This window comes from Cloeon dipterum, chromosome 3, assembly GCF_949628265.1.
Source record: "Cloeon dipterum chromosome 3, ieCloDipt1.1, whole genome shotgun sequence".
Lineage (NCBI taxonomy): Eukaryota > Metazoa > Arthropoda > Insecta > Ephemeroptera > Baetidae > Cloeon > Cloeon dipterum.
In genome coordinates, this window is record NC_088788.1 from 6,203,316 (window position 1) to 6,491,673 (window position 288,358).

A 288,358-nucleotide genomic window follows, 5' to 3' on the forward strand; every position below is an offset into this window, starting at 1 on the left:
CAAGTGTTTCTAATCGACATTATAAGATTTGTGCATTTTTAGTCCATTATATGTATATTTGTTTTTTCCATATCATGCAAATATGAGTTGTGTCACTTGAGTAAAAATATGATTTGCCTGGCTTAAACTATACATAGGCACACGAGCGATGAAGGCGCTCTGCGTAGGCAAATTTCAGACAGTGTCCGCATTGACATTGAAAAAATGCCACATCAACATTTTCATTGGTATAACGAGGGACAAGTGTAATTATTCCCCTAATGTTTCTTATCATATAGCCCCCATTTAAGCAATGCACCCTTGACCAATGGGTCATAATATAGTCAGTACGATATTGACACATCAAGCAGTATTTTATTCCAATTCCCTCGTTGAACAAGCCTTCAGGGTTGCCACATTCGTGATTGTTAACGCGATGATTGTAGAACACGCCGTTACATGTCTCGCATTTTCCCAGCTCACGAGCGCAATTCACGTGGAATGGTGCCATGATTCGAATGCCTTCAAACATCTTAATTCTGTAGCAAGGAAAAGTCGCGTTTCCAGAAGGTCGGTGCTTCTGGCGCATATGTTCTTCGATCTGATCATGAGCCTTTTCGCAAATTACACAGAAACCATTACGATCAGCGAATGATTTTGCCAACTTCTTCCATGCGCCCTGAAAGGCTCTCAAAATTCCATTAGAGGATTTTCCTGCAATAAATGAACACGCATAAATAAAATGTTTTTTGGTTGAAAAAAGCTTTCCATTTCCATAATAAAAGACAATAATTTTTATGCAAGAATCATACCTGGAATTTTCTTGGTTTCTTCCTTTTCATTTGCTCGTGTAAATTTGGAAAACATCTCTGGGAATTTTTGAGGCTTGTAAAAATTCCTGGGCCTGTTAAATGGGATAGAAAAGTAATTTCAATGAATTATGAAACAAAAATTTACCCAGAGAGGAGTATTTTCTCACAGCCCTCTCGCAGACAAAATATTTTTGAAATAAATAAAATTCTCACCCAATACCCTGAGCGAGGCTACAGAATTCCATAAAAATGGAATTTTAAACATTGTTACTAGTATCGATTAACTTTAAATCTGTTCAGAACCAGATTTTTGAACTATTAAAAAAAATCTTGTAAATTTAATATTGGATATTAATTAATTCAGGAAAAACGAAATTGATTTAAAAAAAATAGTTTGTTTAAGCGGGAAAAAGGCCTTTAAACAATCTGATTGTGAGGCATCAAGTATATCATGGAACTTTTCTAATTAAAATAATTTAATTTGTATAGGCACCTACCCAAATCGAAAAGATATTCACAGGTTGATCGTACTTCCCCTTCAGATTTCTTCTGTCTGTTTGAGAGGGCAAGGCAAGAATGATAAAATATCCTTATTCGAATTTCTCTCCACCCCTTCTCAATAAATTCCTAGAATATTTTTATACTGACATGTGGTGGAGTTGTGAAAATTCGAAAGATGTGGCTCAAGCATTTCTACAATTTTCCAACTTGACTCACCAATGTGAAAAAGCCTTGGGTGTACGCTTTGAAAATATTTCAAGGAACTCCACACTTTCAAAAAATGATGAAAATTTAAAAAAAAGACTTAAACATTTAATACACTTATTATTTAAATTTTCATTTTTGGAATAAAATCAAAGCAAGGAAACTGTTTGAAAATGGAATGATTTATTTTAAAATATATCTGAGTATTTTAGAAAGCTAAGTAAAATGAGAATAATGAACTGCCATTGAAATCTTTTTTCAGGCGTCAATTTGGACTACTCGACCCGTTCGAAAATTATGCAGGAACCATTACGAACAAATAATGATGATCTTTGTTCCTAATGGGGTTGAAAATTCTTCCCAAAACACCATCTTCTGCAACAGTATTCCAAAAATTAATAAGAAAAATTGAAATATTATTTATAAGGGTCGCGGAATATAATACTGTTCTGCTACAAACAAACTTCACATATTTTTGTTTTCTGCTTCCTAATTTTAATAGTTAAAATTCGGACATCATCTCAAACCGTCTTAAGAGTTTGTGCGTCTGGACATTGAATGAAAAACTACAGTTGCGTTGAAATTTCTATTTAATTCCCTTTTAAATTTTTACTGAGACAAACAATGAAATTAATACATGGTTTAAATTGATATTATCGTATATAGTATAAAAGGCCAACTTTCAAATTAATGGAAAATTTTTACTCTTAAAAATGTTTTTTGCTAAAAATTTTGCTCAATCGAATCATGAGTTGATGCACAAAAATGACATTGCCAAAGCACTGTTTTAAAAATTCCGAATCGAGTGTCTTACATGCATTACTAATCGATATTATCAGATGTGTGCATTTTCAGTCCATGTATGAGTTTGTTTATTTCATTTTATGCAAATATGAGTTTTGTCGTTTCAGTAAAATTCTTTCCCTTGCCGAAACTATTGGACACACGGGCGAAAAAGGCGCTTGGCGTAGGCAAATTTCAGACAGTGTCCGCAACTACATTCGTGAAAAAATGCAAGATCAACACTTTCATTGGCAAATATAGGGAGAAGGGTCATTATTCCACTAATATCTCTTGTCATATAGCTCCCATTTAAGCGATGCACCCTTGACCAATGGGTAATAATATCGTCAGTACGATATTGGCACAACAAGCAGTATTTTACTCCATTTCCCTCGTCGATCAAGCCTTCAGGATTGCCGCATTCGTGATTGTTAATGCGATGCTTGTAGAACACACCGTTACATGTCCTGCATTTTCCCAGCTCCCGATTGGGCTTAACGAAGCGCGGTGCCATGATTCGAACGCCTTGAAACATACGAATGCTGTAGCAAGGGCTATCCACGTTTTCAGAAATTCGGTGCCTCTCGCACATGTGTCCTTCGACCTGGTCACAGGCCTTTTCGCAAATTACACAGAAACTGTGACGATCAGCGAATGACTTTGCCAACTTCTTCCATGCGCCCTGAATGACTCTTAAAAATCCATTAGGACATTTTCCTGCAAAAAAATCAAATATTTTAGGGTTCAAAAATGATTTTAAATTTACATGCAAGAACATACCTGGACATTTCTTGGTTTCCTCCAGTTCATTTAAACGTGTAAATGCGGTAAATTTATAAAACATCTCTGGGAATTATTTTGAGAATCGTTTTGTTGTTTGGTAAAAAATGCCTGGACCTGTGAAATGGAGTAGAAAAGAAAAAATGTAACACATAGGAATATTTTCTCACAAACCAAGCCGGGCAAATTTTTGAAATAAAATAATCAATTCTTAGAATGCTAAAAAATGAGTGTTTGGTTAATTAAAAATATCGAATCACTTATAAATCAATTTTTAGAAGCAAATCAATGTTATAATTATTCAAAACATTTTATTTCTTACACATAACAATCTTCTTAATTTAATGTTAGAAAATAAACTATAATTGAGGAAAAAATCTCTGCTTGGCGTTTTTTTAATGACAATAATTCCATTAGTATATACCTATCCAACGCAAATAAGAAGAAATTGACACGCTTGTTGTCCTTTCCCTTCAGATTTCTTCTGTCTTGTCGAGGGGAGCAAGGCAAGGATGATAGAATTTCCTGCTTGGAATATTGCTCTTCTCCCCTAATCATTAAATTCGTTGAATATTTTTATCCAGACGCAAATTCCAAGGTCTCCAAGTCGAATGCGAACGATAAAAAATAGTATTTATTCAATATGAATACCATACCATGATTTGTTAATTTTCATTTGACCGAATATTTGTGTTTTCCTGTTGTTTTACCGTCATAAACGACTTTGTTATTAAATCATCGACTTAAATTAAATAACAAATTTAGTCCTCAACCAGCCGGCCAGTCATTTTTTACGCTCGAAACATAACATTTATGTCAGGCTATTTTTGCAATTAAAAATGCATATATTACGTGGCGCGGATTTTCCCAAACTTGCAGTGCAGTGGTCTTTATCGGTTTTTACAAGTTTCGTGCGCTTTTTGCTTTAAATATAATACACTCGAAATACTCCAGTTTAATATTGTTAAAACTTGTGATAAACGGTATTTGATAATCTGGAGTTCACAAATTACTTTAGTTTTGTATTTTTTTTTTAATTTTCGATACTTAAAAATTATTGTATTATTATTTTTTACCTATAAAAGTTGGCAAAATTCAATAGCTGCAAAATTTGTTTGCAAAAATCTGGGAGAAACTATCCACAAAAAAAATATCTGCTAAAAACTAAATTAATCTAAAACCCAGCCCTGGCATTTAAAAAATGTTTCTTTTTCCACTGTTCCTTTTCTGGAGCTGCTCAACAGATGCGATGGTAAAATGATGAAAATTCAGAAGGTGCATGCTGCATGGCTCAATCATTTCTACAATTTCGCCGAATTTACTCACCGAAATGAATCAAAACTTTTATGAAAATTGTTGAACGAGGTTATGCGAAATGTAATTTAAAATTTTAGAAAAAGGAAAAAATAAAATTGTTCATAAATTTCGATTTTTTATTTTACCCACAAGTTTTTCTTTTCTATTTAAGGAAATGAGAGAGAAAACTTACTTATTGCTAGAAATACCTATTTTTATTTTCAAAAATGAAATTGCAAAAAAATGTTAAAATTACAAGTATAGGAATGATAAATACGGCATATTGCCCAAAAACTCTTTTGAAATGCTGAATTTCAAATCTAATCTATTTTTTTACAAACCGTGTAAAATATTTTCTTGAAACATGTAAATGGATAAAAATTTTGTCAAAAAGACAGAATCTTTAGCATGAAAAAAGCACTGTGCGTATAAACGTTTCTGACGGCAACCGCATTTGCACGGATCTAAGACATGTTCTTTCCTAATTCGGAGAGTTTGGGGGCAAGGAATTTCCTTTCTGCAATTATTTTTATCTCATAGCCCGGATTACCGCAATGCTCAGTTTTCCAGTGTGCATCAATATCATCAGTGCGAATTCGACACATCGAGCAGAATATTTCTCCTCTATTTTCGTAGATTTCACCTTCCGGATTGCCACATCCATGGTCCTGGTTTAGAACGCGATGCTTGTAAAACACACCGCCACATTTCTCGCATTTTAAAAGCTCGCGTTTGTGATACACTATGCGTGGTGCCAATATTTTAGTGCCTTTGAACCTCAGAATACTGTAGCAACGTAAGTTTTGATGCCTGTCAAGCATGTGTGCCGTGAGCTTCGGATGGGTCGATTCGCATAATACGCAGAATTTGCGACGAACAAAAATCCTTGTAATATTATTAAACGCTCTTCTTATGGTTCCAAAAAATCCTCCCGCAGCATTGTCATCTTCTGCAAAGGTATTAAAATTAATTTAACAATATTTAAATATTATTCATGGAAATGACCAGCTGCATAAACCCTTAGTGCAAAAAGGTGCCAACAGATGACGCAAACAAAGACTCTTAAAAAATGTTGTTTTAAGCGATTTTAAGGCATTTCCGCTGCGATTTCAGACTCAATCTAGCTGTTTTGCATTTTTCAATTAATTTGCTTTTTTTGACGTGCTGAGAACCAAAATCGGTTCAGCCATTCGCCGTAGAAACGTTGGAAAAGATTTTTTTATTTCAAAAATTAGTTTTTCACGATTCTACGGCGATTGGCTGAACCGATTTTGGTTTTCAGAACGTCATAAAAAGCATATTAATTGAAGAATGCACAGTAGCCAGATTGAGTCTGAAATCGCAGCGGAAGTGCCTTAAAGCGAAAGTCTACGGTGGCGCCATCTGTTGGCGGCTTCGAACACTTAGGGTTTATGCAACTGGTGAATTTGAATAAAAAAATCTATACTACTCAAGATCAAGTTAAATTTTATTTGAATAAAACGAGATTTATTTTTCTTACCTTCATCATCATTGAATCGCCTGTGGTGAGACATAATCTTGATCCGCCTTTGGAGTTTTTGTGCCTGGATCTAAGGAATGGAAACGTAGAGTCATTCCAGTGCGTGGAAGGAATGATCATAAATTTGACAGTCACGAAGATTTTTCTACGTGCCTAAGTCAACCAAAAAATATTAACTTCCTGGAATGCGTTCAAAAACAAACCAAGACTTCGTGCAATTTTTATGGAGTTTTTCTAATTAAAATAATTTCGACTATACTTACGCAAATGATAAAAAATTTACAAGTTGATCGTCTTTCCTGTGAGATTTCTACTCTCTACTTGAGAGAGCGAGCAATGCAAGTATGTTAGGATTTCCTTCAAGGAATTGCTCTTGAACGTGCAGAGGGAGGCAAAGAGGGGTGGTTTGTGGAGTTTTTCGTGGGCGTAACAGGCAAAAAAAAACTCCGAGACGGCCTCTGATTGGCTGAAAAAGCTATCGACCTGCCACCTGTGTGTGGCTGCAGAACTTCTTAGCTGGCGCATTTACGCGCCATATGAGTGAACAGGACTGGTCTCTCCTCGGCCACACCAGCTCTGACGCATGCGCAGTTCTCGCATTAAAGGTTCAAAATGTTTTGGCGGTAAAAAAGTTAAACCTGTGTTACGCACGTCGCGCTGGACCTTTTCGTCGGAAAAATATCTACTTTTCCTAATTCGACCCTCAATAATCGATTGGTGTACTCAGGAACTTCGTCAAGGACGCGGGTCTTTAAGATTTAGTCCTCAACCAGCTGACCATTCATTTCTTTACGCTCGAAACAAGACATTAATTTGGTGTCTTTATACGTTTTTTGCTACCAATTAAAAATTCGAAATCCTGAGTTTGATGGTATTTTATAAATGTTTCTTTTCTCACAGTTCATTTTACGGAGCAGCTCATTGTCAGTGATATCTTTTACAGATGGTAGAAAGGAATCATAAAAATTCAGATGGTGGCTCAAGTATTTCTACAATTTCACCGATTTTGCTCACCAAATGCGTCGAAACATTTGTGTAAGTTCTATTTTGTGTGTCTGCACTGGCAAACAAAGTGACGCAATAAAAAATATTATCATCATAAATTTAATAATCACGAAGAATTTCCAACATAGCTATAGTTATTAAATAAATGACATGATTTAACTCCCCAGAATGCGGTCAAAACAAACTAACCCATCGTGTTCAGAGTTTTTCTAATTAAATAAATAAAAAGAATTTCACAAGTTGGTCGTCTTTCTCTTTGGATTTCTTCTGTCTGTTTGAGAGAGCAAGGCAAGAATGATAGAATTCCCTGCTTGGAATTGCTCTTCTCCCCTTCTCGATAAATTCATTGAATATTTTTATAGAGACGTGATTTCCAAATTCTCTGCCGAGCACAAACGATAAAAGTAAAATGATTATTAAATATGATTTCCATATGCTGTAAAAAAATTTAATTTCAATTTTTATTTTCCCAGTATTTTGCTGTCACATTACCACTTTGCTTTAATCACCGACTTTAAAATTAGCCCTCAACCCGCCGGCTTCTAGCTTTCTCATTTCTTTACGTTCTACATACGACGTTCATGTGGTGTATTTTTTCTGTTTTTTTATCTGCCAGAAATTTAAATCCGGAATCATTAGGAAAATTATGAACTCTTCTTCTCTCACAGTTCATTTTACGGAGCTGCTCATTGTCAGTGGTATCTTTTACAGATGGTGGTGGAATCATAAAAATTCAGAAGGTGGCTCAAGTATTTCTACAAATTCAACGATTTTGTTCACCAAAATGAAACGAAACATTTATATAGTTCTTTATTGAGTGTCTGTACTGGTGAACAATATACTAATAAAAGTTGGCAAAATTAAATATCTGCAATATTTCTTTACAGAAATCTGGGAGAAACTAGTCGCGAAAAAACGAATTATTCCCAGTCATGGTATTTTAAAAATGTTTCTTTTCCCACTGTTCCTTTCATGGAGTTGCTCAACTGATGCGGTGGTGGAATGATAAAAGTTCAGAAGGCACTTGCTCAAGTATTTCTAAAATTTCATCAATTTTACTCACCAAAATGAATCAAAACTTTAGTGAAAATTGCTTTATTTTGAGTGTGTGTACTGGTGAACAATTAGGTGACGCGAAATGTAATAGAATTGTAGAAAAAGGAAAAAAATGAAATTGTTCATGAATTTGGATTTTTTATTTTACACACATTTTTTTCTTTTCTATTGAAACAAATGAAAGACGAAACTTGCTTGCTAGAAATACTTTTTATTTTCAAAAATGAAATTGCAAAAAAATGTTACATAAAATATAATCTTTAGGAATAATAAATACGGCATTGCCAAAAAATTCTGAATTACAAATCTAATCTATTTTTTTACAAACCGCAAAATATTTTCTTGAAACATGTAAATGGATACAAATTTTGTCAAAAAGACATAATATTTAGCATGAAAAAAGCACTGTGCGTATAAACGTTTCTGACGGCAACCGCATTTGCACGGATCTAAGACATGTTCTACCATACTAATTCGTCATCTCCTAATTCGGACTCTTTGGGGACAAGGAATTCCGTTCCATCAATTATTTTTATCTCATAGCTCTGATTATTGTAATGCTCAATTAACCAGTGCATATCAAGAGCATCAGTGCGAATTCGACACATCAAGCAGAAAGCTTTTCCATGATGTTCGTGGAGATAATGGCTTTCCGGAATGCCACATCCATGGTCCTGGTAGAGAACGCGATGCCTGAAATACACACCGCCACATTTCTTGCATTTTAACAGCTCGCGTTTGCGAAACACCTTGCGTGGTACCAATATTTTAGTGCCTTTGAACCTCAGAATACCGAAGCAGCGTAAGTTTTGATGCCTGTCACGCAAGTGTGGCGTGAGCTTGGGATGGTCCGATTCGCATATAACGCAGAATTTGCGATGGATAAAAATCCTTGATGCCATGCCGTTCAACTTTCTTCTCATGATACCAAACAATCCTCCCTTAGGATTGCCTGCAAAGGTATTAAAATTAATTTAACAATATTTAAATCTTATTCATGGAATTGACCAGCTGCATAAACCCTTAGTGTTCGAAGCCGCCAACAGATAGCGCAACCAAAAAAGACTCTTAAAAATGTAGTTTTAAGCGGTTTTAAGGCATTTCCGCTGCGATTTCAGACTCAATCTAGCTGTTTTGCATTTTTCAATTAATTTGCTTTTTTGACTCGCTGAGAACCAAAATCGGTTCAGCCATTCGCCGTAGAAACGTTGGAAAAGATTTTTTTATTTCAAAAATTAGTGTTTCTCGATTCTACGGCGATTGGCTGAACCGATTTTGGTTTTCAGAACGTCATAAAAAGCATATTAATTGAAGAATGCACAGTAGCCAGATTGAGTCTGAAATCGCAGCGGAAGTGCCTTAAAGCGAAAGTCTACGGTGGCGCCATCTGTTGGCGGCTTCGAACACTTAGGGTTTATGCAACTGGTGAATATGAATAAAAAAATCGATACTACTCAAGGTCAAGTTAAATTTTAATTGAATAAAACGAGATTTATTTTATTTTCTTACCTTCATCATCAATGTATCGCAAGTGGTGAGACATAATCTCGATCCGCCTTTGGAGTTTTTGTGCCTGGATCTAAGGAATGGAAACGTAGAGTCATTCCAGTGTGGAAGAAATTATCATAAATTTGACAGTCACGAAGATTTTTCTACGTGCCAAGTCAACCAAAAAAAAAAATATTAACTCCCTGGAATGCGTTCAAAACAAACCAAGACTTTGTGCATTTTTATGGAGTTTTTCTAATTAAAATAATTTCGATTATACTTACGCAAATGATAAAAAAATTACAAGTTGATCGCCTTTCCCGTGAGATTTCTACCGTCTGCTTGAGAGAGCGAGCAAAGCAAGTATGATAGGATTTTCTCCAAGGAATTGCTCTTCTCCCTTAAGGAGAGTTACTCTCCTTATTCTCCCCTTCTCAATAAATTCATTGAATACTTTTATACAGACGCAATTTCTACTGTCTGCTTGAGAGAGCGAGCAATGCAAGTATGATAGGATTTCCTTCAAGGAATTGCTCTTCTCTCCTTCTCAATAAATTCCATAAATTCATTGAATACTTTTATACAGACGCAATTTCCAAGTTCTCTAAGTCGAATTCAAATGATGAAAAACAGATTTTATTCAATACGAATTTCATACCTTAATGTGTAATAATTTTACATTTGACTAAATATTTGTTTTGCCGACATGTATGACTTTGCTATAAATCATCAACATTAAAGACCTTCTTTGACGAAGTTCCTGACCAATTGATTCTTGAAGGTCGAATTAGGCAAATTGAGTGTTTTTCCAACGAAAAAATCGCACGCGACGTGCCTAGCAAAAGTAGAATTTTTTACCGCCAAAAATATTTTGAACCTATATGCGAGAAATGCGCATGCGTCATAGCTGGAACAAGTCAACCGCCTGCTGTTAGCAGCTGACGCTGCCCCTGTTCACTCATATGGCGCGTAAATTCTGCAGCAACATACAGGTGGCAGGTCGATAGCTTTTTCAGCTAATCAGAGGCCGTCTCGGAGTTTGTTACCTGTTATATACGCCCACGTGCAGAGGGAGGCGAAGAGGGGTGGTTTGTGGAGTTTTTCGTGGGCGTAACAGGCAAAAAAAACTCCCAGACGGCCTCTGCGATTGGCTGAAAAAGCTTTCGACCTGCCACATGTCTCTGGCTGCAGAACTTCTTATCTGGCGTATTTACGCGCCATATGAGTGAACAGGGGCTGGTCTGACGTAATGCCTCTCCTCGACCACACCAGCTCTGACGCATGCGCAGTTCTCGCATTAAAGGTTCATAATGTTTTGGCGGTAAAAAAGTTAAACTTGTGCTACGCACGTCGTGCTGGACCTTTTCGTCGGAAAAATATCTACTTTTCCTAATTCAACCCTCAAGAATCGATTGGTGTACTCAGGAACTTCGTCAAAGACGTGGTCTTTAAGATTTAGTCCTCCTCCTCAACCAGCTGACCATTCATTTCTTTGCGCTCGAAACAAGACATTCATTTGTTATCTTTTTATGTTTTTTTGCTATCAATTAAAAATTCCAAATCCTCAGTTTGATGATATTTTATAAATGTTTCTTTTCTCACAGTTCATTTTACGGAGCAGCTCATTGTCAGTGGTATCTTTTACAGATGGTAGTGGAATCATAAAAATTCAGATGGTGGCTCAAGTATTTCTACAATTTCACCGATTTTGATCACCAAATGCGTCGAAACATTTGTGTAAGTTCTATTTTGTGTGTCTGCACTGGCAAACAAAGTGACGCAATAAAAAATATTATCATCATAAATTTAATAATCACGAAGAATTTCCAACATGGCTATAGTTATTAAATAAATGACATGATATAACTCCCCAGAATGCGGTCAAAACAAACTAACCCATCGTGTTCAGAGTTTTTCTAATTAAATAAATAAAAAGAATTTCACAAGTTGGTCGTCTTTCCCTTTGGATTTCTTCTGTCTGTTTGAGCGAGCAAGGCAAGAATGATAGAATTCCCTGCTTGGAATTGCTCTTCTCCCCTTCTCGGTAAATTCATTGAATATTTTTATAGAGACGTGATTTCCAAATTCTCTGCCGAGTACAAACGATAAAAGTAAAATGATTATTAAATATGATTTCCATACTATGCTGTTTAAAAAAATTTCAATTCAATTTTTATTTTCCCATTATTTTGCTGTCACATTACCGCACTTTGCTTTTAATCATCGACTTTAAAATTTATCCCTCAACTCGCCGGCTTCTAGCTTTTTCATTTCTTTACGCTCTATATACGACGTTCATGTGGTGTCCTTTTTCGTTTTTTATTGCTGTCAGGAATTTAAATCCGGAATCATTAGGTAATTTATGAACGCTTCTTTTCTCACAGTTCATTTTACGGAGCTGCTCATTGTCAGTGGTATCTTTTACAGATGGTGGTGGAATCATAAAAATTCAGAAGGTGGCTCAAGTATTTCTACAAATTCAACGATTTTGTTCACCAAAATGAAACGAAACATTTATATAGTTCTATATTGAGTGTCTGTACTGGTGAACAATACTAATAAAAGTTGGCAAAATTAAATATCTGCAATATTTCTTTACAGAAATCTGGGAGAAACTAGTCGCGAAAAAACGAATTATTCCCAGTCATGGTATTTTAAAAATGTTTCTTTTCCCACTGTTCCTTTCATGGAGTTGCTCAACTGATGCGGTGGTGGAATGATAAAAGTTCAGAAGGCACTTGCTCAAGTATTTCTAAAATTTCATCAATCTTACTCACCAAAATGAATCAAAACTTTAGTGAAAATTGCTTTATATTGAGTGTGTGTACTGGTGAACAATTAGGTGACGCGAAATGTAATAGAATTGAGAAAAAGGAAAAAAATAAAATTGTTCATGAATTTGGATTTTTTATTTTACACACATTTTTTTCTTTTCTATTGAAGCAAATGAAAGACGAAACTTGCTTGCTAGAAATACCTATACTTTTTATTTTCAAAAATGAAATTGCAAAAAAATGTTACATAAAATATAATGTTTAGGAATAATAAATACGGCATTGCCAAAAAAATCTGAATTACAAATCTAATCTATTTTTTTACAAACCGTAAAATATTTTCTTGAAACATGTAAATGGATACAAATTTTGTCAAAAAGACATAATATTTAGCATGAAAAAAGCACTGTGCGTATAAACGTTTCTGACGGCACCCGCATTAGCACGGATCTAAGACATGTTCTTTCCAAATTCGGAGTGTTTAGGGAGAAGGAATTCCGTTCCACAAATTAATTTTATCTCATAGCCCGGATTACCGCAATGCTCAATTTGCCAGTGTGCATCAAGACCAGCAGTGCGAATTCGACACATCAAGCAGAAAGCTTTTCCATTATGTTCGTGGAGTTGATGGCTTTCCGGAATGCCACATCCATGGTCCTGGTAGAGAACGCGATGCCTGAAATACACACCACCACATTTCTTGCATTTTAACAGCTCGCGTTTGCGAAACACCTTGCGTGGTACCAATATTTTAGTGCCTTTGAACCTCAGAATACCGTAGCAACGTAAGTTTGGATGCTTGTCAAGCATGTGTTCCGTGAGCTTGGGATGGTCCGATTCGCATAATACGCAGAATTTGCGATGGATAAAAATGCCGTTCACCTTTCTTCTCATGATTCCAAACAATCCTCCCTTACGACTGCCTGCAAAGGTATTAAAATTAATTTAACAATATTTAAATATTAGTCATGGAATTGACCAGCTGCATAAACCCTTAGTGTTCGAAGCCGCCAACAGATAGCGCAACCAAAGACTCTCTTAAAAATGTTGTTTTAAGCGGTTTTAAGGCATTTCCGCTGCGATTCCAGACTCAATCTAGCTGTTTTGCATTTTTCAATTAATTTGCTTTTTTGACTCGCTGAGAACCAAAATCGGTTTGGCCATTCGCCGTAGAAACGTTGGAAAAGATTTTTTTATTTCAAAAATTCGTTTTTCACGATTCTACGGCGATTGGCTGAACCGATTTTGGTTTTCAGCACGTCAAAAATTAGCAAAATTATTGAAGAATGCACAGTAGCTAGATTGAGTCTGAAATCGCAGCGGAAGTGCCTTAAAAGCGAAAGTATACGGTGGCGCCATCTGTTGGCGGCTTCGAATACTTAGGGTCTATGCAACTGGTGAATATGAATAAAAAAATCGATACTACTCAAGATCAAGTTAAATTTTAATTGAATAAAACGAGATTTATTTATTTTTCTTACCTTCATCATCAATGTATCGCAAGTGGAGAGACATAATCTCGATCCGCCTTTGGAGTTTTTGTGCCTGGATCTAAGGAATGGAAACGTAGAGTCATTCCAGTGTGGAAGAAATGATTAAAAATTTGACAGTCACGAAGATTTTTCTACGTGCCAAGTCAACCAAAAAATATTAACTCCCTGGAATGCATTCAAAACAAACCAAGACTTCGTGCATTTTTATGGAGTTTTTCTAATTAAAATAATTTCGACTATACTTACGCAAATGATAGAAAATTTACAAGTTGATCGTCTTTCCCGTGAGATTTCTACCGTCTGCTTGAGAGTGCGAGCAAAGCAAGTATGATAGGATTTTTTCCAAGGAATTGCTCTTCTCCCCTAAGGAGAGTTACTCTCCTTATTCTCCCCTTCTCAATAAATTCATTGAATACTTTTATACAGACGCAATTTCTACTGTCTGCTTGAGAGAGCGAGCAATGCAAGTATGATAGGATTTCCTTCAAGGAATTGCTCTTCTCTCCTTCTCAATAAACTCCATAAATTCATTGAATACTTTTATACAGACGCAATTTCCAAGTTCTCTAAGTCGAATTCAAATGATGAAAAACAGATTTTATTCAATACGAATTTCATACCTTGATGTGTAATAATTTTACATTTGACTAAATATTTGTTTTGCCGTCATGTATGACTTTGCTATAAATCATCGACATTAAAGACCGTCTTTGACGAAGTTTCTGACCAATTGATTCTTCAGGTTTGAATTAGGCAAAGTGAGTATTTTTCCAACGAAAAAATCGCACGCGACGTGCCTAGCAAAAGTAGAATTTTTTACCGCCAAAAATATTTTGAACCTATATGCGAGAAATGCGCATGCGTCATAGCTGGAACAAGCCAACAGCCTGCTGTTAGTGGCTTAAGCAACCCCTGTTCACTCATATGGCGCGTAATTCTGCAGCAACACACAGGTGGCAGGTCGATAGCTTTTTCAGCCAATCAGAGGCCGTCTCGGAGTTTGCTACCTGTTATATACGCCCACGTGCAGAGGGAGGCGAAGAAGGGCAAGTTTGTGGAGTTTTTCGTGGGCGTAACAGGCAAAAAAAAACTCCGAGACGGCCTCTGATTGGCTGAAAAAGCTATCGACCTGCCACGTGTGTGTGGCTGCAGAACTTCTTATCTGGCGTATTTACGCGCCATATGAGTGAACAGGGGCTGGTCTGACGTAATGCCTCTCCTCGGCCACACCAGCTCTGACGCATGCGCAGTTCTCGCATTACAGGTTCAAAACGTTTTGGCGGTAAAAAGGTTAAACTTGTGCTACGCACGTCGCGCTGGACCTTTTCGTCGGAAAAATATCCGCTTTACCTAATTCGACCCTCAAGAATCGATTGGTGTACTCAGGAACTTCGTCAAAGACGCGGTCTTTAAGATTTAGTCCTCCTCCTCAACCAGCTGACCATTCATTTCTTTGCGCTCGAAACAAGACATTCATTTGTTATCTTTTTATGTTTTTTTGCTATCAATTAAAAATTCCAAATCCTAACTTTGATGGTATTTTATAAATGTTTCTTTTCTCACAGTTCATTTTACGGAGCAGCTCATTGTCAGTGGTATCTTTTACAGATGGTAGAGAGGAATCATAAAAATTCAGATGGTGGCTCAAGTATTTCTACAATTTCACCGATTTTGCTCACCAAATGCGTTGAAACATTTATGTAAGTTCTATTTGTGTGTCTGCACTGGCAAACAAAGTGACGCAATAAAAAAAATTATAATAAATTGTTCTTCAATTTAATTGTTTTTTTTTACTTCAGCCCATATTTTGTTGTTTTTCTATTTAAATAATGAATAAGAAACTATCTTGCTATAAATATCTATACATTTTATTTTCAAAAATGAAATTGCAAAAAATTGTTACATAAAATCACAAGTTTGTGAATGATAAAAACGACATTGCCAAAGACCTTTTTTAAATGCTTAATTTAAAATCTAATCTAATTTGTTTCTAAAGCGGGTAAAAATTTTTCTTGTACCATGTAAATGGGTACAAATTTTGTCACAAAGAATAAAAGTCATCATTATATCAACCTTTTGCATGTACGAACGAAGCGCTCTTCATATATGAATATCTGACAACACTCGCCACAATTGCACGGATGTAAGAACATTACGTCAATTTCACAATCGGTATATTTAGGGACAAGGGTTTTTAAGTCTCTTATTCTTATCTCATAGCTCGGATTACCGTAATGCTCAATTTCCCAGTGTGCTTCAATATCATCATTCAGATTCCACCGCGAACGTCTCTGAAGTTTGTGTTCCTTTATCTATGGAATGGAAGATAAAAATCAGAAGTGGACAAAAGTTAAGCATTATTCATTGAATTTTAATAAAATGCTTTACTTCTGTATATCAAGTTAAATTTATATGAAATTAAACAAACCTGATGTATTTTTGCTTCGTCCCTTCTCAATGTTTCGTTTGGATTCAGATTCCATCTCGAACATTTCTGGAGTTTGTGTTCCTTTATCTATGGAATGGAAGATAAACTTAGATGTGGACAAAAGTTAAATATTATTCATTGAATTTTAATAAATTCCTTTACTTCTATATATTCAAGTTAAATTTATATGGGATTAAACAAACCTGAGGCATTTTTTCTTCCTCCCTCCTCAATGTTTCTTTCGGATTCAGATTCCACCTCGAACGTCTCTGGAGTTTGTGTTCCTTTATCTATGGAATGGAATATAAAACTCAGATGTGAACAAAAGTTAAACATTATTCATTGAATTTGAATAAAATGCATTTTATTCTGTATATTCAAGTTAAATTTAAATAGGATTAAACAAACCTGATTTATTTTTGCTTCCTCCCTTCTTGATGTTTCGTTCGGATTCAGATTCCACCTCGAACGTCTCTGGTGTTTGTGTTCCTTTATCTATGGAATGGAAGATAAACTCAGTTGTGGAAAAAATTATCATAAATTTAATAATCAAGAAGAAATTCCTACATGCCTATAATTATTAATAAAAAAATGACATGATTTAACTCCCCAGAATACGTTCAAAACAAACTCACCCATCATATTCAGAGTTTTTTCTAATTAAATAAATAAAGAATTTCACGAGTTGGTCGTCTTTCTCTTTGGATTTCTTCTGTCTGTTTGAGAGAGCAAGGCAAGAATGATAGAATTCCCTGCTTGGAATTGCTCTTCTCCCCTTCTCGATAAATTCATTGAATATTTTTAAAGAGACGTGATTTCCAAATGCTCTGCCGAGTACAAACGATAAAAGTAAAATGATAATTAAATATGATTTCCATACCATGCTGTGTAAAAAAATGGCATTTCAATTTTTATTTTCCCATTATTTTGCTGTCACATTACCACTTTGCTTTAATCACCGACTTTAAAATTAGCCCTCAACCCGCCGGCTTCTAGCTTTTTCATTTCTTTACGCTCTATATACGACGTTCATGTGGTGTCTTTTTTCGTTTTTTATTGCTGTCAGGAATTTAAATCCGGAATCATTAGGTAATTTATGAACGCTTCTCTCTCACAGTTCATTTTACGGAGCTGCTCATTGTCAGTGGTATCTTTTATAGATGGTGGTGGAATGATAAAAATTCAGAAAGTGCTGGCTCAAGTATTCCTACAATTTCCCTGATTTTACTCCCCAATATGAGTCGAAGCTTTTATGTAAATAGTTATATTTTGTGTGTCTGTACTGGTGAACTAATTGTAGTGTAGCAAAAAATAAAAAAATTTAAGAAACGATAAAAAAAATCATATATTGTACTTCAATTTTCATTTTTTAGCCCATATTTTGTTGCTTTTCTTTTTCAAATGAAAGAAAAATTTTGCTTAGTACCTAGATTTTTTATTTTGAAAAATGTTCTTGCTAAAAATGGTTACATCAAATCACAAGTTGACGAATGACATGAAATTGCCAAAGAACTTTTTTGAAATGTTGAATTTCAAATCTAATCTAATATGTAAAAAATTGTCTTGGACCATGTAAGTGGATACAAATTTTGTCACAAAGAAAAAAGGTCATCATTTTTTAAAACTTTTTGCATGTGCGAAAGTAGCGCCCGTTGTATACGAATTTCTGGCAACACTCGCCACAATTGCCCGGTTGTAAGAACTTAACGTCAATGTTACAATTGGTATATTTAGGGACAAGGGTTTTTAATTCTCGAATTATTCTTATCTCATAGCTCGGATTACCGAAATGAAAATTTTCCCAGTGTGCTGTAAGATCATCAGTGCGAAATTGACACATCAAGCAGTATTGTGCTCCTTCTCCTTCGTCGATCATTTCGAGATGATTGGTACATCCGTGGTTGTGGTTGAGAATGCGATGCTTGTAAAACACACCGTTACATGTCTTGCATTTTTCCAGCTCGCGATTGAGATCAACTTTGCGTGGCGCCATTATTTTACATTTCAAGTCTGCGAGCCACAGAATACCGTAGCAAGATGAAGGACGTCTCGATGGGTGAATTTGGTGCCTCTCGCGCATGTGTCCATCGATATCTTCATTTGGCAGCTCGCAAATTACGCAGAATCCACGACGAACAAAATATTTTTTAAATTCTATGCATTTGCTCCTAATGGCGTTGAGAATTCTTCCCGCACCATTGCTTTCTCCTGCAAAGAATAATCAAATAAATTAAGAAAAGTTAAATATTATTCATGGAATTTGAATAAAATGCATTACTTTTCTAAAAAGTTAAATTTATATGGGATTAAACAAACCTGATGCATTTTTGCTTCCTCCCTCCTCAACGTTTCGTTCCGATTCAGATTCAGAATCCGCCTCGAACAACATCTCTAGTGTTTGTGTTCCTTGATCTATGGAATGCAAGATAAAATTCAGACGTGGTGGAAATTAACAATCAAGAAGAGTTAATATAAAAAATGGACACAATTTAACTCCTCAGAATGCGTTCAAAACAAACCAAGGCATCGTGTTTGGAGTGTTTCTAATTAAAATAATTTCGAATATCTACTTACGCAAATGAGAAGAATTTCAGAAGCTGATCGTCTTTCCCTTTAGATTCCTTCTGTCTGTTTGAGAGAGCAAGGCAAGAATGATAAAATTCCCTGCTTGGAATTGCTCTTTCTCCCCTTCTCAATAAATTCATCGAATATTTTTTACGGAGCTGGCTCAGTGATATTTATTCCCCAGTGGTGGTGTTGGAGGCGAGGAGGAATTATGAAAATTCGAGCGATGCGGCTCAAGTATATCTACAATTTTTCCACTTTGCTCACAAAAATGTGGCAAATCTTTGATTTACATTTTCAGAATATTTCATGGAAACAAATTGACGCAATAAATTATGAAAATTTAGAAAATGGACTAAAACATTAAATATCAGTTTTGAGTTTCGGGATAAAGTCAAAGCACGCAAATCCTTGAAAATAGATTGATTTTTAGTACACGTATCAGGCTATTTGAAAATGCAAGAAAATATAATTATTTTGGACTATCGTTGAAATTTTTTTTCAACCGTCAATTATTTGGGCTACTCGAATTTTCAATATGAATTACATGACGTTCAAACACTGATTAATAAATCGGTTACTAGTTGAAAAATAGGGGTTGCATCCTCTTACAAAAGGGTGACAGTAATTAATGGAAGCTTCTAGAAATAAAAAGTGCAGTATCTCTCTTTAAACTCAGTGATTCTGAATATTTAAAATTGATTACTAACCAAGCTCATTAACTAATTTCAAGTCTTTCTCATTACCTATATTAATTATGTTTTGTTTAATAAATAAATATTTGTGAGAACTTTTGGAATCGATCGCTGTGGCTAGTCCATCAATGCGCGCGGCTAGAGCGCGAGTTAATTTACCTGTATTTAATTTAATGTAGCACGAGCAGGCTCACTGCAGAGTAAGGTTTTAAAAATATGACCATGTATTTTGCGGAGTTTATTTAAAAATGAAAATTGAATTCTTTATTTTCTAGAATTTGCTTTATTGATTTTGTAAATTGTTTCTGCTAAAAAAAGTACGATCAAATCACCAAAAGGTGTAAGATTATGTAAAAGCTGACACAAACCATGAGCAAAGCACCGTTCCGAAATTACAAGTGGAAGCCGAATTATTGATCTAATTTCTTACATTTACAAAAAGCTTACTGTGAATATTTAAAGTATTTTTTATTTCATTATTTCGTCATCTATGTCTCTCAAATATTGTCATGAGTAGAAACCTGTAAATGGATTAACCTCGGGACAACTGGAACAAGTGCGAAAAACGCGATTTATGTAAGTAGCGCTCGTTTTCGGACGGCAACCACAGTAACACGGAAGTACAACTCTCAGATCAGCGAAGTAGTCGGTGTTCCTAGGATGAAGGGTTTGCTCTCCAAAGATATCAGTTACCACATAGCTTCCATTGTTGTTGTGAGCTTTTGCCCAGTGATCTCCGAGATCATTAGTGCGATATTGACACATCAGACAGTATTGCCATCCGTATCCCTCGTCGATAGTATAGCCACGAGGATCGTTACATTCGTGGTTGTGGACGCGGTGCTTGTAGAATACGCCAGGACACGTATTGCATCTGGCCAGTTCGAAATCGGGCATTACGTCACATGGTGCCATAGTTTGAATGCCATCAAACCACAGAATACGGTAGCAAGATTCAGATTTGCCCCCCTGATTTTTGTGCTGACTGAACATATGATGTAGTATATATGGAACACTTTTTTCGCAAATTATGCAGAAGCCGCAATTATTTAGTTGCAAGTTACGTTGGATTATTCTTTGAGTGGAATCCCCATCCTCTGTCGGTTCCGGAGCAACTCCTTCTGCAAATATTTTATTAAATGATAAATGAATAATTTTAGCTCCCTCTTCTGGGAATGATTGATGTCTTAAAACGTACCTGAAATCCATCCCATTTCATTTGATGGTGAGAATTGAGGAAACATATCTCAGGTAAAAAGCCCAAAAATCTGTCTGAATAGCTTCTGCAAATGCCTGATCCTGTCGAAGGAAGAAGAAATCGTTACTTGATTGAACATTTATTTCAAAGTTTAGTAATTCGTAACATTCCTATCATTATATTGAATAATTTTTGGGATAGTTTTGATTATTAATAGGAACAATACAAAATTTTTCCGCGGCCAAATGAACACTTCCCCTCGGATCTGAGGAAACCGTAATTTAAACCATAATTTTTAAAAAAGGATTAGCTTATTGCAATTAAATCTGCTGCCTCTAAGTCTTAAAATTAATCAATATGAGGGATATTATGACAAGCAATTTATCGGAAGAGCATTTAAATGTACTGGAAGATTCTCAAAACACAATTAAAAAATAAGGAAATTTTGGCAGACTCTCGCTATCAAGTTTTAGGTAAAAACGATATCTGAAAACGTACGTTCAATCGCCCTATTCTTGAGATATCGTCCGTCTTCTTGTGAGCGCAGAGCAAGAATGATAAAATATCCTGAATTTCTTATCGGACTCTCGCTTCTTTCCTTTAAAAATGGATTCCTAAAGTTTTTAGCATCTTTTGCATTCAAGACTCCCACTTTTAGTGATATTAGATTAATCAAGCAATTAAAGTTAAGCAAATCGTTTCGGATTATATCATATATTGTATTGTATTTTTTTTTTTAAAATTGTACGTGTCTTATTGTTACTTTTTTAAAACCAATATACGCCTACGTACTATATGATCAATAAATTGAATTAAATTTGTTTTTTCCTCTACAATTAGCATTTTTTGCTGTGGCAGTTAAGATTGGACAGATTGATATTTGTATTATCTTGAATATTGCGACTGCTAAAAGTAAGAAACTTAATGGAAGCAGATCCCTAAGTTGTCTAAATTAAAATTATTTTATTAAAATAAAAAAAGTGTTCAGGAATCAATGCCTCCTTACTATAATTGAAAATTCTTTCAGTTTCAAAAGAAATCAAAGTGGCATCTCAAGTAAAGGCAATTTTTTAAAATGTTTTAAATAGAAAATAATGTGGACTACGCCTGAAAAGCAAATAAGAAAATGCTGCTATTTGTGAGTATTCCTTGTGGATGATGTTCTCCGCCAGTTAAAGAACGTGAAGGCAAGAATGACTTGAATTTCCTAAAATGAAATTTTTCGCCTCAAAATGGATCATTACATTTTTAACATTTTCAATGAAAAATGTGTTTAAAAATAAATTTCCGTCGTCTGAGTGCAAGGCAAGAATGATTCAATTTCCTACTAGAATGTCTCGTTTATTATTTCTTAAATTGCTAAGAATCATCACTTTGAATTATTCAAATATGACGAAAAGAGATTTAAAAGAAGGAGGAGAATCGTTTTTGGATTCTAGCTTTCAATTTTTCCCATCGTTGAAGACTGAGCAAATGCATCCTGTAAAAAGGTTTTAAAAATCAACTCCAGAGAGAAGGTTCGTCTCAAAAATGATTAGTAAAAACTTAGTATCATATTTAGGGTTTTTATTTTCTGACGATTAAATGGAAAAAATCCATCAAATCATAAAATTACATATATATGTTCGATAAATTACAAGACAAAAAGTGTTCCCTTAAAATAAAAAATGTGAGCAGAATATAAAATTGTTCCTCATAAGATTGTAGCTATAATACAGTTCTCTTTTCGGTCTACGGTTTGAAAGGAATTTGTCACAGTAGGTGGATTACTGTCCACAATAATGAAAAACACGCCGATTAAACACAAATCTAAATACGGGAAGATGAGCACAATTACGGCATAGTGCTACAAAAGCTATTTCTGATTCAATATTTCTATCACCTGCAGGGACTAAGGTATGTATACCAAAAATTATCCGTGTCTCATAGCACAGATTTGTATTATGCACCTCTTCCCAATGAATTCTCATATCAAAATTGTAACATTGACACATTAAACAGTAATTATCTCCAGCCCCCTCTTCGATCGATGCAGAAGTATTGCCACATTCATGGTTGTGAAGGCGATGATTATAGAACACACCTTGACACTCACCGCATTTGCGCAGCTCTAAATTGAGATATACGAAGAAAGGTGCCATAATTTGTATGCCGTCAAAAAAATGCATGCCGTAGATCAATAAATCCTCAGCATTCATATTGTGCTTATCCGCCTTGTGCATGAAAATATCGATATAAGGTTTTTCGCAAAGTACACAGAAACCATGTAAAATATACAGTCCATTTTCATCCGTCACGGGGCACATATGGCCTCTTGAAAGTCCTGGACCGCTAGGAAGACCTGAAAACATTTATTTAAAAATATATATTCAAATTTTAACATTTAGAAAAGAATTAAAATTACTTTTAGAATTATGCCAACAAACATTAATACAATATGAAATTTGATTTTCATTTTAAAACGCACCTTGCGTTTGGTTTGATGATGTGGAAGGAAAAGACATCTCAATGGAATTTGGTTTTTCGGGCCTCTAATGTGTGGTCTCTGCGAATGCCTGAACCTGTATGGAATGTGAAAGAAAATGCAATGAGTAAAAGTTTCGGGTATATTATTCTTTACAATCTTCATGACAATTATTTTTTTAATTTGCATACGAATTTTGTGTAGAGATGAATATCTAAAAAAATAGAATGGTATTGGTATCATCATTTTTTTTTTTTTTTTATCAAAATGAAACCATTGCCGCAAGAGTTAGATTAATTTTAAGATTAATCACTCACATAAACCATCGCAAATTATTATTGTTTTTATAAAGAAATTAAAGTCAGAAAAAGACGAATTGACCGTTTTTATCAGGTTGTTTAAAAAAATATGCGCACATACTTACAAACACAAAGATTATACGGCTGTCGCTCCTTTTTAAAAATATCGGCCGTCCGCTACTGAGTGCAAGGCTAGAATGATTGAATTTCCTATTGGAATGTCTCCTCGTTATTTCAAAAATGGATACTTTGAATTGCCAGAATTTCGTTCGTTTCGCATAACTTTTTTTCTTGACATGCGATGAATGAAAGAATGAAGAGAATCGTTTTTGGAACTTAGCTTTCAACAGCGGGGTCCAGATTCGTGCGACTCGCAGATATGGCGTCCGGTGGAGTATGACTCGAAAAAATGGCCACGTTAAAATGCGCCAAAAGAACTAAGTTTTCGTCAAAATTGTGACATAATTTTCATTACTTGTAAACTAATTGTGTCATTTGGATCGTAAAAACAAACTCTTGACACTCGTACGGCAATCCACGCCATACTCTACCGGACGCCATATCTGCGCGACGCACGAATCTGGCCCCCGCTGATTACATGAGCGAGATTTTAACAAAATTAAACCCTACCCTCAAGAGTTAGGAAATATTTAGATTAAATAATTGCAAATTATTTTTGCTTATAAACTAAGTCGGGAAAAGAGTAAAAATAAGTTTAACGTGTGTGGTTAAGAATATTTAAAAATATTTCTGAACATACCTACAAACGCAAATATCTTTTTTATAAAAATATATCGTCCGTCTGCTTCAGAGCGCAAGGCCAGAATGATTGGATTTCCTATTGGAATATTTCTCCTTGTTATTTCTAAAACGGACACCTTAAATTATACCAGAATTTTGTGCGTTTCGCATAACCACTTTTTCTTTGTATGATGAATAAACGAATTCAAAGAATTGTTCTTGGATCAAGGTAAAGAATTAACAAACAAAATCTTTTTGCATAAAATATAATTAAATATTCCAAAGTATTTTATTGAACTTTTTTATTTGCTTTCTTTATATTAATTTGAATGAAAACCATCTACATCTATGCAGAAAGATATCGCCTAAATATACACCTCAAACAAAAAATAATTTAAATAATATAATTCAACAAAAGGGGATTTACACACGATTTCTGGCGCTTTCCACGCATTTCAAATTCAAGGTCAAGCGAAAAACCGTGGCTGTTGGAGGCAGTCTGCACGCTATATCGTGTTTTTCGTTTAATGATCGGCGCAGTTCGGAGTGAAATTATCGAAAAACGCTGTGTCGAGGCGCGCATGTCTGCTTCGCGGGGTAAAATAACAAAGGGCTGCAGAGCCTTGGACTTGGTCAGTCCGGCCAGAGATTGCTCTCGGGGGTGGCAAGGAGTGCGTCCGTTAAGGGCGAATGATACATGTGCGTTTGCGGGTCTTTAGCATCGATGCCGAGCCACAGCTGCTGAGGGAGACAAGGGGACGCCGCAAAGCCAGAGGCCGGCAACCGGACAGGAGGAGAGCCAGCTCGGAAGTAAGAAATTTATTATATATCATTTTATTCATTTTCATTTCTATTGATAATATTTTTTTAAAATTACTGGATGTATTTTTTATTTAAATTAAAGCAGGACACGACTAAAGATAATACTACAAAAATGTTGATATTTATTAAAAAGGAATGATACTGCATAAGCATGGAAAATGCTTGTTGCCAATGCATAAACTCGTCCCTTAGGATCTAGTTAAAGCCTAATTGACCTAAGAAGCGCTGTAATTTTTTGAGAAAATTGGCTGGAAGTTCCCGAGCTTTTTAAATGGTAATGGCTGTCTCCTTACTTGAAATCCGATTTAATTTCAAACCCAAGAGTTTCCCCAATAAGTGGCATACACCGTTGAACAGATCTCGACGAGAGGAATCAGAATATGCCAAGAAAATATGTTCAATCACTGTAAATTTTGGAGAAAATTGGCAAAATTTGAATTTTTACTGTAGGAAGGTCTTTTTTGTTATTGCAAATTGTTGAACAAATTGTTAATCGATCAATTGCTTATAGCATCCGACAATTCAAATAATTTTCAATTGTTGCCCTGTATCAATCTACTTTATTTATTGATTTACGCATCAATTAATTCATCTTAATAGGACCAAACAACAATTATAATTATTAAACACCAGTTTTTAATTCTATTCTCACTGTCAGAACTTTTTGAGCCAAAATGTCGTGTTTTTGTCATGGTGTGTTTCACCAATAGAATTTGCGTGAAAATAAATAAATTTAGCAATGCATTAATTAATTGATAAATTACGAGTAATTTATTAAATTTCATTTCATTTTTGATACAGAAAGATTTAAAATTGAAACCTCACTCTAGTACTAAATTTGGCAGCTATCCTGAATTTTTTAAATGTGACTCGTCAAAAATGGTAGAAAACAAACTTTGATTACCTTCTGCTAAATCCTGGGGGTTCCCTGTCTCTTTTAGTTGAATTCGAATGCATTAAAATTTGGAGAAAAAATGGCAAACAAAAAAAGATACTCTAGATACTGTTGAAATTATTATGTTAATAAAGCTTAGAGTTTTTAAATCTCAGATTCATATTTGCAAGAAAAAATTGCAAAATTTCCTGGAAATTAAAAAAAAAATATAATTTTTTTATTAAGAAATTTCTTTCAATCGATATTTTTTGTTTATTTTAAGCACACGTAATATCTAATTCAATACAGTGCCATTGACCGCGTCATAAGAGCGTACAAGAACAAGAAATAAATTAATATCAAATGCTATACGTGTCTCCCGAAAATAGTGAACAGCCTTCAAATAAATCCTATTAATACCAGAACTAGGATATTTTTTATTCATGAAGACGCAAAAATATGGGAAGTACATCTAGAACTAATTTTATTGTCAAATAAACAGTTAAATTAAAACAAATTTTGAATAAAAATGTCAAAAAAAACTGATTTTTTTCCAATTTGGACCTTTTTAGGGTATGTCCTCTGAGGCAGTGCTGTTGACGTGTCCATCGTGCCGAGTGACCTCGCGGGTGTGCCTGAGCAGCCAGTCGTGCTGTCCGTACTGCGGCCACGAGTACGAGACAGACGGGGCCATCTCCTTTTGGCGAAACTCGTCCGAGCAGATGAACACGCTGCATCTGCCGCGCATCGAGCAGACAAGGCCCTCCAGGCTCGGCAACCTCACCATCAGCAGGCTGGGCGGCGCCGTCCAGGTCACCAGAATCGGCGCCCTCTTCCTGCGGCCCCCCTCACCCACCCTACCACCGATTGGACAGGTCATTTTATTTTTTTATTTTAATTTTTTTAAGTTTTGAATTTTTAATTTAAAACAGTCATTTTTAAAGTGAATTTGTTCTAGCTGGAATTAATATTGAATTCCTACTTTTCAGATTTCTAGCTTTTGATTAGAAAAATATCTTTTCTGTGAAAAACTTTGTCAAATTAAAAAAAAAATGGAATTGTAATATTCCAAACAATCGGTATATTCAATTTATTTATTTATTTAGTAATCAATCAATTAGAAATAAATTTAATTTAAAATCTTCCTCTTATTAAAATTTCAGGATCCGATGTCCGCATGGACGCCTCGCGACCAAAACCCAATTTCTCCTCGCAGCTACTCCGTTCACCAGCCCTCCGACTCTCCTGAGTCTCCGGTGAATTATTTTGGCAAGTCGGAAGACCTCACTTCTTTCTCCAGGGACCAGTTCTTGTAAGTTTTTACACCCTTCGTGCTTTGTTAATTTGGAGCGGGAAAATGGCAGGGGTGGTTGCCACGGCGCGACAGACACAACACAGCACGCGCGACCGACACTATTTTTTGGTCAATCAACACCGAGCGAACTTTGTTGTCATATTACCAACTGACACTAGGTTTATCGATCCAAATTCCTCTTTAAAGAGGCGAGAGCGTTGGAACGCCCAAAGGTTATTACTACACATAGAGTTCAAATTCTCGTGAGATTTTTATTTTGCAAAAAATATTAAAAGTGGATTATTTTGAAATTAATATTTTGGTTAAAATTCATATTCAAGAGTCTGTTAGGACTGATTATTTTTCATTTGTCAGCCCTCAGCTTAGAGTCTGCCCAGAGATAAGGAAGATTTTTAAAACGTTGTTTAAGAATAAGCTGTAAATTTATATACGTAATTAACATTTATGTACTAAATTTTTTTAAATAAATTTTCATTTGATTATTATATATTTTTTTAGTTATAGACTGATACTAATTATTAGTAACAAATAACTGAAAATGTCTGTTTATATCAATATCTATTTAATTGCGTAAAATAAAGTGATAAAATAAAAAATTGTATTCTTATTTTTTTATCAGATCAAAATTCTGGCAAAAAATCAATTTAATGTTGTTTGGATTTGAGCTGATTATTTATGATTACTAGCTTAAAATCTATTTATTTTAAACAATTTTACGTCATCATCTATTGCTGCCTTACTGGAAAATTGAAAAAGTTGCCTCTTCAATAGAAAGGAATATATTTTTAACTAATTATGATTAAGCCTGTAAAACAAAAAGCAATGTCAGCAAGCTTTTTCTGCAGTATAAAGAAGAAAATCCTGGAAAATTCTTGTTGCCAATACATGACCTCATCCCTTAGGATTCAGTTGAAGCCAAAATTAACAAAGTAGAAGTTTAAATTCTTGAAAAAAGGTGCTGCAAAGTTAGCAGGCTTTCAATTGGTGACGAGTGTCTCCTAATTTGAAATACAATTTTATTTCACAACAAAGAGTTTCCCTAAATGGTTTCATACGCTGTTAGACAGATCTACACGTGAGGAATCGAAAAGAGAATATGGTCAAGCGCTTTAAATTTAGGAAAATTTCAACTGTTGCAAGGTCCTTTTTATCATATTGCAAATTGAAGAACAAATTTTTAATCAATTGTAATCAATCAACTGCTTATTGAAAGCAACAATTCAAATAATTTTAAAATGTGGCCCACATCAATCTACATTAAAGTGGAATAATACAGGGCAACAATTGAAAATTATTTGAGTTGTTGGATGCCATAAACAATTGATCGATAAACAATTTGTTCAACAATTTCCAATAATAAAAAGAGGACCTTCCTGCACTAAAAATTCAAATTTTGCCAATATTCTCCAAAATTTACAGTGCTCGAACATATTTTCTTGGCATAATTAGATTCCTCTCGTCGAGATCTGTCCAACGGTGTATGCCACTTATTGGGCAAACTCTTGGTTTTGAAATTAAATCGGATTTCAAGTAAGGAGACAGCCATTGCCATTTGAAAAGCACGGTAACTTTCCAGCCAATTTTCTCAAAAAATTACACTGCTTCTTAGGTCAATTTAGGCTTTAACTGAATCCTTAGTGATGAGTTTATGCATTGGCAACAAGCATTTTCCAGGCTTTTGCAGTATCATTCCTCTTCAAAATAAAAATAAAATTGTTAGATATTCTCTTGAGAATTAAAAATCAGGTAAGAGCTGATTCTTGACTGTGATAATTTCCTCCATAAAAATCAAACTAAACTGCCTGATGAATCACCATGGTAAAAAAATGCAGCAAAACAACATAAAAATTAATTTACTCTAAAAATTAAACTATGCAATGGCCGGCTGAAATTCGAAAGGTCCATAAATCAATTTCCTCGTAGCCAGCCCCGGAAAAGTGAAATTTCGGTGTGGGAACGAGGCCGGCAGAAATATGCATGCCAAGCGGGCCGGGTGACCCACAAAAATAGATATTTAATTTATCGATGCAGCTGCTAATGCATTCACTTTTACCCCCGTGGCGCGCGCGGTTACATGCACACGTTCAGTGGAGCCGATATAGCGCACGACACGCAAACGGCGGCGGGTCTAATTCGCCCGCCCGCCCGACAGCCACTTGCACGTTCTTATCTTTATAGCCACCGACGGTAAATATTTAATCCGCGTGCGAAGCTCTTGCAAAAGAGCTTCTTCGGAATTGCACGCATCAATTATAGTATACGTTTTTGCCTCCGTGACGTTGTTATTCGACGCCATTGGACTTGGAATCGAGGTGAAAATATCGATCAGACGCATGCAACCGGCGCTGCTGCAGTGTCCGGCAAATTGCCTATTTGTCATATTGCATGTCGTTAATTAGCTTTCAAATACGTGCATTCCATTCCTTGGCGTTATAACATGCATTATTCAGCTTCGGGTATAGTGTACATTCTTTTATTCAGGATAATAAATGGAGCTTGCAATTTTTAAAACTAGAAATTGTTTATAATGACATCGGGAATAAATTGTTTATTCAGGGCTGTTGTATACAGCGCTCGCAATTGAAATTGTGCCAATTGAGAATGTTTGACATATGTGGGATATTTGGAACTGATATATGTGGAGAAATATTTTACAATTTTTCTGGTTTGTCAAATAACTCTATTCACTTGGGTTCCATTCTTGTTCATCGTAAAACATTCAGAGAGTCAGCGCTGCGAAAATGGCATCGAGTTCACGAATTCTCTCCAGGGTCACGAAATTTTACAACAGTAGTGCCGAAGAACGAATTGATTTGGCAGATTCGGATGTGTTTAAAAATGCAAATTTCAGCTCCGAGGACCAAAAACGGAAGTATTTAGAAAGTTTTCGTTTCTTGAACAGTGCGTTCCCATTCTTTCTAGGAAGAGAGTAAGTCAAAACCTTATGTAATTAAGATGGAACATAATCATTTATGCTTTGTTTTTATGCAGGCACCATGATATGAACACGTTAAAGATGAAGGAAGGCCAAGGAAAATACTGGGGAAACGCAATTCATTTCTTGCTCAGCAACAAGGCGCATGGATTTCCGTTGTGGAAAGAATTCGAGGAGCAAATGCGGTCGGAGGACGCATCGTTTTCCTGCAAACCTCATGTTTCTGTTGAAACTACGGACACCACTTTTAAGGTAGGCGAAGAAATATATATTAATTACATTTAATAAATATATTTAATTTAATTCTAGCATTATTTCGATGATCCTTTGAACCATTTCAAAAATGCGCTCGATATTCTGACGAACGATTCAGTTTTGGTTCAGCTGCCATTTCAGCCTGTGATGCTATTCCAATGGCTAACTTCATCATATTTCGAACTCTTGGATTTTGAAATTAAAATATCCCCATTTTACAATCTACCAGTTCCCAAGAAACTCAAGCCAGAATTGGCTTGTTTGCACGAGCTGCTAAAGACGACTCAGCGCAATATTGGATTTTTATTCGACTACCTGCAATGCCAAATTACAAGCAATACAGAAATCTTCGTCGGGAATTTAAAAGTGTTCGATATGATACTGAAAAAAGTGATGGTTTTCCACAAGTTTTGGATAAAGGAATTTGGAATTAAGCACATAGAACAGTTGAAAATAAAATGCTGGCAAAATTGGAAATCCAACGAGAAGAGTTTCCGATTGGAGAAAGGAAATATGCCACTCAAAAAGCGGAACTTCTTGTTAACCCCGGATTTCTGGAGAGGGCCTCACAAAGGCCTGAAACTTTTTGGAAACTCGAATGAAGAACTTTTCAGACAGCAAGATTTGACAAAAGAAGGAAGCGGAGAGCAGCTATCGGCCAATGAAATCGAGAAAATTTTCAATGATCTTTTTTGTACCGAAGACTTCAAAAAGGTTGACGTGGCCGTTTTGAAACAGAAGGATGGCTTTTTGAAGAGTTTACATAAAGTCAGGCGAGCAAAAGGTTTGCTTCAATTGATAATTGTTGTATTTTTATTAAAATAGAAATATTTCTAGAACTGATGGAATTGAGACAACGTGTAAATGAAAAAGACCAGGGAGTAATAGGAAATGTTTTCTCTACGATTGCCAAGATAGAATATGACGACACATTTTTTGAGGTCGCTCGATGGATTTTATACGTGTTTAAAACTCCGCCGAAGCATTTCATTAGTTTCAACAAATGTTTAAGAGAAAACTCGCACTTAGAAAGTGTCGTTTCAACAATTGGCAATTGTGAAAGGACCATCAGTCTTCAAGATCGATTAAATTTGATAAGGAATGTATTAGATTACGAAATATCGACTCTAAATAGTTCCGACAGTTGCACATTACAGGTAATTAATTTGAAAAAATTGAGGTTATTATATAAGAATGAATTTAAGGAACCAAAAATCTTACTAAAATTTTACCAACCAAAAAAACTTCAGTGTCACTATCTCGTGACATTTAATGTATCATTTAAATGTTTCATATTTTAAAATTTAGTTACCTAATATATATTTTTTTTAATTTTACAGTATCGATTGGAGGGCATTACGCTGAGTTACATTTACACCCATCTTCAAATAAAAAATTTTGAAAATCAGAAAGAAAATGTCCTGAGAGACTGGCAAGTGGTCCAGTATTTGCTGCCTTGTTTCGTCGCTTCCTACCTCAATATCTGTGAAAGTGACCCGCCGGTTGAGGAGTCTTTCAAAAAGTGGTACTTTAAATTCATTGACAAACTTATTGGTACGTATGAGACCAATGGTATCAGAAAGTCCTCCTGGAACAATATTATGGTGGATGTGGAAGCGACTACCGAACTGAGAGAATCAGTTTATAAGAAAAACAACGCGGATCTGCTGAAATTCTTTAAAGAAGTTACTAAAAAATTCAACAAGAAGTTTTCAGAAGATTCATTGACACGAATATCGAAATACTGCCCATGTTTGATGTCGTTGTATGAAGTTCGGACCAACAGTGCGGAAGAAGGCCCTCCACAAAATGATGTCGCGACTCAATCTTGCGTCTACTGGAACTGGCTCATGTGGGACTTTTTTAGCAAAATTAAAAAAGCGTTGGAACTTTCCTCAACTTAGAGTGCTACATTAACAGTGTGTTTTTATATTTTTTTCTTAAATCCGCTATCATGCAGCGATCATTGCATCCAATCGCTATGAAATAAAAGAATTAATCAACATATCTCGCATTGTGTTAATTCCGATTCCCATTCAACTGTCTCAATTGAAACATCAAATTTTATATACTGCAATTATTAAAATTATTGTGTAACTTATAAGCCGATTTACTCAAAAACTGAAAATATTGAAGCTCTTTTCAAATTTGCAAAGAACGATCTAGGAAAATATTATATTTTTTGTGAAAAGTTCGCAGTAAATATCGTTTAGAACCATAAACTTGACTAAGCCGACTAAATTTTCACATCTGTATGAAGTTAAAATTACCGAATTAATTGACATTCGTGAAATAAAATAAATATTTATATCGTTATTTTTACCGTGGGGACAAACACAGAGTAAATTTTTATTATGAGACATAGCAACAACATGCTTAAATACAGCGAGGTGCACAACATACGAACGATAGGCCGAATCGAAACTATTGACACCGCTACTCTCAATTAATGTACTCGAGAGTTATTTTTATCTATGCTTCCTTCTGATTGCCAAAAAATAATGACTTTTTTAGAACAGAAACAGAAGAGCATTTCTTTTATTGAAACGTTTGCATAAAGTGACGTAAGCGGGAGGTGTGTTTACGTTTTGATAATTTTTCAAGTATCATAAAAAATCAGTCTAGGAATGAATAATCGGTCTCAGCTCGTTAACACGAATATTGAAATCTAATCATTCTATGAAGTTCTGACCGACAGTAGGGAAGGCCCACCGCAAAAAGATATCGCGACTGAATCTTGCGACTGGAACTGGCTCATGTGGGACTTTTTTTAGAAATATTCAAAATGTGTTTCCTCAAAACCCATGGATCAATTCGAGTCTATTGTATTTGTTCATGAAAATTGACCCTCATATATAGCGATCATAGCACTTAATCACTGTGAAAGTACTTGGTACTGTACATACATATAATATAGAACAATATATGTACATTTTCAACCATTCCTATTTTGTCTTCCGTTACCCATTAAACTACGTCTCACAGACAATCAATGCATCATTGTTGTTTCATTATAATGTATTAGGTGTAACCGACCATTTTAAGCCAAAACATTGAATGGAAATATAGGGTGACGGTGGAAATTCATCTGAATCATTGGCTACAGTGAGCAAAAATATCGATCAGCTCGATCGGACGTATGCAACCGACAATGCTGCAGTGTCCGGAAAATTGCCTAGTTTATAATAATTCAAGAACATCTGGAATAAATCTGGCATCGTTGTATATTCAGGGCTGTTGTTGCACTCGAAAATGAAATTGTGCCAATTGAGAATGTTTGACATTTGTGGAATATTTGGAACTGATGAGTGGAGAAATATTTTACAATTTTTCTAGTTTGTCAAATAACTCTATTCACTTGGGTTCCATTCTTATCCATCGTAAAACATTCAGATAAGTCAGCGCTGCGAAAATGGCATCGAGTTCACGAATTCTCTCCAGTGTCACGAAATGTCACAGAAGGAGTGCCGAAGAACAAATTGATTTGGCAGATTCGGATGTATTTAAAAATGCAACTTTCAGCTCCGAGGACCAAAAACGGAAGTATTTAGAAGGGTTTCGTTTCTTGAACAGTGCGTTCCCATTCTTTATAGGAAGAGAGTAAGTCAAAACCTTATGTAGTAAAGATGGAACATAATTATTTATGCTTTGTTTTGATGCAGGCACCATGATATGAACATGTTAAAGATGAAGGAAGGCCAAGGAAAGTACTGGGGAAACGCAATTCATTTCTTGCTCAGCAACAAGGCGCATGGATTTCCGTTGTGGAGAGAATTCGAGGAGCAAATGCGGTCGGAGGACGCATCGTTTTCCTGTAAACCTCATGTTTCTGTTGAAACTACGGACACCACTTTTAAGGTAGGCCAAGAAATATATATTAATTACATTTAATAAATATATTTAATTTAATTCTAGCATTATTTTGATGATCCTTTGAACCATTTCAAAAATGCGCTCGATATTCTGACGAACAATTCAGTTTTGGTTCAGCTGCCATTTCAGCCTGTGATGCTATTCCAATGGCTGACTTCATCATATTTCGAACTCTTGGAATTTGAAAAAAAAATGTCTCCATTTTACAATCTACCAATTCCCGAGAATCTCAAGCCAGAATTGGCTTGTTTGCAAAAGCTGCTAAAGACGACTCAACGCAATATAGGATTTTTATTCGACTACCTGCAATGCCAAATTACAAGCAATACAGAAATCTTCGTCGGGAATTTAGAAGTGTTCGATATGATACTGAAAAAAGTGATGGTTTTCCACAAGTTTTGGATAGAGAAAAATGGAACGAAGCACATAGAACAGTTGGAAATAAAATGCTGGCAAAATTGGAAATCCAACGAGAAGAGTTTCCGATTGGAGAAAGGAAATATGCCACTCAAAAAGCGGAACTTCTTGTTAACCCCGGATTTCTGGAGAGGGCCTCACAAAGGCCTGAAACTTTTTGGAAACTCAAATGAGGAACTTGTCAGACAGCAAGATTTGACAAAAGAAGGAAGCGGAGAGCAGCTATCGGTCAATGAAATCGAGAAAATTCTCAATGATCAGTTTTGTACCGAAGCCTTAAAAAATGTTGACGTGGCCGTTTTGAAACAGAAGGATGGCTTTTTGAAGAGTTTGCATAAAGTGAGGCGAGCAAAAGGTTTGCTTCAATTGATAATTGTTGTATTTTTATTAAAATAGAAATATTTCTAGAACTGATGGAATTGAGACAACGTGTAAATGAAAAAGACCAGGGAGTAATAGGAGAGGCTTTCATTACAAATGCCATTATTGAATATACCGACACATTTTTCGAGGTCGCTCGATGGATTGTAAAAGAGTTTAAAACGCCGCCAAAGCATTTCATTTGTTTCAACGAATGTTTAATAGAAAACTTAGAAAGTGTCGTTTCAACAATAGATGATTGTGAAGAGACCGCACTCATTGTCAGTCTTCAAGATCGATTCGATTTTTTGTTGCATGATTTAACCAATCGATCATCGACTCTAACTTCTCCCATTATTTGTACATTACGGGTAATTTAATTTGAGGTTTTAATTGAGGTTTAATTGATGTTGTAAAACAAGAATTAATTTAAGGAACCAAAAAATTTACTTAAGTGTGTCACTAACTCGTTACGGTTAATAGATCATTAAAATGTTCTATATTTTTAAAATTGTTTATACAAAAGTTTTATCTTTACAGTATTTATTGGAGTTCACTGTGCTGGGTTTCATTAACACCCATCTTCAAATAGGAATTTTTGAAAATCAGAAGGATGACTTCCTGAGAGATTGGCATGTGGTCCAGTATTTGCTGCCTTGTTTTGTAGCATCGTACATCAATATCTGTGAATGTGACCCACCGGTTGATGAGTCTTTCAGACAGTGGTACCTCAACTTCATTTTCAGTCTCATTCATTTGTATGTCAATGATGGAATGAGAAAGTCCTCTTGGAAGAATGTTATGAAGGACGTCGATGGAACTACCGAACTGAGAAAATCATTTTATGAGAAAAACAACGCAGATCTTCTGAAATTCTTTAAAGGAGTTACTAAAAAATTCAACAAGAAGTTTTCAGAAGATTCATTGACACGAATATTGAAATACTGCCCATGTTTGATGTCGTTGTATGAAGTTCTGACCAATAGTACGAATGAAGGCCCTCCGCAAAATGATGTCGCGACTCAATCTTGCGTCTACTGGAACTGGCTCATGTGGGACTTTTTTATCCATATTGAAAAAGCATTGGAACTTTCCTCAAAACCCAAGGATCAATTCGAGCCTATTGAACTTGTTCGTGAAAACTGACCGTCATATGTAGCTATCATAGCACTTAATCACCGTGAAAATACTTGCTACTATATATTATAGAACAATATTTATATTAAGTACCATTGGTGGACCTTTCACATTTTGTCATCTGAACCCATTAAACTGCGTCTCACAGACAATCAACGCCATCATTGTTGTTTCATTATAATGTATTAGGTGTAACGGACTATTTTAAGCCAAAACATTGAATGGAAATATGGAGGGTGACAGTGGAAATTTATCTGAATCGTTGGCTACAGTGAGTCAAAATATCGATCAGCTCGATCGGACGTATGCAACCGGCGATGCTGCAGTGTCCACGAAATTGCCTAATTGTCATATTGCATGTCGCTAATTAGCTTTCAAATACGTGCATTCCATTACTTAGCGTCCGGCCCGGATTGGCGTCAAATTTTTTACCGCGGACTGTTGATTTTCGCGGCCCACTATCACCCCAACCAAACTTATACAATTTTCGGTTGGAATTCACCAGTTGCATAAACACTCAGTGTTCGTAGCCGCCAATAGATGGCGCCACTGTATACTTTTTTAATGAATATAATTTAAGGCACTTATTCCACTGCGATTTTAGACTCAATCCTGCCACTGTGCTTTTTTCACATATTATAATCTCTTTTGACGTGCTGAAAACCAAAATCGGTCAAGCCATTTGCCGTAGAATCGAGAAAACTATTTTTTGAAATATAAAATATTTTCCAACGATTCTACGGCGAATGGAATGACTGATTTTCGGCACGTCAAAAAATGTTTATTGAGTGAAGAATGCATAGAAGCTGGAGTGAGTCTGAAATCGCAGCGGAAATGCCTCAAAATTAAATTTGACGAAAGTACACGATGGCGCCAACTTGTTGATAGCTTCGAACACTTAGGGTTTATAGAACTAGTGAAGTAGTGAATTACAGGCAGCTTCTTTGTTGGCAGCGAGCTGAGTGATGTCAAATACATCTCCAATTCTGGCCTTATTTTGGAGAAATGAGAAAACTTGACAATTGAGCCTGAGGCTGCCTTGCTACAGTCTATGTGTTGCTCAAAATTCAACCTGTCAGAGGTTCACAGCAATAAATATTTTTTATCAGATTAATATGTACCTTTTATACCTCTTGAACGAATCAGGACATAAATATTTCTTGGATATTTTTAAAATATTCGACTTCCAAAATAGAAAAAAAACTAAAAATTTTGTTATATGATATATTCTATCATATTCACTGTTGGTGTCTAATAAATAAAATTATAATTTAATAAATAAAAATAAAAACGTATGTTAGAGAACTCACATCAGACAGCGACGCAAAATCTCAGCCAGCCGCTTTGGATTTAGTTAGCTCAGCCGCCACGCCAGCCGCCGGTCAAAATTTCGAAAATGAAAAAAGAAGCTTCAGCTCCTCGGATCGTTTGTTGGCCTATTCTCATCAAAATCTAATAAAAATTCAGTCCAAGAAATGCATTCAATATTTTTCGCTCTAGTTTCAAACACGCAAAGCCAATTTTGCACTCTCGACGTGGCCGCGAAATCCTAGTACCTGGCCAAGCTCTCGATTTAATTTCTTTTCCTGTATCGAAAGACGGAAAAATCAAGGATGTGTTGGCATTTTGTCCATTTGCTAATTCCCCAACAGAAATATGATAAAATGAATTTAATGAGGAGCGGAACGTTCAACCAAAGCGCTGGGTATGCAACAAGCGTAACGGACAAGAAAACTTTTTTCGATTTTTTAATTTATAATTTTTCATTTGATTTTGAAAATATTTTAGCCAAAACTAAGAAATGAATAAAAAGAACTTATTGGCCGCAAGCCCCAGTCCCATAACACGGAAAAGCGATTAATAAAATATGGGCAGCGACAGCCACAAACGCAAGCCGCTTGGACAGTCAAGTCTTGGAAATATTGGGCGGTCCGGACGGCCCACCGGGGCTACGCCCAGTGCGCCCGATTACCAGTCTGGGCCTGCTTGGCGTTATAAAATACTTTATTCAGTTTTGGGTTTAGTGTACATTATTTTTTTCAGGATATTAAATATTGTAGCTTGCAATTTTTTCAGTAGAAAATTGTTTATTCTGATTCAAGAACATCTAGAGTAAATCTAGCATTAAATTGTTGTTATTTCAAGGCTGTTGTAGCGCTCGCAAATGGAATTTCCCCAATTGAGAATTTTGACATTTGTGGAATATTTTGAACTGATGAGTGGAGAAATATTTTACAATTTTTCTGGTTTGTCAAATAACTCTATTCAATTGGGTTCCATTCTTGTTCATCGTAAAACATGCAGAGAGTCAGCGCTGCGAAAATGGCATCGAGTTCGCGAATTCTCTCCTGTGTCACGAAATGTCACAGAAGGAGTGCCAAAGAACAAATTGATTTGGCAGATTCGGATGTGTTTAAAAATGCAAATTTCAGCTCCGAGGACCAAAAACGGAAGCATTTAGAAGGTTTTCGTTTCTTGAACAGTGCGTTCCCATTCTTTATAGGAATAGAGTAAGTCAAAACCTTTAGTAGTAAAGATGGAAAATAATCATTTATGCTTTGTTTTGATGCAGGCACCATGATATGAACGCGTTAAAGATGAAGGAAGGCCAAGGAAAGTACTGGGGAAACGCAATTCATTTCTTGCTCAGCAACAAGGCGCACGGATTTCCGTTGTGGAAAGAATTCGAGGAGCAAATGCGGTCGGAGGACGCATTGTTTTCCTGCAAACCTCATGTTTCTGTTGAAATTACGAATTCTGCTTTTGAGGTAGGCGTAACAATTTGCAATATTGATGATATTTAATTTTTATATTCTTTGATTCTACTAGCATTATTTCAAGCATCCTTTGAACCATTTCAAAAATGTGCTCGATTTTCTGATGAACGATTCAGTTTTGGTTGAGCTGCCATTTCAGCCTGTGATGCTATTCCAATGGCTGACTTCATCATATTTTTTATTCTTGGAATTTGAAATACAAATGTCTCCATTTTACAATCTACCAATTCCCGAGAATCTCAAGCCAGAATTGGCTTGTTTGCAAGAGCTGCTAAAGACGACTCAGCGGAATATTGGATTTTTATTCGACTATCTGCAATGCCAAATTACAAGCGAAACAGAAATCTTCGTCGGAAATTTAAAAGTTTTCGACATGATACTGAAAAAAGTGATGGTTTTCCACAATTTTTGGATAAAGGAAAAAGGAATTAAGCACATTAAACAGTTGAAAATAAAATGCTGGCAAAATTGGAAATCCAACGAGAAGAGTTTCCGATTGGAGAAAGGAAATATGCCACTCAAAAAGCGGAACTTCTTGTTCAACACGGATTTCTGGAGAGGGCCTCACAAAGGCCTGAAACTTTTTGGAAACTCGAATGAAGAACTTTTCAGACAGCAAGATTTGACAAAAGAAGGAAGCGGAGAGCAGCTATCGGTCAATGAAATCGAGAAAATTCTCAATGATCTGTTTTGTACTGAAGCTTTAAAAAATGTTGACGTGGCCGTTTTGAAACAGCTGGATGGCTTTTTGAAGAGTTTGCATAAAGTGAGGCGAGCAAAAGGTTTGCTTCAATTGATTATTGTTGTAATTTTATTATCATGGAAATCTTTCTAGAACTGATGGAATTGAGACAACGTGTAAATGAAAAAGACCAGGGAGTAATAGGAGATGCTTTCATTACAAATGCCATTATTGAATATACCGACACATTTTTCGAGGTCGCTCGATGGATTGTAAAAGAGTTTAAAACGCCGCCAAAGCATTTCATTCGTTTCAACGAATGTTTAATAGAAAACTTAGAAAGTGTCGTTTCAACAATAGATAAGTGCTGTGAAGAGACCGCCATCAGTCTTCAAGATCGATTAAATTTGATGTGGAATGTTTTAAAATACAAAAAGTCGACTCGAAATAGTTCCGAGAGTTGCGCATTACAGGTAATTCATTTGAAAGAATTGAGGTTAGAGGAATGAATTTAAGGAACCATAAATCTTACTAAAATGTTACAACCAAAAAACTTCAGTGTCACTATCTCGTGACATTTAATGTATCATTTAAATGTTCTATGTATTAAAATTTAGATACATAATATATTTTTTTAATTTTACAGTATCGATTGGAGGGCATTACGCTGAGTTACATTTACACTCATCTTCAAATAAAAAAATTTGAAAATCGGAAAGAAAAAGTCCTTAGAGATTGGCAAGTGGTCCAGTATTTGCTGCCTTGTTTCGTCGCTTCGTACCTCAATATCTGTGAAAGTAATCCGCCAGTTGATGAGTCTTTCAAAAAGTGGTACTATAATTTCATTGACTGTCTTATCGATACGTATGAGATCAATGGTATCAGAAAGTCATCTTGGAAGAATATTATGGTGGATGTGGAAGCAACTACCGCTCTTAAAAAATCATTTCATGATAATTACAACGCAGATTTGCTGACTTTCTTTGAAGAAGTTACTGACAAATTCAACAAGAAGTTTTCAGAAGATTCATTGAAACGAATATTGAAATACCGCCCATGTTTGATGTCGTTGTTTGAAGTTCTGACCAATAGTGCGAATGAAGGCCCTCCGCAAAATGATGTCGCGACTCAATCTTGCGTCTACTGGAACTGGCTCATGTGGGACTTTTTTAGCAAAATTGAAGAAGCGTTGGAACTTTCCTCAAGGATGAGTGCTATACCAACAGTGTTTTTTAATTTTCTTCCTTAAATCCGCTATCATGCAACGATCATTGCATCCAATCGCCATGAAATAAAATAGTTAATTGACATATCTCGCATTATTTTAATTATGATTCCCATTAAATGGTCATAATTTTAAAATCAATTTATATAGACTGCATTATTTAAAATTTAATCCTATTTTGTTTTGTCTGTTTCCCATTAAACTTTCTGACAGACAATCAATGCATCAATATATGTTATTTAATTATAATCTTTTAGGTGCAACCGAATATTAGGCCGAGCTTTAAATGGATGGATAAAAAGGGTGACAGTGGAAATTTTCTTATCAATTTAAGTACTATTATTAAATGAATACATATTTAAAAAAATCATTCGTTCCATGAAATTTTTTTTGCTAAATTATAAAAAAAATTCAAAATATTTACATTTTAATGATTACCCACCATGACAAAGCACAACAACAATCGCTTCATTTAATTTCGTAGATCGTAGAACAGATATTTAAAGCAGCATTTAATTGAAATAAAATTGAACTAAACAATAAATAAAATGTGATACAACAGAAATTTTATTTGTCTTTCATTATAGCATCAAACGAGCACAAAATCCCGAAAAAAATCAAAAGTTTCAGTTAAAAGTTGTATCTATAAAAGTTATGTGGATGAATTTCAGGCAGGAGGTGAAGCGGGCGCACCAAAGTCTCAACTACCAGAGCCTTCAAAACTTTTACGCCAGGATATTTTCATCGCACTCGGAACTCTGCTCCTTGATTTCCGTGAGTCTTTGTATTCTATTTACGAAACACTCAACAGAGAGAGTTGCGTGTTTCGCATCCTTTATTTTCAGGACGACAGTCACAGCACGGACTGCGGGATAAAATTAGAACTGCTCCACGCGATCAACGACGCCCTCAGGGGAATGGTAAACACTGCTTGGAAATTAATTTTTCAACAATTAATTATTTTTAATGAAAAAATGAATATTTTTATAATAAATAGAAATCCGTGCTCTTTTTGAGTTGTTTTTTTCGCTAGAAAATAATTAATTATAAAAAATTATACTTTAAAAATTTCCGTTTATTATTTTTGCGAGTTTTTCTTTGATTTGGGTTAAAGCTACTAACTCATTCTGTGATTTTTCCTTCGGTGTAGCCTTCGATTATCCACAAAACGGTGCTCAAGTCAATTATCAATTCGCTGCTGGAGGATAGGCCAAGGTGAGAGCCGCCCGAGATCGATTTCGGCACGCGACAGAATAATGTTTTCTTTATTTCCTTCCGAATGTCAACGCAGTCTGCGCTCCGAGGACGAGGCCAAAGCCTTGTTTGCACTTCTGCAGAGTCCGGTCTTCGCTGTGCAGAGGTCCTACACCATTTTCGCGCACGTCCTCCGCAGGGCTGCCACTCTTCCGCCCCCTGAACGAGTTCTGCTGCCGCATTACTTCAGACTGTAATTCGACTTTTAGAATTTAAATCTAAAAATTGTTTTAATTTATTTCAAATAATTTTTTACATAATTTTAATTAGTTTGGGAGGCGACCGTCTAAGATCTGTGATTCGGCACATTGCGCAGTTTGTCGCCATCCGGCAGTTTCCGCCCTCTGGCAAGGTTTTGCCTCCCCCGAGCAAGAGCAGGTGGTGGATTCCGGCCGCCGCCAGGGTCCTCGCCCTCATAAGTATTAATTTCTACCCCATTTTGAACTGGAGTTAATCCGGTTGTTTGAGCAGACGCGGCCAACGAGAGCTGCTCGCCGTCGCTGATCCACTTCTCCGAGCTGTACAACATGGCTCTGGACCACGTCGATTTGCTGAAGGAGTATTTTCTGTGGCAGAGCACGCCAAACAAGTTCAGCTACTGCCAATTTCCCTTCATGCTGAGCATTGCTGCCAAAAGATACATCTTGACAAAAGTAAATAAATTAATTATAATTTTTCTGGTATTTTTTAATCTTGTTTTTTAATGGTCAGATATCAAGCGCCTCTGATTTGTCCAAAGTGAATATGTATATTGACTAATTTATTATTTAGGATTCAGAGCAGCAGATGATTTTGAATGCGAGGCGTTCACTGGCTGCAAAAGTATCGAGGAGGCACCCACCGCAAATCGATATTTTCTTCCTGAACATCAGAGTCCGAAGATCACACTTGGTTTCCGACTCTTTAAATGAAGTACGAATTAAATTAATTAAAAACAATTAATAACAATGATTTAATCTTAGATAGCGAGTAAGCAGGGTGAGCTGAAGAAGAAACTGAAGGTCAGTTTTCTTGGCGAGCCTGGATTGGACATGGGTGGCCTCACGAAGGAGTGGTTCCTCCTTTTGGTTCGGCAGATTTTTGAGGTTGGTTTTCTTAAAAAGTTTAATGGGCACCTTAGATATTTGTTTTCAAAAATCTAATCATTTTATAAAGCACCGTATTTTAACTGTGGTAATCAAATGAAACAAAAATATCTCAAAACTTAAACGAATTTTAACAATTTTTTATTTTATTTTTTTCAGGGTTTGCCAATTTTTGCCATGCGTAATGACATACAAGTTTTGGAATTTTCCGAATTTAGCCCAAAAATGTTTCATTTCGCGCCATATAAGTCAGAAATTTTGGAACATAGAGTATTGTTAGAATTTTCGTTTTTTTTTGTGAAACTGGCTTTTTTACTGATTTTGTAAAAAACCTTTTTTTATTGGTTGTACCTCATGAGAATTTTTAATCTTCAATAAAAATACAAGATTTCTAACAAATTAGCAAAATTGCAAAAAAAAACGCAAAGAACTACATATTTCTTTTTGCACTTTACGAGTTTTTGCGATTTTTAATTAAAACGAATAATTATCATTTTAACAGCCTGATTACGGAATGTTCGTGTACCACCGGCACTCGCGCTCCTACTGGTTCAGCACCGAGGAGGCGCTGGAACTGAACGAGGAGGAGCAGTTCGCGATGGGCAACGCCGGCGACGAGGACCTGACTCAGGCGCCCGGACTGCGAGAGTACCATTTGATCGGCGTTCTCATGGGACTCGCGGTACGCCCCCTATCCAAAATACTATTTTAAATTATTCAAATTTCATTTAAGGTGTACAACTCGACAATATTGGACCTCCACTTCCCAGCCGTGTGCTACAGAAAACTTCTTTCGCCGCCAATTCCACCCCCACCAGGGGATGAATCTGTTCTGCTAGGGGTTGTGCAGCAACCTACAATTGAAGACTTGGCGGAAATCATGCCCGTAATTAAAATAAAATATTTAAATTATTTTTCTAAGTTATAATATTTTGAAATATTATTTTTTTTTAGAAGTTTGATATATACACAAATTTTGATTGGCTCTGAAATTAATTATAAAGATTTAACTCTTGATATTCGGATTTGAAAGTAAGTGTCTTTGCGGTCCTACGTAAGAGCACATGATTATCTAACTGTCTCAGTATATTGATTTATTTCGTTCTAAATTTTAAAATATTTTTTTGTATTTTAAATATTTTTGGTATATTTAAAGTTTCATTTCCACAAACTGCATTTCCTGGATACATTTTTTCTAGTTAAAATGTAAATTTCTAAACATTTTCAAAGAAAAAAATAGTATAATAGCACTTTATTTATTTATTTACATTTATATTTGTTGAAAATTAATTGAAAAAATGTAAAAGTTCTTTATAGAAAAATAATCTGTTAGACTAAGTCGCCAAGTGACTGACGTTTATAAAGAGAAGAATTTGTTGAAAATTCCGCAAGGTTTAATTTCCACCTCTTAACCCCAAAAATCTATCTCCGGCAAAATCTACACTCTAATTAGACATGGATCAACTCAGTTAGTTTTGTAGAAAAATATATTATTATAATTATATTCATTTGCTAAACCTTAACATTTATTATAAAATGGAAAAGGGGGATTGACCAACATTTATATTTTTAATTTACTGAACGTGAAAAAAGGGGAAAACTTTATTAATGTGTATCGCAAATAAAAATAAATTATAAATTTTTGCAGTTTTACATTGAGAGTTTTGATCCAATATTTCAGGATGTGGCGAAAGGTCTGAGCGAGTTGCTGTCGTACGAGGGCAATGTGCAGGAGGACATGTGCATGTTCTTCGAGGTGTCGCTGGAGGAGTATGGCTCGGTGCGGACGTGGCCGCTGCGGCCAAACGGCGACAAGGTGCACGTGACCAACGAAAACAGGGAGGAATTCGTGGCCCTTTACCTCGACTGGGTGCTCAACGCCTCGATCTACAGGCAGTTCAGGGCCTTCTACCTTGGCTTCCACAGTGTGTGTGCCTCCAATGCACTAATTGTGAGTCATTTTAAGATATAAATGGATGGAAAATTGAGGTTGAAATTGGATTTTTTACGTTCCAGCTTCTTCGGCCGGAAGAGGTTGAATTGCTAGTGTGCGGATCTCCGACGGTGGATTTGGCGGAATTGAGGAAAGTCACTGAATATGATGGATTTCGCCCGGATGATTCAATTATCAGGTAATTAATATGTTACATTATTTATTTTAACTGTTTTAAAAGCTATTTTCAAACTGTAAAACTAAATTTGTGTAACCTTGTTTAAAAGTACTACTTTTTTAAATTTTAAATAATCTGCTTAATAGTTGGGGTTTATTTAGAACCAATGATTAGTAGGTGAGATATTATTATAACAGATTACTGCCTTTGAATAATTTAAAATTAATGTGGAAATAATGCTTTTAAAATTTTCCTCTGATTTAATATTTTAGTAACCTGTGGGACGTGCTGGAATCGTTGAATCAAGACCTGCAGAGAAAATTCCTGCTTTTCGTGACTGGTAGCGACCGCGTGCCCGTGGGGGGCACCGGAGAGATGACCCTGAAGGTGACCAGGTCGAGCGGGAGCATCGAAGACCTGCCAGAGGCGCACACCTGCTTCAACCAACTCGTGCTGCCTGCGTACCAAAGCAAGACGCAGCTTTCCAAAAAACTGACAATTGCCATTTCCAATGCTGAAGGCTTTGGCCTCGAGTGACGTGTGTTTTCAAAAATTAGAAACTCTGGTCTAAAAAATAAACAGATTGTCAGAGTCGTTAAATTTAATTTTTAATTTGTTATGGTATTTTAAAATATGCTTGTGTTAAAAATACTTAAAATGACATTTTTTATGATCCAGTGAAATTCGCCATGAAGCTTAAATCGCCTGCAGATTTTTTATTTATGCAACCAGCAGAACTCTTGGTGGGGCTGACACCTGCATGAAGAAATCGGAACCTCCGCTTGAAGGCCGTATTGCTCGTGCTGTCCTCTGTGTAGAATTTAGAACTAAACTTTTCAGTTCTTTGGCGCAGTGGGAAATAAAAATTATTATTATCAGGCAGCTATTTTCGTCTCCTGGGTTGCATTATTTTTAATTATTGATTTGATTGTAAATACAAAATGAGGAACATTTCCTGCACAAAGAAACAATTCTTAAGTTCAATTAAAAAATACTTGTTTTTTATTTATTTATTTTCTATTGTACATTTTTATGATTTTAATTGCGTAAATATATTTCTTAGCATTGTCCGAGTTCATTTGGGGCAGCCGTAATTTAATGTTGACCACTTGTTTACGTCGCCTGAGCGGTTGTTGCAGCAGACTCGGCGTCCTTCGCGGGAGGAGCTTCTTCCTTGATGTTGAGGCAGGCGCAGATCTTCTGCAATTCCAGCCTGAAGAAAAATAATAAATAATTAAATAATAAATTTTAATCACTAAATTTAACCTGAATCTCGGGTGGCTGATGGCGTAGACGTAGGGGTCGAAGCAGGCGACCAGTTTGCAGCAGACGGCGGGCACCATGGACACGGTCGGCGTCAGCAGGTCCCTAAGGAAAACGAAGAGATCCATAAGCTGCTTATAAAGTGGAGAGGAAATCTCAATTTACTGATTTCCGAAAGTTCCCATCAAGGCGATGATTGCGTAGGGCGTCCAGGAAGCCACGAACAGACTGCAGATTCCGATTGCGGTTTTGGCGATGCGCACCTCGGCCGAGACGGAAGCCTGGTCTCCGCTCCTTAGAGATTCGACGTTCATCTTCTTGGCCTGTAAATTCAAGAGAGAAAGTGACGATCGCTCTCGCGACTTCTTATTTAAATTAAATCGATTATACCTGCGCCTTGAGGGCCTTTTCGTGGTTGAAAACCTGCGTGACGATTTGGGAGTAGAAGAAAATGATGAGGCTCATCGGAATGACGTAGGCAAAGATGAAAATCGTCAGCACGAACATTTTGTTCTCCGTGGTGGTCGTCAAGTAGTCGAAAGTGCAGCTCGTCAAGTATCCCTCTGATTATTCCGGAGTGAGATAAAGTTTTTTTCATAAACTTGTGAAATAAATACCAGGAACAAATCTGCCCCAGACCTGGAGGAGGGGCATCAAGGTCCAGGGGGTAGCGTAGGCCCAAGTCATCAGCACCATGATGATAGCCTTGACTTTGCTTAATTGACCATCCAGCGGGGACTTAATGTTCCTATTTTAGAAAATAAATAGTTGCAATCGAATGATACAATCCGAAGAGGCTCCAGGAGAAAATAATTATTTTACTATATTTGTTTATATGATTGAAAGGAAAACTTTTAATTAAATTTAACTCGTTTCAATAAATTTGCTATGAAAGAAATAAAGATAACGATGTAATAAAAAGCATTATGAAAATAATTTTAATTTAAAAAAATAAAAAAAATAGAAATCTACAATTGTTAAGCAAAAATATAAAAGCTATTTTTTGTAAATTGATATAATTATATTTATAGAAAAATAAAATTACACATAAAAAGTGTTGAATGAGGAACAAATAAACTTGCCTGCAGCGGTCGAAAGCGATGCACAAATTAGTGGTGGCTTGCACGATGCCGGAGTATGATCCCATAGTGGCAAAAATCTGGCAGAATAAAAATCCCAGAGCGTATCCGCCAAAGATAGAGTTGTAGATGAAAATCGGCGCCTTGAGCATCATAATAAAATCGGCGATTGCCAGGTTAACGACAAAAAAGTTCGAAGCGGATTGAAGACCTTTGCACCTATTAATAAAAAGTTTAAATAAAAATTCAGTGGTATAGAAAGTAATTCCTTACGTTAAAAAAATGTAAATGACCATTCCGTTGCCAAAAAGCGAAGAGAACATCAGGAAGCAGTAAACGATGGCCAGCATCAGGTGGAGATAACTGTCCACGACTGGGTATTGCAGCCAGTGCTCCGGAATTTCGCCCAGTTCGTTCACAGACACGTCCCATCCGAGCATCTTTACGTCCACACTAAAAAAATTTATGTAATAATTGGTGGCTGTTTGTAACAGATTTGTAATTTAAATTATTTTTAGCACATTTCCTGAGTTAAAATTCATACATTAATATTAATTTAAAAACATCATCTGTGAGAATTTGAATGATGGTATTCACCTGGCAAGGTGACAACTCCACCAAGTAAATAATTCATTAAAAAATGTCATAACACATTAAATTAATTCATTTATGTCAGCTTATATCACCCATATTCTACTAAATTGAAATAAAAAGTGCAAGGGTATTAGGTAAACAATTAATTTTAAGTTTGAAAAAGTTCACAAGATAATTAAAAGTAAAAACGGCTAATAAAATAGTATTTTTCACCTGTAAGCAGGCCGTATGACCTGGTCGGAGAGATTTCCAAGGAAACTAGTCTGCGGAACCATCGTGTCTGCTTCTTCTGCTACTTCTTCAGTTAGGGGGTTGAGAGGGTTGCGTTGGACTGAATGGCCATTGAAGCCGACCCTTCGCTTTTATAGCAAGAGCCACACCGCAGGCTTAATTGGCGAAATCCTTTTTAGCTGGGGTGCAGCGGCAAAAATGCTTGGCTGGAATTATCTTGCGGCTTGTTTTGTCACAATTTTGCCGCGCGTGGACGCTGAGTCGATTATATATTTTGATGCTCGAAGCGGAGCAGAACGTCTTTATTGGATAAATGCCTGCACACTTTTGCGTCTTTATTGGGAAACATGTATTACGTGAGCAGTCTGCGGCCCCTCGAACTTTTCCGAATTAATTGACTTGGACGTGGCATTATTCAATAAGTGGGTTGCAGCTTTTATTTGTGATGAGATTAAAATGTGCAGCGTTACGTCGACTGATCCGATTGCAAGATTGCTTTTGAATTATAGAGAGTGAAATCGTACAATGAAACCAAGGTTGATTTTAATTCAAAGCAGAGCTATTTTGAGACAAATTCTTACTGTTCAAGGACACCAAATTTTAATTAACATTAAATTAAGATAAGAATTATGGTAATGGTTCTGATAAAAATTTGCCTTGGAATTTGAAAAGCAATAATTGGGTTTTTGGGCTAGAGAAGGGTAGAAATAATGATAAAGACCTTGTAATTCCGTGAAGAATTTTATTCAAATAACACTCATTAAAAACTGAAAAGCTATTTATTTATAACCACTTATGATAAATTAAAAAATTGAAAGTTTGTAAATTAAAATAATCCTGATCACACATAGTACTTTTAGAAAAACTTCATACACGTGATTTCAAATCTTTTGAAATATTTTTAGCTCCAAATGGTTTGAAAAGCTTTTATATAAATTGGAAAAATGATGCTTCATTTTCAAAATCAATTAATTATAAACTTGAATATATTTGTAAGCTATTCTTATAATCAGAAAAACCACAATGGAAAAGTTAATTTAAAATTAAATCGGTTAGAAAGTCAAAAAATATCTACATTTCGTCTTTAATTGATAATTTTGTTCTGATAAAGTTAAAAAACTGCTAATTTCCAGAGGAATATCTCTCTCTCTTCTTTTTTTGTGTTGAAATAAGAAACATGAAAGGAAAAAGCACAGCTGAGAGTATATAGTGGGCTGACAACTGCGGTTCCTCTCTTGATGACTTCTGTGAGTGACAGACAGGAGCATAATTACACGTGATGATATTGACTTTTTCTCCTCCTCCTCATCCTCTCGGCACAAACGCGCACGTTGCATTCAACAAAAATTCTCCGCATCGCCTGCTATATCTGCAGCAGAGGCCGGCTGCGTATGCAGTCGCGAGGGGTGCTTTCGCTTTCGGGGGGCAGATGTCCTTTTCGACGTGCTCCTCGATAAATTTAATTCCCTGCCTGCCTGGGCGTGCGTGCACCTGAATAGTAATGCGCCAGGCCGTTCTGCTTTGCTTGCCGTGCTCATTTATGTGTATGCTACTTGGCCAGCATAAATTGAAATAAATTATTATCAATCAGGCCGTATGCATGTTCAGGGTGTGCATATGCGAGACGACAGGAAGTAGCGGTGTCATTAAGTTGCCATTCGGCCTATCACTCGTATGTTGTGCACCTTGATTTGTTACAATATATACGTCTCATAATATAAATTCACTCTGTGGTTGTTCCCACGGTAAAAATATCGAAATAAATATTAATTATTTCACTAATGTCAATTAATTCGGTAATTTTAACTTCATTCTTATGTGGGAATTTAAATTGGATTAGTCAAGTTTATGGTTCATAACGATACATATCTACTGCAAAATTTTTAATATTTTCCAGAATCATTCTTTGAAAATTTTAAAAAGGCTTCAATATTTTCAGTTTTGAGTAAATCGGCTTCTAAATTACACTCATTTTAAATAATGCAGTATATATAATTTGATGTTTCAATTGAGACAGTTGAATGGGAATCAGGATTAACATAATGCGAGATATGTTGATTAATTCTTTTATTTCATAGCGATTGGATGCAATGATCGCTAAATGATAGCGGATTTAGGAAATAAAATTAAAAGACACTGTTAATGTAGCACTCTAAGTTGAGGAAAGTTCCAACGCTTTTTCAATTCTGCTAAAAAAGTCCCACATGAGCCAGTTCCAGTAGACGCAAGATTGAGTCGCGACATCATTTTGCGGAGGGCCTTCTTTCGTACTATTGGTCAGAACTTGAAACAACGACATCAAACATGGGTAGTATTTCAATTTTATTTCCAATGAGCGGCGATCTTCTGAAAACTTCTTGTTGAATTTTTCAGTAACTCCTTTAAAGAATTTCAGCAGATCCGCGTTGTTTTTCTTATAAACTGATTCTCTCAGTTCGGTAGTCGCTTCCACATCCACCATAATATTGTTCCAGGAGGACTTTCTGATACCATTGGTCTCATACGTACCAATAAGTTTGTCAATGAATTTAAAGTACCACTTTTTGAAAGACTCCTCAACTGGCGGTTTACTTTCACAGATATTGAGGTACGAAGCGACGAAACAAGGCATCAAATACTGGACCACTTGCCAGTCTCTCAGGACGTCATCCTTCTGATTTTCAAAATTTACTATTTGAAGATGGGCGTCAATGCAATTCCGCACAATATCCAATATTCGTTTCTGTAAACAGAAAAGTGAGTTATATAATCAATTCTTATATAATGCAGCATTAAAACAACTTAATAAACGTAATGGGGTTTCAACAATAATTTAAATTTTCCAGCTTCTAAATTAAAAAAAAACTGCTGATAAATAAACCTACATACCTGAAAGTCACTAGAAGAAACTTGAGTGCGTATTTGTATTAAGGTGGAATATCTACTGAAGAATTCACGAGTCTTTTCAAGATGGACGACGATCTTTTTTAAGTCTTCTATTGGCAATTCAACGAAATCTGGGCACAAGTTGTCATCAAAAATGCCATTGAAATCTTCAACGAAATCCTTTTTTGGCGAAATGTTAAACGTATTTGCAATCCAGGAGAAGGCCTCTGAAAATACTTCTACAAATTCAGTATAGTCATTCAGAATGAAAGTTTCTCCCAATATTCCTCTCTCGTGATCTTCGATTAAGCACAATCGATCCAGATCTAGAAAGATTATTTTACACAATATGAAAAATAAACTAAATGAAAAAAATACCATCTAATTGTTTTAATTTATATAAACTTTTCAAAAAGCCGCTCTTCTGTTTCAAAACGTCAAAGTTAATGATTTGATAGAGATCAGGAGAAAAGATGTTTTTGTAAAATTTCTCGAGTTCATTAATTTTGAGCTGCTCTCCGTTTTCTCCATTTGTTAAATCTTGAACTCCAACAAGTTGCTCATTCGAGTTTCCAAAAAGTTTCAGGTCTTTGTGAGGCCCTCTCCAGAAATCTGGATTGAACAAGAAGTTCCGCTTTCTGAGTGGCATATCGCCTTTCTTCAATTGGAAATGATTCTCATCGGATTGCCAATTTTGCCAGCAATTCATCTTTAAGTTTCGTACGAAATCAATTAAATTTAATTGAGAGCTAAATGCGTGGTAAACCAGCACGTTTTTCAGTATTATATCGAACACCTTTAAATTTCCGACGAAGATTTCTGCCTTGCTTGTAATTTGGCATTGCAGGTAGTCGAATAGAAATCCGATATTTCGTTGAGTCGTCTTTATCAGCTTGTGCAAACACTCCAACACTGACTTGAACTTCATTGGAACTGGCAAATGGTAAAATGGTGAAAAATGAAACTCCAGTAACGAAACATTGTGCAATGAAGAAGTTAACCATTGGAATAGCAATCCAGGCTGAAATGGCAGCTGAAGCAATACTGATTTGTTCGTAAGAAAGTCCAGCGCATTACAGATATTGTTGGAAGATTTTTTGAAATAATGCTAGAATCAAAGGATATATAAATTAAATATCATCAATATTGCAAATAGTTGCGCCTACCTTAAAAGAAGATTCCGTAGTTTTAGCAGAAACATGAGGTTTGCAGGAAAACGATGCGTCCTCCGACCGCATTTGCTCCTCGAATTCGTTCCACAACGGAAATCCGTGCGCCTTGTTGCTGAGCAAGAAATGAATTGCGTGTCCCCAGTGCTCTCCTTGGCCTTCCTTCATCTTTGGCATGTCCATATTATGGTGCCTGCATCAAAACAAAGCATAAATAATTCTTCCTTAAATAATACTGACTTACTCTTCTTTAATAAAAAATGGGAAAGCGCTGTTGATGAAACGAAAGCTCTCTAAATACTTCAGTTTTAGGTCCTCGGAGCCAAAGTTTACATTTTTAAAAACAGCAGATTCTGCTAAATTAACTTTTTTATCTTCTTCAAACGACTTCTGAAAATTTGGAATCATGGACAGGGTTCGTGACCTCGATGCCATATTCGCAGCGCTGACTTCTTCGAATGTGTTACAGTGAACAATAATCGAAGAATACTCAAGCGAAGAAATATTTGATGACCCAGAAAAATTAGTAAAATTTTTCTCCGCATATCTCTAAAGAAAATTCCATTTATGTAAAACATCTACATATAGTATATTTGGTAAGAAAAATTCAACTGCCAGAGAAGTGCGGAATATTTATTTTAACAATCCGATCCTTCAAATTACATGGATTTTATGAAAAGTGCTTTGGCGCCCGACAAATTCCACAATTGATTTTTTGACACCATTTTCCGGTTTTGTGCATTAAATGTATATCAACTCTCTGCAAAACAAGAGCTGACGAGAGCAAGCAAAAGTGCTATGTTTGTAATTGAATATATCTTGTCAGTTCAAAAAATTTCACAAACAACCAATTAATAATTTTTCCGTTTTCATTTTAAAAACTTGCCTGAAATAGCACCTTTTTTCAAAATGAAAATTAAACATCAAAATCATTTCTAGTAGCTCTAACCCTATAAATACACATATACAGGTTGATTTTTCAAAAAAATATAAAATGCGCAATATCTATGTGCTGACAACCCGTAGTTACCATTATTTGATCAATGCGATTGTTCGAGAGGACAATATACGGAAAAATTCTAAAATGAGAATAATTCCTTTTTGTAAATATTTGGAAACAAATGAATTTTTCCAGGTTGTCAGTTTAATTTCTGAATTAACCTGCTCCTAAGATGCATTGCTACTTTATATTGTATTCAATACCTACATAAAATATTGATCAGTTAATTGATGCAATTTTTGGGGTAGCAGGATAAACATGACGCGATGAATTCGATTAATTTTTTTATTTCGTGGTGAAGAGCTGTAAATGAAAGCAGAATTTTGAAAAAAAAATCAAAGGCACATATTTTATACTGCTCTTTATTTTGTCGAAAGGTTCAAAGCTTTTTCAATTCTGCTAAAAAAGTCCCACATGAGCCAGTTCCAGTAGACGCAAGATTGAGTCGCGACATCATTTTGCGGAGGGCCTTCTTTCGTACTATTAGTCAGAACTTCATACAACGACATCAAACATGGGCAGTATTTCAATATTCGTGTCAATGAATCTTCTGAAAACTTCTTGTCGAATTTTTCAGTAACTCCTTTAAAGAATTTCAGAAGATCTGCGTTGTTTTTCTTATAAAATGATTCTCTCAGTTCGGTAATTCTATCGACGTCCTTCTTAACATTCTTCCAAGACGACTTTCTGATCCCGTCAGTCTCATACGTTCGAATAAGTTTGTCAATGAATTTAAAGTACCATTTTCTGAAAGACTCATCAACCGGCGGGTCACATTCACAGATATTGATGTACGAAGCGACGAAACAAGGCAGCAAATATTGAACTACTTGCCAGTCTCTCAGCACAGCGTCCATTATTTCCTTTTTAAAATTTTTAATTTTAAGATGGGTTTCAATGCATCTGAGCACAATATCCAATATTCTTTTCTGAAAACCGAAAAGTTTTACAAAATGAATTATTTTAATCTGAAAATATTGACATCTAAAAAAGAGGGATCAACGTCATAACGTTAGTTAATTTCTCTATCTTTTCATAAAATTCTTAATTATTATAAGCGGCCAATTAATAAATATAATTACCTGAAATTTGCAACCATCGACGTCGAGGTCGAGAGTGGTACCGGTATCCAATTTCGATTGAAAATAAGTAGTGCGTTTGGAATATTTCCTCGACAATTCTCCACATCTCTCTGCTTGAAGATCGATGACGGTTTTTTCATAATCGTCTATTGACAACTTGGCATATTTGGTATTCAATTTGCTATCAAATATGGCTTTGTGATTAAATACTAAATGCTTTGGGAAAATTCTAAACGAATTTACAACCCATGAGAAAACTTCTGAAAATGCTTCAATATATTCATTAAGGGCATTCAGAGCGATTAAATCTCCTATTATTCCTCTCTCATCATCTTTAATTGAGGTCAAACGAAAATATATACCTAGAAATATTTTTTTAGTTACTTGAAAAAATATCAAAACGAAAACACACCTTGTTTTTGCTTGGCTTTATGCAAACTTTTCAAAAAACAGCTCCTCTGTTTTAAAACCAAAAAGTCAATACTTTTATAGCAACCAAGAGGAATCATGCTTTTAAAAAATTCCTCGAGTGCATCGATTGAGAGCTGATCTCTACTTCCTTCATTTGACAAATCTTGGACTCTGATAAGTTGCTCATTCGAGTTTCCAAATATTTTCAGATCCTGGTGAGGCCCCCACCAAAAATCCGGATTGAACAAGAAGTTCCGCTTTCTGAGTGACATATTTCCTTTCTTCAATTGGAAATGCTTCACATCGGTATTCCAATTTTGCCAGCATTTTATCTTCAAATGATTTATGTGCTCATGTAGATTTCCTTTTATCAAACAGGTATGGAAAACCAGCACTTTTTTCAGTATCATGTTGAAAACTTTTAAATTTCCGACGAAGATTTCTGCCTTGCTTGTAATTTGGCATTGCAGGTAGTCGAATAGAAATCCGATATTGCGTTCAGTCGTCTTTAGCAGCTTATGTAAATTCACCAACTCAGACCTGAATTTCTCTGGAGCTGGCAAATAGTAAAATTGAGAAAATTTACACTGAACTATCCAAAAATATTGCAATGAAGAAGTCAGCCATTGGAATAGCATTACAGGCTGAAATGGCAGCTGAACCAATACTGAATGTTGGGTAAGAAATTCGAGTGCATTCCTGAAATTGTTGGAAGAATCTTCAAAATAATGCTAGAATCAAAGAATATAAAAATTAAATATCATCAATATTGCAAATTTTTACGCCTACCTCAAAAGCAGAATTCGTAGTTTCAGCAGAAACATGAGGTTTGCAGGAAAACGATGCGTCCTCCGATCGCATTTGTCCCTCGAATTCGTTCCACAACGGAAATCCGTGCGCCTTGTTGCAGAGCAAGAAATGAATTGCGTGTCCCCAGTACTCTCCTTGGCCTTCCTTCATTTTTGACGAGGCCATATCATGGTGCCTGCATCAAATAAAAGCATTGATAGTTATGCTCCATCTTCCATAAAGAATACACTGACTTACTCTTTTTTAATGAAGAATGGGGAAGCGCTGTTGATGAAACGAAAGCTCTCTAAATACTTCAGTTTTTGGTCCTCGGAGCCAAAGTTTACACTTTTAAAAACAGGAGAATCTGCTAAATCAACTTTCCCATCTTTAAACATCTTCTTAAAATTTGAAATCCTTGACAGGATGCTTGAACTCGATGCCATATTCGCAGCACTGACTTTATCGAATGTGTTACAGTGAACAATAATCAAAGAATACTCAAGCGAAGAAATATTTAACGACCCAGAAAAATTAGTAAAATTTTTCCCCGCATATCTCTAAAGAAAATTCCATTTATGTAAAACATCTACATATAGTATATTTGGTAAGAAAAATTCCACTGCAACAAAAGCGATGAATATTTATTTTAACAATCTGAACCTTCTAATGACATGGATGTTATGAATAGTTTCTTTGACTCCCGACAAATTCCACAGTTGATTTTGTTAGGCCATTTCCTGGTTTTGTGCATTAAACGTATATCAACTCTCTGCAAAACATGAGCTGACGAGAGCTAGCAAAAGCGCTATATTTGTAATTGAATATACATATCTTTTCAGTTTCAAAAAATTTCACAAATAACCAATTAATAATTTTTCTGTCTTCACTTTAAAAACTTGCTTAAATTTTCAAAATTAAAAATAAAATAACAGCAATATCATTTCTAGTTGCTCTAAAACCTTATAAATACATATACAGGTTGATATTTCAAAAAATATAGAATGCAATATCTATGTGCTGACAACCCGTAGTTGAACATTATACAATCAATGCGATTGTTCAAGAGGGTAATATACGGCAAAATTCTGAAATGAAAATTATGCCTTTTTGTTAACATTTGAAAAAAAATTCCAAGATGACGTTTTAATTTATGAATAAATTGGCTTCTAAGTTGCATTGCTTTTTTTAATTGTATCCAAGACCTGCATAAAATATTGATCAGTTAATTGATACAATTTTTGGGGTAGCAGGATAAACATGACGCGAATTAATCCATTATTTTTTTTATTTCGAGGTGATCAGGTGTAAATGATGGTGGATTTTCGAAAAAAAAAAATCAAAGACACCAATTTTATACTGCTCTTTAATTTGTCGAAAGGTTCAAAGCTTTTTCAATTCTGCTAAAAAAGTCCCACATGAGCCAATTCCAGTAGACGCAAGATTGAGTCGCGACATCATTTTGCGGAGGGCCTTCTATCGTACTATTTGTCAGAACTTGAAACAACGACATCAAACATGGGCAGTATTTCAATTTTAGTTTCAATGAGCGGCGATCCTCTGAAAACTTCTTGTTGAATTTTTCAGTAACTCCTTTAAAGAATTTCAGAAGATCTGCGTTTTTCTCATGAAATGATTCTCTCAGTTCGGTAATTCTATCGACGTCCTTCTTAACATTCTTCCAAGAGGACTTTCTGATCCCGTCAGTCTCATACGTTCGAATAAGACTGTCAATGAATTTAAAGTACCACTTTTTGAAAGACTCATCAACTGGCGGTTTACTTTCACAGATATTGAGGTACGAAGCGACGAAACAAGGCATCAAATACTGGACCACTTGCCAGTCTCTCAGGACGTCATCCTTCTGATTTTCAAAATTTACTATTTCAAGATGGGCGTCAATGCAATTCTGTACAATATCCAATATTCGTTTCTGTAAACCGAAAATTTATTCGATGTCATTTAATAAAAACTGAGCATTTTATCTAAAAAAATAAATGTAATTGGTTGATAGCAACTATTCAATTTTTCCAGCTTTTAATAAATTGTTTCATTTAAAAAGCGACATAATAATGAATAAATTTAATTACCTGCAATTTCCAACATGAGACTTGGAGTGTGGTAAATTTATTAATTTTTCTTCTTTCCTGGTTGGAACGTTTCCTCCAATAATAACATCTCGCTTCAAGATCGATGACGCTCTTTTCAATGTCTTCCATCGACAAATGAACATAATATTCTGGTTTAAAGTTGTGATAAAAAGTGTCGTCAACGAGATGGTTTGGCGAAATGCTAAACGTATGTACAATCCAAGAGCAAACCTCCGAAATTGCTTCGTTAAATTCAATATCGTAATTCATAGTTATTAAATCTCTTAATATTCCTCTCTCGTCTTTATTGATTGAGACCACTTGATCCAATTCTGGAATGATTTTTTTTAATTACGAAAAAGAAACCAAACGAATCATACCATATTTTGCTTGTATTGCTTTATGAAAATTCTTCAGTAAGCCACAATTCTGTTCAATAACGGAAAAGTCAACATTTGGTAAGGCATCAGTAGGTAAAAGATAATTGAGAATTTTCTTGATTTTATTGACCGAGAGCTGCTCTCCACTTCTATCACTTGTCAAATCTTGAACTCTGACAAGTTGCTCATTCGAGTTTCCAAAAATTTTCAGGTCTTTGTGAATCCCTCTCCAGAAATCTGGATTGAACAAGAAGTTCCGCTTTGTCAGTGACATATTTCCTTTCTCCAATCGGAAACTCTTCTCATTGGATCTCCAATTTTGCCAGCATTTTTTTTTCAACTGTGCTATGTACTTAATTCCATATTCCTTTGTACAAAACTTGTGGAAAACCAGCACCTTTTTCAGTATCATGTCGAAAACTTTTAAATTTCCGACGAAGATTTCTGTCTTGCTTGTAATTTGGCATTGCAGGTAGTCGAATAGAAATCCGATATTGCGTTCAGTCGTCTTTAGCAGATTATGTAAATTCACTAACTCAGACCTGAATTTCTCTGGAGCTGGCAAATAGTAAAATGGAGAACATTGATTCTCAACTGTCCAAAAATTTGCCAATGAAGAAGTCAGCCATTGGAATAGCAATCCAGGCTGAAATGGCAGCTGAACCAATACTGAATCTTGGGTAAGAATATCGAGTGCATTCTTGAAATTATTGGCAGATTCATCGAAATAATGCTAGAATCAAAGGATATATAAATTAAATATCATCAATATTGCAAATCGTTGCGCCTACCTTAAAAGAAGACTTCGTAGTTTTAGTAGAAACGTGAGGTTTGCAAGAAAACGATGCGTCCTCCGACCGCATTTGCTCCTCGAATTTGTTCCACAACGGAAATCCGTGCGCCTTGTTGCAGAGCAAGAAATGAATTGCTTGTCCCCAGTACTCTCCTTGGCCTTCCTTCATTTTTGACGAGGCCATATCATGGTGCCTGCATGAAAACAAAGCATAAATAATTCTTCCTTAAATAATACTGACTTACTCTTCTTTAATAAAGAATGGGAAAGCGCTGTCCATGAAACGAAAGCTCTCTAGATACTTCTGTTTTTGGTTCTCGGAGCCAAAAAGAGCCAACTCTGCTAAATCAATTTCCTCATCTTCTTTTCCGTTTCCTTTTTCTAAATGAGGAATCCTTGACAGGGTTCGTGAACTTGATGCCATATTCACAGCGCTGATTTTTTCAGACATGTGACAGTGGCGAATAATGGAATACAATGAAATATGTATTAGACGACACAGAGAAAAATCTGAAAAATTTTCCCCGCATATTTTGGAAAGAAATATTTCATAAATGTAAGACATTTACATAGCATTGGAATTTATTAACATTTCATTTCCAAGTAGTGTCACATTTGCACGGAATGTTTTTAAATGTTGGAATCTTTAAATTTCAGTTAACTTATGATTTGTGTTTTTTACGTATAAAATGTTTTTAGGTCATTTTAACAAATCGCGTGCCTTGACACATCCAGTCTCATTGCAAAACATGAGCTTGGAAACAATTGCAATTTTTTAAATCTTAAATCGGCCAGCCAAATTACTTTTTATCTTTTCTATTTCATTTTATTACCATTTAGCATCGACGAAAAGCAAAACGACCATCGAATTATATATATTGTGCTGTCGTCCTCTACGCATTTCACCTTTTTAATTTATCGCCGCGTTGTCGCTTTCATAGTCTGTCGACAGCAAGATGAAATACGATCAATAGGGGCTGATATATTACGCAGTATGCCGTTCATCAAAATAATATTCAGTTTCATAATAGTGCTGCGTTCTTGTCGGAGCGGCACCCACGCCCTCGGGTCGCGTCGCAGCCGCAAGGAAGTGCAGTGCGTGCTTCCTTTTCTCCCCCTGAGCTTTGAACGTTAATTCCCTCATATTTTTCTGGGTGCTGCATCAACACCTTTCCTCCCTCCGACTAAATCACAAGAGCAAAAAATACCACGCACTCGAAAATGTTGCTTCCTCCTTTCTTATTCAAAACAACCAAATTTTATCGGTTTCTTTTGACAAATGCATCTTTAGAATGTTTAAACAAATGTTTTGAAATTATTTTTAATTTCTAATAATCATCTAAGAGAGCTTAGATAGTTATGCTTATGCTTACAAGTGAAAAGAAAATATCTTAAAGTTTCTTTCACATTTCTACAGGAGAAATAATATATTTAAAAAATAACTCTGATAAAAGGCAAACAAATTAGACTTGAAATAGCTCAAATTGCTGTAGGAAATGACTTCTCACGCTTCCTAAAGAGAAAAGGAGTTGGTAAAAGATTGTTTTTTTTTTGTATTAATTTTATGTAAATTTGACAAGAAATTTTGATCTTTATTAGAAATAAAAATTATGTTTGAAATTTAAGTTAGACACAGGCAACCTGGATCTTCGAAATAGGAAAAACCTATGGGGATTGACGAATTATTAATTTGCTCAAAATTATAAACAAAGAACAGCGAGGGCCAGATGTGCGATAAAATTGGTTCCCACTGCGCAGATCCAAGATGGCGTCTGAATGTGGGAAACAAAAAGCTCTCTTTGGATTGTCGTACGAGTGTCAAGAGTTTTTTTTACGATCCAAAAGACACAATTAGTGTAAGCAATGCAAATTATGCGTCACAATATTGACGAAAACTTGCTTCTTTTCGCGCATTTTCACGTGACCATTATTTCGCTCCAGACTCCACCGTCGCACGATTCTGGACCCCGCTGACAAAGACTAAATATTTGAAGAGTTTTCAATTTTCTCATATTTAAATTGTCTTTATAAAATATAAGAAATCAATGCATATTTTAGGTATTGCAAACAGAATTTGAAGAGGTCTTGCGGCATCACGGCTCAATTAATCCAGAGTTGAGCAAGTCTGTGGCGGGGAAGTTTAATTACGCGGCTTTCGGTCTGCAAAGTGGCGCATTGTCTGCTTGGCAAAGAGGGCTGCTTTTGCATGCTTATCCGTTCGCCGCGCTTCAATATTGGCTGCCATCTCTTCTGTCTGGCACAATGCCTTTTGTCCGCCTCTCAGACTTTTTCCTCGCCCGTCGTCGTGTGTGTGTGTGTGTATGTGTGTCTCGTGTAATTTAAGATTTCCCATATCGGCCGCAATTTGCTCTGCGCGGCACAGCCGCCATAAAGCCATAAATTTCAGCGCGAGAGGTCAGCAGACGCATTTTTTATAAATTATTTTTCGCCTCTCTGGAGGGTAGAGAAAATTGGGCATGCGGTCCACACCACCGGCTTTATTATCTGCTTTGGCACGCGAAACTGGCTCGAAAATTTATGCGGAAACGCTTTTTAAACCGAGGCAAACGGGTGAAAATTTTTTAGTTTCATTTATTTCCCCCGCGCCTCGCATGTATACGTGGTTGTGCAATTGCGCTCGTAGATCACGTCTCTGCACCTCTAGTCCTGTTGGTCTCCTCCGCTTTTATTGCCTTTGTGGAGAGTGCAAAAAGCACACCAGCAGCCGTGTCGCAGCTCGCAGCTAGGCCAACACGCAATCTTTCTTCACAGACACCCTCTTTATCTTGCTCCGCGTGCACAATTGATTGAGCACGTAACGCCGAATTTATGGGCCATTCCTTTTAGTAAATAATATATGAAATGGAAACAATAGACTTCACAATCAGGGAAATCTCTTGGAGGAAAGCTTGTTTTCCTGATTTTAGTACCATTTGGGGAATACTCAGTATGGGGGGGGGGGTGATTTCTTTAAACGGAACTCGAGTATATTGGATAGCTATCGTGTTTGCAGGATTTTTATTTCATTTATGTCATGAAACTCAAAAGAAAAATCAAGATATTAATTATTTTGAATTTGCAGGGCTATTAATAACTACTGTTTAATTCAATTTTAATTTTATTTGAGCATATACACATTGGATAAACGCTCCGACTGTATTTTATACGTATTTTCAGATATTTATTTTAAACTTATTTAATGTTTTAGATATTTTGTTGTTTTTTTAAATCCTCCAGAAAAAAATAAGTGTTTTATAAATTAATTTTTGATCGGGGCGTAAAAATACAAGGATTTAAATGTCTACACCACGCGTACAGAAATAAAAATTATACTATAATATTTATGCACCATTAAATGACAAATTAACAATTTCTTTGCTTTCAAAATTTCAAATATATTCATAACAACAATAAAATCGATAATATCTCACAAAAATTATCACTCCCTTGTCAGTTTATCTCAATTAAAAACTATAGTAAGGGATGCTACTCAATGCAACGCAGACCATTTGAGAAATCATCAAAAACAAACGTTAAGCAAATTTTTGAAAAACATTTTAAGCAAGTGCCAAAATGTCCCAGAAAAAACACAAGACATTCATTGTCGTCAATAAAATGCTTGCTTAAAATGTTTTTGAAAAATTCGCTTAACGTTTGTTTTTGATGATTTCTCAGATGGTCTGCGTTGCATTAAGTAGCATCCCTTAGTATAGTACGAGTATCTTTTTAATTGAGATATTCATAACAGTTTGTTGTGCAGTATTATATCTATTCTAAACATTGTAATTAAAAAAGTCAAACATGGCAATATTTTGTTAATAAAAATCTATGATCTTTTAAATTATGTTCCAGATGAAGCGGAAAGATTTGGAGAAAAATTAAAATATTAACTTTAATTCAAGAAGAAAATAGGTTTACCTATTATCTGTATCAAGTTTGCACATTTCAAGGATTTTTTAAAGGTATACGACAAGCTAGATTAAAAAATGTGTGGAATAAACACTGATTAATCAATCATTTTTTATTAATATACGATAAGTGCTCGAAGGGTTCTAATATGACAGTTCTTTAATGTGAATAAAATTCTAAGCTCTATGCATTTTTGCCATCGTGCGTTTTATTTTGACGATTTAATATTTTTAATTCTAATTTGAAAAAATATCGAAAATTTTCGTATTTTCCTGACAGTGATAAAATGGAATTTAGGCTTTAATAAATTTAATTATATAGATGCTAAGCAAAATTTATTATCCGCTTTTTTATTACTGCATATTCACCAGAACTTTTATGATCCACTAGAGTTTGCTGGGCTAACGCAAGGCAACATAATAAGCTTCAATAATAGGTTTTCGGGTGATTGTTGATGGTTTTTTTATTATTCCATTATTTAAACAAAAATCACGTGCTTATTTCTGGTTTAATGAAAATTACGGCATTTTACCCCTAAGAATCCTGGAAATTGATAGTAAATTCATCTCATTCACAAAAATAAATTTTGTCTGATGGCAACCATTTAAAATAATTCTTGAAGCGCAAAAGTTGAAGTTGTATAATTATGGGAAAATTGTTATTAAAAAGAAAAAGTTTGTGGTGATTGCAATTTTTAAAATATATTTAAACAGGTTTAAATAAACTCAATTTTTATGTTGCAGCCAACAAAAGCGACTGCAAGAAAATACTTGTCGAAAATAATTATCTCGATTTACTTAGCAAGCTAATTGAATAATTAATTTTTTAAAGAGGAATGATACTGGAAAAGCCTGGAAAATGCTTGTTGCCAATGCATAAACTCATCCCTTAGGATTCAGTTAAAGCCTAAATTGACCTAAGGAGCGCTGTAACTTTTTGAGAAAATTGGCTGGAAAGTTACAGTGCTTTTCAAATGGCAATGGCTGTCTCCTTACTTGAAATCTGATTTAATTTCAAAACCAAGAGTTTCCCCAATAAGTGACATACACCGTTGAACAGATCTCGACGAGAGGAATCGGAATATGCTAAGAAAACATGTTCAAGCACTGTAAATTTTGGAGAAAATTGGCAAATTTTGAATTTTTATTGTAGGAAGGTCCTCTTTTTATTATTGCAAATTGTTGAACAAATTGTTTATCGGTCCATTGTTTAAGGCATCCAACAATTTAAATAATTTTCAATTGTTGCCCAGTATCATTCCACTTAAAATCATGAAAATCCATAATCGAATCTTTGCTGTTTAGTCAATCGGAATATTTTAATGAAGGCATTTTTAAATATTTGCATCAAATTATTCCTTTCAGAAATTGCGAGAGACTGCAGCATTTAACGCGTGTGTTGCAGTTTGTAGGTTTGCACCGAGAAGCGAGGGGCTCTGGCACGCACGCTTCGGGTCGACGAGTGAGTGAGTGAGTGAATGAAATGATATGAGCGCGGCGCGGCGGCAGCCCCCGCTTGCTCGGCAGTGTGCGTGTGGCGGCGGTAGCGGCAGTGGCGGGTGCAGTGCGTGCTGCGCGGGTTGCCATGGCTACCCGGCGCTGCCCGGGAGCGAGCGGGCAGGGGAGTCCGCGCCGCCGTGACTCACTCTGCGCGCTCTCTGCTTCAGTGTGCAGTTCGCTCAGTTGCGAAGCAGAGCCGCGCCGCGCAGGCCAAGCTTCTCTCGCGAGCTCGCTCGCTCTCAGCCGCCCTCCCGTCCGCACGTGACTCTCACCGCAGTTTGCCTATTCACGCAGCCGAGAGCCGCAGGTCGTGGACTTTTGCCTCCTGCCCAACCAGCTCCAATGGATGCTCGCTTCAGAGGTAGGCAAATCGCACGATAATTGACAGGAAAAAATGCTTTCAATCGTTAGAAATTAAGAGAATATTATTTTTTGTTAATCAGCTGGTTTAAAAGAGTTTTACTATAATTTGTCTGAATTAGAAACCTTTATCTACCTGTGATATTTTGGATTGGTAATAGAAGTGAAATTTGAATAGCAAATTTTAATAACTGGACATGAAAAGCAGGTGTTTAAGAGCCTACATGTCTCATTGGTAGTTTTATTTTTTTTCTTTGAAATAAAAAGCTGATGCAGCAACCCTGCAGAAGAATAGAGGGTTTTGTTACAGTTGCACTTAAAGGCTGAACGAGGTGGAAAACAAACAAAATAGAATAAATATTTCAGACTAATTAAATAAACAGTTTTATTAATTTTTTATGCATCTATTTTTTAATCAAGCAAAGCTCTTTATTTGTATTTCTTCTGCTTAAATTATAGTTACAATCTTCAAATGAAATTAGAAATGACATAATATATATATTATAACGCTATACTTTAACAATCAATGCTTTTCAAACCAAAAAAGTTAATCATTCGGCAAATATATTATAACTATGCAGTATAGCATTTACCTGATTTATACGTTTTAGAGGTATATAATTAATTTAAAAGTCAAAATAACGCTAATGTGTTTCTGCTTGTAATAAGTAAAAAGATTACTAGAGTTCTCAGCCACTGATGACGAAATTTTAAGCAAAGTTTGATTGTGCTTAACGGCCCCCAAGGGATGCAAACCAATTCACCAGTTGCATAAACCCTAAGTGTTCGAAGCCACCAACAGATGGCGCCACCGTAGACTTTCGATTTTAAGGCACTTCCGCTGCGATTTCAGACTCAATCTAGCTACTGTGCATTCTTCAATTAATTTGCTAATTTTTGACGTTCTGAAAACCAAAATCGGTTAAGCCAATCGCCGTAGAATCGTGAAAAACTATTTTTTGAAATAAAAAAATATTTTCCAACGTTTCTACGGCAAATGGCTGAACCGATTTTGGTTTTCAGCACATCAAAAAAAGCAAATTAATTAAAAAAAAGCAAAATAGCTAGATTGAGTCTGAAATCGCAGTGGAAATGCCTTAAAACCGCTTAAAACAAAATTTTTAAGAATGTCTGTGGTTGCGCCATCTGTTGGCGGCTTCAATAACCAAGTGTTTATGTAACTGGTCAATTATTTTCTCTGGAAAGTTTCGATTTTGTCTAATTTGGATTTAAAAATGAAAGAAAACTTCTTGTAATTCAAATGATGATCAGCGCCATTGGTTGAATCGTAGGTAATGGCCAAGCGTAATAAAAAGTAATAGCTAAAAAATTTAAAATTTACATTCTATTTTAGACTTCTTGGAAATTTTGGGGTTTGAAGCACGGAAATTGTTTTAACTGATTTCTAGAAGAGCCAATTATCCAAATATCTTTTGTTATTAAATAAGTACTAACAACATACATTTATTGGCAGAAACTACTTGTTATGTTTTGATGAACTTTGATTATAAATTACTCTAGCTGCTTAATTACACATAAACCTTTAAAAAAATTTGCAGTAAAAACATTGACAATAAAATATTTTATAATAAATAATATTAAAATAAATTTAAATCTAATTTTCTTATTAATGCAATTATTAATTTTTTTATTCAAGCGCTGTTTGTAAAATAAAAATATATAAACTTACTAGAGGTCAATCAACATGCAAGAATTGATACAAATAAACATCGATACATATTAAGATTGTGATTTGTTTTCAATATGGCACCATGAAGATAAGATATTTCGTTTGAATATAAACCAGTCACTTGCAAAGTAAAGCAAGATCAAACCGAAAATGATCACAACAATGCATAGTTTTCCATAATAACTTTGAATGAACTACATCCTCATGTATATCGCATTAAGCAACTCTCTCACTCAGCGTGCATGCATGAGAGACGACAAAACGATCTAAATGCACACATAGGGCAATGCATTGCTCCCTGCTCTCTCTGTGTCTGGTATTAAGCGCAGCTTTGATGTAACGATGAATTCGTTTTTGATGAGAACCAGGCCAGAGGCCCATTAAGAGACTGAGAGAGTTCGAATGCCGCATGTTGTGTGCCGCCGCGGCTAACTACATATATTCATGTGGCGAGTATGTGTGTGTGTGTGTTATTTGAGCACAAGCAGGGACAATGCACTCGTCCGCGGCTTGCACTCACTTGGAGGATTTCGCGCACAGCTAATACACGCCGCGTGTGGAGTGCCATAGAGCGAAAATGAATGGCAAGCACGGCCTTTGTTCCGACCGCAGAGAGCGTAAACAACAGAGATCAATAAAAAAATATACATTGCAGCAGCCAATCGTCCGGCCCTTGTTCCTGGACCTTCGCAGTTAGCACGCTAAATCGGACGTGCTATTTTCACACACTTTTGCAGTGTTATTTTTTTTATTTATTTATTTAAAATGATTTAATTCGCATATAGTTAAGAAAAACAACAAAATATTCTTTTCCTCTAAAAATGCGAGGTGCTAGATAAAAAAAAATGGTCAGGTTGACCGATTCAAAATGAAAAGTTGCCCAGACTGCGATTGATTTCACGCTTTCCAGAATATTTGCAAAAAATAATAAAAAGTTTTAATTTTAAAACTAAATTTTACTTCAATCACTACTTAATTATTAAGCCAAATTTTTATTTAAAAATTAAGAAATTTATTATATTGTATGTTTTCAATTATTTAAATTAAATTTTATTTTTTTAATATTCATTAGAATTTTCTATGTTTTGTTTGTGTATAAATTATGGTTATTTGTAAGTAGCTAAAAAAATCAATAAATAAATGTTTCATGGTTCGCAACTCAGTATGATAAATCCATGTTCCATTTTTTTACTTTCTTTAAACAGTTAGCATAATATTGTTTTTTAACTAAATTTATCCAACGAAATTACAAGTTTATTTTGAGAGGAATGAAACGTTGTAAAATATCTTCACTTAAACGTATTGAAAAACATGACTTCCCTACCCACCAAAGATATATAAATAAGAGAATTTAAGATATTTTTGCACGAAAATCATCAAAAAATCGTTCGAAACATCAATTCAGAGTATACATAAATAAAAAATCTTCGTTTTTGGCGCAACTTGACTGCCGCAATCGAGACAATATCGGCTCAAGTGATCGTAGAGACGATATTTTAATCACAGATCTCCTATATGTACTCTTCCGTTCTAAGATTTCACTCTAACAACAGGAGCAAAGAGGCCTGTTTTCGTAAATTCAATTGAAAATTTTGTTTCAAAACAAAAAGGTTAATTTTTTAATACTGAGCCAAAGCTGGAATTAGTGCTTTGCGCGGGTACAAATTTTCAACCCAAACCCGCACCGAACCCGCTTATTTCGTACCGCACCCAAACCGCACCCATATCTTTTTCAAAATTTGAACCCGCACCCGCACCAACCCGCACTACGCCAACCCGCACCCGCAATCCGCCATATTGGATTTGCAAAATCTGGACCCGCACCCGCGGGTTTGATGCGGGTTTTGCGGGTACAACCCTCAAACCCGCGACCCGCGCAAAACAGTTGAGAAAACCCCGACTTTCCAATTTTTGCGGGTTTTGCTGGCGTTTAAAGGTCAAAATCTGGGAATTTTGAGTACTTTATAACTTTGCTCAGGGTGGTCCTAGAATAAAAATTAAAAAACCCGTAAACTCGTCTCAACGAGGCAAACAACTTTTATACTGACCTCAAGGTGGTAGGTCAAAGCCCAAGGTCACAAATTGATTTTTGGAATTAAAACTTAAATTTGAAAATAAATATATTGAAATTTTTTATTTTTTTCAAAACCGTTTTGTAGAACACATAAATTAAGTTAAAAACGTTAAAATTTGGAATGGTGTTGTTCCTAATTTTTTTTTAATTAAAAATGAAAAATTCTAAAACCCTTGTTTGTCGAGGTAGGTAAAACGGTGATTGACCAAAAAATGTAGACTTCAAATCATCCGAATTTCAAAAACCACATACCGTTAGGCTCCTCTCGACATCCCTAAGTGCACTAAAGGGGTATAATTCGATTTTATATTTTATTTTATAATTGCGACAAGATTTTTAGTGCAGAATTCGAGATTTGGTGCTCATCAAGCATTTTATTGCACCCGTCTCAATAAAAAAAACTTTGTACACCCGAATCTCGGATTGTGGTGGTCCTATTTACAAAAAATACGTACCATAAAAAATTTCAATATATTCATTTTCAAATTTGAGTTTAAAATCTAAAAATTAAATTTTGTTTTACCTTGACCTTTGACCTACCACTTTGAGGTCACGATAAAAGTTGTTTGTCTTGTTAAGACGAGTTTACGGGGTTTTTAATTTTTGTTCTAGGACCACCCTGAGCAAAGTTATGAAATACTCAAAATTCCCAGATTTTGATCTTTGAACGCTCGCAAAACCCGCAAAAATTGGAAAGTCGGGGTTTTCTCAACTGATTTTTAGTTCAATTAGGGCAAATTTAAAGCAAAAAAATTCATCAAAATCCATCGACCCCTGGACAACAATTTGTTGAGTTCAGATATTTGGCTCAATTCACCAGTTGCATAAACCCTAAGTGTTTGAAGCCACCAATAGATGGCGCCACCGTAGACTATCGATTTTAAGGCACTTCCACTGCGATTTCAGACTCAATCTAGCTACCGTGCATTCTTCAATTAATTTGCTATTTTTTGACGTGCTGAAAACCAAAATCAGTTCAGCCAATCGCCGTAGAATCGTGAAAAACTATTATTTGAAATAAAAAAATATGTTTCAACGTTTCTACGGCGAATGGCTGAACCGATTTTGGTTTTCAGCACGTCAAAAAAAAGCAAATTAATTAAAAAAAAGCAAAATAGCTAGATTGAATCTAAAATCGCAGCGGAAATGCCTTAAAACCGCTTAAAACAAATTTTTTTTAAAAAAAGTCTGTGGTTGCGCCATCTGTTGGCGGCTTCAATAACTAAAGGTTTATGCAACTGGTCAATTACATAAAAGTTGCGGGTTTGCCGAGTCAACCCGCACCCGCACCAAACCGCACAACACCAACCCGCACCCGCAATCCGCCATATTGGATTTGCAAAATCTGGACCCGCACCCGCGGGTTTGGTGCGGGTTTTGCGGGTTCAACCCTCAAACCCGCGACCCGCGCAAAGCACTAGCTGGAATGCATTGGTTAAAGTTAAAATTGGCAGGAATTCGAATTTGTATAGTATTCTAGCGTTTTAAAAAAATAATAACGAGTGTCGTGACTAACTGACATGTTGAGTTTGTTTTCAAATAAATTTTGCAGGTCATTTCATAGGTGCTTATAAAACTTGATAGAGCTAGTTCATTAATAAACTCCATAATTTTGGTTAAAAATGTCTACTACAATGAAATAAACATTATCTATTTAATTGCGGCGGGGTCCAGATGTGCGATAAAATTGGTTCGCACTGCGCAGATCCAAGATGGCGTCTGAATGTAGGAATCAAATAGCTCTCTTTGGATAGCCGTACGAGTTTCAAGAGTTTTTTTACGATTCAAAAGAGACAATTAGTACAAGTAATGCAAATTAATCCCAATATTGACACGAAAACTTGGTTCTTTTCGCGCATTTTCACGTGGCCGTTTTTTCACGCCATACTCCGCCGAACGCCATATCTGCGCGTCGCACGAATCTGGCCACCACTGTTGAATTGAAAAAATCTATTTTGTATTTTGTTTAGTTTTTAACCCTGCAAAATCTAGAAATTTTGTAAGCACTCGTTCTGAGTGTTGTGAAGCGATTTCCGAGCATGAGTAGACGGTATAAAAAGCGTGTTTATTTTGTTTCAAACTGCTCACTCCTTAAACGCGGAGACTCGTCAGATGGGAACGAGTTAAAGCGAGCAGCTGCGCGGTGCATATCGAGACAAATCTATTCCGGATCCGCTGCTATGCTGTTGCTGTTGGTGCATATAGTGGCATTTAAAACGACCACAGCTGATTCTTTGTGTTCTGGCGTGGCCGAGAGAGCGGTGCAACGCGTTTTATCACAATCATCTCTCGCTTGTTACGTATTCCCATGCATAATGCAGCTGTGCTCTGAATGAACAAGCCAGCAGAGTGTGTGAGAGAGAGAGAGAGAAACGAATTTGATTAATTTTCATTCGCCACCGCGCGCGCTCACAGAAGTGAACAACCCTTCATTGTTGAGCTGATTGCCATGCAGCAGCGGACCAAAAAGCGGCCGTGATCTTTAATTAGTTCGTGCTGCTGCTGCGTTTGATCTTGATCGGATGATGATGATTGAGTTGTTTCAACGTTGATCCTTTGTACAATCAGGGTTTTTACTGTGAAAATGTGAAATGGGATTAATTCGGTTCAAATCAAGGTTTTCTTTGTGATATTTAGATATTTCAGCATCATAAAATTTGGAAAAAATGTTTTTTTTTCATCAGGATACTTTTAATTACGATCCAGTTATAAGCAAAATAAAACACTACTTAATGAGCTATTTTATTTTAACAAAATAGTAAAGTTCGACGGCATTATTATTGGCGTAATATTGACTTCGTTCTTTTTCAATAGGTTCCAACTGATTTTGAACTGTTTTTTAATGTTTTAGACGGTTGAAGAGGGTTTTAAGTGTTTCGAATGGCATATTTCTTGCTCATTTTTGGGCTGGTAGATTGATTAAAGGCACATACAAAATTTCTGACTGTCTAAAATTCACAGCTCTCTTAATTTTTTTTTTTAATTTGCTAAAGTAACAAGGACTTGAAGGTAATTCCATTTGTAAGAGATAGAGTTGCTAAAGAGCAGGGTTTTTTTTATTATTTTCGCAGCATAATCGTTTTTGGCATTAAATTATCGCCGAAAATATGGAAAAATTTCTCTATTGGATCTAATTATCGAAAATATTTAATTATATTTAGCTTAAAATCCTGATTTAAATAAATTATTCTGCTGCAAAATTCACACAAAAATTTCTCCAAGGCCAGAGAAGATATTATTCCATTCGTTTGTGATGAATTTTAATTCAAACGGAAAACGAAAAATGCTTTTCCTCAATTTTCATCATGAAAATAAATCTCCCTATTAATTATAATTTGTCCAAATTAGGGTTAAAAGTTCCTGCCTTAAATATGACGGTTAAAAGTCATCATTTGATGGATGCATAATTAAGGAGCTAATTTAGCCTTTGGGTCGGAACCTCCATAAAAAGTCAGGAGTGTAAAACAGCGCTTCAAAGCCGCATATATGTGTCATTGCCTCAGTTATCTCGTACCTTTCCTCTTATCTAAACAAGTGTCAAAAAGTAGCACACGCGAAGAAGAAATTCCGCCGTATTTTTTTTTCTTTCGCCCGTCGTTTGGTTACAAAAATGCGAGAAATTTCTCTTCCCGAAATACATTCAAAAGGTTCACCGAAGCGAACTGGCGCATTTTGTATTAAAAATGAAAGAAAGGCGGTGGCACATCCTTTTCCGCACGGCTGAAAAATGATACGCTGAATACATGAGCATTATGTACTGCTCTATCCGGCGCGCCAGTGCGATGATAATAAATCGGATTTGACGCTGCGCGAGTGTAATTACAGGCGGGGAAAGCAAAAGCAAAAAAACGGTGGCAGACCGAAAACTCGTCCACAATGCGTCAACGTGCACGTGCGTGTTGATTTTTCCACGTGTCCTGTATGTAATAGAAGAGAGATGTGTATGTGTACACACGTGTCGCGCGGAAGGACCAGTTTTTCGGCCGATTGTACGTGAAAGGGGTGAAATATATGTGTATAATGATGGTCGATGCGGCTGGCACATTTGCATATCACGCACAAAAATAGCTCCGCTCCCGAAATAGCTGCAACTTTATGTTTGGGTGCGCTTGCACAACAGTTCTCGGCGCGCATATGCTTTCGGATTTATTTTATAGCGTGATGGACCGGCATTTTCGCCAGATGTGGCATCGATAGCGAATTTGGGGCAGCACGTTTTCGGTGATGGACGCCAAGGGGTGGCTGTTTCCTCTTTTATTTTTATAATCCACTATGGCTTTTTCAAACATTTATTTGCGCAAATTTTTTAGCTAAAATTTATCGATGACCTGTAAAATTACGGATAGTAAATATAGTTCCTGCCTACACAACGACGAAGCTGCAATTTATTTCAACAGAAAAATTGTGACTTCCACTTTTTGCGCTTACTTCTGCCTTCATTGGCATCTCTACTGCTAAAATACATATATATCTCAAGACACCTTGCGCCCCAACGGTGTGGTTTTTTATTTTTTTTTTAATTTGCAGTTTAGAGTTTACATGAATAATATTAATCTTTAGCCATAATTTGCTTCTATGTAATGAAATGATAATTTGACAATAAAGCGAGGAAAATGCGTAGAAGAACATATTTATATGTATAATCAATATTATGACACTTATGTGCTTGCTTAATTTTCTATATTTTTTGTAATTGCTGAAAAACACATAATTGTTATTTTTAATTAAATTTAATTTTTAATTAAAAATAATTGTATTTTAATTTTAAAAATTGAATGAAAATTTTCTGGTGTCATTTGAAGTTTAAACTACAATTAGATGAATTAAAATTTTGAAAAGTTTCAATAACATATCTGTTAAGAATAAATAATAAATTAGTAACATACTTTTCTTAGAAGATGATTTTATAATTATGTTAAATTTATCAGCGGGGGCAAGATGTACGATAAAATTGGTTCGCGTTGCGCAGTTCCAAAATGACGTCTGAATTTGGGAAACAAAAAAGCTCTCTTTGGATTGCTGTACGAGTTTCAAGAGTTAGTTTTTACGATCCAAAAGACACAATTAGTACAAGTAATGCAAATTATCTTCACAATATCGACCAAAACTTGCTTCTTTTCGCGCATTTTCACGTGACCGTCTTTCGCGCCAGACTCCACCAGACGCCATTACTGCGCGTCGCACAAATCTGGCACCGCTGAAATTTAATATATCGTTTTTAAGTAATTTTTAATCACCAATATCAGCAAGTTTCCCATCATATGAAAGTCCAAAAAATATAAAGTCCTCTCTATACGGTTGGGAGCTCAAACAAAAGCAGAAACCAAAAGCTGTTAGCTGAATTTTCACCATGCAGCTGTGCGGTAATAAAAACGAATTAGAAACTGGCCATCCGCTCTTTTCAGTGACTGATGCCGGGGTGTTTTTATACGGCAATGGGCAGTAAATTTATTTGGTGTCGTAGACAGAAGCATTAATTCATCTCCGCGTTAAGGGAAGCCACCCCCGAATCCCGAGCCGTGCGCCGCAGGGGGATGAACATGCCGATTTTTGCCCCCCGTGTATTCTCCAATTCATTCCGATCGGGCCTGATTAATGAAGCGGCAAAACGGTTTTTGTTGTGTGCAAGATTGAATTTCCAACAGAGTTTTTTTCCCCGATTCCGTTTGGAACTATATTTACGTGCGGGCGCGCAGGCGTGAATTTCATTGCCCCGAACAAATGCGTCTTCTTTCAAGATGACACATCGCGGCGTCAACTCGCAGATGCATCTTCTTTGCTTTGACATCTGAAATGAGCGCGCGCACGGCCCGAATCGGAGAGTGTGTGCTTTCTGGTCCTCTTTTCTGACTGCCAGCCATTAATCACGCACTACATTTGTCGATAGTTTGGCTCCACTCAAAAATAAACCACAACACACAAACTTTAAGAAATTATGTCGGAGGGAACTAGTCGTTAGGGTTTTATGAACCGTGCTTGCAGCTGTTTTTATGGATGGATGTATGTTTTAGTTTATGATTTTAATGAGAGCTGCACTAAGTAATGATTACAAGCATTTTTTCTATAAATTTTCAGACTCAAAAAACCTGCTTTCTCTTGAAAATTTTAAAATTAGATAATCATCTTGTCTAGTAATCAATTTGAAAACTATATTTAAATTAAATTTTGTAGCTCTGTGTCCTTTTTGGTCAAATTTTCATATCGAACTCGTCAAGGTCTAGCAAAAGAAACCTAAAGATCGAAAAAAGTATGAGTTATGGTGTAAAATATATCCTTTATGTCATATAGGTGTTATAGAGGAACGTTTTGGTTCATTTTCAGCACAATTCAGTCATTGTAACCAAGCAAAAAATTCGAAATTTGATTTAATGTGTTGATTATTATTTGGTTCAACTTCTGGGAATTAAATAATGTCTTTCACGGTTATTTTTAATTATATATTAAAATTCAGAAAGGAATCCATTTGGTGTTCTACTAAACAGAATTCCCAAAAAACCGCATATTTCCGGACAACCCACTGCATTGAAAAAAAACTGTTTTTTTCTGGAATTTGGCACTGTTTAACTTTATTGAAAATAAAATATATCAATTTATGGATGACCAAAAATAAAATAGGGATTTTTACACAAAGCCACTGGTTTTTACCGAAAGACAAAAGACCAATAATTTTAACAATCAACGTAATTTTTGGTGCAAACTGTGACCTTTTCGAGGTTAAATTCAGAAAAATGAAGATTAACCCCAAAACTTTTGAATTTTTCCAGCTGGCTTTTACGCAAAAAAAACAGTTGTGCAATTTTGCGCATCGGTAAATTGGCGAAACCTGCTCAAAAGTGACCTAACGTTGACCAGTGACCAAAAAAACTCAACTATGAGCCGAAATTTCTATCATTTTCAGGATTGGGTAATTTTAGGATATTTAAAATAACCAACAAGAAATTCAACTAAATAGTACTCAAAGGAGATATTCTGTGATTGAGTGGAATAAAATAGAGAGAGTGAAGGAAAAATGTAAAGAGGATTTAGAGTTAATTTGCAGATGGATTTAGACGGAAATGTTTAAAAATCCGTAAATTTCAAAGCCAAGCGCAGGAGGATTATCAGACAACACGGCTTTAAATGAAGAGATTAAGTAGAAATAGAGTGGAGCAGGGATTATGATGTGGCTTGATAAGGTACGAAGAGCGTCACTGGTTGCCATGGCACTTTCCACGAATTATTACAATCCCTTCCAAAGCGAAATTCGAAGCAGATTAGCCCGATAATGGTCCTAGTCGTGGACCACAAACACGCGCAACGGGCCAATTTGCTCTGATTAATTTCGCACGGCACTAATAGACACTCGTACCGCCGGTCCCGTGAGTGTTTGTTTTCGGCAGTAAAAGCGCAGAAGCACCCACGAGGCCGGCGGGCGGGCGGGCGGGCGGACTGGCGGCTTTTGCTTTTGTGTGCGTTTCGATATAATGGCGCGTGTAATTAGAAGCAGCGTGCCCGTGAAACGAGAGCGAAACAGGCGAACGGACGGACGCACGGACAGGAGGTCGTCGACCCTGCGGTGACCCCGGGCAGACGAAGCAGCAGCAACACCCGAGAGCCCATCGTCGGGCTTTTTATTAGGTTACCATCGAGCCAGCGGCCGCTCGCCTGCCTGCCTGCTCAGCGTGTGGGCGGATTATTATTATTGTGGGCTTATCACTCTCGCTTTCCTCCGCACCGCTTTCGCTTTTTACGCGGGCCAGGCTCTTCGTTAGAATTACACTTTTGCCGTAAATGCGAAAATGCACGTCTGCGGTGGGCGCGGTTGCGACTCGAGCCCATAGTGATATTGCGGCTGTTTACGAGATAAGTTTCAGTTATTGTCGCTGCTATTATTTTGCCCTGCTTTCACGAATTAATGCTCCGATGAGAACATAATTAGGATTTTAGGGATTTTAATACTTCCACTTGGTGCCTTTTAGTTCTTGAATAAATCATGGACATCATTGCAATATTTAATCCACTTTTCATCTATTTAGTAAGGTATAACAGTTCTCAATTTATTCACAACGCACTATACTCATAAAAAATTAGTTTTGAACAGATTCTGTATTTCTACCTCAATGTTTTAAGTTTCGCACCATAAAAACAAAAATTACAAAATCATATTTTTACAGAAAAAGATTGTATTAAAAGAGACTGAAATTGCAAGAGATGAATATTATGCTTTTTAGACTTCATTCGATTGCCGACGATTTAGTAATTTTGTTTGAACAATCCAGACAATCTTGCTACACTTGAAGTAGAAATTTAAAGGAAAAAATAAGCACAATTTTGCATATTCAGCTTTGAATTTTTTTCTTTGTGGAGTGTGGTAAAAATTCATTCATTCTAGGTGTGATTGCCAAATGTGTACCAAGTAATGGTTAAATTTCAGATGTGGCCTAATTTCCTAAAATTAAGCAGTTTCAAAGTTTTTTATTTATTCCCCTTGATTTTTTCTTTCGACGCGTACAAATTTTGAGGCAAGTAACCCTCCTGGCATAGGAAAATAATGATTTTCAATAAGAAGACAATGCTCGACGCTTGATCGGCATGCAAATTTTGACGCCATTTTTTTATAAATTCAAATTCAACCTGAATTATTTATTTATTTTTTATTCTAAAAATTAGTTTTTCCCGACTCTACGGCGATTGGCTGGATAGATTTTGATTTTCAGCACGTAAAAATAAAGCGTATTCTCTAAGTGAAGAATGAACAGAAGCTAGATTGAGTCTAAAATCGCAGCAGAAGTGCCTTGAAATTAAATTTTTAAGAAAGTCTAAGGTTGCGCTATCTGTTGGCTTCGAACACAAAAGGTTTATACAACGGGTCAAATTATAAAAAAAATGAAATCACATTTCTAGTGAGGGTTTCCAGTGCAACCAGCAATGGTGGTTAAATTAAAAACAAATAATTGAGAAGAACAAATTGTTCAATTGGGAAATTTGAAAACCAGCTGCACAATTACCGTCTCTAAAAGTCACTTAGCAGAGAATTTATGGGACACAATTGGTCCCACTTGTGTAGCAATCAAGCTGAAATTGAAAAATTAAATGCCCCGGCCACTCTCGTTGCTTTCTTCTGTCTGGCTGCAACTTCATTTCACTTGCGGAGCATTCCAGATGGGGCAATAAAGCGCGGCGCGGCGCGGTGCATGAGACGAAGCACCTCAAGGCGTCATTCTCGAGTGCCTACTTATACATTGTGCGGCGCACCGCACTAAAACTATTATTTCCAAGCCGAGTGCACCGCAGCAAACTGTTGAGTGAGCTGGCCGAATAATTTGCCTCACGTGGTGCATGCTGCAACGAAAAGGTTTCCTGTCTTGCCCATTTAATTAGCGGCCGGCAGGCCGGCGTCCCCCTCGCGCGTTCAGCGTGAAATATAATTTCCACTCTGCTCCGCCGCGTGTGTTTACGTTTACACAACAATCTTTTTGTCGCCGTGAACAGCAAGCAGCTCTTCCTCGCCGTTTATTTTTCTTTCCAGCCAGCTCCACACATAGCCTATTTGACCCGGGCCATGTGTTTTTGGCTCGTAAATTTTAGAGTGTGTGACGGAAAATTACAGAGGAGGGAGTGACACAAAATTTTGCCTCTTGGGTGAGAGAAAATGAGCAGGGCTTGAAAATTTCGACAAATTAACTCATTACGTAATTTAAAAAAACCAAAGAATTAGTCAGGTATAAAAACATATGTTCTTTTTAAATTGGTTTCTGCTCAGCGGGGTCCAGATTCGTGCGACGCGCAGATATGGCATCCGGTGGAGTATGGCGTGAAAAAATTTTCACGTGAGAATGCGCGAAAATAAATATTTTGACGCATAATTTGTATTACTTGTACTAATTGTGTCTTTTGGATCGTAAAAACAAACTCTTGACACTCGTACGGGAATCCAAAGAGGGCTTTGGTTTCCCACATTCAGACGCCATCTTGGGCCTGCGCAGTGGGAACCAATTTTATCGCTCATCTTGCTCCCGCTGATAAAAAATTTAAAAAATTAAACATTAAAAATATTTAAATCCGCATTTAGTAATTTTATTTCAATTATGTACTAATTTTTTGATTCTATATTTGTTTTTAATAAAAATTAACTGCCATATTTATCATATTATAAATTTTGTTCCCATGCCGTGAACGAGAGACTCAATCCTAAGAATGTTAAGTTTCATCCGGTAATTAGCATAACAAATCTTTAATTATTATTTTAATTCAAATTATTCGGAAAAAAATCATTCCATTGTAGTAAAAAATGGCGATCAATCATTTTTTTAAACAAATATTAATCCTCAATATTAGGCAAATGTTGAAATTGCGCATAAAACTGAACAAGATTTGAACTTTAGTGAATTTAACTGCTTTAAAAATACTAAATTGGATTGAGCTTAAAATCAAACATTTCTCTCCTTTTTTGTAATAAAAACAGGAAGCTCAAAAACCCTGCCTTGATTTTTATCTGTGCTAACCAAGAACCAAGATAAGACGGAAATTGTGATTTTTTTACAATATTAAGAATTTTTTAATTTCAATAATTGTTGAAATTATTTAGCGACGCATTTTCTCAAAAATGTATTCTATGACCTAGCCTAAACCTCAGACTTTACTTTATTTGAAGATACTCCGCTTGATTGCTGCATGTCATAAACATTTATCCTTCTTTAAGTGGATGGTCTTTAAATAGAATGGACGATTAGACGTCGAGGCGGAAAATCTAAATGCCGGATCAATGGGCACGCACTTCATAGAGCAGAAGATAATTCCTCTCTGCCGCTCTCGAGGAGCAGCGATATCCACTTGAATAGTCTTGAAACTCTTGCTCGGCCGCACCGATCGAAAGTCGACTTTTAAATGTCTCCACCGCCGGCAAGGAATAAAATTTTACTATCATTTTCTGTTCGCCAATGTACAGTCGGAACGTGTTTCGACATAAAAATAAGAAAAAAGCGGCGCGCTTTTGAAAGAGCCATGCTTTTTCGCATAAAAAGAAATATTCCCGCACGACCTACCCATTCATGATGCGCCGTCGGTCGACGCTTATAAAGAAGGAGATTCAAGTTGCTCTCTGCAGATTCATCTTATGCTGATGGAAACTGGAGGCCTTGGTAAACATCTCGTTATGTTGGGTTTCTAAATAAATTATGAGCGATGAGACGACGATGCGACGATGCGGACGAGCCCCGCTAGCAGTCGTAAAAATATGCCATAAACAGCGAACGAGAGTGGAGAATGCGTCAGACACTTGACAAATCAATTTTTTATTAAATTCACTCTGTGAACGTGCGCATACCCTTCCAAAAAAATGGGTGAAAGACCAAGAGATGGAAAAAAATTCAGTTTCCTCTGTATCTTGAAAGGATGTTTGGGTGGATTTTTTTTTTAAAAAGTCTTTACCCAAAAGTTACAAACAGAAAACACTTCTTCTTGTTTTTTCGCGTCAGAGAGGAACAATATTTTCCCTGTACATTAAATCAGAGGCTTCATATTTAGTCGGTGGTTTTGCTAAAACTAACTGTTTTTTAAATGACACACACAAAACCTGTCTATTTACAAACTTTTTGAGAGATTCCAAAATATAAACTCGTATCGAAATTTAATTTTGAAATCAATCTTATTTGATTCGAAAATCGATATTATTGCTGAAGATTAATAGATCAATTTAAAATAAGCAATACATATTATCCATAAGCATATGCAAATCGTCTTTTAAATATTTGTAAAAACGTTTGCGACTAGTGAAATGACGAATAATTAATAAAAATATTTTTAAAGTTTTAACCAAAATAGCTATTTTTTTTAAAAATGAAAATGATTTAATAGCTATATATACTAATACAAATTAGTTAAAAAAATAGTTAAGTTTCGGCAAAAAGATTATTTTGGAAAACGAGAAATGTTTAAAAAAAATAGCTATAATAATTGAAGTGGATTGTAAGAAGTCAACAAGCTACATTTTTAAGCAAAAATGAGACTCTCGACAGTAGGCGCCACCGCGTATAATGTCTTAAATTTGAGTTTCAATTCACTTCCGCTGCGATTTCAGACTCAATCCTGCTTCGGAACATTGTTCACTTAAATATGCTTTCTTTTGACATGCTGAAAACCAAAATCAGTCCAGCCGTTCGCCGTAGAATCGTCGGATTTTTTTTATTTATTTAAAAAATAGCTTTTCACGATTCTACTGCGATTTGCCGATCCGATTTTGGTTTTCAGCATGTCAAAAGAAGCCATCTTAAGTGAAGAATGCACAGTAGCTAGATTGAGTCTGAAATCACAGCGGAAGTGCCTTAAAATTAAATTTATTACGAAAGTATACGGTGGCGCCATCTGCTACAACTGGTCAATATAAAATTTTGCATTTTTATTTTCCCTCACCGAAATCATATTATTTTTCATCTCAACACGCACACAAATTTTTATGACTGCTTCTCCAGCAAACAGTTCATTCTGAGCGAGCAAAGTTTATTTTCGTCTGAATGACGCAAAAATGCGGTATGTGTCTGGATAAAAAAAAAATCACACTCGTCAGCAAGTCCAATTACACTCGTATAAACAATTGAATTTTTATTACACGCGCAGAAACGAGCAGAGCGGCCGGCTCGTGCGGTGCTTTGTGTGTGTGATGGTACGTGCTACTGGGCGCTATTTGCGCAAGCAAGAGCGAATTTGCGTAAACGCAAACAATGGGTGGTGGAGAGAAACTCACACCCAACGGCAGAAAGCAGCAGCTCTCGCGCTCGTCACTGCGAATGCAGTGCAGATCCATTTATCACGCCGGATGCTGACGCGCGAGAACAGTCGCGCCGCTTTGTTTACGTAATTAATGCGCGCCGAGCGAGCAAAGAAAGATCTACACACTCTTATCCATATTTTCGGAGCGAAATTTTGCGAGAGTGCGAAAAAGCTCGTCGTCGCGCTATGGCACGTGTGTAACGAAACGAATTCTGCGCTCGCTGCCTCTCTGCCCGGCGGGCGTCTTTAATGGAAGTGGCTCTTCCGAATTGATTTTCCCGCTCTCGCACACCGGAATTGCCGCCGCTGCTGCTGCTACTGCTGCTGCGATGCGGTGTGTCAAGGGCTTGGAAAACTTTTGAGGTTGCGTTGCGTGACTACCTCTTCCTTCGCTCCCGCGGGCGGATTGTCCTTTAACAGATTTTAATTACAGTCTGTAGGAGCCTGAATGTTTGGAAGTTCTTTTAATCAAAATAATGATTTTCCTCTCCAGCAGGAACAATTTCGTTAAGGGAAAATGTTGAATAAAATATTCTCTACAGTGTTAAAACAACACACACATAATCCCTAAAAACTTCAGTCCACAGGGAAAACACTGTCAAAAACACTGCATCATGTTTTTTTCTAAAAATATCAAAAAAAAAATCGTTTTTTACATTTGAATTCAAAACATATAAATAGGATATCTCATTTTTACTAAATTTCTGTTAATTTTCCAAATTTATTCCATGTCCTAGAAAAGGAGCTGAAAACCAAGAGTTAAAAAATTAAAACATTCTCTAGAATATTTAAAATTGATGATTGTTTCCAAGGAGTTAAGAGGAGTAGAATTTTAGCTCAATTTAAACCATTCAGTTTATCAGGGAAAGTCAGGAAGAGTCTTACTGAGTTCAAATTTTGCGATTTTTACGCCAAAACAAAATTTGCAAAAATCGAGAAATTCAAGTTTTTTTTAGATTCATTTTAAAATCCCTTAAAAACCTTCTAATTTTATATTCCTACACAGTTTTCCGCGTGCTTTGGGACTATTTTTCGGGGTCTTTTTAGATTTTTTGTGACGGCAAAATCTTTCAAAATTGACCAGTTGCATAAAACCTTAGTTATTGAAGCCGCCAACAGATGGCGCACACAAAGACTCTCTAAAAAATTATGTTTTAAGCGGTTTTAAGGCATTTTCAATGCGATTTCAGACTCAATCTAGCTATTTTGCTTTTTTTAATTAATTTGCTAATTTTTGACATGCTGAAAACCAAAATCGGTTCAGCCTTTCGCCGTAGAAACGTTGGAAAAGATTTTTTTATTTCAAAAAATAGTTTTTTACGACTCTACGGCGATTGGCTGAACCGATTTTGGTTTTCAACACGTCAAAAAATAGAAAATTAATTGAAGAATGCACAGTAGCCAGATTGAGTCTGAAATCGCAGCGGAAGTGCCTTAAAATCGAAAGTCTACGGTGGCGCCATCTGTTGGCGGCTTCGAACACTTAGGGTTTATGCAACTTGTGAAATAACGAAATATTCCCGAAACTTCCAGAAAACGACCATTGTGGGGTTTCATTTTGGTCTTCGGGTGCGATGAATCCAATGCACTTTTCATCTTGAAAACTTGACTTCTGAAAGATGAGATTTTTACAATAAAAGCTTAAAAATCACATCTCAAAATTTTCAAAAATCATCACGAATATCCCAGATTCTTGTATTTCTTAATTTTATTTTATTTGTCAGTACATGTGAATGTTTGGGGGTTAAAAAGCCCAGTAACCATCATCCAGATAATTTCAAAACTAATTTTTGCACATCAAGATCAAAAAAATCAATAATTACCTCTGTACGCACCTGTCTAAATTTCATTTTGTTTATTTAAAATTTTCTTTCTATAACTTTTTACCAATTTTAATCAAAAATCATAAACAGCATTTGCTGTGCATTTCCCCAGTGAATTATTTACGCTGCATATTGTCTAAAACAAAAGTTTCCAACCTTTTCCCTGCCTCTGCGCCTTTATGCGTGTTTTCTGAAACGCACACTATATACATTATGCAGGTCGAACGAAATGCAAACACGCTGTTTTCTTGTTCTCCGAGGCTCACAGCGCATAGCTTTTATTTTTGTGTATGTAAATATTTCCCTCTCTCTCTTTCTCAGTCAGCTCCAAGTTAGTTATTTTGCTTTTGTTTTGGCTTGGAGATGAGCGTAGGCGGCGCCAGTGATACGATCGACGAACGCATCAATTTCTCGGGAAATTCGTATCGACTTGGAAATAAGAGCAGCCCAGCAATCGATGCTGTATGTGTGCCGCGGGGATAACAAAGAAAGTGGGCCTGTCATCCAGCAGCGGGCGGCGAAAGTGCCGTGCCTCCGACGCTCCAAGACCTCCAAGACCGAGCCCCGTGCTAATTCATCACTGGAGCGTAAAAATAGATTTGACGTATTTCATCTTTAGCGCTCGACACGTCCGAGGCGATAATAGCGAGAGGCGCTGACACGATGAGCAGAGAGAGCAAGAGGAAAAGGCAGCAAGAGCTGAAAGAGGTGGTGAATGCTTACTCAGGAGTGAAAAACTTAATTATTTTAATTTACTCAATATATTTGCTGCAGACAATTTTTAAAAAGTTTTGCCAAGACTCTAAATCTATCACAATTTATTCTTGTTCTGCAGCAAGGGAATCGTTTTGTATTTCGGGACAGGGACGGGACGGGACAGGGACAATCTGCAGCGGGACGAGGGACAGTTTTATCGGCAGCAATTGCAGCATTAAAAGCCTAAAGATTCTCAGCAAAAAATATGCTTTTTTCGCAGGTTTTTCCGTGATTTTGCGCATTTATTTCGAAGCACATGCGTTTTTATTGAAAATTAAAAATTCTTAAGATGGATGACCAGAAATAGGGATTTTTAAAAATTAGTAAAAATGCCACTGTTTTCGCCAAAAGACAACAAACCGCAATTTTCCAAAATTTTTAACACTTCTTTTAGCTCGAAATGTGACCTTTTTGGGGTTAAATTTAAAAAAAAAACTTCTCCAACTCGGTTTATGCGCCAAAAACCAGTGGTGCATGAACCCTCAACCAGTGGCTTTTATTTTGATTTTGTAACGTTCCTATTTTTTGGTCATCCAGCATGAAATTTTTTTTTTTTCAAGAAAAATGCATTTGTTTTGGTACAAAGCGCAAAATTGCGGAAACCCCAGCAAAAAAACAGTTTTTAGCCATGGAGTGGGGTTTTCCGGAAAATGCAATTTTTGCGAACCCTGCAAGCAATAATAGAAAAAATAAGTCACTGTCTCCAGTCTCCACCAACCTATTTTTAAAAGTGAGCACTCTTGCGAGGCTTACAATTTACATATTGTTATTTACTGACAAAAAATAGCTAATTTTTAAAGGAAGTAGAAATTTGAAAAACTACGAATCAGGAAAAGGGGTCGAGGGGGGACTAAACAGGGACAAGGTTAAGAGCAGGGACAGGGACGGGACAGGGACAAACCTGAGAGAGAAAAAATGAGACAGGGACAGGGACGGGATTATTTTTTTCTGGGACGGGACAGGGACGGGACCAAAAACCCGTCCCGGTTCCCCTCTCTAATTTTGACTTTAACTGAATTCATGCATTTCCAACAAAAGGATTTCCAATCAATCCTCTTCAAAGCAATCACAAACAAATACTAAATTAGAATTTCATAACAATTCTAGTTTCCTTATTTATTTTTCTCACTGCAATGCACTGCCTTAAAACAAAAATCAAGTTACCCTAAAAAGGTAAATTTAAATCCTATCCTTTAAAGCATAATAATTATATTATTAAAGGATCTTACGAAATTAACAAATGAAAAACTTGACTCTCGCTGCATTGTGCCGTGAACAATCCAAATTGATCCACAAACCCCTTGAAGACATTAGCAGAGGGCAGATTTTATAGCGCATTAAACAAACTGTGCTCAAGAGGAAATTAAAGCCATCTGCGAAATTCGACACTGCAGCTCAGCATTTTGGAGGGCCGCGAAAAGTGGCAGTTGGCGGGCGTTTGCCAACACGTGAGGGTCATTCAGATCGACTCGCAATCATTAGCTCGTGCGTGCGTAATAAAACAATAAAATCCGGCCGCGCGTCTACAGGAGCAGCAGCAGCTTAGCAGCCGCCTTTTCCGCTGAGGCCGCACAATAAATATGTAGAAAGGAAGGAAGGAAGAATGCTTTGAGCGCAAGTGGTTGGTTCGATTTTTTTTCTTCTTTTTTCACGAGTGAGCTGGGCGGGTGGAATGGCCGCCTCGGGCGCAACACACAATGCAACCCTTTTCTTTGCAGCGTGCGGATTTCCAGCACCGCAGCTTTTTATAATCATCGCGCCGTTTCAAAACAAATTGCGCTAACGACGGCCAATTGTGTGTGACAAAAGCGACTTGCAGCCCCCGCGGACCCACCCGGCGCCGTCTTTGTTTTCGTCCGCGCGCCGATGAACCGCACACAAAAGCGTCAATGGATTTTATGTTTAACCACCGTCTGCGCTCACCGGGATGTTTTATCAGAGTAAAGGAGTCTTGATTCAAGATCAGAGAGGGAACTAGGTCGACATCCAATAATTTATGTAATCGCGAGATAGAATATTAAAAAAAATGACAATCTTTTTGCTTTTAAGTTTATCTGGGAAGATTCTATCTTTAAGAACTCAAGATTCGACAAGTAATTTATTTATTTTATTTTATTTTTAATTGTAGAGAAGTGCGTTGAGCAGAAAATTATTATTACTTTGTAACAAATGAGAAGACGGATGAAACCTTTAGAAATCAGATTTTAAGAAATGCTATGGTCGCAATATTCAACTAAATTTAACTGAATGGTTTTTATTATTTGGGCAAAAATTCATTTTCGTGAATAATTACTCACTCTCAATTAGTTCAATTATGCAAGCTCAGAATGGGCTTGTTACTGCCGGAATGAAATCAAAATAAAATAAGAGATTTATCACTAAAGCTTGGACAATTTAACAATTATTTTATTGTAGACGGAACACTATGAATTAACTGTGTTGAGTGTTTGCGTTAACTCTAGTTTTCGTTTGTGTTGAAGACTATGAAGCATTCACAGAGGTTGAGACGATTTATTGACCATTGTTTTTAAGCTTGTTAAGAAACGAAAACCTCCTGAAAATTTAAGAAAAATCCTCTAATGTCGGAGCAATAAATAGCATATTCATTTTCATTTAGAACACTAGGAGATTACAACATAATACATTATTAAATAATTTCTGTGAGGGATTATAAAAAATCTGCAAAGAATTTTTTTTACAGATTCAAAGTGTTAAAATGTTGAAGATTTTTCTCCAAATAAACCCAAATTATCCTGTCACATGTGATTTTGCTTATGAAACCTTCGACGGAAAGGTGGAAGACGCTTAGCTGAGTGAAATGATTTTTTTAAATATCGAATATTATGGAAGTTTTAACATGATATTATTTGATTGTAAAAGATGTTATAAAAATTTTACATGATTTTTACTAAACCCATATCTATAAAGGAGAAAATTAAACTTTTAATTTTGCAGACAGAAGAAAAAGGAAAAGAAATGAAAATAAACATGATACAAAAATTCGATAGAAAATAAACGGATCTGCGTTCCTAGAGTAAACAATTTGCGTTTATCTTTTATTTACAAAACGTTAAGTATTTAAGAATTCGAATAATATTTCTATTTAAAAGTTAATAAATGCATTATTTAAATATTTAAAAATACAAATTTCATTTCAGTTTATTTTTATAAAATTTTATAGTTTTTAGTTTTACAACAAATAACAAATAATACGCTGAAAATCAAATTTAATTTTGGGTCAAGTAAATTAGAATATGTTAAATCATGCAATCAATAGGTTACTGAGCCATTCGTTTCCTAAGTTAATTTTGAATTGTGTTCTTTCAAGATCTTTTGAATGTGCTATAAGTAGGCAATGTGTATTCGACCAGTCGCTGTCAATTCGTAATTATAAATCAAAATCTAATACGATGTTATGGGGTCTCAAGATAAAAAGTAATAATTTTTCATCCTATGAAAGTCAGATTTTAATCTTATTAATTGAGTTAGCTGAATCTGTTGAGGAATGGCGCTGTTGCTGAAATATTTTGTCTTTGTTTAGTATTGTATGCCCTTGAAGTAGTATTTGTATTTTTATGCATTGACTCTGCAAGACTAACAAAAACAGTTAAATTAATTCAATAAGGAGAAATTACTAAGCTTCTATCTGGATGGGAGTAGTTTTAAAATAAATTTAACAAAGTCTGTAAAAGAAAGAATTCTAAAAGAGGATTGATACTGCAAATGCCTGGGAAATCACTGTTGGGAATGCATGAATTCATCCCTTGGGATTCAATTGAAGCCTAAATTGACCTAGGTAGCAGTACAAATTTTTTAGAAAAGTGGCTGCAAAGTTAGCATGCTTTTCAAATGGTAATGGCTGTCTCCTTACTTGAAATCTGATTTTATTTCCCAACAGAGTTTTTCTAAAAGGTTTCATTAGCTGTGTTGGACAGATCTCGACGAGAGGAATCGAAATTTGCCAAGACAATGAAGTCAAAGGGTGTATTTTTTTTAGAAAAACTGAAAAGATTGAATTTTCATTGTTAGCAAGGTCCTTTATTTTGATTGTTTAAAATTCTAGAACAAATTATTAATCGATCAACTGCTTATTGCATCCAAAAATTCAATTAATTGACAATAATTGTTCCCCTGCATCTATCCACTTTGAGTTCAATTGGTACGAAATTAAACAACAATAGACGAAGAGAATTATAAGTCAATTGACATCGTGCACACACAATACAAAGTCGGTTGTGCGTATTGGTATCTCAATTATTCACCCTTCTGCAGAGCACGCTGGAAATGAAATCGCAGAATAATTAGCTCGAATCCAACAGCAAACGAATAACGGAACCAGTTTGTCTATTTTTCCTTCTCGCCGGAATGCAGCTTTTCGAGTCGCGGCTGCTGCGGCACCCCCGCGGCCTCGGGGATCAGTGCGTGCAGCAGCCGCCCCCGCGGAACAGCCAGCGGTGGTGGCGAGGGGGTGGAATGGATTGGGGACGAGGGTGGCCGAATCCATAATAGATCCTCTGCTCTCGTGGCGGGACGCGAGATGCAGGCGTGCGTCACCTCTCGTCGAGTCGAAATTATCCACGATATTCCCAGACGCGCGCCGCATGCCGAAATGTAACACTAGACTCTCATTACGCATTCTGCACCCGAATTATGCACTGGGGGCGGCAGGTGCAGTGGGGGTGCGTCCATTGTTTATTGTGTATATTGCACTCGCGGGTGCTGCCGCACATTCCGAAAGGGTTGCCTTTTCGGATGGCACTGCCAGAATTTCGCGTGAAATCCAATTGGACGCTTGCCAGTTGATATTCTGTTTTGCCACTGTTCCCATTTTCTGCTGTGCTGCGGCAAGCAAAATTTGTTTCCTCGCTGCTGGAAGTTTCACAGAAATTGGAGGAATAAATAAAAAGCAGGCGAATAGATTTTACTTGGCTGAGTTTAGTCTAATTTTATTCATAGATTTTTCAGATAGCAATTTTATAGCAGAAATTCAATTTTAAATTAAAGAAACGTTGATTTGAGGAAACGATTCTGAAAACTGAAGTCATCTTGTGAATTTTTTACTCTATTGGTAAAATGATTCATATGATTTAATTTTTATATCGATTAATTTTTTAAATGTTTAATAATTTCTACGATTTTACCTATTCTCTTAGGTTACATTTGATGCAAATCATTGTAATTTTCGTAATTTTTTAGGCTTCTGAGGCATTGGAATAGGTATAGCAAAAATTGTAATCCATCGTAGAAAAATTTGGGAGTTGGTTTCCTCATGCTTTTACGCACCAACAGATAAATTTAATCCTTGTCATTATTAAAAACGACAAATATGCAGCTTATTAAGCATTGAAAATGTTATTCAATTATTCTAACATCATTCTGTTCACTTAAATTCTACAATTTTGACAAGATCACGTTCACAGGCTTTTCTTTTATTCAGTGCCCATCGTTCCGCTGCTTCTTTTCGCTGTCACTAATACTCGTTCGGCTTGACAAGGGTAGAGAGTGCAATTTTCCCTTATACCCTCTTGGCACTACGGTCCAATCGATACGCGTAGAAACACGATGGTTGTATGCTTGTCTGGACGCCGGAACACACAGTTCCAGAGCTCAGAGACACCACTCTGATATTTGCGGATATAAAATGTCGCAGTACGAACGCTTTTTTTTGTCTTGTGCTTGACAAGAATTGTGCTGTAAATAGAGCAACTTTTTCAGCAGACAAAATTATCAGAAATATTTATGCTAATGATTTAATAGTTCTGTTCAATTAATTTATATTAATTATTTAACCTTCAATAAATTAGTGAGTGCAACAATTTTATTAAAAAAATTATAATACTATAAGTTCGGCCGAATATAATTATTGCAGAGTATTTTTAATTTAATAAATTAATATAAAAATTAAAATTATTAAAATTTAAAATGAATGATAGTATTTTTTGGTGTATACTAGCAAAAAAATTAATAATTAATTAAAATTAAAGATAAATATTCTAAATTAATTTTAAAACATTATATTTTATTACTCCACATTGAATTCAGAGGCTCACTATAAACATTGTTTTACAACTTTGCGGAAACTTAACCCGGTAATCGAAATCTCGACTCGTTTCGCACGCTCCCTCATTCGTTCGATTGCAAGGCCCGGAAGTAGATAATGAGGACGCTCTCGGCGAGTGATTTCGGCCACCGCCAGCACTACACTGCTGCACCCTCTGCTCTGTTCCGCGTCCCGTCAGACAGGGGAAACGCGCAGGTACGAGCTGTATGTATTTAATCCTCTCTCGCACCTCTCTCTATATATAAATGCAGCTTTCGCCTGGTAAAGCTTTACGGATTGAGTTTCATCCCTCGAATTTCGCAATGTTATTAACGGGGCTAGTTGATCCACTTTCTCTCGTCTGTGCGTCAACCGACGCCAGAAAGGGCTTAATAATAGCAGCAAGGCGGTTTGAGAGCTATACAAATATGGACGTATTTGAAGCAGGCAGTTAATTAAATTGGAGCAGCAGGCCTGCGCCTGGTTTAATGGCTGCTAGTTTACGTGCAAACCTTTCCCATATAATTTGATTATGGCTCTATCGTGCAAATACTAGGCACTCTATAAATTTACTAAATAAAATAACAACGAAGGAAAATGAAGCCTGGTTTTATTTTTCTCAACGTGAAAACAACCTCGATTGGTCGCTCATTTCAAAAGTTAAATCATCTTTTTTACACGTTTCATTTCCTTTTATATTGATCACAATAAAGGAACAAGGCATAAATTAAATAGTGGGCGCAGGTTGGCAAACAGCGTGAATCAAACTTAAGTCTGGAGAGCAGGTCGCTCCCAAAAAATGAAGGAAAGGGGTAGTTAAAAGTTATATTTCTCAAAAAGCGAGATCTTTCTCCCAACAAGCAAAATTTATTTGAAAATTAATCAGTGTCCCTGTCATTTACAGAGCATGCACCGTTGGATCTTGAATTTTGTCATGTGAAATAATTGGCAAATCCATGTAAATTGGCAAAACCTAATTAAAGCGGATTGATACAGGGCAACAATTTAAAATTATTTGAATTGCTGGGTGCGATAAGCAGTTGATCGATTAAAAATGAGTTCTACAATTTGAAAATATAAAAAATGGATTTTCCTTAAGTAAAAATTCAATTTTTTATTTTCTCCAAAATTTACAGCGCCTGGCAACAGATTTAGATTTCTCTCGTCAAGATCTATTCACCAGTGCCACTCTTTTTTTTTAAAAAAAAAAATCAGATTTCAAGTAAGGAGACAGTCCGCACCATTAGAAAAGCTTGCTGTTTAACTTTGCAGCCAATTTTATAAAAAAAAAATACTAAGGGACGAGTTTATGCATTGGAGACAACGATTTTCCAGGCTTTTACAGTATCAATCCTCTTTAACTAACTGCTAATTGAAGTCTCTACAATATTCAAATTAATTTTAGCATGTTGCTGCTGTATTTCCATTTACAAATTTTTTGTATCATCATTTGCTGCCAGTTGGCAAGTGGAACGAGGATTTAGCCCAAAAAATACTTATAATTAGGTAGAGAAAGGCACAAAGTATGCTGTACTCTACAAATCCCAGCAGCTAAGCTGATTTACACAAACAACACACGCTTCGGCTCTTCATGTTGCGTTGTCCAAACACGACTCTATGTACCTACCTCTCTCTCCCGCCGTTGGAGAATTTAATTCAAACAAATGGCCAACACATCCTGCCACGCCGCTCTTTCTCTCTGCATGTTTGTCATTTCCTCTACACAAATAAATTTCCTCGGGCAGAGTGAATTTCTTTTCGATCGTGAACGGGAAACCCTATTGTGGCGGTGCGGCTAAATGGAAATTAATGCCGGTTGTTGCGCGCGCCCCCATGCTGCCCCGACAGATTTATTTTTTTTGTTTTATTAAATATTCCGGTCGCCACGAAGCAACTGCCACTTCCTGTAGCAGCGACGTAATTCGCTTGTTGAGCCGCATTAATTTTTGACTACGCTCCCTGTCGCGCGCGCGAAACTTTGCGGAACCGGACTCTCCTGAAAGTTTGATGCGAATTGCGAGCGCCCTGAGCAAACAACTCCGGTGACAACTCGCGTAAAACTTTGTTCTTTAATGAAATCTGACACAGCTGCGCTTCTGTGCTTCAGTAATTGAGTGTTTAGAAAAGTCTGTGCCACCGCTAAGGAAGAAAAAGTTTTAAAGAACTCACAATCAGCGTCCTGTTAACAAAACAAAAATGGGCAGAATGCTGGGTGTGACCAGTTAACTTGAGAATATTTATTCTCCTAGTTCAATAGAAAATTAATTTCGAAAGAGTCGAAAGATAACAGATTTTACAGTGGTTTACAAATGTCATACGAATTATTTACAAGGGGTATAATTATATAATAATTTAATTAAGGTCAGAATACCTACAAGGCGAAAAGTTAATTTTTACTCTTTGTTGCTTCCTCATTAATTACTATGGTCACCATGTTTATTTACAAAAACTAGATAAATTTTTTTGATTAAAATACAAATATCTACTTCATAACAAAATTAATACCAAAAAATAGAAACCATAATTTACAGCAGAAAAATAAACTAAATGAAATAAAAAAATTAAATGTGTAACATAAATAAATTCAATTTTTAAACGCATTTTTTATTATACAACTGCGTTTCTGTGCTTGAGTAGTTAATTATTTAAAAAAAAGGCTGTGTCGTCGTAGAGTAAGAAAAACTTTCAAAGGACTCGGCATCCTGTTAACAAAAACAAAAATGGGTAGAATGCTGGGTGTGACCAGTTAACTTGAGAATATTAGTTTATTCTCTTCTTTTTCCACGACGATTTTGTTCATAATTTAGAAAATACTGACTCCTTCAACCTAATAGGGGTTGCTTACTCTTGTTTGATCAGAAAAAAGAGTTTAAAACACAGGAACCTTTTTTAAACCTGTAAATCTGCAGTTTTGCTAAGTAAATTGTTACATTTTTCTAATAAAATTTAATCACCAAATTTTATAAAACACTGTAAAACACGATATTAATAAGTATTTTTTTACTATATTTAGAATTGTTTTAACATTTATTCTGGGGGATTAAGAAAGTTTTAAAACTCATAATTTTTTGCTACAATTTTTATTATTTATAAATCGGTCAAGTGCAAAACTTCAAACAATCTTATTAAAATAAAATTAAAATTTCAGTTTACCATAAATTCAATTACATAATATGTACAAACGTTTTGGCTATTTTGAATTTTCACCAGCGTTCGCTAAAACCCGCATTTTCCCGGAAAATACCGTTGCATTGCAAACAAACTGTTTTTGGCGGGTTTTCTACAATTTTGCGCATTTTTCCGAAACATACGCATTCTTGTAGAAAATTAAAAATTCTCTTGATGGATGACTAATAATAGGGATTGTTAAAAATCAGTATTAAAGCCACTGGTTTCACCAAAAGATCGAAAATTTTAACTCTCATCGTAATTTTCCAAAATTTATGGCTTTTTTGGCGCGAAATATGACTTTTTTGGGGTTAAATTAGGAAAAACCGCAAAACTGCTGGGTTTTTCCAGCTTGTTTTTTGCTCAAAAAACCAGTGGTGAAATTTTGCGCATTGCAAAATTGGCGAAGCCTGTTTTTGGCTCACAGTGTTTGTCTTTTAAAGTATTAAACCAACGAATTTTCTAGAAGAAAACTTTGTTTCCCTTTTTCCTAATCTCAAATATTTACTTTTTTCCTCCTACTTTTTGATCAAGCCATAAAATCACTACTTCTCCACGGATAAGAGTGAAAATGGCAGGAGGAGAGCAGTGAGAGATGCATTAATAAAATTAGAAGTGGCGTGCGCAAGCGGTGCAGCGAGAGGCACCTCCATAAAAGTCGTGGAGCAAATCGGCCGAGTGGGATTTGGGAAGTTGCGCGCCGCCACACCTATGAGCACGAGGGGCTGCAGGCGGCGTAGCAATGGATTGAATAGTTGAGCAGAATTATGTGAGTGTGTGCAACTTTGTGCCGGGATTTGGCTCCAGGGAAGGGAATTGCGCCCTTGTGAGCTGCCGGGGCTGAGGAAAGTTTGTACAGCGCAATTAGAAAAGCAGATTGATGTGCAGCCTCGAGCTTTTGCACAATATAATATAACACGAGAGAGATTCCGCTTATATGAATGTGCTTGATGTTTAGCTTGCTTTTAGAGCAAATAAACAATGTTGTGTATAATTCATAAGTAGCTAAGCTGTTCCTCGCTTTTTTTCTCTGCTGGTGGATTTATTCGTTATTTACACTGGTTCAAAATAAAACCAAGTTTTTTCCTGTATAAACAACCGTGGAAAAACTAGAGAAAAACAGCGGTGGAAAAGATTATGGCGTCGGGTGGAGTATGGCGCGAAAAATGGTCGCGTGAAAATGCGCGAAAATAACCAAATAAATATTGAGACCTAATTTGCATTACTTGTACTAATTGCGTCTTTTGGATCGTAAAAACAAACTCTTAACACTTGTACGGCAATCCAAAGTGAGCTTTTTCCCACATTCAGACGCCATCTTGGATCTGCGCAGTGGGAACCAATTTTTTCACACATCTGGACCCCGCTGGAGAAAAGAAGCAAAAAATCTAACAAAGCAAACAGAAAATATGAAAATGCGGTTTTTTTGTATGCTTAAAGGTGTTGAGAATAACTCATAACTTTTTAAATTTTATTTAAAACGATTATTTAATTTTATTTTCGAAATTTTATATTTTAAACCAGTGAGTTATCAGAAAATTCATTCCTAAAAATGTTAATATTGCTTAACAATTAAGGTGACTAAAAAACATGGCCCTCAACCGTACGAAATGTTTTTTTTATAAATTGTCTGGTTGATTAAATTAGAGAAAGATATTAATATTATTGGCACTTAATTCTAGGACTTGATTTATTTCAGTCTGAGTTTGAATAAAACATTCCATTGGGAAGCGATTTTGCGATTAAGTGCAACCGCGGCGAGCATGAGAGTGCACATCATACATATACACTGGTGCATTATCAAACGAACTGGATAAATCTGCATAAAAGCATAGCGTGTGTGCGGCGGCAGACGGGGCGGCGTGGCTGCAGGCAGCGTCGAAACACGACGTCGTCGTCGTCTCGTTGGCGATGCGGTCGTTGCTTTCGGGCCCTTCACCTTGTACTGCCAGCACACTGAGAGGCAGAGCTGAGCGACCGCCGACGAACGTGAACATGGCTCGGCACAACAGCACAATGACTCACTTACCCCCGCGTCTCAACCCCCTGCCTTCCGTGCTGCAGGGTTGAGCACACTCTCGCATTATGCTGCGCTGCTCTCGCCTGCGATTTCACAACCCACCCATATGTGCCGCATTTTTATCACCGGCGCGCCACCGCCACATTTGCCTCTCGTTATTCTCCCTGCTCCACGAAATAGAAACATTTATTTGAATAAAACAACTTTATTTTTGATTCAATTTTGTTACAGATCGGAGATCCAATAGTCTTTTAATTGTAAAAATATCAATTGTGATATTTTTTTTTTAAATTTTCTATGCAATTAAATAATGTGTTTGTACTTTTAATTGAGCATTTCCATGGGAAAGCCCTGAAAATAGTGGCTTTATTATTTTTTATTACAAGGAATTATTATTATCATCATAATTATTTTCCTTTTTATCTAATCAGGCCATGGTTGGTCAGGATGAGTCAATCGGTGTGCATTTTTCACAGTTCTGTTAAAAAGGACCCAAGAATTGGAGCTGGCGATTTTTGCAAAAAAAAAAATGGGAAAAAACGTATTTTTAGTTTGAAAAAAATAGAACCACTCTAAAATTTGCACACAACCTTTCAGAACATTTTTAAATATCTAAATAACTTTGTGCAACCTGATTCTTGGGTTATAGTGGTCCTATTTACAAAAAATAAGTACCGTTTGACTCGTCTTTGAGTGAACTAAGTAACTGAATTGGTTTGAAGAAGACAATTACTCGTCGACGTCGTGCTAAGGTGTTGAAACGGACGAAAAATGCTTAATTTCCGGTAATTGAGGGGGTTAAAAGGGGGTTGGTGGGTCCCATAACCCTTTAGTGCACTTGGAGACGGCGAGAAGAGTCTAACGGTATGCGGTTTTTTAAAATCGGTTGATTAGAAGTCGAGATTTGGCCGATCATCGTTTTTAACCAACCTCGAAGAACAAGGGTTTTCGGAGTTTTTATTTTTTTATTAAAAAAATTACGAAAAACGCCGTTCCAAATTTAAGCGTTTTTATCTGAATTTTTTGTGCTCTACAAAGTGGCAATGAAAAAATAAAAAATTTCAATATTTTCATTAGAACGCCCGCAAAACCCGAAAAAAATTTGAAAGTTGGAGTTTTCTCCACTGTTTTTTCGGTCAATTAGGGCAAAGTTTACGCAAAAAAAACCTTTAATCGATCCATGGACAACAATTTGTTGCTTTCAGAGATTTTGGCTCAGTTACATATTATTTATTCCAAATAAACAAAGAACGGAAAACCATAGCACTCATTTTTTTTGTCTTATTAAATATGCAATGAAGGGATACGCCCTGCGTGAGATTAATAAACTTTGCCAATTTGATTGCGAACTGATGATAATGCGTGCACCCCCGGTTCACTCGACCACCCGCTTCCTCTCTTTCTCTTCGCACACAACAGATTGGCCCTTTTGATAAACGCAGCACACTGCTGGTTTGCTGGTTGCTGCCTGCAGCACGCGAACTTTGATTTCCGCTGTCTTTTTTCGGTTTTATTTTATGCTATATATACGGCGGAGCTAGAGCTGTCAACCACTGCTTTTATTATTGTGCGCAGCGCTGCGCTGTCACGAACTTGCTGCATTCGCAAAGTTTTGATGATTGCGCCGCGCAAATAGTATAAAAAGAAAAGGAACGAAATGCTGGCTGGAAGTAAAACATTAACTCCTGAGGCATAAAATTCGGTCGTTAGTGAGTCGAGCAGCCATCAAAAAGCGCGCCACCGTAGTGGTAACGACTTTGCACTGTTTCGGGAGCTAAAACACGCTAAGAAAAAAATTCTTTGTTTTTAGTTACGAAAAATAATCATGCAATCCAATTATCAAGGGGGAAAATTATTTTAGTTTTTTGTCTATAAAGATCAATCAATAAAATTTTGATGTTTTAAACTGCATTTCTAGGTATTTTATAGTTATTTTAACGAGTTCCACTCTAGCTGATGGGAATAAGTAATGATTTAATTCGCCAGAAATTAATTTCGCAATGAGAGAAATTAAGCGAAATGTCATTGATTAATCAGTATGTAAAGTGGAATGATACAGGACAACAATTGAAAATTATTTGAATTGTCGGATGCCATAAACAATTGATCGATAAACAATTTGTTCAACAATTAGCAATAATTAAAAAGGACCTTCCTACAGTAAAAATTCAAATTTGGCCAATTTTCTCCAAAATGTACAGTGTTTGAACATATTTTCTTGGCATCTTGGCGATTCCTCTCGTCGAGATCTGTCCAACGGTGTATGCCACTTATTGGGGAAACTCTTGGTTTTGAAATTAAATCGGATTTCAAGTAAGGAGACAGACATTGCCATTTGAAAAGCACGCTAAACTTTCCAGCCAATTTTCTCAAAAAATTACTGTGCTTCTTAGGTCAATTTAGGCTTTAACTGAATCCTAAGGGACGAGTTTATGCATTGGCAACAAGCATTTCCAGGCTTTTGCAGTATCATTCCTCTTTAATTTTACAAAAATTGCAGATTCTGGTACTTATCTGATTATTTCACATTGTTTCAAAATGCGATTGTAACAAAAAAAAAAACAGTTGATCATTTTCTAACTGTAGTACATAAACAATTCAAATTAATATCAGTTGTTGCCAGGTATCAATTCACTTTAGAAAAAAACTTGATCAACTTTCCCACGAAAGAAACAATTCAATTTTTTCCCATTTTTACTTTAAACCACGTGGAAAACGTAGTGCTGCAAGGAAAATAAATTTAGCAAAGTTAAAATTTACAAGGAAATATTATTTCTTATAAAATTGAAAAGGAGAAAGTGTTTTACCAAAGTAGGCATTATTGGGTCTCATTTTTCTTAAAACAAAATGATTTTTTCTGTCCAATTTGACAGTATTTTAGCAAAATTTCGATTTTTTTGAAACACAGGAAAAATAATGCCGTTTTTGCAGAGACCAGGAGAGGGGGAGGTTAGATTAGAATAATTGTCCACCAATTATTTAAGCAAAATGTATTCCAAAACTTAAACCAGCTGATTTTATAAGCTAGATTTCCCATCTCATGAAAATAAACTTTTGCCAAACCTAACTGTTAATTTATGCACATAAAGAATTTATCTCAGTGAAATCTGTAGAGAGAAAACTTCATAATTGCCTTTGGCCAAGCATTCTGCGGCAAAATTCGCGCTCATGTTCACGAGCAATTTCAGCAACTCCGAATTACCCTAATGTTTTTTTGTGTGTGTATGCGTGCGTGTGTTATTAAGTTTGCGTGCGCGGGGCGCACTACTTGTTGTTGCAGGAGGCTAGAAAAATGTGAGGGCCGGCCGGAAAATGCGCGCGCTGGCCTGGCCGGCGGCGCGGCGGCCGCCATCCTCGGGCCCCTCGCACAGTCTCTCGAGGACCCCGATGGTGGAGGACGGCGTGTGCACCACCGAGGACGAGCTCAACTCTTCAGGCTCAGAGCTGGACGAGGCTGAGCAGCGCAGGGAGCTGCTCACAGACGTAAGTTTGCACCTTTTCAATTCAATTCTGTTTATTTCTCCATAACAGGTCAAAAAATTTAAAACACGATGTCACAAAAAATCACATTAATGGAGAAGTTTAGGGATTAAATTTGTACTATTGGCGAGCAACCCGCTGAAAATCGTGATCGAAATAATAGCAATAGATACTACTAACCCAACTACTCGCCACACTTAGGCGATCATTTTATTACCATTTTAAAAGATAAATAAAGAACACAAAAAAGTCTTTTGATAATGATTTTTAAAATCCTATTTCAATAGAAAATTAATTGCGAAAAAAGCCAACAGATAAAAGATTTTAAAATGGTTTATAAATGTCATACGAATTATTTTCAAGGGTAACTTAAGGTCAGAAGAACTTCAGAAATGAACATTTCTTTTATAGTGCTTCATAAAATAATACCTTAGCCACCAAACTTATTTATAAAAACTATATATAAATACATTTAAATTCACCAGTTGCATAAACCCTAAGTGTTCAAAGCCGCCAACAGATGCCACCACCGTAGACTTTCAATTTTAAGGCACTTCCGCTGCGATTTCAGACTCAATCTAGCTACTGTGCATTCTTCAATTAATTTGCTAATTTTTGACGTGCTGAAAACCAAAATCGGTTTAGCCAATCGCCGTAGAATCGTGAAAAACTATTTTTTGAACGTTTTTTTCCAACGTTTCTACGGCGAATGGCTGAACCGATTTTGGTTTTCAGCACGTCAAAAAAAGCAAATTAATTAAAAAAAGCAAAATAGCTAGATTGAGTCTGAAATCGCAGCGGAAATGCCTTCAAACCGCTTAAAACAAAATTTTTAAGAAGTCTGTGGTTGCGCCATCTGTTGGCGGCTTCAATAACTAAGGGTTTGTGCAACTGGTCAATTTAATAAATAAAAGTTGAATGTGTAAAATTAAATTTTAAAGCTTCAAATTTTATAAATTTATTTTAAACATTGCTTTTATAAAAATATATTTTTTATACCAGTATAAATATGTGGTAAAATTTTATCCTTTCCTGCTCGCCGAGGGAGTGCGTTTGCAGAGCGGACTCGGGTTGAAAATCCACTCTCTGAGGCAAAGCATTTCCATTATAATGAGCAAAATATTTTCTAGGCGAGTGGTGGGTTGTGGTTGCTGTGTAGTTTGGCGACCTGAACTCGCCCTGGCTATTATACTGATTACTCTAGGCGATTTGGCCGATTGAACTTTAATCCTGATCGTTGTTGTAAAAATATTTACCAGGGAATGAAAAAAACAACAATGATGCAAGTTTATAATTTTTTTTTATTCTATGAGTAAAATTAGGTGGCAAATAATGCATTAAATTGGCATTGCTAAAATGCAACGCTTTTAAATACAAGAAAGAATGTTTAATTCTTTTTGATATCTTTTTCAAACCGCACCATATTGAGAAAAGTCTTACAAGCAAGGGCGATATATGCGGAGGATGTACCTGAATTTAAGACAACATGTAAAATCGCATTGGTTCATTGGAACAGTCAGGTCAATATCTTCGTTAGTGTGTTTTGGGAGAAGGGTTTGAATATGATGTACGATTTTTGACTCGTAACCCAAATTAGTATAATGCACCCGGTTCCAATGCACTCCAATAGCAGGTACACGACATTGGCACATGAGACAGTAATCAGGTCCCACGCCTTCGTCAATCATTTCCTCACTAATTCCGCATCCATGGTTTGTAACGCGATGCTTGTAGAAAACACCGAAGCACGATTCGCATTTTGCCAGCTCTTCCTCGAATACGCCGGCAGGTGCCATGATGTTAATGCCTTCGAAGGAGTCAATTTTGTAGCACTCTGGCCATTCATCAGCATACTTTTGGTGGAAGTCGCTCTTGTGATAAAATATATATTCGCACTCTTTCTCGCACACTACACAGAAGCCCTCATCTCCTGAGATTACTTTTTGTTTCTTTTTCTTTTGTTCTTTTTGTCTCTGGACATTCAAATTGACTGCCAGAGTAACATCTTCTGCAAAATACAAACAATCTCAAGAGAAAGAAGATAGAAAACCCCTTTAATGTGGTAAAACATGAGTAAAAGTAGAGTTAAAGACACTCTGTGTATATTTGTAAACTTACCCAAATGTCTTTTGCTTCCTCTGCTTTCAATTGTACCAGATGATTGAGCATGCATCTTGGGAAAATTTTTCGAGTTGGTTTGTGCAAATGCTTTGACCTGTGGAATGGAATTATCAATACAAAGTATGACAAAATTATACACAGGAATCTAAAAAATTCATCGCTCGCATTCCTAACATGTAAAATAGTTGAAAGTTTCTTATGCTTCTCAAATTATTGAAAAATATGGATTAACTTTTGGTTTTAGGCATTGTTGAAATTAAATCCTCTAAAAGCAACTGCGAATATGAAATTGAAAATGTCAAATTTAACAATCAGTGTCCTAAATTGCCTAATATTTAGATGATATTATAATAATCACAAGGAGATTTGTATTCAATTTCATCAATTTTCAAACAGATTCTTTTACAAACTGGTATTTTAGATAATTATATGTTCATAAAATATTATTTTAAATTTACCTGTTAACGTAGGTGAGTAGAAAACGCACAGAGGTCCTTTTTTGAAAAGCATCCGTCAGGCTTCGAGTGCAAGAGAATAATGATTGCACATCCTCGAATAGGATATCGCTCTACGCTGCTATTCTGTAAAGTATTTGGATTCCGATCGCTCAAGGATATGGAGAAATAACTTAATTCCAGAAATGGTTAAATATTCGGAATATTTGTTGCACGGAGGCTTAAATTTATCTGCTCTCTGTAGTTAATCTGTGGTTAAATTTCATTTTTTTTGTTAATAAATCAAATCTTTCTCATCTTTTCAGCTGCAAAATAAAAAAAGCTAAAGTTGTATCTATTTTTTAAAGAGGAATGATACTGGAAAAGCCTGGAAAATGCTTGTTGCCAATGCATAAACTCGTCCCTTAGGATTCAGTTAAAGCCTAAATTGACCTAAGGAGCGCTGTAATTTTTTGAGAAAATTGGCTGGAAAGTTAGCGTGCTTTTCAAATGGTAATGGTTGTCTCCTTACTTTAAATCCGATTTAATTTCAAAACCAAGAGTTTCCCCAAAAAGTGGCACACACCGTTGGACAGATCTCGACGAGAGGAATCGGAATATGCCAAGAAAATATGTTCGAGCACTGTTAATTTTGGAGAAAATTGGCAAAATTTGAATTTTTACTGTAGGGAGGTCCTTTTTTATTATTGCAAATTGTTGAACAAATTGTTTATGGCATCCAACAATTCAAATAATTTTCAATTGTTGCCCAGTATCATTCCACTTTAAATACACGTTCCGTTGAGTGTGGATTTATAGCCAGTTTTCCGGCTTGAATCAATGGAATGGATTGCACTTATCATTGTTGGACTAATTTAACATGTCCCATGATACACTCCATAAAAGTTTCTTGTCTTATCTTGCCGTCCTGAACTCACCTTCGAATATGACTTCCGCTATATCGATTATGGTCACTTCCGTGGGCCAGATTAGTGTTTTAAATTTTTTTCCAAGGAATAAAAAACAATAATACTAGTTGAAAAATTTTTATTTCATCGTTAGGAAAATTTGTGAATTATCATATAGAATTTGATTGACATTGAATTTGCATTGCCAAAGTACTACGCTTTTATATACAAGAAAGAAACCTTATATATTACTTAATCTATATCTATCTGTAAATTAGTTGAAATCCTGACAAGGTCGATACCTGCGGTTTTTGTACCTAATTTTCGGGCAACAATTAAAATCACACGGGTTCAATGAAACAGCCAAGTCAGCATCTTGATTGGTATGATTTGGAAGAAGGGTTACTTTATCGTCAAAAATTTCTACTTCATAGCTCATATTACTATTATGCACAGTAATCCAATGCTCTGTAAGATCAGGTACCCGACATTGGCACGTCAGACAGTATTCATTTCCATTTCCTTCGTCAATCAAGCGACCAGCATTACCACATCCATGGTTTCGAAGGCGGTGCTTGTAGAAAACTCGGCCGCATGGTTCGCATTTTTCCAGCTCGTCATCGATATCAACGCCGAATGGTGCCATGATTTTAATGCCTCCAAACTGGAAAATTTTGTAGCAAGGTTGCAACGCAAGAGCATCGTTTCTGTGCAAGTCAATCATATGATCCCATATTTGTCTGTAGTGTACCTCGCACATTACACAGAAACCATTCGTATCTATTTCTACTTCGTCTTTCTTTTCGTCATTTAAATTGTCTGCCATAGCAACAACTTCTGCAAAATATGTACAATCTTAATAGAGAGAGAATAAAAAAAACAGATAAAATATTTCCCAGGAGCCCATAAATAGGAACTGAATAACAAATTGAATTAGACTTTTCTTCGGAATCAGTACTTGACGAGAAAAGGAATAAAATTAAGCTTAGTGAAAATTTGTCTCACCACTCACTCTGCCAAATTAGAGAAGTAAAGTCTGCGGACGTCTACCACACTTGCCCGTTGTTAACGTGTGGAAAAATAACTCTCAAGTAATTTGAGTGTCATTAATTTGGTCCACGGTTATATAGTGGTAAGCGGGGGTTTCGTCCAATGGAAAACATGGCTGAGGGTAATCGAACAAAAATATCCTCTATTCAAAATATTATTGATTCAAAGGACATTGAGGAATTACGAGAATAAATATGTTTTGTTCCTCATTGAGATTACTTTGTATGAAAAATATTATAATTAGATTGTTTGGCAATTTAATTGAAATCACAAATAGGAATCAGTTATTGTTCAGCGAACAATATTATGTATCGAAAATAAAGTTGTTTTAAATTTCTACTGGTGTTGTTGGTACCATAAGGGATTCACACAATACAATCCTGTATTAGCAACTGCAATCGAAAATAGATATCACCAAATGTAATAATCAGTATTCTGAAATGACCAATTTAAAATGGTTCAATTGGCAGTTTCATCAAATTTTCAAACAGATCCTTCAACAAACTGACATTTAAGCTATAATTGTACGCGCATAAATTATTGTTTGAAATTTACCTGCTAACTGAATCGAGTAGAAAATGCACAGAGGTCGATCGTCCTTTCTTTGAAAATCTTACTTCAGGTTACGAGTGCAAGGATATAAAATTTACGTCAGAACAGCGCATGATTCGCACTTGTACACACTCTCACCATATGAATATGTCTGTCTGATTTCATCTCAATTGTAAAAATATTCTCTAATACAAACGCAAAATCATATTTCACGCATCCCCTAGAAATGTACATTCATCAGGAGATTTGATTAAAAATTATACCTTCCCAATGGTTCTTCTGATTGCTCTGTGTATGCCATATATTATGTTTTGTTTTGGGATTCAATCAAATTCTTCTTCTCAGGTACGTACTGCAAAAAGGTTATCGCTTGAAAATATTTGCTTTCCTGTTTTAACTATAGTTGCACACTCTTGCCGAATGTAGACAAAGCGTGAACTTATTTACAAATTGACCATTTAATATTTATTCTTGATTGATTCAAATTTTTCTATGGCCTTTTTCCATCCTTTTCGAAAATATGTAAAATTTTTATCAGAAAAATAAATATATAAGCAGACCGAACTGCTAGGAGTTGACTAATACAGGATGGAGCGCAAACCTCTCGGTTGCGCTAACCCACGATATCAAAGTCAACATAGGAGAAAAATTGATGAAGCAAGACTCTTATGGTCATTAACTTCTGCTGATTGGTGGTTGCGCGGATCTGAATTACTGTGTAGTTTGGCGTCTTGTAGTCGTCCTCGATGAAGACGTACCCTGGCTATGCTGATTATTGCAGGTAATTCTGCCACCTCTCTAGGCCTGATGGGTGTTGTAAAGGTTTTCCAAGGAATAAATAACAACAATAATACTAGTATTTGCTCATTTAATTCTTTGTGACGAAAATTTATTTAATATCGCCATATCGGAAATCTAGATGGCAAATGAATAAATTGACATTGAATCGGCATTTCTAAAGAAAAACACATTCATATAGAAGGAAAGTAAAAGCTTCCTACTTTTTTCACATCAGTTCCTAATCTTACTGCAAATTATTGGCCTGACACGGCCGATATACGCGGTTTTTGTATCTAAATCTCAGGCAACAATTAAAACCACATGGGTTAAATGAAACAGTCAATTCAGCATTATTTAAATTGGTATGCTTTGGGAGAAGGGTTAATGTATTGTCTAAATTATCAAGATCATAGCTCCTATTAATATTATGCACGTCGAGCCAATGCACTGCAATATCAGGCACACGACATTGGCACATCAGACAGTATTTATTTCCATTTCCTTCGTTAATCAAGAGATCAATATGACCACATCTGTGGTTTAGACGGCGGTGCTTGTAGAAAACTCCGCCGCAAGGCTCGCATTTTTCCAGCTCGTCATTGATAGCAACGCCGGGTGGTGCCATGATTCTAGTGTCTTGAAAGAAGCAAATATTGTAGCAAGGTTGCAATGCAAGAGCATTGTTTCTGTGCAAGTCAATCATATGATTCCATATGTTTATGTTGTGTTCCTCGCACATTACACAGAAGCCATTCGTATCTATTTCTACTTCGTCTTTCTTTTCGTCATTTAAATTGTCTGTCACAGCAACAACTTCTGCAAAATACAAACAACCTTAATAGAGAGAGAAAATAGAAAAAAAACAATTAAAATATTTTGCAGCAGCAACTAACAGGCAAATTTAGAGATTATGGCACTCAGTGTATATATTTGTACACTTACCGAAACGTCTCTTGGTTCGTCTTTTTTCAATTGTACCGTTTGATAGAGCCAGCATCTTAGGGAAATCCTTCGAGTTGGTTTGTGCAATTGCCTGTGGAATGGACTAAAATATTTTCAATGCAAAGAATGAACAAAACTTGACACATTCCCTATGATAGAACAAAATTTAAGATCACTTCAAAACCCATTACGAGATTTTATGCTATTCAAAATATTAAAAATTAGGATTAGCATTGTTTAAATCTGTAATTTAATCAAACTTGTAATTTAAAAATAGATAATGCCAAAGTCCATTAATTCAATGTTCTAAAATGCCCCATATCAGATATAAAGACAATATTCTATGACTTTTTCATCAAATGTTCAAACAGATCCTTTAACAAACTGACATTGTAAATTATAATTGTACGCACATAAACTATTGTTTGAAATTTACCTGCATAGTAACGGAATTGTGTACGAAATGCAGAGATCAATCGTCCTTTATTTAAAATCTTCCGTCAGGTTACGAGTTCAAGGCTCCAATGATTGCACATCATCAAATGGAATTCGCTCTGTGCTTCTTTCTATTATCGTATGGAATCCCGAGCGTTCAAGGATAGGCAGAAATAACTTCATAACAGACATTACTGAATTTTCGGAATATTTCTTGCGCGAGTCTGAAGTTTTTCAGATTTGCGTAAATTTAATGCGTGGTTATATTTCACGATTGTTTGTAATATATCTATATAGGAAAATCATCAAGAGCCTTGATCGAAAGTTCTACATTCCCAATGATTTTTCGAATCGTTGTTCTGGGTATGGCATATATCATGTTTTATATTGAGATTCGATCAAATTATTTTTCTCTCGCATTTACTGAAAAACTGATTTAATATGAAAATATTGGCTTTCCTTTTCTGAGTAGTTTCCACACTCTTTCCGACGAAGAAAGAACGGAGCCTTATTTGTGCAAGGTCCAATTTTTTCTCGAATGATTTCAATTTTCTTCCATGCATGAAAATTTATTCCAAGGAATAAAAAAACAACAACACTTCTAATTGACAAATTTTTATTTCATCGTGAGGTAAATTTGTGCATCGTCATGTCGGAAAACAGATGAAAATGAATTATATTGACATTGACTTGGCATTGCCAAAGTACTACGCTTTTATATACAAGAAAGAAAGCATATGTTTCTTAATATGCGAAATTATGTAGGAAACCCTGACAAGGCCGATATTTGCGATTTTCGTACCTAACTTTCAGGCAACAATTAAAATCGCACGGGTTCAATGAAACAGTCAAGTCAGCAACTTGGTTAGTATGATTTGGGAGAAGGGTTATTGTATCGCCTAAAAGATGTACATCATAGATCTTATTTATATCATGCACAATTATCCAATGCTGTGCAACATCAGGTACACGAAAATGGCACATCAGACAGTATTCATCTCCATTTCCTTCGTCAATAAAGTATGGATGTGAATTACCACATCCATGGTTTCCAAGGCGGTGCTTGTAGAAAACTCCGCCGCATGGTTCGCATTTTGCCAGCTCGTGATCGAAAAAAACGCCGACTGGTGCCATGATTTTAGTGCCTCTGAAGTGGTGAATACCGTAGCATTTTTTTTATTGGATTGCTTTCGTGAACAGAATTCATATGTTGAAATATATTTGACTTCGGTTCCTCACAAATTACACAGAAACCTTCACTTCCTGATACTTCTTTTTGTCTCTATTCGTCATTCAAATTGGCTTCCTGACCACCATCTTCTGCAAAACACAAACAATCTTACTAGAGAGAGAATGAAAAAAAAACAAATATTTTGCATTAGCCACTAAGTGGCAAAACATAAGCAAACTTAGAGATAATAGCACACGGTTTATATTTTTAAACTTACCGGACCGTCTCTTGGTTCCTCTTTTTTCAATTGTATCGGATGATTGAGCAAAAGGCCTGAAGAAATTCATCGAATAGATTTGTGCAAATGCCTGTGGAATATAGACTAAATTATTTTCAATGCAAAGAATGAACAAAATGTTAGGCATTCTTAACATATATGAAAAATTAAAGTTCACTTTAAAACCTTTTACGAGATTGCATACTACTCAAAACATTAAAAAATTAGTTTACTTGGGTTTTAAGCATTGTTTCAATACACTGCAATCTAAAATAGATAACGCCAAATCCTGAAATGTTTTAATAATCACAAGACAATATTCTATTAATAATTGCTTTAATTGGCAGTTTAATCTAATTTTCAAACAAATGACCCATCAACAAACGAACTATACACATAAATTATTAAATGAAATTTACCTGTTTGGCTAAAAAATGCTCAGAAGTCAACCCTCCTCTCTTTGAAAATCTTCCGTCAGGCTACGAGTGCAGGGTAATAATGACTGCACATCCTCAAATGGAATATCGCTCTGCGCTGCTTTTCTTTAAAGGATTGTCTCCCGAGCGTTCAAGTACTGGAAGAAAAATAACTTCATAACAGAAATTGTAAAATTTTCAGAATTACTGTTGCGCGAGGCCTAGCCACCTCATATGAGCCTATATCTCACATTAGTATTCCTCGCAAATTACACAGAAACCTACTCTTCTCGATAATACTTTTTGTCTCTTATCGTCATTCAAAATGGCTTTCTGACCACCATCTTCTGCAAAATACAATAAATCTTATTAGAGAGAATGAAAAAACCAAGTATTTTTTTTTTTGCATTAGCCACTAAGTTGCGCTAACCCACGACATAAAAGTCAACCTAGGAGAAAAATTGATGAAGCTGACGTCAAGACTCCTATGGTCATAAACCTTTGCTGATTGTTGGTTGCACGGACCTGAATTACTGTGTAGTTTACCGTCTTGTAGTCGTCCTCGATGAAGATGTACCCTGGCTATGCTGATTATTGCTGATGGGTGTTGTAAAGGTTTTTCCAAGGAATAAATAACAACAATAATACTAGAGTATTTGCTCATTTAATTCTTTGTGAGGAAAATTTATATAATATCGCCATATCGGAAATCTAAATGGCAAATGAATAAATTGACATTGAATCGGCATTTCTAAAGAAAAACACATTCATATAGAAGGAAAGTATAAAAGCTTCCTACTTTTTTTTCACATCAGTTCCTAATCTTTCTGCAAATTATTGGCCTGACACGGCCGATATACGCGGTTTTTGTATCTAAATCTCAGGCAACAATTAAAACCACATGGGTTCAATGAAACAGTCAATCCAGCATTATTTAAATTGGTATGCTTTGGGAGAAGGGTTAATGTATTGTCTAAAATATTAAGATCATAGCTCCTATTAGTATAATGCACTACGAGCCAATGCACCGCAATATCAGGCTCACGGTATTGGCACATCAGACAGTATTCATCTCCATTTCCTTCGTCAATCAAGAGAGCAACATGACCACATCTGTGGTTTAGAATGCGGTGCTTGTAGAAAACTCCGCCGCATGGTTTGCATTTTTCCAGCTCGTCATCGATATAAACGCCGGATGGTGCCATGATTCTAGTGCCTTGAAAGAAGCAAATTTCGTAGCTTGGCTGCAATGCACGAGCATCGTTTCTGTGCACGTCAATCAAATGGTCCCATATTTGTCTGCTGTGTTCCTCACATATTACACAGAAACCATTCGTGTCTATTTCTTCTTCTTGTTTGTTTTCGTCATTTAAATTGTCTGTCACAGCAACAACTTCTGCAAAATACAAACAACCTTAATAGAGAGAGAAAATAGAAAAAAACAATTAAAATATTTTGCAGCATCCACTAACAGGCAAATTTATAGAGGTTATGGCACTCGGTATATTATATTGTTAAACTTACCGGAACGTCTCTCGGTTCCTCTTTTTTCAATTGTATCGGATGATTCAGCAAAAGGCCTCCAGAAATTCATCGAATAGATTTGTGCAAATGCCTGTGGAATATAGACTGAATTATTTTCAATGCAAAGAATGATCAAAATTTTAGACATTCTTAACATAAATAAAAAATTAAAGTTCACTTTAAAACCCTTTACGAGATTGCATACTTCTCAAAACATTAACAAATTAGTGTACTTGGCTTTTAAGCATTGTTTCAATACACTCCTCTATTAGCAACTGCAATCTAAAATAGATAACGCCAAATCGTGAAATGTTTTAATAATCACAAGACAACATTCTATTAATAATTGCTTTAACTGGCAGTTTTATCTAATTTTCAAACAAATGACCCATCAACAAACGAACTATACACATAAATTATTTAATGAATTTTACCTGTTTGGGTAAAAAATGCACAACCCTCCTCTCTTTGAAAATCTTCCGTCAGGCTACGAGTGCAAGGTAATAATGACTGCACATCCTTAAATATAATATCTCTCTGCAATGCTTTTTATTTTAGGATTGGCTCCCGAGCGTTCAAGCAATGGAAAAAAATAACTTCATACCAGACATTGTAAAATTTTCAGAATAACTGTTGCGCGAGGTTAAAATTTTTTCTGCTCTCTTTAATTCAGTGGGGATTAAATTGCATAAATTTCGTTAAAATGAAAATATTTCCCATCTTTCCAAGATACATATTGTAAATATTTCCCAAGGAATAAATAATATGAATAATACTAGTTTATAAATTTTTAATTCGGCGTGTGGAAAATTCATGTATCATTTTTATAGCCATTTTTGTTCCCATTCAAATACGTGTAAAGATTTTTTCTCGGCTCTAAATTGATTATGGTCGCTTCTGTGGGCCAGGTTAGTGTTGTAAAAGATTGTTCCAAGGAATAAAAAACAACAATGCTATATAGTTAATATATTTTTAATTCATTGCAAGAAAAACTTGTGCGTCATCGTATTGGAAAAATAGATGGTGAATGAATTAAATTGACATTGCCAAAATACTACGCTTTTATATACAAGAAAGAAAGCAGGTTTCTCAATACATGATTTCCTAATCCAACTGCTAATTACTGATGAAAGCCTGACAAGGTCGATAAATGCGGTTTTTGTATCTGAATCGTAGGCAACAATTAAAATCACATTGGTTGAATGAAACAGTCAAGTTTGCATTTAGATCAGTATTTTTTGGGAGAGGGGTTACTGTACTGTGTAAATAATCTACTAAATCATAGCTCAAATTCATATTATGCACATCGATCCAATGGTCTGTAACATCAGGTGCACGTAATTGACACATCAGACAGTATTCATTTCCATTTCCTTCGTCAATCAAGTGATCAGCCTTACCACATCCATGGTTTCGAAGGCGGTGCTTGTATAGAAAACTCCGCCGCATGGTTCGCATTTTGCCAGCTCACGTTCGGTATAAACGCCGAATGGTGCCATGATTCTAATGCCTCCAAACTGGAAAATTTTGTAGCAAGATGGCAACGCGTGAGCGTCATTTTCTAAGTGGAAGTTTCTCATATGATGACAAATGTCTCCGTAATATTTCTCGCAAATCACACAGAAGCCATCTCCTTGTGATAGGTCTAGTTCTTGCTCTTCGTCCCTCGATTCGGCTTCCAGAGTAAATTTGTATCTTATGCAAAATACAATAAATCTTAAGAGGCAAAATAAAAACCCCCAAGAAATATGTCGCAGGATCCAATTGGTGATTAAACATAAATAATTTAGTGATAATGACACTCTGTATATATATTTGAAAGCTTACCGAAAACTCTCTTGGTTCCTCTGTTTTCAATTGTACCGATTGATTAAGCAAACATCTTTAGAAAATCTGTCGAGTTGGTTTGTGCAAGTGCATGTGGAATAGATTAAATTATTTTCAATGCAAAGAATGATCAAAATTTTACATTTAAATCTATATATATAATTCTTCGCTACCATTCCTAACATGTTATGCATGTATAAATAATTAAAGTTCACTTCAAAACCCTTTCGGAGATTGTTTATGCTACTCAAAATTTTAAAAATTTAGTCTACTTGGGTGTTAAACACTGATTAGTTGCAAATCCTCTGTAATTTAAAAATTTGTAGTGCCAAATATCCTAAAATGCCCCATAAAATATACAAGACAGTTTCTTCAAAATTTCGTACTTGACATTTAAGCTAATTGTACGCACACAAATTATTGTTTCACATGTACCTGCTAAAAGAATTGAGTAGAAAATGCAGAGATCAATCGTCCTTTTTTTAAAAATCTTCCGTCAGGCTACGAGTTCAAGGCTCTAATGATTGCACATCCTCAGATGGAATTCGCTCTGCGCTGCTTTCCATTGCTGTATGGAATCCCGAGTGTTAAAGGAAGAGGGAGAAATAACTTCATAACAGACATTAATAAATTTTCAGAATATTTCTTGCGCGAGTCTGAAATTTTTCTGATTTCCTTAAATTATCATGTGCAGCCAAAACAATCTAGGAGAAAAACTGACAAAGCTGGCACCAAAAGGTTCATGGCTATAGCCCTGATAATTCAGCAGGGTGGTGGTTGTAAGACCAACCCTACTGTGTAGTTTGGCGTCCTGAACTCACCTTCGAAAATGACCTCGGCTCTAAATTGATTATGGTCGCTTCTGTGGGCCAGATTAGTAGCAAAAATTGGTTCCAGAGGGAATAAAAAACAACAATGCAAATTAATATATTTTTAATTCTTCGCAAGAAAAATTTGTACATCATCATATCGGAAAAATAGATGGCAAATGGATTAAATTGACATTGAATTGGCATTGCCAAAGTACTACGCCTTCATGCATGTTTCTTAATACATGATTTGTTTCCTAATCTAACTGCAAATTATTGATGATACCCTGACAAGGCCGATATATGCGGTTTTTGTACCTAATTCTCAGACAACAATTAAAATTACGAGAATTACACGGGTTCATTGAAGAAGTCAAGTCAGCATCTAGTTTAGTATGTTCTGGAAGAACGGTTAGTTTGTTGTCTATTAAATCTATAACATAGTGGGGATTATTATTATGCACAGTGATCAAATGAACTAAAACATCAGGCACACGATATTGGCACATTAGACAGTATTCTTTTGCATTTCCTTCGTCAATCAAGCGACCAGCATTACCACATCCATGGTTTTGAAGGCGGAACTTGTAGAAAACTCCGCCGCAAGGCTCGCATTTTGCCAGCTCGTCATTGATAACAACGCCGGGTGGTGCCATGATTCTAATGCCTTGAAAGAAGCAAATTATGTAGCAAGGTTGCAACGCATTGCTTCTGTGGAAGTCACTCATGTGATCTGATAAATCTTCGTAGTGTTTCTCGCAAATTACACAGAAACCTTCACTTCCTGATGCTACTTTTTGTTTCTTTTCGTCATTCAAATTTGCTTCCTGAACACCATCTTCTGCAAAACACAAACAATCTTACTAGAGAGAGAATTAAAAAAAATAATAATTTTTTTTTGCATTAGCCACTAAGTGGCAAAACATAAGCAAACTTAGAGATAATAGCACACGGTTTATATTTTTAAACTTACCGGAACTTCTCTCGGTTCCTCTGTTTTCAATTGTATCGGATGATTCAGCAAAAGGCCTGAAGAAATTCATCGAATAGATTTGTGCAAATGCCTGTGGAATATAGACTAAATTATTTTCAATGCAAAGAATGATCAAAATTTTAGACAATCTTAACATATATAAAAAATTAAAGTTCACTTTAAAACCCTTTACGAGATTGCATACTTCTCAAAACATTAACAAATTAGTGTACTTGGGTTTTAAGCATTGTTTCAATACACTCCTCTATTAGCAACTGCAATATAAAATAAATAACGCCAAATCCTGAAATGTTTTAATAATCACAAGACAATATTCTTTTGCTTTAACTGGCAGTTTAATATAATTTTCAAACAAATGACCCATCAACAAACGAACTATACACATAAATTATTTAATGAAATTTACCTGTTTGGGTAGAAAATGCACAGAAGTCCTCTCTTTGAAAATCTTCCGTCAGGCTACGAGTGCAAGGTAATAATGACTGCACATCCTCAAATGGAATATCGCTCTGCGCTGCTTTTCTTTATAGGATTGGCTCCAGAGCGTTCAAGTACTGGACAAAAAATAACTTCATACCAGAAATTGTAAAATTTTCGGAATAACTTGCTTAAATTTTCCAGCTCTCTTTAATTCAGTGAGGGTTAAATTGTATAAATTTCGTTAAAATGGAAAATATTTCCCATCCTTCCAAGATTGGTATTAAATGCAAAAATTTTTACCAAGGAATAAATAGCACGAATAAAAAATTTAATCCATCGTGAGGAAAATTTGTGTATCATCGCGTCTACAAATTGGATGGAAAATGAATTAAATCGAGTAGTACGTTCTCCGGTAAAATTCCTTCCTTTCCTGCTCGCTGAAGGAGTGCGTTTGCAGAGCCGGCTCGGGTCGAAAATCCACTCTCTGAGGCACAGCATCTCCATTCTAATGAGCAAAAAATTAGCTTTCCCGGCGAGACTGCCGGCTTTTCTTCAGGCAGAATAAGAAAAGGGAGAAAAACGCGTGCTGACCGAATGCAGCGTTAATTAGATGGGAGGAAGAAAAACTCGTTGAGATCTATTTCTGACATTGATGGATTGGATAAGAGTCGGTTTGCATGAAATGGAGGGGAAATAAACGCAACGAGAATAGAAATGTACATAATCAATCATTGCTTTTTCGTCTTCTGTTTCAGAAATGGCGGCAGCTCTTCGACAAGGTGAGTTCTAAAAATATTGCTTTTTTTCTCTTTTATTTCTATTAATATATTTAATGAGTAGATTTATTTAGTGTGTTTAAAAAAGATATTCTAGTATTTTGCGAAAGGGTAATAATATTATTTAGGAACAAATTAGAGTCAAAAGGAATTTAGGGAAATTAACCAGCTCAAAAATAAGATTAAAAACATTTTTTTATTTAAATTTTGGTCTGATCCATTCCAACATGAACAAAATTTGCAATAAATATTGGAAAACAGAGCTAAAGTTCCTTAATCATACAAATTTAGCATCTTTATTACAACACATTGAGATTTTTAATCCATTTCTCTGGTTAATTTTTATGAATTTAAAATAGAGATTTATTGACCAGCATCAATTAGGCCCTTTTTGAATGTTGGCTATAAGCTATTGAATTTACTTTAGTGCAACTTAGCAACAATTCATGTTTTGTATTTACAATAAAATCAGGTCCCTGACAGTAAAATTGCTTGTTTGGTCAAATTTCTGGAAAAAATAAAATAAAAAGGTTAATTTGGCAATGATATTTTCACTTGATTTTGGTCCCTCTTAATATCGCAATAGTTCAAACTGTGTGTGAATTTTGGGGTGAATATTCCTTCCTGCAAAATAAATTAAGATTTTAAATTAGACAAAAGTGTTCACCAATAGAATAGAATAAAAATGTTGTCTCTGATTTCGCCAGAAATGTAAACGGAAACCTGGAAATTTGCTAGCTGTTTCTTTATTTTCAGATCATGTTGAAAATAAGTAGTAGGAATGATGTGTCAGAGTTTTGAAGTTTAAACTCTTAATAAGTTTATTTATTTAACGTTACAAGAAGTTGTTTCTAGCAATAAATTGGTTTCCCAAATTTATCAATTATTCCAAAAAATCGATTTATTATGAAAGTTCGGAATCTTTGAGCGGATAAATAACTATTCTAATTGTAAAACAAATAAAAATTTGATATTTTATTTTCCACTGTTTAAACCCGTTAAAAAGAATTAATGTCAATTTACTGTCTTTTTTATTTTAAATAAATTTATTTAAAATATTTATATATTGTTTTAAATACAATTTAACGTGGTTTTAATTATAATTTTGCTTGAGTTTCTGTATTGAATTTATTATTTATTATTATACTTGTTAAAAAATATTTAATTCTGCAGCCACAAATTTTATTACGATCACTTAGTAATAAATTTCTGATATTCAAAGATTAGGTGGTTAATTTAAATTTAAAGAATTAGAAAATTGCAATATATGGTGCTCACTGCTCAAAGTGATTTAACATTTTTCCACGAAATAAAAGACCAATTGAATTGATAGTTTCGATAGTTTCATAAATCCTATTTTTTATTTAAACGGGGTGTGGCACAGTTAAGAAAAAATACTTTTCAAATTGCAATATATTCGGTTTTTCGATCCAATTAACATTTAACTGCTCTATAAATTCGAATATATCGCCTTATTTATCTCTGGGACCTAATAATTTGGAAGGATAAAACGACTATTTTTTACCAAAAACTTTAATCTTGGCTTAAAAACTCGCAATATCAGAAAAAGCAGCATTCTAAATTTTAAATAATTATTTATATAAAACCTTTTGCAGATTTCTCCCAGGCAAAACAGCTGCATGCCGACTTCAGCTTAAAAGCAATCGCAAATTCTCAATTTTTTGTGAAGATACCTCGTCTCTGTGAAATGGATTTTCTCTCAGGGCAAACTGTGAGACGGGAGGGCTATCTGGAAAAGCGGAAACATAAATATACATTCTTAACTTTGATCTTGTGATATACCTCCCGTTGCTATTGGTTTTCCATTCCTCTGAGCGCACACACACACACACACACGCGGAGAGCACATTTGCATTCTCCTGCTCTTTCATAAATCTCTTTGGCAAGCAGAGAAAGAAACCGCACATGCAGCGCGCATAAGGAGTAAAAAATTCAAGCAACCTTTGCCTCGTTTGTGTGTGTCGTATTTTTTTTCGGCTGTGGCGTTTATTAAGCTGCTCAATATTGGATGCCTTTTCGCCCGCCATTACACGCCGGGCTAAAGAGTCTCGGTGGGCCGCCGATTTTTCTTTGATTTCCCCTTGGTGCTTCTAAGGTCGAAACGCCGACTTTTATTAGCCAGCTCTGGCGCTCAGATATTGCGGCCGCGCGCGCTTTCCACCCAGATTAAAGGGGATGCTCGCGCGCTCGCTCGCACCACCCACTCATCCATCATTGCTTTTAACATTCAGCGCCACTTTGAACACCGCTTTTATCGTTTTTGCTGCCACTGTTACATTTTATCTCTGTTTGACTTTTGAAACTCTGCTCAATACATTTATCAAAATGGTTGTTTATCGTTAATTTATGATGATTTACTGGTGTGATTTTGTTTCATTTAGAGAAAGATAAGAACTTAAATATGTATATTTTCATATGGAGTGAGTTTATTAGCTTCTTTGAAGTGAAATGATACAGGGAAACAACTGAAAATTGTTTGAATTGTTGGATGCCATAAGCAATTGATCGATAAAAATTTGTTCAACATTTTCAATTATAAAAAAAGGACCTTATCCTTCAGTAAAAATTCAAATTTTGCCAATTTCCTCTAAAATTTACAGTGCTCGAACATATTTTCTTGTCATATTCCGATTCCTCTCGTCGAGATCTATTCAACGGTGTATGCCACTTATTGGGGAAACTCTTGGTTTTGAAATTAAATCGGATTTCAAGTAAGGAGACAGCCATTACCATTTGAAAAGCACGCTAACTTTCCAGCCAATTTTCTCAAAAAATTAGTGCTTCTTAGGTCAATTTAGGCTTTAACTGAATCCTAAGGGACCAGTTTTTGCATTGGCAACAAGCATTTTCCAGGCTTTTGCAGTATCATTCCTCTTTAAAATAAAGCAATTTTATAATTACATCCCTTCTCTCTAAATACAATTTCTCATTTCTGAGCACAAAAAATATCAACAAGTAACAAATCGCCACAAAAGTTTACAATGAATAAAATTTTGCCGTTTTTTGAGGCTGATTTTATTTAAAATTGTCTATACATGTTTTATCAAATTCGGTTTCATGTATTATTGATGTGTATGATTCAGTGGAGGAAAGGAAAATAATTGCTGAGTATTTAAAGATGATGTTTTTCAATTCTTGAGAACATTATTGCTTTTTTTAAGTCTTGCTTATTTGATGGTTACATAAAAACTGAATGCACTAAAAAATTATTATTTCCTTAGAATGCTTTTAGTGCAAAATAGATGGTTGGAGAATATTTTGGGTTAAATTGGCGAACTTTAACTATATTAACTCTCAAATTTGGCCAAATTTCCACGATAATCGATTGAAACATTACTTTTGAGGTACAAAATATTTAATTTTTGTCAAATTTTTGTACGATTTTCCAATTTGTTTGATAAATTATTTGATTTAAATTTTAAATCGAAATTAAAACAATCATGTAGTTTATCAGGTTGTATAATTTAAATACTTGTGTTTGTCGTTGAAATGGAAAAGGCATGAGTTTTCTAACTTTTTGTAAAGATAGTGTGAATTATCATAAATGTTTTTTTAACATATTTTAACTTGCTGGATTTTTACCTCAAAAGAATGACAACTGAAATTAAAGTAAATTATTAACAAATTTCACTAATGGAAACTAATAATTTGATTGGAAAACCGATAAAATGTAATTTATCAGGCTGAATAAATCCCCAAGAAATTTAGAGAAATTCCTTTCACGAAGCAATCAAATGATTTTTAGCTACTTAGCTGTTTAAAAACGTATTTTAGACGCTGATAGCCCATTATTGCAGTTTTGGACGGGGATAAATGTGTTCCAAAATGCTTAAATTTGAATAATTTGCTAATTAATGATCAGATATAAACTCAGATAAAATTTTTCATGAATCATGACCAAAACGTCATCCTTTTTAAATTTAAATTCCAATGTCAGAAATTCTATTTTCCTTGCAATTAAAAAAACATCCAAACCATTTTAGGCTTTTCGAAATTGGACTTAACTGGTAAATTATGCAAATCAATAGCAACGTAGCAGCAAACGCCCGGGCGAGAGGGAAAATTAATTTGCATAATGGTCTATTAATCATTCCCGCGGGCCAAAACAAACTCGTCCATTTTCACGGTGGAGATGACCGGGTTGACACAAGAAAAGCAAATGCAAACAGGGCCAATTTATTACGGCAATTACCGTGACTCTGCCGCAGACAACATTTATCCCGGCACTCGGCGTATAATTACAATTATGAACCAGAGTCGCGTGACGCACGTTCATTATTATGAAACGAATTCTCTCATCCACTAGCGTGCATGTGCATTTCTGCCTGTGATAAAAACGGAAAAGGAAGCTGGCAGGTAGGTTTGCGTGCACGCCACATTCCTTCCTTTTGTGCCCGCACCTAATTTAAATCGGGCCAATTACTATCAAGATTCACCATGCGAAAGGCGAAAAAGACTGAATGTGCTTTCAAAGCTGCGGCTGCTTTTGATATATCGCGAATGAGCGAGCGAGCGGGCGAGCGAGTCAAGAGCGCGTGAACGTCGAGTGGGTGCCGACAAAAACGGTTCAAACGCCGCTCGGCTGAGCAAGCAGGCAACCCGCGGAGCAGCGGCGCCGCGCAGGTTGCTCACCGACTCGAGCTTGCCGCACCGACACGCAGAGGGCTCCACCGGGACTATTCCATTGGATTATTCGCTTGAAATATTTCTTTTCCCCGCTTGGATAGATATTTCTCATTCCATTGAGCCCTTCCGAAGTTAAAATGTGAAATGGAATATCAAAAAATACTGATTTTGAGGATTTTATCTATCCAAAAAGTGAAAATATTGTCAGCCTGAGAGAAATGTCAAGATTAAAAACAAATATGTCTATTAATTTCCACTGTCCAGTGAAGCTTTTAAAGTTTAATTAAAAAATTGTTAAAATTGTTGATTAATCTGGAAAGGTTTTGGCATTAAATTGACGTAATTCATTGTTATTTCTGATACAGATCGAAACTATAAATAAAAATTACAATTTTTTGAATGCAATATAGTTTATTAGTTTGATTGTTATAATACAATTTTTAACGGAGTGCTTTTTTTAATTTTCCAGTATGACCCAGAGGGATTTGGAGAAATCCCGTGGGATGATTTCGTCGTCGCCCTCCACTCTCCGGATTTTGTTTCGCAAGTGGAGCCGAACAAACGAGAAATCCTGGCTGAAAAGGCGCAGCAGAGACTCACCTCCGCAATCACCTTTCAGGACTTTGTCAATGTGGTGAGTACAAAAATTTCAATTTATTATAACGCTCTTGAAAAATAAATATTTTTATTTCAAACGGAATACAACCGTCAGTTTCTATGGTTTTATTAAAAATTATTAATAATTTAGCAATGAACGACATTCAGAAAAAATAATTTGCATATGACTTTACGATACAATTTCCTGTTCTTGGCCAAGGATTTTCTTTTATTAATGTAACCCCCATCTGATCGTTTTACGCGGTCAGGTCTCAAAAATCGAAAGAGCAAGGAATTTTCCTTGAGGAGTTTTGGCCGGAACTGCAAGCGTTTGTCGTTGAGACTCCTGTCGTTCATGACCAGCTTTTCTCCCAGGTCCAAGTAGCTTGTGAATATTTTATCTGGATCGTTACTCGATTTGCGCACCGGCAGCCACTTGACGCCGCTTGTCGCGTCCGGGGTCGGGTTCCTAAATACATTTTGCTATCTCAATATTCAAGGGAGGAAATTTACTCGTACCCTTTCTCTGCGAAGTTGGTCCACAGGGTCGTGATCTGGCTGATGAAGGCTCTGTCCCGGGCCGAAGCGCGCTGCCACGAGTCGGAAATGTTCATCGTGAACAGATAGCCCAGGTCGTCGCCGTGGGAAGTTCCTATCGAATATTTAATCATTTTTCACAATTGGTTTTTGAAAAATAAAAAAAAAATATTCAAAATACAAATTTACACTCTGAAATGAATATTATTTTTGAGAAATTAATTAAAATTTGGATCATCAGTTTCCATTTTTAACCAAATTTAGATGCACGTAAAATAGCTTAATTGAGATTTATCTGTCCTTTTTTCATTTTATTTGAATTAATTTTTTATTTAAAAACGAATACAAACCTGTCCTGTTGGTTGGCATGCGGCTCTTAATCAAACTAGTGATAGAGCCGTTGAAGGAAAACTGATAATAGAAAACCGGACTCTTCCTGTTCTCTTTGGCAACCGTACTTCTCACCAGCTGGTCCACTCCAAGCGTGTATTCTGCGTCTGAAGCCATCTGTTTAATTTTAAAATCAATTCAGCTTCAATTATTTAAAATTTCAAAAAAATAATAATAAGAGATTTCATCACCAGGCAATGATTTGTAATTAGATGATATTTGATTCCACACTTTTTCAAACTGGGACACGTTTCTTTCCAATCCTAGCAAGCGAGGAACGTAGAAGTCCCTGTTTTCGGTGAATTCCTTTGTCACGTTGAGCGAACGAAGCACTAAAATTTCACACACATCATTTTTTAATCAAATGGCTTTAAATTTTTTTTTGCGAGAGGAATTAAAAGTAAATTCCAAAAATTACTATCACAAATCATGTTGAGCATACCTTCGTGAGTGGTGAGTCCCGTCATGATTGGCACGTCGGCCAAGATATACGTGTCAGGGGGGTGGGTAAACAAGGGTGCGGTGGTGTTGACACTCTCGTTCGAGGCAGCAGGGTATCTGCGTCTCTCGCGAACGGTCAGGGCGTTCGCCTCGTCCACCAGTTTCTCGACGTCCAGACCACGCATGCATTTCAAATTTTCTTCATTCCCACCTTTCCAGCAGCCCAGGTTTTTAATAATAGCTTCCGAATAAACACCGTAGTCGTCATCCTTGTATGCCCAGTTGTTCAACGCACAGCCGCTTTGCAAAATCGCCTTGTGGTATAACCCTAAAAAATTACTTATTGTTCAAAAAACTTATATCCTTTAACCAACTCATTATTCAATATAGTTAATTATAAATTTGGCAGAAATTCCAGATTAAATATTTAAACCTCGCTTGATTATAAAAATCGAGAGTCCTATTGATCGTAGAAAGAAATTTATGCGTGGATTGTATTACCTTTGGCCAGGTGTGAAATAAGCATGTAATGAATGCTTGCTGCTCCAGTATTCCACCCAAACAGTGTCACAGAATTCGGGTTGCCACCAAATGCCGCAATGTTTTTCTGAACCCACTTCAAAGCGTGGATTTGGTCCCTAATTGCAAAATTGCCGTGCAGCTCTTTACTGCTGTCCAGGTTCAGCAGACCTATAATGAGTAAAAAAACACATTTTAGCCAGAAATATAATATTGCTTTTTGTATCTACATGCCACCAGCACATCTCATTAATAGTCTCATCAATACAAAATGATTTTGCTGACCCTTTATTTTTTTTCTCCTGAAAGATTGGAAAGCTTGAACAAGCTTTGCGTTTCCATTTTAGATTTATAAGATAAAAAATATAAAAATTGTTGAAATTTTTAATTGCACCTAAAAAATTAATCCTTTTCATAACCGAAAGCCACTAGTTAAGCGGGAAACCATGATTTTAAAGATATTTCTTCATCTATTATATTTAAATAGTTTCATATTTTTCCAATTATACCCATCAATAATAAATTTTGACGCACCAAGGAGTCCGAGTCTGTAGTTTAGAGTGACGAGGACAATGTCCTTGTCCATCAAAATCTCCGGACCCGTGAGTTGGACGCTGCTTGACCCTTCGACCATTCCTCCGCCGTGGATCCACACCATCACCGGCAGCGGCCGTTTAGATTTTATCTACAGACTTTTAAATTAATAAATGATGCAGGCGGTGATTCTGAACTCACTTGGGGTGTGTAGACGTTGAGAAAGAGGCAGTCTTCAGAGCCAGAAATTAGTCGGGTGATTTGGTCGTACTGCGGACAGTCACTACCTTCCTGCGTGACCATCAAGGTGCCTTTCCAACCTGCATGCTCAACTGGGTCCTAAATTTAAAATCAGCAGCTTCTTTAATTTTGTGGTTAATTTTGAAAAGGGTTGATCCTGATTTGTTAAAGAAGTTAATTTGATTTAACACATGTGGTTTTCTTAAAATTTCAAAGCTAATAGGTTATATAATGTTTTCTTGTTTAAAAAATTAAGCTTAGTTTTAATTAATTATTTAATTATTGTTTTACTGTTGATGCACTAACCGTGAATCTGAGATTTCCAACCGGCGGCGCCGCATACGGGATTCCTTGAAATGCAGAAAAGTCTCGTTTGTTGAGTAACGACTGCATGACCTTTCCGGTCAGGGTGCCCTGCTGAATGGTCACCGTCAGGGACTGTGGTGGCCCTGGACTCTGCTCCGTTGACAGCTGCAGCAGAGAAAATAGCACCACCAGAATTGACCCGTGTAGCTTCATTTTCGATCACAAGCCTTCTGAGTAAACCGGAAAAACCAAACCCCTTTTTAAGCTGAGGGACTCCTGTATTCATTTTGATTGCGGTTCGCCGTTCACCACCAGGACTGGGTATCTCCCGAGGAGTTTCCCAAACTTGCAGTGCAGTGTTTTTATGCGGTGTTTACCAGTTTTGCGCGTTTTTTTGCACCTCAATCCTCAATGGTTATATTATTGATCAAATCCCTATATGAAGAGGGAATGTTTTTTTTATTTTTGTTGACTCGTGGATTTTTTAGTTCTTAAACATTTTTAATTTAATTTTTCATGAGCACCAACTAGCTGCAAAAAAACCGGACCCGCAAAAACCAGCTTACTTCTCATGTTGTACAAAGCTCAACGACGAATTGACAATAACAAAATTTCTATTAATTTTCAAATACAACCAATTGTTTTTATATATAAATATAAAGTTAAAATAAAAGAGCTGCAAATATTCTATACATTATATAGATAAAAAATAAATCTCTGATACATTTTATCCTGGTTAGCATTATTTGTTCGCTTCAAAAATTTGAATTAGGTCACTTTTATTAAAAATTGCAAGGATAAAACATATTTTTACAAAAATAGCCCTTCATTACCTTTCTGGAATGTGATGAGATATAAATATGAAAGTGCCCAGTGAAGTATATTCACCACAAAAACAGGATAGTGTGGAAGGCACATTGCGGTAGGAATTCCTCCCAACACACGCAATGCATATTTCGTCCAGATAATTAATTACAAAATACAATTTCTCAAACTTTTCCCTGAAGAATGAGACGGAGACCCGGCTGAAATTATTAGATTGTGAATAGAGAAGCAATTTAGAGAATGTTAATGGCCGCGCGGCACGGTGGGCAGCCAGGAATAATTTCATAATTACCGGTTATAATATAAAATAGTGGCTGCTGCCGTTGCCGTGCTCTCGTGATTGGGCCCGCTCGACTCTTGTGTGTGTGTATGCGCACACGGCATTATTAATAATAATTCTCAGACAGCTCCCAATATCACATTGCTCCGCTTTTAAAGTGAACAAAACCAGCCCTGCATGCTCCAGCAGGAATGAAAACGGACAAGCGAGAGACTATGTTGTTGTTGTTGTTATTATTTATTAATCTCCGGCTGATGTAAGAAACAAGGGCGAAGCCACACCATTACTCCTCGCCACGCAGATTAATGTGTATACCTTCGAGAATCAACGGCTCCCTCGTAAACTTACCGCATCATGTATAGATATTCAATACATTATATTATATTCAGTTCAAAGTATGGTTGCCGGTTGAATTTCTGAGGAAACCAACCTTAAAGTTTGCGTGATAATCACTGTCTCACTATTGAAAATCAGAACTTATTTCCTAAGAAGGAAAATTTGTACACCGTTGGATTCATCGCTGAAATATTAGTTATTTTGTTTTATTTTTCGCCTCAGAGAGGATCTGGACTTACTCCAGCATCATAAAAAAGTTTTTGAACATATTTGAAACTCTAAAAATTGTGTGTTGTTGTCTAAGAGCACCAGTTGCCAATCCCGGTGGAATCCTGGTGGATTCAATGTTATTTATTTTGATGGGTTGGCTCCTGGGGAGTTAAAATGCTCTAATAAACATCATTCAGCTACCTTCCAATCCCCAAATATGTTACCACCAACTGAAACGTAGCAATTCACCAATTGTATAAACCCTCAGTGTTCAAAGCCACAAACAGATGGCGCCGCCTTATACTTTCGTAATAAATTTAATTTTAAGGCATATTCACTGTGATATCAGACTCAATCCTGCTTCTGTACATTCTTAATTAGTATGCTTTCTATTGATGTGCTGAAAACCAAAATCGGTTAAGCCAATCGCTGTAGAATCGTGAGAAGCTATTTTTTAAATATAAAATCTTTTCCATCGTTTCTACGGCGAATGGCTAAACCGATTTTGGTTTTCAGCCCTTCAAAAGAAAGCATATTAAGTGAAGAATGCATAATGACAGGATTGAGTCTCAAATCGCAGCGGAAGTGTCTTAAAATCATATTTATTACGAAAGTATACAGTGGCGCCATCTGTTGGCGGCTTCGAACATTGAGGGTTTATGCAACAATTTTTGCTTCTGAATTGATCTGGACTTACTTTGGCAACATTAAAAAGTATTCTACCATATTAAAACTCTAAACTTCGCTCTCATTAGTTGTCTAAGAGTCCCAGTTGCCAATCCTGGTATAATCCTGGTGGATTCAATGTTATTTCTCCCTATGCCGCGGTGGGTAGGCACCTGGGGAGTAATTAAATGCTCTAATAAACCTCGTTCCGCTACCTTCCAATCCCCAAACTGAAACGTAGCAATTCAGCTTGATTTTACGGATGTTTTAATTATTAGACCTCCCACACATAAGGAATTTTATCGATCAAGAAAATAATGTTTTGAACCCCGTAAGAGGAGTCAATCAGCAGAAAATCTCTCTCGTCAGCGGGTGTGAACTACCTGCTTTTTATTTGGTGGGTCGACGAAATAAAATAATAAATCGCGGCGGCACAGCAACCGGAGGAGCGCATTCTGTGTCGTTGAAAAAAGGTGCGAAAGCGCCTCCCTGCCCAAATACAAACCAAAACACACTCTCTGTGTCTGTCTTTAACATTTTCCCGTATCACCGCGTGCTTTTTACCCAGCGCTTTGACTGCCTTCGAGTGTGTTTTGGGGGCCGTGCATGACGTAATTCTCCGGTCGCTCCTAACCTAGGCCGCCGCAGAAAGAATCGAACACAAAAAGGCGGCGTGGGAACCGGGCGTGGTAAATGCTGCAGCACTTGTTCTCCGGCTTACAAATCTCTACATACGTATTCATATACACACACACACACACACACGCAACATTCGTCGGCTCCGGCGACATCTCTATTCACAAATTTCCAGCTTGTGCATCCACATGAGCCTGATTGTGAGAAGGCAATTCTGTATTTGTCTGAACAGAACTAGAGATTTTTTTCTTGAAATAAATTCGAAAGAATTTTTTCCAAAAATTTTCAATAATTTTCATATAATTTAGGATATTTTCTTTTGGTATTTAATCAAATATGGTCAACTCTTGGATACATTGCTATAATTAGCATTAATGGATAAATCTATGTTGTCGAGGAGGACATTATTTGTTTGATAAAATAAAGGCGTTTTGCAAAACAATAATATTTAAAATCTATTTTTATTCAAATAGATAATAATATATTAACTTTAACTAAATAAGTAAACAATGCAACATAAAACAATATTTAAAATTGTTTTATATTGCATTTTTGTAAATTTTATTTATTATAATCTAAATCAATTTGGGAGATTGAAAGGGGGTTGAAATGATGAAGACCGATGAATTAAGATGACGAATTTTGTTCGTGGATTGGGTTACAGTTGAAAATCCGATCGGATACTTTTAAATTAAGCACAAGAACTGAAATGGTTTACAATAATAAGTGATAAATTCTTTTGCTAACTGACTGTTGGACTCACACCCCTTTGAATCGGGTTCTGCACAATTAAACAAATCACGTCAGCACCGTGTGGCTGACGGACGAAAACTGAATTCTTATTTTAAAATCATCTTTCTGCTGTTAAACAATAATGCAAAATTACAATAATTCAAACCACCGACAATTGTTGGCTTCCAAAAAAAAGCAGGACCGTGTTGTTGTGCCGCTACAGGTATTATTTTACACCAAAATAATTTTTTATTTTACTTGTAAAGACCAATCAAAGAAAGCTGTGGGAAGTGTAAGTGTACGTGTGCGGTATAAAATTCGGCTGTGTCAGCAGAATGACTGTGCACTCGATGCTGGCGGCAGCGACATCAGTTTCCAAAGCACGTCGATTGTCCCATTGAAACGAAATTAGCCCTTAAAATGGTCTGCTTTAATCCCGCCACGATGGTGGAAAGAAAAACACGAAATGAAAAGGATTGGATGCAGGCAGGCCGGCAGGCCGTTTCTCTTCTTGCTTTTCATCTTGGGCGCGTAAATAATAATTAGGAGAGACGCACACACTGCGCTGCCATTGTGCGGGTGCGGGTGATGTATGGCGTTTTTATTGTTAGGGTCGTAAATATGGTAAATATATGTGTGAACGACGGTTCGTTCTTGCGCCCCGATGATTGATCGCTCGTCTCGCACATTCCGGCATAATTAAATCTTTTTTGCCTTGCAACTAGGGCATTATTTGCATTGCTGTTCTGCTTTTGATATGAAAATGGTTTCACTTCATGAAGACAAATTATGGCGTGTAAAAAAGAGGATACTTATTGTTAAATGTGGACCTGGAAAATTATTAAATATTATTTTAAATCTTTGCCTAAAATATCAAGCAAAAAGGTGGAATTTTCCAAGATAGCCGTTTGAAATTTTAATAAATTTAGGTCCAAGCAGAGAGCACTGGGTCGACTAATTTATTCTTCCGTTTTAGTGAAATTAACTTCGGAATTCGCGCCTAGTAGAAGATAGATTACGACGAAAGAAGATAAAAAAATCATTTAGTTTTCTCACGAAATTACTAAAGGGTTAATTTTAATTATTTATTGACGCTGATTGCGCATTATTGTTCGTACATTCCACAAATAATAGATCCAATAAACAATTTAATCAATTAAACAATACAAAAACGTTTTTGTCCTGCATCTGCTTTAGCAAAATAAATAATACACACAAAATTCAATACGATAAAGATTTTGCTGATTTTTAATAAAATTTTACAAAATTGAATAGTTAATATAACGGATCGTTATATTTATTTTTGCAGTGATCTTTGAAAAATATTAAAACTTATGAGAAAGATCCCTTCCTTTTATGTAAGAGAAAAATATAAAATGAGGCAAGCAGACTAGACTCGATGCTTTTCTTTAGAAACTTAAGGCAAGCAGTGGCCTTTGGCTTGTTATTCACAATTTAATAATTAGTCAAAAATAACGTTTTCCACAATACATACAAAATTGAAGCATGAGCAAAAAAGGATATTAAAACCTAAGGAAACTTAAGAATACATATCGTTTGAGAAAAAAATACAAAAAAGTAGCCACATATTGAGTTTTCTTTAAGAATTTCCTTCTAAAAATTAAAATAATCTTTTATTGTTTTTAAGTGAATCGATTTTTGCAGAAAATTGTTCTATCATCGCGATATAAAATTGAAGCACGAACAAAAAAGGAAATTAAAACCTATTATTGTAACTTTAAAAAAAAGTTCATAAAATTACAACAAAAAAATGCAACAGAATGAGTTTTCTTTTAAAATTTCCTCCTAAAAATAATATGATTTTTTACTGTTTTTAAGTGACTTGATTCCTGCAGAAAATATTTCTCCGGTTTAATTTTAATATGATATATAAAACAAACAAAATCTACAAGCAGAAAATTCAAAAAACCAAGTTTAGTTCTCTGTCTCTTAGTTTGGATTTATTCGGAAAGAAGAAAATTGTGGAGCTGCGTGTGCGGCCGGGCGCGGAGGGGCCCTGATGTTGAGCTGGGTGGCCTACCTTCTCGCTGGTAGCCGAGAAGCCAAGGCCGCCGTTCGCCGGTCGCCGGTCGCTACGCCCCATCTCGGCAGCAAACGAGCTGCGGCAATTACGGACCTTTTGCCGTACCTGCGCGCGGCTGGCAGGTCGTTTTTAATCAGGGATGAAAATTAATCACAAAGCAGGTGCGCAGCGCATCACACGCGGCGCACGCATTATCCAGCCAGCATAGAAAGATATAAAAAAAGAGTGAGAGAGAGGAAATTTCGTGCGTGTATGTGTTTAGATACGGCTTGCCAGGCTGAGCCGCCGCGGCCGGCCGGCGGATGAGGTCTTCCTAAGTGATATGTGTTTACGCCGCGGTGGAACTTTGTTTGTTTTCCTGTGGCTTAATGGTCTCAACTGCTAATGTACAACTCGCTCTCTGAAGGCTGAGGAATTAATTTGAGAGAATAGGGAATGGCCCTTTTGTTTTTTTACTCGAATGCAACACCTTTAAGTGGAATGATAGCGATTTTTTGTTTTAAAATATGACATTGCATGAAAATTTAACCCGAACTGACCTATTTTTTTTAATTTCGACCAAAAGTGTCCCAAAATCCAATTTTTCGAACTTTGAGGAATGGAAATTAATTGCTTCCGCCGGAGTGAGAAATATTATGAAAATTTAATACTGAGAAGATAAAAAATAGTGAATTTGAGTCTCGAAAGTTTTTATTTTTTCAAAAATTGCTGATTTTTGAAAGGGGTCTGTGTTTGGCTTGATTAAAATTTGCCAGTTGATAGCAGCGTCAAAAACTACCTATATTTAGAAAGCTGATTAAATTTCTAGTTTTTTCCTATAGAGTAAATTTTTCTCAAATTTATTATTTACGCACAAAATATGTCTGAAAATTTCAGATGGCCGTTAGGGAACCTTTACATTTTTTGGGGAAATAAAAATACCCAAAATTAAGTTAATTTATTCAAGAAGCACCAAAAAAATTTTTATTTTAATAATTTCAATGATTTTCATAGGTAAACTCGGATCCTTATGGCTTTCAGAGACTCCGCATAACAAAAATAAAATTTTAATGATTTACAAAGACAGATTCATTGCTTACCACGTGTGAAAATTTCAAATTTTTCTGATAATAAAAACGTAATTAAAGTGATTAACTTAGCTTTTTTCATTTGAAGCCTCTTTCTGCGTATTTATTTCTTCGTCTTAAAAAGAATAAAAAATATTTAAATCCTCTACTGCGTAGCATTCGTTGTTTAGGTCAATATATTTAGCAGCATGCGGATGATAAATACAAGCGCTTGACCCTGGCTGCCTGTCAAGAGTGAGTCAGGTCGCACCTGAGAGAGAAAGAGAGATAGAGCCCCCGCCCCTAATTCCTGGGGGCGGGTGTGGCCCACCGCAGTCAGAGCCTTTCGTTTATCGTGTCATCACATCGCGGGCAGGCAGGCAGGCAGGCAGCTCTCCCTTTCTGCGTCTGCCTCTCTCTCTCTCTCTCCACTCGCTGCTCTGCTCGCTGATGAGATAATCATTTTATATATGTGCTGCTCCGGAATTCCTGGAAATTTTGAGTAATTGCTGCTAATTTGTATTCGCGCAGCGTGCGCCGACACTCATTATTATACATATGATGCGCGCAGCGCGTTCACATTTTCATATTTTTTTTTATCTTCATGCTGCTATATGCATATTCTACGCCAGCTATAAACTGGTTGTTTTTTTTTTAAATGCGTACTTAAAATATTTTCGTAAATAGCAGATTGATTTTAGTATTAAAATAATTTACGGCTTGTATAAAAATACTCTGTTGACATCAGTTCTTGGAAAATATTCCGTAGTAACGAGTTGTCTCCAGTGGCTGAGATCATTTCGCTTTTAAAAATAAATTCCCTTTATTATATAAGCCTAAAACTTTAGAATAAGTCGCCTGGAGGAAAGGATCAAAATACTTATCACGGAAAATAGATCATCCATTTACTTTTTCGAGAGGAAATGAGATATTTGCTGGAGAGGCAATTTAATTGAACTTGCATTGTCTAAGTTTAAAAATAAAAATTCACTACAGTTTCTCTTGTTCGTTAATTTTTTTCTAAGCCGTAATTAAAATCACAATCATCTAAATTGTTGGTAAAATAGCTCTTAAAACAGTGAAAATTATATATTAAAACGATTGTTGCAGGGAAACAATTAAAAATAATTAATTTTTTTAGTTAAAATAAGCTGTTCATTAAACTGTTAGTTCCAATTTTATTACTCATTTACAACAATCAAAAGAACACTTACAATACAAAATTTGTACGTTTTCTCCAAAATTACAGCGATTCCCATATTTACTGGGCAGGTTTTGATTTCATTTGTCAAGATCTGACTTACGGTGTATATCACTTTGTAGTGTAAAAAAAAATAGAATGTCAAATAGGGAGAAAGTCCCCGCACCATTTGAAAAGAACGTTAATTTTGCAGCCAATTAAAAAAAACATTGCTACTTATTCTTAGTTAATTTTGGCTTAAAAATTAACCAAATCTTTGGATATATTGGTCAGCGGGAGCCAGATGTGCGATAAATTTGGTTCCCGCTGCGCAGATCCAAGATGGCGTCTGAATGTGGGAAACAAAAAGCTCTCTTTGGATTGCCGTACGAGTGTCAAGAGTTTGTTTTTACGATCCAAAAGACACAATTAGTTAAGAGTAATGCAAATTATGTCACAAATTGACGAAAACTTGGTTCTTTTCGCGCATTTTCACGTGACAATTTTTTCGCGCCTTATTCCGTCGCATGAATCTTGTCCTTGATATTGGTTTGCATATTGGATTTGCAGTATCAATTATCTTTATTATTGCCCTCTTTTGTTTTGTTAGCGATTTCTTTTCATTGATTTCAAACGAATTTTCCGAGTAATTACAAGATGTGGTGATTGAAAAATTATTTTATTCCATTCTTTGTGTCAAACTGCGTTTTAAAACAAAACTTGGGCAATGTTGATTGTGAGCATAAAGCCAGCGGAACGATTTCGTCACATGCAGAGACAAAATTAGTATTCTTTCCGCACGGCGCCCATTCAAAGGCTGCGCACAATGCAAACATTTCGCGTAGGAGTTTTCCTGTGTTCAATTTATTTGGATCTTCCTCGCCTTGTTCACGCGCGCAGCCAGATAATACAATATGAAATATTAAAGGCATTTTACACAATGCACACAGCGTCAGACATTTCCGGCCACGATTCTTGCGCAGGAATTAATAAATCGCAGCAGCGATGGTAATTATTACTATTTGCTTTCACTTCTAATTGAATTAAATTGGAGGAGAAACCGATGAATGAATTTATTAAAAACGGAAAATTCCGTGCTGTCGATCGGAATTAAAAGTGAGTGGAGGTTATTTGCCTGGTGCAACACAAAGACCAGATGTTTCACGGAGGCTGGACACGAGACGAGCTCTCCTCTCGGGCAGGTGAGCCGCGCGCGGCGCGGCGCGGCCCCACAGCAGATGCTTTTATTATTTTCTTCTTTTCCCGAGCGCCGTTCCATTGCTGCATGCTTCTGGTTACAAAGTTTGAAAGGCAAACCAGACTTTGCTGTCCGCGTGTTTGTTTATACGTACACCTGCACTACAGCAGCTCTAACACACACACACGACTCTGCTTATTTTTTTCCTTTTGTTCAAACCGAACAGACTGGGGAAAGCGAAACAAATGCTTTGCTGCTTGTCAATTGAAGTTAGTGCATCTTTTAATAGATTGATGTTTTTATACATGAGATGAAAACGTTCGCTGCTTTGCATTTTGTCATATAAGAAAATAATTTAAATAAAATTTAATGCTAAACACAACACTTAATAACAAATAATTATTTTGTTCACTTAATTTAACTAATTTTAAAAATAAATACCTTTTTTAATTAATTGAATAAAAAAATAATAAATTTTTATAAACCTAAAATTTCCAAATTTTATTTATTCCCATAAAAATAAATTTTGTGTCCCGAACTCCACTGTTTTAGAAGACCTAAAAAAGAAGACTAGTTGAGTAGCATAGCTTTGTGGTTTCTTTATGATCTGGCCAGACCATCAAAAAACATTGAAATTAATCTGACACTTAAATTTCAATCTAGGCTATTTTACCGTTTTTTATTTTGTTTATATTTTCTAAAGTACGCTGTTTTCTTTTCAAAACTTTTCTATAAGAAAACTGCATTTTTAAAAGCTGCATTTTTTGTAAATAATTTTATAAATATATCCGGCATATTATCTTTGAATATAGGCAAAAATACACACAACAAGGAATGAGTACGTCAAAATATAGAATTTTTTTAAAAGTTTAATTTACGGTTCAATGCAAGGTTCGAGAAATAAATCACCAAATTATAGGGGAAAAGTTTTGCTGCGTGTAAAAATTATTTTTTAATGTTTTTTTTACAACAACTCTTAATTCTATTTTTTTTAATTTCCAATTTTAAAATTAAACAATTAACTGGATGATTGATCCTTTATGTGTGTAGGTTTATCTTTGTCATTAATCGTTTTATTTCTAATCGATATTGTCATCCTTTGCTTAAATTTAAAACAGAAAAAATATATTGATAGTTTATGTGATTTACAATCAATTTTCACTTCTATCAACACTACTCTTAAGTAAACGATAAAAGCATGAACTTAATATTAATTAACTAGTAAAAAATAAGTACCACAAGCATCGTGGTGGGTTTCCGAGAATGCAGAAAAGAGAGAGCACAAAACAAAACGCAGACCGAATTAATTCCTATATCCTCTCTGCGGTTTACTGGCTATTTTTTATCTCTCTGCGGCATCTCCTGCGCGAGAAAGGGAAATTCACAACTAGTGTGTCTTGTTTGCTCGGCGATTTATTGTGTTTTGCGGGTCTCGCGGTCTGCTCCTCAACAATCAGAAAAGTGCGGACTTGGAAATTATATACCTGCGTGCGTGTGTAATTTCGTGATGCCGAGTGAGGAATTGAGGCGGCGTTTGATCCTCGCCGCGTGCATGCGGGATCTGTACCGCAGCTCGAATTGAGACATTTCTGATGCAACATAGCGTGAATGCGTGTGTGTTCTTTTCTCCTTTGCACCCAATCATATATATCGATTGCGGTTTGATCAGAAGGAAGGAAATGACTGCGTTCTCGACAGCTGATACTCCTGCAAAATTGGTCATCACTGCCGACAGGAAAAAAAGCTGCAATGGGTTCGCCAATTTTGTACACTTCGGGAAAATTCACCACTGCCGTGATTTGATTTAAAAAAAAAGTGGAAGGCAGCAAATCAGATGTTTTCCCATTTCTTTCATTTTTGTGACGTATAATTTGCATTACTCTTAACTAATTGTGTCTTTTGGATCGTAAAAACAAATTCTTGACACTCGTATGGCAATCCAAAGAGAGCTTTTTGTTTCCCACAAATCTGGCCCCCGCTATAGAGGAATGTGGCTATTAAATTAACATAAAATTAAAAAAAATCAGACATTAGTCATTTTAATTTGCCTGTTAAAAATCACAAATAAAAAACATTTTATGCCTATTTTATTTTTAATAATTTATGACGTTCATAAAAATTATTTAATTAAAATATTTAATTTTCTTTGATTGTAGAAATTTAAAACATATTTTGTAACAAGAAAAAGAGGCACCAGAAGAAATTAAAATATGCAAAGGAGAAAGATTTCAAACAATAAATTTAGGGCTTTGCCAAATTGAAAACAAATTAAGAAAATAAATTATTGGTCTGTAGTATAGGTAGTATACCTTTTGCGAAGTATTTTTTTAAATATATTCATTTGCCATTTTAATTAAAAGAAGGAGAATTATATCCATCACTTCAAATCATGGGAAAATAATTCAGTATCTATTGTTGAACCTTAATTAGCTATTTCAGGTCTCACAAAACCAAAACATTTTTTTGAGACCCTGGATAAATACTCTTTACAATCGCCAGAGCCTTCCTACGTCATCCCTGACGTCACAGCAACTTCCTTCTGATAAGAGCTAAAAGAAAGCTCAGGGTGTATGTATGTAAAATTTAAAAATCCATTCATTTCAACAGAACTAATTTATTTTCGACACTTGTACTGGTTCAATCCAGCAAAGGAAAATCCAAAATTGAAATTTCAAGCAGTAAAACAAAGTATTAAAACATCTAGCCTTGTTGTTGTCGGCCATTTTCGCGGAAATAGTTTTATACAAGGAAGTATTTCCGCCAGATCTTGAGTCTTGAGCCACTCCCCATCTGCAAAAAGAGAGAGGAAAAGGGGTGAGTTTCTTGGGGGGTTGCTGCGAGAGGTTTAATTACAGAAAAATAATTTCCATCCCTTTCAAGGAAATGACCAACGAAATTTATTTTTAAATTAATTGGATCAGAAATATGTATTTAAAGGGACCTAGTAGCCGGTGGAGATGAGGTACTCGCCGAGCTTCTCGACGACCGACGCGGCCTGCTGGGGCTGGATGGGGTCGTCGTAGAGCGCGACCACGATGGCCTGGGTGGTCTTCATGCAGTGGACGCCGACCTTGCCGAGCTTGGCGCGGATCACGTTGTCCGTGCCCGAAACGTAGATGTGGCGGGTGCCGGACAGGGTGACGCCCGACGCGGTCAGCAGGTCTCGCTTCTCGAAGCCGTTGGACAGCTTGGCCAGCTCCTCCTTGCTCGGGTCAAAGTTGGCGCTCTTGGCCCACACGCTGCCGTCGTGGCCAGAGATCGCGGCCCTCGTCACGCACCCCGTCGCCACCAACTGGTTGTCCACGTAGTCCTGCCAGCTCATGATTCTCTCTTTCTTGGGGGGCTTGAATCAATTCAGTGAGAAGAGAATTAAGAGAATGCGAGTCTGCCACTCCCGGCCGGCAGCGGTTCTGGCTCTCGAATCAGGAAGTTTGTTGCTCTTATCCGTCTTATCGGCCTGCGGTTTTCCTTTTCCGTCGGGTAAAAATGAAACAACGGCCCTTTATCAAGTCCTGACAATGCGGCCTCAGATCTTTGCTACAACACAGAGACAAACAATTAAAATTTAAAGTGGGTCGAATTGCTGCAGTTATTGTTTCGTTCGTTAAAAAATTATATTGCAAAAGGTTCTGAAAATATTAATTATAAAAGTTAATTTTTATTTAAAAAAGTGTGGCTTTTGATGATTTTTCTGAGATGATTTTCGAATGAATTAATCTAAATTCTGGATACTTTGAACTTCCCTAAAAAAAGGTACTTAAACGGCCAGTTGAAATTTTCTGACGAATTTTGTGCGAAAATAGTAATTTTGAGAAATATTTGCTCAATAGGAAAAAACTGGAAATTAAATCAGCTTTTTGAATAAAGACAGTTTTTAACGCTAATATGAACTGGTGAAATTTAATGCACAGACCCCTTTCGAAAATCTTCAATTTTTGAAAATATAAAAAGTAACTTTCAAGACTTAAAAGTAAATTTTTTTATCTTCTCGCTATTAAATTTCCCTAATTTTTCTCACCCTAGAAGCAATTAATTTCCTTTGCTAAAAAGAGGGCGTTTTACCTAAAAAATTCGTAAAATTTGATTTTGGAGCACTTATGGTCAGGGTTCGCCAATTTTTCTATGTCAAAAAATTCACCACTGGTTTTTTTGGGCAAAAAACCAGCTGGAAAAACTCACCAGTTTTGGGCTTTTCCGTATTTTTACGGATTTAACCCAAAAAAAGTCAGATTTCGCTCCGAAAAAGTAAGAAATTTTGGAAAATGACGTTGAGAGTTAAAATTTTTGGTTTCTTGGTGAAATCAGTGGCTTCAATACTGATTTTTTTTTTAAAATCCCTAATTTTGGTCATCTATTATGAGAGTTTATGTTCTTCCATAAGAAAGCAGGTAATTCGGAAAAATGCGTAAAATTGCAGAAAACCCCGCAAAAAAAAAGCTTTTTGCAATGCAGTAGGATTTTTGCAAACCCTGGTGAACTGGGGAATTTTAAAATGAGGCCATACACAGACCACTTTCGAAAGTCTGCAATTTTTGAAAAAAAAAAAAAATAAAAATAACTATGACAACTTAAAAGTACTATTTTTATCTTCTCACTATTAAATATTCATAATTTTTCTCACCCCGGAAGCGATTAATTTCCTTCGCTAAAAGAGAAGGCGTTAAACCTGTAAAATAATAAAAATTGGATATTGGGGCTCTTTTGGTCAGAAGTAAATCAACAAATTGGTCGGTTAGGGTTCACTTTTGATGAAATAAATTTTTTTAACATTCAATTACTATCATTCCACTTTAAATGAGTTCTATAAGGATAAATAAAAATTAAACGATGGCAAATGGAAAGTTTTGGCATTATAATGACTCATTAAAGGCGTTAATGGACTCTTAACCAAATTGAAAGGCGCAAAAGTTATTAAACGAGTCATTCTGCTTGAAAAACTTGGTCAGTGCTCATAATAGAGCACGCAAAGAGATTTGTGCTGAGCGTGTAAGTGGCCAAAATTTGGCATCACGCTCTACAAACCGTTCGGCAGAGCAATTTCTATATTTCTTTTGATTCGAATCGCCGTGGAAAGCGTTCGCTGTTCGCTGCTTGGCTCAAAGGAAAGAAAGAAAGAAAGTGACTGCTTGCATTGCACAGAGACGTTTCTCGGTTTGTCAGATTGGTTATTATACTTATTATATACGCACATTTTACCATTTTACTTATCGGCCGGCGCTTTGTTCGGCCCGCTCGAATGCAGCTTATACGTTATTAGCGAGCAGTGCTGTGGATGCCCATCGGTTTTGCGCCGCGTGATAAATCGTCAGGCAAATATACCAGTTATAGCCGCAGCGGATGGACGTCAGCGCGAGCGTATTAAAGTACTCAGCTGGAAAAAATACGCCCAGCGTGCGTGTGTGTGTGTGAACAACGATATTATTACTGCGCGCACGGAATCTTATCGGCGGCGACGCGACGAAATGCGCTGAAACTGCAGGTGCCCTGAATTCCACCACACTTTGCGAAATTGATCGAATTATTTTGTAATCGTTATTACTTCACAATGCCAGCAACAGCGCTTTTGTTTTGAATTTGCTGATTAGGCGCGAGGAAAAGTCGTTGTTATGAGTTTTTATTTTGACAGAAGGGTCAAAAGCAAAGCGCGTTTCATATTGCATGTTTTGGAAAATTGGGTCAAGGCTTAGAATTTACATTTTACCAAGACCAAAACGTTTTAAAAGAAAATACTTAATTTCGGAAACAAGTTTATGAAAATTATAATTTTTTAGAAAATTTTTAAATTTTTGTTTCTAGCAATGAACAAAGTTTGCCAACAGAAATCTGTAAGAGCCTTTTTAGGGAGAGCAAATATATTTAAAAGCCACTAAAAATTAAGCAGGACATTGAAGTAAAAATCTAAATGAACTGCGTAAATTAATTTTATTGTTAAAAATTAAAAATAAAATTTTGTTACATAATTTTTTGATGTTATCATTACAAACAATTTAATTTTTATTTTATTTATTTATTGTAATTAAATTTTTCACATTTTATTTATTTTAAGCAAATTATTTATATTAAATTTAAATAACTTTTTATCAAACCTTATTAATAAATTGACAGTTTTTATTCTATCCAAAAATATTTAAATATTACAAGAACTCATGAAGGAAGGAAATTTCATTTCTGTAACTGTTTTCTGTTTTCAAATCAAAGAAGGTTTTGGTTATTTTTCTCTCCGAAATTTTGATCTCATATATATAATTTCTTAATATTTAATCGCCATTATCTCTTGATTGGTTCACTGAATTCTGCGCTCCCCCTTGATTAAATAAACGCCTTTCAATTCGTCTCGAAACGAAGAATAAAAATCGCTCGCGCTCAACGCGTCTTTCAAGCCGAAACGCCGAAATTTGTGATCCTGCGCTCATTCACCTGGATTCTTTTGCCGTGTGCCTTGTGTTGTTGAAGAAGAATTGATGCATAGAACGAGAAGGTTTGTGTGTTTCCTGTTTCCTGTGCGCGCGGCTGACAAGCAGCTGCTCTTCCAAAACGCACACACACGCCGCCTATTTAGGAGCAAATTCATTCTTCACTTTTGTGCTCCCGCAGATAGCTCGAGCAGCAACCCCCGATTCTTATACCACGAAAACATGAATGGGCTTTTCACTCCTGATCGCGCGGGGATCACTAGACTCGAGAATACGCACGCGGTGTCAGAGGTGCTTTGTCGAAAACCTCCTGCTCGTAATTACCTTTGATAGTTATATTTGGATCAAATTTTTGTATTAAAAGAAGAGAGAAAGCTAACCATTTACATTAATATTCATGGACCCTGTGGACGAACTAGTTTTTTTTATTTTAAACTAAATAAAGAATTATATTGTTTTGCAAAAGAATATGTCATAGTTTTGGAATTATTTAAAAACATTATAAAAATAATACACATGAAACATTTTAAACAAAAATAAATGTTTAGGGCTGCTGAAATTTAAATAAAATTATAAAGTTAATAAATTATGTTTAATACCGAGAGACTTTTTAAAAATTGTTGTTGCTCTAAGAACCGAGAGTTATGAATTCTTTTAAAGTCAAAATTGACCATGATTAGCAGTAACTTTTCTATTTTCGATAAAAGGAACAAACTTTTAATTTTTTTATTCATTTGTTAAGGATTTTGTCCATATTTAAATACGAATTGTTTTTCTCAACATGTAGTTTACCCAAAAAGTGCCACGCGCCGTGTTGCAATGACCTGGACGAGAGCAATAGTAATCTTCCAAGAAAATATTGTCAGCTCTGTAAATTTGGAAAAGAAAATGGGTAAAGTTTTATTTTTACCATTGCACGGCCCATTCTTGATTATTTTTATACCTTTTATTAAATTTCAAATTGTATATTTATATTAATATTTTTACCAGAAATATCCCTACAATAAAATTTATCGAAAATCTAAAGAAGTCAATGAATTTTGAGTTGATTTCTCGAAAATTGAATCTGAAATTTGCTGTACAAAATCTATGAGGTTGGATTTCTGAACGAAGGGGACATTTTCCAATTTAAATTGCTTGAAAATATAGTGAAATGAGATTGAACTAAAATTAAATTCCTTGTTTGTTAGAGTTGTTATGAATCTTTCTTTTACATTGAATGAAATTAAAGATAAGCATTTAAAAAAGAAATTGTTTTGAAATTTTAAAATTTTAAATGCTTGTTTTGCGGTGAATAGAAAGTTGTTTTAATTATTCATCTGTCATTTTTGAATTTAAATGTAATCACATTCAACTGTTTAAAAGAGTTCAGTTAAAATTAACTATAAACACTGCTGAGTCATCGTTCTCAAAATTATTTTCAATTGACCATTTGCATAAACCCTTAGTTATTGAAGCCGCCAACAGATGCCGCAACCACAGACTTTCTTAAAAATTTTGTTTTAAGCGATTTTATGGCATATCCGCTGCGATTTCAGGCTCAGTCTAGCTATTTTCCTTTTTTTAATTAATTTGATTTTTTTTGGACGTGCTGAACCGATTTTGGTTTTCAGCACGTCAAAAATTAGCAAATTAATTGAAGAATGTACAGTAGCTAGATTGAGTCTGAAAGCGCAGCGGAAGTGCCTTAAAATCGAAAGTCTACGGTGGCGCCATCTGTTGGCGGCTTCGAACACTTAGGGTTTATGCAACTGGTGAATTAATTTGAAAAACTTTGGATCTATACAAATCATCCTCAGTAAAAATTCACACTAGAATCTACTAGACGAATCATTAGTTTTTTTAACCAACCACCAGAAAGTAGAACAAGAATATCAAAAAAATTATAAAAATGGCTTTATTTCTTATCAAATTTTATGAAACTAATTGTAAGCTAATAGTATTTCATTAAATCAAAGCCAGATATTATGACATTTTGTTACTCAAAAATTTGGCGAAGAAAGATTTTCATTGACCTCATTCTCGTGGTTTTCCTTTCTACACCTTTGAAATTTTCCTTACCTAACAATTAAAAGAAAAGTCCGAATTTGTGAAAACGGGGCCGCGGAGAGCGAGTGGTAGAGGGGCTACGGTGCTGCCCCCACCCCGGTGCCGGCTGCGGCGGGCCGAGTGGACTGCCGGAGCAAGTGAGTGAGTCAGTTCGGCTCAGTCTAACAGTGGAACCGGTGCCGGCAGCCAGCAGCAGCAGTGCCGGCACACAGGGAGTGCTGCGCCGCTCACTCGAACTCACACTCACACACACACACACACAACCCGGCTGGATACACTTTTCGAGCATATCGACCCGCACCACCGCAATAAAGCTGCACACACCAATGGGTAAGAACGGCACACAACAACGAACCCCAACTCGATTTGATCGAACGCACCTCCTTAAAATATTCACCAAAAAATTCGTACCAGCGAAATTATTTAAATTTTTGCGTCGAGTAGAAAAGGAAACTGTACATATTTTTAGTAATTCCAGGAATTTGTTGTACGATTTACTAGTGATTCATTGACAGGCGGGAAAGTTCCTTTATTTCATTCAAGCGCGTCTCGGAACGGAAGTGTACGCGCGCGCGATGAGTAATTTCAATCTGATTTACACACGTTTTGAAGATTTCCGCCGGAATCGTGTGCCTTTGTCTTGATTTGTAAGCCACGAGCCGCGAGATGCACCGTCCGAATTAGCGATTCAGCAGATTTCGATCCGGGTCCTGCGTCAATCGGATCTGAATTTCAAATCATTGCACAATCCACTGCCGGGAGAAATTTTTTTTCGTCCTCCGCGCGTCCCGAAAAAAGTCGAGGACCATTTTTTTCTATGCCAACGAACCGCGCCGGATGCGTGTTTATTTTTACTCTTCTGTTTTTGTAATATGTTTTTTACGTGGATTGGCTTAAATTTGAATAAGTTAGAAAGCGGAAGCGCGAAGTCTAATTTGGCGTAGTGAGTGAGTCGATCGCACGTCAGAACGTCGTCGATGAGGCTTCTGCTCGTCGTGTGTGTGTGTCGCGACGATTTTAAATTGGATCACGCGGAGCTACACACCATTGAAATGTGCTAATCACAACATGCGAACAAACGCATTAACAAGTACTCTGCTTGCTTTTGGAAAGTAACGACGCGTTACGTGTTACACGGAGAAATTGCAAATTTGGCTAGAATTTTCGAGAGAGCAATTATAGACCGTATACTTTGTTCAAAGACTTTCCAGGCATGTCAATTAGTTAACTCTTGTCGGGTTAGGAAATAAAGACGCTGGACCGTTTTAGCGGTGCGTCGACATCTGATTCACTTTTGGGCATTTAATGAGTAGGAAAATTCCCATTTTAGGAATTTTAGAACACGCTGAATGTCCAAAAAATCTATCTGTGGAGCAAGTGAAAGAGCTAAATTTTCGTTAATTTTAGAAATTCTTGTGATATTATTTTTACAATGCATTCGACAAAAATTTAAATAATTTTGAAAAGTAGATTTAAGAAAAATTTTATTAATTTTTGGTAATTTTGGTTGGGATATTGTCGATCCCGTTGAGACTTGAAGGAATTCGTCGACCTATGCAGATTTTTTAGACCAGTTTTAAGTACAAAAATCTAATTCTGTTGAAAATTCATTAGTTTTTCTTACCGTCTCAAAAACCCTCATTTTTCCGGAAAAACACTGCATTGCAAACAACTGTTTTTGCGGGGTTTTCTACAATTTTTCCGAAACACATTCATTTTAATTGAGGATCAAAAATTCTCGTGATGGATGACCAAAAACAGGGATTATATAAAAGCCACTTAGAGTTACGAAAATACTGAAAATTTAAACAACCATCGTAATTTGTCGAATAATCTGACTTTTTTGCGCGAATTGAGACCGTGTCGGGGTTCAATTCGGGAAATTGCAGGAAATTTCAAAACGTGTTTTTTCCCAGCAGTTGTTTTGTGCAAAAAACAGTGGTGAATTTTTGCAAACCCTGCGATCGATTCCCAGTTCAAAGCTAAAAATTTAACTGAAAATCACGCACAATAATTATCCCCCTGAAAATTAGATTTTTTTGCAAAATAGTTTGAAATCCCTAAAGGGAAACTAGGACAACGTCAAACACGCAGTTATTTAAATATTATTTTTATTGAAATAAAAATGAATGATGTTTAAAAAACCGTTACGAACTGAAACTATCATCATTCTGATTTTAGAGGGCGTTCAATTGAATAAATTTGTTACTTTACATAAATAACTCAAGGAAGAAAATCAATTCAATGATGTTCGATTTATTCCATTGTCCCCTATTGTCAGAAATCGATACACTTCTAGAAGAAATCTACCTGTCTTAAATCAAGAATAGAAATTCCCAGAGAAAAAAATTGTATAGTTTCGAAGTCGAGTATAGCGCACGAAAAAAATTGTTACTCGCCGCTGCGTCTGATTAATCACGTCTAGCATTGAGGAGCAAAAAGCGGCCCACCTCGTGCCTTCCTGCTGCTGATTTTTTTTTTTGCCTTCGTGTTGTGCGTATATTTACTTTCACTGACGCGTCGCCGCGTCCTTTTGATGATTTGTGGGCATCCCGGTTCGCCCGCATTCTGCTATGCCGATCACGTCGGTGCCAGACAATAGGGTATTTTGTTCTTTTGCCTAGACCTGCTCTCTCTCTCGATAAAATATACATGATTCCCGTGTTTCGAGCGCGCGTGCCGAGGTCTCCTCTCGCAAATTCGGTCATTTCCACCCTGCTGCGTTTACTGTGTGCGTGTGTGTGTAATTTTTTTTCATACACGCCATTTGTCGACACTTCTTTTCTGTGAAAGCACGCGCGGCTGCTGCAGTTGTGTGTGACTCGGTCGAAGAGCATTCTTGGGCGTCGCATTCCTCCTATAAAAGAGCCAGCAGCAGCAGCAGCAACGTCCGTCACGTGTGTGGTCACGTCCAGCGTTTCTATACCTTGACAAAGGGTTGGCATTAAGCTAAATATTTATTTTATTCCACCTGGATGCTCACCTGGGGCTAAAAAGAGCAAAATAGGTTTCAAAACGAGCAGGGAATTGCATGAAAAATATATAAAAAGGGAAATTTAAAACAAGGTGGAATTAGGTGCTTATGAGAATTACTGGCAAGAGATTTTCAGATTGAGGGCATCTTGAAAATAATTCATCCCTTATTTTCGCAATCTTTTGTGCTGCAAAGAGAAATATTAAACCTAATTTTTGGTAAATATTAAATGAAGGAAAGGTAAAAATGAACACGAATCTTAGAGCTTTGAGATATTGAAGCTCAGCTCTTACAATCTAATGTTTCAGAATTTACACATAAAATTTAGTCCGAGTTCTCCACAAGTATGCGGATTGATTCATATGGTAACAGTTGAAATTAATGTTGAAATATTAATTAGAAATAGTGATCTAGCTACTAGTTTGAATAATTATCTTAACAATGTGCAAATAATTTCATTAGGACTGAGAAACAGTTAGATTTCGGAATTTGCAAAATTTCTAGAATATGGTTTTCCAATTTGTTCCTTGTTTGCGATTCCTCTCGTCACGATTTATCCAATGGTGGGCAAATTTTCGTACTAAATAATTTCATATTTTCAATAAAGGAGACAGTGCTCACCACTTGATTTTGGAGCTGATTGTCTCAGAAAATTAAAAGGTGACTTGTGAAAATTGCTCCTATTACGTATAGAACGCAAAGGTTGATATATTTTTATCTTTTCAGAATTTTTCATTAATTATTCATAAAGCAGTTTTGTAGGTTATCTTTTGATTAAGAAATTGCTGCCAGTAATGAAAATTTAAAGGCAGATTTATTGAAAAGAGCTTGATTTTCATGAAACCTTGCAGTATTTGCTAGTCTCCCTGCTATAATTAAAGTACTGCAATTTTATTTAATAATTAAACACATGTTAAACAAAAACGTAGTAAAATGTATATAAATAATATATTTTTCCATATTATTTTAATGTCAGAAATGCTATTTTTTAAATGTATAAATTGATTTATTTATTATTAATATTATATTAATTTATTTTTAAAAATTAATTTTTAAACAATACTTAAGCTTTAAATTTGTTTACTATTTGTTATTGCATTGTTTTTAAACATATTTAATATAAATTTTAAACAACCAGTCCGTTTTCTGATAAATAAATTAAGAACAATTAATTTCTGGGGTAGAAACTGAATATATATTAATAATTCACAAAGATTCGGTACAAAATCTAGATTCTCTAAAACAAAAACAATTTCCAAGAGATAAAGATCAGTTCACAACTCTGCAATTGAAATCCGTGTGCGCGATTACAAGCAGTGATACTCTCTGATGGCATAATAAATTATTGGGGGCGAGCTATAGAGCCGGCTCTCGGGGGTGGCTTTGCGTCGTCGGGGGTGCATTTATTGCGTCGTCGTCATCAGCGGCGCGCATCGACCGGTCCGCTTTTTCTAGTCTAGAAGAGGGCAGCACAGACAAACACACACAATAATCACAGAGAGCAAAGCACAGTCGATGCGAGGCCAAATGAAATAATATGCAGGGTGGGAGCGTGCCAAGCTAACGCGAGAAAGCAACCCCTGCACACGGGGGAGAAACTGCATGCACTTCCTGCCACCCGCCTGCTTCTATTTGTAGCAGATCGATATTTATATTCGGCGACAAAATCGAGCTGGAGGGAAGCTGTCGCCTGCTCCCCCCGTCCCGAGCGTGGAAGTGTGCCTTCCGGGCTTTTATTTTTCGTCTGTCGGCACGGCTCCAATAATTTGGCATCAGAGGATGTCAATTTGAATGACGATTCAAGGGGATGCAAACATAAAACTAAAATACAAAGGCTCAAAAGTGGTTCAAAGTCGTATTTTATATTTCTTCTGATCATTTAAAATGTTATAAATAGATTTTCTAAGTTTTAAAATTAATTAAATTTAAAATAGTTCGCTTTGGAAATGGTTTTTCGAAAGACGAAGCAATAAATAAAAAGCAGGCATGTTATAAATTCATGCAAACATAGCCTCTGAAGGCTTGCGTCATAATTTAGATTAATATCTTGAGTAGTTATTACTATGAATAAAAAACATGGCGTCAATTTAATCAGCCAGACACCTTGGGACGCCATTTTTCATTAATATGCGCAAAAAAGGAAGTCACAAAATACTAAAAACAATTTTTCGGACTAAAAAACTAACGCATTTTTTAATTCTAGAAAATAAAACTAGAATATTATATTTTTAATTACTTTCCGGAGTAAAAGCCTCCTTGTAAAACTGCTTAATTAATCAAACGACCCTTTTTAAACTCATTTAAATAGAATATATTTTTTTTCTTGGCACCGTCCTCACCGATTTCTAACGCTCGATTCAACAGCTAGCCGCCCATTTAAATTTGGTGGTAACAGTAGTCCGCTAGGACGCATAGCCTTCGTGTTTGGCACGCAACGAGGAGTTATTCACACTCTCCTTTTATGCCACGGTGGGAAGAAGAAAAAATCGCCCACTTCCTGGCTAGAGAAGAGGCGCGCGTAGACGCAGGAGCGACCGATCCGCCGCCGAGAGAATGCCGAATGCCAGCCCGCGGACAATTTTTACCGTGGTGCACGGCACACTCGCACATCATTAAAGATTACATGCGAGACGGACGGACGACCAACGCACCTCCGCCTCCGCACACGCTCGCCCCCGCCTTCACTTATTTCAAATAACTATAATTTGTTCAATTATCTTCTCATTTTATCAAAAGGGAGAATTTAATGAGGCTTATATTTTATTTTTCATTTAAAAATGTGCAGTTCATTAATATTGTTATTTTTTTTATTAAATTAGCCATTGGTGAATAATTTATTTCTTGAAATTTGGTTCAGATAAAATGTAAAAAAAATTAGTAAAGGAGCATGGACCTATGTGATTATGTTATAAAATTATTTCGATGCGGTGTGTCTCAGCGTTGTCCTTGATTATTAATAATTGCCGTAAATATTATAAAAATTGCAACAAATCTTTTATTACTTTTTATATCGACAATTAGAGAATTATTTTTTATTGTTCGATTATTTCTGTTTGAAAATAAATTAGCCATCCAAGCCTTGCGGCTGGTTGTAAAATTTGACGCCTGGCTCGTCGGGCGCCGGCCTCTGTTCTCGTTTTCTCGGGCTTTACGCACCTGAGACCAAGCGTGTCGCTTCACCTGCTCTCGAGCAGCGAGCAAAAGGAGCGTGCAGCAGACGAGATCGTTTTGGTGAACACGAGTTGTCACAGGCGAAGAACACAACTTGAGCCGCGCACACCATTCACTACGTACAAATATACAACTTTTATACGCTTAGCAGAGAATTGTTCCGCCGAAAACACATTGTTCGATTGGGCAAAGTGCAAAACCTGAATTGCCTTTCAAATGTAAATGATTCAGAAATAATTAGTTTCTTAGCAGAAGGACCAGATCAGATGATTTCAATATTAATCCTCGAAAAATAACCAAATGTGGTGAATTAATTGAAGGTCGATTATCTTTATCGAATTTAATTGAATTCCCGGCACAGCAAGGCCGTTAAGTTGCGTTTACCGAGAAGCATCCCAAAGATGATTTAGTCGCCCACAAATTACAGAGGGGGACCAAAACTGTGTTGTATGTATGTATTTTACGCCGCCGCAGTCGCGTAATTACCTGAGGGTCAAGGGTCGGCAGCCAGGTCGGGCTGATTCACTCCCGCGCCGGGCAGACCATTGTTGCTTTTATCTGATGCCAAAGTAATGGATGTTGGTTGGCGGCGCCAGACTCGCCCAATATGAGATATATTGAGTCCTTTCCTTTGTTGGTCCTCACACAGTAATTTGTTTTGTGCATTGTAAAACTTCGACGTTTAAAATTGCGAAATACAAATTTAAAAAAAAAGATGTGCAGCAAGTTTATTGTATAGTAATAAAATTAATGATTTTTTTTACTAATTTTGAACTTAATTTAAATTTATTTTCACAGAATTGCCCATATTTTTAATAATATATGTTTTGTAAAAAATTATATTTTATAAATTGAAGACGAATATGCCAAAATGTAATAGATACATATCGACTGAGTCGGAATTTTGAATGTTGTAGGGCTGCAAGAGGTTTTGAAGATTATCACTTATCAAATCATAAAACATTTTTTCCTACATGACTACTTATTCTAGATTATTTAATTATTTTTTATAAAAATTCACCAGTTGTATAAACCCTTAGTGTTCGAAGCCGCCAAAAGATGGCGCCACTGTATAATTTCTTAATAAATTTCAATTGAAGGCATTTCTGCTGCGATTTCAGACTCAATCTAGCTACTGTGCATTCTTCAATTAATTTGCTATTTTTTGACGTGCTAAAAACCAAAATCGGTTCAGCCAATCGCCGTAGAATCGTGAAAAACTATTTTTGGAATAAAAAAATCTTTTACAACGTTTCTACGGCGAATGGCTGAACCGATTTTGGTTTTCAGAACATCAAAAAAAGCAAATTAATTTAAAAAAAAGCAAAATAGCTAGATTGAGTCTGAAATCGCAGCGGAAATGCCTTAAAATCGCTTAAAACAAAATTTTTAAGAAAGTCTGTGGTTGCGGCATCTGTTGGCGGCTTCAATAACTAAGGGTTTATGCAACTGGTCAATTGTAGTAGCTTTCAAACTTACGTTATTTCTTCAGCATAGCTATAATTATATTTATTCATCCTTTTGGTGGGCCTCAGACCATCACATACATACATTTTCATATTTATTGTCGGGCAGAAAACGGCGCACATTACGCTGACTGGGTCAGAATTTGATTAATGAGCTCACATTGTACGAAATCCGGCGGTGAGAAAAAGGCGAACACTCAGCAAAAGCTCCTCGGTGCGCCTCATTATGCTGATCGCAGCAGACAGCTTCTCACAGGCAGCCGATGCAAATGAAAAAAAGAGCCGTTTGCTCCGAAAAGTGGCCAAAATTGGGTTAATCGGCGAAATTGCTGAGAGGAAAATTTGTAATTGCAATAAGTGCACGCAGCGTGCACGTCATCTCGGCGCGGACGATGAGGAAAACGGATGCAGTAGTCACTTGTTTTCTCTGCTCGCAGGCGCATCGTGTTAATAGTGGAGTTACGTGAGCGACGCGGCGAAATGAAAAAAAAATAGTGCACATACGCCTTCTCTAATCAAGGGCAAGCTACTGTATATTATACACTTCGCGCAATGTGTCGCAATCGTTTCTCTTCTTTCTTTCCCTCATAATCGCTGCTGAAGAAATAAAAGTGCCGTCAGCAAAATGACAATTCTTTAATGTAACCTGGCTCTTCTCTTTTAAAAGATTTTAACTACAGAGAATGAAACCATACGGTCTCGACCACCAAAAACATAAAATAAATCATCCAACGCTCACTCCAAAGTAACACCCAAACCCTTTTTTCCAAAATTCAATGGGTCCAAGGGAAAAGGAACTAAAATTATTATTTTTAAATTATGTTTTTACAACTGTTGTTTAAATATGGTTGGTGTTTTGGGGTAGAGGGTGAGAAACCCTGGTTAAAGACCCACTGAAACTATATTTTTGTGCGTTCCTATCGATTCGTGAGGGTCGAAATAGGGTTTGAAAAATAAGTTTTTCTAACGAAAATTTTATTGAGATGTGCGAGCAGAGGCGCTAAGTAAAACGCACGTTGCTTTGGCGCGCGCAACACATGAACCTTTGGGTCGCTACTGCGCAAGCGTCGCCCTTCTGACGTCACAGCTCTCTCAGCTGCCAATACCAAGCGTGAAGCATGGCTGTGACGTCACAGGGATGGCGCTTGCGCAGTAGCGATTCAAAGGTTCATGCGATTTGCGCGCCAAAGCAACGTGCGTTTTACTTAGCGCCTTTAAACATTATTTTTGATCCGAAAAACTAGTTACCCTACCTGTTTCGACCCTCAGGAATCGATTGGAAGATTCGAAAATGTCGTTTCAGAGGGTCTTTAAACCTTTTAGTTTATTATTGTAGTGCAGAGTCCTGACGAGTCAAATTCTTGGCAGTATTATTTGCAATTTTCTTGGTTTAAACTAGAGACTTTTTCCAATTAAAATAGTAGGAAATTTCTTTTTTGTTGTTCACATTAGATTATCTCGAAAATTTCTTTAGTTAAAACACTATTTTTTACACAATTCCGGAATATATCCAAAATGTTCATATTTTTATTTTATTTTATTGTGTTCGTTTGATCAGGCTTTATTATAAGAAGTAGTACACTCTTTATTTCACAATAATTGTGTCAGTTCTTAAATTTTGTTTCGAAAAATATCCCCTAAATAATTCCGAAAACAATATTTATTACTCTCTTTGGTCAAATGTAATGCGAACAATCAGTTTTTAAAATGAAATAAGCCACGACATGCTGATTAACATACTAATTTATTCCACACAAACGTTAATGTAAACAATGATCAGGCAGAAACGAAACAAAAGCATTATTTGCGAGCGACGTTTTTCCAGTTACAGGCGGATTGGTGCGCGCGCGCTGAGAACAATCGGGCGCAGTTCAAGGAATTCCGCCTGCCTATAAATATATCAGCTTTTATTGGAGAAAAGAGCAGAGCGAATTTTGACGACGAAACAACAAGATCCGCGCGCGCGAGAGAGAGACTGTGTGTGCATATACATATATAAATACAAATAATTAGAATAGAGGAGCGTCGTGGCCGCGCAGCCGGCGCTGTGTGTGGAGTCTGTATGTGCCGCTGATGCGGCTGCTGCCGGGCGTGAGGTGGTGTGTGTGGGCCCGTGAAGGCCGGCTACTACCATTCCTTTATAGGGTATCACGGAGGTGGTCATGCCAAATAAGAAACGCACCACTCTGCAGCTCTCTCGGCTCTTTCTTTCGCTCGACGCACCGCCCGAATGATCCGCGGGCATCCAGCCAAAGGGTTCACCGCCATTAGGCCTTTTAAAACTTACGGAAAATTGTATTTCGAGCGTTCTTTCTAAAGAAAATTTAAATAAATAAATTTTGTTTTCCGTTTATTGTCAGTTTCCTCGGAAAAATTGCATTTCTCAAAGGTGAAAATGGCGATATTAATTTTTGAATAACTTAATTCATATTGGAAAGAAAATTGAGTAGGAGAACGTGTTTTTGCAACAATTCTTTTCTGCACTGCTTACCGAAAAGACAAAACTTTTTACTTGCAGAGTGAACAAACTGATTGAAAGGGGCTAAATTGTTCAAGTTTTTAATCAATCCAAATTTTAAAGCAAATCGTATGTTTTTGTTCAGATTTTAACGATTTAGTTGGTTTTTTTAACCAAATTAAAAAGGATAATCGAAATTTAGTAGTTTTCAAAGATAGAGCTGAAAAGTAAAAAAATACAGTACAAAATTCATGTGTAATAAATAAGGGCAAAACTTGAAGAATAGAAGTTGGAAAACTGATGAAAGAAATTAATCTCTAAGCTTTTTCCAAATCATTTAAATATGAAAAGCAAAACAATTTCAATTTAAATAAGAACAAATTACATTTATTAAACCGAATATTTTGTTAGTTTCTTCACAAGATTTAAATCTATATAAATATTTGCAAAACATAAAAGCAAAAACTATTGAATTAAAAATTTCAATTTCGTTGAATAATCATTTTTCTTAATTAATAATTCAGTCTGTTTTATAATTCTTTATAAAAATATTCTATATTTGATTACACAAATTGCATACCGATTTTTTTTCGCTTGAGCTTGAAATAGCACGGTCTGATTGAGACTTCATTTGATGTTCGGAACGAAAGGGTTGCTCTTCAAAATTTCTAAGCTCTTTTAATCGCCCTTCCCTCGCCCCTCGATTTTTCGCAGCTTAATTGGACTCATTACATGCATGAATTTCTTTATCGTGCTTGTTGGCGGTCAGCCAGAACGGTCAAGGGCGCCGTTTTACACCGGACACGCATATTTTTATAAAGTTGTAATTTAGAGACTACCAATTAGACCCTTGCGTGCTCCGTACGTGATTCCGAAAAAGTTAAGCTTGATCATTTTTACAATTAGAGTTGTATGCCTGATTATTCGAATTACTTTTTGTTATTTTATTCGATTAATAATTATTATTTATTGTTTGAATTTAAAACTAAACGAACTTCGGATAATTTCTCCGTATATGTAATTTATTAATATAATGCGAAGGTGGTACGCAAGAAAATTATATTTCCTAATTAAAGGAAACTGCAATGATTTCCATTTGAGACAGATAATAATTATGTTAATATTTAATCTAATACGATCTGCGGATTTTCATTGGAAAATTATCAATTTTTAAGAATGACTTTCTAGATAAACAAAAGAAAAGTCTTGGCTTTTTAATTATAATCATTTCCATAATCAAGTTTTGTGCAATTTTAATAAATTCTTTTCACTCGGCTAAGCTTATTTCTCTCTATCTCATCTTTTGGTTTAACACGGAGCGGAAGAAAGGCAATCAAACAGAAATTAGTCGAAAGCGGCCGTGTAGTAATGATAATAATTGCGGCGGTCTAAAATTCCGGTGCCAAGTAGAGTGCGAATTAGTTTTAAAAATAACGCTGGCTGCGTGTTTCAGATGACTGGAAAGAGGACTCGCAGCTTCAAATGTGCGGTGCATCATCGTGACCGGGAGGTCAGCAGTGAAAACGACTTCCACCTTCTAATCCAGGAGCCGCCGGTCTTCAGAAAGTGAGTCAGCCTACTTTATTTCTTGATAAAAGCCGCACGGCCGTGCATGCTGATAAGACCTTTTGTTTCCACGCACCCGACAGCAAAAGAATATATAAAGAAAGAAAGGAAGAAAGAAAGTGAATTTACAGCTTGGCGTGAGTGATGTGCGCGCTCGAGTTTCGTTGTCAGTCATTCGCAGATAGAAGAGATAGACAGATTTCAATCTTTTATTTTATTTTTGACTCTGTAATTTTGCTTTCTTTTCCGTCAAAGAGATAAGAGGATGATGGAAAGTGCTTCTTCTTTGGAGTTGAGTTATATCTAATTGCAAAAATCCCGAGCATATCAAAAATGCAAATTGACAAACAAAAAATAAATATTACAAAAAGGATTTTACAGTGAATTTTTCTGAAATGAGCACACATTAGTCTTGAGTTCAGGTAATTTTAATGATTTAACATCGCCAAAACGAACATCCGTCTAAAAAAATAATTATTTTTCATTTTTTTAACGTTTTAAGGTTATTTAAAAAAATGGAGAGCTTTTAGAATGACGTATACGTGGCTGTAGAAAAAAATTATGCACCGTTGATTTCGTTTTGTTAACACAAGCATTTTTATGCAAATCTCAGAGCGGTAGATCAAAGGTCAAGGTCATTAGTTAAAATAAATTAAAAAATACACAAAATTATTAAACCTCGAATTTTAGTAATATTAAACAGCTACATTTAGAGATGCGTGAATTTTCAGAAGCTAATTTTTAATCACACTTCAGGTCATGAATTCAATAAGTAATCACAACCGAAAATAATTTTTAAAAAACAGAAAGAATCATGATTTAATTTAAAAAAAAAAAAAACTATCATTCGTATTTAACTTTCTGTCATATCCGTTTTTGATTCGAAACGAACTTCTTTCAAGACAGAGTGCACGTGCGGGCGTGGAAACGGCGATGCGTCAGCGCGAGTGGAAAAAGGTTGCAGACGTGTGCAAAGGCGCTGGCCGGCGCGCGGCTTATTTTTCGGCGGCCGCGCCGCCGTCGCTGCCTCGGATTGAGTGCTAATTTATGCTCGAAATGAGCGGTGGGTGCTGCGTGGGGTGCCGCCGGCCCCGAGAGAGAGAAAGAGAGAGAGAGAGGGCAACACTCACACGTGGATAATTCGGCAGACACTCGCTCTAATGGTACACCAATGTCCCGAAATAACCAAGCCGACTCTTTATTTTGTCTGGCGCCCCAGTGCCCACTCGCAGCAAGGCTCTCTCTCTCTCTCTCTCTCTCTCTCTCTCTCTCTCTCGTGCTTCACCCAGGCAAACAATCAATCGATGCCGCCCCTAATCGTTTGCCGCGGCCGCCGCGGGAAAGTGTAAGCCCCCCGAGCAAACGCTGCTCTGCCATCTCTTTGATCTTTCTCTCTCGTTTGGCGTAAATATTTACGTGCCTGCTGTCGGCCGCGGCGCGCGAAAAAGCACGCGTCTCTGAATGTGTTGCAAACTGAGCTGAAAATTTGATATTTCCACTTTATTCGGCGACTGATACAATCAATCGGCCTTAAAAATTGAAAATAAAATGTTCATTTCACCCCTTTTTAAAGCTTGATGGATATTTTCAAAATAAATTTGAATTTCCACCAGAGAGGGATTTTTTGGCACATTCGAGAGACAATTTTTTCCATGATGCACCATAAATACTAAATTTTGGAGGAGAAACAATGAATTTTACAAAATATACTATTGTAGCATCATTCAATTAATTTTCACATATTTTATTCTTTACATCTTATTTGGTGACTTTTTCTTACGTATGTTTTTTTTAAATAAAATTGCTCAACAAGTAAATACACATCACAAATGTGTTTCCCTTCCTAACGTAGATGGTTAAGATGTTAAATTACAAAATCTAAAAATTTTAGACTAAAAGATGATCATTAAATTTACCAAATAAAATCTCTCCCCAAAATCTACACTGTTAATTGTTATTTTGGGTGATTTTTGGATATTTTAAACGAGTTTTAGTGGTGATTCCAGAGGCTAAAAATTCTTGAATTGTCATGATTGGTGCCTTCTTCTTGATGTCTAAAAGTAAATCATATAGCAGTCGCTCAAAATAATGGTCAATCGTCCACCCTTTACGGAAGAAAGACTCATTTCAGAGTTTCCAATTAAAGATGATGAAATTTTTCAATAAACTTTAAACCCCCTTTACAAATCATGCTTTTTTGTTGTGTTTTTATAGAAAAATGTGAACGAGGCCTCCCTTATAAAGCCTTTATTGATAGATTTCGTTGAGAACTAATCCTGTGAACTAGATCCCTTGTCACGTAGCGCTTTGATCTTTTGAGCTTTGGATGATCGTTTTTTCACCTGATTCCCTCCATTTGTGTCCACCTGCACGACGCAGTATTCCGCGAGAAGCCATGTTGCTCGCACATATACCAAAGCTCTTCTGGATACATTTTGTGTGATAACTTGCTGTGAAAAATTTTCGGCTGTTAAATTAGCCTTTTTTCAAACTGACTAGTGAAAACAGCTTCAGTTTGTCATTTTGCGATGCTACGCGTAGTTCGGATTGCATTTCATCGAATGATAAACTTTACATTAAGGTATCAATACTACTCAAAATAGAATTAGTGTAGATGTGAAAATTTATCTGGGACAATTGTGTTTTAGAATGGTGCGGATCATAGCGGACGAGTTCCTGACTGAGGAACGGGACAGAAAGTACTACGCAGACCACTACACATGCTGTCCACCGCCACTTTTTGTCATCTTCGTTACTCTTCTCGAGGTAAGCTGAATATTACGTGGAAGAATGTTAACCGATTGAAAAGAAACTCGTCAAAGAGTATTTTTCCCCCTGCCGTTATTTATGACCGAATTGTGTTATCAACGGGTTCAAACGCCCAAAAACTAATGCCGAAAATTCTGGTCTATACAATCGAGCGCAAGAACAGTTAAGAGACCGTCATAAATCCAGCCTGCTCACCTTTTTGTTTACGACAGGTACAATGTTTTGGTATTTACCAAAGCGAAATTGAAGAAATACATTTATGTATTTTTATTAAGAAAATGCTGTAGTTGATACAATGATTAAAAAGCCAACAAGTTGCCATAACTCACCGGAATTTACAAGTTTTTTTTTTAATTATTTAATTTTGTTTTCGAAGCAAATGCATCAAATTCATTCAGAGTTATGAACATTTCATTTTGGACAACTGAAGTTGAGGGAAAAAGTGTATATATTTTTAATTTGTTTATTAAAAGTTGTAAAACATTTGTAAATTCAATTCATATCACATAATATTGAAATTTAATTAATATAAAGCAAGTGAATAAAATTTTTATATGAAATAAATAATATTAATTTTTTTATAGTATTATTTTACTTTTATTGGCATGTTTAGCGTAGAGCTTGGCAAACTTGAAGTCTTATTTAGAATTTAAAACGTTAAAAATCCAGAAAACCTTTCTATATAAGTAGCTTTGCAGGGATTTCAGCGTTATATTTAGCGAAAACTAATTAGAAACCTTTTCCGGGCTTACATTTCCATTTAAGGCCATCGTATTTTTGTTTAAAATTTGTTATTGTTTAAAGAAATCCACAAATTGTATATATTTGTAAAATCTATTTTTTAGCTTTCGAAACGTGCTGTGATCAATTTAAAAAAAATAGAGGAACATTACTCGCTTTCAAATATGTAAATGCAGAGTTTGCTGTTTCTCTAGCATTGTATCAAAGCTTACAAGGTAAATTTTGCGATATGTTTGACCCTCGAGGTCTCGTGGACAAGCCAAAGCTTCCTGCCCTTTAAGATATTCAGGCGGTATTAGTCGAATTCATTTTTAATTTATCAATTTGGACACGAAAAATTTTAAATAGGTGATGCAACAGAACAAAATTGATTATCTGCCATCGAAAATTGCGTTGGTGTGTATTGGGTATATTTAATTTTAAGAAATGATTACGTACAGCTTACACCCATTTAAATGACCTTCGAAATCTGAAAAATAATTTTTAACCATTACCTAAAATTTTCTCTGAAAAAAAGGTGAGAATTAAAATTTCCCAGGTTGAGCCGTTTATTTAATTTATGAGAAAAGTGGCAGCAAAGTTTGCATGCTTTTCAACTGTCTTACTTAAAATCCAATTTTATTTCACAAAAACATTTTCCTAAAAGGTTCCGTATACGCTGTTGGACAGATCTCGACGAGAGGAATCGAAATCTGCCAAATAATACTGTAATGTGGTCAAACGCTGGAAATTTTGGAGAAAATGTGAAATTTTTTAATTTTTACTGTTGCAAGGTCCTTCTTTGATTGTTGCAAATTGTAAAACAAATTGTTTATCGATCAACTGCTTGTTGCATCCAACAATTCAAATAATTTTCAACTGTCGCCCTGAAACAATCCACTTTAATTATTGCTTGGTTTGATTTAAAGAGGAATGATACTGCAAAAGCCTGGAAAATGCTTGTTGCCAATGCATAAAATCGTCCCTTAGGATTCAGTTAAAGCCTAAATTGACCTAAGAAGCGCTGTAATTTTTTGAGAAAATTTGCTGGAAAGTTAGCGTGCTTTTCAAATGGAAATGGCTGTCTTCTTACTTGAAATCCGATTTAATTTTAAACCCAAGAGTTTCCCCAATAAGTGGCATACACCGTTGAACAGATCTCGACGAGAGGAATCGGAATATGCCAAGAAAATATGTTCAAGCACTGTAAATTTTGGATAAAATTGGCAAAATTTGAATTTTTACTGTAGGAATGTCCTTTTTTACTATTGCAAATTGTTGAACAAATTGTTTATTGATCAATTGTGTATGGCATCAAACAATTCAAATATTTTTCAATTGTTGCCCTGTTTCATTCCACTTTAATTATTATTCAATCTATCAATTAGATCAAGTACTAATTTTAGCCAGCAAATAAATGAAATAAATTTAAATAATTATCCTGTGGATTTCCCCTTCTGAAATACGGAGATCGATCCGTGCAACACGCATTCCGATGGTGCTGCTTGCTGGTTACTGAGGCTGCTGACTGAGATTTTGCGTGGAAACGACGTGTCGGCGGCGGGCGTCGTCACCTGTCTGCAGCCTCCTCGCGGCAGGCGCATCTCCGAGATCGTATTACGCAAATACCCATATTGCACACGTGAATAATTCAGCGCGTTACGTGTGTGTGTGCGGTGTGCGTCTCGTCTCCTCTGCCCTGCTCTGCTCTCGCCAGGGTGTTTGTGCAATAAAGCAGGTGCTCTTGTGTGCCTTTGTGCTCTCAAGGTTGGCCTTGCGTGCCGCGCATCATCGACACGCGGACGGCCGAAAAAATCTGGAAGAAAAAAATGAGTGATTAAGCCGTGCACGAGTGTCCGCGTGTCCGAACACATCTGGCTGGACTCTCGGCTGCTTAAATACATAAATTACTGTAATAAAGACGCGCGGCGAATAATCGGTTCACGCTCGAGTGATTGTGGAATTGGCGCCCGATTTTTACCAACCAACACGCACCTGGCCGCGGCACGCAATTCGACAAAAATATGGTTTATTGTGCGCATGCTGCACACCATTCGAATTCATCAATTATTTATGTCTTTCGCGAGAAATCATCAATATTTAAAACTTGTGCTGACCGTGCCAGACGAACTGCTAGGCTCGCTCATTCCACATTCAAAAACGGTTTCCACAACGCGGCCACGAAAATAGATCAAATTCCTTAAAATATTAATATTCCAAAAGCTTAAGGAAAGAGCGTGATATTTATTAAAATTGAAAATGGCCATAGTTAGAGCTGTGATATGCTTCGTGGAAGAAGTTTATTAAAAACCAAAGTGATTACAAAAGGGTTTCATTCATTCATTTTTAAAAGAGAAAGAAAATCGTTTTATTTGATATTAAAATATATTCGGATATTATAAAGACAAAAAAAAATCAATTTCTATTCCCAGCCTCCATGATTTACCATCTAGAAAAATTATTTTGAGCCAATTAAATTATTAAGGAAATGAAAATTTAGTTTGAAAATTAATTTTTATAATTTTTCCTATTAAAAAACATTGAAATTTTTTCCATAACAAAAATTATAATATCGTTGTTGTGAAAATTGCATTATTTTTTAGATAAAAAATTAAATTACAAACATTTCTAATTATTAATAAATTATTGCATGTAAAACAATTAATGTTAGTTGTTTCTTTATATTTGTTACCAGAATGCAATGAAGTTAATTTTATAGAGATAAAATTTGAGAGAACCTTCAATTTGTTTATAGCAATAAAATCTCTCCAACAAATTAACTGAAAAAACATGTAGTTTTTCCATTAAAAACTGGTGCAGACGTTGCGGCATTCGCCAGCTGAAAGCTTTTTTTGGTCGCTTCCGTGACAGCAGGCTGCTAAAAGTGTGCGTCGAGCCGATTTTAAGGTGAAAAAGCGCGACGAGGGGAGACAGAGACGATGGGCCTGGGGGCCGCCGCGTTCTGAATTATGTCTGACAGCTGTGTTCCGTAATTTGAGTCGCGCTCAGCAACTGTATCACTTCCTCGCACCCGCTTCCCTCTTCCCTATGCCAGCACGTGCCGGGCCCATTCCTGCTTCCACCTTGGACGATCCGAGCAGAGCACAAAAAATAAATAATATACAGCCCCAATAGTGCGTGTGGCTAAAAAAAATCCACGCTGATGGCAGACAGAATGGAAAAAAAGGTGGATAAGCACGCCACCGCATATTATGAGTATTATTTCGTGCGTCTAGCAGCGTTATTTAAATGAATTGTTTTAGATGAGACTCATGAGCTTCGTAAAAATATCGAAGGGCTTTTTAGTTTAAATTAAAAAAAATGTATGACGTGTTTCAAATAAAATTCTGCTCTTGAGCGAAAACCTCTCTTGTCCAGGGGTCGTTAGATTTCGACGAAAGTTTTTTGCGCAAACTTTGCTCTAAATAACCGCCGAAACAGTTGAGAAAACTCAACAACTTTCTAATTTTTGTGGGTTTTGCGGGCGTTGAAAAGTCAAAATCTGGAAATTTGCTTCGTAACTTTGCTCAGGGTAGTCCTAGAACAAAAATTAAAAAACCGTTTAGCTCGTCTCAAATATGCAAACAACTTTTATATTGACCTCAAAGTGGTAGGTCAAAGGTCAAGGTCATAAAAAATGATTTTTGGATTTTAAACTCAATTTTGAAAATGAATTATATCGAATTTTTTATATTTTTCATAGCCATTTTGTAGAGCACAAAAAATTAAGTTTGAAACGTTAAAATTTGGAATGGCGTCTTTCGTATTTTTTTTTTTTTTTTTTAATAAAAAATAAAAACTTCAAAACCCCTTTTTTGAGGCAGGTAAAAAACGATGATAGACCAAATCTTGACTTCTAATCATCCGAATTTCAAAAACCGCATACCGTTAGACTCCTCTCGACGTCCCCAAGTGCATTAAAGGGGTATGATACCCACCAACCCCCTACCCCTTTTAAACCCCTCAATAACGGGAAATTTAGCATTTTTTCGTCCGTTTCAACATTTAAGCACGACGTTGACGGGTAATTGTTTTCCCCAAACCAATTCAGTTACTTAGTTCACTCAAAGACGAGTCAAATGGAACCTATTTTTTGTAAATAGGACCACCACAACCTGGGATTCGGGTGGCACAAGGTTTTTTTATCGAGACGGATGCAATAAAATGCATGATGAGCACGAAATCTCGAATAAGATTATATTTTAATAATTTCGCTTTATAAAGTTTAAAACTTATTAATAATACATTAATTTTTTGCAATAAATTGGATGACAGGATCTGTTACAAATAGTCGTCAGCATTTAACTCTAGCATTTTCCGCGGCTAAAAAGCTTGTGTGTCCTAATTGAATGATTCACAAACGGGACGGGGTACAAACTACAAAGCGAAATCGCAGACTTGGCCAGGGTTGCGATCGGGATCTAATAATACTGTATTGATTAATGTAATTGGCATGGCCGAGTTCGAACTCACTCACTTGAGCCCGAACCGACCGACCATCAAGTGCCAAAGCCGAACACAAAAAGTCTCGAACGAGTGCGAATTCCGGTTCGGAAGAGCGAAAAAATGCACTGCGCCGAGGCGAAAGTATCGGAAAGGATTTTTCACGCGGCCAAGGAATAAGCGGTGCAACCGCAAGAGCAGAGCTATAAATGGATGCTGCGCCAGGATAATTAAAATGCAGACAACGCCGGCTCCGCACATGCACACACAATACGTACTCTCTGCGTTGATGTCTGACAACAAAAGGAAAAGCGCACGGTGCAAGCTGACTGAGTGAGCTTTTATTTTTGTTGCAAAGCGATTACGAACGTTGCCGATTCTCCGACGGATGAAAGTAAATCCATTATGTAATTGATCGGTTAATAATTTTTGAAAATAAATTATTTGATTTAAAATCTATGATTGAATTATTTATTTATTTGAAAATTTTTAAATTAAAAAAATGCTCAAGTGTTAAGCTATTTATTATTATTTCTTCGTTGGGTTAAAAGGAGGAAAAGATATGCTACACATGCTTTTTTCTTGTAAACTAAAACATTAAAATATCTTTAAAATGTTCAGAGAAGAAAAAACCAATAATATCACCTTCAAATTAATTTTGTGGGTGCCCCTGACTGAGGTAGTAAATATTTCATTCACGCGGTCCTTGGCCCAGTGCAGACGACATTCATAAATCGGCAATTTTGCATTGAATGGTACAAGCAGATTGGAACAAAAAGACAAAAGGCAGGTGCGGCGTGTGCCTGTGGTCTCTCTCTCTCTCTCTCTCTCTCTCTCTCTCTCTCTCTCGTTGACGCAAAAAGCGGTCCAAATGAGTCTTAAACACCTGCGCGCGCTCGAAAACAAAGACCAAAGTCGATCGGACGTGCACCGCATCCCGAACGCAAGGAATTTCGTATTTATGCTAATTACAAAAACGGGGACCACCTGCGACTCGAATTATTCCATTTTTGCTTCAAACGATTCTTCAGTGAGAAGGATTATATTTTTTTTAATGTTTTTACATATCTCATTGAGTTCAATCAAACCTTTAAAATTTAAAAACCTTTTTGTTTATGGCAGGAAATTCATTACTAATAAAATTTAAATTTATTTGTTTTAGCTGTCCTTCTTCACGTACTACACGGTAGTGATGGGCGAGGTGAACCCTTCAGGGCCGGTGCCAATCGACAGCATCTTCATCTACAGGCCGGATAAAAGGGCCGAGGTGTGGCGCTTCCTCTTTTACATGGTTTTGCATGCAGGGTAAATATTTATACATAAAAATACTCGTATAGACAGGCTGATTTATGATATAATTTTATTCACAGGTGGTTGCATTTGTTATTCAATCTGCTAGTCCAGGTCCTGGTGGGCCTGCCGCTTGAGATGGTCCACGGATCGCTCAGAATTGGCGTTGTCTACATGGCAGGCGTTTTAGCAGGTACTGTACAGAGTTCAATTTTTAATTTAATTTATAATTAAACAATTAAAAACAACGTATTTACAAAATGTTGAAGAGTTTGTGGAGAAAAGAAGAGTTAAATTTATATTTTCAAACACTGCTTACAATTAAAGATAATTTTGCAATTAATTATATTACCATGTAATTCAAGAATAAAGAGGTTTAAGATGAATTTATTTTTAGCTTGGAAAATATTTCTGTCCAACCAATAAATTCTTCACAACGAAATAAATTTTCTAAAGAATGTTCATTAAATGTTTAACGCTCACAGTTTCTTACAAATTATTTCGAATTTTAGGTTCCTTGGGTACTTCGGTGTTCGACACAGATGTCTATTTGGTCGGCGCCTCAGGAGGAGTGTACGCCCTATTGGCGGCTCACCTTGCAAACGTCCTGTTGGTAAGACGATTCCATTGATTGAGCTTTTCTGGATTGAATTAACGGTTCTCTATGCAGAACTACAACAACATGGAGTTTGGAATTGTCAGACTGATTGGAATCTTTATTGTTGGTAAGAAAAAAAATTCTGATTTTCATAAATAGCAAAAACAACAAAAATTTAAAAACAAATCATCGTCAAAAAATATTTTTTTAAACAGTAATTTTCAATTTCATTTTAAAAATTGTATAATTATGCAAACTGTATCACTCAATTTTAAAACCATATCCAGCTTGTGAGAATATTTCAAAATTATTTCAAAATTTAACACCAGGTATTTTAAGCTATTTAAATTTTGCCTCATTCTAGTAGTTTCTGGTGTGGCCTCACTTGGTAAAAGATTTAACATATTTTTGTCAATTTGAAGTTTAGAAATAAAAAATAAATTTTGTTTAAAAAAAAATTGATAAATTGTGCATTCTGTAGAAAGTATGCACTTTTCTGATTTAAAATATTTCATATCCTAACGATAAGTTATTGTTATTTTCAACTTTTGTATATTTAATTTAAAATTTTAGGCTTTGAAAATTTAATACTTATTTAAAAATTTAGCAAGTTTAGTATTAAATAATTTCTTGTCTTTTATAGAAATTATTTTTTAACGAAAATATTTATTCTCTCAGACAGTAGGTTCAAGATCATAAAGTTAAAGTAAATATTCGCATTCTTCGATTCTTATTTATACCATTGTACTATCAAGGAAAGGAATATAGGCCACAAAAATCTCTATATTATTTGTAATTTTTGATGCTCGATACATTTTATAATATAAATTACCAGAAAATTATAAAAACATATTTAATCAAAAATCCTGGGTTTTTGCATTGGTTTGTATTTGGCTTTCATAAAGATCTTTAAATTATTTTTTTAAGGCTTCAGAAAAAAATTAAAAATTATGATTCGAATTGAATGAAGAATTTATTAATAAAATGTAATTTTCTTGCAGCGAGTGCGGATGTGGGCTTCGCGATCTACGACCGGTACGCGTCGGAGCAGCTGGGGCCGCCGGTGTCGTACGTGGCGCACCTGACGGGGGCGCTGGCGGGCCTGACGATCGGGCTGCTGGTGCTGAAGAACTTCGAGCAGAAGCTGCACGAGCAGCTCATGTGGTGGGTGGCGCTGGGCGTGTACGCCGCCTGCACCATCTTCGCCATTCTGTTCAACGTGTCCAACCCGGAGCCCTGATGGCGCGAGGGGCCGCCGGGCCTGCTGCTGCTGCCCCCCTGATGGTGGCAGCACTGCGCTCTGGCCGACGCCGGGCCGCCGCCGCCCCTCGTGCACCAGGAGCCCTGATCGTGAGACTTTATTGCCAGCTAGTGAACCAAAGAACCTGCCTGCCCGCCACCTGCAACACGGACCCTCTGCCGCAGGGCGAAAGCGTGCGCGAGTGTGTACGTTCATTTATTAATTAATATATATATCGCGAGTGCGTCCAGTCCGTGAAACGAGAATTGTGATTTATTTTAGGACCCTTTTATTACGTGTCTAATCGTAGACGAGGGACTCTCTCTGATTGCCTGCAGACGCAATGCAAATGACCACTGATTGCTGGGGTTTATTTTCAATTCTGTATTGCCATGTGGTAGTGTTTGAAGATGCCGATAGGTGGCGCCTTTGTATTTTTTTCAATTCACCAGTTGCATAAACCCTAAGTGTTCGAAGCAGCCAACAGATGGCGCCACCGTAGACTTTCGATTTTAAGGCACTTCCGCTGCGATTTCAGACTCAATCTAGCTACCGTGCATTCTTCAATTAATTTGATATTTTTTGACGTGCTGAAAACCAAAATCGGTTCAGCCAATCGCCGTAGAATCGTGAAAAACTATTTTTTGAAATACAAAAATATTTTCCAACGTTTCTACGGCGAATGGCTGAACCGATTTTGGTTTTCAGCACGTCAAAAAAGCAAATTAATTAAAAAAAGCAAAACAGCTAGATTGAGACTGAAATCGCAGCGAAAATGCCTTAAAATTGCTTAAAACAAAATTTTTAAGAAAGTCTGTGGTTGCGCCATCTGTTGGCGGCTTCAATAACTAAGGGTTTATGCAACTGGTCAATTTGGGCTTAATCCACAGATTTGTGAGAATGTGGAATTTTTTGTTTGAAAATTTCAATGCAAAGTAGAGCCCAATCAATTAATTTTTATTTTATTTTATATTCCTGGGGAACGTCCTTTTAGTTAGGAATTGCTAACTGTTAATTTTCATGCAGTTCCAGTGTGATTTTAGATTAAATCTTGTTACCATGCACTCCTATGGTGTATAGAGGTTTAATTTGACGCGAGGAAAACCAAAATGATTTCAGCAAATTGGGAAAGAAATTTAAAAATAATTTCAAATATTAAAATTTGCAGTGGTTTTCACCGTTACAATATTTTTACACCAAGAATCATCTTAGTTGTAGGATTGAGTCTGAAATCTCATTAAAATTACGCCCAAAAACTGTAAATCCATCAGTTAGCGGCTCCAAACTTCCCCAAATTAACGAATTAAAATTAAATTAATAAGAAATTTAACCCTGGTGCCACCTGTCGGCTTATAAAGACACCTACCATTGGCAAACAAACCGTGAATTTCCTGTATCTGTCTTATTCGGTACGCAATACACTCTGAGAGTCGGTGCTAAACTGCCATGATTGTTGACATTTTCTCCGCAGAGGTGCTAAAATATTACAGCAAAAGCCAGCAGCAATATTGCTAATCGTAAACACACACCCACTATCACTCACTCTCTCGTATTCAATATTACTATTGTAAAGCAAAAATAATCACAATAAACTGAAGCGTCCATTAACTGCCTGTAGGATTACATTGTGACCACAGTTTCAATTGCAAGAAAATTAAAAAGCAGCTTCGTCCTACCTCAAAGAGATATTTAAATGTAATATGAATACTCGTCAAAATTGTTGACTTTGCGCATGAAAGTGTTGTTTGCATCGTTCAAACAGGAAGATCATTATGCTATTAATTTTTGCTACTTGCTAGTCTCTGAAAAGTAGAGAGCGCGATCATCATATAGCTATATATTCCTTACCGCTGTTGCTCGACAGATTTCGGTGTTAATAACTCATCTACAGAGAGCATTCAAATGATGACTATATTCTGTCCAGTAATTGCAAGGTTGAAATTAAATTCCTATAAAAACAAATTGGAAAAAATGTTTTATTTCTATTCACCTATTGATAAAAAAATCCATAGTTAAACAACAATACGAAATTAGAGGAAAATAACGAACTGGGTGCAAGCCAGGGGGCATCCTAGTTTTGGCTTTGGTGTTTGGAAGGCGTGGAATGATATGCAACCCGCACTGATAGGCTGTGCGGCGGTGCAGTTTCCTTTCTATTCAAGGCGTATTTTAAAATGTGACATATTATTTGGGCTCCTTTCAGTGAATAAAATCGGCATTTAAAACTTGTTTGCTTTTGATGAGGACCAGCATTGTTTGTCTTCTGGATTTGTGGTATTATATCTCAAACAGGATAAACATCACAAGATAATTAAGTATTTAAATCTTAGCAAACCAAAATAATACAATTCTATTAAATCTATATTTTGATTGCAAATTTCAAAATTTGTTCAAAAAATTTAAGCTACCTTTAAGAAATTTGAATTTTGATTTATTTTAGTTTTATGTTCTTTTATTGCGCATTTTTCTAAAACATTTTTAGTTATATTAATATAAAATGGAGACCATTGCAATGCCAAATAGAGAAGATTGATGTTGTCAAAACTGTTAGGATCAGATGGTACTCTGTTAATTTATTTCTACTCTAATTATCACGAAGCTAATTTAACTACATACAAGCAATAGTTATAGTTAATAATTAGGCATTTCGATTTCAAGATTTAAAAAAACTGGTTTCAACATGTAGTGATATCATAGTTGTTTCATCCAACGATAAACAACTTCTAAAAATATTTTGATAATGCGACAAGGGAATAAATACATCATGCAACACTGCTGTGCGAATATTAAGAGTGTAATTTACTTTAATTAAATGTATATGCACTACGATTTTATGGCTAATTTTGATTCCTCTTATAAACATATTTATTAATAAAAATGTATAAAATAATTTTGATCATGAATTCCCTTGCATGTTTATAGCAAATAAACACTCATGCCTGAAAAACTTTCTCTACCTATCAAATCGAACGGTTATGCTCTTATTTTAATTTATTTGGTTGCTATATAGGATTAATGAGTCTTAAAATATCGTAAATTATTGATAGAAAACCAGACGTTATATGGAAGCCACAATTAAAATGGAAATATATTTTGCTAAGCCAAATTCGAGCTAGTTATTCATAAGTGTATCTCCTTCTTGCACTTAGCTACAGCTATTTTTCTTGAATTTTTATAATAATTAATTGTAGAGCAAACATGTCAATATGGCGAGATAATAATTTTGTTATCATTTTGACTTGTTCTATTTTACGCTTCTAAATAAATATTTTAGGAAAGCTTTTTCGTTAATTACTATAATCAGTTTATCTGAAGAATAATAAGAAAACAGTTAAAATTTAAAGAATCAATTAATAAAGCAGAGTTTAAATGTTAGTTACATCGATTTCAATTATTAATAATATAAAAATTAAATTGATAAAATTATTCGTTTTTAAGTGAAGCTCTTTTATCAAGCAAGGACCAACTTAGTAGTTTAATATCAGATGATGCGCAACATATCTCAAAAAAGGTAGCGGTTTATTATCAATGATTTTTTTCGCTTCATTTCGATCCCTGTTGTCGCCATCTGTCTAGTGTTGAGCAAATAATTTTTAACTTTTCTTCTGTTGAAATAAATCCTGATTTTCAATAAGGAGACAAACTTTGGATCAAATTAAAACGGTAGCCTCTCAAAATTTTTAAAAACCATATTTCAAGTAGAGGTAAAAATGCAATTTCACAATTTTTCTTCACCACATAATTATTCACCTGCTTGTAAATTTATTTTGAATATCATATAAATTTCATATTTAAAACAGAACTAGGGCTCGAGTCTAAAATAAGGGGCAAAATTCAGAGAGTAAAGGAAAATTGAAATGAAAGTGAGCTGATATCATTGTTGGTAGCTCAGGTCTTTATTGTCGTGTCCAGCAAGATTTTTAAAACCCTGCCAAGGGTGGACACCAAATTGAGTTGACCGTGAGCGCGCGTGGTACGGCGCCGCGCGCATTTCCCTAAATTACAAGACGTAAAGCATCGGGCCGAAGCAGCTGGTGCGTTCGGGCAGCAACTCGTTTACTTTATGGCATTTGTTTAGAGCGATCAGATTCAATCCACAATAGGATCTACTAAGGTTAAATACATAACTGACGATGCGTTCGCAAACAGTATATTTTTAAAAACAGCTTCAAGTGATGAGACGTGAAATAATTTCCTCAAACTTAATCGTACTTAATTTTAAATTTGGACAATCTCTGTTAAAAATACACATTTATTTTCTCTGCTGGAATAGATCACAAAATTTTGTTCCCGTCTTTGAGCGTCAACGAGTTTGTTTTTGTAGACTTTTGAAAACGTTCAACAGTGAATAGAATATATTTATTTTATAACGCAACAGTTGCTCTCAAAGTTACAATTAATTACTCCGTGTTTGTGCTCGCTCGTGAGAGTTTGAAATGGACAACTTACACCTGTAATTACAACGTAGTATCACTTTGTTCACTAATTCACGTAATGAAACAACACTTTCCGAAAAAAGATCGTCTGTTTTTCCCCATTATTCGTGAAATTCCAACCAGTTTTGTGCGTCCAGGTGCATTTTAATCGTTGTAATTTTTTCACAGGAGTCAGTCACGGGTTTCCAAGTCTCGTTGGCAGCTTGAGTTGTTATTTTCCTCCAGATTTTCAACTTCGATGTCCTCGTCGTTGTTGTTTTCTCCCGAGGACTCACCGTCGACAAAGCTAAAAAGGAAAGGGAATTAGTTTAAATTTAATATAAACGTGTATTTTTTCTTTATAATTAGCGCCGTTAATTTTGTAACCGTTTGCACGTGAAAATCACAGGGTTATTAGACAAATGGAAATTTTTTAGGACACACCATTTCTGCAAGTCTTATTTTTTTAGATTAAAATAGATCATTGGATGGTCTGAAATGTAATTACTGTGGAGGATAGCATCGAATGTATGAGCTAAAATTGTTTCTAATAAAGAATAAATCAAAGTGGATCATTTTTAATTTTATTCCAAACCCAAAATTTATATTTTTTTACTCGCTTTTAAGCTTTTATAAAATCCATCATTCCCACAGGATTTTTTGAATTTACGTCCTTCAAAAATTAAGTTAAGAGGACTTAAAGTGGTGGCAAAATTTCACAATAGAAAATGCCAAACAAATCAAAGTCACGAGAAGATTGATAGTGAGGGATTTAACTTGTATTTTAAATCTTATCTTCTCTCTCTTGTTGTGGCGAGAGGCCAGCAGTGTTTTTATCGTTGAAATGATAACGCTTGCAGACTGAGACAATAGTAAGTGTGAAAAGGAATTAGGAGTCTGGTCTTAATTACGTGTAAGGTTTCTCCTCTCCACGCATGTCGCAGATGACATTCGTCAGGGCCATGATGTAGTTCTTGGCCAGCGTCAACGTCTCGATTTTTGACAGTTTGCGCTCCATTTTTACGTGTGGAATCACCTGACGCAGTTGCTGCCAGATTAGGACATAGTTAAAATTAGTTTTTGATGCTCGGTGGTAAATTAAATAGGTCATTTTGTTGGGGCGAAAAAAGTAGGTTATTTTTCTCATTGTGACAATGAATGCCATTGAGAATTGAAAAAGCACTCTAAATCGATATCTGGTACAGAAAAATAGTTGTTGAGAGTAACGTAATCTTGAGAGGCCCATCGAAGTGAAGGAATAATATTTATCTCGGTTTTTATTTTCGCTTTCTAGAATATTTTTTCAATCAGGAAACGAAAAACAGCAGAATTTTGAATGAACTAAAGTAAAATTTAATGCTAATTAGATTTAAATCGATATTTAATTACTAGGAAAATATAATATTTACGTAAAGTGGTGCTTTTTATAAACAGGAATAAAAAATTATTTGCACGAAATTCATAACTCAACAAATGAGTTATTTTTAATATTTTAGACTTTGTCTAAGGTCCTTCAGGTCATATTTTGTCTTTTCGTTTTGAAAATTGATTAAAATTTCAGTTAATATTTTACCTCGAACGCGTCGTTGAGGCTGTGCATGCGCATTCGCTCGCGCTCATTGCTCTCGAGCCGCCTGAGGTTGCGTTCTCTGGCCGAGACCCTGCGTTTGCCCTTCTTTTGCGCTGCCTGTGCGCTCAGCATCGGCGTTGGCTGGTACGACGGACTCAATCGACGCGCTGTTCGCTTCCTCTTGCCGCGGCCGCAGCTCTCGCCGTCGCTACTCGATTCCTCTGAACCTGCAAAGCCAAAAAAAATAATTAAAATCCAGCGTTGAAATCACCCACGCCAATCTCCTAATAATTATTGATGTTTTACCCTTATTTGTTTTGATTTGAATTGGTTAAGCAAAACTTGAAAATAGCTCAATTATTTCCACACCAAAAAGGGTAGAATAATTGTAGGCTCTACGAGAACAGAAAGCTTAATGCGTATCTATTACGTTTGGCTTCCAATTTATTTCTAGCACAAAATTTTCAACGTTAAACATTTCTTGAAAATATATTTACCACTGACAGTAATTTTTACAGAGTGAAAGCAAAAATTATTTTCAAGCTGAATTTTTATAATTTATGTAAAATTAAGTTCTTCGAGGCTCTCCATTGATCACAATTTAAAGACAAATTATATGGCAAACATTTTCATTTATGAATGCATTACATTCAAAATTCAACAACAAAGAATAAAATTAAGTTTTAATAACACTAGAGGTCGTAAATATTTTGTATTTTTCTTTTAATGATTCATTTTGTTTAGTTAAATCTTTATTTCTATATTTTTTACACAAATAAAAGTTATTAATAGTAGATTTACAGTCAATAATTGAAAGAGTTAAATTAAAATTACTGGCATTACAAACAACATTATTAATTTCATATTAAACTGTTCAAACACGTCCCACATTCATTAAAGATAAAGATAACAATCTGCTGGATAAATATTCCATAGTTTGTATATTTGTTATAATATATTTTTTGTACTCACTCTGGTTGCCACTTGGCTGCTTCATGTCTTCCGAGTTGTCCAGCAGCTCGACCTCGACGTCCTCCGAGTCCTGCCAGTTGCTCGGCTGGCCCCAGTACTCTTCCTCGCTGACCGCCGGGGGCCTACTCACGCCCCCGGAGCGCATCTTGGCAGGTCACGCAGTCTGCGAACAAATTTACGACAATAATTACACGTGTCGAGCGAAAATAGAGGAGGAATTATTGGCTCTCGGGAAACGGCAAATAATGGTGATAATAAACATGCAAATCAGCCCCGGGCTGTGACTATAATAGATCTGGAATTCTCGCTCAATTAAACTGACTGACATAGGGGAGAGAACACACGCCGTTTAATCAGGCTTAGATTCCGCGAGTCCACATGAGACCACGCACGTAACAAAACTCGATTGTCCTATTTTTTATGCTTAATTTTGTAGATTCAAGTTGAAAAATGGCAACTTGAATCTACAAAATTAAGCATAAAAAATGGCATTGGAATTATTTTTAAACTAAAGACCTGGGAAATTGAGCAGTAAAACATAATTATTTTTGGTTTCCCTTTAGTTAAATGTTTCCCGACGTCGTCTATGTTAAGTTTTGAAAACAAGAAGTCAAAACAAAATCATTTAGCTCAGTTTCCACAACTTGAAAATTTAACGAGTAATTTAGCAAAGAAATAAATAAGACAAACTATCGTTTCAGCTTTGAAAATGACCTTATTTCATCCAGAAAACCGACTTGAATTGAAACAAATCTCCTTTAACTTTTGCCGGAACAATGCTAACAGCGGTAAAAGCAATTGAAACAATCAGCCTGTCTCGCCGGCGGGCAGCAAGTACGTGTGTATTTTGAAAAGAAAGTCCAATTACACGCGGCAGCAACGGAATTTATATTGCGCCCAATCCCCTTTTGTTAGTGCAAAAATATATATATTGGTGCAATTGCGGCTCTCGGTTGTTACTAATTGACCGCAGACGCGGAAAAATGAGAGTTACCCACCTCTGTGTGTGCGTTTCCTCTGCGGTAAAATGTGAGAATGCGCGCAAAGTTCAATTAATTTGGCAATCGACAAGATAATATAAATGATTAGATAATCGCTCAGCTCCATCGGCCGCGGAAATTCCGTGAAATTGACATTTGCATTTGTGATCCGCACGACCGTAATTTCTTATCGCAATCTTGAGGCGTTTTGTGCTTAGTAATCGAACATCTGCGATTGATCCTATCTGTGCTTCAACTTATCTTGCAAATGGAAACACAGTTTTCTGAATAAGGTCACAACAGTTTTTAATAATTCATTGTGAGTGTCTCGTTCTGATCACTATCATTCTCAGCATAATTTTAAGATAATTCTAAGCTCTTATGTAATTTTTGTATTTGTTTTGTACTTTCAAGTTAAAAGTTTAAATAAAGAAATTGTTTAAATTATATTTATTCCATTTTTTTAAATTTAAAAACATTTAAATGATGTTTTTGCAAGGAAATATTTTAGAACAGATCTCTCAAATTCATAAGATTCATTTTAATAAGGTTTTTTGCCCTCTTTGACTTGACTCTCATTGATTTAAAGAGTTTATTTTTTATTATTTGTGGTTAAATAGATACTTAATATCAAATCAAGTCTTGTTTCTTTCATTTTCCACATAGAGACCGTCTTTGACGAAATTTCTGAGCACGCCAATCGATTCTTGGGGGGTCGAAATAGGTTTTTGCGACCAAAAAGTGCAGCGCGACGTGCGAAATTATTTTCCCGCCAAAACAATTTGAATCTATATGCACGAACTGCGCATGCGTCAGAGCTGGCACACGCCAACCGCCGGCTGCTAGTGGCTGACGTGACGCCTCTCCTCCGCCACACTAGCTCTGACGCATGCGCAGTTATTTTCAAATTATTTTGGCGGGAAAATAAGTTCTACTTTGTGCTACGCACATCACGGTGCACTTTTTGGTCGGAAAAAATATCAATTTAACCTAATTTGACCCTAAAGAATCGATTGGTGTGCTCAGAAACTTCGTCAAAGACAATCTTTAAGAAAGCAACAATTTTGTTGTCAAGACTTTTATTTTTTTATTTCAGCGCAGTTCAAACCAAAATATTTACATAAATTTTTTGGTTCATTGGATCTTTTCTATTTTAAAACAAAGCTGTTGTTTTAAAGTGTATATAAGGAGTGTTTCGTCAGAGGTACACACCTCAAAAATAATTATTCCTAGATAATTTAGTTATTCAAGGAAGGAAAGTGCGGCCGAGACGCGAGCTGATTATTGAGAGGGGCTCGCCTGCCTGCCTGCCTGCTATCAAGCCCGGCCTGGATGTACGGTGTCAGGTCACGAAGGGCGTTGTTTTCCTGCGAAAACCGGCACCTCGCTCAATTCAAACGCGTTGAAAGCGAGATTCACGCCGAGTCGTGCTCCCATCCAGAGTTGGATGGAATCCGGGCCATGGCTGCGTTTTAATTCGCCTTTATATGTACGCACGAGAAGAGAGAGAAAAGTGGTGGAAGAAAGTCACGCGCAGGCAAATTTTTGCATATATTTTCAAAATTGCCGACAGCACGCACAGCGAATGAAAAGACGAAACTTTCACCCTCAGAAATTACTTTATCTTAGAGCTTTAAATTAGCTGATATATTCTGATAAATAATGATTTTAATTTAAGAAAATTTTTTGAGCTTTAGAAAAACTTAATATTCTTTATTTAAAAGAATGAATCACTTGAGCGCATACAAAAATTTAAATCAATAAAAATTATGTATTTGTTCTATAAATTTTTGTAAAATCTTTAATAAAATAAAATTGAGAACGACTTAAGATGTTTGTTAAATAATTTTATTAATTTGAAGTAAATTTAAAAATGAAATAATATAAATTTTATATTTGTTAAATGGTTATATATAATTTTAAGTTTAATAAACAACTACAAATTTAATATTTTTTTAGATTTTATAATAATTCAATTTCAGTTAAAAAGTGCAAAAGGCAATTTGCAATTCACCGGTGTCAAGAGTCAAATAAAACATTTGAGAAGACACGGTGTGAGAGCTAATTTTACAACTCGGCCATAATAATAATAAGAGATCGGCGGGTGCGATACCCATTGAGAAAGAGACATGGCGAAAATAATGGAATCCGCTGCACGTGTGCCAGTCAGGTTTGTTTTCTTTTCGATTCGCCGCGCGCGAGGCTTTGTTTTGCGCGCTTGGGTCAGAGGTCAACGAGCTAGCCGCGCCGAGAGAGAGAGTGAGCCCTGAGGCCAGGGCAGGGTCTCAGAAAATGAACTACGTGTGTGCAGCTCTCTGAACTGAAACTAAGCTGTCCTTGGGTGTGCTTTTCGGACCTCTCTGATGTAATTGCTGCATTTAAATATTTAAAAGCCTCCTTAAGGTTGCTTTGAAGCGTCAAAATAATACAAAATGTGAATTTTTTTCAATAAAATTTAATTTTGTTCACCTTATGACTCAAAGTTTATTTTAAATTATTAGGTAAGAAACAGTTTAAAAATATAAATAAATTAAATTGTTTTTCCTTTCGTTTTAATATTTCTTTATAAATTTCACACTTTTAAAAATTACTGCAATCAAGGGTGTATCTTAATAAATAAATCTTGGCGAAAATACGGACAACAGAAATATGCGTAAAGCAAATTTCCTTTCGAATTCTTCACCCTGCGTTGTTTCTTTAATAAATGTATCTATTCTAATTGAAAACAAATTAATAATTTAGAACAAGCAGGAAAGTATATAGCATGATAATCACACGAGCCATAATTTAGAGCTTGGGCACAGCTAGAGGATTCTGTGGGAATCACTTTTTTCGCACCGCACCGACGAAACGAATTAAAAGCAGCTGGGGAATAACAGCATTTATTTGTATCAACAACTCCCACTCGCGTCTGCACGCGGCTATCAGTCAGTTAACCGCATTTAATGGCTTCACGACTGCTAACGAGGATTAACTTATTTATATAATTGATTTATACGATCGCACGCAGAGCGGTAATCAGCAAATAACTGCAGTCTGGTTCTTGTCCAATAATTCTGTCTCCTCTCTAAATTAATATTTTACCAAGTAGTCGACTATATATTTTTTAATTCTGGGCGAAGTTGCTTCAGCTTGTCTTTTTAATTGAAGAGTTTACTGGCAAAGCGCAATTTGTAATTTGGAACTAATTAAAAGAGAAAGGGTTGAATTGTAAGACAAATTTTATTGCTACGTTTATATTATTCTTTTTTTCTTCGTGAAATATCTTCAAAGGATTTTCGGTCCAGGATAAAAAATAGTTTGGTTTCTTATGAATATAATTTATGTGATAAAATAATAGTAAATCTTCAGGGTGTATCGTGAATAAACATTTTTTTGGGGAAAACGATGTTGTGTATTCTCCACGCGTAGGATAAATAAATTAAAAAAACCATAAAACTTGTGACACCTATTAAAAAATCTTTTAGCAATTTTATACTAAATTTTTATCAAAAATTTGGTTAAAATATTAAATTTAGTTTTTAAAATTTACAAAAAATATTTTTGCAGCTAAATTACCGCTGAGAATAAACAATTTTTGAGCATCCTGCTTACATACCATAGTTAATTTAGAAAAAAAACGTAGATACATCTAAACAGAGTTTACAATTTCAAGAAAATATTTTAAGCAAAAATATAATATAAATAAATTGACCAGTTGCGTAAACCCTTAGTGTTCAAAGCCGCCAACAGATGGCGCAACCACAGACTTTTTTAAAAATTCTGTTTTAAGCGGTTTTAAGGAATTTCCGCTGCGATTTCAGACTCAATCTAGCTATTTTGCTTTTTTTAATTAATTTGATTTTTTTGACGTGCTGAAAACCAGAACCGGTTCAGCCATTCACCGTAGAAACATTGAAAAAGATTTTTTTTTAATTTAAAAACTAGTTTTTCACGATTCTACGGCGATTGGCTGAACCGATTTTGGTTTTCAGCACGTCAAAAAATAGCAAATTAATTGAAGAATGCACAGTAGCTAGATTGAGTCTGAAATCGCAGCGGAAGTGCCTTAAAATCGAAAGTCTACGGTGGCGCCATCTGTTGGCGGCTTCGAACACTTAGGGTTTATGCAACTGGTGAATTACTATAATTTTTTCTTTAATTTCAACATACAAACGGATCAAACTAAATTTGAAGTAGTCAAACCACTGTTCTATTTAGCAGAAGTAAACAAATTCCCTTCGCTAGCATAAAACGCTATGAGACAATCCTCGAATCTCCGCATTCATACAAGCCCTAGATAAACTGCCGAATTTGTATTCTTCTCACACACAATTAAATTCCGCCAGAGAACAGGCAATTACAGCTTGTTTGTGTTTCGGGCGCAGGAAAGCAGCGATCAAAAGAAATTTCACGCTCGGAGCAGACGTTCCAGTTACCGACTGAGACGGAGAGAAAAACCTTGCGCGACAGCGGCAACAGCTGAGGAATTCCAAATTCAAATCTTTGTCTCGATTAAATCGAGTGAGAGGCGATTTGCAGCGCGTTGGATGAGTCAATTAATTCGAAAGAAACAAACGGCCTTGCATTTGAACAGAGGCCAAACGCGGCCGGGCGCGGGTTCGTTGCACCTTTTGGCCGATCGCCACTCTTCTTCTTTTTTGCCAGATGCTTTTCGGTTGAAAAGCTGCGAATCGCGTGTGTGTGGGAATATTCATCGCGGGCGCGCCGTTACATTTGCATGGAACGCCGCCACTGCTTTCATGCATAATGCATTAATCAATTGAAAATATGAAATACGTAGACGCTTCTGGATTTCCACAAACACGCGGATAAATTTTAGACGAATTAACAGCCTGTAGTACTTGTTTTCTATTTTTTCCTCGCTTGAACGAGCGTGCAGCGACGGGCAATTTCAGGAAAATTATGAGAGAGGCGGTCTGCTTGTCAGACGAAACCAGTTCTATTTGTTATTGATCAAAATGTAAATTGGTCCATTAATACGTGTGGTTTAATGTGGATTTTGTTAAGCTTGTGCTGCAACTTTCGGAATTCGTTATGATGTTTTGCGGCTTGACGTTGATCGACTTATCCAAATATCGGAATCTGATATACGAGTTGAGGAAAAAACTCTATCAGTAATAAATTTGCCTCAGGTTAGTTAACGAAGGGAAAACCCATAATTTAGAAACTGTTTTGAATAAAAAATAGCTTTTTCACCAGCGGGAACCAGATTCGTGCATCGCGCAGATATGGCGTCCGGTGGAGTTCGGCGCGAAAAAACGGACTCGTGAAAATGCGCGAAAAGAACCAAGTTTTCGTCAATATTGTGACATAATTTGCATTACTTTTAACTCATTGCGTCGTTTGGATCGTAAAAATAAACTCTTGACACTCGAACGGCAATCCAAAGAGAGCGTTTTGTTTCCCACATTCAGACGCCATCTTGGATCTGCGCAGTGGGAACCAATTTTACCGTACATCTGGCTCCCGCTTTTTTCGCCAGTATGAAAAATCTGTTTAAAATATTTAGGAATTTTAATTTGATCGTTCAATGTATTTTTATAACACTATATTAAAGACATCTTAGCAAAAGATGAAAAATTGGCGCCCTAATTCAACTGTAACCAATTAATTTGGCTAGTAAAATCCAGAGACAACTAATTAATCGGAACAAAATCACCAAAATACATAAATAGATAATTTTTAATTTAATTTTTTTTATTTTGATAAATTTATTCTTAAATTTACATTTATTGGGAAAAACATCAAACAAATTCAGGACGAATTTTTGAATGGTGCTCACTCATTGCCAGCAGCTGCATCGCAGCAGCTATGAAAAAATAAAAATATGACATGCGTAGTCTATTTTAACTTTGCAATTAAATAAATATTTATTATCCCCGTAGTGACTGACCTCCAAAACATCATCATCTCATATTTATTAATTTGTTTGAAATATTTAAATCACCCTTTCCATCTCGAAACCCGACTATTTTGTCCAGAAATTCAAACTGTTGTACGAAAAAAGTTACTAAAAAAATATGCATTTAAAAAATTCCAGCTATAGTTTTCTTATTTGCGAATAAAAGAGATTTCTATCAGTTTTTGTTACTGACAATATATTTATGTTGCTGCTGGTCATAATTATTGACGACTTCTGCATAAAAGCTGAACTTCCACTTCTTCCAATATAAAAGAGATGCAAAAATTTATTCCGCCTTCATTTTAAAATCATGACTCAAGAAAACCGTAATAGATGTAAATCTCGGCGAGCAGATCCTCAACGAGATTGTTTCAGAGATTAAAGTACCGCGTCGGTGAGAGTCTACAAGGCAAATGCTACCATAAAGATAAAATAGTATTTACTCGCGCGGGCAGCAGAAGAACAATTAAACCCACTACTCAAGGATTAACGCGCGCGCGGTATTCAGAGCGAGGGCTCATTATCCATTTGCGATCGATCTCCGATCGGATCACTATCTATCAATCTGGCATCAATCTCGATTGGTAATTGGCCCCGCTTTGCGCATTCAAATCGCGTCCGCTCAAAAGCTAATTGGCGTCCGATTCGGTTTTTTGCTCGTTTGCAATAAATAATTAGGCCGCCGGTTTTTGATTGGCGTCTCATGCGTAATGTTGTCATACCGCGCGGCGAGCGAGCGAGCGAGACATGCAACGCAGCAGGTGCGCGCCGAGTGCATATAAATGAACACACGCATGTGTCACTGCACATACGTAATTACGCTGAGCCGCAGCGGCGGCAGTGTCGGCGCGACAACACACACAACAAGCAGGCAAACAAATCATCCGTGAGAGTAGACTTTGATGCTGATTTATGGCCAGGCGCTTCGATAATCGGCCACTGACTTCCTCGCGTGACAATTTCACACCATGCAGCAGCTGCAATGTGCATAATGTGTTGCAAAGCGAGACAATTTTAATCGCGTGCACCTGGAGGACTTTCCACTTGTTTTTCTTTTCTTTTGTTTCATTTATTAGTTGTTAAGAAACTGGATCAAAGGTTGCTCAGGAATTCTGTAGGCTGTTTCCTTTTCTCTTTTAAAAAAATTGCTACCTCAATAATCGCAGCTTCAATCCCGTATTATATTTTGTAATTTCCTTCAAGTGAATTTGATTTTCATTAAATTTAAAATGTAGGTATAAATTTTTAAATGATTTTAAAGCAAAAACTGTCTAGCTACTGGTATTTGTCATTTTTTTTTCAATTTAATAATAGGAACAAAATTATTTTGTGTATATTTTTCATATCAAATCGAAAACCAATTGAAAAATTACTTTAAATAATTAAATATATTTGAAAATATTTAGGATAAATTTTTATTTTTTAAAGGGAGAATTGTTGCGATTATATTTGCTGATAATCCTTAACAATCAATCAATTTGTTAAATTAAATCCCTCGTTTAAGTCACCAATGCAAAGACTTGAGCATTTAGGTCGTGTTTGGATAAAAACGTCGTTTTCTGAAATAAGTACGGCAATTTTTTTTGCACTTTCAGTGCATATTTACTGGAAATATTTGAAAAATATATTTTTAGTTCTACCTTAACTTTTCTCAAAGAGTTATACAAAAATTGGCCGTTTCATTTTGCAACAAAATCGGCTTTGAAATTTACTAAACTTGCACATTGAACAATGAGCATAAAATCATAATTTAGTTCAAAAATAGGTAAAATTTCTACATAATTCACGCACCATTGGATAGATTGCGAGGAGATGAATCAAAATCTAACAAAAAGTTATTTGACAAAACTCTCAATTTTTTAGAAATTTGGCACTTGCCCTAATTTTAACTCTGATTTGTATTTGCTCCTTGAATAATTTATTTATAGTTAAATTCTTTAACAATATTTTCAATGAGCTTCTTTTAGAGCTAACAATTCATACACTAACATTAATTTTTGTCCTATAAAGATAATTTTTTTTAAACAATTATTTAAAATTAAATTAGAGTTAACTCTCCTTTATTTCGTGCATTATTTTAAAAAAATATTAATTTAATTTTAATTATATGTAATGTTTTAAAGCTGACCCATCTTGTTAATTTTGAGTGTTAAAAATAATAACATATTTTGAATAATTCATATTTTTAATTTAATTAAATATGTACTCACCGCATAATTTCATTCTAAACTATTGAGCAATAATTTAATAATTTCAGTGCAATTTTTGATTTGTTATTAACTGAATTAGATAAATCTGAAATCACTCATGAATATTTAAAGATACCATAACTCCAGCTGACGATAGCACCGATAAAGAAAATAATATTTTATACGCTTTTTTAGTGTGGAGATTTGAATATCCGATTTTAATCCCTCCCTTCTCCTGGTCGGTTTCATTTCGAGTCTGACAGAATATTATGTTATGCAATACATATACACCTTTTAAAATAAGCTCTGCTGTTTCAACATCTCGGCGTGTAGAAATAATTAAAAAAGTGTATCTGAACGGATTCAATTTGAAGCTAGTCCACGGTGCTAGCCCAAAAACTGGTTCCTAATCTGGTCGGTATCGCTACACACTCGAATGCCCCTTGTACCTACACGCGTGTGTACTCCCGGCAATTGCTTACAAGCAAAATTACGCGGACGTTTTAAAATTTCGGGTTTGTCAGGAGCAGAAACTCCCTACACGTGCGGATTAAGATCGAAGCGTAGATAGGCCGAAAAATAAAATGTGGAGCGAATTTGCATACATTAACATTCCGGCTGCTTTAAGTGAATATGTGTTTCGGCGAGTGATTAATCAACTAATGGACGTGGACGAGATTGAAAAATGTATTAGACGCTTTGGCTAGGCGCGCCGCAGGTGTTCCGTATATACGTTCGCGCTCGCGCGGTCACCCAAGTTGCAGGAGCAGCCGGCCGATGACCTACAGCCGCTGCCAACACCTCCGCCCTCGTTGGCCGACCCACGCCAGCCGACACGCCACCGGAATAAACAACAACCAAGGCCGGCCAAGGTTGCAATTTTGCACCCTTCTGCTCTATTTTCGTACTTTGCACCCACCAAGATCGTTTTTTCATCTCGAGGAGAATATTTAAAATTTATTTGCTGTTTTTAGAGAGGAATGTTAGTGATTTTTTTTTAATTTATAAAATTATATTACTTAAAAAAATAACCCTTCAATAACCAATATTTTTTCAAATTTTGCCGGTTACACCCTTTTTTCAGAAAAGGATATTAATTGCTTCCGGGGTGAGGAAATTAGTAAAATTTTAGTAGTGATAGGAGATAAAAAAATAGTACGTGTGTACTTTTGAGTCCTGATACTATTTTTTAAAAGGGGTCTGTGTTTGGCTTTATTAAAATTCACCTATTTATAGAAGACTCTAAAACTGCCAATATTCAGACAGCTGATTTAATTTACAGTCTATTCCTATTGAACAAATGTTTCTCAAATTTAATATTTTCGCACAAAATTCGAATGAAAATTTCAAGTGGCCGTTAGAGAACCTTTGATTTTTTTTAAAAAAAAAAAATCGAAATACCAATATTAAGTTAATTTATTCGAGAATCATCTCCGAAAAAGTATTAATTTTTCATTTTAATTATTTCTATATGGTTTTCAGAGGTAAACTCGCACCCTTATGGCTATCAGAGACTCCGCACAACACAAATAATTTTTTTGTCGATTTACAAAGACAGCTTTCTTGCTTAGCATGAGCAAAAATTTCTTTCCTATGTATTTTTTAACTGCTCATGATCCTTACAATTAGGGCCTCAAATCTGTATATATTTGTAATAGGAATATGCGGGGAAATTCATTCTCATATTTTAAAAGCAATGTTACATTGATAGTCATACTCAAGTATTTTCGCACACGAGTTGTAGCAATTGATATTAAGACATTAGTTACTTCTGTTGTAATATATATGCAGTATAAAATTGTCGGATAAATATAATTAAAAAAAATAATAAAAGAAACAGCAAATAAATTTGACAAATTATCATTCAATAACAGTGCTAAACCAAAAAAAATGGAGAATATATATTAATATTGATTTATTTTAAATAATAATTTTATTTTAAAAAATGTTTAATTAAAAAATTTATAAAACGCTGGAATAAATTAGCAATAAAATTAATTTAATTGCAATACACTAACTATACAGTTTTTTGTTGTATCATTTTTTCGTTAACATTAATTGAATTAATAAATTAACTTTAACGTTTTCACCATGAACGCTTATTACAAACTATTATTAACAAGATCGCGCACTGCCATGGCTTCCCCTCTCGAATCTCATTTTCGCTCAGTGATCCGGGGCGTAACTGTAGATGAGGTGACCAGACTGACCGAGTGAGGAGGGCCCCCAATTAAAGCGCACGGCGAAACCTGCTCCGCTGGCGGACAGACGGACGGACACGCCACATAAAATAAGCGACAAGATCCTTTTGCTTTTTGGCAGGCGTAAGGTGCACATAATTAATTTGTCGTCCGCGCTCCGCATACCAAAACAATAATAGTGTGTGTGTGTGTGTCTCAAGGTCCGCGAGATGAAGTAAGAGATTAATTTTATTTTGCCCAAACACGCCCGAAAATGAAGTCCTCTCTGCTTTACGACCGGACCAGAGGGCAGATCACCTTGGACGAGTCTTTATTTATTTTTCGGCACTCTTGCCGCATGGGCGTGGATCTTCCTTTTGCAGAGTGAAAGGTGTTTTTATTTTATAAATTGAGCAATAGTGCAATAACGTGTACCAGCATAAAAATGTTATGTTAAGGCACGCCTTCTAGGACGCGGATAGGCCATTTAATGTGATGGAACAATAATTTTTCACTTGTAAAAATCGGCTTTGAGTCTAACGGATCTTATTTCCTCTCTCTCTTACTTGTTGGCCGACACGTGCAACGTGATATTTGGAAAGGTTTGGCATATCTTTATGACTAAAATAGGAGTAGTTTAATTTTGTAGCCTCCTAAATTCATGATGGTCCATCAAAAACATAAGTAACTTGATGACGAAAAGGAATACATTCAGAGAAACATTTCATTTAATTGCTGGAGGAAAACCTCGAGTTTTGAAATTGCCTAGAAGTAGAAAAATAAGGCATTTTAAAAACCAGGAATCAATTTTATAACGTTTTTGGTTTTAAAAACCAGCGGGATCCAGATGAGCGATACAATTGGTTCGCACTGCGCAGATGCAAGATGGCGTCTGAATGTGGTAAGCAAAAAGCTCTCTTTGGATTCCCGTACAAGTGTCAAGAGATTGTTTTTACGATCCAAAAGACACAATTAGTTCAAGTAATGCAAATTATACGTCACAATATTGACGATAACATGGTTATTTTCGCGCCAGACTCCACCGCGCGCCATATCTGCGCGTCGCACGAATCTGGTCACCGCTGTAAAAAGCAACATCACTTTCCCACACCACATAAAGAGCTTCTTAGGGCGCAGCAATTCATAAAAAAAAGAAAATGCGATAAAACCACACCATAAAATATGTATAGCCAGCTGTTATTTAGCGAATTTCAAAATTAGCAAAGCTTACTGGGTGCAGGGTTCGCAAAAACTCGCATTTTCCCGGATAAACAGAAAAATTGCATTACAAAAAACAGGTATTGTTACTTTTTGCTGCAATTTTGCACATTTTTCCGAAACAAATGCATTTTTAATGAAAATAAAAATTTCTCTTGATGGATGACCAAAAATAGGGATGTTTACAAATCAGTAAAAATGCCACTGGTTTGACCAAAAGACCGAAAATTCATTTTTCTGTGTTGCAAAATTGGCAAACCCTGGCTGGGTGTGACATTGTTGATTTTACTCAAAAAAAGCTAGAACTGTGCTACGACCCAAGTTTTGTAAATCAAATGAAACAAATTGCCAAGAGCATCCATCATTTCATTTTTTATTTGTTATCAGTGCTACTGACAATGGGAATCAATCGCTTATGAACGTCCCATCCATTGAATTCATCCCAGTTCATCCTTCTATCAAAAAATCACATCGTGCATGATTGATGAGATGCACAATTAATTGGTTGACAAGCAAGCCCGTGGTTGAATTCAAAGCGGAGAAAGAAATATCGATGTCGCATGCAGCGCCGCGGAGCGATAAGAAGTGGTCGGTGGGTCGCGCGGTCCCTTTGCATTTTTCCAACGCCCAATTTGAAGCGAGGCAAAAAAATGCGAGAGAAAGAGGGAGAGCGAGCAAGAGAGCTGCTGGCGCGATTTCAATCTACAAAACCTGCTGGTGCACTCGTTTAAAGGCAAAGGAGGTGTATTATGCGCGCGGTGATTGTGTGTGTGAGTGTGTGTGTGTGTGTGTGTGCTCTGCTTTCGCCGTCGTAGCCCGAGGAATAGCACACAGCAATCGGCCGGCCCCGCCCTTTCATTTTATACACGCCGCGCGCGGTCGGTCGGCCGGCCGGCCGGGAATAAATACATACACGTATCTATCTGGCGCATAGCATCGCATCTGACCTAACTGGATCCGCAGTCAGCAACAACTTTGAAACTCCTGCGACTTTATTGCGCAGCGTGTCCTCTCGATCGAGCTGGAAAATCATCAGCATCGCTCTTCTCGCTCGCTCAATTTGCCCACCTGAGTGCCCGCAGACTTTCTAACGAACTTTGCTGTCAATATTTATGCTGTTTGTTTGTTTGCTTATAGTGCCATTAAATTTAACAGTCGCATTCAGTTAAACTTTGCCTCAAGTAAAATGCAATCAGATATATATATTTTTTAAAGATTTTATTCTATTAAGAAAGGAGTTAAGTAAATGATGCAGGGCAACAATTGAAAATTATTTGAATTGTTGGATGCCATAAACAATAGATCGAAAAATAATTTGTTCAACAATTTGCAATAATAAAAAAGGACCTTACTACAATAAAAATTCCAATTTTGCCAATTTTCTCCAAAATTTACAGTGCTTGAACATATTTTCTTGGCATATTCCGATTCCTCTCGTTGAGATCTGTCCAACGGTGTATGCCACTTATTGGGGAAACTCTTGGTTTTGAAATTAAATCGGATTTCAAGTAAGGAGACAGCCATTACCTTTTGAAAAGCACGGTAACTTTCCAGCCAATTTCCTCAAAAAAATACAGTAATTCTTAGGTCAATTTAGACTTTAACTGAATCCTAAGGGATGAGTTTATGCATTGGCAACAAGCATTTTCCAGACTTTTGCAGTATCATTCCTCTTTTAAAAAGTAAAATTTATAAATTATACCAAACGCTATAACGACACATCATCTTAACGAACCATGATAATTTCTGATTTGAAAAAGCATCTTGATATTGAGCAGAGCAAACGTTATTGGCCAAAACAACTTATTTGTTGGACCAACTAAATTGCCAAAAATTGGAAGATAATTTTCTTTGAAAATAAAATTAATTTTATCCACTAACTGTCAATACTTATTAATAAGAATTTTTTATTCTTTTACTTAAAATATTTAAGATCCACAAAGGATTGGCCCTCATGAAGGCTCAAAACGTTGGAGGAGGGATTGTATAGTGGTTGCGGAGCTGATTGTGAGCTCCTACTCCTTTTTCACTTTTTGGTCCAGGGTATTGTTATTAATGATTGTTAGGCGATATTTGTTCGAAATTCGTTAAAGCAACAGAGAGATTTTGAATTACAATTAGTTTTCGCCAGAATCACGAGCAAAAAGGTCGCATCACTAAGAGATCCGAGCGTTTAATTGAGAAGGACCCGGCACAATGAGGTAAATTCTTCTCTCGTTTTAAACTGTCCTTCAGTCAATTCTCTTAAATTGTCAATTCTACATTAGATTGCGAATTCTGTTCAATATATTGGTATTCTGTTACTCGTAAAGAGTCTATCTCATAAAAAGATTTTTTTTTCAACACCTCCGAGATATTTATTTGTCACCCCCTTCCCAAATTTTACATTATGCATGATTCAATTTACTTATTATCACTTGCGCACGCAGGAATGATCTACCCCATAAATTTTAAGGGGCGCTACTCAATTTGGGTCATGCATATCTTAAGGGACGTGCACAGAGAAACATGTGTTGCCTCCGTAGAGTGTCAATCACATATCTCTATGAATTTGGGGAAGGGCTATTATTGATTATATATGTGAGCCGACTTGCGTCAGCTCGTTTCAAAAATTGGAGTCAGACTCCTTACGTGGACCTCTCCACGGAAATCTTTAGTAAAAGGCGAAAGATTTATTCGCTTTGAAGAGATCCCAGAGTTAAAGCTACGGCAGTCGTGAATGAGTACCCCACCAAACGAAACTTGAGCTGTTATCGTCGCGACTGTTACTTTTGTTTTAACTCTATTTAGTTTAATTCTCGCCAAAACTCCTTGAAACATATTGCATTGAGTTTCTGTGAGTTTATTGCTATTTATGAATTAGTTAATTATAAGAATTAGATGTAACTGTAATTAATATTATCATTTTTCCTCTCATTTTGATGCTTAGATTGTCCATGTAGGGAGACGGGAGGCCTGCCACGCATGCGCGCTTTGGTTCTCGCTCGGCCGCGGCCGGCTCTCCTCTTCGTCAGCTGCGTCAGCGTTTGCTTTGATAAACACTTCGTGTGCAAGTCCAGACTCGACTCACAAAATTTTGTATAATAACAGCCCTGAACATTTGCGGCGTCTTGTAACAACAATGCATGATGTCGATTTTTTGGGCAGGTCGCGGGCGCATCGAATGCGACTTCGGGCCCCCTTTGTAAGTGTAACAGTGCCTGAGCAGTGCTTCCAAGTCATTTGCTATCGTCTGTGGAACAACCAGTCGCCAAATTGTGTAAGAACAAGAACTCAAGTGCATTCAAACAAAAAGTTAGCCAAATACTGAACTGATTGACTGATTTTACTTTCCCTCTGTTATCAAAACAAAAAATGCTTTGTTTATTTCAGTGGGGCAAATAGCTACACAAAAAGTATTTAATGTAAAATTTAAGATTATTGAAACAAATTTTTGTTATAGGCTTTTTATACTGATTGTGAGCAAAATTACTAAAATGGAAAATGTTCTCTAAAATTTTCAGCGCTTGAACACATTTTTTGGAAAATATCGATTTCTCTCGTCAAGATCTATTCAACAGTGTATGGCACTTATTGGGGAAACTCTTGGTTTTGAAATAAAATCAGGTTTCAAGTAGGGAGACAGTCCTTACCATTCGAAAAGCATGCTAAAATTACAGCCACTTTTCTAAAAAATGTACAATTAGGTCAATTTTGGCTTCAACTGGATCTTAAGGGATGAGTTCATGCATTGGCAACAAGCATTTTCCAGGCTTTTGCAGTATCAATCCTTTTGAATTCAATGGAAAAACCAAAATTTGGAAAAAATATGCTCAAAACTGTGAAAACAATAAAAACAATTGAAATTCTTACTGAAATCGTGTAAAAGGAAAAATATGCTTAATAGGGAGAAAATAATCATGGATCAGACTGTCAAAACTTGTTTCCTTCGTAGTATCATAAAATAACTAAAACAGCAACTTTTCTCGGTAAACAATAAATCATTCAAATTTCCTTCTTAACAAATGTTTGAGTGCATTGCTCTCGCGGAGCTGCAGGCGCCTAATTTTTACCCAACACTGCCGCTCCTTTCTCTTTGACCGCGTCGATAATTTTGCAAATAAATATATATCGGTGCTCCGGTTTCCCAATCGAGAATCTCGTCTTAATTAAAAGCATAATCTGAAATGGTTGAGCAATTAGGCCCAATTTGTATGAACACTGCTCTATAAACGGCAAAGACAGCTTTTTAGTAATAAAAAAGCAAGCAGTGCAATAACTCATTGTTAGCACGTCACGATTGTCACTCACGGATGCGGAGCAATTAAATAGGAAAACGGTCGTTCATCAACGCGCTCAGTGGCTGCGATTAGAATAAATTCATAGCGCGCTTTATGTGTGTAATAATTTATGGTGGCAATATTTCCAAGGTGCCGATATCACGAGAGATCTTTTTATGGCGCCGCGTAATGAATGCTGCACGCCTCATTTCGAATGCCAATAATGGTGCATTGTCACTGCCTATTATGAAGATCGAGACAGACTCAAACGCAATCGATGCCAAGGCTCCATTGATTCCCTCGAAGATGGGCGCGTGTGATCTCTCGCTCGACACACAAATGCTTCCAAGCATTCGAATTAAACACACAATGTGCGATCCATCATCAAGATACAAGCATGACCACGCTCTTAAGATACGGATTCCAATCCAAAGCGCAGCAGAGCTGACAAATTCTTACAATGTCCGCGTGCCTTTGTCCCGGGCTGACAGCAGATGGCAGCCCAGTCGGTTGAACAGATTAATCTCAAAATGATAAAATAGCATTTGACATGCTTAATATTCATGCCATTAGATTGAGCTTGGGCTTGGCAAATTAATATGATTTTATATACAAGAATAAGTGGCTGTATATAGATCTAATAGGTGTGATTATAAATTAAAAATTAAGTAGGAGCGTCATCTGGTGGTGGATTTCACAACCAATTAAAGGCACCAGAATATAATTTAGACATTAAATTACTGTCACAAATTAAATGCAGCTTCCTGAACATTTCTGTAGAATTATGGAAAAATAAACAACTCGCTACGCACTTGATTCTTCTTCTTACAATTGTGAAAATCTCGCGTGCTTCTTCCTTCAAGATATTTTAAATTGTGTTCTTTTAACAACTGTTCTCCCCGATCCGAAAAAGCGTCAAACTACACAAGAGACATTTGTTTTAGGATTAGAAAAGAGAACCTGTTAATCATTCGCCCTCTTCAATCTTTCTCTGGCTTATCTAAATGAGAAAAAAAACCTTATCAAAACACTTTAAAAAACCACACCGCAAGGCCATTGAACAGGGGCATACAATCATCTTTTCATTCAAAATGAATTTAAAGAGACGTCTCGATATATATTATAACACTCGCAAGAGAATTGCAGTGCATTTTCTGAGGAACACACACACGCGGCTTCGAAGGGCGCAGATAAGAAATAATGGAGCCGGCCCAGCTGGAGATTCGCCTCGTCCGCAGCGGCAGCCGCGATTTGATAACAAGTGGCGCAGTAATCAAGTCCGAAATTCACGTGGACAAAACCGAAAATGAGATATTCCAATTACTTATCAGTTGTTGCCTCCTCGAATGCTAACTGTTTCGTTCTTTGTGAGTTGTGTGAGCTGAAAATAAATTTGGAAGCGGCTGTCAGTCAACCTGTCAAAAGCTACTTATTTTGAAAATTGAACGGTGATGTTTTTAAAAAAAAATTCAGTAAATTGTCACTTTTTCGCTAGATATGCAGAAAAATGGTCATGCTTGCAGGTTTTTACTGGACCTTTTTTGGATAATTTTTTCTCCTTTTGGTATATTTTAAAAATTATAAGATTAATTTTGGATTTCTTTTCATTCAAATCGAATGAGCACCAAATTCAAAGTCATTGTTTAGGGTCAAAGGTCACAGAGGGCTGTTTTCTGAATATTTCAGGTGTTTTTTATCATTTTAAAATCAATTTCAATTTTTAAAAGTCCTTCAAAAGAGGTATTTAAGGCACTGTGTGACCGCATGACAAATTTCAGATAATTATTAGCTTCAATTTAAAAAAAAATAACTCTAAAATTAAAACAACTTGAACGCTTGGATTTTTAAGCGTCAGAATTGCTAAATCGGCACACTGTTAAACTCTTCTTGACCACCCTTATTAAACTGAATGGTTTGGAAGAGTGCTCAAACCCCACCCTCAACAAAAACGTCAAGCCAAGCAACGGTTTATCAAAAAGGGTTTGATCATTTTGATGTTTGAGTTAAAGAAAATAGTTACAAGCCACCACTATTTATTCTTTCTAACTAAAAGGGGTAGCAGTTTTTTAAATTCTTTTTCATTATTTATTTTAGAACCTTTTCTCATCGAGTTCTAACGCCTGCCAGCCGGTTTTTAATTTTTATTTTTATTTGTAAATAAAATCATTAAGCTAATTGTCAGAATTTTAGGCCTATATTAATCATTTTGATTCCAGAAAATAAAGGAAACAATTCCTAATATGTTTTTGATGAGAGGATGAATTTAAATAAAATATTAAACAAAGAACATAAATTGCCGGTTAAAAATGAGAGGCGAGACGATGATGATTATTATTGCATATTATTCAAACTGCAATAAAAACGCGGAGAACATGCATCTCTCGGGGAGAACGCCGCCGACATCCACTTCATTAGCATAATCACCACGAGCCAGGAAATTATTCAAAAAAGCCATTCCACGGCGCTCACTCATTAAATGCCCACGGCCGCCTTTTAATTAATTGCTCCGCGGGCCGCGCGTTCCAACAACAATCGCATTATTCACAAACGCCTGCTGTCGCGCGAGATTTGACGAGTGCATCGGGCGAGGCCTGCGGCGCGCCTAATTGTTTTATGAAAGGTCGCTTTTTTATTAGGCGTGCATGCCGCGGCCGCACAGCACGCGGCGGCGGCGGCGAAATTGACCCAGAATGCGGTGAGCCAGCAAGACGAGGGCGCTGATTTTTTGCTGCTCCTATCCAATCTGCCGACTCATGCTCTGATCTGCGCGCGGCGACAAAATTTGCACGCACGACTCTTGAAACTGAGAGAAATGTTTTTACCCGCAAAACCAGGCGTGTTATTAAAAAGGGACCGGATTCTTTGCGGTTCGTTGCACTTGCGGACTTTGTGGGAATTGGACAAGAGGGAAAAGCGCGTACGAAAATAAATAGAGCAGTCGGCTGCAACTGGTTCAACGGGAATTAAAGCAGTGGATTTTAATACAGGTCTACAGTTGAAAATTATTTTTAATTGTTGGATTCAGTAAAAGTAGTTGATCGATAAACAATATGTGTTCTACAATTTGCAACAAACAAAACAGACAAAACAAACAAATTTTCTCCAAAATTTAAAGTGTTTGACCAGATTTCCTAGGCAGATTTCGATTCCTCTCGTCGAGATCTGTCCAACAACGTATGAAACTTCTTAGGGAATCTCTTTGTTGGGAAATAAATTAAGATTTCAAGCAAGGAGACGGTTAAAAAGCTTGCTAACTTTGCAGCCACTTTTCTCAAATATTTACAGGTCAATTTTGGCTTCAACTGAATTCTAAGGGACGAGTTCTTGTATTGGCAACAAGGATTTTCCAGGCTTTTGCACTAATTTATCACATTACATTTAAAAATGTCTAACCTTCCAGGTAAAAAAAGAATACACAAAAAATAAATGAAATAAAAACAATGACAAAATATGAATAGTAATGAGTACTAAAATGCAAGCAGATCGAACTGCTCTTTTCCTGCTGCGCGCTGCTTGCTTGCACTCGTGACGTCACTTGACGCATGATAATAAATTAGCAAATAAACAAGGTGCTAATCGGCGCAGCGTTTGGCAATTGGACTCGAGCTCGCTCTTCGCTTTTGCTTTCGAGGCCCCGGCGCGTGAAGCACGAAAATAATCTGACAAAAAAAATAATTATTATCGCTTCAAATCGCACAACATAAAGTTAACTCGTGAGTCGCATTTTCGAGGGCCGACCACACCAAAAAAAAGGAATTATTTCAATTCGTATTTCTGTACACGGTTTCGGTTTTAGCGGCGTAATATTCAGGCGCGTGGACTTGTTGTCCTGCGGCGGCTCACACTGGGCATAAAACACTTTTTATGCAGGCCTTGACGAATGCAACAAGCTCATTTGGAAAATCCTAATACGTAACAGGAGTAATGTTTATATACACGACTTGGGAAATTTCCGCTGCTGAATCCCATATATCAATTTCATTTAAAACAGTAAAAAATTGCTCAACAAATTTTCTTGCCGAAGCTTTCGCCAATTTTAGTGATTTTTTAAATCTATGTCCTATTGTCTTTGATGATATTATGTTCTAGCAACGTGTTCTTTTTAATAAAAAATACAGTAGAAAGATTAAGAGTTTTAAACTGTGTTTTTTAAAAAAATTACACCTCTCACAAACCCAATTTTTATCCTGTTTCCTGTTCGATGATATTTTTTCTGATTTGGATGATTTCAAGACTGTTTTAGCTTGGATTTTTGACAGTTATAGATTTTAATGTGTATTTTAATATTAAAACTGCTTTAAACGAACAAGCGCATGCCCATCTAATGATCCTGTGATGATTTGGAGCTCAGAAAATATCTGATCTTCCGAAATTCACAGCCTATTAAAAACCAATCTTAAAAAAACAAACCAGATTTCGTTAACTGATGAGTGGACTAATTAAAACTGTCCGGTCAGTTAATTTTCCAAGCGGAGAGCAATAAATTTCGAGGTGGCAAAGCAAAGTCTGCTCCTTTTCACACTCTGCTCCTTCTTGATCGCTAGAGGAATCTGGTTTGCACACGGTCGAACGGTATAATTTCTATTTGTGAGGAGCTTTTGCATAACAAGTAACAAACGACGCTGGCGGGGGCGGATGTGCTGCTTCATTAGACATGTTTTCCGAGCAATCCTCCGATCAGGACAGCTGATCGATATATACATATAATAAATGAATCGCGAAAAAGAATCTGCGTTTCTGCCGACGGGTATCAAAACTTTCACAACGCACGCGTAATTTTGATTTAGCTCTCGATCGTTATATTCGGCAGACGGCAGACATCCTTGTGCGGCGGTTTTCTCACCGCGGCTGTGTACCAAAATGATATGTGATTAGCGAATAATTATATTTTTGGTCTCACCAGACGATCAGAAAGTCGACTACTTGTTGAAACTTTTACTTTTGCAGTTCAAAAAACTTGATCTTTAAATTCATACGAATTAATGTTAATAGCCCCTTGAATTATAAGTATTGACGCCATTTTTTTAATAATGATTTGAATTGCTGCAAATTTTTAACAATTTTTCAAACAAAACATATTGTTACTTTGGTAATAGTTCACTTCAGGGAGCCATTAAAATTAACTGAAAAATTAAAAGCTATCAAATTCAGTGTAATTATTTTTTGAATAAGAATTTCTTAAAATTATTTTGAAGTATCTTCTTAGTTATCAATTTTTAATTTTTTTTAACAGCGCTACCAATTTTGATAGAACAATTATTATTTATATAAAATTTTGACATGGATTTTCAATCCTAAATTAATGGAAAACTGATTTAAAAAAACGGAAAACAATTTAATTTTTAAAACATGAAAATTGATTGAAAACAAATTTATCAAAAACAATGGCAAATATTCGAGACTGCAACTGAAATAAAAAAAATAGGAAAAAGGTCAAGAGTGTGCCGAATGCGATGCCTGCACAGAAAAGTGATGCGCATAAACGAAATCATGGTTGAACGAGCGAAGAAGTGGCTCTCGTGGGCCGAGAATTGGGTCAAAATAGAATGTTGCGATTACGCTAATCAGGATGTCGGTTCGTTCGTTCGTTCACCGCCTGCCTTCGCGTATATGTATGTATATAAATTCTCTGCTCGCGGCCGGCTCGCTTTTTTCGCGAGCGCTCCTGCCGAGCCTCCGACAACTGGCTGCGTGCTTTTTATTATTTATCCTGAACCGCTGTGGGGAGCAGAGAGAAATTCGGAAACCCGGCCAGCCGAACGGCGCAGCGAGTGAGAGTTGCTCTCCGACCGACCGCTCATTCGGCCGTAATAAACAGACAGCACAGTCAGGCATTGATTTTTAATTATCAAATCACGAGCAGCGCAAGGAGAAATCGCGCCTACAACCCGGAGCGAGCGTGAGCTCACCGTGCTCTGCGCTGTGCTCTGCGCTGTGCTCTGTGTGTTTTATTATTTTCGCTCTTCTTTTATCTCCGTGCAGCAATGACTTGCAAGTCATTAATGCTATTAAGGGTTGCTTAATATTTAAAATTTAAATTATTCCAGGGATTTATGGACTCTGGGATTGTGTTTTTTTGTTAAAGATTCAAATATTAAAGTTTTAATATGATTTTGAGGTGTTTTAGACAGCAATTTTATGATAAGTTGTTATCAAATGCTGATAAACTGCTTGCAAATTGGCGTGAAAATAAATAAAATTAATTTAAAAATATTAAATTCGCCCGTTGTGAAATCCCTTAGGGTTCGAAGCCGCCAATCGATGGCCCCTTTTGGTTACTTTCTATTTTAATGAACTTCCGCTGCGATTTAAGACTCAATCAAGACAACATTCTGCTCTTAAAAATTTCTTTTGACGCACTGAAAACTAAAAATCGCCATAGAATCATAATTTTTTAAATAAAAAATATTTCCAGCCGCTTCAACGACGAAGGGCTAAACTGATTTTTGTTTTCATCCAATTTAAAAAAAAATAATTTTAATTTTAAGAGATGAATGATTAATTAGTCTTAAATCGCAACGGAAGTGCCGTAAAATCGGAAGCAACCGCTGGCATCATCTATTGGGGGCTTCAAACTTCAAACACTAAGGTATTCTGAAACTGGTGAATTGTTAATTAATATTATCCTAATTAAAAAAACACCAATTTATCTTTATAAGTATAATAATTTATTAATTAAAATAATAAAAATGATATTTTAAAAGTTTTAATTGAGTAAATACCAAAAATAAAGTGCTTCAACTTTTGCTTTGAAATTCTTTTACAAATGATTTGCAAAAATGTATTAAAAATATTTTAATCTAGGACAATTTGTAGAAATCATGTTGAGCACAATTGCAATTAATGAAAATTCTCAACTGATTTAAAATATATATATTTGTTCAATTAATCAAATTCTACTTGCTTTAACGTTTTGACAGTTTCGATCTTAATTGTCTACGCCATGATCTCAATCCAAGGTTTTTCAGATAATTAAAATAGCTCCAGTCAGAAGCGTTTAGAATCAGGGCAGATCTCTTCATTATTCAAAGTCCTGTGACAAGTATAATGCCAGAGATCGTGTGAACCGGCGCAAATAATTAGCGAGATCGGATCGCAACACAAACAACACACACTTCTTGCTTTTATTGTTAGATGCATTCGGCAGATAGTGATGTTTGCTTCGCACTCTCTGCAGCATACACACACACACACACACGCCCGCGGTTCATTCATGGCGCATTGCGTGGCCAAAGAGAAGCGAGAGAGCGAGCGAGCGAGCAAAGCCGTCATTCATAAAGCGGCACTCGCAACTGTATTTCTAAAATTTCCGACGATATTGACCCAAGCATCAAGAACAAAAGCTACAGATCTGATAATGTGACAGTATTAATAATTTAAGTGCTTTTAGCTCTGCAGTTAACTGATTTAAACTTAAATTTGGTTTTGAAATTTTCAATAAAAATTAATGGGGAAGATACTAAAATTTTAAACTTTCAATTATTAAAATTTTTCATGTTCAGTTATCAACAGTTTTTAGAAATAAAAATAAATAAGGTAAATTCGGTACAGACATTTAAAATATAAAAGGTCGATCATAAATTAATTATTTTGATTTAAAAACAATTTAAAGAGAACTTAGAGCATTGAGATTGTGCTAATTTAATTTTTTTTTTGTGAAAATGTAATGACAATCTCATATTCTTGTCAAAAAAATTATTTGTATTTTTAAGAAATATTTAAAAATAAGTTTTTAATAATATTATACAGTCAACAGAGAAGTGTTTTTCCCACACGGTGCAATAGGAGAAGAATTTCCTCGTAAACCAAAACAATAACAAAAAAGATATTTCGAAATGACGTACGCCTCACATTTCCCGAGTTAATTGAAGAGAATAAAATTTCTTGCTCCAATCAATCCCCTGACTCACGAGACGTACAAGATATCTGTGCAATTTCGGCCACACCCACCGGTCTGGAGCAAGTAATAAAATATGAGAACCAGTTATTTTTTTCGAAATTAAATATCTCCTCTCTCCCGAAAATCAAATCCCAAAAAATCGGGGTTGCAGGTGACTCACCAGTAGTCCCGGGCAGGGGTCGTCGCCGGCCAGGATAGGTCAGGGCGAGGTCAAGGTCGGACGCGGGGGCGGGCGTTCGGTCAGGTCGCGGGCGCACGTGAGCCGGGCGACCTGTACCAGGTGGTGCTCTCGCGGCGGCGGTCGCCAAGGTAATGACGTGACTCGGACACCTGGCCGCGTGCCGCAGGTGCGCCGCCTGATGGTCGGCCCGCGAACCTAACGCTGCTATCGCACTCACTGATACCGTAACACACATTTCACCTGACGCTGCGCCGCCAATCAGCGCACTCTCTTTTTTCGTCGCTGCAACAACAATGCCCGTGTCTGCTTTAGTTATTGGGTCACCCTGCGATTCCCCCTTTGCGATTTGCAGTTGGATAAAGGAGCATGGGTCCGTGGGTGATAAAAGGTCGATCACTCCTTTGTCAGCGGTGAACAACCTTCAATACTGTTTATTTTTACTTCTTGGGGATATCGGAAACTTGTCTTCTTATTCTATTGAAGGTAATGAAATATTTTTGCCAATGAAACAGATTAAATTTCTTTTAATTGTTGATTCAGCTCAAAGAATGAGCGATGCGTAAACAAAATATTTTTACGCAACACCTTTTGGGTCTTTTTTTAGGAAATCAAATTATATCACTTAAGGTTTGTAAAACAATTTAAGCAATCCTTTTAAATTATCTGAAAAATCGGTTTTACAAGCACGATTTTGATCCCAAGATAAGTTTTACCAAACACTCGTTGTAAAACAGACAATGCGTCGAAATAATAAAAAATTGGGTAAATATTTGTTCAATTTTTCCGTGGACTGCCACTGCTAGACGGAGACTCCTCTCCTGATTTCGATTTTTTTTTCACTTCCAAATTATCTGAGGAAAATTCCAAGTTATGAATTTAAGATTCCTTGCTCGTGGTTTTATTTATTATTATTATAATCCTTTGGGAAGGGGGCAGAAACAATTAAATGTTTAAATTATTGTAATGGTGTGAATTGTTTTAATAAATCATCAGATCTTTTTTCTAATAACGAAACTTTGCAATGATAAAATTGCAATTAATTCCGATAAAAATTTGTGAAAATTGAATTTTTCTCTTGAAAGAATAGATTGAAAAATATTCTTAATTTAGCTGACATACCGATTGGCCCCTACAATTTTATTTATAAAAACGGTTTGAACTAACCTGGCAGATTTCATAAATTTCATTAAATTTGTAGCAATAAACCAAGAGAAAATTGCAATTCCGATAAAAATGTGGAACATTTGATTTTTTCCTCTTAAGAGCCTTGATTTTCAAGCTCTCGTTTATTTTAAAATATTCTTAATTCATTGCATGCCGATTGGACCCTACATTTTTCTGTACGATAAACAGTTTCCTAATAAAATTCTTAAAATTGGCAACCATAAAACCATGAGAAAATTGCATTTCTGATAAAAATGTGGCGAATTTGAATTTTTTCCTCCTTTAACAAGAGCTTGATTTTCAAGCTGAGTCTTTCAATGTAAAATATTGACATACCCAAGAAGCGCAAAATAACTTCAAAGGCGATAAAATTACATTTCTAAATATATCATTCATTCATCTTCATTCAATCTAGGGTTTGAGAATTTTTTTCAAATATATATTGGTCCACTTACGTGGTTTCTTCACAAATGACAATTGTTAATAACAATAAGTCTAGTGATGTATATTTTTCCTGAAAATTCATCTAAAAAAATTGGCAAATTATTTTTTATTGAAAGCTTTAAATTACTTGTAAATTACACATACATGATAATGTTTCAGACGATTAATTTACAGCCAATTAAACCGTGTAACTAACCATCTAAATCAAGTAATTTGCTCCTAAAAAAGTAAAAAAAACACTCGAAAAATTTACCAAACAGGTATTTCATTCACATTCCTAGAAACTCTACCAAAAAATCGGAAGTTTGAACAGAAAAATATTCCTCCCTTCTATAAAAGCTCTTTAAAAATATAGATACGAAAATTAAAACCTCTGTTGGCTTGAGCTGAGTTAAATCCATGACAAAATGTATTCATCTCCAGGTGAATTTTATTTTTTCCTTTTTCTAGAGTGTTTTTAAGCTGAAACGAGGATTTTTCATCATTCAAATTGTTCGCCTAATTTTCATTTTGATAAATTTAATTCCTATATAATGCTTTGTCAAAATAAAAAAAATGCGACTCTTAAAATAGTGTTTCAGCGGCAAAGATAATTGAATCAAAACGCCACTCATGAACCCACAACTTTATACGCCATCAACATTCCACTCATCACGCGCTAATCAGGTTGTGTTTTTCGTCCAAAAACTCATACTTTTCGCGGTAGACACGGCCCAAGGGCACACGCGTTTAATTACCGCCCGGCGCGCATCACTTGAATGACTCGCTAACGGCGCGTGATTACACATTTTTTTTCTCAAGAGTTGGGTGATTAAAGCAAAACTGCTGCGCATTATAATTTAATTTACCACCAGCCGGCATTTGAATTGCCGCTTAAATTCGCAATCCAATTAAAATTGCGTGGCTGGGAAACATCATCACGCGCGCGTTGATTGTTTATTTATGCGCCTGCGAGCAAATAGAGACACCGACGAGGCTCAAATAAAATCAACATAACAGCCGCTAGCACGGAAAATTTCAAACATTAGTTTGCTGGCGGTCGATCATGACAACAGCGTGGCTCGTAATAGAGTTATTCTCTGAATTAGCAATTAGAGGAAGCTCGTAATTTATATTATTAAAGATCGGGCCTCGTATATTATTATTGTTGCTTGTTCTCGTTCAGTCGCAAGTTCATATCTGCCTGGTTTTTATAAATACTGACTGGGGTAGCACATGATTAGAAAATTGGATTGATGTCAGTGCCGATCAGTGCGGTTATTTTTTTTTTAACATTTGATCGCAATTGCTTGTTTTTGGTTGGCACTACAGGGGGTTTTGAAGTTTAAAAAATTGGTATAAATTAAATTTCAGTCAAATATAGCCGCTATATATTAAATTTGCACAAATGAATGGGTATTTTTATTTAATTTTCACAACAAGTTTAGGGTTTTATAAATGTTTTCTTTACGCTTCACTTTTAACTCTTTATCTTCTATACACTAGTTATAATTGTATAGGCTCTTAAAGTTTGAAGCCACCAACAGATGGCGCCACGGTATACTTTCGTAATAAATTTAATTTAACGCACTTCTGCTGTGATTTCAAACTCAATCTTGCTGCTGTACATTCTTCACTTAATATGCTTTCTTTAGACATTCTGAAAACCGAAATCGGTTCAGCCAATCGCCGTAGAATCGTGAATAACTATTTTTTGAAATAAAAAATCTTTTCCAACGTTTCTACAGCCAATGGCTTAACTGATTTTGTTTTTCAGTACGTCAAAAGAAAATGAATTAAGTGAAGAATGCACAATAGCAGGATTGAGTCTGATATCGCAGCGGAAGTGCCTTAAAATTAAATTTATTACGAATGTATATGGTGGCGCCATCTGTTAGCGTCTTTTTTAAATTTATTTTTCAATTTTGAAATACATTTTGTTACGACGATTAGGGTGAGGGCAGTCAGTTTTGCAATATTAAATCTTGGGTTGGGAAAATTAAAAGGATGTTTGGACAATTTTTACATTTTTTCAGTCCTGATTTTTCCTAGGGGTTTTATTGTTTAAAAGAAAAATTTGTTTGCAAAATACAGTAATTTATAGCCAATAATCCGATTCATTTTCCAACTATCATAATGATGGAAATTATTCAAAAATTGTTTTTAAGTGGGAAAATATTTGAATCTAATTTCTGTTTTACTCAAAGTTCCTGGATTCAATTTCAATGAAATTTACACCATTTGCTAATTAGTACGTCCTCTTTAAAATAAACGTTCATATAAAGTGTGCATTTTGCATGTGCTAAATTGAAAATATTTTTAAAAGCAGATGAGCCGCCACTTAGAGACCAGGGTTTTTAAGAAGTGAACAATATTTAAATCACACTTCACTCTGTTTTATTAAAAGTTGCCTGATTCAATTTCAATGGAATGCACAGGAAGTGTGCATTTTCGCACCATGTTCTTTCATTTTTTATTTTTGACAAACTGTTTATTAACATGAATGCACTTTTATATGGTGAGAATTAACACACAATAAATTAGCTCGAATAAAAAATTATCTTTAGAAGTCACCAATAACCTATTGGTTGAATAGGATCAAAATATACAAAAACTAAAATCTTTAAAAAGAAATACCCTAAATTTGCTGGTCAAATTAGGCATAAGAAACATAAATTTTGTGTTTTATACAAAATAAAAAATTATTAAAATATTTTAATATGCAAAAATTAAATTGTAAGAATAAAATCCTTTACTATAACTTGATTTTTTTTAATTTTTTAGTTTTAAAACATGTCTTTTGAACTGTTAATTTGTTTACTACGTGATTAAACGTTCCTTGGGAATAAAACGGTTTGCGACGGCTTAAAGAATGATTCTAAAATCTTAGGTATGCGTGAATCATGTTTTTTTATTGTTGCGTTCTAAAAATAATGCACTGCATAAAACCTTTGGCTGTCAAGACGTTGCTTGATGCAATATTAATTCATCATTATGTCGTAACAATCGATATATATCAATTCAATAATGTCATTACAGGGCGCTTAAAATAAATTCGCATGCTGGCGGTGATAATTACGCTTTTAAAGAGCTTGGTGTCTGTGTCGGCCGCGCAGAGAGCCTTTCTAATTTTAATTGCCTGGCGGTGAGTAAGCTACTTTTGCTCCCATTCCTCCGCTCTCGACGGGACAGACAAACACGCGGCCGCTGGACACAATTGCCTCACAGCTGTCCGCCTCCTCCTCTTATCGACGAATCGCGCATTCTGCGCATAAAACGTGGAACATTGTTGCTCTCGGCCGCCGCTTGTGATATTTATGCAGATCGGCTTTTTCAGCTCATTACCGCTGCTGCTTTTCCGCAGCCGTTTTTTACACGGTATATATATATTTAAATTATTGTAGCCCGTGGCATGAATAAAGAGATCATGCATACAGCACACACATGGCGCGCTTAATTACAATTATCGCGCTCGTTTCCATCTTTGCTGCCCTCTCAGCTGGGAGGAGTTGAGTTATTTGGTCAGCATGCATTACCCGTGCTTTGCGCTCTCTGTGCTCTGTCTGTGCATCGGGCAAATAATGTGTTTAAGAGCCAACACGCGCAGAAACAGGATTCAAACAGCGTGAAAGTCTCCACTTAGAATACATTCGTTTTGTCGTCAAGCGAAAAACAGAAACAGACTCCGCGCCGCGCGCTCGTGAATAATGAGTTTTGCCGCAGCCGAGTGCATGACCTCACAGGCAGCGCTTTTAATTGTTGTCCGCGCTTAATTTGTTCAAAAGCAGGATCTTTATCTCGTGACGGAAAATAAATATTACATTACATGTACATGGCGCACAAAATAAAATATATGCAGTTCAGAGTCTTTTTATTCAATCAAAAGCTTTAATAACTATTTTTTAGCGTTGTTGCGAGGAGAAAAAAAAATTGTATCAGAGGTGGATATCTAAAACATTAAAAAAGGAAATAAAATTATACATTTTTGCTGGCGAATTTCTAAATAATATAATAATATTTATTTTTCCTACCAAAAAAAAAAAAAAAAGTAAGTTGCTATTTTTCCTTGATGAGTTATCTTGCCATTTTTAGTATTTAATTTACATGGTCAGAAAATCATTATTTGATTTAAAGCGTGGATAAGAAAATAATGATTTCTTTTGCCATGTAGGAAAATTTACCTCCTAAGTGTGACGAAAAGAGAAAGATTTAAATTCAAGCGAAGAATCATTGACAAGCCGCACTGCTTAATTTTTTTGAGAAATTGGCCAAATCTAAAATTTGACTGTTCACATACTTCTTGGTCCTAATTTGATTGTTGCACATTGTTTCCAGTATTCAATCTAACAATTCGATCACCAACTATGTGGCAGCGTCGATTGCCCGTAATTTCGTTCAACGTCAAGTGTTACAAAAATCGCTCAACAATTAATTCAAGAATTAAAATTCAACCCTTTGTCGTATGTCATCACTGCTACAGCGTAATGGTACTCAACACAATACAAATTAATCTCATTTGTTGCCTTTTATCAATACACTTCTAATTTGAAGGAGCACAAAGTCTACGGTTAATCATTTAAAGTGGAATGATACTGGGCAACAATTGAAAATTATTTAAATTGTTGGATGCCTTACACAATTGACCGATAAACAATTTGTTCAACAATTTGCAAAAATAAAAAATGACCTTTCTACAGTAAAAATTCAAATTTTGCCAATTTTCTCCAAAATTTAGAGTGCTTGAACATATTTTCTTGGCATATTCCGATGCCTCTCGTCGAGATCTGTCCAACGGTGTATGCCACTTATTGGGGAAACTCTTGGTTTTGAAATTAAATCGAATTTCAAGTAAGGAGACAGCCATTACCATTTGAAAAGCACGGTAACTTTCCAGCCAATTTTCTCAAAAAATTACAGTGCTTCTTAGGTCAATTTATGCTTTAACTGAATCCTATGGGATGAGTTTATGCATTGGCAACAAGCATTTTCCAGGCTTTTCCAGTATCATTCCTCTTTAAACAGATTATTAGAACCAACGAACCAACAAAAATTTAGCCATTTTAGTCCCAAATTGAATAATCTGGACTAAAAAACGCCGTTTTAGTTTCCTTGAGATTTAAACAAAAATATCAAATGAAGATAGCATAAAAGCACATTTATTTTATTCTAAAAAAAATTCAGCCAAAATTTGTAGCTGCTGATTTAAGGTTTGCAGAGCCAAATTTGTTGCAGAATATTACTCAAATAGTATATTATGTACAATCAAACAATTTTTATAGGTGTTTTTACTCATTTTAAAAAATCTTGTAGGTAATGATGCGTCTTAAGATTGAATCCTACCGACGTTTTTAGAAAACCCCGAGGCATAAAAAGGAAATTTTTGCAAAATAGGTATAGACAACAAAGTTTCCAAAATGTGGAATTAAAAATTGTTTTACAAGATTAAAAATACATTTTACTTTGCCCATTCCATTATTCGATTTTAGCCTTCAAAAAGATGAAAGTAAAAACTATAACAATTCATTTTCTACGGGGAGTCCAGCAAGCACCGCGAGGGATAAATATTGCAAAAATGCATTGTAGCATTGTACTGTATATATCGGTAATGGTTTAATGATCATTTCAAATCTGAATCTTTAAAGAGTGACAGTTTTAGTAAGAATCTGAAAGGTACAGATATTTTACGTGTTTAACACCTACGGTATATAACTATGAAGACAAGTTATTTAATAATTTTTTGAACGCTTGAGACTAAGACTTCTCATTCTTTACAGAGAAATGTACGCAATTTTGCATTCGAATTTATATGAAATTGAAATTCAACCTTGCGAACTGAGTTACTGAATACCAAATAATTACAAAATTCTAACTTATTCACTGCCAACAATGAAGCCAGTTATTGGTGGTTAATCATCTAAAGGTAGGTGCTACAGCCCTTTGAATATAATAATTTAAAACAAAAAATTTACAATTCTATAAAAATAAAATTTGACAAGGTTTGCAATAAAAATTTAAATTAAAAATGTCATGTATTTTAAAATGTAAAACAAAAAATATATTGAAAATAAAATGAAATAATAATATAATTAAAAATTGAATTTTTTATAAATTTAGTTTAATTTTTTTTTTAAATATTTACTTAGTTTTTGTCTCTTTGCAAAAAAATACAATGTAATAAAAATTATATTTGAACCAAATATTCCATGCTTCTGCTATATGATACGTAAGATTTTTGGTTGAACAATCTGAGATTCCTGTTCTTCGTATTAATACTTCGCATTATCTTATTCACAGTAGAGGTTGACACAGGGAAAAGAAGTGATTCTCGCCAACGCCTAATGCCGAAGGTGTATAAATATCGCATTTTGCGGTCACGCACTAACTATACAAAGCGATCTGTGCGTCGTAAAATGAGCGCGGCGTTAATTTGGGCTGCGCCAGCCGCACGTAAAACGCCGACTTTATGCAATGCGCGAATCTGATTCCCGCGGGTCACGACTCGTTAGCGCATTTTTCGCGGCGTGGCTCTTTGCAGAATTACATACCACTCGCAAATATTTGCTTACATACGTACTCACCGTGGAGGCCGCGGCTGACAGGCAGGTCATTTGGAGAGAAGCACTCGCTTTTTTATTCATCTGAGTAGCGGCTGCTGTTCGTTCGCGTCGGATGAAGATAAAAAAATGGCACGTGTGCAGCAGCTAGAGGTTAAATAATTGGCACTGCTGTTACACTTTTAAGAAGGAGGTCCGCAATTGATGAAAGAGCGGGTCTGTTTTAAGATTTGGATAATTTTTATGTTGTATTGTTATATAAATTGATTTGCTAGAATGTAATGAATGAAAGAATATATATTTCAAAGTTGCTAATTGATTTTGAGGCATGTCGAAATCCTGAAACGCATTTATTTATTTTTTAAACAAAAATCAAATAATTCTATTTTTTAATACTTTAAATAATGTCAGATTACAATGTTTAGTTTAACAAAAATAAACTATTTTTATTGGAACTCCCAAAAAAATGGAAAATACCAGCGGGGGCCAGTTGTGCGATAAAATTGGTTCCCTCTGCGCAGATCCAAGATGGCGTCTGAATGTGGGAAACAAAAAGCTCTCTTTGGATTACCGTACGAGTGTCAAGAGTTTGTTTTTACGATCCAAAAGACACAATTAGTTAAGAGTAATGCAAATTTTGTCACAATATTCACAAAAAATGGGTTATTTTCGTGCATTTTCACGTGACCGTTTTTTGCGCCTTACTCCACCGGACGCCATATCTGCGCGTCGCACGAATCTGGTCCCCGCTAGATAATACTCCATTTATCTACAATTTTTGAGTACTTGCACTGTTCATCCAACTTAACTCCTGCTGCTGTGAATTCACTCCGAAATAATATTTCATTTAGACGTGCCGAAAACCACAAGCGGTTCAGCCACTTTTGGTAGAAACCTTGGCAGCAAAAAAAATAGTTTTGACTCTTATTTTTACCGCGATTGGTTAAAACGATTTCAGTTTATTCCAGCACATCTGAATATTTGTACACCAAAAATGCCCATCGTTGGCTTTACAGGTTTTTTCCATTCTAAGCGAATCATAAGAGAAACACACAAACGTGAAAGGATGAGGATTATGTGGCACGCAAACTATGCATCCAGTTTGGCAAGTTGTGCATCCCACGCGACAAAAGCGCTTTGCAAGTCTGCATATCTCTCCCACGGAATGGTTTTTGTCTCAAATCTCTCTCAAAAATTGCAGCTTCAACTGTCAAACCATTCAGTTTAACTTTTCCTCAAGAAATAATGTTGTCAGGATCAGGAAACAAATATTTTTTTATATACATGAACGCTTCAGACTAAGAATTCCCATTCTTTTGAGAGAATGTATGCAATTATGACATTCAAATTTATATGAATTTGAAATTCAACTTATCTTGCGAACTGAATACCATCTAATTACAAATATCTAACTTATAAAAACGGGGAAAACTGCCAATTATTAGTTGTAATATATCTGAAGGTTAGTGCTACGGACCATTGAATATAATATTTTAAAACAAAAAATCTTAACGATTTTATAAAAATAAAACTTGATCATGTTTACAATAAAAATTGAAATAATATGCCAAATGTATATTTTAATAGCAAAAAACAAAATCTAAAAAAGTAATAAATTTTAACATAGCATTTAAATTAGAGCGTATTCAAGAAAGGTTTTTCTGTTCCTGTCCTGACCTGTTCCGGGAAAAAAATTTCCTGTCCTGTCCTGTTCCTGTTCCAAAATTGGATTTCCGGTCCTGTCCTGTTCCTGTTTTTTCCTGTTTTTTTTTCTTTAATTTAATTCAAATTTACAAAATGGTCTTCTAATTCTTCCATATTAATATTTATACCTGTTTTTTGTTTGCACTTTGCTTTTAATTATTTGAGACTTCCATTTGACAGATTTTCTAAGTGTTTAAATTTTGATAGAGAATATAATTTCTAATTCATCTAATTCCCCTTTATGAACAAAACGGAAAAAATAATATGCACCCCGCACAGAATTTAGTATCCAACAAAAAGTATTTCAAATAGTGCTTAAAATGAAAAAGAATTGCAGAAAAACCCTAAAAAATGTTAATTTTTGATACAGTTGATTGTTTCCGTAAAACGCTTGTTTTTTCGAACACCACTGACTATAATTAAAGAGTAGTGCATTTTAATTCAAGCTTTAGAGCAAAATTGTAAACATCGTCATAATTGTTAGGTTTTTTTTGAAAAATATTTATAGTTCATGAAAGAAAGTAAACATTGTAAGACAGTATCAAAATGAAAAGTAATGCTGTCTATAAATTAGGTATATTTTATATAAAATAGACCAAGAATGGAATTGTTTTGAAACAAAATTCTTGTATTGTCCTGTTCCTGAAAAATATTTTCCTGTCCTGCCGGAATTCCAGGAAAAAGCAGGAATTCTTGTTTCCTGTTTCAGTTTCCTGTCTTGGAATACGCTCTAATTTAAATACATCCTCTCCATATTCATTTACACCAATCATATTTAAGCAGAAAAGCAGCTGAATAAAAAAATACTTTGAATTTATTTTTTGTCCCCTTTTTACCTGCGCATTCTATTTTTAGCGTTCGCTCCAGCCATTCCAAGAATGAAGTCCATTAAGCCTGCAGCTCGTGGGCAATTACGGCTGACAATGGCCTTTTACAATTTCAGCCCTGCAGTCGCTGACTCGATCGCTCTCGCATCAAAACAAAGAGATGATCGGATCTGGCGCGTCCGCTCTGCTGTGCGCGATTCATTTGTGCCGAGAGCACGATCGCCGCGGCTTTTTTGTGTCGTGACGTGGAAAGTAATCGGAGCCATTTAATCGAGAGTGCAGCCTCTTGCAATGACAAATGGCAAGGACACCTGCGCTTCTCGCGCGCTCCTCGCGAACATGCACTAAAATTTAAATACTAAATCTTTTTTCGACTTGTAAACCACACATCACATTAACAAGACTTCTTGCAGATGTAAAAATCGGCTCGAGAACATTAACAGCTTTAACAGACGCTTGTTTGCTTGGACACAAATTCACGCAGGATCATATTACTTTTTATTTCATTTTGTGTTTCACTAAATCCAGCTCAAATATTTGTATATGTGTTTAATTTTTTTATTCGTCCAAGAGTGACAGGAAAACTCTACACGCTCTTTAGTTTGGGAGTTAATATATTGACTAATTAATAACCTCTAATTTAGCAGCCAGATTCGTGCTACGCGCAGATGTGGCATCCGGCGGAGTATGGCGAAAAAACGGTCACGTGAAAATACGCGAAAAAGAGGCAAGTTTTGGTCAATATTGTGACATAATTTGCATTACTTGTACTAATTGTGTCTTTTGGATCGTAAAAACAAACTTTTTGATACTCGTGTGGGAATCCAAAGAGAGCTTTTTGTTTCCCAAATTCAGACGCCATCTAGGACCTGCGCAGTGGGAACCAATTTTATCGCACATCTGGACCCCGCTGGAATTTAGGGTATTTTCACTCTTTACCCTAATAAGATTTGCTGAATTTTCCCATCAATAGTGCACTATTAAGCACTAAAAATAAATATCAACTTGTTTCAATCTTGTATAATCAGAAAAATTAAACGTTTAAATAAATTTACTGTTTTATTTTTCTAAAATTTCAAAAAATTGTTTTAAATTGTTTTAAATAAATTAGAGCGTTTTTTGAGTAAAATTAACCCTGTCAACAAATTCTAAACTAAATAAATACCATATGTCTTTTGATCATACTTAAAAAAAATTTAAAATCTGTAAATTCCTTTTTTGTTATAATTTTCTCCACGACTGCATGAAATGTATCAATTAAACGGTGAATTCATACCAAGATATTTACAAAGATTACTCTCACTATAAGATAACGGCAAAAATTACAATCAAACTAATATAAAAATATAAGCCACAGATCTGCTAAATATTGAAATTCTAAATTCAAAAACTTGAATATTTGTTACCGTTCATTCTTTACGATATCATTATCGATTGCTAAAAAAGCAAGAGTTGCCTCAATAATTAGAAAAGGCATGTAGATGAAAGACAGGATTTTACCAAAATTCTAACTCTTGTGCGGTTCATGTTTGATTTAGAAACTATTTATATTGATCAGTCAAGAAGAGTCCAAATATATAGTGTTTAAAAGCTTCCGTTGAATTGCTCGTCTATCTAAATCCATGCATAGATTACGATTTCTTATTCTATTAAGCAGCTCCTCTGCAATCTTTATAGTAAAAAAATGTAAAATGTACTATATAGAAACAAATATCACGAGGAAACGTCCAAAAAAATTTAACAAAATATCTCTGTTGCCGTTTCTACTTCAAAAACATTAATCAATTTTATATTTCATGTTCTCCGAATAAATATTTCTACCAGATGGTTGTCTTAGTTCAAATAATGTGAAATTTTTTAATATTATACTTGAATGACCTCTTTAAAGAAAAAAACAGATTCAATTAAATAGCTTCTAAAATTAAAATTTTATTTTAGGTAGATATTTTCAAAAAAGAAAATTTAAGTGGACTAATTATTAAAATGTGGATTTTTATTAAAATTCAAGCTGACAACACAGATCACATTTAAATCATGGTTAATAAAGTATTCAATCGATTAATTTTTTTATTTTTAATTTAAGTTGCCGATTTGATGAGCTGAGTGAGCAGGGAACGATTGGAGCAAGGCGAGAGGCGCAGTGAAGAGCAAAGCTAGATTGCGAGAGAGAGAGAGAGAGAGTGCCGGGAGAAACGAGTTAGTTGCTGAATTCCTGAGTGGAGAAGGGCCTGTTTTGTTGGGTGTATGAAATAATTCTGATAATCAGCCGGCAAGACCGGTAAGTCTGCTCCAAATAGCCGGTGTTGCCGCCGCCGCCGATGCCGCAGCCGCAGCTAGCTACTCCCTCTCAAATCATAAATACATTCACCGCGGCCCTGACTTTGACATTCACATCGAGCAGGAGCACTGAACTCTCTCTCTCTCTCTCTTTCTCTCTCTTTCTTTCTCGTCCATCCAACGCGATGTGTGTTTTTCTCCGCCAGCGCAGAGATACAATTTAGATTAATTTCCAGATGGATTAGCCAGATTTTGAACGCGCGGCGGCATTCCGAGAATTCGCGGCCGATCAATTTGTATTATGAGCAGTGCATGCTTTCCGGTTTATTTCAGTCGCTCAAGCGGTGGCCGCGATTCGGATCAATAGAGTGCATTGTGTGTTAAATTCGAAATTAAATTACCAGATGCAATCTCGGCGCGATGTAATACACCCATTGTTGAGCCGGCCATTATTGTAATACCGCAGAGCGCGGCGAGAAGAACACAATGTCCAAAGCTGTATTTTTTCATCCGCTACATCGCGGATACGGCGCCTCTTGGCGTCTGTGCGGTGACGTTTGCGAGAAAAGCGAAGCCTCATTAGCCGTTTCCGAGGAATTTCCTTTTCTGGAAGCTCTCTCTCTCTTCCTTGTGAGGGTGCTTTAAAATTTAAATTTTGTCCGCATTGACGATAGTATGGATATCTTTAGATTCCAATCGCTCGTTGAATTGAATGACACACCATGCGGGTAGTTAAATATTTATGCAAATTGTGGATTCAAATTAGCCTAATTTGTTGTATTTGCCTCGTGTCATGAAAGATGTAATTAACTAAGACCACCCAAAAATACAAATCTTGAAATATGTCCTACTTTGTGCGACTCTCACACCAGGAATTTAATTTACTTTTCTTTTAAAATCATTTAAAAGATTGTCTCGCATTGTTTCAAGTCAATGCAAGATGATTGAGCATATTAGGGACCTAATACTGGCTGCCCAATATCAGCTATATGGCAAAATGTAATTAATGAAGAGGGGAGGTAAAAAGATGACCATATTATTTGCTCCCTTTCATAGCAGTGTTGTTGGGACCTCGTGAGCCCATAGCCCACAGAATGTGTTGAACAGAGGTTATTAGTTATTATTATTACTTTTTCTAGTACTGTCTGTAATTGATATGGCAGCAGGAAAGCGATTTTTTGCTTAAGAAAAGTAGATGACAGTGGTCCTCATGACTGATTATTCAGCCTGCACAATAATGAGCAGATGTGTATAATGTAAACTTAATCCTGTAAATAGTGCATTTTAAAAAATAGCAAATAACTAAAACAACACATAATTTTACTTTTAAGTTTTACAAATTCTAAAAATTATTTTGTGTTCTTTTTTATAATTAATGTTTTAAGTAAAATATTTTAATTTTATTCAAGTATCAATATTCAACATTTTTAACAAATTTACGTCATTAAAATTGAAATAAATATGAATTTATAGAACTGGACGGCTTTTAATGCAGACATATTAAACGTTGATTACCAAAATTTTGTAGGAGTTGTTCGGTGTTCTTGTGTAAGTAGTTAATCACTAATTTATTAAACAATGAAAAGTCACTGTAGAAAGAATGTGACGGATGAATTTTTACTTGAAGGTAAAGTACAGCTTATCAGACCTGCAGGGCTGGATGCCGGAACAGTAGCTGTACAGAATGAGAACGTGTCTCATTAGATTTTTACTCTCATAATTTACATACGCTATTAGCAGATCATCTAAATTAAAATTTCCACACAGTATTCAATTTAAAGTTTAAATCCTCTCATAGTGTGTATTTCTTCTTCGTTGCAAAATTATAGTTTGATCAATTCAAATTAATTTGATTCTCGAATAAATCATCAATCCACCCGTATTCTATAACTTTGAAATTCCTCTACAGAATTGTACATTTAAACATAAAAGCCATTGATAAGCTACAAATGAAGCAGAGATAATAGAGACAACACTCCAACAGCTGCATGGCATTCCTGAACATTACATGCACAAACTGAATATTCACTTGTTAATTGAATAGCATCAACTCTAAACCATTTTAACAAAGGACAGCCCCAAATATACTTTCATCTGTTAAGGCTAAATATCCATTGAATATATCTGAATTGAAAATTTATCTGGTCGCTTCTAACTGTTGTTTTTACCTAATTTGCACAAATCGCATAAGGACAAAAATTAATTTTCAGAGCAAAGTACAAATTGAGTCCATCAGATATTTTTTATTTTTATATTTTAAATTGGAATCCTCTCCAAACTACAAATATTAATATTTTTCTTTTGAAAAATCACTTCAGATAAGAGGATTGATACTGCAAAAGCCTGGAAAATCCGGAAAATCCTTGTTACTAATGTATGAATTCATCCCTTAGGATTTTGTTCAAGCCAAAATTGATTTAAGTAGCACTGTAAATTTTTTAGGAAAGTGTCTGCAAAGTTAGCATGCTTTTCAAATGGTGAGGACTGTCTCCTTACTAGAAATCTTATATTATTTAACAACAAAGAGTTTCCCTAAAAGGGTTCACACGCTGTTGCTGGACAGATCAACTAGAGGAACTGAAATTTACCAAGAAAATGTGGTCAAGCGCTGTAAATCTTGGAGAAATGTGAAAATTTTGAATTTTCACTGGATCTCTCGGTCCTTTTTTATCATTGAAAATTGTAGAACTGCTTATTTTATACTATATGCCATGCATCATACCACTTTAACTAGAATTGATGGACTTTTCTTGCTGTTTTTTTCTCTCGTAATAAAATCCCCCGTGGAAAAAAAACTGCGAAGCTTGGAGCACCAGTATCTATGAAGGAGCGGCCGAGAGGTGTGTGTAGTTATGCAACCGGCTTGTCGCGACCCAGCAGCTTCACGGAATCTGTGGTCGCGGCGGGCATACGCGCGGGCACACAGCGAGAGAGGATAGGGAGACGCTTTGGCTTTGGTGTTGGTGCTTCGTGTCGGCGTGATAAAGCACCAGGTGGAAACAATGCTCGCGCGCGTCCGTCTAATTGTTTCAATTATGCGAATGTTCATCAGCAGCGCGGCAGTCGTGACCGGCGCGGCCTCAGCGTTGTCAGAAATGAAATCATCCAAGGAGGATCCCCCTGGCAAAGGTTTGATTATTAAAAGGAGAGGTGCCGCACATAAATATGTACGCGGCGCGAGAGCAAGCAACGGAGGCAGCTAAGCTCACAGTCTCAGAGAGAAAGAGTAACGGGGCAAAAAGAATACAACTCCATCGGAGATTTTGGCCGATACACGTCGGTAAATCAGAGCCGCGCGACTCGATAATAAGCGCGCCATAAATCAGGCACAAGATGCCTGCATAAACTTGGCCAGTAAGCAACCCAGCCGCGAATAAATCATGCATCGCGGCCGCTTTTTCTCCACCGATCTCGCTCTTTGTTCGACTTTTATCGCGCCGCGTACATCGCCGAGGCGAATTTGACTATTTCGATTGCCACCATTGGCTCTGATTAGTCCGATTGCAGTAACCAAAAATATACATACTCGGTTATTGTTGGATTCTAATGGTTATATCTTTTTATTGTTCGTGTATGTTACATAGGTCAGATTAAAAGAGATTGGAATGATACAGGACAACAATTGAAAATTATTTGAATTGTTGCATGCCATAAACAATTTGTTCAACAATTTGCAATAGTAAAAAAGGACCTTCCTACAGTAAAAATTCAAATTTTGCCAATTTTCTCCAAAATTTTGAGTGCTTGAACATATTTTCTTGTCATATTCCGACTCCACTCGTCGAGATCTGTCCAACGGTGTATGCCACTTATTGGGGAAACTCTTGGTTTTGAAATTAAATTGGATTTCAAGTAAGGAGACAGCCATTACCATTTGAAATGTAATTTTCTCAAAAAATTACAGTGCTTCTTCGGTCAATTCAGGCTTTAACTTAATCCTAAGGGATGAGTTTATGCAACAAGCATTTTACAGGCTTTTGCAGTATCATTCCTCTTTAAATTAAAAGTTACATGAACAATGACTAAAATGACAAGCAGGAACTGCATAACCGACCAAGAAAAGGGCAACAATCTATTAAACAGTTAAAATTTGGATGTTTGTTGAAAGATGCGCGATTTTACCGCGAGCAGGACGTATTAAAAATTGTACCACAAGAACTGCGCACACAGGAAGGGAAATTTTCACGCATCGCAGTTTTTCAAAACTGATGGCAGAGCAGAGGTCGTACCAGGGTTATAGCAGACCCTGTATATTAAATGGCGCTTCAGCCGAAAGCGGTTCTCGCCGGGGGCGGCTGGAGGCGGAGGCGGGGATGCGCCGCGCTGTCTCCTCGCAGTGCACGCCTCTCGATCTGGATAATTCTTGCTTGCTATTACGTATAAAACGTTTCCTTTCCTGGTTAGGACATTGTTTTTACGTTGATTGTCCCGGAATTCAAATCTGACCCATTTTTTATTGAAATTTTGGAGACGTATGACTACTGATTATTTTATCCCCATGCTTACCACAATTTAAATTAGTACAAGACCAACAGTCATGCAACAAAAAAAGCCAAGGAACACTTTTTACAGCCTATCTCGTAATTTAAAGCGTAGTAAATTTCAGATTTCAAAGCAACAAACACACAAACACACACACATTCGGCGCGGAATAGAACTATAAAAAGGCATTCCCACGCCGCCTCGAGAGAAACAGGTCCATATAAATCTGCGGGCTCAATCAGGGCGCCGACGAGAGTCAACAAATAAACGCCGTAAATTAATTACGGCAGCTCGAGCTTGAGCACGGTGGTGTAAATTTTAATTGCAAATGACAGAGCGAGTGAGTTTGGACGCGGATGAGGCGTGGTGGTTGCCTCTGCGCCGCGCAGACAGATAGCCTTGTGCATGTTTGTCCGGCAGACCGACGAGCAAAGAGCAAAAGAGCGAGACCAGGATCTAGCCGCACCCCGCGCGATCTGTCTGCTCGGCGCAATACATAAATACTATATTGTATATCATATTTATTTTTTATGTACACGCGCGGCAACGGTCACTGGACCAAACGAATAAGAATAAGAAGTGCCCGCCAGCGAATATTGAAAGTGTCTACTGACGTCGACATGCCAGACAGACCAAGAACAGAACGAGGAATTCTAGAATGGATAGACACTTTTAATCCGAAGGGTTAGGAATGTTGGGATTTAGTTACTACCAATACATCAGATTTATATTCAATTTAAAAGAAATATAATTTAAATTATGTTCTAGCCCCAAACCATCTAAATTTAACTGACCTATTTAAATTATTGATAAGATTATATTTTTATCTAAAATTCTATAGATTTTTCACCACTTTAAAACTCCCATATAGAATTCTATTTTAGGAATGATTATTTAAATTCACAAAATCGAAGTTAATCTAACAAAGTTAAAAATATGAAAAAAAACTAGTCTTTAGTATGATTTAATTATTGTAATTTTTTGCAAATTCATATTTTTTGTATTTCTCCCCAATAAATAAGAAACTAATTACGTTGAATAATTGTAGTGTTTATGGAACTAAAATATGAAAAAAATACAGGAAAAAACAGACTTTCATTTTTTTTAGTGAAAATCGCTGTTCAAATATTTTAATTGTGAGAATAGCGCACGAATAGAAAATGAGCAACCTTTTTAGGATTTTTACCAGAGTTTGCCAATTTTGCAATGCGGAACCACTGTTTTTGCGTAAAAAACCAGCTGGAAACCCCCACCAGTTTTGTGGTTTTCCACATTTTTCCTAATATATCCCCGCGCGCCAAAAAGAGTCAAAAATTTAGGAAAATAACGGTTGCAATTTTCAGTTTTTTTTTTGTCTTTTGGTCATCTCTATCACGAGAATTTTTATTTTCAATACAAAAATGGATATGTTTTGGAAAAATGAGTAAAATGCAGAAAAAAATAAAAAAAAACAGTTTTTTTTGCAACGCAGTGGGTTTTCTGGAAAAATGCGGGGTTTTGTAAGTTTTAGATGTTTTAAAGTGTGGTGTAATCGGCTTAAAATGCCTGATTTTTTATTCATCTGATCATCTGATGGGACTAGAACAAATAAAAACATGAGAAAAATTGTCCCCTTAATTAAGACACCCAAAAAAAATGAAAAAAAAACGAATGGGGATTTTTTTCTAGATGATTCTTTTTTTCATAAAAAATATAATGGCTTTCCTGACCTACCCCTGAGTAAATAAAGAACCGAATTCCAGCGTCAAACGGATCAAAAGTGTGCAAACCCTGACACTGTGAGTGGCACTTAGATTTTCCTCTTTGAGTGTATTCATTTCGCCGCTCTTACTGTAATATGTATTTCCATCTCTCGGCGGGACCAAATATATAAGTGAGTGCGTGTGTCGGTTCTCCGCATTAATAAAAAACGGAAAACACACCGCACCCACCACTCCGGCTCGGCGCAATTATACATATATATACGTCGTGTGTTCCCGCGCGAATGCAGCGAAACAAGAATGGCGCTCGAGTGTATAAATATAAAATAATATCACACCTGCACGCGTGATGGGTGTAAAATTACAATAAATATCTCACTCTGCGCGGCGAGAGAAATACGGCGCTCGAATTTATGTACTAAATATATTCTTATCTGCCGCGCGGCGTCTCGCGCGCAGATCGGCGAGAGAGAAGAGAGAACAAGAAGAAGAAGAAGAAGCTGCGCCGCCCGATACTTATATTATATATGTACCAGAGTGTAAATTATACGCATTCGCTGCTCTCCAGCCTGTGTTTATATAAATTTACAATCCAATTTTCACAAGAATTTTAATTGCCCCCGCAATACGAGCCGGAAGAATGAGAAAACTAACTGGCTCCGATTTTTACAGTTGGCCCTGAAACGAGCCGACCAAACCTGCTAAAATTGGGTGGAAAGTGGAAACGCGTCTGCATTCAACTCTAAGACAAAGTTGCAACGTTTGTTCTACTTTATTATAAACTATATTATTTTCATGTTCAATGTAATTAAAACCAGGCCTCATCCTCGTTGTCAAAAGAATTCGTCGTTTTTATTCTCGACTAGTTTCGACGTCTTTCTCTTGACAACGAGGATGAAGCCTGCTTTTAATTATATTGAACATGGAAACAACCTCGAGTGGTCGCATTTTTCAAATATATTGTTTTTACTGTCCAATCTGGGTTTACATTTTAGATAACTGACCGAATTTTTAATTTTCGTCTGTTTCCCGGATAAGATAGTGATCCCCTAGAGACAAGATTGGCTATTTTTCAGAAATTTAAGAGAAGAATTAAATAAAAAAAATTTTGATAAGAAAAGCGTTATTTACAGGAAATTTCTTGGCGAGAATATCATGTGTCCAGAACACTTGAAAATATCATATATTTATAAATGAAGGAGCCAGAAATACTTAAGAATCTAAAGGGTAATATTTTTCTTATTTAAAAGAATTAACACTTTCAAAGGAGAATCAAGATGATTTAAATGTTTAGACGTGTAAACTTTTTTTTATATATTTCGTCACTAAAATTCATATCAGATGAAATTCTCCCTGCCAGATAAACCTGTTTATATTAAATTTTTGGATAATATGATGCATAAAAAAACAAAATATTCACCCCAATTTTTACAGTACCCCAGCTATGACAAACAAGAACTGGTGGCTACCTTATTGTAAAGATCGATGTGTTTTTACGAGATACTCTTTCCATGGTTGTCATTTTCTTTTATGTATAAAGGCAAACGTTTTCATCTAGATGTTTCTGCTACAGTAATTGTGTATGCCAATTCTGCGATGAAGTCTGTAAAGACATGTATCACTTCCTCAATTGCAAAAATAATACAACTACCTTATGTCAAGCTGCTAAATATAAGAATGTGTATCAAAATAATATCTTTATATAATGTACTCAGTGTTGTACACCGTTGGTGTCTAATAAATGCAATATTAAAATTCATATTATCATAATAGTACGTATACGTAGCTATAGCTCTACGTGAAGAATACGGAGAGGCTCTTAAGAATAGAATAAAGCTACAATTATGTCATGATTTGCCATATATAAAAATATTTTTAATATTTATCAATTTAAATTATAATTGTAATGTTTAACTAAAATAATATTGTTATACAATTAATTAAATTTTTCAATAAATTTTTCAATTATTATTAAATAAGAAATATTACAATTAATGTCAAAATTTTACAGTTATGTAAATGATTTTAAAATTGAAACAAAAGTATTATAACAATAATAATTATTTATTTACACTTTATATTTAATAAAAACTAAATTTAAGTGGACAGCTAAATGTGGAAATTCGGAGAGGAAAGAATGAAATAACACGCGTTATATTACTGTACAACGGCTGTTTCGGCAGCAGAATTGCCCTCTCTTTTAAATTAGCTTTACATTACAATATTATTTACAATGATTGGAATTTTGAGCTTGAGAATTTTTGTGAGGCATGGTGTCGTGACACTCCTCGGCCTAATCTGCCCCTTTATCTTCAGGGAGGGCGATTGATTTTGTCTTCTTTTTTTCAATTTTACCTTTTACCCAGCAACGAGTGCAGGCCGATGATTATGATGAGCACCGATTCAGAATTATCTACAGCTAAAGCTGAGGTTTCGAATTTTTTTATGGAGGTTAAGTACTAGTGATGAGGCCTGTGGGACCAAAACAGCCACTGCGTACACACATTGCAAAAAATTGTTATTATTTGATTCTTTCCTCTTAGAGCTTTCACTAATAGCTGACCGTCCTGAATTAATTTTCCAAGCATTCTTATACAAATTTAGAGACTATTCGATTTTGAGTAAAAGGCTAAAATATAATTTGAATTTCAGAAGAAACTACTCTCTTTGTATTGTGACACAGCAGATTTTTATAAATTACTGAACTGGCAATGAGCATGTGGATATATTTTACAAAGCCATAGATGTGACCGAATTAATCTAATTGAAATAAAAACTCGACAGCATATATAAACATTTTTCAATATGCGCGCATGCATGCATCTCCTTTTGTTTGCGGCGGAGTAATTTGCTGTTCAGTTCACATTACCGTGCAAAATAAATCACGGTAAACGCTGCGTGTCAGTGGCGCTGCGGCAGTAAAAAAGCACCTGCGCCGCCGCCGCCTTCAAAAAGCAATACATCTACGTTTATGGCTCCAATTAAGAAATTGAATTCAATTAACCTTTGCAGTAATTGGCGTTCACCTTTTTTAATATTCAAAACGATTAAAGCTCACTGGAAGGCAGGCAGAATAATTATATGTACTATTAGACAGCGATTGGTTGCTCGCCGAGCAGAAACATGAGCGAATGATAAAAATGCAAATCAAAGCACCTCGGGCGAGAAACTATTCAGCGCACACGCAGAATATGGTGTGCTGATTTAACACAAATTTGAGGTGCTAAAAATAATTTTATATGTTTTTGTGAGATGAAATTAGAGATATATATTTCAATTAACCTTTGCAGTAATTGGCGTTCACCTTTTTTAATATTCAAAACGATTAAAGCTCACTGGAAGGCAGGCAGAATAATTATATGTACTATTAGACAGCGATTGGTTGCTCGCCGAGCAGAAACATGAGCGAATGATAAAAATGCAAATCAAAGCACCTCGGGCGAGAAACTATTCAGCGCACACGCAGAATATGGTGTGCTGATTTAACACAAATTTGAGGTGCTAAAAATAATTTTATATGTTTTTGTGAGATGAAATTAGAGATATATATTTCAATTAACCTTTGCAGTAATTGGCGTTCACCTTTTTTAATATTCAAAACGATTAAAGCTCACTGGAAGGCAGGCAGAATAATTATATGTACTATTAGACAGCGATTGGTTGCTCGCCGAGCAGAAACATGAGCGAATGATAAAAATGCAAATCAAAGCACCTCGGGCGAGAAACTATTCAGCGCACACGCAGAATATGGTGTGCTGATTTAACACAAATTTGAGGTGCTAAAAATAATTTTATATGTTTTTGTGAGATGAAATTAGAGATATATATTTTTTAATCCTTTAAATCTGTTGGAAAATCAATTGAAATAATAATTTTTCCCCTTGTCTTCAACTGAAATTTAGGTCACGTGTGCATTAATGCCAAATTCATAGATTGTAAAAGAGTAAGGAATTTATTTTTAATTAATTGTTTTGAGAATTCTGGAATATTCAACCTTTATAACAACACTAGCACCTCATACAGTCAGTTAAGATGTTTCTAAATGCCTCGTGACAAAATCTGTGTCTTTGTGTTCACTTTATTTAGCCACTAAAGGTGCTTCAGTCTCTGGACTACAGCAAAAATGAGATTTTTAAATTAATTTTTTTTAAATATGTTGAACATTCTCAATTACACATTTAGCCCCCTCCCTGCACTGGAATACCTATCATTCTATCCCTCTTCGGCCCTTAACACCAGCAGAGAATTTTAAAAAACTTCTTCTCCATTTATTTTTTTCCAGTTTTATCATCAGGTTAACCTCCAATCAAACAAAGAGGGCTAAATGTGTTGTTTTCCAGCAACCAAGCAAAATCACTAGCCTTTAAACACGCTCTGACAGTGTTACGGTACAGAAATGATGAGGATCAGAAGTTGCCTGATAAATTGAGCGAGCGAGCGAGCAGCGGACACAATGAGCACTTATGAATATTCGCATTCTTGCACACAGAATAAAATGTACAAGATTCTGAAATGCCGCGCGCAATGGGGTAATTATATCAGCACTTGCATCTGCCTTAAGTGCTCCTGCTGTCAATCGGAATGCAGGCGCATTAGGATTTTTCAGCATCGCGGCAGCAATCGATCGCGACTCCAGCTCGATGCATTCCTCCGTGCTGCAGGTTTTTGTTGCAACTAAATGTCTATTCTCGAGGCTCGAAATCAATCAGCCGTCAACTTGAGGGTTTTATGATTCAAGCTGGGAAATTTTGAATTTAATTTAAGGGCAGTTATAAATTTATTATTTTGGCCACAAATAATAATTGAAATTTATATTACCCTTACAATTTGAATTTTAGTTTTTATGATTCAGTCATTTTTATCAACATCCCAATATCTCACTTCCCCTTTTGCTGGGTTTCAACGCGCCACTACTGGTCTGTTAAATATTTTTCTTCCTGGTAAATTTGACGGTCTTTAAAAACTCTAATATAATTCAATCACATTTTTGGTCAGTGTCTGTTTCACAGCATTGTTTTGAGAGACGATTCAAACAGAAGCATATTAAGTAGTATTAAACATTTATAGTTTATTGGATAGAACATAACATAAATACATAAAACAACGGCTTAAACTTCAAGAGGCAGGAGAGGAATGATTATTGCTTAAGGTTTGTTCAAGTTCGAAGATTCAGACAGCAGTTCATGCGTTTTGAGTCCAGTATAATTGTGGCTCTCTTGAGTGGCGTGATTTATCTATACATCCTTTGATGGTGACAACAACAGCTAAGATGCAAATTATAATTAAAGCGACGAGAAGAATCACCCGAATTGCTATGGTTCCAGCTCCACACATTCCATGACGTTTAATTAGGCTCTCATCGTCTTTCCCGTTTTGAGAATTCGGACTTTTATTGGAACATTCTACGCTTTGGTTAGAGTAACTTATGAAAACAGTTACTGTCTGCGGAATCAAAGAATTGCTAATGTTTGAAACACCTGTGAATTATGAGAGAGAATTAATGCGACTGTCCGCAGTTTAACATCAAATTTTACTTGCACCACAGGTCAAAATTGTTGCTTCTCTCGTGTTGTTCTGATAACAATATTCTATTCTTTGTTCTCCATGGGCCAAATACACAATATGTGAGCTAGTTATTACGTTTTGACTTACTGAAAAATTAAATTTAACGCGGTCATGTGATTTTTTGGTATGCTTATTCACTCACCATTAGCTTGAATAGTTAATGACAAAACACCTTCATCTTGTGCTCTGGCGCTTACCAAATAGATTGTAAGAAAATTTAATGTCAGGAATAACTTCCTTGCTTTCATCGTAGCAGAACAGAAGTCAACTAATGCAATATTTAATCTACGAGCCAGACACACTTATACAATAATATCGATACAAAAAATCTGTTTTTTTTTATTTCCTGAAAAAAAACGTATCGTAATAGTGATCGTGTTAACTGTCGTATAGCTACAGCCACCTTTTTTTTGCATCTAGGTGTCTATTCTCAAGGCTCAAAATCAATCAGCCGTCAACTTTAGGTTTTTTATAACAAGCTGGGAATTATTTCATATAAAAAAATTTGAATTTACTTGAAGTGCAGATAGAAATTAGTATATTTTACATTTGATGGGCAACTAGTCTCGATTACAGATAATAAATGGAAAGCAAACAAATTAACACGAGTTTCTTAGGTTGTTAGAATTTTTATGAGTCAGTCATTTTTATCAACGTTTATCTCGCTTCCCTTTTTGCTGGTTTCCAATACATCACTAGTTTTTTCTTCCTTCTTGAATTTTGATGGCCTATTAATACTCAAGTATTATTCATTCTAATTTTTGCGATAAATTTCTACAAGGTTTATAACAACGACAAGGTTTAATTGTCTTTATGCAACGTTGTTTTGAGTCAAAATAGAATTTTAAAGTTTATTAGATAAAAAATAACATAATAGTAAGACAACCGCGGCTTAAAATTTAAGAGGCGGGAGAGGAATTCTTATAACATATATTTCCTTGAGGTTTGGATAAGTTTAAATGTACAGATACTGCACGGTGAAGGCGTGTTGTGACTCTCTTAGTGGGGTGATAATCCATTGATGATGACTACAACAGCTAAGATGCAAATTATCATTGAAGCGATGAGAACAAGCACCTGAATTGCTAAGATTCCAGCAAGTATTTCGTGGCATCTATGGCATTTAATTAGGTTTTCATCGTCTTTCTCATTTAGAAAATGAAGAAGATGAGCACCAGGTTGACTTTTATTAAAGCATTCGACACTTATATCGTTAGAGTAATTTTTGAAAGTAGTTAGGGTCTCTGGAATCACAGAAATGCTAACGTTTGAAACACCTGTGAATTATGGGAAAGAATTAATGTGGTTGTCAGTATAACATCAATTTTTACCTGTGTTACAAGTCACAATTGTCGCTTCACTCGTGTCATTCTGATTACAATCTTTCGATCTTTGTTCTTTACGGTCTTGATACATAATATTTGAAGAAATTCTTACATTTTTGCAGCTTCCTTAAATAATATTGAATTTAACGCGGTCATTTGACTTTTCAATGTAATTTACTCACCATTAATCTTAATAGTTACTGTCCAAGGATCTTCATCTTCTGCTCTGGCGCTTACGGAGTAGATTGTAAGCAAATTTAATATCAGGAATAACTTCCTCGCCATCATCGTAGCAGAGCAGAATTCAACTAACAAAATATGTCTTTTATCTACGCGCCAGCCACACATACCAATCTATCGATACAAATCCTTACTGATCAACTGACCCGGTCTTTTGAATTTTTATGATTCAGTAATTTTTATCACCGTGCCAATATCTCCTCTACTGGGTTCCAACGCACCATGATAGGAACGCACTAGTGGTCTTAGCTATATTTATACATCCTATTGCAAAAAGTGATAAAATTGTGTAAGATATGAAGTAAATCTTGAATTTGGGTCTGAATTCTCATACTTGGTTGCCAACCTTGGGTACATCCTTTGCAAGACATGCAGAGAAAGGAATGCAAGCAGCTTTAATGACTACTTTTTGGCAGCATATTGTTTTGAGAGACGGTCTTAAAAAGACTATTAAAACAGAAGCATATAAAGTATAATAATGTTATAATGTTTAATATTTATTTATAGATAAAACATTACATAAATAAATGGTTTAGACTTCAAAAGGTAGAAGAGGCATGATATTATATAGCATATATTTCTGCTGAAGGTTTGAAGCTTGAAGATTGTGACTCTCTTAGTGGCGTGATACATTTATGCATCCTTTGATGGTGACAACAACAGCTAAGATGCAAATTATAATTGAAGCGACGAGAAGAAGAACCTGAATTGCTAAGATTCCAGCAAGTATTTCATGGATTTTAATTAGGGTTTCATCGTCTTTCTCATTTTGAGAATGAAGAGAATAAGCACCAGGTTGACTTTTATTAAAGCATTCGACGCTTTTGTCAGAGTGATTTTTCAAATTAGTTACAGAAATGCTGATGTTTGAACCACCTGTAAATTACGAGAGAGAATGAATATGTGGTTGTCCAGTTTAAGATTAAATTTGACCTGCATCACAGGTCACAATTCTTGCTTCACTCGTGTTGTCCTGATAACATTGTTTTGGTACTCGCTCCCCCCCGACATTATACTTAATACTTGAATTAGTTATTACGTGTGTGCTTCCTGAAATATTGAATTTAGCGCGGTCATTTGAGTTTTCAGTGTAACTTACTCACCATTAACTTGAACAGTCAATGTCCAAGGGTCTTCAGCTTGTGCTCTGGCGCTTACGGAGTAGATAGTAAGCAAATTTAATATCAGGAATAACTTCGTCGCCATCATCGTAGCAGAGCAGAATTCAACTAATACAATATTTAATCTACGCGCCAGCCACAATACCATTATATCGATACAAATAAGGTTTTTTCATTTCCTGAAATAAAATAAATCGTAAGGTATCGTATTAACTGTCGTAGCAATATGATTATATGTCTATATCCTCGAGGCTCAAAATCAATCAACCGTCTACTTGAATGTTTTTGATAAAAACTGGCAATTTTACATTTCAAATGTTTTAAATTTACATGATTTAAAAGTTAAATGCAACATTTGTTTGAATTTTTATGAGTCAGTTATTTTTATCACCGTCCCAATATCTCCCTACTTGGTTCCAACACACCAGGAATTGTACGCATTAGTGTTCTTTAGCTAAATGTATACTTCCTAATGCAAAGAGTGATAAAATTGAGTTAGATATGGTGTCAATGATTGTATTTGCGTCTGAACGTTGTTCCCAGCATTGGGTAAATCCTTCGCAAAAGACATGTAGAGAAAAGAATGCGAGCAGCTTTAATGGCTACTTAATACCATTAAAAATTTGACTTGACTTTCTATTGACTCTGCGGACTCTTTGACTTAAAAATCTCAGCAACGGCATCGAATGGGATTGAAATTAATACATCTGACAAACATTAACTTAGGAGATAGTTTATCACTCGCTATTTTGAGAAAGTGCTTGGAATTTATAATAGATAACGTTGCATTTTTATGAAATGATTGAAAAAGACTCCAATTTATATCAAACTGACTTAAAAAATAGATTTAATTTGCCAGAGACTGACGTGTATATAAAACGTTTTGTGAATCATAGTTCTTTTGAAATTGATCATAGATTATTTACTTCCTATATAATTGTGACAGTCTTTAAAAACCCATGTATATCTTTCCAATTTTTAATTCCGTTAAAATTTCATCGTATGTAAGGATAGTTGGTCAGTGTCTGTTTGGCAACATTGTTTTGAGCGACGGTCAAAAGACAATTCAAACAGAAGCATATAAAGTCTGACATATTATATTTTTAATGTTTATTTGGATAAAACATTACATAAATAATGGCTTACACTTCAAGAGAGGTAGAAAAGGCATGATTATATAGCATATATTTCTGCTTAATGTTTGAAGCTTGAAGATTGTGACTCTCTTAGTGTCGTGATACATTTACACATCCTTTGACGTTGACAACAACAGCTAAGATGCAAATTATCATTGAAGCGATGAGGACAAGCACCTGAATTGCTAAGATTCCAGCAAGTATTTCATGGATTTTTACTAGGATTTCATCGTCTTTCTCATTATGAGAATAAAGAGGATAAGCACCAGGTTGACTTTTATTACAGCATTCAACGCTTATGTTAGTATCAGTTTCTGTCTGCGGTATCACAGAAATGCTAACGTTTGAAACACCTGTGAATTATGAGAGAGAATGAATGTGGTTGACTGGTTTAACATCAAATTTTACCTGTATCACAGGTCACAATTGTTGCTTCGCTCGAGTTGTTCTGATAGCATGTTCCGAGTTTTTGCTCGCCATTCTTAAAATACGTAATATTTGACGTAGTTATTACGTGTTTGCCTTCTGAAATATTGAATTTAACAAGATGATACATGAGTTTTCAATTTAATTTACTCACCATAACCCTCAATAGTTAAATGCCAAGTAGGTCCAGTTTGTGCTCCGGCGCTTACCGAATAGGTAGAAAGCAAATTTAATACCAGGAATAACTTCCTTGCCACCATTGTAGCAGAGCAGAATTCAACTAACACAATATTTAATCTAAGCGCTAGTTACATGCCATTTTATCGATACACAAATTCTGCTTATTTATTTCCTGAAATAAAATTAATCGTAAAAGTGATCGTACTAGAACTGTCGTAGTTTTCAGGCACAACTTTCGCAACTATATGTCAATTTTCGAGACTCAAATCAATCAACTCAAGGGAATTTGGTAAAAGCTGGGAATTTTTTCATTTAAAATATTATTAACTTACAAAAGGTGCAGATAAAAATTGTTTGTACTCTTCCCTAGATTTTCTTCCCCACATACATATTTAACTCACAGGATCGCGAGGGGCGTAAATTTTGCGTGCGATTCGGGACGCCTTTTGCAGGGCAGGTGCGGGGTACCAAGGTGTTATCTGTTCTGCCCGTAGGGGCACAGCAGGAGCCCCTCAAATGAACCCCTTCCTTATCTTCCTGCGTAAAAAAGCAAAGTTGAGCACGACCCGAGCAATCGACGCGTTTTGTTGTGGAGAGGCGTATTTTCTAGTCAAAAACTGAGTTTGGCTTGTAGGTAAATTAAAAAAAATAAATAAAACCAAACATTTTTAAATACAGCAGATTTTTGGATTGTTGGCGGCGGCTGGGGCGGGCGTTGGCGGCAATCGTGACCTGAGGACTATTTTTGCAGTTCTGCCTCCACCCGCGCTTATAATTGAGTATGTATTTTGGTCAATTTGCCTCGACGGTAATATGCGCGAAGGTAAGGCGCGAAGCGCCCGTCTGGAACACTGAAGGGCCAAAGTGACGCTGTAGCTACTTGTTTTTTTTTATATTTGTTTAGCAACTAGTCAAGTTAACAATCTTGAAAACAAATAAACCAACCGGAACACTGTTCACCTCGTCATGTTTAAAAAATAAAGGGTTATAGTTTAAATTCTTTACCCTAGCAAGTTAAGGGCCCGGTTATTCGAATTTTTATGAGGAAGTATTTTTTATCAACGTTCCAATATCTCCCCTTTGCTGGGTATCAACGCGCCAGGAAATGTACGCATTGGTGATTTACAGTTAAAATTATACTTCCTTACGCAAAGAGCGATAAAATTGAGTTATATTGTGTAAATGTTGAATTTGAATTTGAATTCTCATACTTGGGTCGGTGTTGTGTTCCAAACCTAGGGTACACCCTTCGCAAGACATGTACAGAAAAGAGTGCGAACAGCTTTAATGGTTACTTAGAGCATTAAAAATTTTAATAGACCTTCTAATCGACACTGCGGTTAATCACTTTGACTTAAACCTCGTATGGAATCGAAATTATCTGGCCACTAACTAATACTGACTAAGAAAACCTAGAAAGAGTTAAAACATGCTATTTTAGAAAGTGCTTGGAATATCTAAGTAGATCCCGTTTTGTTTCTTGAATTTTACAAGCCCGTTGGCTCGCATTGTTAAGGCACTCTCAGGTGTGTCAAAGCAATGAGAGGTATTTGAGCAGTTCGGAGATCTAATACTGGCTACCCAATGTCAGAGATGGCAAAAAGTGGTTAGTTTAGTGACTCGAATTGCTCAAATTGCTCGACGGGCTGGGAGGCGCACCGGCGCCGACTCGCTACTTGCTGGTTTGCACCTTTCCAGCATGCGTGATTTGGCTTCACGGGACGAATGTCTAGCGTTTCAATGCAGTCCTCGGTGCGGAGGCAAGTGGCCCTTGAGTGGGCTGGGTCCCTGTGCGGGCTGGTGCGCCCATGTTATCCGTTCGCGGTGTTATTGGGACCCGGGTTTCAGCATTCGTGCTAGTGCAGTGCGCGCCCTTCCCGGTCCTCCGGTCCTCGGCGAAAGACTCCAATTTGAATATGCTGACCTAAAAAAAAATTTGATTTGCCAGAAACTGATGTGTTTAAAGTTTCATTAAACACATAGAATTCAAAAATACTGTTAATTTGTGCTGAATTCTTCGAGACTGAAGCTATGATTAATTAGAACTGGCCTGAGAATTTTTTTAATCAAAAAAAGACTTATTTGTACAAGTTTTGGTAGTCATGGCTATCATTATAATATATTTTATTATTTAGCAATAGAGCGTTTCATTATGAACCTGATAACGATTGTAGACTTGTGAAATATATCCCATTCAAAAGAATACAGCAAGAAAATGACTTAGAGAGAAGCAGCAAAAATATTTATATTTTTGGTCAGTGTCTGTTTTCAGCACTGTTTTGAGAGCCGGTCTTAAGAATAATAAAACAAAGGCATATAAAGTCATACAAATTGGACCTTTAAAGTTTATTAGATAATGAAATTACATAAAACAACTGCTTAAACTTCAAGCGAAAGAGGAATGATTATTGCATATCTGCTTAAGGTATGGTTAAGTTTGAAGATACAGTAGACAATTTGGTGCATGCGTATTGAGTCCAGTATCGCTATGTGACTCTCTTAGTGGCGTGATATATTTATTTATGCATCCTTTGATGTTAACAACAACAGCTAAGATGCAAGTTATAGTTGAAGCGATGAGAAGAAGCACCCGAATTGCTAAAATTCCAGAAAGTATTTCATGGATTAGGATGATTGTTGTTCCCATTTTGAGAATTTGGACTCTGCTTGGAACATTCGGCACTTTTGATAGAGTAACTCATGAAATTAGTTACTGTCTGAGGAATCACAGCAATGGTAATGTTTGAAACACCTGTGAATTATTAAAGAGAATTAATGTGGTTGCCCTGTTTAACATCAAATTTTACCTCCATCACAGGCCAAAATTGTTGCTTCACTCGCGTTGTCCAGAGTACAGTTTTTTGTATTCTTCTCCCCCAGGGTAAAATACGCAATATTCGCCGTAGTTATTACGTTATTGCTTCCTGTATTAATAAATTTAACGTGGTCATTTGATTTTTCAATGTAATTTACTCACCACCACCCCGAATAGTTAGTGTCCATCCACCTTTAGCTTGTGGCGAATAGATTGCAAGCAAAGTTAGCACCAGGAATAACTTCGTCGCCATCATCGTAGCAGAACAGAATTCAACTAATACAATATTTAATCTACGCACCAGCCAGCACACATGCCCCGTTTTATCGATACACGTAATCTGTGTTTTTATTTCCTGAAGTAAAATTAATCGTAAAAGTTATCGTGTTAACTATTGTAGCTTATATAGTCACAATTCTTTGCAACTATGTGGCTATATTCTCAAGACTCAAAATCAATCAGTCGTCAACATTTTTGATAAAAGCTTCTAGAATTTTTCATTTCAAATATTTTTAATTTACTTGAGGTGCATACATAAATTAATTGTTCTCCTCTCTAAATTTTCTTACAAAGGGCTTAAATTTTGTGTGCGATTCGGGATGCCCATTGCACGGCAGCTGCAGGGTGCCATGTTTTTATCTGTTATTTGTGGCAAAAAAAAATATGAATCCGGCCCATAGGGGCCCAGCAGGAGCCCCTCAACCAAACACCTTCTCCCTATCTTCCCGTGTAAAAAATAGCTAATTGTAAGCGTTTCGGTGCAAAACCCGAGTAATAGACGCGCTATGTTGTGGAAAATCGTATTTTCAATTCAAAAACTGAATTTGGCTCGTGGATAAATTAAAAAAAAATAATAAAACCAAAAATATTAATATATAGAGAAGATTTTCGGAATGTTGGCGGCGGCTGGGGCAGGCGGCGTCGGCCGTTAAACCTAAAAAAAACGTAGAATTTTTCAGCGAGTCTGAAAATTTTGGTTTTTCATACTGCGGCCCAAGAACAAATCGACAAGAATACTATTCCTTTTGTCAAACAAAGAGTTTTATAATTGAAATTCTTTACCCTTAAAGGTTAAAGATCGGGTGTTTGAATTTTTTTTTAGTTAGTCATTTTAATGTACCAATATTACCCCATTGCTATAGGTTCCAACGCACCAGAAAATGAACGCACTAGCGGTCTTTAGTTATATTTATACTTACCATTGCAAATAGTGATAAAATTGAGTTATGGTGTAAATTTTTAATTCCGTGTCTGAATTCCCATACTTGGGTGTTTTGTTACAAACCTCGGGTTTACATCCTTCGCAAGACTTTTCCAGAAAAGAGTGCGAGCAGCTTTAATGGCTACTTTATAGCATGAATAAGACTTTCAATTGATGCTTCGGTTGAACTCTTTGACGTCCTTTTATAGAATTGAAATTATCTAGACACATCTTACTAATACTAAATAAGAAACCTTGAATGAGATAAACTAATCGCCATTTTAAGAAAAGTGTGTTCAATATGATTAAAACCCGGCTTCATTCTCGTTGTCAAAATAATTCGTCGTTTTTAATCCTCTTTGGACTTTGGAGCTAGCCTCAACTGCCTCATGAATAGGACGTATGTGATGTCGTCGAAACTAGGCGAGGATTAAAAACGACGAATTACTTTGCCAACGATGACGAAGCCTGGTTTTAATTATATTGAACATGAAAACAACCTCGAGTAGTCGCATTTTTCAAAAATTACGAAAAGTGCTTAGAATTTCTAGATATCGATGTGTGTATAAACTATATGCATGACTTTGAAAATACAATTAATTTTCTATAGACTGATGTACATAAAAAGTTTTGTGAATCAAAGAATACAAAAAGAATACGAAAAGACACACATACATATTTAACACAGGATTGCAAGGGGCGTAAATTTTGTGTGCGATTCGGGACACCCTTTGCAGGGCAGGTGCGGGGTACCAAGGTGTTATTTGTTCTGCCGATATGGGCCCAGCAGGAGCCCCTCAAACGAACCCCTTCCTTATCTTCCTGTGTAAAAAAGCAAAGTTGAGCACGACCCGAGCAATCGCCGCATTTTGTTGTGGAGAGGCGTATTTTCTAGTCAAAAACTGAGTTTGGCTTGTAGGTAAATAAAAAAATAAATAAAACCAAACATTTTTAAATACAGCAGATTTTTGGATTGTTGGCGGCGGCTGGGGCGGGCGTTGGCGGCAATCGTGACCTGAGGACTATTTTTGCAGTTCTGCCTCCACCCGCGCTTATAATTGAGTATGTATTTTGGTCAATTTGCCTCGACGGTAATATGCGCGAAGGTAAGGCGCGAAGCGCCCGTCTGGAACACTGAAGGGCCAAAGTGACGCTGTAGCTACTTGTTTTTTTATATTTGTTTAGCAACTAGTCAAGTTAACAATCTTGAAAACAAATAAACCAACCGGAACACTGTTCACCTCGTCATGTTTAAAAAATAAAGGGTTATAGTTTAAATTCTTTACCCTAGCAAGTTAAGGGCCCGGTTATTCGAATTTTTATGAGGAAGTATTTTTTATCAAAGTCCCAATATCTCCCCTTTGCTGGGTATCAACGCGCCAGGAAATGTACGCATTGGTGATTTACAGTTAAAATTATACTTCCTTACGCAAAGAGCGATAAAATTGAGTTACATTGTGTAAATGTTGAATTTGTATGTATTTGAATTCTCAAACTTGGGTCGGTGTTCTGTTCCAAACCTAGGGTACGCCCTTCGCAAGACATGTACAGAAAAGAGTGCGAACAGCTTTAATGGCTACTTATAGCATTAAAATTTTTAATAGACTTTCTAATCGACACTGCAGTTAATCACTTTGACTTAAACCTCGTATGGAATCGAAATGATCTGGCCACTAACTAATACTGACTAAGAAAACCTAGAACGAGTTAAAAATCGCTATTTTAGAAAGCGCTTGGAATATCTCTAAGTATAGATCCCGTTTTGTTTCATGAATGATTGCGAAAGACTCCAATTTGAATATGTATAACTGATTTAAAAAAATAATCTAATTTGCCAGAAACTGATATGTTTAAATTTTTACTAAATATATATATAGAATTCAAAAATACTGTTAATTTGTACTGAATTCTTCGAGACTGAAACTATGATTAATGAGAACTGGCCTGAGATTTCTTTTTTAATCAAAAAATACTTATTTGTACTAGATTTGCTAGTCATGGCTATTATTATAATATATTTAATTATTTAGCAATAGAGCGTTTCATTATGAACCTGATAACGATTGTAGACTTGTGAAAAATGTCATATTCAAAAGTATACAGCAAGAAAATTACTTAAGAGAGAAGCAGCAAAAATATTTATATTTTTGGTCAGTGTCTGTTTTCAGCACTGTTTTGAGAGCCGGTCTTAAGAATAATAAAACAAAGGCATATAAAGTCATACATATTAGACCTTTAAAGTTTATTAGATAATGAAATTACATAAAACAACTGCTTAAACTTCAAGCGAAAGAGGAATGATTATTGCATATCTGCTTAAGGTATGGTTAAGTTTGAAGATACAGTAGACAATCTGGTGCATGCGTATTGAGTCCAGTATCGCTATGTGACTCTCTTAGTGGCGTGATATTATTTATTTATACATCCTTTGATGTTGACAACAACAGCTAAGATGCAAGTTTTAGTTGAAGCGATGAGAAGAAGCACCCGAATTGCTAAAATTCCAGAAAGTATTTCATGGATTAGGATGATCGTTGTTCCCATTTTGAGAATTTGGACTCTTATTGGAACATTCGGCGCTTTTGATAGAGTAACTCATGAAATTAGTTACTGTCTGAGGAATCACAGCAATGGTGATGTTTGAAACACCTGTGAATTATTAAAGAGAATTAATGTGGTAGCCCTGTTTAACATCAAATTTTACCTGTGCTACAGGCCAAAATTGTTGCTTCACTCGCGTTGTCCAGAGTACAGTTTTTTACATCTCGCTCCCCCTGGGTATAATACGCAATATTCGCCGTAGTTATTACGTTGTTGCTTCCTGTATTAATAAATTTAGCGCGGTCATTTGAGTTTTCAATGAAATTTGCTCACCATCATCACCCCGAATAGTTATCATCCATGACTTCCATCCACCTTTAGCTTGTGGCGAATAGATTGCAAGCAAAGTTAGCACCAGGAATAACTTCGTCGCCATCATCGTAGCAGAACAGAAGTCAACTAATACAATATTTAATCTACGCACCAGCCAGCACACATGCCCCGTTTTATCGATACACGTAATCTGTGTTTTTATTTCCTGAAGTAAAATTAATCGTAAAAGTTATCGTGTTAACTATTGTAGCTTATATAGTCACAATTCTTTGCAACTATGTGGCTATATTCTCAAGACTCAAAATCAATCAGTCGTCAACATTTTTGATAAAAGCTTCTAGAATTTTTCATTTCAAATATTTTTAATTTACTTGAGGTGCAGACATAAATTAATTGTTCTCCTCTCTAAATTTTTAATACAGGATTACAAAGGGGCTTAAATTTTGTGTGCGATTCGGGATGCCCATTGCACGGCAGCTGCAGGGTGCCATGTTTTTATCTGTTATTTGTGCCAAAAAAAATATGAATCCGGCCCATAGGGGCCCAGCAGGAGCCCCTCAACCAAACCCCTTCTCCCTATCTTCCCGTGTAAAAGATTGTAAGCTGCGCGTTTCGGTGCAAAACCCGAGCAATAGACGCGCTATGTTGTGGAAAATTGTATTTTCAATTCAAAAACTGAATTTGGCTCGTGGGTAAATTAAAAAAATAATAATAAAACCAAAAATATTAATATAGAGAAGATTTTCAGAATGTTGGCGGCGGCTGGGGCAGGCGGCGTCGGCTATTAGACCTAAAAAACGTAGAATTTTTCAGCGAGTCTGAAAAATTTTGGTTTTTTAACTGCGGCCTAAGTGTTTTACTGAATTAATCTCACGAATAACTCACCGCTTACTGTTTTTGGATTTTTAATCTCTTCGCACAATGTGCAAACGGCAAAAATGGATTTGCCACCTCGACGGTCATGAAAGGCAGGCGCAAAGTGCCTCTCTGGAGACCCTTAGGGCAAAAGGGGCGCTCGACACTCTTGTTATTTTTTATATTTGTTTAGCAATTTGTCAGGTTTAGAGTCTTAAACACCAACAAATCGACAAGAATACTATTCCTATCGTCATTATTGGAAAACAAAGAGTTTTATAATCAAAGAATACAAAAAGACTGTTATAATTTGTGCTGAGTTCTTCGAGATTGAAACGATGATTAATGCTGTTCAGATAAGAAGTATATGAAACATAATATATACTTCTAAAGTTTATTTAGATAAAACATTACATTAAGTAAAGGGCCCAAACTTGAAAGAGGTGGAAGAGCAAAAATAATAGTATGTATGACTGTTTAAGGTTAAGCGTTAAGAATGAAGATTCAGACACTGCGGTGCATGAGTCCAGTATCATTGTGACTCTTATGGGCACGATACATTTATACATCCTTTGATGGTGACAACAACAGCTAACATGCAAATTATAATTGAAGCGATGAGAAGAAACACCTGAATTGCTAAGATTCCAGCAAGTATTTCATGGATTTTAATTAGGATTTCATCGTCTTTCTCGGTTTTAGAATGAAGAGGATAAGCACCAGGTTGACTTTTATTACAGAATTCGACGCTTGTGTTAGAGTAACTTATGAAAGCAGTAAGTGTCTGCGGAATCGAAGAATTGCTAATGTTAAAAACACCTGTGAATTATTAAAGAGAATTAATGTGGTTGCCCTGTTTAACATCAAATTTTACCTGCACCACAGGCAAACATTGTTGCTCCACTCGCGTTGTCCAGATTACATTTTTTTCCATCTATTTCCCGATTGGTATAATACGCAATATTCGCCGTAGTTTTCACGTTATCGCTTCCTGTATTAATGAATTTAACGTGGTCATTTGATTTTTCAATATAATTTACTCACCAACACCCCGAATAGTTAGTGTCCATACACCTTTAGCTTGTGGCGAATAGATTGTAAGCAAAGTTAGCATCAAGAATAACTTCGTTGCCATCATCGCAGCAGAACAGAAGTCAACTATTACAATAATTATTCTGAGCACCAACCACACATACCATTTATCGATACAAACAATATGCTTTTTACTTCCTGTAATAAAATAATAAATAATGAAAAATCGTATTAATTTACAGAGGTGTTTTATTTCTGGGCTCCAAAGCAGGAAACTTTTGAATGATTCATGCCATGGTATGATCCCGCAGCGATTGGAAGCTATAAAAAAACATAGACATTGGTCTGTAGATTGCACAAATGTCACAGCCATAGCAATGAAAATTAAAATTTTTTATCCTGTATAAATTTTTAATTAGATTTACGATCTTTTCTATGATTCATACGGCCCAAATCTAAGCTTTCACGTTCAATATATTTTTCTTCAGAAAAACTACGAAATTGCTGAACCTTCTTTTATTTTTCCTTCGATCATTTTAAGATTGTGTAAAAGAAAACAGATTTGAGGGATGGGCAGCGTCGCATAATTTGGAATGCCTGCATAATTAGGCGGCGAGAGCAACATGATTTGCATTGTCTGCGTCGGAGATCTGCTTGGCGCGCGTATTTTAATAAGAACAAAGATGCCGGATCGGACAGAAGGAGCATGAGTACGCCGCTATGGAGAGAGAGAGAGAAAGAGAGAATGCGCGATGCACACTCGCTGATTCGGCTGTCTGCCGTGTCTTTCTGTGCAGAGCAATGAATAAATTTACACGCGCGGCGCGCACCCGCGAGGAGAACAGAGAGTGAGTATTCCGCAATGACCACGCCTGATTGTCAGTCGGTGATATATTGGGTGCATTCGCGTCTCTGCGCTGCCCAACTCGATTTTATTATAATTGACACTGCTGCTGTTTTTATCGAGACGCATGCAATCGAGAGCACACTCTCTGCGCTCTGCATGCGCTCTCAACACTCAATGTCGAACGCTTAATGCTCTATTATTTTATATCAAACAAACGCCACCACCAGGGACGTGAAAAACAGTGCACATTTAAATTAAAGTGGAATGATACAGGGTAACAATTTAATTGAAAAATATTTGAATTGTTAAATTCCGTAAGCAATTGATCGATAAACAATTTGTTCAACAATTTGCAAAAATAAAAAAGGACCTTCCTACTGTAAAAATTCAAATTTTGCCAATTTTCTCCAAAATTTACAGTGCTTGAACATATTTTCTCGGCATATTCCGATTCCTCTCGTCGAGATCTGTCCAACGGTGTATGCCACTTATTGGGGAAACTCTTGGTTTTGAAATTAAATCGGATTTCAAGGAAGGAGACAGCCATTTCCATTTAAAAAGCACGATAACTTTCCAGCCAATTTCCTCAAAAAATTACAGTGCTTCTTATAGGTCAATTTAGGTTTTAACTGAATCCTAAGGGATGAGTTTATGCATTGGAAACAAGCATTTTCCAGGCTTTTGCACAATCATTCCTCTTTAAAACTTTTATTAGCTTTGAAAATTTTAAAATCCACGTAATTTTGATTCCGGATATGGGTGATAAATTTAAAAAATCAAGGGTTTAACATAAGGGCGGGAAATTGTTAAAAAATAAAAATCAATCATCGTGCGGGCGGAACAATTTTTTTTAATAATACAAAGAAAATTTGCACAACAATTTAGCTTTGAGAGATAAATTGTCAATTTTTATTTTGACACAAAACTTAAATAGGATTGAAAATCGCGTCCAATCGACCTCCAATCTGGCAAATAACTGCTCATTTGTATAAAAATCTACGATTATTTTGATTTAATTACATTTCTTCAAACCACTTACTAGAAATATAACTAAAAGCAAACAATATATAACCAAATATCTATTGAAATATAAATAATTTATCCAGACGAGCTCAAAACTCTCACTCAGTGCTGTATTTTACACACGCCCCTAAAGTCGGCACTTGGCGGATAGGAGTGTGCACGCCGGTGTATAGTTATATTAAGTGAGCATAAAAAGACTCACACAATAAAATTGAATTCAAATGGACAGCATGCATTTATGCACACAGCACGTGTTTTATTATGAGCTCGTCGCTTATTTCTTTCTCTGTCTCTTTCTCAAGTGCAGAGGCTGATTTTTAATTGGCTCGTAGGTACCGCTTTATTGTCAGTCGTGAAATATATAAATGCACATTATTTCGTGACAGTAAAATTGAAATAACTCAAAAGCGCGCATATTCGCAGTGAAAAGACACGACGACATTTATCTCGCGCGATCGCATAAATTACTGCCCTGGAAAACTTGATGAACTCCTTTTTCCTCGGCATTTCGCCGAGCGCGGCGCTCGTAAAAATGACTTTATTTTCCTTTTGTGATAAGCCTGGCTGCTGCGATTGTAATTATAAATTTGCCTTAAGTGCGCGTATCAGTCATCAAACTCGTTAGATGCCGGCGGGACGCCTCGTAATTCAGTAAAACGAGTGTCAAACGACCGCGGCCGCGAGATATGCAATTCTTTTGAGTGCTGCGCGTCCGTCGCCGAGATGCAGAAGCTGCTTAACTTTTGCTGTGCCTCCACCGGTTTTAACATTATTTCAGATTATCGCAGCAAGCATCACGATGCAATTTATCTCACATCATAAGCTGATAATTTAGAGTTATGCCTTTATTATTTAACGCTCTATCCTTGCTTAAAGGGGGTTAATACTGCATAAATCAGAGCAAATAAAATTTATTTTTTAATAATTTTAATGACGTGGAAATCTCCGAGCTGAATTGGTTCTCATCAAATTCTAAAAATTTGGAGAAAATTGGCAAAATTTTAATTGTAATAAGGTTATATTTTTTATTTATGCACATTCTAGAGCAAGTGGTTAAATTAACAATTCGAAAAATTGCATATTTTAGTCAAAACTCATTGTGATTTTTGCGATCTGTGTTGGTTCCCGCCGGTCAGAAGTGAATATGGCGTCGAAATAATGGAGGCCAATCAGGAGACAGTCCAGCAGCCAATTAGAAGCGTCAAAAAAGAGGCGTGCGACCTAATTATTTCACTCCCGCGTATTTTGTTAAATTTCTATTAGCCTGATGTGTCATCTAATGGTCAATTCGCCAACATTACTGGTGTAATCAGCTGTTAGCAAAGAACTAACAACAAAAATATCAGTCAGCTTGAATATTTCGCCCATTTTGAAGTTGCGCAGGAAACTTTTGCGCATCTTAAGCATGCGCAGTATGTTCAGATTGCTTCTAAATCTCACAGGGAGGCTTAAACCCATCACTGCGCATGCGTGAACTAATTTAAAACCTTCTGCGCAGTCGTCATTCCCATCGGGGTCCGGGTTGCGATCTGTCTTGATTCCCGCCGGTCAGAAGTGAATATGGCGTCGAAATAATGGAGGCCTATCAGGAGACAGTCCAGCGGCCAATCAGAAGCGTCGAAAAAGAGGCGTGCCGACCTAATAACTTCATTCCCACGTATATTGTTATATTTCCATAGGCTTGATGTGGCATCTAACGGTTGATTTGCCAACTACCAGGCTAATCAGCTATTAGTAAAGAAATAACAAGAAAAATATTCATTAGTGCTGACGGTATGTTCATGATAAATTTTCCAAATCAATTTCATTTTACGTTTGTAACTTTCCCGCCGTACTCCACCAGACGCCATGTCTGCGCGTCGCGTGAAGCCGGCCCCTGGTGGTGATCTGTACAAATCTAAAAAACTAGAAAAATATAAAAAATATAGTAAAAATAAAGAAATGTATACCATTTCAAAAACAACAATATTTTAAATTTACAAGTCCGACCAGAACTGTCCTTAATTTATTTCTAGTTTGTAAGAACTCGTCTATATTTACAATTCAAACCCATTGTGATGAGGTACATTCATTTGCGAGTTCCAGACGAATGCCCGAGCGGAGCAATAAAGGATGTTTCTTTCGAATGTGTGAGTATAAATAAAATATGCGCGCGGCAGAGAACACGACGCGCGCGTAAAACACGGCCAATAAAGAAAAGCAAAGCACACGAGTTGGTTTCCCAGTCACCCCAGGGTGTAAAAACAAACATCGGATTCAAAGCGGAGGTGTGCATGGAAAAGAAATAAATTATATCGGCGAGACATGAAATTGGAGGCTGCGGGCATTCAATTAACTCTTTCTCTGCTCGGACTTTGTGATGTGCGAGACACACGACACAGCTTTGTATAAACATTTCGCCTCGGCTGCAATGTTTACATTCACGCTCGCTAAATAAATATCATATCAGAAAATATTCATTCTCTCGCGCTGCTCCGTGCACGCGCGCCGCACAGAGAAAGAGATTATTTATTCCGAGTGTCGCTCTCCGCTGTTGTGCATCCGCGAGCAAATGAAATCTCAATTGTGTGTGGTCAGTGTGCTTCGGGAAGCCTGTTTCGTCCGACGTTAAATGCATAAATTAGACGGATTCCTGTTAAATGAGTTTTTTGCCGGTGCAAACACGTTTTCCTCTCTTGATTCACGTCAATGCGGCTGAAAATTGACACAAAATTGTGATTTGCAAGGGAAGCTATCTTGTTTCAAGTTATTATTTCATTCATGTGTTCCTTTCCTGGTATAAGAGCTGTACATGAAATTTTACTCTAAGAAATCATGGAAGCATCCAATTATCTTCATCATTACATGCAAAGACAATCACTGGTGCAGATAAGAATTGTTTTTATTTTAGTTACACAATTTTAATTTAATTGTTGGTGACCATCACAGAATAAAGCCGACAACAGCGGGGGCCAGATTCGTGCGACGCGCAGATATGGCATCCGGTGGAGTGTGGCGCGAAAAAACGTTCACGTGAAAATGCGTGAAAAGAACCAAGTTTTCGTCAAAATTTTGACTTAATTTTCATTATTCTTAACTAATTGTGTCTTTTGGATCGTAAAAACAAACTCTTGATACTCGCGACAATCCAAAGAGAGCTTTTTGTTTCCCACATTCAGACACCATCTTGGATCTGCGCAGTGCGAACCAATTTTATCGCACATCTGGCTCCCGCTGGCCTACAATAAGCATTTTCAAACTCTAAAGTGCCGAAAATTTAATCTTCGGGGAAACTCTTTGTTTTGAAATAAAGTATTTTTAAGATTTCAAGTTGGGAGAGCTCTTGCGATTTAAAGAGATGTGATACTGCAAAATCCTGGAAAATCCTTGTTGCTAATGCATGAACTCATTTCTTAGGATTCAGTTGAAGTCAAAATTGACCAAAGTAGCACTGTAAATATTTAAGAAAAGTGGATGCAACAGTACATATAAGCGTACTTTTCAAATGGTCACTAAAAATGTCATGCACTTTTGAATAGATCTTGACGAGAGGAATCGAAATATTCCAAGAAAATGTGGTCAAGCGCTGGAAATTTTGGAGAAAATTTGAATTAGCAAGGACATTTTTCGATTTTTGCAAATGGTAGACCACATTTTAAATCGATGAACTGCTTATTGCATCCAACAATTCAAACAGTTTTCAATTGTCACCCTGTAACAATCTACTTTGAAAAGCATAGTTAAAATACATATATATATATAACACATTGCTAAAAAAAACATGTGCTTCTTGGATTTTTCGGGATTTTTTTAGTATCGATCCACCTCCTTAATAATAATTTAATCTAAATTATTTTAAAAAATTTCTTTGTTTTTGTATATTACTTTGTTGTATAGAAACCAAACGTTTTTTCAACATAGAATCGCCATTGGAACAATGAATGATATTGGACTAATTTCCTTTTGTTTAACTTTTATTTCAACTTGACGTATGAAACATTTTTAAAGAAAATTAAATTGCTTGTTTTATAGCAAATGATGTGGTAAGCAAAAAACACACGAAAAGCCACAAGTAAATTTGTAAAAAAATGCTTAAAATTAAATTGACAAATTTGCCTTAAAATAATTTTGAGTGTACAACTCATTTAATTAATTATTAAAAAATATTAAGAACTAATGTCGACTCTTTAAAGAGGAATGATACTGCAAAAGCCTAGAAAATGCTTGTGGCCAATGCATTAACTCGTCCCCTAGGATTGACCAAAGAAACGCTTTAATTTTTTGAGAAAATTGGCTGGAAAGTTACCGTGCTTTCAAATGGCAATGGCTGTCTCCTTACTTGAAATCCGATTTAATTTCAAAACCAAGAGTTTCCCCAATAAGTGGCAAACACCGTTGGACAGATTTCGACGAGAGGATTCGAAATATGCCAAGAAAATAGGTTCAAGCACTGTACATTTTGGAGAAAATTGGCAAAAATTGAATTTTTACTGTAGGAAGGACCTTTTTTATCATTGCAAATTGTTGAACAAATTCTTCGATCAATTGTTTATGGCATCCAACAATTTAAATTATTTTCAATTGTTGCCCAGTATCTTTCCACTTTAAAATATTTTTTGTCTCTCTATGTTTAAAATAATCTAACATTCCAGCCCATTTTTGATCATAGTTGCAGCAGAGCGTCTTTGGAGCACGGTGAGAGAGCAACGATAAAATTAAGCGCGGCTGGCAGAGCGAGAAGACGGATTAGTGTTGAATCACGCGTCTGCATCGCGCGTCTCTCGGATTGCCTGCTCTCTCGCGGTCGTCGGCTGGCTCTTGTTCAGCACATTCGCAGTGTGTATATGGTTATAAATGCATGCTGATCAGGGCCTGGCGTGGTTGTGATTTAGTTAGATACAAAGTGTACGCGGCGCTGGCCGGCCGGCCAATCGTAAATCACGAGAGCGGCCAGCAGCGCGCTCTCAGCTTATTATATTACTTTTTATTGCCGCCATTAATTTGTCCGACTATTAATTCTTTTCATGAAAAATGCACGCGGGCGACACAGACGCGAATAAAAATTGCATTTATTCCTCCGCACCTAGCCGATTGTCGCGGCCGCCACCGCAGCCGCCGCGCGGAATGATGCGATAATGTTTATTGCATGCACACACACGAGAGGCTAGTTTATTATTTATTTTATTAAACTCGCACGATTCCAGGCAAACATTTTAAATGCCCACGATCCGTCAATCTGCTGGCAAATGCATCGATTCACTTTACTGCACAAGGCAAATTTATATTCATTCCCTGCAGCAGATGATGTGTATTTAAATAGCCTCGCTAAAGGGGAGAAATTTATGGCTTTTGGGGTTTGGGGACGAAAGAATTACACACTTCAGATGTTGAACATTAAAATTTTATAAAAAATGGTGTTTTTTCGTGGGGAAATCAATTGAAATAAATAAGAAGCTTTCTAGATAAGAAAAAAAAATATTTTTGAGTGTCTCCTATAACTCCTAAACCATCCGGGTGTTTAGAGAAAACGTCAAAATGAGTCTGAGATTTCGCAGTTTTTGCCAATCTGATGATAATTGGGATTTTCCCTGAGAGTTTTGATGAGCAGCAAATAGTTGTTCAGCGGTCGATGGATTTTGAAGAATTTTTTTACGTAAACTATACCCTAATTGACTGGCAAAATAGTTGAGAAAACTCCAACTTTCCTTCCAATCTTTGCGGGTTTTGCGGGCATTCAAAGGTAAAAATCTGGGAATTTTGAGTACTTCGTAATTTTGCTCAGGATTGTCCTAGATCAAAAATTAAAAAACCCTTAAACTCGTCTCAACAAGGCAAACAATTTTTATGTTGACCTCAAAGGGGTAGGTCAAAGCTCAAGGTCATAAAAATTGATTTTCGGTTTTTAAACTAAAATTTTAAAATCAAAATATCAAACATTTTTAATTTTTTCATAGCCATTTTGTAGAGCACAAAATATTATGTTATGAACGTTAAAATTTGGAATGGTGTTGTGCCTCATTTTTTTAATAAAAAATGAAAACTTTGAAACTCCTGTTTTTTCGTGGTTGGTAAAAATCGATGATCGACTAAATCTCGACTTTCAATCATCCGATTTAAAAAAAACCGCATACCGTTAGACTCGTCTCAACGTCCCCAAGTTCACAAAAGGGGTATGAGACCCACCAACCCCCAACCCCCTTTTAACCCCCTCAATAACGTGTAATTTAGCATTTTTTCATCCGTTTCAACACCTTAGCAAGACGTTGACGAGCAATAATTGTCTTCTCCAAACCAATTCAGTTACTTAGTTCACTCAAAGACGAGTCAAACGGTACTTATATTTTGTAAATAGGACCCCCAAAACCCGAGATTCGGGTGGCACACAATTTTTCATCGAGACTGATGCAATAAAATGCTCGGTTAGCACCAAATCTCGAATTCTGCACTAAAAATCTCGCTGCAAAACTCTCCTAATAAACCCATTTTAGACTTGTTCTGTTGCTGCTCTCATTTCCTTTTGAAAGACAAACAATTTGCATCTCCTTAAAGGGCGTTGCAAGTTCAAAGAGAGCTTAGAGACAAATTTATGGCGGCTTTTACGACGGATTTGAGCCGCGCATGCAATATATTATGAGCGTCCGCATGCTGGTCCGATTCATGAAATTCACCTTGTAACTCGAGACTAACGAGAAGAAGAAGTGAATACACACACGCACACTCTGCTGCTCTGAAAGAAGATACTTTATTGACGCTCGCTGCCGCCGACAACTCAAAACAAAATGATACTAATGAGAGAAACTTTAAAGGCGCGCTCAAAATATGTATTTTTCGACGTCACATGAATTTAGCAATACATATCTGAGATGATGTTTAATGATTTCGGCTTTAAATTTTATTGCTCTTGTATTCTTTGCAGGTTTTTTCAGAGGTTCCCAGTTCCCATTACTAAAAAACCTCAAATTAATGCGTCTTCTGTCGAACATTCAACCCAAACTTGTAGCCCTCGAAATAAACCAGACCAAATTGTATATATATATTTTTTAAATCTCAAGTATAGATGCCCCAGTTAAGAACACAATACATAAATTTTTATAATTTGTTATCTAACGGTTAGCAATTGTTTGAAGTTCACGTTTGGAACTTTTCAATTTACAGAAAAATTTATAACTTTAATTTATAGCTGCAGGAAGAATACCCACTAGTTGAGATGAACTTATAATAGATTTTGAGACTGGGACTCAATATTTATAGTATTTATAAATATACTTGTCTTTATGCATATTAATAAATACATAATAAAAAAATATAAAATTAATAAAATATAAACTGATATTATAATTAAAATGTTATTATTGCTTAACCGGTTTTAAATATGTATTAAAATATAAATGTTTAAATTTATTGAATTATAAACAACTTTTTATTTAAAAAATTAATTTTTAACAATAATGTGATTTAACTTATAAAATGTTAAAATTTTTCTGCATATGAAAACAAATTTGGGCAACGTATTGTTCATTTTCAGGGTTCGCAAAAACCCGCATTTTTCAGGAAAAAACCCCACTGCATTGCAAAATACTGTTTTTGCGGGTTTCTGCGATTTTGCGCATTTTTCCGAAACACATGTATTCTTAAGGAAAATAAAGAAATTCTCACGATGGATGACCAAAAATAGGGATTTTTCAAAATCACCAAAATCAGTATTAGAGCCACTGGTTCCACCAAGAGACTCAAAATTGTAGCTCTCTGCATAATTTTCTGAAATTTCAAACTCTTTTCAAGCAAAAATTGACTATTTTCGGGTTAAATTCGGAAAAAATGCGGAAAAGCCCAAGACTGGTGGGTTTTTCCAGCCGGTTTTTTGCGCAAAAAATCAGCGGTGCATTTTTGCAAACCCTGTTCATTTTGGATGAAAACTTAGCTAGCATATATAGGAACATTTACTGAATTATTCCAGACTTCTTTAATTAATTAGTTTTTAGAAAATCTTCTAATTAATCTCCCTGGAAAAAAACTTGTTGGCCGAAAAACTTTGTTATTACATTAATTGTTCCTGTGCGAAACCATTGACTGCAGCTTGAGAGAAAATTTCAGATTTCAAATCAAAAACGTAGAATCTTGTCCACAATTTGACGTTTAAATTTATTTTATATTAAAAATTAATCGATTTAATTGGTTTTGATCAACATTTCTAGTTCAATATCATTTTAACAAACCACTTTAAAAATCAGGCATTTATTTTACATTTAGATATGTGTGAAAGTTGACACAGAGCACTGATAATTCCCAATTTTCCTCATTTCATTTGAGTTGGAATCGGTAAATATTTTTTTGCTCCGTATTATGTTAAAGATTTTTTGTTCAATGACAAAAATGCATCCTGGCTGATGTTTAAAGCCTGAGACCGATATTTATAATTAAATGTTCAATTCCGTCTGGTCTCGGAGCCGTTGGGATGGCTGCTGCGCGCGTGCAGGCGGCGGAGGTGTAAGGTTATGCACAGAGAGCCGAGGAACAAATTATAAATGCTCAATTAATCAGCGTCCGAGAGCAGCAATATAATATGTGAATTCGTGCCCGGCGAAGAGCGAAAAATAAAAGAAGGCGTCGGCGTTGCTCGATCGTTGCTTGTCCTAGACTTAGACGAAAAAAGAGGCGCGCGGCACGAGCAAAAAGCAGCGGAACCCGTTCACCGCGGCAGCAACAGCAGCGGCTTTTTGTTCGTCCGTCCGTCCGTCCGAAGAGCAGCAAAGAGAAAAGCGCCCGGGGCGGATAATCAGAGAGCAAAGTATGCGCGCGGTGTGGGCGGTTCAGCGGCCGCGCCCTTCCCCGGGGCACATCTTTCTCTCTCTCTCTTTCTCTCTATCCGTGCAGTGAGCGAGAGAGGCAGTCAAACAGGCTCTGGCTGCGTCGACGTTTGTGACGAGCAGCAGCTCATTGGTCCCACACACTCACTCGCATCTCTCGGCCAGCCACAATTTACTAGTTTATTAACAGCAAATTGGCCTAGACCGCGGCGGCGGCGGCGGCGGCGGCGGCAACGAGCAGGCAGCACGAGTCGAGCGTCGAGCAGAGAGGCCGCTCGTGACCGCACGGGCATCGAACCCTGGCCTCTATCGCGAAATAGCGATACACTTATTGCAGCACTCGACAACGCCGCTCGAGCCGGACCTGCTGCGCTGCAACCACACGTCCATCTCCGCGCGCACCACTGCAGCCGACTGACCAAATTTTCCGACTTTTGCAACAGTTCATGTCTCTGCCTCGATGTTCATTGGGGCTGATTTACTATAAATGAGCATGAAAGGCACAGATTTTACCTTTTGAACTACACTTTAAATTTTCCTGAGCTAGGAACGCCCCTTCAAGGTCTAAAAATGCTGATTGGGAAACATTTTGAGCCAGAAATTCCTAATTGCGATTGATTTTTGTAAAAAAAATAATAAAAATTGTCCAGGAAAATCATTCAACTTTGAATACAGAATTATTTTTCACAATCTATTATTATGTTACGGAAATTAAACCCCTGGAATATTTTATGATAATCGCAAAACGGTTTGAAATGGCTTTAAATTGTTTTAAAGTATTGCCGTACGTCAAAAGCCCAACCTTAATAAATGCTGAAAAATTAATGAGTCTAAGTGACTTGGATAATAATTGATTTCCATATTACAGCTAATGAATATTATTTCCAATTTATGTTTAGTTTATACTCACAACTCATCAATAATTAATTAATAAAATTAAGAAGTGATTTTAGGAACAATTTTTATTATTTACTCATCTTTTCATTTAAAAATCAAATATCTAGTGGGAACTTGAAAATTGTTATCAATTTTTAAATCATTATTGATCCTGTATAGTGGCAGTATAGATCAGAATTCCAGATCAAAATTTAAAATTGATTCTTAACATCTTGATTTTTATTTTAAAATTATCAAAAAAATTATATCTGACACTGAATTCACTCTAAAAATATTCAGCTCCTTTAAGTAGTCTCTAAAGTTTTTGCCCACCATTTGAGAATAAACAAATTTACGTTATTCATCTAAATAAATTTTCATCTCTGTAAATTGCTGCATTAAAAGGAGGGAAATGGAGTTAGATGCAAACTTAAAAGTAACACATCCAGATTAAAATATATGATAATAATTCTAGAAATCGTGTTAATTGCATAAAATCAGTTTATATCTCCGAAAATGGTACACATGTATTACTTGTATCCCAGCAGCTTACCTCAAACAATCTGTACATTTAATAACGACGGTCTATTCATTTCTAAATTTTATAAGCAACAAAATCCTTTGAACCATTACATTTACTTAATTTAAAAAGTAAACATGACTGGTCAAATCTTCATAATAATAAATTTGCTATACATGTTGGTTAATTAATAAGGAAATTCTATTTCTGAATAAATTGGAGATCAAAATTATATTTTTTGTAATAAAATTATTTTATTTTAAAATCCTTTAATTTCAAATAAAATTATATTTTTTAAGGAATGAAAAAATGCGTTAAATATTTTTAAAAAAATATTAACTATAAAGGTGTGCCTGTTTTTGCATGTGGTAGTATGAAATTATTTTTTATCAACCCGCAAATTTGCAATTTGCACAATACATAGTTAAAACAGATCCAAAGAAATATAAGTTTTTTTATTTTGGCATAAATAATAAATTAAAGGATCAGACTTAATTGCAACAGAATTCATGCCTGCGATAGCGATCTTTGCCAGGAACCGATTTATTCATTCACAGGATGCAAAAGCAGCGAAATGCAAACTCACAGCAATGATCAATTCAGCGGTGTCATTTTCAACAAACAAACGTCAGGGAGGACAATCAATTACGCCGAAAACGGAGCAGCAAGGCTTCCCGCTGGCCGCCATAAACGTGTTGTTTTGTCTCGTTTCATTACGTTCTCTGCGCTCGCAGACTCTCGCGTGTGTATCGAATTTCTTTCTCTCTATCTCTCCTTCGGTTCCGAGAGTCTTAATTGCTCATTGGTAGTCCCGATCAGATAAAAGGCGAAAATAGTTTGACGACATGTTTATTTCAAAAGCGACGCACCGGTGTCGGCGACTAATTTAATTTTCAATGGCGCGCCCGCTTCATTTTTCAGCGACTGTCACTCAAGGCGGAACTCGCCCAGCTGTATATTTTTTTGTTTCTGACAAAATTGATACAGCTCTTTTATCTTCTGGAATTGAATCTGCTCCACTTTTATAATGGCTCGTGACTCTTAAAATAATTCCATTGCTCGTCCTGGATGAGATGTTAAAAGGAATTAATACAATTTCACAACCTGTTATAGGCCAAAACTATGTTGTCACTTTTAATAAAAATTGTTGACGCCCTGTTGGCATAGATTTTCAGGTTTTTAATTAACTGTAATTGGGTCTTATCCTGAAAACAGGGAAAAGTCAATGTGCATAGGTTAAAATATGAATTATTGCTCCAAATTAAAGTGGAATGATACTGGGCAACAATTGAAAATTATTTAAATTGTTGGATGCCTTAAACAATTGACCGATAAACAATTTGTTCAACAATTTGCAATAATAAAAAAGGACCTTCCTAGAGTTAAAATTCAAATTTTGCCAATTTTCTCCAAAATTTACAGTGCTCAAACATATTTTCTTGGCCTATTCCGATTCCTCTCGTCGAGATCTGTCCAACGGTGTATGCCACTTACTAGGGAAACTCTTGGTTTTGAAATTAAATCGGATTTCAAGTAAGGAGACAACCAGTACCATTTGAAAAGCACGGTAACTTGCCAGCCAATTTTTTCAAAAATTACAATGCTTCTTAGGTCAATTTTGGCTTTAACTGAATCCTAAGGGACGAGTTTATGCATTGGCAACAAGCATTTTCCAGGCTTTTCCAGTATCATTCCTCTTTAAATGAATCTAGTTAATAAGCTATTAATTTAACAGTAACTTTCTAAAGCTCATTCACTTTTGATTATCAAAATGTTATAACTTCATTAAATGACTTGAAATATTTATTAAAAATTTTAAACAGTTTTTGAAAAGACTTTCAATGATAAAATATTAAATGAATGAAATAAAAACATCCAAAATATTTAAAATGATTTTTATACATGCACACAAAAATAGCTAGCTATTTAACAATATGACTCTTAAAAAATATAAAAAATGTAATAAAATTTAGTAATTTTATTACAAAGTGTCAAAAGAATTAAAAAACACATGTGCATGACAAATCTACAAGCAAAATCAGCCTTTCACCCTGCACACGAAATGAATAAAAGCGTGAATCGGATTCGGGGCACGTTACAGCATGAGAGCTGCGTCTGCGGTGGGAAAATACGCAACGTGTTCGGTCGTCCGGCCGCGTCCTTGCGAGGATTGCGGGAGTGTCGCACTCGCGGCACATACTAAACAAGCGGGCGGACGCGTTTCTTTCTCTTTCTCCCAGCACGGTGCTGAGAATTATGCGGCTGCCAAATTTTGCACCGCGCGCGCTGCACAGGTTGAACGAACCAATTTAGTGGTCAAGGCCTTCGCAAGGTGACTGCCGCGATTGCACCACACACGCATCAAAAGCCAGCACCACATTGCAGGCACGTTTCAATGAGCACGAGCTATTTTTACCTCTAATTCGGTGCTTGCTGTTTTAAATTTCGCATGAAATTCATCCAGCAGGAATTGCATCGTCGTGGGAGCGGTAAAATCAGAAATGTTGCGAATAGCTCAACAACCAAACGCGAATTTCCTTGTTTCAAGAAAAGGGAAAATCAATTCAACAATTAAAACTCGTGTTTGATGAGCAATGCGCAGGTTTTTCCGAAACCATGACGATTTTTGCGACTTTTTTTAATTTTCTATAAATATTTTTTTTTAAGAGGGATGATACTGGAAAAGCCTGGAAAATGCTTGTTGTCAATGCATAAACTCGTCTCTTAGGATTCAGTTAAAGCCTAAATTGACCTAAGAAGCACTGTCATTTTTTGAGAGAATTGGCTGGAAAGTTAGCGTGCTTTTCAAATGGTAATGGCTGTCTCCTTACTTGAAATCCGATTTAATTTCAAAACCAAGAGTTTCCCCAAAGTGGCAAACACCGTTGGACAGATCTCGACGAGAGGAATCGGAATATGCCAAGAAAATATGTTCAAGCTCTGTACATCTTGGAGAAAATTGGCAAAATTTGAATTTCTGTTGTAGGAAGGTCCTTTTTGTTATTGCAGATTCTTGAAGAAATTGTTTATCGATAAATTATTAATTGCATCCAACAATTCAAATAATTTTCAATTGTTGCCCTGTATCATTCCACTTTAAGACTGTCAAATTTTTTTCTTAATTTCTATTTTAATCAAGCCTGAACTAAAACCCATCTTAACCCGTTTAAAATTGGTTAAAACTTCGGTGGAAAATATTTTAATGAACCTTTGACTCATCTAAAAGAGATCTGATAATATTTAAAAACAATTAGGTTGAAATTGAAATATTTTAATGATTTACAAATAAGACATTCACAGAAAAAATATCACAAATTTAAGGATCTTCAGGGCAGTTGTCATTAGGGGTTATCTCCCACTCATCTGCAAGCTGGTTGGCAGCAATAACGCGTTCAATCTCAGCCAGAGTCACGTCATCAGGGAACCTTTCACGGGTGATAACCCAAGCGTACTCTGAACATGATATTTAAATTAGGATTTGATTCAAACATTAAATTTTAAGACAGCTTACGAAGATTTTCAGTGCCGAATTCAGTACAAGACCAGACAACGGAGTACCTCGTATAGTCAGTTTCCAAAACCCAGTAGGGCGAGACGTAGTCTGAGGAAGAAATTCAATGAAATTTAGAGAGTATATATTCTCTGGAACAACCAATTTTAACCAGGGATACAGGGAAAAGTAATTTTTTTTTTACAAAATTATTTGAATGTGTTGTTTATTTATTAGGGATTCAGGAATTCCTCTGATGACAATTATTTTTAGTTGCAATAAAATATACTAACCAACAGAGGGGAAGCTGACGAGCAACTTGGCTTCACCAGAGTCGCTGTCGACCGTGGCATATCCCAATATGGTTTCAGGCGCTTGGGACCTAAAATATCCATTCGAAATAAAAAAAAAACAATGTTGTATATGACTTACAGAGTATTGAACAGATAATTCCTGACGGCAACAGTTTCGTTGGGGCTGAGGGTGTAGGTGGCAGAGTTTCAGATGCCATATCCTTCGAAGAAGTTGTGGTACTTTTTCTGTTGATACCATCTGTCCAGACACTAAAGCCAAATTATCCATATTTACAAGATTTCCAGATTAATTTCTTACAGCAGGAAGGTCGAAGTTCTGTTGGACGGTCAGAGGGGGGCAGGGGCCGGGTTGGACGATTTGAGCACTCACTCCAACCAGGACGAGAGAAAACACGGCCAGGGAGATCATCTTAGTTTCTTTTTGAAAAAAATAATAATTTGAAGATTTAAAGGGTAATCTTTTGGAAATAGAATTTTAATTTTAGCTCTGAGCACCCTTTACAAACATATAAAGTTTGATTCTGGTGCGGTGAAAATTAATTAAATAAAAAAAATAGTCAGAATCCCTTCAAATTTAAAACTTAAACCGTGTGAAAATAGTCAACCTTCCAAATTATATTTACCTCTCTGCTGATGCTTTTCAGTTGTGGTCAAGATGCACAGTGTCAAGCCAAGCAAACAGGCTTGCTTTTATATCAATGATAACAAACGCACGCAAATAAAAAAACAGTGATGAAGCTTTTTTTAAGATTAATCTCCGTGATAAACACCGCTAAATAAAGTGATGTAATGATGACTCAATTTTGGCCTAAAAAGTCCTTTGTCTATTTATGTCATTAAAATTTGATAGCATATATTATAATGTTCCCTTAGCCAAACCTAGAGAAGCAAACTACGAGGATTTTGTTGCGTATAGCCTATGTTATGTGCGTAATCGATTTAATACCTCGTCTGTACAGATTGATTATCAGTCACGATGATATGCTAAATTTGGGTGGTGAGATATAACAGGTGGCGCGTTGCCTGGACTACGTGCACCTGTGCTAATAGATAACGAGTGGAACAAATAAACAGATCTGATACTGACGAATTTTTTCTAAGTTTCAATTTTAATTTAGCCTGAACTAAAACCATCTTCAACCGTTTAAAATTCGATTAAATTGGCTAAAAAATCTGAGCTTGCAAATTATCAAAATATTTATTTCACTCTCCAAAAAGAGATCTGATAATATTTAAATTCAATAAAGTTGGAAATGAATTAAACATTCAGTGTTCTGTTTTTTGCAAAATTTTAATGATTTACAGTTAAGACATTCGCAGGAAAAATATCACATGTTTAAGGATCTTCTGGGCAGTTGTCATTGGGGGTTATCTCCCACCGATCCGCAAGTTGGTTGTCGGCAATCACGCGTTCAATCTCAGCCAGGGTCGCGTCATCAGGGAACCTTTCGCGGGTGAGAACCCAAGCGAACTCTAAACATGACATTTAAATTAAAATTTGATTCAAACATTAAAATTTAAGACAGCTTACGAAGATTTTCAGTGGCGAATTCAGAACAAGACCAGACAACGGAGAACCTTGTATAGTCAGTTTCCAAAACCCAGTAGGGCGAATCGTAGTTTCCTGAGGAAGAAATTTAATTATATTTAGAGAGGATTCTTTCAAATTACCAATTTTAACCAGGGATAAGAGGAAAAATAAAAATGTGTTTCAAAAAATTATTTGGCTCTGTTGCAACCGTCGAAACCATCGAAATTAAAAAAAAATTGCAGAACTAGCCTATTTATAATGCAGTAAAACTATTATTTATTATTAATTTCCATAATGATAGTTTTTAGTAAAATTATAAAACGCTTAAAATGTACTAACCGACAGATGGGAAGCTGACGAGCAACTTGGCTTCTCCAGAGTCGCTGCCGACCGTGGCATATCCCAAAATGGTGTCAGGCTCTTGGGTCCTATAACAAGAATTTGAAATCAAGAAAAAAAAAACGAAAATATGTATGGCATACACAGTGTTGAAAAGATAGTTCCTGACGGCAACAGTTTCGTTGGGGTTGAGGGTGTAGGTGGCAGTGTTGCAGATGCCATTTTCCTCAAAGTAGTTGAAGTACTTCTTCTGTTGATACCATCTGTCCAGATACTAAAGCAAAAATTATCCATTTTTACAAGATTTCCAGATTAAATGGGTTGAATTTTCTTACAGCAGGAAGGTCGAAGTTCTGTTGGACGGTCAGAGGGGGGCAGGGACCAGGCTGGATGATTTGAGTACTCGCTCCAACCAGGACGAGAGAGAACACGGCCAGGGAGATCATCTTTTGTTTCTTGATTTGAGAGAAAAATATTTTTGAAATAGAATTTTAATTTTTGCTCTGAGAATCCTTAAAAATTAAATGTACAAAATCTTTCCCCATAAAATTTATAATGATTTAAAATCAAAACTCCACCGGACGCCATATCTGCGCGTCGCACGAATCTGGACCCCGCTGAGCAATAATCAGACATTTTTCTCTGGACATCCTTTAAAAAATTAATGTACACGATTTACTCAAAAAGATTAAATCGTAATTAAATTCAAAATTATTCAGAGAGACCTATTGATTTAGAACTGGAAAGCTCTTTTGTAAAGAGCCAAGAGAGAAAGGAAAGTTACTACGAATAAAATTTGGTTCTGTTGCAGTGAGAAAATTAATTTAAAAACAAAATAAATGTGGTCAGAATCCCTTCAAAATTAAATCTTAGGCTAGTTTGAAAACAGTCAACCCTCCAAAAAATATTTACCTCTTCTGATGCTTTTCAGTTGTGGTCAAGATGCACAGTGTCAAGCCAAGCAAAGGGGCTTGCTTTTATATCAATGAATTATTTCGATAACAAACGCACGCGAATCAAACAAACAGAGATAAATATTTTTTAGTGATAAACAACGCTAAATGTTATGTAATGATGACTCAATTTTGGTCTAAAATCGTCCTTTGTCTATTTGTATCATTAAAATCTGATAGCATATTCTAAAATGTTCCCTTAGCCAATCCTAGAGAAGCAAACTACGCGGATTTTGTTGCGTAACCTGAATGTAATGAGCGTAATCAAACGTAGACCTCTGTACAGATTGATTATCAGTCACGTGTTAGCTGAATTTGGGTGGCACGTTGCCTGGACTACGTGCACCTGTGCTTATTGATAACGAGTAGAACAAGTAAACAGATCTGAATTCCTTTTGATCTTTCGGTCTATTCTTGAGCTGCAGGAAATTTTTATTCTTCAAGTTTCTTAAATTAATTAATTCCTCTCCAGGAAGATTTTGTCAACTTATAGAGTTTTTACAAGACCATTCAGGCTATACTTATAGTCATTATACGTCAAAATTGCAAGTCTAGTTGATTTATTAAAGGAATTTCGCCTTGCGGGAAAAGGATGCATCCGCTCTGGGATGGAATTTCATCACGACTCGTCGAGGTTTGGCTCTCGCGCCAATTATGAATGGTTTTCCTGCCGCCTGCCGTGGCACCTGACTCACCTTACCATTTCCTGCCTTTGCCTCTAGATAGTCTAGATGCCTTCTTAGGAAAGCAATGAAGCAATGATCCGGCTTTAAAATACGAAACAAAGGGATTACAATTAATTGAAATTTTTACGATAATCTTAATTAAAAATTAATTAAAATTGAATAAATAACTCCGGTTAAATCCATATAATTAATTTTGATCGTATCTCTTTTAGAATTTATAAACTGTTTCATAATTTTCCCTCTTTAAAAAATTTTGATATCGTAAAATCGCGGTAGCTCGTAAACACGTCTTTAAGCTAAGCACACAATTGCACCGATAAGAAATAAAAGCTAATTGAACAGCAGTTAAAGCGGTCGTAAATCTAAATTTTCTTGCTCCTTCCTGGAAATTCCGCTCCTTTCAAATTAACGCGTTGAACCTTTTGTGCGCGCGGTGCTAAATGGTGCGAGGCCTTCTCGAGAGTGCGGGAAAAGCCGTAATTAAAGCAGAAAACAAGGCATTAACAAGATAATTAAGGAATGCAGGATAGCTACTTGAAAATCCGAATTTGCATATCCTGCACGCACGCACTCGGCGACGGAAAAACACACAAATAAATATAAATCGTACGTATCAAGCTCGTGCAATTGCACACTCAGCTCTTAATAAGGTCTCGGCCTGCGAGTTTATTAAAATATGCAGTGCGTTGAAAATTTATTGGGGCTACGACAATTATTTTAATTTGCTGCACGTAGCAAGCGGCCAATTAAGAATAAGCGAGTCGCTGCGCGGCTCGTCGTCGTCGTCGGCTGTATGCGCAGCGAAATAATTGAAATAATTTATATCGCGCACTCGCCTGCCTTTTTTCCCCGAGACCACCAAAGTTGACACATCAATCCTTTTTCTTTCTCTCTTTGCTTCTCTTTCTTCGGTTGGCTGCTCTTATTGAGTCATTATGTAAGCACGCATTTGCCAATAATTACACATTATATACGCTTCTTTTGTGCATTAATATTGGACAAACAATGCTGCGAGGCGCAAAAAAGCGGCTGAGTGCCTGCTTTTAATGGTCGAGCATTAAGTTTCGCGCTACGCACACACACAGGCCGTATAATTAGCCGTCATTAAAGGTAATTTTAATGTCATTCAAAACCATTTTCAGCCTTTGAACACACGCGTCTCATCGCCTCTCACAGCACTAAAAATACATATACAGACGGCTTATTTGATTTAATTTGGCTGGGGTTTGAATACGTTTATGATTTTCAAATTTGGATCTGTGTGTACTTCTTTTTGCGAGAAAATAAATAAAACAGTTTAAGGAATTCTGCAAACAATGTTAATCAAAGAGATTTTATAATTTTTTAAAATTTCTGCTCTTAATTTAGCAGAAGCTGTAATATTAACTTAATTTATCGCTGAAATTTGTGCAATATAAATTTGCAAAAAAATATAACATTGAACGACTTTCAATTTAGGACTAAATGTTAGTCTTTAAGAATAATTTATTAGACCCCGGCGTTCCTTTAAATGTTCCAACTCTGTAAATTCTACTCATTTTCCGTGCTTGTGAAGACAGTTGAATATTTGTCATATTTAAAATATCCCCGACAAAAATGTATAGGTGAAATGATAAAATTATTTAAATTTTTTAAATTGCACCATTTGCATTCAATATTCCATCTCCATAACCCCACACTGAGCAATTCAGAGCAGAGCTGCGACAATATGGCATCGAAAACCTCGTTTCCCACTGGAATTTTCGGTAAAGAAGGTGAGAAATATTTGAATTTAGCAAAATCTACAGTTTTAAAAGACATTTTACTCAGAGGATCTCAAACTTCAGCCCTCGGAGAGCAGCGCATTCCCTTTCTTTATCCCAATCGAGTAGGTTATAAATTTTACTAAGGATGACACGAAATAATTTAAATAATTGATGTCCAACGCAGGCACCATGGGATGAATATAGCAGCGATTAGAGATAACAACAGAGAGGCCTGGGGATACGCAACTAATTTTTTACTCAGCAGCAAGGCACGCGGATTTCTACAGTGGAAAAAGTTTGAGGAGCAAATAATCCGATCGGAGGGCTCAACAATTCTAGGCAAGCCACATATTTCAAATATTCTGCAGGTACGTGAAATAATATTTTTACAAACGCTTTTTTTAATTGGTTCGCTTTTTTCTAGCATATTCCTTTCGACTTTGATGTTGAAAATGACGTCCTATTTGATGTTCCCGTGGAGTCAACCATTTTGGTCCAACTGCCGTTCCAGCCTGCCTTGCTATTCCAGTGGCTGACTTGTTTAATGCACCATGTTTGGACATTTGAAAATTGCATGTCTGCATTTTACAATTTGCCAGTTCCCGAGAAATTCAAGCCGCATTTATTGAGCTTGCACGAGCTCTTAAAGACAACTCATCACAATATTGGATATCTTTTTGACCATCTTCAACTCCAAGTAAAGACTGAAACTGAAATATTTGTTGACAACTTGAAGAATTTCGATATTATGTTGAAAGAACTTGTGCCTTTTATCGCGTTTTGGGTTGATGGTAATGGTCGAGATCACACGGATCACTTAAAAATGGAATGCTGGCAAAATTGGAAATCCGATGTCCAGCTTTTCCAATTGAAGAAAGAAATCATGCCACTTAAAAATAGGAACTTCTTGTTCAACCCGGATTTCTGGAGGGGGCCTCACCAAGACGACCTGAAACTCTTTGGAAACTCGAATTCTGAGCAACTTGTCAAAGTGCAAATTACGACACACGATGAGAATCTAAAAAATCTCTCTCGTCGCCATGAAATTAAAAAATACCTGAACGAGAAATTCAGCTCAGAAGCCATTAAAAACTTGAACCTAGACGTTTTAAAAAAGGATCGTGCCTTTTTGAAGATTATTTGTAAAGCGAAGAACTCAGAACGTATGCTTTCTGTGTTAATTATAGGTTAAATAACTGAAATATTTTTTTTTTCAGAACTGTGGAAGCTGACACACACCGAAAATGAAGATAGACCAGGAATTTTAGGCGATATTCTTGCGATCAATGCTTTTAATGATTATCAAGATGCGCTTATGGAGGTCGCTAGTTGGATTGTCAATGAGTTCAAAATGTCGTCGCCGAAGCATTTCGGCATCGAAGGATTAACTCCAAAAGGAAAATTGGACATTGATTATCTCTCGCAGGTTGTAGAAAATTCTAAGGATGTCACTTACAGCCTTCAAGGCGTATTACAGTCGATTTGGAAGCTTGACTTTACTCAAGAGAAATCAAAACAAAATACAATTTTTGAACAATCCGGCAAGAAATTTGAGGTAATTAATTGTGATTGAAATTAAAAAAAAAAACTAAATCCAATGTTGATTACCAAGTTCTGTTAAATTTTCAACTATCAATATTATTCTCTCTCTTTGCAGGCTCGGATAAGAGAAATAGTAATGAACTGCATTGACACCCATTTAAAAATAGAAAATTTTGAAGAAAAGAAGGATGAAGTGCTGAGAGATTGGCAAGTGGTCCAGTATTTGCTACCGTGCTTCGTCGCTTCGTATCTTGATTGGTGTGAAACTGTACCGCAAGTAGATTTGCGTGATAGGAAGAGGTACGAAAAGTTTATAGACGAACTTATAAAGACGTACGAGCAAAAAGACGGGATTAGGAAATCCTCGTGGCTAAACGTAATGAAGGACGTCGATTCAATTCCCGCTCTGAGAGAATCTCACTACGATGATAATAACAAGAAGCTACTGAGTTCCTTTGACGAAGTTTCAAGCATTATGCAGCAGATAATATTCTGTCCAGATCTGAAGATGCTCTACGAAGATCGGATAAATAGCACCAAAGAAAGCACTTCGTGCACTTATTGGAAGTGGCTCATGTGGGACTTTTTCAGCAAATTGAATCATGCGTTTCTTTTATCAAATATGTAAAGTCCTTAATTTAATAATCTAAATAACTGACTGTTTATTCATCAACCATCAGGGAAGAATCAACAAATGCCTAAATTTCCTGCAAATATTCAGTTGATCAAATCTTTTTACCTATAAAATGTTGAACTGGCCCATCTGAGCTGAAATTTCACTCATTTAATTGATTAGTCATTTCATTTTTACTAATATTTTTATTGATTGCAATCAAGTTTCTTTGTGTACTTTAGTGAAGCGACCCTGGAATTTTTAACAGCGCGTCTTCTTTTATGTAAAGGCACAATCTGCTATACTGTATTTTTAGATTGCATCAAATATACTACAATTTAATTAATGAATATTGTATATTTTATTTAAAAATACCACATTTTCAGTATCTATTAATTGAGTACTGCCGCTGGATACTAAATAAAAATAATGCGCATTTTGAAATACATTTACGCTCACTACATATTGCCAAACTGCACGTTAATTCGTACCAACAATAAGGTAATTAAATTTAATTTCAATTGTTCGCATAAACCGACTTAAAGTGGAATGATACTGGGCAACAATTGAAAATTATTTAAATTGTTGGATGCCTTAAACAATTGACCGATAAACAATTTGTTCAACAATTTGCAATAATAAAAAAATGACCTTCCTACAATAAAAATTCAAATTTTGCCAATTTTCTCCAAAATTTACAGTGCTTGAACATATTTTCTTGGCACATTCCGATTCCTCTCGTCGAGATCTGTCCAATTGTGTATGCCACTTATTGGGGAAACTCTTGGTTTTGAAATTAAATCGGATTTCAAGTAAGGAGACAGCCATTTACCATTTGAAAAGCACAGTAACTTTCCAGCCAATTTTCTCAAAAAATTACGGTGCTTCTTAGGTGAATTTAGGTTTTAACTGAATCGTAAGGGACGAGTTTATGCATTGGCAACAACCATTTTCCAGGCTTTTCCAATATCATTTCTTTTTAAATATGCAACAAGCAACAATTACAAGTTTTTGCTAGTTATAAAATTTAACAGAAGCAACTAAAATAATTTTTTTAACAGTATTTATATTATTACTTATAAAAACACTTATTTAATTTATTTTTTGTTTTTAACATTTAATTAAAAATTATATTTTGATATGGAAATTGTGCTATATGTTTAACTTATCTGTACTTTATTAAATTTATAAGTATTTCAGTTCATTCCAAATTTTTATTCTTCTTAGAGTTGCATTTTTATGTAATAATTAAAACTCTTTTTTATACAGCTCACCACACTTCATAACTTCCGACATTGAAACATTTATACTAAAAAGGGTTTATGTGCTAGATGTTATGCATAAATTAAAATTTAAAAAATTCAACTGTAGGTGGCAAAGTGGACGAAAAAGGATTAGCGTCCCACGCAATCAGACACATGTGTACGTTTCTCTCATCGTCACTGCGCGGAGAATACATACATATACTGTACTAGGAAGCATTGCCGGCTGCATGACAATAGTGCAACGTACACGCACGCATTACCTCATCGATCGCAATACAAATAACACACACACATTTATTGTTTTGATCATCATGAGAACTCTCCCACAAGCCTTTACTCCGAAGCGAGTGCATTGCCAGAGAAAGAGGCACGTCGATCGGGGCGAAATTTGTACGCGGCGCACGAGTTTGGACTTTCCGCCGCCGCCGCCACCGCCGCCGCAGCCGCACTCGAGGCCGCGGCGGAATTTCGCGTGGTTTCTTGGTCAAGGTCGTTGGCCAATCAATCAGCCGGCGATTATTCCGGCCGTTCGCATTCGCCCTTTTTTATACAACGCGCCGTGTGTGCGTGGCCGAGCGAGCCCATGCAGCGGTTATTCACTTTATTGCTCTATCGAGACGCCAGTTTTTTACTTCTTTTGCTCCAAATGATGAGGTTTTTTAGAACAGAAGTGGGAAAGAGCCTTCTCATCCCAGGGGTTTCCTGAGAGAATTTTTAAAATCCTTTGATTAGGAATTTTATTCAAATTAAACATTAAATAACAAAATAAAGCGACTGACATTTGCATGATTTTCGCTATGTTCATTTTATTTCGTGATTTCTTCTTTAAAATTCATTTACCGGCAGAAAGAGCTGTTCAAAATTATTTAAAATCAGCGGGGGCCAGATACGTGCGACACGCAGATATGGCGTCCAGTTGAATATGGCGTGAAAAAAATGGCTACGTGAAAATTCGCGAAAAAGAACAAAGTTTTCGTCAATATTGTGGAAAAATTTGCATTACTTGCACTAATTGAGTCTATTGGATCGCAAAAACAAATTGTTGACACTCGCACGGCAATCCAAAGAGAGCTTTTTGTTTCCCAAATTCAGACGCCATCTTGCATCTGCGCAGTGCGAACCAATTTTATCGCACATCTGGCCCCCGCTGATTAAAATCATGAATAAAAGGCTTGAAAATTGTAATTAAAATAAAATACAAATCCTCTTTAATTTTTTACCTGATTTTCGCACCATTTATTTTTTATTTCCCGCATTAAATTTGAATTTGTGCCTATTTCACCCCTTGAGAAAATCAGCCGACACAATCAGTTCTATTTGGCGATTGTGCTGACGGTCCAGCAGTGATTCGGCGGACGATGGAGCAGCGAAAAGGAGCGGAGGAGCGAGCGGCGGGCAGCCCTGGCGGAGCCAACGCCCTGGCCAAGTTCATTGCTACGGCCGAGCGAAATATGTATTTATGTGAGCGCGCGGACTGTGCCTCAAGAGAGCAGCTCTCGCGGCGCGCATTCAGCTTCCGCGCGCGCTCGGGGTTTGTTCTCTCGGCGCTCACTCGCTCGTGGTCCCGTTACCGATCACGTCTTCATTATTCATGCCAAAAGTCGCAGCGGCTTATCAATAAATTTCCACCACCAGACAGGCCGGCCGAGCGCCACACACGCCGAACACACTAAATCACCGACGCCCCCGACGCCACCACTCTGTGCGTGATTATTGGGGTGGTGAAAAATGCAAAAAAGGAATGTATTAGTTTTCTACATCAGTCGCAAACTTGTTTAAACTTGGAATTACAAGAAAAACGCGTGTTTGGATTTAAATATTTTGAAGCTGTACAGAAAAATTGAGAAAAATCACTTTTTTCCAATGTCTAAAAATTTTGAAATTTGCTAATTGGAGAGAAAATTGTCTCCAAAGTTTCCATGCTAGTCTAGCGGTGAGCTCTGTCTCCTTATTGAAAATCGAAATTTATTATTTATTTAGTCAGAATGGAAATTCACCCCAAAGTTTTCAAACCGTTGCTTAAATCGTGACGTGAGGAATCGAAATCAAAGCAAAAAATATTTAAAACCCATTTAATTTCCCGATTTATTTTGTTAAATTTAAAATTTAACTGGTCAAACTTCAAAAATTAATAGCCACGTTCAAGAGACTTCTTTTGCGGATTTTCTTAAAATTCCAAACAGGTTTTTTTCATTGATCTGCATTGTTGACAAACATAGAGAGTGAACATCATTAAAAATATGTGTTAAATTAAATTAGAAAAATAACAATAAAATTGTTTAATTATGCCAAGGATAAATAATGGTATTATTTTACACAATTTAACCAAATAAATTGAAGCTGAAATCATTTGCAGTGTTCGGAAAAAACCCACTCCATTACAACGGACGGTTTTTTGCGTTTTTTCTGCAACTTTTTCCCACACAAATGCATTTTTACTGCCGATCGATTCCCAAATAGAGATTTTAACAAAATCATTAAAAAAACCACTGGTTTCACCAATTGACACTTAATAACTAATATTTTCTTAAATTTCTGACTTTATAGGCGTGAAATGTGACCGTATTGGGGTTGAACTCAGAATAATGCGTAAAAACCCAATACGTGTTTTATTGCAGTTTTGCGCAAATAAAATGCTATGCAATTTTTGCCTTGCAAAATTGAATAACCCTAATAATTTGTGATATAAAAAATTATTTAACCTATTTTAATATATGGAGTTAATTAATTTTTATTTCTATATTTAACATTTTAAAATTTTTCAGTTTTTTGTAACTTACTACAAAGTAACATTTAATTTTTAATATTTTTCTGCAAAAAAATGAATTTAAAAATTTTCTCTGCAATGTTACCAGCAACTGAATTATAAATTTAAACTATCGAAATGCTTGCCACCGTTTATTAAATATAAAAAATAAATCAAAATATTAAATTTAGATTGCTATATGTTTAGCTTGAGTTGAAGTAATTTGTTTGCGTGCCTATAATATTTTGAAAATTTCACTAAACCATATTTGAAATCAGTTGATCACGACACTTCAATAATTGCTACAATTGATTTATCTTCAAACTTGATATGTCATACAGTCTTGGGGAACATTTTCATGGAAATCGTGCGCAAAGAGCTTTTAATTCTCGTTGGCCCGTCGCGGTCGGTCGGTCGATCGGTCGGTACGGCAGCTCACATGCAAATGTCGTCCATAAATTGCGGACACATCTTGCAGTCGGCTGGCACGCTGGTGAAAAATGACGCTTCAAGGTAATTTGTTTTCTGATTAAACGCGATTTTGTTGTATAGCGCGCGCGAGAGAGAGAGAGAGAGAGTTGCGATATTATTGAGACTTTTCCAGCTTTTAATGACGATTTGTTTCGAAATTTATGCTTGGCGCTGCTCATTTACGCTCCGCCACACTTGCTGTCAAAAGCCGTTTTCTCACCGCGCGCGATCCTTGTGTTCCAATGTGTGTTTATAGTCGCGACGAACACGATCGCCCCACCGAGATTGTGCGCGCGCGTATTGTTTGTCGCCGCGTCGCCATGTAAAATACTATTTGGACTTATGCTAATGACCAGAGGCATCGGACAAACGAACGGAAAACACCTTGTGACCAAACACAGGCATCCTAGACCAAAGTGTGAATCAGACATTATGCCTCCGAGGAAAAGGAAACGTGACTAGAATTTAAACTGCTCCTTTGTCTATTTCTGAAGGAAAGATTCCGTTCTGGGATATTTCGGGCTTGCGTTTACGGAAAATAGAACCAAATTCAGAAGGTAACCCATCATTTGGTTTAATTTAAAGTAGATGATGATGGTGAATTTCCCCGAAAAATCCTTTAACATTAACACACATACCGATTGGGTCATAAGGAGCATGGTACTGTTAAAAATAAATAAATTTTCCAAGGAAATCGGCCGTTAAAGTTAACATTGTTTTAAATGAAGAATTTTCACTGAATTTCCGCATTTCCCTAAAGAAAGACTCACACTGACAGATATAGATCACGATGAGAGGATTCCAAATCATTGAGAAAACATGGTCAAGCGCTGGAAATTTCGGAGAAAATTGGAAAAAAAACAACCTGATTGGTCAACGTCCAGCGCTGCTGTCCAACAGAGGGGGGCGTTTCCCCTGTCGCTTCTTGCTTTGTTACAGAATGTGGCTTTAAATATCATTTAAATTATGTTTTACTTAACAGAAAACCATAGGTTAAATCTCCAACAGATATAAAAAACCGAAAAATTCTGAAATTCCTTTTTGCCAGTAAGAAATGTTTTTTAAATAAATCAAAATACTTAAAGACTTTCTTTGACGAAGTTTCTGAGCACACCAATCGATTCTCTAGGGTCGAATTAAAGAAGGTGGATATTTTTTCCGATCAAAAAGTGCAGCGCGACGTGCGTAGCATAAGTAGAACGTTTTTTCCCGCCAAAACAATTTGAACCTGTATGCGAGAACTGCGCATGCATCAGCGCTGGTGTGGCCGAGGAGAGGCGTCATGTCAGCCGCTAGCAGCCGGTGATTGGCGTGTGCCAGCTCTAACGCATGCGCATTACTCGTGTTTTGGCGGGAAAAAAGTTATTTTTGTACTACGCACGTCGCGCTGCACTTTTTGGTCGGCAAAAATATCCACTCTACCCAATTCGACCCTCAAGAATCGATTGGTGCGCTCAGAATCTTCGTCAAAGACGGTCTTTAAACGAAACTTTTCATTTATTGCCCCTCATTGCTACACTGAAACTAATTGGAGCAAAAATCTCTTCTTTTGGGTGAGAAAACAATAAATGTAACACAAACCAGAGTGTCTATAAAAGAAACAACTGCCGAGAATATCATCATGCACTTACGGAGGTGCTAATTGGCACTTTGAGCGCAATGCTTGTAAAATAATTTGGCAAAAACGAGACGCAATTAGAAGCTGGTATATTTGGACGCGCTGATGGCGGGATGAATAGGCCGTAAAAGGCGGCGAACACCTGGCATTGGCACACAAACTTGCATGCCCGCTGCACTCACTCACTCTTCACTCTCTTTGAAAGCGCACAATTAAATGCGCTAAATTTGGAGATGTGCGCGGCTCATTTGATTCCAAAGATGTGCCGCCGTGACCGCCGCCGCAGCCGCCGCCGCTTGCATATTAAGTTATTCACAATTTTCTGAATGGCTTTTCTCGGCGGGTAATTCACGTGTGCGTTCAATAGGACGCAATTAATTCAAATTAATAACGTATGAGGTGCCGAAATTACACTGTGTAATGCCCGCGCCGCGCGCGGCGTACCTACGTACGTGTATATTATTTGTTTGATTTATATTTTGCGCCTTTTATTGCGCGCCTTATTCGACGACGGCCGTAATTTTCAATTTAGATTTTCGCCGATTTATGTATGCGAGAGCGCGAGAGTGCGAGAGAAAGGAAGGTTCTTGAACTGCAATCTTCTCGCTCCTCGCGCCGCGCACGCCACACAGACTCGGCCAAAAGCAGACGTGACCCACCCTGAATGAGCATTTTTACAACATACTTGTTAATGTGCCCATTTTTACGACTGCGCCCGCCACTCGTCCATTTTATTTATACCGCTCTTCTGTCCACCGCTCGCTCCACGTGTGCGCCTCCGAAATCGAGGAGGCACGAAAATAGAATTGACAGGTTCGAAAAAAAGTTCATTACAACTTTATTTAGTCAAATTCAACAATTTCCTTAGTTATATCAGGGCGGGGATTGTATTACGGTTTTTTATAGTTCACTACTTTTAGACTTCCCTTCAAATTAAACGGTTCTTTTTTGAGATATTCTTTCAGCCTTCTTAAAGAGGAATGATACTGGAAAATGCTTGTTTCCAATGCATAAACTCGTCCTTTAGGATTCAGTTAAAGCTTAAATTGACCTAAGAAGCACTGTAATTTTTTTAGAAATTTGGCTTGAAAGTTACCGTGCTTTTCAAATGGTAATGGCTGTCTCCTTACTTGAAATCCGATTTAATTTCAAACCCAAGAGTTTCCCCAATAAGTGGCATACACCGTTGAACAGATCTCGATCAGAGGAATCGGAATATGCAAAGAAAATATGTTCAAGCACTGTAAATTTTGGAAAAAATTGGCAAAATTTGAATTTTTACTGTAGGAAGGTCCAGTTTTTTATTGCAAATTGTTGAACAAATTGTTAATCGATCAATTGTTTATGGCATCCAACAATTTAAATAATTTTCAATTGTTGCCCAGTATCATTCCACTTTGAAGCATGTCAACAGTCAAAATTTAGCAGTTTTTCCTCCCGTAAAATCATGCGCTTTTTTCAATGTTCAAAGATATCCGTCATTTTTTAAGAAGAGCTCTAGCAAATGAACGAAATTAAAAAAAAATCAGACAACCCTCGTTGAAAAGTAATTTTGAGTTCTTTATATTGTTCTTTATGACCTGAAATTAGAATCAAATAAAATTAGATGTAATTTTGTTTTTACTTTATTTTTTAAAATTCATTGTACTCATTTTAACCGTACCTGAAGCTTGAATAATTTAATATTTTGCTTCGTGCACTACCACTAAAACAAACAAAAATGCGAATTTTCACGTTAAAAATTGAATATTTTGAAAAAATCTTAGTTTTATAATATTCATTACTTTTATTCTTGATGAATTCCACTTTGAAATTGAAAAAAGACAGTTTAAATATGTTTAAATCTTTGCTACGAAGCAAATCTTAAATTTTGCAAAACAAAAATGAACTATATATCATCTACCATTTGGCTCGTCTTAATATGCTCTACAGAACTTTAGAATTTAAATTGCATATATATTTATTGCAAATTTCTGAAAAATCATCTACTTAAATATTCCCTCAAATTTGAAATAGGAAAGTTCAGATTCCAATAAGCGAAAACTAGCTACAAATTTTACGCTATTTAACAAATAATAAAGTTTAAAAAATAGTTTTAGACTTAAAAATGCTAATTTTTTTAATTTACATTATATTAATTGACTAAACTATTGCTAAAAATATTTTTATAAAAATAAAAATTTTAATTTATTTTATTTTAGTTCCTTTTTAATTACGGGTTAAAAACAATTTTTTAAGGATATATGTACGGTTGAGTTATTTAAAAATTTTAAATAAATATTCTTCTGCACACTTGATCATTTTGATTATGATGTTGGCAAGAATGTTAATAGATTGAAAGTAAAAATTATAAAAATTTAATGTAGAAAATAGGCTAAGGATATAGAGATCAAAGCAGCATGCCAGAAAATGCCATCTTAATCGCAGCCACCTGCGTCAGATTGATTAACAACGCGCCGCATAATGTCTCCTTTAATCAAAATCATGCGATTTATTTCGCCTGGATGGACGTTTTGAACTCACAGTTCGCATACTGTTGAATAGATCACTATAATAGGAATCAAAATGAAGCGAAAAACTCACTGACAAACAATTTAATTTTACGAAAATGTAGCATAATCTGAAATTTCATATTTTACACAGGCATTTTATCCATATTACACAGTTAATGAAATTTCCAAGAGACTGGACTTACGTCATGTCCTGCATGGCTGATCAATCTCCGTGCCAGTGACAGTTAAATAGCTGCTTTCAGCACAAAAACACAAAATAATTCCGCCGCACACACCACACACACGTGCGTTCCTATCTCTTGTTTTTTTTTTATTTTTTGGTCGGAGGCAGAATCTGGGTGGCGTGGTCGTAACGCATCATCACCGTGCTGCGTGCGTTGTTATTAAATTAAAATCTCGGTACCAAAGAGAGAAGAGCGCAATTATTATACGAAAAACTGCCGGACGATGGCTCCAGGCAGGCTTTCAGTGTGCCGAAATTTGTGCGCGCAGACCGCTCGCGGCGCGTTGTTATTCAATCTGACGCAGGTGACTGCGATTAAGATCGCATTTTCTTGCATGCTCCTCTGATAACTGTAGCCTTCTTTATTCGATCGATATTACTGAACCAAAAGTTCCGTCACAAGACATTTTTTGCAAATTATAAAAATTATGCTTCGTCCAAGGCTCAACAGTGAGTTTATTTTTAAGATATTAATTACTAAATAGATTGCAGAGTATTATTTATTGAATTGTCTTAAAAAATTAATGAAATGAAATTTGAATTAAAAAGAAAAATTTTAATAATTTAATAAAGAAAATAAAGTTAGTATAATTTTTTTAAATAAAACTTAAAATGTAAAAGCTATACAGGTATGTTTTTAGTCTTATTGTAATTTTAAAATACAAATGAGGTTATTTAATTTTGATATCTTATTTAAAACCAAATAAGTTTTTACAATTTGCAAAAAATTGTCTAAAATTCCTGAAATCTACATATTGAAAGTTAATATAAGAGGCAACAATTCGGATTCCTTAAGGTGAAAATGTTAGTTCAGAATCGTTAAAAGCTGAATTTGAAGCTTATAAAAGCCACAAAATGATGATTTAACCAGTTATTTATTTTACTCTTTTTTAAAATCAGTACACAAAAAGTAAAATATTAAATTAAAAGTAGCGTACCAAATTGCTAGAGTCGTATCCATCAATATTGAAGCTCGGACATTTTTTATTAAATGAACATTAAATTTTAAACAAAGAATCAACAGAAAACATGGCAAATTTTTGGATAATTCCAAAAATCCAATTTTTCTTGTGACTAGTTTAAAATGAGAATATTTAAAATTGAAAAATAACTTTTAGGTTCTTAATTATAGCCTTCAGCAAAGCGTAAAAAATGCCAAATTTACAAAATACCAAAAAATCAGTCAATTTAATTTTTAATCTACCAAACGAATCCTCCCCTACCTCAAACAGTATTGCTGTTATTTCTGGAAAAAGCAAATAGACAGTATTTTTTGATTACATATAGTTCCCTTTTTCGCCAAACCCTGAAAATTGGAATTTAAAAGAAATGTCTCTAACACAGATCCCCTATCACTAAATTATTGTATTAAAATCAAAATAAATCTGTTCTAAAAGTAATGTAATTATCGTTGTCGTGTGAAATCCACGTCGGCGTGTATAGCTAGAGGTTGGATTTGCGTTTACATCGCGACAAGAACCCATTTGTCCATCGCCGAAACGTACCGTGAGTCTTGGGGAGTGAGCGAAATAATAAATGTAAATTCAAATCACCTGCTCGCGATAAAGCGGAATTCAATTCCGTTCCTGCGGTGCCCGCGAGAGAAAGAGCAAATTTTATTACACGCGGCGACGAGCAAAAATAGCAGACTTCAGCGCGACAAAATGTATTTTCACATAAAAAAAATCGTGCGACTGGAAATAAACTAGTTTTTATATTGGCTCATGCGGAGCGAGCGACTCGTCTGTGTGAGTGTGTCTGTCTCCTTGCGACTCTTCTCACTCACGCATGCTTTGTATAATTTTAAATTATGTACCGTGCAGGTTGTATAGCAAATCGCTTGTACACCTGGAATGACAAGTTCTGCTGGGATTTTAAACTAGAAAAATTATATTTTATTTTTTAGATGTGATTATTTGAAATATAAGTTGTTTCAGAATTTACTTTTGACGGCACGTTCATTGATTCTCAGAAACGCCAAAACAAAAGATGGTTTAACTGGCACAAAAATTTAAATATAATTTAAAAAAAAATATAATAATAATTACGTACGTTTTTGTACATGTTCAGTGGCTTTTCCTCAAAAATAAATTTTATAGACGCTCTGAATTGCAGGGAATTCTGAATCAGATATCGTTGAGAAACGTACGTACGGTTGAATTCATGTCGGAATGCAAAACGAGTTAGGAAAACTCGACAGCTCCACAAATCACATCTGTCTGTGACAAAAATTTTCTCTTAAAACAATTGTTTAACTACATCGATATGCCTCTAATTTCATCTTGTTAGAGAGTGAAAAACTGCTACAAATATCAAGAATATATCCTAAATGGGCAATAGTTTTTTTAACCCTTTTCAAAAAATAAATTTCTGGTTCAAAATTTAGTCCTACTATCGACTAAAGCGGCCGAAATTTAAATAACGACGACGAATTATCCCAAACAAAATTTCAGACACCATTCTAGAATGTACTTAAAAAATATTTAATTTCCTCTTGAGGCGGAAAATATTTACGATTTAAGAATAAGATAGGTTTTTGATTCTCCGTTAAATTTTTGTTCTCATAGAAGTCCGAGAACCTTGAAAACTTAATATTGAGTTTAAGCAGTAGGTTAACATAAAAGGTTCCAGAAAATGCACGTTTTCTATTGGCGTGTTTTATTCTATATTTGTGTGACCTTATATGTGGCTCTCGACGTTGAATATTTAAGAAAAGATCCGATAGCTGAATTTTTAGCTGTCCTAAAAGTATTATTGTAATACAGTTTTTTTTTAATTGGCTAAATAGAGCATTATTTTTCAGGATTCAACAGGAAACCCCCACTAAATTTTGCGTTTTTCCGAAATTAAAACCAAAAAGGTTACATTTCGTGCCAAAAAAGTCAGAAATTTTGGAAAAACGGCAGTGGCATTTATATTGATTTTGTAAAAATCCCTATTTTTGGTTGTCCTTTCATTGGAATTGATATTCAGTAAAAAGCAAGTTGTGTTATTCCGGAAAAATGCGCTAAATTTCTGAAAAACTCGTAAAAAATTTCGTGGATTTTACCAAAAAATGCGAGTTTTTGAAAACCTTGATATTTTCAGTATTTAAAACGTTTAAAAATGAAGAAAAATATTTGCGTATTTTATTAAATTCGAATTTTTTCCTCGAGTAAATTTTGCAATTAACACTTGAGGTACTGGATTTTTTAAAGAAAAAGAGAAAAAAAGAGAAAAGGAGAGAGAATACCGTTAACTATAATAAAAAAATACCATCCTTCTTTGAAATTGCAAGCATTTTTTTAAAACCAAATTACCAAGCTGCGGCAATTTAATTTTCAGTGTTCCAAAAAAGCTCTTCGACTTAATTTTGGAGAGAATCGTTCTAAATACTGGCTTGGAAACAAGCAAAAAGATTTACAGCATTTTAGTAAAATATCGAATTTAAGATTATAAAAAACAGGATGTACCGTCGAAATTTATCGGGTCCGGCTGAGAATGAAGAGCCGAATAAATCTCGTTACCAATTCGAGGCGAAAAGATAAAGAAAAGCAGTGCAGCTATAAATTGCAGGCTACGTGCAAGAATTTCCTCAATATATCGTAACCGTCGAAATTCGGAGGAGTAAAAAAGGAAGAAAAGCCGAACCAAAGCTTCGTGTGAAAAATATTGGAGCTTGCAGTGATGGAGTCATTTAATTTTGACAGCCGGCCGCAAAAAGAAAAACACATCACCGAAAGTCAGGGAGCAGATTTTCTTTCTCGGTCGCAAAGCCGGATTATTTATCATCGCGGGGGGATGATTGATATACATTTTACGCTCGAAATTTGCATACGCATAAAGGAGAGGCGTCCGTTTGGAGAGCAATCGAATGAATAAGAAGCTTTTGCTCATCAAACGCGCGGTGCAATTTTTACAGCTCTCGCATCGCCAAGAGAGAGAGATTTTCCCACAGCGCACACAGGAATTCCGCACACGCTCGGAAAAACAAACAAAATGAATGCAAGAGGCAAGCGCAAAAGCAAACTGGCCTGCTCTGTGCTATTCAAATGACTTATGCACGCGAAACCAGCTCCCGCGAGACGGCGGGGGCCTGCGCCGCGGCCGCGGCCGGGAGGGGCGGCCCCTCCAACGGCCCCCGCGCGCCTCTCCGTCCGTCGTCCGAGATGGAAGGCTGAGCAGCTGGCCGAGCCATTCCAGTCTCCTTTCCACCGACCGCTCTCTCAGTTAATTTAGTGCCGTGAGCTGGAGAAGAGGAAACACAGCCGCACGCTCTCCGCAAACTCAAGCAAGCTGCTCGGCCCGAAACACCGAACACACCAGGTGAGACCAGATTTCCGATTCGAATTAAATTTCCTCAAAATTATATTTGATTCGAGAACTGAAATTTTTTTAGCAACTCCTTCCAGCCTGTTTTTTGTTATTTCTTTTTAAAATTAAATTTACCTCTCGTTGCGGTCTTTGAATTCTTTGTGGCGGTGCAAGTCAACAGGTGGCACTCAATCGGCGGTCCTCGGCGCTTTTTATTAATCCGCATAGGCCGCGCGCGTCTGGTTTGCGCTGAAAAGAAAAGTGGCTAGTAGATAGGCCTCGGTGCGTCGTCCGCACAAAGAAATAAAAAGAAAAAATCCACCAGCCGCCGAGGCGAACCCTTTCATCGCAACTTGTCAATGGAAAAAGGAGGCCGCGCACTCTGCTTTTCGGGGATTTGAACGCACGGCCGGCGCCAATTATAGTCGCACTCTGGATCCTGTTTGTATTATTTGTGGAAAAGGGCTTTGCGCGGACGAGTGAGTCATTCGTAGCGGTGATTAATTAGAATCTCGTCAACATTTGACAATGGTTAATTAGAGAATGTGGTGTAAGAATCAGCTTTTGATGTTTTAAATTGCTTATATAGCTTTTATTTTGTAACCTGTAAACCTTTTTTGTTTCTACCTATCTCATGATTCCTCTAGGGTTCTGATAGAATTGTGTAATTGAAAAAATTGGGAAACAATTAAATTGAATTGTGCAAGCAAACATCATTTTAGAAAATCATGCAAGCCTTGATTAAAAATGAAGAAACTTCTTCTGTTTTTAATAATTCAATGAAAACTTTTAAAATTACGTCAAGTGTGTTGAAACGGCTCCGTGATTTCAGTTTGTATATTTTTTGTTGCATTTTTTCTTAGAATTTCCTGGTCCAATGATAGATTGTGTTTAGTAATCGACTTGGAACAAAAATTTTGCTAAATAGTAAAACCAAAACTTTCAATTTTCATTTTACAGATCGCTTGATCTTCTAATTACAAATATTTACAGTCAAAACATTTCTAGGTGCATTTTCTATCGATTTCATTTAATTTTATGATAAATAAATTAACTGAACGGACTAGATCTCCAGAATTATTACATCGTTTGAAAGTAGATTATAAAGTAAATAATTTAGGTGTATTTTTTATTTTATATTAAATAGCCTCTATTCGGAATTTTTTATTCTAATGCTACGGAAACGTTCTTTAGACTCGAAGTAAATGTTCAAGAATTGTTTTTTTAAGGCAAAAATAGTCTCTTTATGAATATTTTATAATATGACCAATTTATTTTCAATTTGACAATAATTATCATTCTCAGAGATGGCATTTATGATTGTTGGGAGCAATCAAATATCATTTAGAACGAATTTACTAACTTCTTGGAACATTTTTTCCGTTCTTTGCAAGAATTCACATTAATTATGGGGTTCTCAGTCTCTCCAACTCTTCAGAAGGAACAAAAGCGCCAGGAAAATTTTTATTTTACGCTTTAAATTTTTTATATTTGCATTTGAAAGAAGAAAAATCAGGAATTCAGCAATTTTGTTGATTTCTGTCAATTTAATTTCAGAATTTCATGAACCGCATAAACAAACATACACTTTCCCGTCTAAAAGAGCGTAAGTAAGTCAAATCAACTTAAATTCTTGAGTCTAATTTTTACGCTTTTAAGTACAGTGCAATATTCTCCCAATAAATCAACAATTAGAATACCTTTCTCAATAACAGAACGCTAACAAAAAACTGGGCGTTACGAAAATCCAGCCGAATTATTTCTCGATTTGGCCGCGAGCGTGAAACGGATTATTTGTGCGCGCCAAAAATCTGTTATGGAAGCTGCGGCAAACGGATGATGAATTTTCATCGCGGAGCAGGCGAGCGCGCACGAAGCGCCGCGGGAACGAAAAGTGGTCGAAAGAGTGGCAAAAAGCGGCTTAAATTGATTTTGTGCATGTGCAACAAACACGTTGCTGCTGCTGCTGCTGCTGCTGCTGTGCGGAATCGGTCGTTACACATGCGAGCAGCGCACATTGTCTGCGCTCTGCTCTGTCAAATAAAATAAAAACAGAAAACAAGCGCAGAAGATGCGACAGGTTTGCAAATAGACTCTGCGTATTGGTTGTCATTATCCTTTTTTGCTCCTTCTCCTCGATCCTGCTGCTGCTGCTGCGCTGCTTGGCAGTTGCTGATTTTATTAAATTGCTCTTTTTGTAACGAATTGAGAATATTCTTCTCATGTGTGAATGAAAAGCGGACAGATGTGACCGGTTTGCTGCGCGCTGTCAGCTTATTCGCAGCATCTTTTGGGTGGACCCGAGGCAAACGGTCACTCGCCAAATTCTCGACTTTTGCCGAAACGAAAATTTAATCGGACTCGTTCCGCTTGGGTAGTAAAAAATGGTCGACACCCATTTCTCGGCTGCTTATTCAACAGGTTCACTTAGGATGAAATGCGGCTTTTTTGAATTAGGCAGCTTGTCGCATTCCATGAACGTTGAAAATGGACTCTAAAGAGGCAAAAGGCTATTTTTAATGTTCAGCAAAAAAATCTGGATTAAAAAAGCCGCTGGAGTTTTTTGTTAATTAACTAAAAATGTTGCTCCGGTCGAAATGTTTAAACGTGAAAGGTAATTTTTTAAACATTTAGAACCTGCTTCAAATACTATTTTATGTAATAATTAAAGCAAAACTCCAATTAATTAAAATAATTTATAGAGTTCCCGCCAAAAGTTTGACGTTAAGATATTCATATGAGCTAAAGCCTGTCCACCAACATCTTTTATTCCAGAACAAGTTAAATCTGCCCACTTGAATAAAAACGGCCGAAATTTATGAATTTTTGGATGAGCATGATGTCCACTCTTCAAATTTCATCCATATCGTAAAGAATCAATTAGCCCAGGAGCCATAACCGTGAAAGCAGTCATCAATCACCGTTTTCGTGTCCCAGCAATCCTGTTTCTCGGCCGCTCCTCTTTTTTCCCCTCGCTCGCTCGTCGAATTATTCAAATCCGCGCCGGAATGATTTCGATAACGTGTATTATACGGCCGAGGGAATCACTTACCTCGCGAGTAGGAGGATAAAAGTGCGCTGTTTGCGTATATTTCAATTTGTTAGTTGATGCAAGCAGCGCTTTTCCATCTCAGCAGCAGCAGCTTCGTCTCGTTATTCCCCGGCAGCAGCTGTTTTAATTGGACACGATATTATACACTTTGATCGCCGCTACCGTCGCTCCAAAGATGAGAGAGGCCACTTTGTCTTGACACGTCTCTTTTCAAGACCGCATAGTATGGTATGGCAACTGCCGAAAACACCGGGACGTCCATTTAAAGCAGCGTTTAGGCCAACATTAATTTTCATTAGCTTGTTGCGGACAGATACTTATTTGTAAGTGTCCTTGTTGCAGATATTTTAAAGTAGTCAATATTCAAAAAGGGCGAAAGGGAGTGGTTTAAAAAACGGATTGATATAGGGCTACAATTGATAATTATCAGAATTGTTGGATGCAATCAGCAGTTGATCAATAAACAATTTGTTCTACAATTTTAAAGAGGAATGATACTACAAAAGCCTGGAAAATACTTGTTGCCAATGCATAACCTCGCCCCTTAGGATTCAGTTAAAGCCTAAATTAACCTGAGAAGTACTGCAATTTTTTGAGAAAATTGGCTGGGAAGTTAGCGTGCTTCTCAAATGGTAAAGGCTGTCTCCTTACTTGAAATCCGATTTAATTTCAAAACCAAGAGTTTCCCCAATAAGTGGCATACACCGTTGGACAGATCTCGACGAGAGGAATCGGAATATGCCAAGAAAATATGTTCAAGCACTGTAAATTTTGGAGAAAATTGGCAAAATTTGAATTTTTACTGTAGGAAGGTCCGTTTTTTATTATTGCAAATTGTTGAACAAATTGTTTATCGATCAAATGTCTATGGCATTCAATAATTCAAATAATTTTCAATTGTTGCCATGTATCATTCCACTTTAAATTAAAAATTCAAATTTTCTCAAAAATTTCTAGCGCTGAAACTCATTTTCTTGGCAGATTTATATTCCTCTCGTCGAGATCTGTCCATTAGCGTGTGGAAACTTTTAGGGAAACTCTTTGTTGTAAAATAAAATCAGATTTCAAGTAAGGAGACAGTCCTCCCCATTTGAAAATCATGCTGACTTCTCAGCCACTTTTCTAAAAAATGTACAGTACTACTTTTGGATCAAGTTTGGCTTCAACTGAATTCTAATTGGCAACTAGGATTTTCCAGGATTAAAATTTTCATAAAAGAACAAAAAAATAAACTGGCAAGTTATAATAATGGTTGCTATAGATGTTTTTGCTGCAATTTTATGATTGGTTGTTTAAACTGGATTTTAGTTAAAATTTAAATTTGTTCCTCTTTTATTCGTTTAAATTGATGATAAAATATGAACCGAAGCTGTCACGCCCCTGCCACGGCCTCAATTTATTTTTTATCTTATAAAAGCGCCAGTGTACTGCACGAAATCTTAAATTATTCTTTCGATCTATTTGCTGTACCTACTTTGCTCATTCTTTTAATTCTAAAAAAGCCTCTATATGAACATAACAATTAAAAATGGCGCCCCTTTGCTCTATTTTCAAGTGGTTAAAAATAACTCTTTTGCTAATCTTGTTTTTAAAATGTAGGGCAAAATGTATTTTTAGGTTCTCCCAACCTTCACGTTTCCTCTCTATCTAGTTTAATAAACGCCAACAAATCCGAGTCGCAGGCGTGTTTGCGGGCTTAAAGGTGTTGTCCCGTTTTTCAACTGTTATTAACTCCTTCTCGCGATTGACAGTTAAATTAAAGAGGAGATAAACGCCAAAAGCTGAAGCCTCGTAAAAAGAAAAGCAAATACTTGACCCTCTCTCGCGTGAAATATTAATATTTTCGCAGCCGCCGGCCGGCGCCGAGGAATCCAGTTTTTGATTTGCAATTACGCGCCATCAGCACCGCTCGTTTACGACGAGATGATATTTATTTAATTTCTGCCGCATTTATTCTTGTGAAGTGCCGACAGTGTAATAACAATTATCTTGCTGCCCGAGTCATGAAGTAATTTCCAGCGCGCATGTGAATGCATGCAAATGATAATAATTATGATATATTTTCGCATGTCGTTACGTGGATTGTATGCAAATATAACAAAACGAGCTTTTAAGCCGAGCGGTTATTTCCTTCTTTTCTTTTTTCAAAGGTGCGCACAGGCCAATTACCCCCGAGATGCATCTCTCTCTTCTTTAACTCACCTCGTGCACTAACGCGATGCAAAACGGAATTTGATAGAGCAAAACGAACGATCACAAACACATTTAATGGCAATTTTCAGAATCAGGCACATAAGAAAGTAGGGTAATATGTTTTATTTTTAGCTCCTATAAACAAGTTTGACGTGAAGCCCAATTTACGCCGTTATTTCTTTTCTTAGCTCATAATTTGAGTCTACTTTTGCGAGATGTGTTATTAACGTTTTCGCCGTCACCATAAAATCGACATTTTTCTAGGAATGCAGACAACAATTATGAAACCCGGAAATATCCGCTATTGTCAACAAAAATCATAGCACGTGTGCATAAATACACGCAATACACTCGCACTCTAGTTCCGTTTCTTCAGTATTAACTCTAAGAAAATATGCTAGTCTATAGTTAATTCCGTTTAGTACAGAAAATTCTTGTTTTGTCTATTGACTAGAAAATCAAAATAAAATGAAAAACTGTTTATTAATGGTACGTATTTTTCATTTTATTAAAATGCTTCAGTTGTTTAAATAATATTAAATTAAATATTTGGTTATTTAAATTACTGAAATTACTTTTAAACCCCTATTTTAATTGAAATTTTAATTTAAAATTTTATTAATTTGTTTATAATATATTTTTTACTGTAATAATGGGACTTTATTATGGGCGTAAAATTCTTTTTTCGACTTTTTTATTTGTGTGCCAAGATTCTGGTTCTATCACTTCTCAGGACGGTATAAATGCTACCATTAATTTTCCGAATGTTAGGATGCTTTTCTTACAAATCATCAAAATATATATTATGTCCTTAATTTTCGGCAGAAATGCCAATTATTGAAGATAAAATTGGATGAGATAGGAACTTTCATTTGACCTTTGAATAAAATTAATTGTTTGAAAAAGCATCCTTTGCCAATTTAAAGCGATTTCTAAATCATTCGAGTGCAAAATAATCAATATAAAATATTCAAACGAATTAAAACAAGTCAAAGTAAAAATTTTCCTTTCAAATTTTGTTTCAATAAATTAAACAGAACAATTTTAAGGCTTTAACAAAGAATAAAATATGATAAATATAATTGTTGGAAATTTAGTGGACAAAACTGTCTTGACAAAATTATTTATAAATTAACGGTTAATATTTTTAGGCTCTCCAATTCATGAAACTGAGGAATAAACAGTCTTGTTTAAATATTTTTTCTCCGTAATTAATTTCAGGGATAATTAAACCAGGATCAAAATATAACCGGGATGAATGGGTGGAAAGCCAGGCGCATTGGTCTGTTTATTTATATTTCGAGCTCACTGGGCTTACGTGTGCATTCCATTTATCATGAGAAGCGTCAGAGAGTTGGTTCTTATATATATGTAGTTAGCTAAGCGGCTTGAGCGGATGAGCTGGAAACTCTCGATTAAATCGCAGATTCCGCGTAGAGCAGCGAAATGACGCAACAAAGGAGATTCCTGGCAGCCGAGAATATTAATAGCGCTCATTACAAAGAGATCTCGGCCTGATAAAAACACGTACAAACACACACACACACACACACACACACACACACATGCAGCCCGGCTAATGAAAGACAAAGCGTGATTGTTGCTTTTATTAAAAATTAAGGCAAAAGGCCGGGACAATGGGTCTGGTGTGCTGCTGCTGCTCGCGGGCGAGCCGACCCGACAAGACATGGACCGAGAGCACACACATTCCAGCTGGCCTGATTAGAGGCCCGCGGCGGCCACAGCCGAGAGAGAGATCATCGCCCCGCGTCGCGCCGCAGCCGCCGAGCAGGCAGACCACCCGCACAACCCGACTGCGCCGCCTCGCTCCATAAATCAAGGCGCGCGCATATCATTCCTAGTTTCCCTGCAAAACGCAGCAGACGCTCCGTTAAAGAGGATAAACACCCTCCAGATCAAATATATAATAATTTTCATTTATTTTTTAGCTTAAAATGAGTATTTGTTTCTGAGTAGACACATTAACAATTTAAAATGAAGATGAAATTTTAATTTTACTCGCAAAATTTGAAAATAATATATAGGAAAAAAATATTAGGACTTTCCCGTCTATAAGAATTAACAGTTTCTAGAAAACTAGTAGATTTTCTTTTTTTAATTAAAAACACACAAAAATTTTGGATGTATGCTTTCTCCTAGACATCACATTTCAAGTAAAGTTGACTTCTTATTAAGGTCATTCAACAGAAAATAGCTATTTATTTCAATAAATGAAAAAAATACCTTGAAAATAAAGCACACAAACTGAATTTAAATTTCTTTGAAGCAATTTAAAAAATATTAGGATGTATAAAATAAAAAAAAAATCAGCTCATCTTACAGAAAATTTTTTATAATTTTACTTTCCAAAATCACCTTATCATTTTTAAAAATATCTTCCTAATGTGTATTAATAATTTCATCCAGAAATATTCATTCTATTCCTTCCCAGCAAAAAACAAATAATGACATGTTCATCCAAGTAGATTATAAATTTTCCTCCTCACGTTTTAATTTATAGCTGGAGAGCCCCAGTTTTAATCCACTTTAATTTATATCCACGCACGCTAAGACGAGAGAAAGAGAGAGAGACTGGCCGTGTGTGTATATTCTTAATTGCAGCATAAGACGAGATGCATCTCACTTCGTGGGGCAAATTACGCGGCGAGTTGTCTTATTTGCGCGGATTATCTGCGGCTGATCGCCGATTTATTAAACCCGTCCGCGCGCAGACAGTTTTATTGCCGGCCTTTTGTAAGGAAATCGAGCAAATCCACCCGCGAGTAGGGTTCAAGGAAAGCTGAGTACCAAGGCAGCAACTTGAGATCAACAGATGATCTCAAGCAAAAAATGCTACAGAGATTTAATGCAAATAAAAACATTGTCAGTAATTTTCTTTTATAAAGATTAAATTTAAAAATTTTCAAATCGTAATAAAAAAGGTAACGTGTTGTAGTTAAACTAATTTTATTACTTTATTCTTAATTTTATAAAATTTCAATTTTTATTTTGAATATTTGTGCTCGAATTTATAGTGATCTTTGTACTTTATACACTTAGAGCTATTGCAAAACCTTTTCAACGTGTTTCATTCATCATAATTTTATTTTTAAAGAAGCGATTGGGTAATTGTATAATGACGTCTTATTAATAGTTTACAATTTTCTCTCTCTTATACCGGTATGGGTATTTATTAATTTCTATATTCCAACAACCCAACATTTATAACAATGCAAAAAACAATTAATTAGTTACAAAATAGACATTAAATTGGTGTAATTGAGCAAGAGTACGTGGCCAAATTAGCAAATTCAGTGCAAAGTCCAAATAAGGAGTTGAGTAATACATTTTATTTCATCACGCGGCTGCATTCCAACATAATTGCAGACACGATTACACAAAAGCGCAGTCGATTCTCCTCCAATTTGTCATGCACGCGCTGCTGTTTCCAATCAATAATTGCCACCGCATTAAAGAGTGAGGCACAAATGTGTCAATTTCCCTCTCAATCAACTAGCCGCAAAAGGCAGACTTTTGAGTCGATTATCGTTATTTATGGCTCGCTGCTGACACGGTCACACCTTTTTCGCTTAATCAAGCTGCTCTTGCCGAGAGCAAAACGACACACAATGTTGCGTTTCGCTCCCGCGACAAGTTAGGAAATGTTCGAAAATGTATTGGATGAACGTTTCAACAGCCATGTTTTACTAAATTGTATAATCGTCAGGGTTAGCAACTTTAATCTGTTTTTAAAGGGGTCTGCAGATGCGATTTGTTAAAAAAATTGTGAAATATCTTGTAAATATATATATAAAAAATATTTGATTTCAGGACTTTAAAAATTACAGAAATTTTTACGTTGGACTTTTAATAAGCACTACAAAATCAAGCCAGCGAAATCAGCGGGGTCTAAATTCTTGCGACACGCAGATATGGCGTCCGGTGGAGTATGGCGCGAAAAAACGGTCTCGAGAAAATACGCGAAAAGAAGTTTTTTTCAATATTGTGACAGAATTTGCATTACTCTTATCTAATTGTGTCTTTTGGATCGTAAAAACAAACTCTTGACACTTCGTACGGAATCCAAAGAGAGCTTTTTGTTTCCCACCTTCAGACGCCATCTTGGATCTGCGCAGAGGGAACCAATTTTATCGCACATCTGGCTCCCGCTGAGCAAAATTTCAGATTTTCTCCTGCAACACGCTCTTTTTCACTGAATTTGGCTGAAATTTCGGATTTAATTCAATTTTAAATCAGACAAAAACATTGATGCGTCTGGTTTTTAGCAATCAAATGTTAAATTAATCAATAAAACTTTTCAAATTTTAATATTTTAAGTTAAAAATTAATTTATATAGATATTTTCTCGGTGAAAATACACATTGAGAACAATCATGGACGCTTTTTGTGCTTTTTCAATCTTTCATTTTCAATAAAATTCCAAGTTTTCATATGTGAATCGATTCTCTGATTGTGAGACAGCAGAATACAAGTGTTTTTCAAAATTTTCTTCAGACTGCCTAAAATTGGCAACCCCGTGATCAAGCTTCACTCGCGTTCCTTTCCGTTTGTGTGTGGATGAATGCGATGCGATTATTATTATTATTAAATCCCACTCGACTTGTCGGCCGGGGAGAAGGCAAATGATTCATCTGCGGTGGCTCACACCTGGTACAGCTCCAAAGTGACTTGATGAGATGCGCATTAATCACTCCCACTGCGCTCGATCATACACGTATAATTCGCTCTGTGCTGTGAGAGATGCGTGGAAAATCGTCGCAGCCTCCGCTCTCGCGCGTCGATTCAATTCATATTTTTTTTATTTTCATTTTATTCTCTCCTCCTCTCGCCTGCATTTAATCGGCGTGTTTTATCCGTTCATTAGTTATGCATATTGCGCGCGGCGAGAAATGCTCTTTCTCTCGACGCTCACTAATCATTCGCCTGAGTTAAATATGTGCAAACAGCACAAATGACGATTTACCGGTGAATTTGTTTAGGGCGGGATTCAATTATACACACACTGCTCTTGGATTCGACTACACCCTTTAATTCAGTTTGACAGTTTGTTGTGAATAGCTTGTATTTTCTCCGTATTTAATGTCTTTACAGTTATTCCTTTCAATCTTTAAAAAAATCTCTGGAATTGCTTTCAATTACAAAGGAAGACATTTTGAGCTTGTGAATTTTTTGAGGAAGAGATCAGAAGGGTCAGAACTAATTGATATATCTCTGCAGCTAATTAATTAAAGGTTTTTTTAGATTAGTTTTGGATGAGGTTAAAAATTGTTGATCCGTGGCCTGTCTGGTAGAGTACAGCGGGAAATTTACAAACGTAAAATGAAATTAGCTTGGAACATTAACCATGAAAATACCTTCAGCACAATTAATATTTTTGTTGTTATTTCTTTACTAACAGCTGATTAGCCCGTTAATTGGCAAATCGTCCATTAGATGGCACATCAGGCTTATGGAAATGTAACAAATTATGCGGGAATGAAATACTTAGGTCGGCACGCCTCTTTTTCGACGCTTCTGATTGGCCGCTGGACTGTCTCCTGATTGGCCTCCAATATTTCGACGCCATATTGACTTCTGACCGGCGGGAACCAACACAAATCGCAATCCAGACCCCGGTGGTGCAGTTTAAAATTCTACTAATAGCTATATTATCTTGAAACAAGTCAAGTGAAGCCGAGCTTTGTTGGATATTTTTTTTTTTAAATTTATTCCACGTGCTATTTAACTTTTTATTATTTTTTTTTTATTTTAATCTAATGAAACTAATTATTCTATATAAAACAGTTTCTTGGTACGTGATTTGTCTAAAATTACGAGATAATTTAACTATAGCTGTAAATATATTAAATCTCCATTTGTTTCTCTGCATGCAATATTAATTTAATTATTGATCATAGACATAAAGTGAAAAATTGGTATTTCTCGGCTGTAATATAAATATTACACAGCCTTCTATTGTTATGCTATTATCTGTTTAACAGTTTTTAACTGTTTTTTTTCTAATAACATCAGTATTTTTGGATATAAAACATGGCAGTGTCGAAGTATTTGAAAAAAAAAACTTATGTAGAAACTAACCACTTTCAGATGTTGAATTAAGCAGAGCAATAATCTAACTTATTTATAGACCTTGTCCTTGCTGCGTTAAAAGGGTTTCAAGTTGAGGTGTGGACGGGTTGAGTTTTATGTCTTTTTTACTCCAGCAGGTGTTGCCATGGTAACAAAATCAGTTTAAATATGTATGCTCTTCTCATAACAAAGTTGAATTAATTTTAATTCAAAATTTATTATTTACAACAATTTAATAGAATATTGATTTTTGTAATTTACATTTTGATTTTTAGATTTATTTCATAGTTACGACAGATAATAAACAAAAACGTCTGCTAATTTTTTCAGCATTCATGAAGCAAAAATTATGCTAAACTTAAGAGAGAAAACGTAACATAAGAAATTTTGCGGCAAATAATATTTTCATCTATAAGTAGCACATTTTGTATCAAATTAGAAATTTCACCAAATATCTATAGATATTAACTGAGTTTTGAGTTTGCTCAAAGTGTTAATTAAATTAAAAAACAATTAATTTTTAATCTCAAATTAAGGGCCTTGTTTCTAAATTAAAATAAACTCATTCTAAATAAATCATTTAAAAAAGGGAAGCAGCCTCTTCGTTTTTATCTCAGACGAAAATCGGAGCGGACAGAATTATTCTTCTCGGCTTGCGTTTCCCTGCCGCGCAGCAGATCGAAGTTGATTTCCGCGAGATAAAATGTATATTAATAGCGGCCATAAATCGTTGGTCCCATTTCGGTGTTATCGGGTGCGCGCGAAATTCGGCACGGCACTTAATTTATGATAATTGCAGGCCAATTAATGCAGCTCGCGAAAGCAGGAGAGTGCGTTAATAATGTGTAACGGATTTGCCAGCGTCGCGGCTAAATTCATTGCTCGCGACGATCCATTAATTAGAGCAAATCGCTCCGTCTGATGTGATAATTACGCCGCCGACGAGCATATCGAGTGAAGTAAGTGAGTGAGAATCTGCTCGTTTAATGCACTCAAGAAAGAGAAGCCGCCGCCGCCGCCGCGAGTCAGTCAGTCGGGTTACAAAACCGCATTTGAATGGTCTCGTAAGTGGAGCACAATTTTATGGTCGGCTCTGCAGATGGAGGGTGACCGAAGAAGTGCTCTCCTTGCATTGTTTTATTTAAAACGCGTATAAATTCCTGCGCGTGTGGCACCTTTAACAAATTACAACCATTAGACGGCTTGATTTAAACGGAAATTTTGTTTTAAATTTTAGCAAAGAACTGTGAGTGATAATTTTGTGTTTAAATATTTCAAATTGATTTTTGTATGATATTTCAAGTAAATATTTATTTATTATATACCAATTTAAGACAGACTTCCTTTTATTTTAAGCAACATTTGGAGCAGGAAATATTAATTAATAAATTACACGCTAGAAAATTACATAAAAGTTACAAATAATAATTATTTCAAGCCCTTTTATTTAACTCACAATATTAATTTAAATTCTATTTATCTCGAGATGAAATCATAAATATTTCAATTGGCGTAAAAATAATTTCCCATTCACGTCCTCGAAAGAGCTGATGGTGTGAAATTCTAGCGGAGAGAGAAAGAGACTGCCTGCCGAGATGATCCGGACAGAAGCTAATTTCTGCGCCTGCTTGCTTGAAATGCAGTCAAGCAGCAATCGCGCCGCATCAACCGATCAACAATCCGCCGTGGCAACATTGTTGCAATACACATATTTCAGAGGCAGACGTATTATTTGCTCGGCGGACGTGCAATTCAACTTATCATTTAGATGGAAATTCACTTCCAAGTCGTATTTCTCATTGGACAGGCTTACGAAACAAGAATAACGTTGGTATAAAACGGAGGACATTTTTTAATGAGTCTGAAAGTATGAACAACAGGAAAGTTCAATGGCTAATGAAAAATGTGATTAATATTTCTACTTAGAGGCAGAATTCAACTGACAAAGCCACACAATTTTGGTCAAATTGGAACTTTAAGTAAAGAAAACAACAAAGAAATTAGGCCTGAATGCTGTATATTTTGGCAGAATCGAGAATTTTGTTTTCTTCCAACCTCTTGCTACATTATTACCTCCCCAATCCTGTATCTATAATCATTATAGTATATTGAATTTTTTAAAAGTGGGTTGAAAATCGGTCTTTTGGAGTTGATCTAGCCCATCCTATATCCTCAAGTTCATTATTTGAGAACGATTTATTGAGTAAAACACTGTGCAGTTTTGCAATTCCTATGGAAAGGATTTTTTGTGGACAATTCATGCAACAAAAATTAATAAAAATTTGTTATTAGTTTCGTTTAAAGACGAATTTGTTGAAAATTAAAGGGAACACACCGCTGAATTTTTTTTAAATTCTAGTGCGCCTTGGGAAATTATCTAAAAAATTATTTTTAAACATAAGATTGGTAAAATTACCAATATACTCAAAAAACAACCTTCTGAAAAAGTAGATTCAATGAATTTGGCTTGACAAAAGAAACCCAATGGATTTTTTTTAAATTTAAAATTTAAATTTTAAAGAAATTTCCCAAAAATCTGCAAGGGCGTGATATTTTATTGAAATTAGACGAAATTTCCTTGATTTTGCTCCAAATGAGCCTTAAACTCGTGAATTTAGCTTTAGACTGCAGGAATTTTTCTTTAAAGAGGAATAGCCTGGAAAATGCTTGTTGCCAATGCATAAACTAGTCCCTTAGGATTCAGTTAAAGCCTAAATTGACCTAAGAAGCATTGTAATTTTTTGAGAAAATTGCATTTCAAATGGTAATGGCTGTCTCCTTACTTAAAATCCGATTTAATTTCAAAACCAAGAGTTTCTTTGATAATTGGCATGCACCGTTGGACAGATCTCGACGAGAGGAATTGGAATATGCCAAGAAAATATGTTCAAGCACTGTAAATTTTGGAGAAAATTGGCAAAATTTGATTTTTTACTGCAGGAAGTTCCTTTTTTATTATTGCAAATTGTTGAACACATTGTTTATCGATCAATTGTTGAACACATTGTTTATCGATCAATTGTTAATGGCATCCAACAATTTAAATAATTTTCAATTGTTGCCCTGTATCATTCAACTTTAAACAACAAAATTAATTAATTTCAGCTATATTTTTCTCTTATAAACAAAGAAATCCTCTGCTACTGATGGATAGACGCGAACATAACAAAAAATAATTTGCTGAACACATTTTTGGATCAGGATAAACACCAGGAAACGAAAATCCGGCGCGCCTTCCCAAAAAAAGGCACAGAGCGTCTGTCAGCCCACAAGACGATCCGAAAAGTGCGGTAGCAGGGCGAGTGTCGGATTTGGAGAAGGCCGAGTCACACGCAGACCGGACCTAATCTGAAGGCTGCTGGCGTGCTGGAAATGCTTTTTGGGCGCGTACGCACACGCAGATAAAGAGCATCTCGTTGAGTGAATTAAAATATTACAACCCGGCCTGCCGACCAGCGAGAATATTATGTGTATAAACGAATTCCTGGTGGTGGCGGTGGCCGTGTGCGGCGCGCGAACACAATATAAAATATCGAGAGTGAGCGAGTGAGCGAGCGAACGAGCGAGAGAATAAAAGCTGCTCCCGGATCTGGAGAGGCGCTTGTTCGCGGCCTTGTGTTGCTGAACTCGAAGGCCGGCGGACGCGTGCTTTGGGCCTGCGACGCGCTGACTGACGCCCCCACAATACACCCTGTTCTAGTTTCCAGCCGCTGCGCGGCTCGCTCGCCGCGCGTCCGACACGAAAATAAAAAAAAGAGTGAGAGGCAAATCCTGGTCGGGAATTAACCATTTTATCACCACCGCGGAATCTAATTGACGATGCTGCTGGTCATTGAAGCTGCGCATGACCAGCGTCTTTCACTTATCGGCCAGATTGCCTCCGCCGATTGCGCCGCAAAATGCAAAATCACTGATTTAAAGCATTTGACAAATCTCTCGTTGCGTGCTTCCTTATTTGGTGCTGCGCGCTTTTATTTTTATATTTTTATCCGTCAATCCAGCAGGTTTTGCCGCTGCACAAAGCACCGGCATTTTTGAATTAGCGAGTTGCGTCACGTTTCTCTTTTAATCGCATTTGCACTCAAGCTGACTAAAAAATTTAAGACTTTAAATTGAGAAAATAACACAGACATGCAGGAAATTTTTCAATCTTTCAAAATTAATGTCTTTTTGGGATAACATTACCTTAAACATTATGATCTGCTACCTTAAATTTTATTTTAAACAGATTTCCCCACTTCTAAAATACATTGCATTTCTTGAACATGAATCACTGGGAGTGGATTCACGCGAGGCGCAGATCTGGTATATAGTACGGCGGGAAAATTACACACGTAAATTAAAATTGGCTCGGAAAATTTATCATGAAAATACCTTCAGCATAATGCATATTATTGTTGTTATGTATTTAATTCCAACTGCTTAGCCCGGTAATTGGTGAATCAACCGTTAGATGGCACATCAGGCTAATAGAAATGTAACAAAACACGCGGGAATGAAATTATTAGGTTGGCACGCCTCTTTTTTGACGCTTCTCATTGGCCGCTGAACTGTCTCCTGATTGGCCTCCAATATTTCGACGCCATATTGCCTTCTGACCGGCGGAAACCAACAAAGATCGCAACCTGGACCCTGGTGGTTTTGAAAAAAGCAATTTTTGTCAATACTTTTATCCGAGGCCTGACGGGGCTGGCCGCACAGTGAAGAAAACAGTGCAGTTTCTAAATGAAGGATGAACATTAAAAAAAACGATTTAAAATTCTCTACTACTTCCACGATAAAACTCAATACACTAAATATGCAAACGTTATTCTCCTTGGAATAATAGATCCGCCTGAAGATGAACGCGGCAAAGCAGATCGATTGGAGAGAGACCAAGGCTAGCAAGAAGCCAGTATTAAATTAATTCCGTTCATTTTTCGCTTGAAAATGCCGCAATCTATGAAATTTGCATAGCTCCATAGCAGCATCCGCTTTCGGAGGACTGGCAGAGGCGTCTAATTAGCTTTGGATTTACGGCGCGTATAATAAACAAGAAAATATTGCTCTTCGGACAATGCGACGAGTCAGTTAGAATAAAATCTCGCCCACCCGCCGCAAATTTTTCCACACACACGCGCACGTGATCATTTTGGTGCGGCTGTAAATTCGAACATTTTATCGAGAAAGCAGTTCTTATGAGAAAGCAAGAAATATTTCAAGGGCGTCTATTTTAATAATAATTCGTGCATGAAGAGCAAGACCGCGCGTACTTTCTGTCTGTGCTCTTTTTGTCTTGGGCGTGTCGCGCATTTTTGACAGCTATTTTCCCAGGAAAGACACGCCGCGCGGCTATTAATCCCTCACCATTGCGACTGCTAAATGAGTCTAATAAAAAATAGCCCGGCGTGCCTGCGGTGCTCCGGTCCGCAACCTGACAACCTGAATCGACTGACAAGTTTAATAACTTCATCGTCTGCTAATCACATGACACATGACTTAATGCGGGGTACTAAAAGCTACTTGATGAAAATGTTTTGCATTTTTTTAATATCATAATTAGTTTTTAAATAATTTTTTTCTTAACTTCTAATTAGGAAAGTGTTACAATTTTCTAATGAGCCAAGTTCCTAACCAAGTGGACCCATAGGTAATGGGTCTTATTGAACAGGGTAAATTACTTCAGAAATTTATAAGTAAAATAACAATGGTTTTTTTTAATTTGAAATAAAAAACCGTGATGATAAATATACGTCATTTAATTTTTAGTCCATTTCTTTAAACCACTTTTGCCAATGCATATATAATAATAAAAATTAACCAAATACACCAGTTGTATAAGCCCTTAGTGTTCGAAGCCGCCAACAGATGGCGCCGCCGTATATTTTCGTAATAAATTTAATTTTAAGGCATTTTCGCTGTGATTTCAGACTCAATCCTGCCACTGTGCATTGTTCACTTAAAATCATCTCTTTTTACGTGCTAAAAACCAAAATCGGTTAAGCCAAGTCACCGTAGAATCACGAAAAGCTTTTTTTTTTAAATACAAAAATATTTTCCGACGTTTCTACAGCGAATGGCTGGACTGATTTTTGTTTCCAGCACGTCTAAAGAAAATTTTCTAGAAGCAGAACGCATAGCAGAAGGATTGAGTTGGAAATCGCAGCGGAATTAAGTGTCTTGAAAGTAAATTTATTATTAAAGTATACGGTGGCGCCATCTGTTGGCGGCTTTGAACTCTAAGGGCTTATACAACTGGTGTATTAGCTAATAATTTGGCCGATATTATTTTTCCATTTCTGAACGGTTGTTAGGTGGTGTTTATTCGTAGAGGGGAATTTTCTGTCAGTTTTAAACCCCCATAACTTAACGTGATTCTCGCTCAATTTCTGTTTTAAAGTGGAATAGTTCTGAAAAATAGATTTAATTGTTACCTTAAATATATTCTGCAAATTAAGAAAGAGCAAAATTTTCCCAGGCTGTCGCATGAATGTACATATAATGAATGTATGAGAAAATCAGGTTATAATTTTGTATAATAATCATGTGGTGAGCATTTAAAATCTTGATTAATTTTGCCTCAGGGGACTTTAACCTCTTGATTTACATACCGTTGGATATTTTTGACGAAAGGAATTGAAATCAAGCGGTAAAATCATCGACCAACCCAATTTTTTTCATGTAAAATTTGGCAAAATCTGATATTTAACTGTAACTTGTTCCAATTTTTTTTTTATTCCAACCATCAACATGAGAATATGAGAATTTTCTTACTTTAGATAAAAATTCAAATTATTTGAATTGTTGACCTGAATAAATCCACTTAATTTCATTTGGTGCATGTAAAACGCAAGTCAAAACAAATAATAATTAGTGTCTTTGAGACGACAATTCAACAAGAGTTATAATTTTAAGTTTCAAACGAAACGTTCTTAAAATATTTAAATAATTCACAAAGCTAAAATGCACTTAAAATATTCTATTGCCGAAAAATTTTCAAAATTTAATATTTTAAGTATCTTGCCATTTTTAAAATTTAACACCTAAAAACACATGTTTTTCACGTACAAAAAGATTAATACTCCACATGTTCTGTTTCAGTTAATGAAGCATGAGAGCTAATTGAATTTCCCACGGCGAGCGCACTCAATGAAATATAGCCAGCCGCACGCATCACAGTCATCTCTGCGCGGAGGAGGCGGCGGACCGGCGGAGAGGAGGAGAAGTGGTGCAGGTGTGCGTTGCATGCACGCGGCGGCGAGTGATTGATGGCTGCTGGGGCTGGGTCATCCACCCGCGCTTGCAGTGTGCAATGCTGCAATGGACGAATTTTCGGTTGTCACCACGCGGCGCGAGCTGACCAGGATGGCAAATAAATAATAAATACCACCCATCGGGAGCAATTATTGGGTGATTGGCGCTATCAGATAGAGATCGAGACGGATCTAGAGGAGACCAAGGTTGACTCCTCCCGGCACACCCTGACGCGCTCGCTCAGGTTCACTACACCAGAGCACCGCGCGCGCGGCACCACTCCCCTCTCTCATTCTCTCTCTCGCTCACTCGAATCTCGGGCCGAGCCGCCGCAGCCGCTGCAGCTCTCCAGTCAGTTGCTTGTTGCTCGAGTGAAACAGTGTGCCATTCTTTTCCCCGTCTCCACTTGTTGCAATCTCAAAGAAGGTTCTTTTCCGCCCTCTTTCGGCGCCGCCGGCAGCCTGCCCGACGCCGCGGCCCACCCGGTTGCATACCTCCGCGCCACTCGCCTCGCTACGATCGCTTTATCAGCAGCTCAAAAGGTGCCGGACACTCTTGATTTTTTTTTCTTAATTACAGTCGTTCTAAAATAATGAAGTAAATTGTATTTTTAGTATGCAAAACAATGCACACAATTTTTTTTAAAACAGGGAAAAAATTAAATTTGAAATTGATCTTCATGGAACAATTCAGGACGTTTTGTTATTACAGAAATTTTGACGGGGAAAATGCGATAACACGGTCTCGTTTTTAATTTTTACCTTTCACAATTCCACTAATTGGAATCCTCGCAGAGCCCGTTAGTTTATCGTTATATATAGTTTTTAATAATATCAACTTAGCTGTGTGTATATTTATTTATTTTTAGTGCTAAAATATTACATATTTAAGTTGTTATGTTGATGCTTAATTTTTTAACCTGTCCAATTTCTCGTAAGAATTATTTTCTTTATTAAAGAAGTAGAAGAGCATTTAAAAATACTCTACCTTCATCTTTAATTTTACAAATCGGAGAAGAGATAATTTTACATTTATGTTATATAGTTTAAATTATTAAATATAATCTACAATACTCTGTTTTCATCAAGGATTCAAAACTTGTTTGAAAAACATTGTTACGGTAGCAATTGGTTTGATTTCTTTGGTTAGAGGTGCAAAAATATTTCATAAGTTGCAAGTCATCTTTTTATAACTTATTCGCGATGTTATTGGGACACGGAGTTTTTGTGAGTTGTTCACTATCAGGGGGTCACTCATCGCGAAAGAGGTGAAC

At 36.1% G+C, this 288,358-nt stretch overlaps 8 protein-coding genes, 3 long non-coding RNA genes and 1 other non-coding gene across 12 annotated transcripts; 2 read left to right on the forward strand and 10 right to left on the reverse strand.

Annotated features, from left to right (window-relative positions):
• Positions 1 to 24,603: 24,603 nt before the first annotated feature.
• Positions 24,604 to 45,730, forward strand: LOC135940630 (probable E3 ubiquitin-protein ligase HECTD2). Its single transcript, XM_065485601.1, has 16 exons — positions 24,604 to 24,872; positions 26,331 to 26,633; positions 26,922 to 27,070; positions 41,406 to 41,508; positions 41,580 to 41,654; positions 41,885 to 41,949; positions 42,026 to 42,181; positions 42,259 to 42,407; positions 42,460 to 42,641; positions 42,760 to 42,900; positions 42,951 to 43,073; positions 43,576 to 43,755; positions 43,807 to 43,959; positions 44,755 to 45,024; positions 45,090 to 45,205; positions 45,457 to 45,730. Exons 1-16 carry the CDS (start codon positions 24,753 to 24,755, stop codon positions 45,719 to 45,721), a joined length of 2,550 nt encoding a protein of 849 aa, XP_065341673.1. The 5' UTR covers positions 24,604 to 24,752; the 3' UTR covers positions 45,722 to 45,730.
• A 502-nt stretch (positions 45,731 to 46,232) lies between these two features.
• Positions 46,233 to 48,405, reverse strand: LOC135939215 (opsin-2-like). The gene is made up of 8 exons (XM_065483473.1): positions 48,334 to 48,405; positions 47,800 to 47,979; positions 47,530 to 47,745; positions 47,065 to 47,195; positions 46,838 to 47,010; positions 46,613 to 46,770; positions 46,451 to 46,552; positions 46,233 to 46,397 (listed from the first exon to the last, which is right to left on the reverse strand). Exons 1-8 carry the CDS (start codon positions 48,393 to 48,395, stop codon positions 46,298 to 46,300), a joined length of 1,122 nt encoding a protein of 373 aa, XP_065339545.1. The 5' UTR covers positions 48,396 to 48,405; the 3' UTR covers positions 46,233 to 46,297.
• Positions 48,406 to 64,538: 16,133 nt separating this feature from the next.
• stet (stem cell tumor) lies at positions 64,539 to 164,415 on the forward strand. The gene is made up of 11 exons (XM_065482167.1): positions 64,539 to 64,699; positions 98,297 to 98,499; positions 113,912 to 113,935; positions 119,049 to 119,213; positions 151,281 to 151,393; positions 154,042 to 154,159; positions 160,488 to 160,630; positions 160,696 to 160,808; positions 161,128 to 161,228; positions 161,286 to 161,340; positions 162,215 to 164,415. Exons 2-11 carry the CDS (start codon positions 98,329 to 98,331, stop codon positions 162,451 to 162,453), a joined length of 1,242 nt encoding a protein of 413 aa, XP_065338239.1. The 5' UTR covers positions 64,539 to 64,699; positions 98,297 to 98,328; the 3' UTR covers positions 162,454 to 164,415.
• On the reverse strand, positions 119,309 to 121,742 carry LOC135940498 (esterase E4-like; the record flags this gene model as incomplete). The annotated part of the gene is made up of 7 exons (XM_065485423.1): positions 119,309 to 119,645; positions 119,696 to 119,828; positions 120,064 to 120,220; positions 120,281 to 120,435; positions 120,546 to 120,872; positions 121,046 to 121,234; positions 121,598 to 121,742. Coding segments are annotated over 7 exons (1,428 nt in total), but the record flags the coding sequence as incomplete, so codon positions are not given.
• Positions 133,895 to 134,784, reverse strand: LOC135940514 (profilin-like). The gene is made up of 2 exons (XM_065485435.1): positions 134,238 to 134,784; positions 133,895 to 134,086 (listed from the first exon to the last, which is right to left on the reverse strand). Exon 1 carries the CDS (start codon positions 134,616 to 134,618, stop codon positions 134,238 to 134,240), a length of 381 nt encoding a protein of 126 aa, XP_065341507.1. The 5' UTR covers positions 134,619 to 134,784; the 3' UTR covers positions 133,895 to 134,086.
• Positions 164,416 to 166,327: 1,912 nt separating the features above from the next.
• dimm (dimmed) lies at positions 166,328 to 194,363 on the reverse strand. Its single transcript, XM_065484638.1, has 5 exons — positions 194,202 to 194,363; positions 169,411 to 169,573; positions 168,442 to 168,665; positions 167,780 to 167,916; positions 166,328 to 167,175 (listed from the first exon to the last, which is right to left on the reverse strand). The coding sequence occupies exons 2-5, from the start codon at positions 169,553 to 169,555 to the stop codon at positions 167,061 to 167,063; spliced, it is 621 nt and encodes a 206-aa protein (XP_065340710.1). The 5' UTR covers positions 169,556 to 169,573; positions 194,202 to 194,363; the 3' UTR covers positions 166,328 to 167,060.
• Positions 184,466 to 184,583, reverse strand: LOC135941579 (U5 spliceosomal RNA). Its single transcript, XR_010574995.1, has one exon. It is a non-coding gene; the product is annotated as a U5 spliceosomal RNA (small nuclear RNA).
• A 24,102-nt stretch (positions 194,364 to 218,465) lies between the features above and the next one.
• Positions 218,466 to 219,200, reverse strand: LOC135941133 (uncharacterized). The gene is made up of 3 exons (XR_010574950.1): positions 219,061 to 219,200; positions 218,888 to 219,004; positions 218,466 to 218,830 (listed from the first exon to the last, which is right to left on the reverse strand). It is a non-coding gene; the product is annotated as an uncharacterized LOC135941133 (long non-coding RNA).
• A 6,463-nt stretch (positions 219,201 to 225,663) lies between these two features.
• On the reverse strand, positions 225,664 to 226,439 carry LOC135940475 (uncharacterized). The gene is made up of 3 exons (XR_010574880.1): positions 226,324 to 226,439; positions 226,154 to 226,270; positions 225,664 to 226,098 (listed from the first exon to the last, which is right to left on the reverse strand). It is a non-coding gene; the product is annotated as an uncharacterized LOC135940475 (long non-coding RNA).
• Positions 226,440 to 229,575: 3,136 nt separating this feature from the next.
• On the reverse strand, positions 229,576 to 230,362 carry LOC135940426 (uncharacterized). The gene is made up of 3 exons (XR_010574862.1): positions 230,237 to 230,362; positions 230,067 to 230,183; positions 229,576 to 230,011 (listed from the first exon to the last, which is right to left on the reverse strand). It is a non-coding gene; the product is annotated as an uncharacterized LOC135940426 (long non-coding RNA).
• A 17,111-nt stretch (positions 230,363 to 247,473) lies between these two features.
• LOC135941062 (apolipoprotein D-like) lies at positions 247,474 to 248,628 on the reverse strand. Its single transcript, XM_065486288.1, has 6 exons — positions 248,603 to 248,628; positions 248,278 to 248,396; positions 248,098 to 248,162; positions 247,959 to 248,047; positions 247,687 to 247,776; positions 247,474 to 247,628 (listed from the first exon to the last, which is right to left on the reverse strand). The coding sequence occupies exons 2-6, from the start codon at positions 248,386 to 248,388 to the stop codon at positions 247,492 to 247,494; spliced, it is 492 nt and encodes a 163-aa protein (XP_065342360.1). The 5' UTR covers positions 248,389 to 248,396; positions 248,603 to 248,628; the 3' UTR covers positions 247,474 to 247,491.
• A 623-nt stretch (positions 248,629 to 249,251) lies between these two features.
• On the reverse strand, positions 249,252 to 250,781 carry LOC135939873 (lazarillo protein-like). Its single transcript, XM_065484473.1, has 6 exons — positions 250,762 to 250,781; positions 250,185 to 250,304; positions 249,993 to 250,123; positions 249,850 to 249,938; positions 249,511 to 249,603; positions 249,252 to 249,452 (listed from the first exon to the last, which is right to left on the reverse strand). The coding sequence occupies exons 2-6, from the start codon at positions 250,293 to 250,295 to the stop codon at positions 249,316 to 249,318; spliced, it is 561 nt and encodes a 186-aa protein (XP_065340545.1). The 5' UTR covers positions 250,296 to 250,304; positions 250,762 to 250,781; the 3' UTR covers positions 249,252 to 249,315.
• Positions 250,782 to 288,358: the final 37,577 nt, after the last annotated feature.

Coding starts and splice junctions, on each gene's coding strand:
- LOC135940630 (XM_065485601.1), top strand. CDS start 24,753: ATGATACATGTGCGTTTGCGGGTCTTTAGCATCGATGCCGAGCCACAG. Junction 27,071..41,405: donor TTCTCCAGGGACCAGTTCTT/GTAAGTTTTTAC, acceptor GATGAATTTCAG/GCAGGAGGTGAAGCGGGCGC. Junction 41,509..41,579: donor AACTCTGCTCCTTGATTTCC/GTGAGTCTTTGT, acceptor CTTTATTTTCAG/GACGACAGTCACAGCACGGA.
- LOC135939215 (XM_065483473.1), bottom strand. CDS start 48,395: ATGGTTCCGCAGACTAGTTTCCTTGGAAATCTCTCCGACCAGGTCATA. Junction 47,980..48,333: donor GTCATACGGCCTGCTTACAG/GTGAAAAATACT, acceptor AAATTTTTTTAG/TGTGGACGTAAAGATGCTCG. Junction 46,398..46,450: donor ATCAGCCACCCGAGATTCAG/GTTAAATTTAGT, acceptor ATTTTTCTTCAG/GCTGGAATTGCAGAAGATCT.
- stet (XM_065482167.1), top strand. CDS start 98,329: ATGCGCGCGCTGGCCTGGCCGGCGGCGCGGCGGCCGCCATCCTCGGGC. Junction 151,394..154,041: donor GAGCCGCCGGTCTTCAGAAA/GTGAGTCAGCCT, acceptor ATTGTGTTTTAG/AATGGTGCGGATCATAGCGG. Junction 160,631..160,695: donor TACATGGTTTTGCATGCAGG/GTAAATATTTAT, acceptor TTTTATTCACAG/GTGGTTGCATTTGTTATTCA.
- LOC135940514 (XM_065485435.1), bottom strand. CDS start 134,618: ATGAGCTGGCAGGACTACGTGGACAACCAGTTGGTGGCGACGGGGTGC.
- dimm (XM_065484638.1), bottom strand. CDS start 169,555: ATGCGCTCCGGGGGCGTGAGTAGGCCCCCGGCGGTCAGCGAGGAAGAG. Junction 168,666..169,410: donor GCAGCCAAGTGGCAACCAGA/GTGAGTACAAAA, acceptor TTGGCTTTGCAG/GTTCAGAGGAATCGAGTAGC. Junction 167,176..167,779: donor GGAGAGGAGAAACCTTACAC/GTAATTAAGACC, acceptor TTTCCTTTTTAG/CTTTGTCGACGGTGAGTCCT.
- LOC135941062 (XM_065486288.1), bottom strand. CDS start 248,388: ATGATCTCCCTGGCCGTGTTTTCTCTCGTCCTGGTTGGAGTGAGTGCT. Junction 248,163..248,277: donor AGAACTTCGACCTTCCTGCT/GTAAGAAATTAA, acceptor GGCATCTGAAAC/TCTGCCACCTACACCCTCAG. Junction 247,629..247,686: donor ATTCGGCACTGAAAATCTTC/GTAAGCTGTCTT, acceptor TATCATGTTCAG/AGTACGCTTGGGTTATCACC.
- LOC135939873 (XM_065484473.1), bottom strand. CDS start 250,295: ATGATCTCCCTGGCCGTGTTCTCTCTCGTCCTGGTTGGAGCGAGTACT. Junction 250,124..250,184: donor AGAACTTCGACCTTCCTGCT/GTAAGAAAATTC, acceptor TTTTTGCTTTAG/TATCTGGACAGATGGTATCA. Junction 249,604..249,849: donor CGTCAGCTTCCCATCTGTCG/GTTAGTACATTT, acceptor TTTCTTCCTCAG/GAAACTACGATTCGCCCTAC.